Source organism: Sarcophilus harrisii, chromosome 3 (assembly GCF_902635505.1).
Source record: "Sarcophilus harrisii chromosome 3, mSarHar1.11, whole genome shotgun sequence".
Classification (NCBI taxonomy): Eukaryota; Metazoa; Chordata; class Mammalia; order Dasyuromorphia; family Dasyuridae; genus Sarcophilus; species Sarcophilus harrisii.
This window is the reverse complement of record NC_045428.1, coordinates 213637148-213925505: the sequence shown is the minus strand read 5'-3', so window position 1 is coordinate 213925505 and position 288358 is coordinate 213637148. Positions and strand designations below refer to the sequence as shown.

General features: G+C 33.6%; 1 protein-coding gene across 6 annotated transcripts; it reads right to left on the bottom strand.

Annotated features, from left to right (window-relative positions):
* Positions 1-150626: 150626 nt before the first annotated feature.
* On the bottom strand, positions 150627-284297 carry PRKX (protein kinase X-linked). Of its 6 annotated transcripts, none has more exons than XM_031959034.1 (11): positions 283525-284297; positions 220834-221002; positions 203836-204099; positions 181212-181262; positions 178532-178651; positions 169022-169117; positions 162885-162942; positions 161987-162082; positions 159755-159832; positions 157991-158140; positions 150627-155838 (listed from the first exon to the last, which is right to left on the bottom strand). In XM_031959034.1, the coding sequence occupies exons 1-10, from the start codon at positions 283772-283774 to the stop codon at positions 158015-158017; spliced, it is 1308 nt and encodes a 435-aa protein (XP_031814894.1). In that variant the 5' UTR covers positions 283775-284297; the 3' UTR covers positions 150627-155838; positions 157991-158014. The 6 variants fall into 6 exon arrangements, with proteins under 6 accessions (XP_031814894.1, XP_031814895.1, XP_031814893.1 ...); XM_031959035.1 differs by having other exon boundaries at positions 150627-155779; XM_031959033.1 differs by having other exon boundaries at positions 150627-155710; positions 283525-284296.
* Positions 284298-288358: the final 4061 nt, after the last annotated feature.

Below are 288358 nucleotides of genomic sequence, written 5' to 3'. Positions count from 1 at the left end.
GTTTTGTCTAGTAGTCAAGGAAAGATTAAAAAAAAAAAGCAGGAGGTGAAACGTATTAACTAGCCAATGGGATAAGAGGATGACTTTTCTCTTCATGGCTGTGAGGAGGAGGAAAGTGAAAGTGCTATTAATTGGACAATGTTCCTTATTAACACCATAACTTATTACTACCTATACCCACTAGCTTATTCCTGATAAGTGACTTAGATCCAGATTTATCCTTTGCTCTTGATCCAATTCCCACTGTTATTTCTTTTCTACTGGCTGTCACTATGATGCATGATTGAATGATCTTGAGTGACTCTCAAGAGCTATATCATCTTGATCCTGAATCAGCTTAGCATGATAACCTCCCTCTCCCCATAATTGCTCTATTATTTTTCTTCTCACATGAAAGATATGGAAACTTCTTCATTCACGTTTAGGGATCTGTTTAGGGACTTTTCAGTGAGGAAAATCTCTCTACCCTTATTACCATGTCTCAGTTGCCTTCTCATCCTGAAAATTTCCTCAATATTTATGGTTTTCTTACCCTATAGAATATCTCTCTTCTCCTTTCTCATTAATGAATTCTTTGCACCACCTCCATATTGAGAAGGGGAATGTCTCTACTTGTAGGATCTCCTTCTCCCACTGATGAGCTCCTCTTGGAACCTTCATTTTGAGAATGATTATTAGGCCATCCAGCCATCATTTCTCTCCCAATTCTGCTTATTTTTTTCTCCTCTTTGCCACATTTTTCCATACCACATACTCATAATTTTTGGCTCTCTTTTATTAGAGTGTAAACTCCATAACAACAAAATCATTCTTTCTTTTTGCTTTTATTTTAATCTCCATTGTTGACATATAGTAAGTACTGGATAAATGCTTGTAAATTGACTATGAATAAGATTAATAAATTCTGTTCTGTTCTGAATTTCTGTTCTGAAATTAATAGTCTTAAGTACTGCATGGGGAACTGAGAGGTTAACAAGGGTCACACAGTTAGAACTTGTTGGGGAAACTTGATAGTGAATAGAGAACTAGCTCCAATCCAAAGCTAGCTCTCTACCCATTATCAATTATCTAGACAGTTAAAAGCCCAGAACCATCTCCGAATAGTTTGCATAGAATTTGGCAGATCTAAAGGCAGTTTTACCAATGCCTTGCTGATGCTCTATTTCTTTTTTCCAGCAAAATGTTGTCATATCTTGTTGTGCATATCTTAGTGAATGCATGTATTTTCCACTCTGAAATGTTATTAATTGTTTTGATTACTTTTAAGTCAAGGGAAGAAAAGCAGATCTAGTTTTGTGGGAGTTGGTTATAAGATGAAATTGCACCAATTTGTTAATGTATGAAGGAAAGAAATATAACTTTTACAAGATGAATAATGGTTGTTTTTATAAAGTAAAATATAAATTTTTAATTATAATGATGATGTCTAATTTTCTTTATATAAATAAAAGGTACCATGGAAAGAAAATGTTTAAAAAATAAATCTCATGTTTTAATATATATTTACAATAACAGAAAAAGGAAAAATAAACAGGCAAATCCCTGAGTTTTAGTAACTTCTTAAATGAAAGAAAAGAAAATTCAATCTTCAAATGAAGTATTCTTCTCTATTCAAAATTTCCTGGCATTGCTTCAATATCCTCAGACACCCTGTCTCCAGACACACATCCAATAGTCAGCCTCTGATGTGTTGATTCAATGCACTTCCTTCTTTTGCATTTTCAATCACTCAGCTTTTACTAACTATCTCTAAGAAAATCCTTAGTGGTTCCTCTCCATACCTATCAACTTTCCAAAAGAACTTCGTGTCTGATATAATACCATTTAGAAGGCCTGTGTAAGTTTTTTACTGTCAATTCACTTTTACTCCAAATGAATCTCAAATTCCTTCAATTGTTTCAAAGTGCTACATAGCCTTTCTGTCACTAAATTACCAAATATCAGTATCTGTTCAGCTCTGGTTAATTTGAGTTTAGACATATCCAATTTGCAATTTTCATTTCCTTTGTTCACAAGCTAAAGTATCTACAAGGATTTTAATGATACATATTGAAAAAATAAAAAATGTAGCCACTATTATGAATATCTGTACTCTGTTTAGTAGTTTGTACAAATTTAACTTTATAGCCAGGATAAACATCAATAATGGGATAAAAAGATAGTTTAATCACATATTATGCATATATATATACATGTATATATCTATCTATATATATCACACTTGTTAAATTCACTAAGTATTGGCACCCTTTCATGGGGCCCACACAGTCAAGCTCCTCTTGGTTCAGTAAAATCAGATAAGATAAATATTACTCTCAGTCTAAAATGATTCTGTGAAGCTTATAAAGAAAATACAGAACATAATACTTGTATCATCTATTAAATCACTAAATTGGAACAGATACATATCTGTTATAAACTATTTTTCTTTAGTCTGTCTAGGGACCTACCTAGTGGAGTGAATGGCACTACAAAATGTTCAAAATTAGTGATTAATCTGATACTAAGATACTATTTACTTAGCACCAAACAAAGAGATTCAACAATTGTCTGTCTTCAAGTGACAATGCAGATGACACAGTTGTATAACTGAGACTTTAAGGAGAACTTTTAGCTTTGTTCATTAAGAAAAGTTGCATAATCACCAAGATTACACTGCTTTCTAGAGGAAGAAGCAGTTTGGGAGACTTAAATTATCTGGTAAAATTCCTCAATTCTCAGAAATCTGAAATAGCTCATCAATACATTTGTTTATTTCAAAGTTTTATCAAAGATCATCATAAAGAATTTCAGAAATCTACAAAATTTAAACTTGCTTTAATTTAGAAATATTTAATTTTGTGTCATTTATTATCGATGGCATTTATATCACCACATAATATCATAATATGAATATTGGTATACCTATTCTATAGAATGTATATATGAATATACCTATTCTATTCCATGTGTTTAAACGATGGTGATTCAGAATGAAGATGAATAATAACCACAGTTCCTTGTAGCAAAGAATAGACTATATAGTAAATATTCCCTCAAATTCCTAATTCTCCATAGTGTTTTAACAAGGATGATGGAGTAAGCATGCAACTTCAGGTAAACTCTTATTAAATGAACCAAGGGTTCCTTGTTACTGCAATGTGTCCCGTGACTGTATGTTGTATTTAAATGCCATACTTCTGAACAATCCTCTGCTTAATCAGAGGAAAACCAATCAGATCTCATACACCTATTCCAGTAAAATCTGAAAATCACACTAGGCCATTTGATGACTAAATTCAATGAAAAATTATAGTAAGTTACTCCATGAATTGCACAAAAATTCGGTCAGAAATCTAGGTGCCCAGAGACTATGATGTCCTTAGAAATCTGTCCTGAGATACTATAAATGATACTAAAAATTTATCATTCTAAACCTCAAAAATGTAGGGGAGCAGGCTAATAAGAATAGTTGGGGGTCAGCACCAGAACTTATATTGAGACAAAACAGAACCAACCACTCCACCCAAAAATGTAATAAAGGGAAGAGTCTGGCCCTGGCACAAAGTACCAATTCTGGAACTAAAGTTGGAGAAATGAATAAACCAAAAAAGATAAAGACTAGTATAAAAGTACTACAGTTGAAGAGATTATTAAAATATAGCCTAGAAGGCAAAAACCACTCCCTATTCTTGAGGGAGAATCTTAGACTACATGAACATCTGTTATGCCACAGTTTTCTTTAACTGTCCCGACTCAGTTTCTCTGCACTAGTTTCCCTTGTCTCAATTTCCTTAACTGTTCTGTCTCAATCCCCTAAGCTGTAAAACTCCCACTCTGGTCCATTAAGACTGAGGACCATTTACTCTAAGGTTATAAATTGTCAGCAAGATAAACAAGAGAGTAGACCTCTTGACTCTTTCCTTTCCTCAAGAATTTACACTATCCCTCATTCCAAGATACCTCACTGATATCTTTACCTCTGTGTATTCAGACATCCTGTCTCTGGGTTTTTAGGATTTATGGCCTCCCCCATCCTGACAGAAGTTTTCCCATGCTTCTTACCCCTTCTTTGTTTCTAAAAGGTATTTAAGAAGTTGGATTTCTCCTATTCATTGCTAGAGACTGGAGGCTGGAGGCTGGAGGTTGGCTGCTGAAGACTGGCTGCTGGATGCTGGATGCTGGATTCTTTGAGATGACAGTCTCCTCCAGCCCTGGGACCAACATGGATTCCTTGGTCCCAGTATATCTTTATCTCTGTTTGACTGGATAATTTGAGACGAGAGTCCTGTCCAGTCAATTATGGTCTCCAATTAATAAAATATTAAAAACTCTCTAATCTCTCTCCTGCCTCAGTTTCTCCAGCATTACACATCTAGAAGAAATAAAGCAAGAGATGTTTTTAAAATAATGAATAAACGCTCTATAGGAAAGAATTAGGATAAAATGGTAAACTTTGCTCAAGAAATGGACTCTCTGAATACAGAAATCAGTGTGTACATAAGACAGCAAAAACATTAGAATAAAATCTAACGTCAGAAAAAAATTAAAAATAGAAAATATTAAATAGCAACAGTTGCTGATCAGAAAAACAAGGCAAAAGATATTAAAGAATCAGTATATTCTCTCCAGCCCAAAATCAAAAATAGCTAAAATTTAAATAATAGTAGCTAATGTTTATATAGTACTTTGAGGTTTACAAAACACTTTACAAATATTGCCGTATTTTATCCTCATGATTCTGGGATTTAGATACTATTTTAGAGATGAGGAAACTGAGATTTAATAAAAATTAAGTGATTTTCTCAGAGTCACATATCTAATAAGTATCTGAGACTTAATTTAAACTTAGGTCTTCTTTTTTTTTTCTTTTCCCCCCAATTTTATCGATGTGTTTTGTTTTTTTACATTATACATATTTACAGATTACTTCCATTTTGTGAAATCTCTTCTAACAAATTAAAGTAGTTAAGTAAAACTACTAATGCAGTGATCTAATGTTAAAGCTCATGCAATATTTCATAGGTGAAACATTTCACTATCTCTATTTTAATCAATAGAAGTTTATTTTCTTTCTCTCCTATCTCATTAAAAATAAAGAAAAAAAATTTCTTGTATCAAATATGCAGTTAATCAAAACAAATTCTCCTAAATCCCCCTGAATACACACACATACATACACACATACATATAGACATATGTATGTGTACATCTCTTATTCTACACTTTAAGTCCTTCACCTTATTTCTCTCATTTATTTTTGTTAGGTTTATCTAGGTATGTCCTCCTATTATTATGTTCTTATTGTCTATTTATCCTTGTAATTTATTATTTTTTTTCTTTTTAAATATTTATAAACTATGCCATTGGGTTCATATATATTATGTATTTAATTTCATTTTATGTTAAGTATTTAATATATTAGGTATTTAAGTAAAGTTATTTTGGTCTTCTTTGAGCATGAAGACAACAATCAACTAACTAATTAGGGTGTAGTGTGTTCAGGGAAGACTGGTCTTTCCAGTGTGAGAGCTCTAAGTCCTTTTTCCTTTGGTTTCCACCTGATTCCCCTGTCACCTGTGGCTTCAAGAAGCTATAGCATGTATAGTGAGCATACCCTGACAAACTGTTTCAGCAGATGGTCTAAACCAGTGGTTCTCAAACTTTTGTTTTCAGTATCTTTATCCTATTAAAAATTATTAAGGATCTCTCCAAAGCGTTTTTGTTTATCTGGGTTATATTTATAAACATTTACCATATTGGAAATGAAAACTATTTTTGAATTTGTAGACCCTCTAAAAGGGTTTCAAAGATTCCCAGGATTCTCTAGACCATCCTTTGAGAACCACTGGTCTAAACCAAATTAAGGATAACTAAGGAGTTTCAAACCCATTGGTGACTTGAAGGGGGGCGCCTCCCTAAGCATGTGAAGATTTCCCCTGATGAAATGAGAAGATGAGAACAATTTGTTCTAAAGGCCATGAAGGTAGATGAAATAGGTGCTATGGAGTGCTCAAAGCTTGATTAGATGTAGAAGACAACAAGATCATCCACTGCATCTTGAGCCATCACTGGTGTTCTTGACTCTGTTCTGGTTCTGAAAGAGAGAGTAAGGCTGATGATTTTGTGCAACTCTCTCTCATTAAATGTGCAAATCAAAAGACATCATCCATATGATTTTACTACTTTTACCTATCTATTTTGTCCTATGGTGACAGGCAAGTGATAAAACAGCAGATGTGGATACACTGGGGACGTAGTTCTAACCCTACACAAGTGACTCAGGACATAGGGTCGTCTTCTCACTGAAATCAGCAGTGGAATTTGTCAGTCTTTGGGTACCTGATCAGCAGTCCTTTTTTGAAAACTAAGGAGTGTGATTCTCCATAAAATAGTCTTTTTGACAAGTATACATTAAGCATTTGAACAATGTGGCTAGCCCAATGGAGTTTAAATACTTGGCAGGACTGAGGACAATGGGGTGATGACTTGACTCATGCATGAATTGGATTTAAGGTATACAGAGTTGTACAAAGCCATCATCCTCAGAATTATCAAAATCCAGTGGCAAGGCAGAAGGCAAGATGACTGGAGATAGTGAAGGATACAGTGGATGATCTTAATGTCTTTGATGTCTGACCAAGCTCTAAGTGCTTCACAGCATCTGCTTCAACTGCCTTCATGTCCAGTGGAATAAATCATTCTCATCTATTTATTCTACTGGCAGAAGTCTTCACTTGCTTGGGTAGACACTCCCCTAATTCACCAATAGGTTTGAGACCTATTTGATTTAATTTAGACACTTGCTGAGATGGTTTATTGGGATATGGCCACTGCATAAGCTATAGCTTTGTGGAGTCTTAGGTGAGAATTGAGTGTCAGATAATCACCAAAGGTTGATGAGCATTCATGAAAAAGATCTATGTCTTATACATACACACATACACATAAAAATATAATATATATAATTAATATATATATTCATGTGCAAATATATGTGAGAAATGAATAAATATTATTATTATTGTCTGACTACATAGACCTAGCTCTTTTGTGACCTGCTGCTTTGCATTCCTTATATATCAATTAATGAATAATGTGAATGAATCTTATCTAAACTATCATTTTGCTTTCCTAAATTTGACCATATAAAAAGTCTGAATTGGATATCAGTATTTATATGTTCTGTGAATTTCCTTACTTTAATAGGGCTTTCTGGAGCTGAAATTCTAAACATGAAGGTGTTAAGGGATTCAATCCTCCCTCTCACCCCTTGGTTAAATTGAGAATCTCTTGGTCTGGTGTAAGATGGTTGGGATATAAGACAAAAAATATTTTCTTCACTAGAAGTGTCATTTTCTGAGCCAGAATCATATTCAGACATTCTTTAACCAATTTGTAGGTGGTCTTTTTAATAATAGTCTGCTGAACTGTGTCCACTTCCTTCCTGCACATCAGATATTGAATTAAGTCTCCTCTGAGAGCAATAGATGATTGCCATGAATTTGTCTTTACAGGGTTTTCACTACTCTTTTGGGATGTTCTATAAACAGTCAAGTTGCGTTATCTTTCCACAACATGCTGTAGAATCATTCTTCATTAATCCACTAACTTCCATATCCCTTAAAGACCTCAATTTCTCTGTCTACTTGATAATAGCCTTGAAACGGTATAATTTATTAAATAAATGTACCATTTGTTTTTATCAGAGCTATGCTTTTTTTTCAGCTGAAAGATAATATTAATTAATGAGAACTTGCATCCTTTCCATTTGACACCTCGAAACATGTCACTCTATTAGCTAGCTATGATCTCTTAAAAAACACAAGCAAGTGTGGTATATATTCTGTAGACTCTCTCCTGATTGAGTAGTGTCAAGTATCATTAATGCCACATGATGATTCCATTGAGAACAATCTTCTCACTGTTCATAACATAATCAGTGAAGTGTGATTGAAAAGTTCTGAATAAAAATGTTCTTATAAAGGGTAAGGAGTAATCCTAGACTTCAGGATATCTACCATAACTAGTGCCTTATTTCCAAAGCCTCTACCTTGGTCATAATGGATACTAGCAGGAAATCTATTATGTTATCAGGAATTCTTTTCTCAAAGACACTTTAGGAGACAGAAAGATTGCCTCATTTCTAATTGAAAATTACTTGCATACCCAGTGACATGATATCAGTGATAAGATGTGACATATTCTTAAGTTCTTCCAGAGATAAAGTCAATACAGATAAGTTCCAAAGGTTTACCAATGCAATGATTATATTCTTTTTAAAAATTCTTAATAGCTTTTTAATTTTCAAAATACATGAAAAGATACTTTTCAATATTCACCTTTGCAAAACCTTGTGTTACAAATTTTTCTCCTTCCCCTTCGCCCTCTCTAGGCAGCAAAAAATCCAATATATGTTAAACATATGTGGTTTTTCTAAATATGTTTCAATGATTTACATTTGCAATGATTATATTATTTAAGTATAAAGCACACATTTTCTTTGTACTCATATTGAGCAAAATTCTCACTTTTAAAATGCTATCTGCTGTCATTTGAGGCTAATAAAATAGATTTCTTACTAAATCCCAAGGCTCTCTCTCATTACCTATTATCACCTAGGGTTCCCATGATCATAGGAAAAAAAAAAAACTTTTTCTGCTACCGTGTGTGGGATCAATTGTCATCAAGTAAAGATGTTTTCTAGCAAGAGTACCTCAAGCCCCATCCTTGCTTCATTTGAATGCAATCATTTTTCACGGTCCCTTCATTAGTTATCTGATTGTACTATGAGTAATCCACAGATAATTGAGGAAAAAAAGAGTTGATTAATTTTTAAAAGGGGTCATGTACACTGTGGACATGCTATCCAGTGAAAGTCTAAAGTTCTCAACTGTTTTTATGTTGATTATGGTCCAGGTCTCAAAATATGTGTCAAAATATAACCTTCACTTTTCTCCTGGGGTACCACTATAGCTACAGTGTTATGCTACTTTTGGGAAAGTGTAACTGTACTTCTATATTTTTCTTTCCTAGCTAGCAGTCTATAATGACTTGGTAGGTGATTACACTGCTAAATTTCTATCAAAGTTAGCCAAAATCCTACTGGAAACAATTAACAGCTTTAGCAAAGTTGCAGGATATAAAATAAACCCACACAAAATCATTAACATTTCTATATATTACTGAAAAAGCCTATCAGCAAGAGATAGAAAAAGAAATTCCATTTAAAATACCTGTAGCCTAAATAAAATATTTGAGTGTCTATTTGCCAAGACAAACACAAGAACTAAATGAACACAATAACAATTTCTACCAAGTAGAAGGTAATTTATTATTGTTTGGGAATTTCCATTCCCAACTGTCCAATTCTCCATGATCTCCTTTTCAGGTGTCTTGGCAAGATTCTGGAATTATTTGCCATTTCCTACTCTGAGGCAGATAGAATTAAGTGACTTGCCCAGGGTCAGATAGTTAATAAGCGCCTAAGGCTGGATTTGAATTCAGAAAGATGAGTTTTCCTAATTTTAAGTCCAACCCTCTATCCATTATACCACTTAGGTGCCTTTTGGCAATGATCAAAATATATAAATCAATTGTTGTCACTTCACTATCTGCACTTTTCAATGATAACACACTTAATACCAAGAATACCAGACTATTTAGTAAGCCACTACCAATCTCAACATCACTAAGATCTCTGCTGGCAAATGAAATCAGTTTCTAATGGTCATCAGTCTTAGAACTGTTCTCCAGGTCTCCTCAAGTTGCCATCAATGTGTAAGTCAAATGGCTTACTTGGATTTCCATAGGACAAGAATTATACATATTTAAGACACCTAAGTCTTCAAATTTTTTTCCCTATTTATCCATTACTAATCTTCAAAGAGTTTGATAAGTTTCAGCACAATTTGACCTTCCTTGTCCTTTTGGTTTTAGTTCTTTTCAATTATATATATATATATAATATCCATTTCTACCTATATGTATAGTCCTTAATGAATTTATAATTATACTATACAAATTCAGGGTGGGGAGAATGAAAGATTCTATAGATATTAATTATCAGAGTTTCTTTTTCCTCTGAGTCTATGTTTATGTTGTGATACTCTGTGACCCATACTTGAGGTTCTGTGAAAGTTATACTAGACAAATGACAACTTCCAACAAGTTTTTTTTAACTGACATAATACTTTCATCAGTCTTTTTTCATGTCCTCTCTATGTTTTTTCCAAAAACATTGATGGGTACACCAACACAACCATGTAGTTCATTTCTCTTACTTCTTCCTCTCAAAACTTTTGGAAAACTTCCATAGTTAATTTAGGAGTTAATAATAATTTAAAAAAAACCTTGTTCACTCAAAGTGTTTCTTAAAACAAAATTATTGTTAATAGTATACAATATTTTCTTGATTCTGTTCATTTAGATCTTCATTATTTCATGCAAGTCTTTCCATGTTTTTCCTAAAATAATTCGACTCATTTCTTATAGCATAACAGTATTCCATCACAATCATGTAGCACCACTTGTTCAGGACATTCTCCAGTTGATGCAGTTCTTTGCCACCAAAATGACCTGCTATAAACATTTTAGAATATAGTGGTTCTTTTCTTTTTTCCCTAATCAACTTTGTAAGTAGACTTAGTAATGCCATTGATGGATCAAAGGTTATGAATAGTTTAATAACTTTCATGCTTGTCTTCTTCTTTTTGACTTTTGTCTCAACAATACTTGTAATAAGCAAAATTTTTTTTTTTGTATTTACTTGTGAATTTGAAAAGCCAGAGCTATGGTGATAGTCATTATAAAAATTTGCCACTCTCCTCACATATGCTTCTAAACAGCCTGTGTGGGTTGTCAAAGCATTAAATATTAGATCTGATATTGTTGTTTGAAGCATCTTGATAGTTTATAACTGGTTCCTTTAAATACTAACACATTAGTAAGTATTGATAGATCTGGACTTGATATCAAAGTCACCATTTTGTTCAGTTGTTCATGTTGTTCAGTCATTTTGCAGTCATGTCCAGCTCTTCATGACCTCCATGTGGAGTTTTCTTGCCAAAGATCCTAGAGTAGTTTTCCAGGGTCACATAGCTAGGAAATGTTTGAAGTCAGATCTGAACTCAGAATCATTAGTCTTCCTGACTTCCAGTCTGACACTCTATTTACTGTGCCACCTGATGCCTTATTTATGTTAAACACTTTTATTTCTTAACAGTACAAATAGGAAAGAGAGAAAAAGATGAAGTCACAAGGTTTTTTTTCTGCTAAGAATAGATGTGGATATTTAAAGGATGACCACATAGATGCATGGGTTTTTAAAATACTTCCCCTATTATTATCATGAGATTTTTGCTTTTCTCAGTAGTTTATATCATTGAGTTTCTAGAAAGCTACTTCTTTTCTTGAAGTTTTTGATTGTATATAAGAAATGAGAGTATAATCTTAAAATTTGATACTTGAATTAAAGCATCTTTCCCCATTAAGAATTTCCTTTAGCCTCAGACACACCATCTCCATATATACATGCAACCTAGTGCCTTCAACTATAAATAGTAGCATAGTTCCCTAATTGATTGAAACCAGTGGAATGAATCCAGGAATGTGTTAAAGTGTAAAGATCATGTAAAATTATGTTTTTGGTTTTGCTGTCCACCTATATCTTACATCTTTTTACTAGTTTTATCAGGTAAGTCCTGAGTTATCCATAATTGGAAAAATGCAACTACATTTATAGTATCATGTCAGTTGGTAGGCCTTTAGGTACTGTCTTCCTCCTTCAGATCTTTCTTACTTTTTGAGTATTATTTAAAGTTCTAAGTAAAGAATAAAGTGTAAAAATCCTTTTAACTTAACCCCTGAGAGGGATAACATTTTATGTTTTGATCACTTATTTACACATTAGAATGAAGGACCCAAAACCAGGTCCTGACCTTGTTTTTCATTTGTTTTCCTTTTAAATGGAGAAAAGGAGAAAGAATCATGAAGTTTTTGTATAACCAGGGGAAAAAGGAAAAGAGATGCTTGTTATTTATCCATTTATCTATACAAAAGGTACCCCAGAAATAGATTACTGTTAGGAATTCAGGAAGATCTGAACTCAAATATGACCTCAGAAACTTAACAGCTATTTAGAAAGTAACTTAGAACGGGTTACTTAAGCTCTGTCAGTCTTAGTTTTCTCAACCATAAAGGGGAAAATAAGAGTATCTACTTTCCAGGGTTATTTTGAGAAACAAATGAAATAATATTTGTGAAGTGTTTAGCCATTTAATATGCCTTTAATAAATGTCTATTCCTTTGTCTCTTAACACACAGACATTTTCCTACAAGAGGTATAAAGCCCAAAAGAAGGGTTGGGAAAAGAGACCCAATTATAATCATATTGAACTGGTTCTCATCATCTGGCTTTTCCCATCCCATAACAACAATTACTCAGATGTTGAATCAGCCACTCACTTGCCTCTGCTCTGGCAAGTCAGGTTATTATTAAAGAAAATATTGAGCTCCACATGTTGTCAGGAACCCTTCTCACCCGTAATGTTGAGATAGTCAAGTTATATGGTAGGTCATGTTTAGCATCTGCCTTATAATTTGCCTGTGTGTTCCTAGTAATATGGGGAAATTTTGAAGGGGGAATCACTGATTTATGCTTTGTTTTTGTTTTTTTTTTGAGAAAAGCTACGTAACTTAGTGAATAGAACTCTGAAAATAATGAGGAAGTCCTGAGTTCAGATCCCATTTCTGATATTTATTAGCTGTGAATCACTTAGTTTCTGCACCTTAAGTTCCTCATTTGTGAAACAAGGGAGATTGGATTATGTGACTCCAAAATTATTTCAAGCTCTAAATCTATGATCCTATAATCAATTGGTAATAGCACAGGCCTGGAGAGCTATTCTGAGCTAGGCAGATTATAATAATTTATAAAACCTGGCCAAAGCTATTATTGCCTAAGGGAATGATGCTGAGACACAGGCTCTACTATTTATACTGTTTATAGAGGTACTGGACACTGAGATCCTTTCTCAAGCTGAACTGCCAAGCATTAAACTATTGTAGAGAATTTAATTCTGATGGTCTGGACACGTAGTTTGAATTCCAAAAGTTACTTGCCTAAAAGATTATTTTTAGGAGAATTCACAGAAGGCAAGTGCTCACATGGAAGTTAGAAGAGATACAAGGAGGACCTCAAGGTCTATCTGAAAAACTTTTTGAATGAATTGTGAGACATGGGAGACCACAGGACCACATGATTTGCCTACATCAAATGTTCGTGCTCTAGGAGCAGATCAATATTGCAATAGCTAAAAAGCACCTTAATGGACAAATGTAAAAACATTTCCATTCTAAGGATTCATATGAACTATTTCTGTGAAGCCTTTGGAACTTCTATTGGTCTGATCCGTCACAGTTGGACACACTTTGACTGGAACATAGTAGTATCATTTTGATCCTCTTCAAGTTCAAAGAAGAACAGTCAACACTATAACATTCAGTAACTTTTTTAAAAAAAAGTAAATGCTGAGAAAATAAATAAGTCTCAGGTCTCAGATTGGTTGTATCTTTTCAGGTTTTCTTCATGATGTTCTAGCCTTTTGAAATTAATATCTCAAAAGTATTAATCCTCTAAAACTTAACTTCTCAATTCTTCAGCATCTTCAGTTCTATAAAGTATATTTTCTATATAATTTCAAGTGCAGAGTAACTGGAACCTAAACTACAGCCTTGTACCTCTTCCACACCTTTAATTACACTAAACATTCTTTTTCTTTATTTGGTTTTGTATACCTTTTTTGATCCCCATTCTCCCAGTCTCTCTTCTCTCACTCTGATTTCACTTTAGCTCATTATTTTTATGTTTTATTATCTAGAATTCTTTTTCTATTCTAACCTATGAATTCTCATCCTAGTGTAGCCATCAACACCAAATTTCTCAACTCCTGTTCTAGGAAAAAAGAAATTTAATTAATTCCCTCTATAAATTTATAAGATATAATTTCAGCTGGATCTTTGTTATTGCTCAATAATTCTTCTAGTTTAGGTTTATTGATTCCCTAACTCACTTCCCATAGCTTCTGCTAAAAACATTTTTTTTTCTTGCTAATAACCTTCCTCTTCATGGCTAAATTTCTTACTACCATCTTTTTTCTTTCCCTTTATCAATCCCATACAGAGTTCTACACAGTCATTTTACGAAAAGGAAAACTTATTCCAAAGATCACAATACATTCCTAATCACTAGATGCAAAGTCCTTTTTCCCAGCCAAGAATGCCCTCTCTTTGCTGGTTGAATTTCTAGCCATTCACTGAGGCTCAACTCAAATGCTATTTCTTCAAGGAAACCTGCCATAATGACCCTGATTAGTAATGATCTTGCTTCTCATATATATCTTAATCTGTTTAGCACATTTTATAATATTTACTTGTATCTTCCTCTATTAGCCTTCAACTTCATTATTTCAAAGATTATATCTTTTTTTTAATTGTGTAGCTCCCCTAGTGCCAAACACTGCTCCATGTTGAAGAAATTCACTTTGTTCTTTGAATTCACTTTTCTCTTTCTTTATGATTATACTCTTTTCTTATGACTAAAGGTTCAGATAAAAAGCTTTCACAGGCATTCTAGTTATACATTACTATATGAAGAATGAGGGTCATACCTAAGAAAGCCTTTCTGTATAGAACTGTCATCAATAATCATGAACATTTAAACCTCTTATGTGTATAACTATGGCTGGATCCATTAAAGGACATAGTTTAAGGAGAAACTGTAAGCTGACCAAAATAGATTTCTGAGGAAAAGGAGTTCCGGAACTGTGTATGCATATTTAGCTGTCAAACCTAATTACTACTTTCCAAATGAACCAACTCTATTTTACAAAGATAATAAATTCCCTTATGGTGCTCCATGATAGCTCTATATACATTTTAAAAAGCTATTAAGGCTGAAGCAAATGGCTCTTTCTAATTTATTTCTAAACCAAGGAGCGCATACACATTTAAACATTATTTTATCAGACCATTTTAATGAAGATTACATTCACATCAAAAAGCAATGTCTAATTTACTATAGATTTTAATTGGTTTCTTTTAAATTATTATATAATAATAATAATCAGATCTCATATACTATTTTGCTCCATTTGGGGAAATAAGAATAAATAGATATACTATGAATTATATAAATCATTTCTTGCATGAAAAATATAAACCAGGAATAATATATACATATGCACATATATATACACATATATGTGTATATGCATATACATACATACATGGATGTATGTGTATAAAAATTACCTATAAACTGCTGGTAGAGTTGCTGCTGAATGTCTGAGGAAATATCTGGGATCACTTAAGTCCAGCTGCTCTTTGGTTTTAGTTATCTAGGTGATTCAAGCATAAGAAAGGAATTTTGCCTGAATCATCATGATAATTAAAGCTGTGTAGACCTCTTTTAGTGTCATTTGACATTATGAGTTTTCATCCCTAACCTAAACTCTGTAGTTCCTATGTAAACTATACTGTTTCAGACCTATAAACATATAAAAATAACTTCAGGGCCATTCATCTGTGATGGAAAACTGCCTCTTGACTTAGCAGGCTCAAACAAGTGAAAGAACTTAACTTACTGCCTCCAAGTTAGCTGGTTTCCAGCCACCTTTTTGGACCTCCCACTGCTTCATTTTATTTGTCTTCAATTTATTTTGTATTTTATGGAAGGAGTCATTGGAATAGAATGCTGGGAGAGAATAAAAAAAAACTCCTGTTTTTTTTTTCTGTATAAAGAGACTTCAGTCTCATACATGGAGAAGATTCTTCTAAATGAAAAAAATAACTAAATGCAATATTTAGGCTGGGATTTTTATTCACAAAAGATTTAGAACATTCAGAGCTAAAATTCCCAAAGTAGTCTTAATACTTGCCTTTTGGTTGGAGACTGCACAACAGACCTTTTCATTACATCATTGAATAACATATCCATGCAGTAATATTTAGAAAAATATGTATATATATATGGATATGGTTAAAGAAAAAGACACAGTTGCATGCCTTAGTCATTACTTAAACAATCTCACTAGACAAGCAAAATGCCACCTAACAAACCAAGTGTATCTTTCCCCCAAAATACCACATTTTTGCCATATAAAAAGAAAATCTTTTATAAAGTCCAAAAAGAGAATGAAATTTAAAATACTATCAAGCAGTACCTCGGAAATCCCTGAACCTTAAAAAGTAAGCTCAAAATTTCCATTATCTTAAAACAACTGGAAAATAGGCGGGCCTTGTGAATACTGAATATCCTGAAACAACTATTTCTTCTAGAATATTTCTGGTTCCAGTATTTTTGGGGAATATAATTGGTCTGTTTAATTTTAGCACCATCTTGTAATTTCTACTCTTTTATGAAAGCTAAGAGAAGAAAGTGAATGTGCAGGACGAAATTCAAAAGATGTTCAAGTACCTAAACATGCTGACTACAGAATCCACAGGAGCAGAGATATGGAATACAAAATCTCTAGTCACACATGCATAAAAAGATGTGACTATCCAGTACTGTGCCAGCTTTTCTACCAGTTTCAGAACGTTTTTTCTGACATAATACTCTTGCCAACACTTGATCATCCTTTAAACCAAACATTTAATCTTTTAATACCAGGCTTACCTGCCTGAAATAAATTCACTTAAAGTCATATGTCATGGAAACTCTTGAAATTCTGGACTGATTGTTTTTCTGTGGCTTTTAGTCAACAGAAAAAATCTACCATTCATCAATATAATGAATGACTCCAGTGATTAGTTAAGGTATCAGAAAGTCTTGATCTTCAGTTTTTTAAACAGGTAGCACTATATTGTATATAGTATAATAGAAGGTAAGGCAAAGAGCCCCAGATAGACCAGAAAGATTTATGTGGTAGTTTAATTTTATGCTGGGCCAAATACAGTAGAGACTAATAAATCCTAAAGGAAATTGAGCAGTGACACCCAGAAATGATTGCTATGTTTGAATTAAAGGGGGTGAAATTAATCTATCTTTTCTCCACTCTCTGATGTGACTAGACTAAGATTTTATCTCTGATCCAAGGCTTTGGCAAAGGATTTATTGATCCAAGTCTAGTACTTCTCTAGATAAGTATGACTTTCTTCACCAATTTCAATCTTATAAAAGGTTTATTAAGCATTTTGCTATGTGCAAAACAGTCTGGAATGTGTTTAAGAAATGGCACATCTGACCCCCAGTTTTTCCCTGCAACAAAAACTGTCTTTTTAAGAGAAATATTCTTTCAGTGATGCTAGATGTCTATGAATCATGAAGTATCAAATTTCTCCGGAATTAAAAAGGCAGGTTATCCAGAGGGCAAGGGAGAGATGAACAGTGAACATGAACAGGCTGAAACATACATCATCATCAATACACTACAAATGATTGGTAGTGTGAATGATTTAAAAGAAAGGGATCATTGGAAAAGTAGGTGGATCGGCCATGTAATAAGAGCAAAAAGAAACATGGGCTGTGTGTTGCACTGATATCCATGTGGAGAAATACTTCCTTTTTTAGCATGTTATGTGAATCAACTCTCTGGAGAATATATGGGAGGATGTGGGCTGCAGTCTGCAGTATTTGAAGAAGTAAGGAATAAAGGGAAAAAAGACAGACAGGGAGGGAAAGAAGGAAGCTTTCATTTGTTAAGACCCCATGTGCCAAGCAAGCTTACTAGTTATCAGTGCATAGAGCACTGGGCCTGTGGTCAGAAAGACCTGAGTTCAAACTTGGTCTGAGACACTCACTACCTGTGTGATTATTTTAAGTGATTAAAACTTATGGATTAAGTGTGCCTTAATCCACTGGAGAAAGAAGTGGGGAGGGAGAATCTAGTTATCATCTTCAAGATTGCTTATGGACACTATAGTTCATGAGATCATGAAGGGTCAAACACAACTGAATGACTCAACAACAACAATAATATTTTAAGAACTATATTAAGAATTTTACAAATATATCTCATGTGATCCTCACAACAAACTTTGGAGACTGATGCTATTATTATCCTCATTATACAGTTGAGGAAACTGAGACAGAAAGAGATTGAATGACTTGTCCAGAGCCACACAGTTCCTAAATATCTGATTTTGTATTTGAACTGAAATCCTCCTGACTCCAAGCACAGAACTATATCCACAATGTTAGTGATTGGTAGAGGCTGAATTAAATTTTTAGAAAATCCTATAATCACAGACTTATCAAAGTATATTCTACTCAAAACACTGAATGGTGACTCCTAAATGAGCCCCAAACTACTTGAAGGGAACAGGAAACACTAAAAGAAGGTGAAAAAGAGAGAGTATTAGATTGAGGACTGAAGGGAAAATAGAGATTTTACAGAAGAAAGAAAATAGGGAACTTGACTAATACCATGTCTAACTCTGTGCATAGATGAATTAGGCAGCAATCTTTAACCATGAGATTTTAGAGCTTTTACTTCTTCCTGCATAAAAATATCTTTCCCCTTGTCCATGTGGGTAAATATTTCTCATACCTCTGTGTTTAGATATTTAAAAACAAAGTTAAAGTTGGCAATGTTTTCCAGAAAAGAGGAAGAAAACAGCACTTTAGGTCCCAATTAATTTATCCTCTTAGTCACTTAGTGAAATATATTAAGGATAAAAAAAGAGAGTACAATTTGTGTTTAAGAGGAAGAGTCAGAAAAGTTCTAAGGTAGTGACCATAATTCTTGATAGACTAGAATTAGCAGGGGTGAAAGTGAGTTATCAAAAGGGAAGAACAGGATTCAAAATGGAAGTGAAAGAAAATCAGATTGGATATTATTCTATATTAAAAATCACCTACTTCAAATAAAACCAATGGAGTCAAGATTAAAAAAAGAAGCAGAAAATTGGGGGGAAAATTTTTAGCCAAGATTTCTGATAAAGGCCTCATTTCTAAAATATATACAGAATTGATTCAAATTTATAAGAATACAAGTCTTTCCCCAATTGACAAATAGTCAAAGGATCTGAACAATTTTCATATGAAGAAGTTAAAACCCTTTCTAGTCATCTAAAAGAGTGCTCTAAATCACTATTGATTAGAGAAATGCAAATTAAGACAACTTTGAGGTACCAGTTCAGACCTCTTAGACTAAGATGACAGGAAAACATAATGACAAATATTGGAGGAGATGTGGAAAATATGGGACACTAATAGATTGTTGGTGGAGTTGTGAACTAATCCAATCATTCTGAAGAGGAATTTAAAATTATACCCCAAAAGCTATCAAACTAGAGTATACCCATTGATCCAGCAGTGTGTATCCCAAAAAGATCATAAAGGAGAAAAATAACCAACATGTGCAAAAATGTTTGTAACAGATCTTTTTGCAATGGCAAGAAACTGGAAATTGAGTGGATGTCCATCAATTGGGAAATGGCTAAATAAATTGTGATATATATATATATATATATATATATATATATGCAATGGAATATTATTGTTCTATAAAAAATGAAGAGCAGGCTAATTTCAGAAAAACCTGAGAAGACTTATTTGGAATAGAAAATGGCATCTTCATTCAGAGACAGAACTATGGAAATTGAATGTAGATTGAAGCATAGTTTTCACCTTTTTTGTTGTTATTGTTTGTTTGTTGTTGTTTTTTCTTTTAGTTTTTCCTCTTTTGATCTGATTTTTCTTGTTCAACATAAGAAATATGGAAATATGTTTAAAAGAATTGCACATATTTAACCTATATCAGATTGTTTGCTATCTTGGGGAGGGGAAAGATAAGGGAGGGAGAGAGAAAAATTTGAAGCACAAAATTTTATAAATGTATTTAAAAAAATAAAATATTATTGGGAAAAAACAAATAAAAATCACTTGCTCTTCCGTGATAGTATATTTTTCATTCCACAGCCTTTAGAATTGTTATATTTTCAAATATCAGCTTTAATTGTGGGTTTTATTCTAATACTGATAATTTTATTGTTGTTCATTTATTTCAGTCACATCAAATTTTTTGCAACCCCAGTTCTGTCTTTCTTGGCAAATATAAGAAAACTGAGGTAAAACAGGGTTGAGTGACTTGCCCAGGATTGTATAAGCTAATATTGATGCTGAATTTTAACTTAGATAATTTTTTTTAACTCTAGGCTGGCATTTTAATCACCCAGCTGTCCTAATACTGATATCAGTTACACAATTTATTGCCTTTTTAAAACATGAAATCTGAATAACAGCCTGAATTCATTTTGATTATAGATTCTACAAAGACTTCCAATACCATTAATTTTATTCATATTATCCCCAGGTAATATTGCATGGTTCATATTGTATCCTTAATGAAGCAGATCTATAAATTAAAATTTTCTGGGCAATGTTCAGAAAGGGCTTGAAGAAAATTATTTGTGACTTCCACCTAATCCTTACCTTTTTGGTCTAGTGCAAATTCAAGAACAGATACAGCCTAGTTCTGTTCTCCAGCGGGGAAAAGGAAGAATTATTCTTCTCTAATTCTGAACCCAAAAGATGAAAAATCATATAAATTAGGGCATTGTTTATATGCCTACAGAAGTTTGCTTATGACAAATAACATTTTAGTTTGCCTACTTGTTAAAGCTCTAATTATAGAAAACTTTTATGGGCTAGAGAAAATAAAATAAATAAATAAAAGTAATTCATTAATTAATGCCAGAAGCAAACACATCTATGGTAACAAGAACATTTCACTGAATTGGGATTCATATTTATTCTATTTCTATACATTATAAACTTTTCATGATTTAATAGATAATTTTCAAAAATTTTAGGATCAAAATAATCCCATGAAACACGCTATCTGGTAAAGAGCCTCAATTTATTGAGTTCTTTTATGATCAACATATAGACCATCACTGGGTACATATTTGAAGCCTTTCTACCTTGATTGATACTTAAAAACACTACATACAAACACACACACACACACACACAAAGATACACATGTACATGTGTATGTTTCTGGCCATGACAGAGTATATTCATACTAGTCTATTCTTAATTATATAGAAAGAGAAATAGACTCTTGTTTTATTATTTAAATTCATATTAGAATTTATTAATTTTGCTTTTTTGCATTTCAGTCTTAAGTATGTAGACAAAGTAGATAAATAAATTGTACAAATATTTATGTTCTTGTTAGACTACAGATAGCCCTGTGCCTAGCATATAGTAGGTAATTAATAATTGTGGAATAGAATTGAAAGTAAATTTCAGAAGCTCAGACATAATGAAAGTTACTAACAAGTATGGAGTGGAAGAAGTAAGATATCTTAAGATATATGAACTCTTTATCAGAGAAGGATTTTATGATATAACAAATAGAATAGTGAAGTTTGAGTCAAGAAGTGAAAATTGGTTTCAAATTCTGATTCTGACCTTGAAGGTTTGTGACCCAGGCAAATCACAAGTCTCTTCCTCAATGTCCTCATCAGAGTCAGGAGCTCTTGAGACAGTATTTTGCACAATTACAGAATATTTAATTTAAATACCCATTTATTAACAAGTTTCCTAAACATCTATAATATTTTAAGGATATAATCTGGTTTAAGAATGTGACTTGAAATTCCAGTCCTACGGTTGGAATTTCCATGTGCTGTATATTACCTATGAGGTGCTAGAAGGAGACATTAAGTAAACAGTCTAGATGATACGGTTGTGGTAGACATTCCTTTCAAGTCATAAACTATTACTTTTAAAAAGTGGTGATGTCAATAACTTGGTAGGTAGCACAGAGGAAAGCTTGCTCATATTAAGCCCAGAAGATCTCAGTTTGAATCTTAGCTACTATACTTATTGACTATCTGATTCCATAAAAGTTTGTTAACTTATTCTACCCACAAAATTCCTTATGTATAAAAGAGGGACAATACTAGCACCAGAAAATTCTTAAGTCTGTTATAAAGAAAGCACTTTATTGAGTTTTCAGAATCTACTATTAAATATTAAATATTTGTATTTCAACTGAAAAGAAAAGATATTTAAATTTTGGGGTAACATTTTATTTTTAAAATAAAAATTATAGGTAAAATTGTGAATTATGCAAAACCGTTGTAGTTGAATCTGATCTCTTGTACTCTTTGTTTAGGAATTTATTTCCAATAGGACTAATATTTTTTTTAAATAGCTTATAGACAGTTTATATTTTCTACCATACTTCTACCAACTACATAAAAAAATTGGATTTGTAAACAGAGGTCCTGGATTCAAATTTTTACTTGTAGCAAATACTACCCATATGGCCTAAGATCACTGAATTTCTCTAGGGCTTCAGTTTACTTACCCATAAACAATAAGAGAGTTTGCCTATCACCTCTAATTCTATCATCCGTTAATCCACTTTCCTGTGAGAATATTATTAAAATTGGTATTTCTGTTACAGGCCAAAGCTCAAAATGATGAACAATTTGTCAGAAAAATAAAGATACAATAACAACAAGTATTTATAATAACAAAATAATATTATGCTCAAAGTCATGGAATCTAAAAATAGGAATAAACTTTAGAGATCAATTGATCTAATCCCTTCATTTTATAAATGAAAGTATTAGACCCAAAGAGAAATCAGCATAGTGCCTTGCACAAAAATAGATCTTAACATGTTTCTTGACTCATTTCACATCAAAGATTTTTAAAGCACTGCCAAATATAAGAAAATCGTCACATGAACCAAAATTTCTTCTCCTGCCTTTGGTCACCTTTAAGAGAGACACAATGCAGAAGTTCAGAGAAACAGCATCATCTGTCCTCATTTCAAGAATTTCCAAAACAACATGTTCCATCCCTTTTCCTTAGATTTTACTACCTACCAGTGAAATTCATGGCCACTAAAACTTATCAGTGATATCTGGACAAAGTTACCTTGAGCTCATGTACGTTAATAATGATTCCTGGGTTTCCCCAAAGAAGATTTCTATACTATTATCTGCAGAATGCTGTCTGTGTTTTTATTGGTAGCTTATTGACTATCTTTGTATTTGTATTGATATTATTTTAAGTATTATTTATAGAAACAGGCAGCATGTACCAAAAAAAAATTATACACACACATATGGGAGTGTGTGTGTGTGTGTGTGTGTGTGTGTGTATGTATGTATAATATATTCCTGAAAGGAGGTTTCATGATGGCTTCTGGAAAGTGATGGATGGGATAGTTGTATTCAACTCTTCTCCTTTGTCAGAATGCCACATGGCACAAAGGATTGTATATCAATCTAAAGGTGCCTTTCAGTGTGACACACACAAGTAGGCTCTCTTCAAATTACTTCAAGAAGATTTTTTTAAAAGAAATAGTACTGAGGGCACTGTTATTCAGTCAATTATCAATTATATCTCACTCTTCACAACATTTGGGATTTTCTTGGCAAAGGTGGAGTGGTTTTGCCATTTCCCTTTCCAGCTCATTTCCCTAATGAGGAAACTGGGCAAACAGTGAAATGACTTACCCAGATCCACACACCTATTCTATGACCCATTTTGAGCTCAGCTTTTCCTTTTTTTTTTTTTTTTCTTTTTTAACATGACCACACCGTTATTTTGCTGTACAAAAAGAATTGGACTCTGAAATATTGTACAATTAGCCTCTGAAGGAAATCCAAAATGTGGGCAAGCAAAAATATAAGGATTGGGAATTCAATGTAATGGTTTTTAGTCATCTCCCAGAGTTCTTTCGCTGGCCATAGCTGGTTCTTCAAGATGATTTCAATACCTTCTGGAGAAACACTGGCTTATTTTTTTTTTTCTCACCACACAAAGGGACGGGTTTAACTCTCACAGAGTATTCACTCTCTTAAGTGTTGTAACAAAGGAAGACAGGTCCAAATATCTTATAATGTACTCATTGCCCTGTTTCATTCTATACATCTCCATGGAGGTAAGAAGGAAGGGAAGTAAGCACTCACAAAGTACCTACTATGTGTCAGGCAACATGCTTTAGAGATATTATTTCATGTGATCCTCATTACAACCCTATGAGGTAGGGGCTTTTATTACCTACATTTTAGATAAAGAAACTAAGGGAAACAGAGGTTACAATGCTTTTCTCAAGGTTACAAAACTATCTGAGCTCAGATTTGAACTCAAAAGACTCAGTCTAGAGTCTAGACCCAGTGCTCCCAAGGTCTCACTCAGTCCTAGCTATTAATCTAGAGAACTGTGAAATAGAATTGTTCCAGGGAAGGTTATATTAGTAAGAGTTCTTTGCCTATTTGAGATTCTAGTTAGTTTATTGTCAAAGATCCTATAATACCATAATTGACTGGTCATTCATGTTAGATTTAGGAATATACATATTGAAGAGAAAAAGGAACAAGCACTTTCTCAAGACCTCAAAAACTTTTTAAAAATGTATTTATAATTGGGTTCCTTTTACTCATTGGTGTTCCCCTCACTTGCCCTGTCTTTAAACTACAATAGTGTTTTCAAGTCCATGGTTGGAATGAGCTCCATTGTGGCCTTTTGTCTACAACTGAAAGCAACATCCACTTCCATTCAAATAGGTGAGAAGGGGAGTAGTTAGGGAATGCAGTGGACCGAGTACTGACCCTGGAATTGGGAAAACCTGAGTTCAAATCTGATCTCAGACACTTACTAGCCATGTGACCCTAAGCAAATCACTTTTGTCTAATTGTCTTCAGAAAAAAAAGAAAAAAAAATCCCAATTTCCATATTCTTAAGAAAATGGTAGTAGAATTCTAAATTAAGACCTATAAAGTTTTACAAAGATAATTTACTCCAATTCCCTTATTTTAAAGAGGAAAAAACTAAGACCCATACAGATGAAGTGACATACAGGAAAAAAGCAAAGCCAAAATTTAAAGTCAAATCTGTGTATCCAATCTACCATGAACTGCATGATGGGCTAGGGAGAGAAGGGTAAAATTCAAAGGTGTAGTGTCAGAAACAAAACTTTACAAGTCTCTCTTCCAAGTTTTAGCAATCTTTTCTTCCATATCAAAACCCCATTCGCTTATGTCTTTCATGTTCTCCTTTCCCTTTCTTTCAAATCAACTCGAGAAAATTAAAGTGCCTATTAACAGATCCTCTAATTAAAGTATTCAATGCTGTAGCTCTCGTTAGCCTAAAGCAAATACTGTTTAGGTTACTGATAATTCCTCCCTGATCATATAATCAAAAAAGTCATTGTTTTAGAGTTTGACAGGGTTTCCTGCCAACTTTGGTGAGTTCTCATAGTTGGCTTTGAACATAATTCCATTATTCCCAAGTCTGAGCTAGAGCCTCATCAGTCAATTGGAAACTTGATCTGAAACCTCTGGCTGAGATTACAACCAGGGCTTAAGGAAATTGTTACACCCTTGTGAAGAAGAGGTATTATCTTCCCAAATATTGCCATAACAGATTTCCAGGACCCAGTCTAGACTGATCAATGCTTAAACTCTCAGCATGGAAACTTAAAAGAGAACTGTATGCTTCTTTGTTATCTTAAATTAGCAAATTTCATTGTTAGCTCCAGAAATCTCTCTGTTGTTTTTTGGAGAAAAGTACTGCTTGTTTATGGACTTTCTTCTATATCCTAAAGTTTCCTAATCTCTGCTTAGCCAAGTTGATATGTGCATCACATTTAGTAGGAATTTGATAAATACTTATTGAGTCACTGCTGAGTGCCTTTCTGTTGCCAATAGATCAAATCATTTTCAACCTCACTCAATGTAACTTTTGTACTGCTGTGACTCTTCCGATTCAATCCTAGATTCTGTTAATTCTTTCCTTCTTTTTTTTTTTTTTTAATTTAATAGCCTTTTATTTACAGGATATATACATGGGTAACTTTACAGCATTAACAATTGCCAAACCTCTTGTTCCAATTTTTCACCTCTTACCCCCCCCCACCCCCTCCCCTAGATGGCAGGATGACCAGTAGATGTTAAATATATTAAAATATAAATTAGATACACAATAAGTATACATGACCAAAATGTTATTTTGCTGTACAAAAAGAATCAGACTCTGAAATATTGTACAATTAGCTTGTGAAGGAAATCAAAAATGCAGGTGTGCATGAATATAGGGATTGGGAATTCAATGTAATGGTTTTTAGTCATCTCCCAGAGTTCTTTTTCTGGGCATAGCTAGTTCAGTTCATTACTGCTCCATTAGAAATGATTTGGTTGATCTCGTTGCTGAGGATGGCCTGATCCATCAGAACTGGTCATCATCTAGTATTGTTGTTGAAGTATATAATGATCTCCTGGTCCTGCTCATTTCACTCAGCATCAGTTCGTGTAAGTCTCTCCAGGCCTTTCTGAAATCATCCTGTTGGTCATTTCTTACAGAACAGTAATATTCCATAATTTTCATATACCACAATTTATTCAGCCATTCTCCAACTGATGGACATCCATTCAGTTTCCAGTTTCTAGCCACTACAAAAAGGGCTGCCACAAACATTCGTGCACATACAGGTCCCTTTCCCTTCTTTATAATCTCTTTGGGATATAATCCCAGTAGTAACACTGCTGGATCAAAGGGTATGCACAGTTTGATAACTTTTTGAGCATAGTTCCAAACTACTCTCCAAAATGGTTGGATTCGTTCACAACTCCACCAACAATGCATCAATGTCCCAGTTTTCCCGCATCCCCTCCAACAATCATCATTATTTTTTCCTGTCATCTTAGCCAATCTGACAGGTGTGTAGTGGTATCTTAGAGTTGTCTTAATTTGCATTTCTCTGATTAATAATGACTTGGAGCATCTTTTCATATGACTAGAAATAGTTTCAATTTCTTCATCTGAGAATTGTCTGTTCATATCCTTTGACCATTTTTCAATTGGAGAATGGCTTGATTTTTTATAAATTAGAGTTAATTCTCTATATATTTTGGAAATGAGGCCTTTATCAGAACCTTTGACTGTAAAAATATTTTCCCAGTTTATTGCTTCCCTTCTAATCTTGTCTGCATTAGTTTTGTTTGTACAAAAACTTTTCAGTTTGGTATAATCGAAATTTTCTATTTTGTGATCAGTAATGATCTCTAATTCTGCTTTGGTCATAAAGACCTTCCCCTTCCACAGGTCTGAGAGGTAAACTATCCTATGTTCCTCTAATTTATTAATAATTTCATTCTTTATGCCTAGGTCATGAATCCATTTTGACCTTATCTTGGTGTACGGCGTTAAGTATGGATCAATGCCTAGTTTCTGCCATATTAGGTTCCAATTTTCCCAGCAATTTTTATCAAACAGTAAGTTCTTATCCCAAAAACTGGGGTCTTTGGGTTTGTCAAAGACTAGGTTGCTATATTTGTTGACTGTTTTATCCCTTGAACCTAATCTATTCCACTGATCAACTAATCTATTCCTTAGCCAATACCAAATAGTTTTGGTAACTGCTGCTCTATAATATAATTTTAGATCTGGTACAGCTAAGCCACCTTCATTTGATTTTTTCTTCATCAATTCCCTTGAAATTCTTGACCTTTTGTTTTTCCATATGAACTTTGTTGTTATTTTTTCTAGGTCATTAAAATAGTTTTTTGGGAGTCTGATTGGTATAGCGCTAAATAAATAGATTAGTTTAGGTAATATTGTCATCTTTATTATATTTGCTCGCCCTATCCAAGAGCATTTAATATTTTTCCAATTGGTTAGATCAGACTTAATTTGTGTGAAAAGTGGTCTGTAATTTTGCTCATAAAGTTTCTGATTTTCCTGTTTACCTGGTTTAGAATTGATCAGTTAATCAATAAGTATCTATTAAGCACAAAAACAATAATGAAACAATCCCCAACCTCAAGTAGCTTAGTTCTATCAAAGGATCTGAGGCTTTCCAAAACATAATCTAGATTGTTAATTCAATATACTCCTGACACATCCACATTTTAAATGAAACAGCAAAATCCAAAATCTACCCCCCCAAGATCTTATTAGAGATGCCAACTTCTGTTTGTCCATTTCAGATTTTCAGCATGTATGGACAGAATCTATATTTATGCTATCTATTGTCATTTTAAAATAATAAAATAAAACCCTGACCTGTGGTTTTAAAAAGCTATTAAGAAAATATACTGTCTTTATGTTTTATCATCACCCAAGATCTCAATTTTGCTCATATTCCAAGATAGACTAGTACTAGCCAGAAATCTGCAGAGCAATTCTAAAACTGTCAGTCAGAGCTAATACTCTTTATAATTAAAAAAAAAACAACAGGCAAAGAAAATCAGGTATTATTCCAAAAGTACCATGTTGAGAGAGAGAGATATTCCAATACAAGTACAAATATATCAATTACATGTCATTTGAATTAAAATGCACATCTGCATTGGTGCAATATCTTTGACTACCTAAAGTCTGCTCATTTAATATTTAATGTTGCTGCGGAGGTAACCCCCATTCTTGCCTCATAGAAGGGGCCAAAGCCAACTAGCCTGAATCACTTCACCCCAACTCAGACTTAACCTGAAGAAGAAAAGTATCTAGTAAATCATGAATGCTTTACTGTTTTCATTTCCAGAATTATTTACGATTTAACTGTAATCCACAAGAAAAGGATAAATCTCTAAAGATAGTATTTCAGACAAAGTCAGTGCAAGTGAGATACATTTGTCCAGTAACATGTCCTCAGAAACTCCAGCAATTTCTGGCCTTGTTTAGGCATTCCTTTGCTGGGGGTTTGAATGTGAAGACTAAAAAGAACTGTCATATAATGAGTCCTGGACAACAAGATCTAAGCTGGAATCTTATCTCAGATATTTGGTAATTATATGGCCACAGACAGATAACAAAGCATAATTACTTTAAAGTTGGAAACAATTTAGAAACTTGCTGATTTATTTTCATGAACCAATCGTGGAAAATACAAAAAAGATATATAAATGACTCAAGTACCCAATCCATTCCATCAGCCACTTGCTTTCTCAGTTGTCTCTTCTGATCACTTGAGGCCTCTTATTTTACAGATGAGGAAACCAAAGCTCAAGTGGAGATTTGAAGTGATGGATAAAACTTCTTTTTTTTTAAATTTAATTCAGGAAACTAAAAAAAGTACAAATTAGTCAGTACCTGTGGAAAAAATAAATCTATATGTTACAAATGACTGTTTTCCACTCTCCTAGATTGTGTTGCTACCATGTAGATGGAATCTATAAACATATTGAACTATTAAGTTCAAAACAGAAAAAATAAGCAAACAAAAAAAAAAACCCCAAAGTTCTCTCAAATCTTTAGGGCTTCTAAATAACATAACACAGTGAACAAATTTCTCTTCATAGTACTTCCTGTTTCAGCCAGACTGCTGCTATCTGATTATTTCCAGCTGCTGTTTTGTGTCAGCATATTTTCATTGGTTGTTCTGTTGGAGAACACTATACATGTCAGTCTGCTTTTTGAAAGCAATTAAATCCAAAAAAATACTCATAATGCATGCATACATAAGCATTCCAGTGTCCATGGACTAAGTGAAAGTTTGGAAAAGAGAAAAAGTAGTCAGCCTTATCAAAGAGAAAAATGTTTGAGGAAAGGTTAGCTATTTTTACCATGAACAATGAACCCATTAAATACTTATTTCTCTCCATGTTATAAAGTTTCCCCTAATGCAAAGTGTCAAGACTACATAAAATACTTTACATTTGTCCTTTCTACATTGTGGAGATTAGGAGTAAGGCACCCCAGAGAGCTGGAAAATCCATGTAAAATTTTTTGAACTTTCCTTTTCACCAGAGAGGGTCTGATTTTTTTTTTCTTTTATGGGGTCTTTACAATACTTTTGTGAAATTTGGCTGAAATATTTGGTTACAGCCTCTGTGTCATCTACTGGTCTTCACAAGTCGTTTGTGGTTTCCACAAAACCCCATCCAAATTTCCCATTTAATTTCTTATGTGGACCTGTGATATATTGAAGCCATAAAGAGAAAAGTCTTTATGTGGAAGGGATAATTGTATTTTGTTTTGTAATAGTGCTCTTTCTCTCTCCCTTCTCTTCCTCTGTCCACGTAAGGAAATCATACCCTTCCATGTGGGTGCTCTGCCCAAAGGAATATAAATTTTGACTCCTGAAACCTCACAAGATATCTTAGGGTTTCGGAGCTCAGTTCATTTTTCTCTTCCTATTTTTTTTATTCCATCATTTTAAAAATTGAGACAACCCTTGTGTCCTATATAGTTTTATTTGTGATTTCTTGAAATAGAATTCTGAAAAACCATATTTTAATAAAGCCCATTAGTATTCAAAGGACCATGCCTTAAAACCAAATCACTCTGACTATCATTGATTGGCCAATAATTATTCCAAGCCCAAGACTCATTAGATCATTGAGTTTTGATGGCTCAGAGTGAATTTATGTTCTGGCCAAAAGCCCTGAAGATCTTTCTCTCCCAGATTTGTTAAATTTTTTTGTCTGGGTAAAAGAGGCCATTCTCTGCTTCATTTCTTACCTAGCCTTAATTACTGATGGAGCACTGCCTCAGTCAGACTGAGACCTTTTGAAAACCTTAGCTTAGAAAGGCCAAGGTCTCCTCAGCAATGAGATGAACCAAATTAGTTCCAATGGAGCAGTAATAAACTGAACCAGTTACGCCCAGCAAAAGAACTCTGGGAGATGACTAAGAACCATTACATCGAATTCCCAATCCCTCTATTTTAGCCCACCTGCATTTTTGATTTCCTTCACAGACTAATTGTACAATATTTCAGTGTCCAATTCATTTTGTACAGCAAAATAACAGTTTGGTCATGTATATTTATTGTGTATCTAATTTATATTTTAATACATTTAACATCCACTGGTCATCCTGCCATCTGGGGGAGAGGGTGGGGAGGAGGGGAAAAATTCAAACAAGAGGTTTGGCAATTGTCAATGCTGTAAAGTTACCCATACATACAACCTGTAAATAAAAAGCTATTAAAATTAAAAAAAAAAAAAGAAAGGCCAAGATCTCCCACTGCATCCAGGGCCATTTCCAGTCATCCTGATCTGTTTCTGGGCCACTAGACCTAGATGGCTCTGGAGGGGAAAGTGAAATCTGTAACTTTGCATAGTCCTCCTTCAATTAAATTCAATTTACTTGCAGGTCACAATATCCCTTCCCTGATAACCTTGTCCTATGAGAACAAAGGGCAACCAACAATATTAACAAGCCTTAAAGCACTGAATGGGTGTTGTCTCAAAGTGAGATCTGAGAAAGACCTTAGCTTAAAAAGGCCAAAGTCTCTGACTGTATCTGGGGTATCTCCAGTCATTCTGACCTATGTTTTGCCACTGGATTCAAATGTCCCTGGAAGAGGGAGACTTTGCACAATCCTGCCTCACTTGCAAATCAAGACATTGCTCTCCTGATGTCATTGGTCCTCAAGAACAAAGAATATATAGTGATAACAATATTTAAATATATATATATATATATGATGTAGATATGTATGTATACACACAAACACATACATATATATACATATATATATATATATATATAAAATTATGTGTGTCTATGTAAAAACTACAATTAAAATAATGAAAAAGAAGCAGTAAAGACCGGAGCTTTAACTTGGATGGGACACACAGAGCTTTGTTCCAGGACCTAAGGATATGGCATATGCTTCTTATGTCAACTGCAATCCCTCTGCACTGTCTTAGTACTCCACTGGACTGAAGCCATCTTTTCTTGAGCATACCTAGGTAGTTACTGTTAGGGTTCTATTACCCTGACGTCCCTCTTCTGGGGCTCACATTCCCTCAACTTTTCAAAATCAAGGGAATACTAGAGGACAAGTGCTCTGTCATCCATCAAAGCTAAATCCTTAATGAAACATTGTATATAAAATTGGGTTTTTTTCAATGTTTTAATTGATACTGGTCTGTTTCCTCTTAAAAAGAAAATATAAGGTAGTTCTTAAGGAATTCATGGATAGATTTCAAGGGGTTCATGAATTTAGATAAAAAATAGCAACTTTATTTTTACTAACCTCTAAATGAAATTTAGTATATCCTTCAATCATTTTTAAATTTTATTCTAAAGAAATGAGTACATATCAATATCAATGCTGAAGCAGTCAATGACATATACACATAAAAGTTGCCAACCCCTATTAAAAAGAATTACTCTCTGGGAGTCAAGGAAATCCAAACACTATAAAAACAAAATCTATCAGTAAAATATAATTTATGGGGGTAAAAGCTGCTTTCTTTATCACCAGTTCTTCCTCCCTAGCCCACCCCTTAATGCTCAAATCCATTTAGTCCAGGTGAAAAAATTCCTAGTTATGCCTCCAACAAGAATATTTCCCACATAGAAAACATGGAGGGCCAAGTTTTAAACAATATGTTGGAAAATGAAAAACAACATATAGTTCATATATATGATGCATTATATATGTACATGTATGTGTATATAAGTATACATATATACATAAATTAACATGAATACATTTTAAATGTTCAATTTGTAAAAGATTATACTACATATCAGGTACTATGCTTAGATAACTGAGAAAGTACAAAAATTGAAACAAGTTGTTCCTGAAAGAGCCTTACACAGTGTCAAAATTAGTACAATAGACCAATGGTTCTATAGATACTAATATTCAGTCTAAAGCCATTAAAACTCATAGAATGGCAGTAGAAATACTGGGACTAATTAGCCATTAATTAATCTTATTTACAAGGCTTCCAGAAAAAAAAATTGATAACTCATAAAGCCAAAAGATGCCCATTGAAATAAACATGAAATATGTTCTTCCTTATGTAAGGGAAGTATCTTGCTATGTGTTATATATAACCTAAATTGTGCTAAACAAGGGGCTTTTTTTGTGCTAGTTCTCTTTGATGCATATTCTAGAATGACATGTTAGGCATATTATCACTACCTGTGGACATAGTATACATCTTTATGAGATCTATATATTTGATTATGTAATTTAGTTTGGTGATGTTATATATTTGGTATTGCATTAAGATTAGTGTTCTTAGCTATGTAACAGTGTTTAAAGTGCTGGACCTAGAGTGAAGACCTGAATTCAAATCCAGTTCCAAACACTTCTATGTGTCTGGATATGATCCTGGGCAAATTAATTTGTCTCAGATAAGTCAATTGTAAAATGGGCACCTATCTCATACTATTTTTGTGAATATCAAATGAGATAATAATTGTAAAGTATTAAACATAATGTCATAGTAGGTGATACCTAAATGCTGATTCCCTTCCCTTTACCTATTGCCAATATCTTATAAACTATGTTTCTCACATATTAGATGAATGTAATACTAATGTGAATGCCATAGATCATATAGATGTATGTGCATTGTACTGTGTAGTTGGGATGATTTTCTGTAACTATGGTATACATCAATTTTTGTTCACAAGTGTTCAAATTTTTTATTTGAACTCCATCTAATTTTTTTTTAACTAGAAGAATAATTTAGGGAGGCAATGAGGATTTAATCTGATCAATGATATAGACCCATGGACCAACATACAATGGGAATTGCTGTTGATGAATAGAGAAGGGAGGCAAAGGAGTGGAAGAAAATTACCCTTTCTCTTGGTCAGAGTGACTAAAGGAATGCTATCCCATTTTTATTTGGACTATCTAGTTACCATTTCCTAACAATCCTAAAATAACCTCGGGGTTCAATAGGTAACCCTAAAGAGATGAAGTCCAGAAGTAGATAGCAAAGATCAATGCTCAACAACAATCATTATACCCAGCAGAATGACTTGTCCAATGCATATCATCAGTATCTCTAAAATATGAGATATATGAATTATCAAGGTCATATTAATACTCAGAGTGCATCCTCCCCTTTATACAAGAACGCCCTCTACATCTGAGTATCTGGCTACATATGTTTCCTACATTCATATAAGTTAATATGTTTCTTCCATGTAGATCATCTGATCTTACATACTCTTTGTTTATCTGACACCTACTAGTGGTATGGTAATGCAAAGTAGAGTGTAAATGTATAGGGTGAATCTTCCCTTGCCATTTTATTTGCTGTGCTATTTGATAATGGCTTGAGTAGAATAGTGAAATTATCAACAGGAACTCAGGGACTTCTCAATCTCAAAGATTGTTGAGAAATGAGGATCCACATAGAAGAGGTGATTCAGAGGTTATGCAATACTTTTTTACACAATACTCAATATTTGAAACTGTGTAGTTTCAAGTCCTCTTTTATCCCTACTGCCCCCAAATATTTATCTAATATATCTAATATGTTGATTTAAGGGCTATCATTCCATTCTACCTCCAAATAATCTTTTTAAAGCTTCTTAAATATGAGCAAATGAACTAGCATTATAATCTAATATTAAGATATTTTTAATCAGACTTGTGATTTCATCAATATAGGGTGGTCCCCATAAGGAAATTCCCCTATCTATATAGACTGGCATTTTCTTGGCAATTTATAGTTATAAAGAATTTAGAGTCACATAGCTAATGTGTGTCAGAGGAAGAATTTGGAGTCAGGTCTAACTAATTCTGAGGTCTGAGGTCAGCTCTCTATTCCACCTTTGGATTATGGTTATCAAAAATAATAAACTAAAATATGAAGTTATCACTTAATAACATTCATTTCCTCAAAGTAGTAATCTCCCCACTACTAATCTCATGGTATCTTAGTATCTCTGTCCAGCAGAAAGAGAATGCTGAGGTCTTTGACTCCCCTGTCTAAGGAATTTTAACCTGTTCACCTAGAACCGCAGGCATCTCTCATAGCACCTGTGCCAGGTTTATTCTGTAATATTTGCTCCAGGCATTTCTAATAATACCTTTGATGATGAGAAGTTACAAGAGGATGTGCACAGAGGTTGGTAGAATTCCTTGGGATCATAGAGAGCTTCTGTTAATGTATATTATATACATATATGTTATATATAGCATAGTCATGCTAGCTATTTCAGTCCTACTGCTCTTTTTTCTCTATACTCAGGCTGAGGTTGGGACAAGGGAAGGAAGCAATCTGGGCAAATTGTACTACATCAAATGAAGACAATGAACATATATCTATCTTCTTCATTGTCTCATGGGGAAAACGTTTTGTAAATCTTAAAATGCTTTTGAAATTGAGTTATTTCTTTTCTTTTTCCATTTATTTCTGAAATGGTTTATGGTTATTCTATACAATGTGTTAAAAAATAATCAGAAAAGTAAAAACTTATGTATGTCTTAAGAATTCTGTCTTTACTTACTGTTTGACAAAAATTGCTGGGAAAATTGGAAACTAATATGGCAGAAACTAGGCATTGATCCACACTTAACACTGTACACCAAGATAAGGTCAAAATGGGTTCATGACCTAGGCATAAAGAATGAGATTATTAATAAGTTAGAGGAACACAGGATAGTTTACCTCTCAGACCTGTGGAAGAGGAAAGAATTTATGACCAAAGAAGAACTAGAGATCATTACTGATCACAAAATAGAAAATTTAAACTATACAAACTGAAAAGTTTTTGTACAAACAAAACCAATGCAGACAAGATTAGAAGGGAAGCAATAAACTGGGAAAATATTTTTATAGTCAAAGGCTCTGATAAAGGCCTCATTTCCAAAGTATAGAGAGAATTGACTCTAATTTATAAAAAATCAAGCCATTCTCCAATTGAAAAATGGTCAAAGGATATGAACAGACAATCCTCAGATGAAGAAATTTAAACTATTTCTAGCCATATGAAAAGATGCTCCAAGTCATTATTTAATCAGAGAATTGCAAATTAAGACAACTCTGAGATACCACTACACAATGGTCAGATTGGCTAAAATGACAGGGAAAGATAATGCGGAATGTTGGAAGGGATGTGGGAAAACAGGGACACTAATACATTGTTGGTGGAACTGTGAATACATCCAACCATTCTGGAGCAATTTGGAACTATACTCAAAAAGTTATCAAACTTCATACCCTTTGATCCAGCAGTGTTCCTACTGGGTTTATACCCCAAAGAGATCATAAAAAAGGGAAAGGGACCTGTATGTGCACGAATGTTTGTGGCAGCCCTCTTTGTAGTGGTTAGAAACTGGAAACTGAGTGGATGCCCATCAGTTGGAGAATGGCTGAATAAATTGTGGTATATGAATAGGAATATTATTTTTCTGTAAGAAATGACCAACAGAACGATTTCAGAAAGGCCTGGAGAGACTTACATGAACTGATGGTGAGTGAAATGAGCAGGGCCAAGAGATCATTATATACTTCAACAACAATACTATATGATGACCAATTCTGATGGACTTGGCCATCCTCAGCATGAGATCAAACAAATCATTTCCAATGGAGCAGTAATGAACTGAACTGCTACACCAGCGAAAAGAACTCTGGGAGATGACTAAGAACCATTACATAATTCCCAATCCCTCTATTTTAGCCCACCTGCTTTTGATTTCTTCAAGGCTAATTGTACAATATTTCAAAGTCTGAATTCTTTTTGTAAGCAAAATAATGGTTTAGTCATGTATACTTATTGTGTATCTAATTTATATTTTAATATATTTAACATGTACTGATCATCCTGCCATCTGGGGAGGAGTGGAGGAAAGAAGGGTAAAATTGGAACAAGAGGTTTGGCAATTGTCAATACTATAAAGTTACCCATACATATAACCTGTAAATAAAAGGCTATTAAAAAAAAAAGAATTCTTTGAGACCCAATTACATGTCTGAGTGTATTTGTTGACCTTCACTTCTAGAATGGCTATCTAAATGAGTTTTAATCTATTAAGGACTATGGAAGAACTAATAAATAGAAGTATACATTGCATGTAAATATATATATATATATATATATATATATATATATATATATATATACTTATATGGAGAGGTTATATATGTAATTCTGTGTTAAATGGTGGGTCTTTTCTAGTGCAGGATGAGGAGAGAGGGAGGAGAACGACGTAGAACTTAAAATGTAAAAAATTAATTAAATTAAATTTTAAATAATTTTCTGAGGGTTCTCATGAAGGCAGAAATTTTATTTCACAAATAAGAAAATAACCTTTGGAATAAAAGGCTAAACAGAAATGTAATTCATTAAGTTACTCGATATTTTTGCCCCTTTATTCCAGTATGAGTTTTTTTCCCAAACTTTTTTTGTATGACTTTGTTTTGCAAAGTACATTGTCTAAAGAAAAAGTATCTATTTCTTAGCAAACTTCCAGATGAAAACACTTAGTACTGACATTCTTTTATTGAAACCAGTGTTAATGAAGACTTAATTCCTTGATAAAAAGTATTATAATCAAGACTAATTTTAGCTAAGAAACTGTATTTTCCTTGTAAGTTTATTCCATTTTCAAAAATTACTGTTTTCTTGTTTTAGCAATAAAACATTTCAGAATATAGTCTGGATATTTCTCCCTTTCTTTCTCATATCTAACAAGAATAGACAAGTTAACTCCATATATTCAAGCTCAATAAATATCTATTTGAATATTAAAGAGATAAATGGTTCTTTTCTTAATGAAAGCTTTGTGTAGTAACATGGTAACATACACATTCTTTAGCCAATGTAAGCAAATCTCAGGTTAGGGAGGAGGAACTAGGTGCTGCCAAATGTCTTTACCTTCCAACATATGTGTATGTTGGCTCATTAGAAATGTAGACCTGCCAAAGTACTATAGTCTCATAAAATGTCATTTAAAATAAAACTACTTTCAATTTTAAAAGTAACAGGCCATATCGGCATAGGTAACAATGAAATAGAAACTTATGATTGGCAGCAGAAACTGAAGAATAAACTTAAATTTTATAATGCAAAGCAAAACCAAAAAAAAAAAAATTTCAAGAAACAAAACTTGCTCTCTTCTTCCCTTAAAGCAAGAGTTTCCAGAGAGCCTGAATGACCTGAACAGTTACCATCATTCTTCAAAACCCTTTGCCAGAAGAATAACAGACTAAGATATAAAAAGCAGTGAATATTATTCTAAGACAAAAAGGATCATTGTAGTATCTATTGAGTCAAGGCAAAATGGAAAAAGCATCACCATGCATTTCCAAGTCTGTTTCTTGTACTTACTATGTTTAATGAAGGGAGGTAGTGGATGAAATTAGTATTTCCAAGTAAGTTCTGCTTTGGTTCTTCATCTGAGAATGGATGAAGTGACCTACATCTGAGATTTACTTGTTGATCTGGTCCTTATTTTACAACAATATACTTCCCCCAGCAACCCACTCTCATTGTCACTTTAACAGGGATCAAAAGTGTTAATTTTTACAATTAATGAAATAAAGTTTACAATGTAAATATATTCAAGGGAGGTAAAACATTTTCTTAAATTCACACTAAGTAGGTGAGTCCACGGAGAAGTCTGGTTAATGGATATAGGGTTAGAAACTGAAAACTCAGCTTTGGAAATATCTACCTTATCCCTTTAGGCAGGCAAAAAAGAAACAAGAATTTATTAAACATTTAACTATGTTGGGGAGAGGGAGATTACAATGCTAAATGCTGATGATAGAAATACAAGGGAAAAATTAAAGAACTCCCTGCCTAGAAAAACCAGAAAGTATGGGTTGTTAGAACAGGATGGGAGGGGAAGGGAGAAAAAAACCTTTGTGGAGGAATGGGAGCAAAATCCAGTGAGTAGGAAGCTTATCCAGTTGAATAATGAAGCATGGCTGACCTACTCCTGTCCCCAAAATGAAAACCCCAGAAATAATTCACCAATGAGAGAAGAGGGCCAAAAGTGGATGAGGGCTATTACAGGGTGAGAAGCCAGCTGAAACATGGAAGCAAAGTCTGGAGAATCAAGAATACTGCTGAGAGGGGGAATGAATTTACACAAGTATGCTTAATCTTGAAATTGGAAAGAAGAGTAGAGATTCAGATATTAAAATCCAATGTTAAGTAATAGTTTGAACAGCACTTATTTTATGGGAAGAGGATATTGATTATCCCTTCTACCATTAAGTCTTTGGAATTGATGATTACTATCAAAATACTTCTTGATAATATGGGTTTTTTTATCTGTTGTAGTGATGGTGTCATGCTTTGCTAAGAGACAGTGTGATATTGTCAGTGGAGAGATGAGCTTAACATCAGGAAAAACTGAGTCCAATCCTGTCTCTGATATATAACAGGTGGGTAACCGTTTACATAATCTCTTAGTTCTCCAGGGTCTTCTCAAAGACTAGATAGAAGTTATAGAGAATTATCAATCTGTATTAATAGTGGGAGTTTCCTTATCTGGGAGTTCTTGAAGAACTGTGATCAGTAAATCACAAATCTTGTTTATATATTTATCTCCAATGATAAGGAGGAAGGAGAAAGAATATGAGTATGAAAGTGTCCTGCAAGAAGATGAGGTTAAAATGACACAAAAAGAAGTTTCTCCTTTTTTGAAGGAAAACTGGGAGTAATCTAAAGAAATACTTGGGTCAAGTAGAATTCTTCCTAACAGGTCTTACCCTACAAAAAGAAAAAGAGAAGTAAATCATTATCTATACTGCCCATGAAATTATTGAGGAGCCATTAAAAGCAAAGACCTCCCCAAGGTGCATATTTTGAGAGTTCTGGAGAAGGAAAATTAACAAGTTCCCTTGTAAAGTTTAACATGAGGATATTACATTTGTGCATCAAAGCTTCCATAAAATATAACATTTTAATTTAATTCTTACATTATCACTTGCCAAAGATAACTTATTTACTGTAAATTCATTACACAGATTATCAGATTTTATTTTGGTGTTATATGATCATAGAGAAATTATTTTACCTCTCAGTCTTGGTTTTATCATCTGAACAATGGGATAATTTTCACAAACCATACTTGATAATATTATTGTGTGGGAAATAACAAAATAAACCATAAAATATTATATGATTTGAGTTGTTGATATTAGAACTTGGGTTTCAGATGTCATCAGTAGTGTCTGGATGGACATAAATTCATAATGATAATGTGTTATACAATCAAAAGTTGGGCAAGAATCTGCAATATGTATTGTTTCTAATACATTCCAAAAATGAGTTATCTGATGAAACCTGTAACTCTGATTCTTGTTTTCATTGAGAAAATGAAAATGAGGAAGGAAAATCAGAGTCAGAGCTAGAGAGATAGCCCTTTTTAGTTATCTCCTTTGTCTCTTTTTTGGTACAAATATTTTACAAATCATCTCTGACCATGGATTTGTGGCTAGAATTATATTTATTTTATTATCAATTAAGGATAACAATTTCATTTCTAAAATTTCTAACTCGAAACCCAACATTTCTAGTCAAAATCTCAGAATGCAGTTTCCAAATTGGTGAAAGAAGAAAAAAATAAGAGTTATCATGAAAGGTTACTTTGATTTTTCACAATATTTTACCAGAATAACATTTATAAACTTTATGGTAGTGATTCTTATACCAAAACAATAAATAAGTGCTTTGTAGTGTTTGTTAAGTACTAGAAAGGTTAAAAGTTCTGAATCAAGCCATTGTCTTCAAGTATCCTTGTCAAGGCAACACTGAACTTGAATAGGTGAAAAGAGAGTCAATTAATAAAATTAAGACATCAAAGTAGGTGCTTGTGCTGGTATACTTCAAAAAAAAAAAGAACATAAATACAACAAAAACAGATTATGGCTTATATTAGAGAAAAGTAATAAATAAAATAAGGGCTTGGACCACTTCTTAGTGTGGAAAATGGACAAGGCATGGCTCACATCATCTTTGGTGAATCCCTTTCAGGTAACAGCCCGCCAAAATATTCTGCCTCATGGTGTCTATCCTATTCCTTCTCTCCCATGCCAGATGATGTCTCTTTTCTTATCCCCCCCCATTATTCCTTATGGTATCTCTCCTCTTAATCTCTCTATTCTATCTCCTTATAGCTAACTAATTTTTTATGGTACTAAACTCCTCTATACATTTAGCATGTCAGCTAAAAGCATACTCCAATCTTATAAGGTGTTCCCTTCCTCCTAGTTAATTGTGAGTTCCATTAGGGAACTTATACAAGTTCTTTTCATCATTAATTGTTAAAACTTCTTGGATAAGAATTCTCTGTTTCATAAAAATTGCTGGGAAAACTGGAAAATAATGTGTCAGAAACTCAGCATAAACCTACATCTCATACCCCACATCACAATAAAGTCAAAATAGATACATGATTTAGGTGTGAAGGGTGATACTATGAGCAAATTAGAAGAGCAAGGGATAGATTAACTATCAGATCTTTGAGAGGGGTGGAATTTATGGCCAAAGAGATAGAGAACATTATGAAATACAAAAGGGACAGCTTTGACTACATTGTTTAAAAGATTTTACACCAACAAAACCAACACAAACAAGATTAAAAGAGAAGTACAAAGTTGGAGGAAACAATTTTATAGCTAGTGTTTCTAAAAAAGGCCTCATAAAATAATTGTGTCAAATTTATAAAAATACAAGTCATTCCCCAGTTGATAAATGGTCAATTGATATAAACAATTTTCAGATGATAAAATTAAAGAAAAAAGTAGTCATATGAAAAAAAATGTTTGAAATCACTATTCATTAGAGAAATGCAAATTAAAACAACTCTGAAGTACCACTTCACACCTCTCAGATTCACTAAATTAATGTGCAAAGATAATGATAAATGTTAGAGGGAATGTGGGCAAATAGGGATACTGATGCATTATCGGTGGAGTTGTGAAATGATCTAGCCATTCTGGAAAGCAATTTGGAATTATGCCTATAAGGGCATAATTATTGGAATACGGCATTATGGGATTAAGGCCATAAAACTGTGTGTACCCTTTGATCCAGCAGTGCTACGACTGGTTTTATATCCTAAGAAAATCATAAAGGAAGGAAAAGGACCCACATGTATAAAAATGTTTGTAGAAGCTCTTTTTGTGATGGCAAAGAATTGGAAAGTGAGGTGATATCCATAAATTGTGGAATGACTAAATAAGTTATCACATATGAAAATAATGAAATATTGTTGTTCTATTAAAAAAAAAATGAACAAACTGATCTTAGAAAGTCCTGAAAAGATTTTCATGAACTGATGCTGAGCAAAACCAGTAGAACCAGGCATACAGTGTACATAGTAACAGCAAGGTTGATCAAATATGATAGACATGGTTATTCTCAGCAGTTCAGTAATCTCAGGTGATTTCAATATATTTTGGATAGAAAACACCATTTGCATCCAAAGAGAGAACTATGGAGACTGAATATAAATCAATATATACTATGTTCATGTTTTTTTTCTTTTCTCAGTTTTTCTTAGTTTTTCCCTTCTGATTTTTCTTTCCCGATGTGTTTCATAAAGAAATATTTTTAAATGAGTGTATATGTATAACCAGAAAAAAATAAAACAATACAATTTTTTTTCAAAATTGTTAAAATCTTGCTCTCTGCTTTTCCAATTCTATTTCATATTTACCACTCCTGGTAATTATTGCAGTTCTTCATTTTGTCCGTAACCTTTTCAAAATAAACCTTTTAGCCCTCAAAAAAAAAAAAAAAAAAAAAAAAGCACAAGAGAAAGAAAGCAGACTTGTGTTATCTTTATTTTTTCTGTTCCTTTGTCTGGAACATTTGAATAAGCAGCTGAAATCAAAGATAAGTAAATAGGTGATATGCAAGTATCAACCTGCCTATAATGAAGCCACTTTAAGAGATTTGAATAAAGTACACAAGTTACTAAAAACAGCAGCATTTTGTAATTGCTTAGCCACAGTCAGAGTTTTTTGAAAAGTATATGGACAAGCAGAGTAAATAAAGATGAGAAAAAGACCCAATTTAAAGAGAGAGAGAGAGAGAGCAAGAGCGAGAATGAAAGAGAGAAAGAGAGAGAGAGAGAGAGAGAGAGAGAGAGAGAGAAGAATGTAGATTTTTCAAACTCTGGCTCAAGAAGCATGGCTGTGATTCCCAAGAAAATTCTAGAGTTTATTATGAAAAATAAAGAAGCAGTACAAATACTCATATTTTTGACAATTTCTATCTCTTTTTCTTTATTTTCTCCTATTGGTCACTTTCTGATTCCCGCTTCACTAAAAGTATTTATGTTCACTAATCTAGGTGTCTGCCCCCAAATGACTTTTGGGATATCAAGATTGACCTCAGCTGAATGATGATGATCTCTTTCTCTTTTTCCCTTAGACTTAGTGGATTGTCATACAGCCCCACAGATGGTAATTTGTCCCATTTTATCTGTTTTTCATTTTTTGGCCCTGCAGTACAAAGTGCTTCACCACTAGTGTAATTGTAGCCAAAACTGATTTCTGTCCTTTAGAGTTTGGATCTCTGAGGATGTGGGAGGAAGGAAGAAGAAATAATTGGTAAGTGGAATTGAACTCTGTTTCAAGTCTATACATATGTCCTGCCTCTTCTGTTCTGTTTCTCTGTTATCCTGCAGAGCTCTTTTGGAACAAAGAATGCTCCTGTGGTGTTGACTATTGAAGCCTCAGAAAATTTCTGCAGATCAGAACTTGGATTAGGACCAGAATGTGGGGTTACATTTTGTTGCAATCCCTTGGGTTGGGTGACTACTACAGCCTTACTGCATGAGAGAATGTGGGAGAAAGGATATGAGTGAGCTCAAGTTAGACATTAGCTCATGGCGTTTTTAATCTTCTTTTGGGTTCCTGGTGTCTTAGACCAGGGAGACAGCTGAAATTACTTTATCTCTGGCACATATTTTATGTTCTGAGGATAAGAGAAAGTTTTAATTCTTCATCTTGTTGGTTATGTGACTCTGAAGTCTTGGTCCAACTATTTTGTGAAGCAATTTAGAATTATGTCCCCAAAGTCCCTAACTGAATTCTATTGACACAGTTGGTATCACTACTAAACCTCAGCACCAGAAATACAAAAAAAGGAAAGGGAACCATGTGTATGAAAGTATTCACAGTAATATTTTTTGTTATAGAAAAGGACTAGAAACTAAGGAGGTAACCATCAATGGGGAATGGCTGAAAAAAATTATCATACATGAATATAATAGAATATTATTGTGCTACAAGAAACATTAAAAAGAATGGATTCAGAAAAACTGTGAAAGATTTAGATGAATTTATACAGAATAATTTAAAAACCAGAAGATATACAATAACTCTAATAATGCAAAGAGAAAAAAATAATTTTTGAAAGACTTAAGATCTCTGACCAAATGTTTTAACCACCCATGATTACAGAGGTAAAGATAAAGCATGGAGAAGTGCTGAATGAGACATATTTTTGGACATATCCATTGTGTGACTTTTTTTCTTTTTTTTTTTTTAATTTTATTTTTTATTATAGCTTTTTATATACAAAATATATGCATGGGTAATTTTTCAACATTAACCCTTGCAAAACCTTCTGTTGCAATTTTTCCCTTCCTTCCCCTCACTCCCTCCCCTAGATGGCAGGTAGTCCCATATATGTTAAATATTTTAAACTATATGTTAAATACAATATTATGTATACATATTTAAACAGTTACCTTGTTGCACAGGAAAGATCAGATTTAGAAAGAAGGTAAAAAATAACCTGAGAAGAAAAAAACAAAAATGCAAGCAAACATTAACAGAAAGAATGGAAATGTTATGTTGTAGTCCATCTTGACTTCCCATTGTTCTTTCTCTTGGATGTAGCTGGTTCTGTTCGTTACAGATCAGTTGGAACTGATTTGGTTCATCTCATTGTTGAAGAGAGTCACATCCATCAGAACTGACCATCATGTAGTATTGTTGTTAAAGTGTATAATGATTTCCTGGTTCTACTCATTTCACTTAGCATCAGTTCATGTATATCTGTCCAAGCCTTTCTGTATTCATCCTGCTGGTCATTTTTTATAAAACAATAATATTCCATAGCATTCATATACCACAATTTATTCAGCCATTCTCCAATTGGTGGACATCCCTTCAATTTCCAGTTTCTAGCCATTACAAAAAGGGTTGCCACAAACATTTTTGCACATTTGAGTCCCTTTCCCTTCTTTAATATCTCTTTAGGATAGAAACCCAGTAATAACACTGCTGGATCAAAGGGTATGCACAGTTTGATAACTTTTTGAGTATAGTTCCAAATTGCTCTCCAGAATGGTTGGATCCATTAACAACTCCACCAACAATGCATCAGTGTCCCAATTTTCCTACATCCCCTCCAATATTCATCATTATCTTTTCCTGTCCTTTTAGACAATCTGAGAAGTGTGTAGTGGTATCTCAGACTTCTCTTAATTGCATTTCTTTGATCAACAATGATTTGGAGCACCTTTTCATATGACTAGAAACAGTTTTAATTTCTTCATCTGAAAATTGTCTGTTCATATCCTTTGACCATTTATCAACTGGAGAATGGCTTCATGTCTTATGGATAAGAGTCAATTCTCTATATATTTTGGAAATGAGGCCTTTATCAGAACCTTTAGCTGTAAAAATGTTTTCCCAGTTTATTGCTTCCCTTCTAATCCTGTCCTCATTAATTTTTATTTGCACAAAGGTATTTAACTTAATATAATAAAAATTACCTATTTTGTGATCAATAATGACCTCTATATCTTCTTTCATCACAAATCCCTTCCTCCTCCACAGGTCTGAGAGGTAAATTATACTATGTTCCTCTAATGTGTTTATAATCTCATTCTTTATGCCTAGATTATGAACTCATTTTGATCTTATCTTGGTGTATGGTGTTAAGTATGGGTCAATGCCTAATTTCTGTCATACTAATTTCCAATTTTCCCAGCAATTTTATCTTTTCCAATTTGCAAATTTTGTTTTTCAGGAAGTTGATTTCTTTATCCATTCTATCTTTTAATGAGTAGTTTCACTTATCCTGACCTCTTGCAAAGCTTTCTTTTCCTTTCTCCATTTTTCTTCTAGCTCTCTTTTAAGATCCTTTTTAATTTCTTCTATGAGAGTCTTATGTGGTGGGGATCAGATCATATTCACCTTTGGATCTAAAGACAAACTGTTTTTGGTCTTCTCAGGGTTTGAAGTCTGCTCTTTTTCCATATAGAAGCTATCAATAGTTAGATTGCACTTTGCTTTTTTGCTCATTTGGGGGGAAAAATAGCAAACAACACCCAAGGCCTGCTTATTGGGGGCAGTGGGTTATTTCTAAGATGCCTCTACAGACAACAGGAAGTAGCAGTGAAGGGACAGTGGGACAGCATTCACTGGCTGCACTGGGACCTGAAATCAACAGTAGCAGAAAGGCAGCTACTGGGTCTATGCTGGGAACAACAATTGCGGGTGCGCCTAGATCATGCTGAGTCACTCTGTGTGGGTATGGCTAGATCCTGAGAGACATGTGTTTTGAGGTTATAGTTTTTACCCCCTGTGCTTATAGCTTCTCTGCTGATCTACTGGCTTGCTGTCAGGGCAAAGGAGCCACAGTGTGGTAAAAATCTCCCTGCAGATTTTCTGCAGGCTTAGAACACACCCCACCCTCTCTCAGGTTTGCTCAGTGTGACCTCACTCTAATTACCTTGCTGAATCTGCATCTGACCTACCCCTCTCTTCCATCCCCACTTGTGAACAAAACAGTCTTTTTCTGGCAAATTTCAAGAATATCTTCTGTTGGTAATGTGTTGTATTCCCAGTATTCATGGATCCTGACAGATTAACATTAATTCAGAGGCTGAATATTATTAAAATACATTGAGGGAAAAGAAGAGTTCAGGTAGATGCGTGTGTCCTCTCTGCCATCTTGGCTCTGCCCCCGACTGTTTTTTTTTTTTTCTTAATAATTCTTACCTGTAACAAATAAAGGTTTTAAGTGGGAGTGAAAGAGATGGGGGGAGAACAACTAGAAGAGAACAGTATCATTAAATGAAGAGAGAAGAAATTATCAAAGAGAATAAGGTGGTCATTAGTGTCAAAAGATGCTAAAAGGCCTTCTGTGGATAGAACCTGGGGAAAAGACTGTCTAATTTCTTTAATAAGAGATCGATAGCAATTTAGGAAAGAGAATTTTTAACTATGCATAAAATCAGAAGCCAGACTGCAGAGGGCATAAGAGGAGAGAGAAAAAAATGGAGGCAATGAGTATAGGCAGATTCCCTCCCTTCTCTCCTACGCCTGGGGATTTAACCAATAAAAAGAGGAGGGATATATACAATAATAGCTTGTAAGATAATAGGGTACAGTGAAGGTTTGTTTATTTGATTTTTTTGAAGATGGAGAAGATTTGGCAACAAAAAGTTCATGTTGCTGCCAAGTGAAAATCTAGGGCAGTCAAGGGCAGCACAACATTTAAAATACAAAATCGATTTAAATCTTAAATCAAAGAATGGAAGAAGACAAAAAATAATATTGCCTATTAAAACAGGGCAAAAATATTCAAAGGACAAAAATATGCATGTACATATATATGTATACACACACATACACATGTGTGTGTGACCCAATCACTTAAGATTATCTCAAAAATAAAGATAAAACTACATGTATAATAAGTAGCTAAAAATGGGAGAGGGAAAATAAATAAATTATTTTTAGAAACTATTTTTGACCATGACAATGGAATCATCATATTTGGATTTTAATCTTATAGTATGAGTTATATGACAAAGAAACTTATTTCAGGAAACATACAGAATGCTTGAGAAATAATTATGAATATGATAACTTCCAAGTAATCAGGAAAAAAAGACATAAGCATCAATTCAGAGGTCCACTTTCCTAGCCCCAGAAAAAAATTATGAGAATAAACTACATCATATATGTGTGCATGTATGTATATATGTACATATGTATACATTCATGCTTATATATAAAAACATATATATGTGTACATATATACATATATATGGCATCATTAGTGACAATATCAGAGAGGAAAGAGGTGATCTTTCACAAAGATCACCAAACTACATTTTCACAGTCATATAATTGACTCAAAGATACAAAGAATATTAGATTCTACTATGTATAGTGCTTGTTAACTAACTTTTTTCTATTGTGTCCAGTAGAACATAGAATCTTGTTCATTAAAATATATAACGACAAAGACAATAAGAAAGTAGAAATTACAATGATGACCTCTTGTGCAGATCATCATCTAGTGCAGAATATAAATAGAATACAGATTCTCTATAAAATATGAATTTTATTAATTCATTATTAATGAATTAATTAATTAATTCCAGGTATTAATCTTTATTAATGGCATCTTGATTTTTGCAGTGAGTACTACAATATTGCAGATCCATGTCACTCAAGAATTTAGCTTACCCACAAAGGAAAAAAAAAGTAGATGAAGAATTTCTATTATACAGAATTAGGGTACAGTTGAATGAATATATATATATATATATATATATATATATATATACAGATAATACAGATAAACCAGTTTGTGAATTTTTAATTTTCATGAAGATTTTATATATATATACATTGTATACAAAAATGTATGCCTTAATCTGATACATATACACACATACATAAAATATATGTGTGTGTATGTATCTCTGCACGTGTGCGTATGTGTGTGTGTGTGTGTGTGTGTGTGTATGTACATTGAATAACACTTAGCAGTGAACTTGCTGAAGATATAAACTGGCAGCAAGAGTTACTCCCTGGGGAGCATCTTATATTGATGAAGTCATGGGTCTAAATGTCATGATTTACTAGTATGGAGAGCTCATGGTAAATAAATTCCCTCCCCTAATTCAAGATCCACATCTGTTGCTATAGTATATTACCAATTAGGAAATGCATAGAAAAAGAAATATAGAAGTTACTATGAATTACTGGAAAACTGGAAAAGGGGACAAGGAGATTGAAAATTGAGAGCAAAGGACAGGTCTTTTGTTTTATTCCAATGGTACACATACAAGATGAAAAGATCTTAGAAGAAATGCCCGAGTACTATAGGTAAAGTTATCATGATATATTTATGGGAGGATAAGAGTATCACAGAATGAGAAAACATGAATGTAATACTATATACCAAGATAAGGTCAAAATGGGTTCATGATGTAGACATAAAGAATGATATTATAAACAAATTAGAAGAAAATAGAATAGTTTACCTCTCAGATCTGTGGAAAAAGAAGGAATGTGTGACCAAAGAAGAACTAGAGATCATAAATGATCACAAAATAGCTAATTTTTATTATATTAAGTTAGAAAGTTTTTGTACAAACAAAACTAATGTAGAAAAGATTAGAAGGGAAGCAATAAACTGGGAAAACATTTTTATAGTCAAAGGCTCTGATAAAGGCCTCATTTCTAAAATATATAGAGAATTGACTCAAATTTATCAGAATTCAAGCCACTCTATAATTGATAAATGGTCAAAGGATATGAACAGACAATTTTCAGATGAAGAAATTGAAACCATTTCTAGTCATATGAAAAGGTACTCTAAATCATTATTGATCAGAGAAATGCAAATTAAGACAACTCTGAGCTACAACTACATACCTCTCAGCTTGGCTAAGAGACAGGAAAAGAAAACAACAAATGCTGGGGGGAATATGGGAAAACTGGGAAACTAATACATTGTTGGTGGAGTTGTGAATGGATGCAACCATTCTGGAGAGCAATTTGAAACTATGCCCAAAGGGTTATACATGTGCAGACCCTTTGAACCAGCAGTGTTTCTAAACTATGTGCAAAATGTTTGTGGCAGCCCTCTTTGTAGTGGCAAGAAACTAGAAACTGAATGGATACCCATCAATTGGAGAATAGATTGAATAAATTATGGTATATGAATGTTATAGAATATTATGTTCTATAAGAAATGATCAGCAGGATGATTTCACAGAGACCTGGAGAGAACTACATGAACTGATGCTAAGTGAAAGGAGCAGAACCAGGAGATCATCATACACAGCAACAGCAAGATTATGTGATGATCAATTCTGATGGACATGGCTCTCTTCAACAATGAGATGATTTAGACCAGTTCCAATGATCTTATGATTAAGAGAGCCATCTATATCTAGAGAGAGGACTATGGGAACTGAGTGTGGTTTACAACATAGTATTTTCACTCTTTTTGTTGTTATTTGCTTGCATTTTATTTTTTCTCATTTTTTTCTGATTTGTTTTGATTTTTCTTGTGCAGCAAGATAATTGTATAAATATGTATGCATATATTAGATTTAACATATATTTCTACCCTGTTTAACATATATTGGACTACTTGCCATCTAGGGGAGGGAGTGGAGGAAAGGGCGGGAATAGGAACATAAAAATTAATGTCAAAGAATTATCCATGCATATGTTTTCAAAAATAAAAAGCTTTAATTAAAAAATATAATTACTTGTCTAATTTCAGCAATCTACAAAACAAAGGTGAATTACCAGAGCCCTAAGTGTATATTTATAGTTGAATTGCCTAGATTGATTGCCTGACATATGTTTTCCAGTTTTATATGTAATTTATACTTTTATATTTCTTTTTTCCACACATTTCTTAATTGGTAATATACTATAGCAACAGATATGGATCTTGAATTAGGAGAGGTAAGTGCATTCCCATGAGCTTTCCATACCAGTAAATTATGTCATCTAGACCTGTGATTTCATCAATGTAAAGTACTTCCCAGGGAGAAAACTCTTTTTGTCAGTTTATATTATCAGCAAGTTCATTGATCAGGGTTATTTAGTGTACATACACACATACATACACATGCATAGATATAGATATACATTTAAGATCTATATTTTGTTTTGTACCATGAGATCATTACCTTAATAAAGAAACACTTTGCTTTTAAAAAAAAAAAAATACCACTCTGTTAGCAAACAACCTAAAATTTAATCTGAGACAGAGAAGTTTGGAGGATGGAACTGACAGTTCAGTCATGACAAGATAAAACCAGTCTGGATCTCCACAGAGACTGAATCTGAAAACAGTAGAGACCCAAAGTCAATATGATTCATGCTGGTGATGTTTTCCTTTTCTTATTATTTACACCACTGTACTTTCTTTGCCTTGGCTTTTATTTTCTAATTCAAGTTTAGATAATTTTAACTTAACCACCTTGGAGCCCTTCCTTGTACTTTCTTTGCTAGGTCAATGAAGTGAAAATTTGAAATAATTATGAAATAACAATTTTGTCTTCAATTGCTTTTACTTTGAACAAAAAAAACTAATACAAGATAACAAATTCAAAGGTCTTCTTTCCTTTGTTTAAGACTTAGAGCCATTCAAGAATTATTACTTTAGATATATCTGTCATCCTTGAGTTTCTAGGTATAAACACACACACACACACACACACACACACACACACACACACACACATATATATATATATATATATATGCTAGTATCTGTTTAGGTAATAAACAAACTTGGGAGTAGTTTTGATTTTTACTGAGAGACTTGGGAGAAATAAGACTTAGGGCTTTGAGAAGATTATAAGGGCCCAGTATATCCTGGTAGTTTTATTTTAATTTTACTGATATCTTTCATTTTTACATCACCTTAATTTTCAAATGTATCCTTTTCCTTCTTTGGAACCAAGATTGGTCCTTCTAATTAGAGGACATTTGGTTATGTTGTTCCTTTTGTTGTTTCTGTTGCAATGTTTTAGTCATTGTTTTCATTAGTTCCTTGGTCTCTGACTTGCTCTATATCACTTCATATGTCTTCCTATATTTTTTACCATTTCTTAAGTTGCAATAAAATTCAATTTCACCTACTGCCTCATTTAAATCCATCTCAAACTGATATGTCAGTTTTGTGTACAAGTCTGCTACACACACATGCATACATGTATTGTGTATATGTATGTATATATGTGCATGTGTATAGTCTTTGTCTTTGACCTCCCTGGTACATTTCACTATTGGTCACCATTTGAGTACATTTTCTTATGATTTCAGATTTATGTCTGTAATGTCAATTTATGATTCTCTTCTCAGTAAAGATGTTTATGTATGTGCATGTGTGTGTGTGTGTGAGAGAGAGAGAGAGAGAGAGAAAGAGAGAGAGAGAGACAGAGACAGAGACAGAGACAGAGACAGAGACAGGGACAGAGAGACAGAGGAGATGGAAACAGAGAAAAGGTGGGAAGAAGAGACAGACAGGGAGACAAAGACAGAGAGACAGAAACAGAAAGAGAAAGAAATTCATTCACTCACCTGAAACAATAGCAGGATTTTCTTTTTTCAAAGACAGTTACTCTCCCAGAAAGGCTAATTGTTTATTATGGAATGGTTACAAGATAGATCATTCTCTTCACTAGAAAATTCCCATGACTAGATCCCAGATGTTTTCCAGGTCCCTTTTGTTTCTATTGTCTCTATATCCATTTTTTATGAGGAAGTTCATTTTTATTCTGTAGCTTTGGGAAAAAATTATTTTTGACCTAATTCTTAAACTAAAAAGCAGTACATGAATATGTTTGTATATGCTCTGTTCTTTCTTAAGACAAAGAATAACTGGGCATAATGCAATAAACTTCCCAAATACATGTCTTTAAAATAGTTGGGAGTTTCCTGTTTGTGTTCAGTAACCCAGCAGAAAGGAGGGGTGTGAAGAAATAGAATTTGACATTTGGAAAAGAATTATTATCCTAGAGAGAGTCCTTGAACACTTAACCAAATTTTGTTTAGTTGTATTTGAGGCTTTAAAAATTAAATAGTTAAGCCAGAGGTTGACCTTTTGTGGCTTCATGAGATCATAGATAATAGTGTTGAAAAAAGGATAATCTAGTTTAATCCCTTAACTTTATAAAGGAGAAAAGTGTTTATAAACTGAAAGAAAAAACTCTAAAGACTAGAGAAGTGAAATAATTTGCTCAAGATCACATAGTCATTAAGTAGCAGATACTTTTGAATCCAGATCTTCACACTCTGAATCCATTGATTCTTTACAATCTTCTCAGTTCTCATTGGTGATTAAAAGTTTTCTCTTAAGGTTGATAACTCTTAACCAGGCTCTTCAAGTGCAGAGAAGTATCCCCTCCTCCTTTTTGATTTAAATTTTCTTCAATATGTTTTGCTTTTATATCACTTTTAATTCTCTTAATTAAATTTCTCCTTCTTCCCCTTTCCATCAAAACCTTTGCCAAAACGAAACAAAACAAAACAAAAACATTATTTTATGCAGAATTCATAGAGGACAAGTTCTCACAAGGTGGTTAGAAAAAAGCATTCAAAGACACTCTCTTTGTAATAGAGTGTGCTCTCTTAAGAGATCTCTCTTAAGAACTTTAGAATCGATTGAATGACATGGGAGAGACTGTCATAGGATTATCTAGCATGCCCTGTTCTATCAAAGAAGGTGCTGTGTTTTATAAGCAAAGCAGAACTGAATTAGCTCAGAAGAAATGAGAGATGTACAAAGTTAGAGCCACTCCAAATGTTCATAGAGAATATTTGTTCATGGTAGAATATATCATATTGGTCAGATCTGCCACAGTTGGACATACTGTAATTCAACTCTAACATAATGAAGTCATTTTGTTCCTTTTCAAAAACAAACAAGAACAACCAGTCAACCAACCAATTTTTGACAAGATAAAAGAAAAAAGGGAAAAATAATTTAACAAAACTAACATATTAATCTAATCTGATAATGAATGCAATATTTCACACTCATAGCCCCTCACTGCAGCCTAAAGGGAGGGAGATGCATTTGTTCCTCTCTTCTTTAGAACCATGCTTGAATGTTATAATTATATAGTGTTCAAAATTCTTTTCTTTGTGTGTGTTTTTTAAACTTATGTTGCTGTAATCATTTTATAAAACAGTAATATTCCATTTCATTCATGCATCATCATTTTTTATTGGCTATTCTCCAGTATCTGAGACTTGTTTCCATTCTTGGCTACATTAAAAAATGATGATATTGGCATTTTCTGTGGCAGCAAGAACTGGGAACAAGGCAGATACTCTCTATTGGGGAATGACTAAGCAAATTTTGATATATAAACATAATAGAATAATTACTGCCCTATAATAAATTATGCTTATAATAAAGATTGAGAAATTTAGGAAGACCTACAAGGTAAACATTTCACAGCATAAAAGAATAAAAAAAGAAAGAATAACAAATTAAAATCAATGCTTTAAAATTATAAAGGTCAAGTTCACCCCCCCCCCCCAGACAAATTACAGTTCTTTAAAGAAGTGTGTCTGGAACCCTGAAATGAATTTCAAACTTTTTTGATACTTTGGTTTTGCTGAACTTTTCTTTTCCTTTTTGTGTTGTAATGCCACAGAAACTGAGGCAATTTAGAGAGTAGAGAGTTTTTAATATTTTATTTGAAAGGGAGAGATTTACTGAGACCAAATGGAGCCATGGTTTGGTCCCAGGGCTGAATGAGACTATCATCTCCAAGAATCCAGCATTCATCCTCCAGCAGCCAATGTGAGTTCTCAATGACATATTTATACACAGTTGCAAAATAAAGGCGGGGAGGGGGGGGGGGGGGGGGGGTGGAATCCAAATTCTGGTGAGCAGGAATCTCCAGGCAGGAATCATCAATTTGGTTCTGACAGGTTGGGTGGTAGGACCATAAATTCTAATAAATTGAGAAGTAAGAAAGTGTCTGGATAGAGACACAAAGTCTGGACTCCCCCTTTTTGAGTTTATACATTTATAACCTTAGAGCAAGTAGCCCTCAGTTATATCAGTCTTGATGCACCGGAGGGGGATGAGGGGAGGGGTTTGCAAGTAAGGATTGAGGCAGAACAATTAAGGAAACTGGGGCAGAACAATTAGGGAAACTGAAGCAGAACCAATTTAGGGAAACTCAATCAGGACAATTAGGGAAACTGAGTCAGGACAATAAAAGAGAACTGTGGCCCAACAGTGTGGGATGCAAAGATCCTAACCCAAAATTGACTATTCAAAGGTCTTTCTAGGTACAAACAGAAAAGTTTTTTTTTTTTAATTTATTTTGATTTTCCTGAGAAGTAGGGCAGTCCCTTCGCCAAGAATCTAGAGCAGGAAAAGCCAATTTTATAATGGTAACGATCATAGTTATTAGTCAAGATTTTACAGAAACTATTTGCCTACCCATCTGTTAATCCTTATTGGCAAACTCGACCTTTATTTTTTAATTTGTCTTTGGAATACAGATGGGCTTTTGTGGTGCCATGGTCTTGGTTGAGCAATAAATGTTTTCCAAATGTTATTAAGAAAAAGGGGTCTGTTTTGCTTCAAAGGTTAATAATCAATTAAACTAGAGAGGTTTAAAAGTTTCTAAGGAGATTTGGTTAGAGGTAAGTGATTAAGCCAGAGGGGTTAAACGTTTCTAAGGTGATTTGGTCTACTTTAGGCTTTTCTCAACAAATAGAGATAGCCAGTTTGGAGACTTCTGGGATATCTCCGGGCCATTAAACAATTGATCAAATTTTTTTTCCCTTTACAAACAGTTGAACAAGGGTCAAAAGAGATTACCTCAGGTATTTATTACTCTGATAAGTCCTCAATTTCCCATTTCTCTGTTTTACTAATTTTTTTTAAATCCTTGCTTATAAGTGTCACTTCTCTGGAAGAAAAAGGAATAAATTAGAAAATGCTTCATGTTTTTAAAAAAAACCATAAAATTCATTTAAAATTGCTATTATAACTATTTTGAAGATATGAGACTTTTATTTCTATATGCTAGCTTTAGTACAGCTTAGTACTGTGATCTCTGGACTAAAAGGCATGGGCATTTTATTTGCTTTCTTAGGATAATTTCAAATTACTTTCTGCAATAACTAGATCATTTGTCAAATTTACCAATAATGTCCTCAATCAATCCATTATTGATTATCCTCATCTTTCATTATTTTTACTAACTTTGCAAGTATAATAAAAAAGCTCAGTTATTTTTATTTTAATTTGTTTTATTAGTAGTAATATGGAGCTACCTTTAATATTGTTGCTTAAAACTTGTCATTCTTCTTTTTTATTATTATTCATTGACCTTGGGAAAAACTTATATATTTGGGCTAGAGCCCTATCTATCTTAGACAGTACTATCAAACCCAAATAGAATTATATCTTTAGCCATACAAAGTGACTTAGAAAACCACAAATTGACATTAAGTATATTGAATTATATTTTTATTTATTTTGTTAAACATTTCCCAGTTACATGTTAATCTGTTCTAGTAGCTGTATATTCTGGAGTTTTGCAGGTCTACCGTTTTGACACTTTGTCAGAATAATGGCTGATTTTTTACATCTTAGGAACATCAAGTATTTCTCTTAGTAGAACAATAGAGATAAAGTTGTGCTTAGCAAATCCTGACCAAATGTTTCAGACAAATTTGCCTACACACTCAATTGCAATAAATGATAAGAACCCAAGGGAACTACATATCTTGGGGCTAAGTCACCAAAGGTAGTCACAAATTTAAAATGTAATATGTTCTATCTGGACAGCTAAGCTTCAATTTACTCATCAATTTAAAAAAAGTCTTTGATCATTCTTCCATCTTTAAATTCCATTAACCTATGAGTCTATGAGGTATATCCTTAGTAATCTAACAGCAGCTTTTATAGAAAGAATATAGATAGTGCTGTTCTTTGTATCCCCATAGAAATAACCCTAAGCCAAACAAGTGAATTGCATATTTCTGGTATCAGAATCTCCCATACCTGAATCAACACATAGTTCACAAAGTGAGTTTGCAGTGAAGAGATGAACAATTAAATTGGTAATGATGATGATAACACATACAAATATACACATGCATCCATGTAAATATGACTTTGTTAGATGAAGTGGAATTCTTTGTAATTATCTAGACATTTTATTTTACAAAATCAAAACATAAAGGGCATTGTAATTAATAAGATCTTTATTGAATAGCATTTGTATTAACATATTTAAAGTCTTTACAATTTCAATAAATCAGGTAACTAAAATTTGGTCAGCTTTTTTAGATACTAAAACTCACCAGATTTTAGTTACCTAATAGTTTTCAAATAAGTTATCATCTGAAGAGTGATTAGGCTTATTTTGCTTGGTTTCCAAAAGAACTGGAAAATTGACAAATTTCAAATTGATAGAACTATCCAAAAATGGAATAGGATGCCTTAAGAGGTAATGGTTGCTCCCCTCATTGGAGATTCTCAAGCTAAAAAACCACCTAATGGTTCTCAAAGGATCATAAACTGGAGAAATGGCAGGGACCTTGAACATTATCTACTTAATTCTGACATTTCATGAGGAAACAAACCTAGAAAAATAATGACTTGTGTAAATCACAACAATAGTAGTGGCAGAGTTAGTATTTAGACCAATAAAAACAGTTGCTTATCTCTTAATAATTTGCTAGGTCTTATTATTTAATCAATTTAATATCATGTAGTAATAATGATTATAGTCAATATTTATATAGCACTTCTTAAAAAGTAGGCACTATGCTAAGCATTTTACAATTATTATCTCATCTTGTCCTCACAACAATCTTGAAAGGTAGGTGCTATTATTATGTCCATTTTGCAGAAGAAGAAACTAAGGGGAACCAAGGTTAAGTGACTTGCACTGACTCATAAAACTATTAAGTGTTTGAGGCTAAATTTAAACTGACTCCAGACTCCTATCCTATTTAACCATCTAGTTAGCTATATTCTTTCTATAAAAACTGCTGTCAAATTACTATGGATAAGCCTCGTAGACTCATAGGCTAAAGGAATTTAAAGATGGAAGAATGATCAAAGATTTATTTTTAATAGATGAGTAAATTGAAGCTTAGCTGTCCAGATAATATAGGACGTGTTATATTTCACATTTATGACTGCCCTTTAGTGACTTAGTCCTCAAATATGTAGGAATACCCAAGAATTTAGAAATTGACAGGCCTCCCTCAACCAATCTGAACAAAGTTGAAATTTATTAAAATAAACTCTAGTTTCCCCTATAACTTATTATAATAATTAATAATAATAGCCAGAAATTATATAGAATGAGCTTTGCGAACTACTTTACATATGTTGTCTCATTTGATCTCTATGACAAACCTGTGAAGTAGAGGGTATATTTATATTTATTTTTTAAAAAGAGGAAATGATATAACAAGAATTCAAGGCAAAATTTGAATTCAGGACTTCCCTACCCCAAATACCATATGCTATCCTATCACCTAGTTGTCAATGCTGAATTGCAAAAGAATTCAGTTGCCAGTTAGTCTGACACATACTTGAACAAAACCCCTTTCTACAATGTCTTTGACATTCTGATATGAATGCCTTGCATTGTGGGGTCATAGATGAACTTGATGGGAATTTAGAGATGATATAGTATAATTCCTCCCCCCCCCCCCCCCATTCTGCAGATAAAGAAACAGAGGAAAAGATAAAGTTAGTAATAGATAGACACAGGCACAGGTCATTCAGTCAATAAACATTTATTAAGTACCTATTATGGCCCAGGGCTAAGGGCTGGGCAAAAGACTTTTCTTAAGGAGTCACAGTCTACTAGAGTAAGCATCAGATTGATAAGAGGAGACAGGTCTTCTGACTTCAAGTACAATTCTATTCCCCCTGTACTACACCTTTATTGCCACATTTCATTTATTCATTCAACAAACATTTACATAAATTATCATTGTGTATCAACTATATATGATTACTTAATCACTTAGTTACTTGGTTACTTAGATCCAATTCTATCTCCTATAAGCTTTCTACTTTCTATTTTCTCTTGAGCAGCCCAAAATCAAATAATAGTTCAAGGACAGATAGTTAAATTCTAATAAATCCAAACATAAAAAGTCTGACAAGAACAATTTGATTTTCAGTCAGTTTACAAAAAAAACTATTTTTAGCGGCTCTGTAATACAGAAGCAACTTAGAGGATAGCTCTCTAAGAGAGAAGAAAATATATATAATTGACAGTCAGCTGTCTCTGTTTCCTGGCACTTGCTTGGTATCCTTAGGGAGAAGTTGAGTAAAAGATTTCCAGCTAAAAAGAATTCAACAGTTTAAGGAGTTCCTGGGAAATTGGGTTTATGTGACTACTGATTATAAGTAAAATTTAAACTTATTGGAAATTATCTTTAGGGGAGCAGAAACCCTACCTCAGTAAGTGAAAACACCCAAGTACAATTTGGAGGTTTGTGTACTTTCCAGCTAAGAAAGGGTATCAGAGATTTCTCTGAAGCTTTTGTTAGGGGCTCAGAAGTCTAGGATTTGAATTATGGTATTCCCATCTATCCTTCTTAATACTAAACTCTAATAATCCTCTCTTCCTTAGCTTCAAGTCTACTCAGCCAAAATAAAAATTCAAGACCAAGATAAATTATATTTTGAAACATTAATTATCTGAGTTGATTATTCACATTCATCACTCCAGCACCTGGTGTTTTAGGCCTCCATCCACCCTCATCCCCCAAATAGTATGAATCTATTTTGCATAGCTCTGGTGATTAAATATATACGAGTATATTGTCTCCTCTTATAGAATGTAAGCTCCTTCAAGACAAGTTCACTTCTATCGTTGTAACCCTGGTCCTTAACAAGTATATATATTCTTTGTATAACTGGTATGTGTGTATGTATATGTGTGTGTGTGTGTGTTATACACGCACACACACACACACACATATATATATATATATATATATTCCTTGTATAACTGGCACTTAATATATTTGTATTGATTGACTAATCAGTTTAGATTATTGAATATATTGAATAATATACATAAATAAGATATTCTATATTATAAGTTCTACTATATATACTTCTTATTATAGAGTCCAATTTATCATTTACTCCAATACTTTAATTTCAGTCGTGAAAACTGAGGTCCAATGAAGTTAAGCACCCAAAGTTCTTTCCAATTCATTCCACTGTGGATCAATTATATATCAATGTAATCAATTCTATATTTATAAATCTATTTGTTTTTTCAGTTGATTTTTCAGTCATTCTAACTCTTCGTGACCCTTATTGGGGCTTTTTGGGCAAAAATACTGGAGTGATTTGCCATTTCTTTCTCCAAGTCTTTTTACAGATGAGAAAACTGAAATAGTGACTTGACTAGAGTCACACAGCTAATACGTGTCTGAGGCCAGTCTTCCTGATTCCAGATCCCGTGTACCACATACACACACACACACACACACACACACACACACACATACACATTACATATCTCACAAGGTTAAATAAAAATGAAACTAAAATTAAATTAAATCTAACTCTAAACTGTTTTTTTCTTAATTCAGTTGTAGGGATCTGTATTTTTTCCATTGTGACTACTCCTGCCCATGCAGATAGTTTAGACTTTAATTGTTTGATAGATAATCTTTGAGGATTGAGTGTAAAAAATTCATGACCCTGCGACATACCTGGTGATAAGTGTTTGTAAATTTAGCTAAATCAATTCTTTTATCCAAAAAAAAAAAAATTAAGAAGCAGAAAGAAAGAAAGAAAGAAAGAAAGAAAGAAAGAAAGAAAGAAAGAAAGAAAGAAAAAAGAAAGAAAAAAAGGAAAAACTCAATCCCTGAGCCTATTTTTTTTTTTTGCCTCCCTGGATTGGTTATGCCTGTCAGAGTTTGTGATTCACTAGTATAACTTTTGAGTACTTAGGATCACGTCCACAACACAATGAGGCATTGAAGGAGGACCCTGATGAAAGGTACTAGAATTATTGTTTGTGATTTTGTCATTTTTTTTTTTTCAAAGAGGACCAGTGACATCATGGGGTGATGTCCTGACTTGCACATGAATTCAATGTAAGTGAGACAGTTGTACAAAGTCTCTCTCTTCCAGAGTCATAGAAGTCTACTAGCAGGACAAAAATCAAAATAACTAGTAGTGGCCTGGGATGCACTGAATAACCTTGATATTTTCAATGTCTGACCAAGTTCTAAGTGCTCCACGACACCTACTTGAGCAAACTTCATGATCATTTGAATGAATTGTTCTTATCTGCTCATTCCACAGCATGTCTTTATATGCTCAGGTTTGAGGCCTATCAGTTATTCTCAAACTTGCTTAGACCATCTGATGAAACACTGTTAGCCCAGGATATGGCCACTGCATATGCTTCTTGGAGCCACAGGTGAAAGTTGGGTGAAGGTGGAAGCCAAAGTTGGAAGAGCAACCCCGAAAAAGGCCCAAATTGTCAAGCTCTGACACCAGAGATGCTAGCTCTCTCTGAAAACACTATACAGTCCATACACTGTAATTTCAAAAACATTTCAGATATATTCATTTTTCTCAAAACTCATATTCTAGGAGATAGGCCATGTAAAAATATCTACATTTCTCTTGATGATCATTTGAACTTGAAAATTCTTGCTGAGTCTTGACATTGCTTGACTTATTAGGTCATCCTAATTCTTGGGAAAACATACTTTCTCTAATGGAGGTCTTTATTTAATATCTAATTTTATCAAAGAAAAACTTAACAGAAAAATGTTGCTTCATTTTTCAACTTTTGCTTGTAGAAGTTCAGAAAGAGGCAAAAAGTAGAAGCAAGAAGCAAATTAAAATTTTGAATGTTGAATGCTCTGGCTTTGCTTTTTTTTTTTTTTTAAATAAGAATATATATAGAATATGTGAGCTACTTAGATGCTCAAACCCACCTTTAAAATCTTTTCTCCTTTTATGGAATGTATCCCTATATAATTTAATTGTCAAATAATCCACTTTTATTCAACTGAATGGAAAATCATAAATGGCAATGCTGTTGGACTACTTTTCAAGAGACAGAAATATGATTTGATTCCTTAAATTAATAAATAAACTAAATTTTGTACTTTGAAAAATTTATATATGACAACTGTCTATAAAGTCATAAAGGAACCACTTTTTTGTTTTGTTTTTGTTTTTTGCATATTATCAATATTTTTAGGCTACTAATAATTACAATTTAGAAATATGTAGAAAAAAGACATTGCTGAAATAATTTATATTTTGACACTTCCCCTTGGGCACAAATGCTGTTACACAGTGTATAGTGTCCTCTAGTGGTGAGTATTCAAGCAGAACAAAAAACTTTCCATCTTCCTAACACCATTTATTTTTTTTTCTTTTCTTTTCTTTTTTTTTTTTTTTTTTTTTTGGTATCATCTTCTAATTTAACAGTAAAAAGTGAGATGCCAAAAAAGATTATCTAATTTGCTTATCTTTTTATTATCATTTATAGTTAATTAATAAGCCTATAAAATACAAGCATTTGGTGAGCTCAGAATTGTTGATAATTACATCCTAAAAATGCCTATGGCAGATCATCAATGCAACTTATAGTAAAGAAAGTGGTTTATCTATTACAAAGATTAAGTAAAAATAAAATAGCAGTCTAACTCATTTGTATTATAATACTGAAAAAACACTCTCTCACACTTTATCTTCTTCCTTGTGCTATAGTCACCAATAGGTATTCTCCCAGACATGAAATGCAGTGGAAAGATCTTTGAGATTGACACTAGAGGTTCCAGTAAGCGCTTCATTTCACCAGCCTCAGTTTTCACATTTTTGAAATGCCCCTTTTATTTTTAAATCTATGATCTACCTCAAATTTTTATGCAATTTTAATAATTGTATAAATCACTTAAAACTTAGCCATTTGAACATGAACTTTCACCCAGCCTATAGTATCAAAACATCACACTAGTCTAGTCACCATAGAACTCTAGGTTGTGGAGGTTACATAAGTAAAGCAATGGGATGGCAACAGAAGGCAAGTCTAAACAATAGGGTTTCCCCTTGCAACCTCTGATTGTTCACAGAATTATTTATGGTGCTTCCCAGAATTTTTTTCCCTAAAGAATTATGTTGCAATGTTTCATGTTGTACTACTCTTTTACTAGGAGATTATGAAATTCCAGCTATGCGAGCCAGGGACTTTCCAGTGCTCTGGGAAGGAGCCATTGAATGAAAAAAGAAATGGAGGGGAAACACACACCTACTCATAGACTATTAGAAGTGAAAGAGATGCTAGAGATTGCTAGTTCCCTCTAGTTTACCTCACCGGTTGTTTCTGATAATTGCTGTGGAAGCTGTTTAAATAAATTCTGATTATTCTTAGTTGTGTGCATCTGAATATTTTATGTAGTCCACTATTGTATTTTCAAGAAATTACTTTTATCCAGGCAGACATTTAGTTAGAAAACTTTAAAAGAAGTTTGACAAGTGTAGAAATAGCTTTCAGTTTATACCATGTGTGGCAACTTACAGATGTTAACAATTGCTTTGAGGCTTAGAAATTTTTATTTGTTTCTTTTTCCTTTTGTTTGTTTTTTTTAAAAGTTAAAAGATATTAAAATTCATTGATTCCCCAATATATTTTATTTTAACTGGGGGCAGTTTAGTGTTCTGAGAGTTTTAGTACAGCCACCTATTGTGACCTGTTGTGATTCTTTACCACTGTGGCCATTTTAGGTTGAGCCAAAGTGAAATTACTGACAAATAGAAACAAAATTTCGAATTCATGCCCATGTTGTCTCAAGCCAGCTTGTCCTCTCATACCCAGATCCTCTGGCTCCAAATGGTAGAGCCAGATTCCATCTCAAGTCTTTTAATGTGTTCCTTTTCTTAAAATAGAAAGGAAGTTAATATTCTATCTCTTGTCTCCAGCACAGTGCCTGGCACATAGTAAGAGCATAATAATTGCTCACTGCCTGACTCTGAGGATCATTGCCATATAATATACATTGCATCCCATTTCTTTTTTTTTTCTTTTACCTTTTACTTTTTTATTAAAAAAAATAAGAAAAAAAAGAAAATTAGAAAAGGAATACAAAACAAAACAAAAAGGACCACTGTCATGTGCCCAGCAGAACATCAGTTCAAAATATATAACAAGAAATTAACTGTTCAAAAATATTATATATATACCTAATTCGTAGAAGATATATATTAATGAATATCCATCTTTTCTTTACTTCCTTGTAAATTATTCTTTTGTTCTGTGCTGTGTACCTTTTTTACTTTATTCTTTTTCCTCCTTTCATCCCCACCACTCCCAAACAAACTGTAGTTAAGAAAAGATATATTTATGTATACTTATATAGATAGATACATATAAATACATACACATACCCCACCCCCATTCTCATATACACAAATACATATCTTTCTTATCCCTGTTAACTCTTTGCTTTAATTCTGCTCCTTAACTTGCCTTGCTATTATTTAACCTCCCTTCACCCATGGATCCCTCCCTTGTCTACTTCCCAAACCCTTTGCTTCCTTACACACCAACCCCTTCTCCCCTTTTTTCTTTTCTTTTCTTTTCTTTCTTTTTCTTTTTCTTTTTCTTTCTTTTTTCTTTTTTTTTTTCTTTTTTTTTTTGCTGAGACAATTGGGGTTAAGTGACTTACCCAGGGTCACACAGCTAGGAAGTGTTAAGTGTCTGAAGTCAGATTTGAATTCAGGTCCTCCTGACTTCAGGTCCGTTGGCACTCTGTTCACTGCACCATCTAGCTGCCTCCTTATTTCTTTATAGATTTTGGAGAGTACTATACCCTTCATGATATATATGTAGTGTTGCCTATTTAGCCCATTCCTGATATGAGTAGGTTTTCAGAACTGTAAGCCTTCCTCTGCTTTCTAATACTTCTGTGTGTATTCTTTCTCTGCACCTCATTGCATAACATAATTACTATTTTTACTTTAACTCTGTCCCAATCTTTCTTTTGAGCTACCTTATTGTTGATATCAGTCTTAAATATATGGTATACATTTCCAAAATTTAAAAAACAAACAATTTATCCACGTTGAGTTCCTTGAAATTGATTTTTAATATTGATTCTTATGTTAAATTTTCTATTAAGTACAGGTTTGGTTGTTAGAAAATCCTAAAAATCTGCAAGTTTATTGAATGTCCATTTTTTTCTCACTCAATATTATAGATATTTTGCTGAATATGATATTTTTGGCTACAGGCCTAGTTCTTTTGTTTGTTAGTAGATATGATTCTAAGACCTATGGGTTTTTTAATTGTGGTTGCTGGTAAGTCCTATACAATTCTAATTTTAGCTCCAGCAAAATTGAGTTATTTTTTCTTGTTTCTTGCAAATTTTTCTCTTTGATCTGGGGTTTTTGAAAATCTGGGGAATAATATTCCTGTGTTTTCCACAAAGAATTTTGTTGAGGTGATGAACAGTAGATTTTTTTTTTTTAAATTTCTACTTTTTCCTCATGTTATCACTCCAGGACAATTTTCTTGGATTATTTCTTGTACTATTATGTCAAGGTGCTTTTTTTGGTCACAACTTTCAAGCAGTCTAGACTTCTTATATTTTCTCTTCTTGATCTGTTCCCCAAATCTGTTCTTTTTCTTATAAAATGTTTCATATTCTGTTCTATTTTTTCATTCTTTATAATCTTTTTTGTTATTTCTTGTTCTCTCATAGCTTTACTGACTTTCCCTTACCCAATTCCAATTTTCAAAGAATTATTTTCATCTTTGAGATTCTAAACCTCCTTTTCTACTTGGTTAACATTTTTTTTCATAATCTCGTTTTTCTTGGATGGTTTTTATTTATTTATTTCTTTGTTTTAGTGTTTCCTCAATGTATCTCGTTTTATTTTTAAATTTTTTTTCAAGTTCTTCTACAAATTCTCTCTGGGCAGGGAGCCATTTCACATGACTCTCTATGGTAGAAGTGTTTTTTTTTTTTTCTTTTCTTTTTTTTTTTTTTACTTCAATGTCCTCTGAAATGAACCCTGGTCTTCCCTGTTCTCATAGTAACTTTCTACAATGGGGTTCTTTCTTTTTTGATGACTCATTTTTAAAAATGAGGTATTAATGTAATATAAATACCTTAATAAATAAAATAAAGTAAGGTAATAAAGTAATGTAACTGTGGGGTGAACAGATGGTGCCTTAAGCTTCACTTCAGCTCTTCCCTCTGGAACCACAATCTAAAAGCGCCAAAAAGCAGTCCCTCCCCACTGCTTCTGCATTCATCTGGTGCTGGATCCTTCTTGCCCAGGGCCTGATCCCTGAAGCACAACTGGGCCTGGCATTCCTAATCAGCCAGGTTCATTCAGTCTTCCTGAACTCAGACTCCTACTCCTCAAGCAATCCAGGAAGTGAAAGTTTCTGTGGTTCCTGCTGAGACTCTCAACAACCCCAACTAGCCTAGGACTCCCTACTTGATGTTTTTGTGGAGTTAGCTCAGAGATGTTTGAACTTCACACAGATTAATACCTGATTCCATGACTTTCTTCAGATCTTCTTGGGCTGTATTTGGAGAACCTCTTTTCTGCCCCAAGTCTTCTTGATTTTTCTTCAATCTATGTTTGTCCTGAGGCACAAATTAGTTCCATTTGTGGGAGAAATCAGGAGAGTTTGAAATTTACCAACTACTCTGCTTTCTTCCCAGAATCCTCCCTCCCTCCCTCCCCACCTAATTTCTTTTGATTAAGGCTAATTGGAGTAGAAAACACTATCCCTTTCCTTGTTCTATTCAGAATATATTAGGTAATTCAGAGAAAGATGTGGCTTACTTTTCCAGGTAAAAGGGCAGGAGGCAGAACCTATGCTGCACTCCCTAGCCACACATGTATTCACCCATCCTCCACAAAGTACCTAATTTTTTCTTTCTCTGTATTCAACAACGTAACCAGAAATGTTGCAAAGTAATATTTCTATAATAAAACAAACAATGGATCAGGAATAAATAAGATTTTGTTCTAATTTTTACTCTGTCACTATGAAAATGGATAAATCACAACATTTTGCCTTTTATTTCTTTATTAAAACAAAGGAGTTAGACTATCCATAAAGGTCCTTATACCTCTAACATTTAATGGTGCTATTAATAGGCACTGCCTTTTCATTATGTGATCATTTTATTTGCTGAAAGACAAAGAAAAAATCATCACCATAGAAAAATTATTTTGAGAAACACAAGCAGTTCTAAGAGAAACAGGAAAAAAAATTCTTAAAAGAGTTTCTTTAAGAACCTAAAGAAAGACATAGATTCTGAGAGGACTGGAGTGAAAACATGCTTTTCAAAGAAAGGCTGATGTTAACGTTGGAAATGTCTGTAGCTCTTTGTTTCCAATCTAATTATAATATTACTGTTTTCAAGGCTTTGAAGTTTGTTACTGGAAAACTGAATCAAAGAATTACTTGAGAATGGTATATTTTCTTACAATAACCATGTATTAAAAACAAAAAAATATGGATTTGTGATTTTTTTCCTAAACCTAATAAAGAATTGGATTATTATATATAAGGAGTTTCTGTTTTTGAACAGAAAAAAAGCCACTTGATAAACTAAATGAGAGAACTCAGAAAAGCCAATGAAGAGGCTGGTTATAGTAGACAAAATATAGAAACCAGTAGAGTTAAGACCTCAAAAAAAAGCAGAGAAAAGGCAACAGAAACAAAAGATGAAGAGATCTGAACATAACTGATAAGAGCTGAATAGAGACAAGCAAACTCAGCAATTGATGACTGGGGCTGATCTGATCGAAAGATGCTGAGAGCTAACTAGTAGAAGCACCATCTTATGCTGTGTGAAGATCTGACTGGTACAGCTAGTCTTGTTCTTTATGTTGTTCTCTACAATTTTAAAGGGTTACTCTTCACCCCTATTTCCCCACTCCCTGAACGCCACCTTCATTCTTGAATACATATTCAATACTTCAAACTCAAAGCATTGGCCTGAGGTTCTGGGACTTCTCTGGAAAGGAATTTGGCACTTGAAGCTAGCTCAAATGTAACCTCTTTCTTATAGGAACCAAATGATCAAACCAAGTCCTCTGATTCTTTCCCTTCTCTGTGTTTTAGACATGCCCCAGAACTACTCAGCCTCAAAGTCTATTAAGTCTATCAGTTCTTTCTCTCCCCTTCTTTCCAAGGTCAAGTCACTCTGAAAAGGTGTACTTGAATCTAGATCAGTATGGTGCTTATATCTTTATATATATATATATATATATATATATATATATATATATATATATAAAATCTCAGTGTGAGATAATGGTTCTCTATCATGATGTAATGGTTGTACATGCTCAATGTGCTGTAGTGATGTAATTGTACTGAGGTATTCAAGGGAGTCTCAGACACAGACGACTCTCCCAGCCACAGACACAGAGAAGACTTCAGGCTCCAGACTTCAAATTCCAGACTCCATCTTTGACCAGCCATTGTGGCCCTCCTTCCTCCTTCACTCCTCCCCTAAAACCAAGGAATCGGGCTGATCCTGAGGTCCTCGAAAGAGCTAGCCTAGACTTTACAGTCAAGTCCATTATAATTAGCCAATTCTGCATCTGAACACAAATCCAATGTAAGTACTAGAGAAATATAATTTATTCTCTAGCTTTTTTTAATGCATTACTCAAACAAAACATTCTTGAGAGTCCAAGATGTTATTGCTGAGTTACTGTTAGGAACTGAATGATCATGGATAATATAAGTGTCACATGACTGAATAAGGACAAATGTCCCATATTTTAAAAAAAGCTAGAGTAGAGTCCCCAAATTAGAGACCCATGAGTGTCATACAAATTCCTTTCAGCAGCAATGGAAGTAAAATCAGAATAGAGTATCTATCATCCATTATCATGGTAGCATTCACAGTGAATAGAGATCAACTTTTTTTTCCCCCTTTTTTACCCACTATGTTAATCTTAACCTTCCTTGCCAACTTTAGCCTAAACTGAGTTTTAGCACTCCTGACATTATTTATACAAGCCTATGCCATATTTTTGCCAAACTGCCTCCTCAACATCTGGAGGATTGTGTTTAGTTCTTGGCACCACATTTTTTAAAGGGAAAGGGAAGAAAATGATCAACTATGTTTGACTATGAGAAGAGAAAAATAAGTCAGTATATGATCATTCTTTTAAAATGCTTGAATAATATTTAAGAGAAAGGAAAACACTTATTCAATTTCATTTCAGAATAAGATTCTCTAATCTTGTAGATAAAACAAAAATTTGTTATGTATTGAATGAGCTGATTACTTAGTGAAAGCTTAGCAGGGAGGTGTGCAACTGTCAAGCAGAATTACCAGGACACAGTCTAAATGGAAGAGAAATATCCTACAGATTCTGAGAGCCTCTGGATGTTTCCATTTGGGAATGGTGTGCAGATAGCATCAAGCACTGAAATATTTCATAATATCTTGAATAGTATTTATAACATGAAGAAATAGCATGTATTGAATAGAGCTTTAGCTCTGAAGTCAGAAAAACCTGGATTTAAAACCTGCTTAAAGGAAATCTCTAAGATTTTATGCCAAAGAATAGTTGCCTCATACAGTCACCTGTACTGGTGGTTCAATTGTTTCAGTCATATTCAATTCCCATTTGGGGTTTTTCTTGGCAAAGATAATGAAATTATTTGCCATTTCTTTCTCCAGCTTAATTTAACAGATAAGGAAACTGAGAACTTGTCCAGAATCACACAGCTAGTAACTGTTTATAACTGACTAAGAATGGAGGTTTTACTGACTCCAGGCTTAATACTCTATCTGCTGTGCCTTCTAGCTGCCCTATCAGAAAGGAAATCTCTAAGACTCTATGCTGGACAATAGTTGCCTCATCCAGAGTTCCCTAGGTAAGGGGAACCATGTTTCAACAACAACAAATCACTGCCCAGATTTTCTGCAAAACCAGAGGTATGGTATTTTTACTGTTTTAATGCTTTCTTTTGGGAATGGACTGACCAAAGTACATAGTAGGGAGAGGATATGGATATATTCTATATATGTATGTATGTATACATATATATATATGTGTGTGTGTGTGTGTGTGTGTGCATGTGTGTGTGGCTTCTTCATGATTGCTTTGTGTACTTGGGCTAAGCTTTTCTCCACACACACATTTTTGGGAATTTTCTTTTTAAATTTAAGCTAAAAGCAAAATCATCTAAAAATCTTAGTCAAATTATTTAGTATTGTACTTTATTTTTTGTACATAGGATTCTTTTTTAATAGTCTTTATTTTTATTGCAATTATATGAAAGACAATCTTTTAGCATTCATTTTTGCAGGATTTTTAGTTCCAGATTTTTTTCCTTCTTCCCTTCCCCTTCCCACTTCTGAAAATAGTAAATAATTTGATATAGGTTTTATGTGTGTTATAATGTAAAGCATTTTTCTATATTGGTTACAGTTGTGAAAGACAAAATAGATCAAAAGAGAAAAAAAAAACACAAAAAGAATAAAGTAAAAAAAAAAAAAATACTTCAATCAGGCATCCAGAATCCATTAGCTCTTTATCTGGATGGGGATATCATTTTGCTTTATGAGTCCTTTGTATTTGGACCATTACATTGCTGAGAATAGCTAAGCTATTGGTAGTTGATCATCACACAGTGTTGTTGATACTTTATAAAATGTTCTCCTGGTTCTGTTTACTTCACCATGTACCAATTTTTCTAAGTCTTTCCAGGTTTTTTTTTTCCTGAAATCTGCTTATTTGTTTCTTATTCACAAAAATATTCCATGACATTCATATAACATAGATTGTTCAGCCATTCCCCAATTGATAGACATCCCCTCACATTCCTTTTTCTCTTTCTTTTCTTTTTTTTTTTTTTTCTGAGGCCCAGGGTCACACAACTAGGAAGTGTTAAGTGTCTGAGCCCAGATTTAAACTCAGGTCCTCCTGACTTCAATGCTGGTGCTCTATCAACTGTGCCACCTAGCTGCCCCGATCCCCTCACTTTCCAATAATTTTTAATTTTTTTCTAGCTATACATGTATATTAACTTTTAAAATACACATTTCTTTATGAATCATTTTGGGAAAGAAAAATCAGAACAAAAGGGAAAAACTACAAGGGAGAAAAAAAATAGAAAAGTGTGAATATAGCATGTGTTGATTCACATTCAGTCTTCTTAGTTCCTTCTCTGGGTGCAGATGGTGTTTTCTAGCCAAAGTTTTTTGGGATTGCTTTGGAACACTGAAGCAGTGAGAAGAACTAAGTCTTTCATAGTTGATCATCATGCAATCTTGTTGTTACTGTCTACAATGTATTCCTGATTTTGCTTGTTTTGCTCAGCATCAGTTCATGTAAATCTTGCCAGGCCTTTCTAAAATCAGCTTGCTCATCATGTTTTATAGAACAATAATAATTCATTACCTTCATATACTGCAACTCATTTAGTCATTTCCCAATTGATAGTCATCTATTATTTTTCCAATTCTTTGCTACCACAGAAAGAGCTGCTGCCCACGTTTTTGGACATGTTGGTCTTTTTACCTCCTTTAAGATTTCCTTGGGATACAAACCCAATAATGGCATTCCTGGGTCAAAGGGTATGCACAGTTTGATTGCCCTTTGGGCATAATTCCAAATTGCTCTCCAGAATGGCTGGATCATTTTAAAACTCCACCAATAGTGCATTAGTGTCCCAGTTTTCCCACATTACCTCCCACATTTGTCAATATCTTTTTCTGTCATCTTAGACAAAATGAGAAGTATGAAGTAGTACCCCAGAGTTGTTTTAATTTGCATTTCTAATTTTCCAATATTTTGCCACCATGAAAAAGGCTGTTATGTTTTTGTACATATTCATTCCTTTCCTTTTTTATGATCTTTTTGAGATACAGATCTAGTAATGGTTTTGCTGGATAAAAGGATATACACAGTTTGGTTGCTCTTTTGAGAATAGTTCTAAATTGGCTTTACAGAATGATTGAATAAGCCAATAACTAGCATCCCAGTTTTCCTACATCCTTTCCAACATCCATCATTTTCCTTTTTCATCATATTGGCCATTTAATAGGTTTTAGATAGTACTTAAGAGTTGTTTTTATTTGCATTTCTGTAGTTGAGTGATTTAGAACACTTTTCCTTATGCCTGTAGATAGCTTTGATTTCTTCATCAGAAAATTGCTTGTTCATAAACTTTGACCATTTATCAATTGGAAAATGTTTGTAGTCAAATAAACTTGATTCAGTTTTCTACATATAATGGAAAAATGAGGGCTTAATCAGAGAGACTTGCTGTAAAGATCGTTTCCCAGCTTTTTGCTTTTCTTCTAATCTTGGTTCGTTGGTCTTGCTTGCACAAAATCTTTTTAATTTAATATAATAAAAATTATCTATTTCATATTTCATAATGCATTTTTCTCTTGTTTGGTCATCAATTCTTCCCATCTCCATAAATCTGATAGGTAGACTATTCCTTGCTCTTCTAATTTGCATATGGTATCACCTTTTACATATAAATCATACATCTATTTTCACCTTATTTTGGTATTTGGTATAAAATGTTTGTCTGCACTTAGTGTCCTATTGTGTCCAGATTTTCCAGCAGTTTTTGTCAAATAGGAGTTCTTATCCTCAAAGCTTTGATGTTAGTGAAATTGATCTATAATTTTCTTTCTCTATTCTAATTCTTCCTGGTTTAGCTTTCAGCACCACATTTATGTCACAAAAAAAAGTTTGGTAGAGAGCCTTTGCTTTTTTTTTTTTTCCAAATAGTTTATATAGTTTTGAAATTAATTGTTCTGTAAATGTCTGGTAGAATTTACTGCTGAACCCATCTAGCCCTGGGGTTTTTTCCTAGGTAGTTCATTTATTACTTGTTCAGCTTCTTTTTCTAATATGGTGCTATTTAGGTATTCTATTTCCTAATCTGTTAAACTAGATAATTTATATTTTAATAAATATTTATAAATTTTGCTCAGATTTTCAGATATATTGGCATAAAATTGTGTGAAATGTTTTCTGATTGTTTTAATTTCTTCTTCATTGCTGGTGATTGCACTCTTTTCATTTTACATACATTTTATTCTCTTTTTAACCAACTTAACCAACAGCTTACCTAGCTTATTGTTTTTACATAAAACTTACTCCCAGATTTATTTGTTAAATCTCAATAGGGCTTTTTTGTTAGTTTTGGGGTTTTCTCCCCACGTACTGCTTTGGCATAAATTTTAGTATGTTGTCTCATTGTTGTCATTTTTTAATGACATGATGGACTGTTTCTTTGATTCATTCCTTGACCCACTCATTCTTTAGGATTAAATTATTTACTTTCCCATTAATTTTAACAATATATATTACTCTGCTATTTACTTCTGTTTTATGGGACAATTCATTCCATTCACATTCATAGTTATAATTATTACCTTTATATTTCCCTTTATTCTGTACTTCCTTCTATTTGTCTTCCCTTTCCTTTCACCCTTTCCCCCCTCTGTTTTCCTTTTTTCACCACCTTCCCTAATCTGCCCTCCCTTCTTTTAGTCTTCTTTATCTGCTTCCCTTACCTTTACTTAATATTCTCCCTCTACTTCCCTTTCAGATAATATTCAATGATTATATACAACATTCTCTCTTTGAGCCAATAATTATGAAAGTAAGGTTAGAATAATGGTCATCACCCACTCTTCCATCTTCTCCTCCACTATAATAGGTCTTTTGTGCCTCTTCATGTGAAATAATTTACCATTCTACCTCTCCTTTCTTTCTCTATCTAGTGTACTCCTCTTTCCCTTAATTAGTTTTATGTTATTCCCTAAAATTCACTTCATACCTGTACTTCCATCTATATGTAGTTCTAGCTATAGTATCAGTGAAGCAATTTTTTAAAATTACAAGTATTATCTTCCCATATAGAGATATAAAGTTTAACTCTATTGAATCCTTTATCTTTTCTTTTCCCTTTCCCCCTGTTTCTGCTTCCTTTGAATCTTGGTACTGATGATCATTTTTTGGGGGGAAGGGGTGTTAATTCTACTTTTCAAAGCCTAAGAATTCTTCTATTTTATTTTTTTTCTCTTGGTGTAGTATGTTTAATTTTCCAAGGTAAGTGATTCTTGGTTGTAGCTCTAATTCTTTTGCCTTACTAGAATATCATGTTCCATGATCTCTAGTCTTTTAATATGGTAGCTGTCAAGTCCTGTGTAATCCTTACTGTGGCTTCCCAATATTATTATTGTTTATTTCTGGTTACTTGTTCCTTGACATGATAGTTGTAAAATTTGGCTATAGTTTTCCTTACAGCTCTTTATTTTGAGATATCTTTCTTCTGATGATTGGTGGATTCTTCCATTGTCTATTTTCCCTTCTGGTTCCAGGACATCAGAACAATTTCCCTTTATAATTTCTTGAAAGATGCTGTCCAGGTTCAAAAATTCAAAGATTATTGAATGATTGTTGTAAAAAATTGTGTTTGGTTTTAAATGACATGTATAAATATAGTTATGAATGTGATTCTATATGTACATGTATACATGTCAGTTACACACACGTGCTTGTATATATTACATACACATATAAATATATACGTTGATTATATATAAGGGATAACAAGATGGCACATGGATAAAATGTTGGACCTGGAGTCAGGAAAATTCATCTTCCTGAGTTCAAACCTAGCTGGTGATTCTCGATAAGTCGCTTAACCCTATTTACCTCAGTTTCCTCATTTGTAAAATGAGCTGGAGAAGGAAATGACAAACAGCAAACCACTCCAGTATCTTTGCTAAGAAAACCCCAAGTAGAGTCACAAAGAGTTGGACATGACTGAAATTACTGAATAATAACAACTAATTGTTGTGTTTCTATGAGTATGTGTGTATAATAGATACCATTTCAGGAAAAACTGGATTCAAGGACTGCTTCTTGTACATATTGTCTTATGATTCTGAAGAAGCTACTTAACTTTTCAGACTTTAAACAACTCTCTAAGACTGTAAGTTGCGAATAAGGTGATAACCTGTGTTGATTCACTATTTCCTCAATGAAAGTTCCCTATACACTTTGAGAGTATATAAAGTCACATAACAAGAACAAGAGATAGCAAACAAATTCCACAGTGATTCAGGATGTATATATTCTTAAGGTTAAGAGTCTAAGAGGAAGCCCACCCAGAAAACTCAGTGAACTAACTATTCTATTCCCCCTTTGGAAAATTTATCAGAGAATATGGACAAACGTTGTATAAAATGACCTCCACTGGAAGAAATACCCATTTTAATGAGCTCATAAAAGTGTCAAAGTAAGAAGTCAGAAAATAAAGGTCTCATCAGAGCAGTCTAAAGAGTTGTGATTATAAACCATTTTTTTTCTAAAAAGAGAGTTGTTTTTTCAATATGATTGATTACTTTGTCACTGTTTTACTTTGCTTATATGAACAGTCTTAGTTACCCTTTCTGGGTATTTGTTGTCTGCACATGTTGAGGTCTATATTATCGATTTGCCACAGAAAATATAGGCAACTTTTCAGGCAATCGATGAGCCCTTAAAATGCTATCCCTCTCTGCCATAGCACAGACACCACAAAGTCTGCCCAGAAGTATTATATTCCTGTTTTCATAGCATATCTCTTAATATTCCACTCCAGCTACGGATGAGAGGAGAAAAAGATTGTATATGTCTTTTTATGTGGGAATGTTTTTAGAAAAGACAGCAATTACCAGATGTTCTTTACTGGCATAGAGAACTTCCAGTCTAGTCCTGACTAGAAAATATCCTTTAGGAAATATCCAGAAAAGAGGAATTGGATTTTTTTCTTTATCAAGAAAAGAGTTTACTTAGACATAAGTAATAAGACTTTGATTATAAGAGTAATTAGACATGAAGAAAGTCTACCAAGAAAATAAATATAATATCTGATTCTGAACATTCCAGAGATTATGACTGAAAGTCATCTGTTTTTAATAGTTTATTGAAAACCTGATGCAGACAGGAGTATGGAACACATACCATCTTCATATCTCTTTCAGCTCTATAATTTTATGGTCTTAAGAAAGCATGGCTTTGAGTGACTGGCACCTGGGCCACCCACCCTGTAGAGAAGTTATTGGCAACCACAATGTTCACTGAGGCTATTTTTCCTTGCAAGAACTACAGGAGGCATGGAAAACTAACAGCCAAAAGTTTAGCACAAATAACAACTGTTGACATTTAGTTGCAAGACTGGTGGTCAGACTGGCTGGTTCCCATTACAAATTGTCAATACAATGTCTGATGGTAATAAAGAAAGGGAAGAGTTTTAACCAATACAATGAGCAGTGCATAAAACTATTTAAAAATTTTAAATTATTGGATGACATTGGCAGAACTATTCCTGCCAATAGTATTATTATTCACTTCACATAACAATGCAACAGAAAGAGTACTTTTTGTCTTGGAAGTTCTGAAGTTTTTTATTATTTCTGCCATCGACTAATTCAATATAATGAGTCAATGGCAAAAATAATTGAAAACTTGAATAATCAGTCTCAGTTTTGTACCTGTAAAATCAGGGGGATTTGATGGGAATTAGATTTGTGGTCATCAAGGCTTCACCATGTACTTTGAGAGTAAATGTATATTTGGTTAGTTTTCCCTAATTCCAATACCACATATTACACTATTGAAAGAATTGGCTATATTTGGTCAAAAAGAAGGGGAAAAAAATAAAATACATGAATAGAACTGTACAAATTCATCACTATTACTGCAGAAGCATCCCAAAATGAAAGTATTATTGATACTCATTTTCTTTATATACAAAAGACAGTATATTTTGAATAACTAAAAACTTTGAAAATTGTTTTCAAGGGTGTATTTCCTAAAAATTCAGTATCCCATATCCAAGTCCTAAATAAATGTGACAGATATCCTTACTTCTTATCATCTTGAGCTCTTTGAGAGGCAGCCAAGTTTAGCAGATAGGTAACCAGCCTTGATGCCAGAAAAACTCAGTTCAAATTCTGCTTATTGTAACTATTATCATTGCATAATTATTTGCCCAGAATAATGGATTTGTATCCAAGAAAACCTAAGTTTCAAATGCTGCTTCTGACACTTAACTGCTATGCAACTAGATTTCCATTTTATTTTTTGAACTTCAGTTGTAAAACTGAGAGAGATTGGACTAGCAAAGTTTCTTAAACTGTAGGTCACAATCCCATCTGGGAGCACATAACTTAATGTGGGTGTCACAAAATTATGATTTTTTAAGAATATATGTTTGATATTTTATATACCTATATCCCCATAGGGGGGAGAAATTGCATAACAATTTCTCAAGCAAGAAAGAGTTATGAGTAGAAAAAGTTTAAGAAGTCCTGGACTAGATGGCTTTTATCAATTGATTTCTCTCAGTTCCTTTCTAGCTCTCAATCTATGATCTTATAATCTTTAGAAAATTCTCTAAAATCACAATATATAAGTAAATTAGCGATCAACACTAATGAAGGGATTATACAAATTGATGAAATCATGGGTTCAAACAACAAAAAAAAATACTATCATCAAATGACCTACCAAGTGAGAATAGGCAAGCTCACAAGAGGGAAGTAATAAGTAATGTAACAATGATGATGATGATGATGATGATGATGATGATGATGATTAGTATTCACATAGGGTTTTAAAGTTTGCAAAGCACTTCATAAATATCATCTTGTTTAATCTTCACAATAACCCTCGGAGGTAAAAAAAAAATCACTGTTTCCTGCATTTTCTATGTAAGAAAACTGAGACATATAGACATTAAGTGGCTAACCAAGGTTTACATAACTAATGTCCTGAGTAAAATCTGAACTCAGGAATCCCTGATTCTAAGTCCAGTACTGTATTCACTGAATAACAGCAGCTAGGTTCTGAAACAAGTTGTACTAGAGTAGTCTAATTTGTACTATGATCCATTCAGCTAAGAGAAAAGATGCAGGAGAAACAGGAGTAATGTTGGTTTGGGGTGTTTTGTGTGTGTGTATGTGTGTGTGTGTGTGTGTGTGTGTGTGTACTATATGTGAATAAATAGTAAAATTTTATATTAATCATGTTTTTCTTAATTCCTATTGCCATAGTGATTTCCCCCACTTTAAATAGCTACAACTTTTTTTTTCAGAAAGATGAGGGAGAAGGTGAATGGGGAAAAATTCTTTCAAGACTGAAAAATATGACTTAAAATTTCTCTGCTGTGTTTTTGGAAACATGGCAAGAGTTTCTGGCATCCTTACATGGAAATTCTATTTGATTTTAGTGAGTCTTCTCAGAAAAAAATCATTTGCTCAGATGGGTATGGCAGAGATTTCTGTACATGGCTTATGCCTTGTTTCCATCTAAATTTCTTCATGTGGATTATTATCATCTGACTAGTAGAGGTCAGAATCATTGCACAATCAAAAACTTCAAGGACAGTACTCAAGATCTAGTTATTTAAAATTCAACTTGATTATACCATACAAATATAGAATATGTAAATGGGGTAAAGCATATAGGGGAATAGATGTACAATAATGTAGCTAGTATAATTCTCTCCCTTCAGAGGAAGCCAAGTTCAACCTAGAAAAATGGAGTGGGACTGGTTACAGAGCTAAATGCACCACTCTGTTACCACAATCCTGAGTGTATTGCCGAGAATCTCAAAATACATTCTTGACTGAACCCAGAACTAATAATAGCTGGCTTGAATATATGCACTTTCTAAATATATTATTCATACAGAGAATGGACTGTCTCTTATGCCTTGTTCCCACTCTACCTTAATTGAAGAGCAAGCAATTTGTGGTCCAATAATACCATCTGATGGATGGTAGGTAGAACTTCCTGACTCAGTATATCTTCTCTAGTGCTTCCTTTCTTCAATTTTGGGAGGATGGTATACTTAGCAAACCCTTTCTTTTGTCTATCTTTTCTTCTCACTGTTCAGATAATTCTACTTTGCTGTTGCTGTTGTTCACTTATGACCACATAGACCATACCATCCATGACATTTTCTTTGCAAAGATATGGAAGTGAATTGTTATTTCCTTCTCTAGTTCATTTTACAGATGAGAAAACTGAGAAAACAGGTTTAGTGACTTACGCAACATCACAAAACTACTAAGTATCTGAGGCATGATTTAAAGTTAGGAATTCTTAACTCTAGGCCCAATACTCTATGCAGTGAGCCACCTGGTTACCTCCAATTTTACCACAGATAGATGCTGATCATACTGAAGGTAGAAAAATCACAGTTGTAATCGCAGTCTCTTGGCTTCAGTTTCTCATCCTGTAAAGTGTGTGGGGTTGGACTGTATGTCACTAAGGTCACTTCTAGCTTAAAATCTATTATCTATGATCCTATGGGAACATAGTAGGATCCCTTGTTCTGAATAGAAGTATACTGATCCCAAAAGTATAATCCTGAGTAGAGACAATCATCCTGTTGATAGCTACACCTTTTTAGAACTTATTTGTCTTGAGCACTCCCTCTTGTAAACCACTGCACTCTTAATTGCTTAGATTGAAAAATATACTCTTGCTCTCCAATTCCCTCTTCCATTTCCTTGATCCCTCTTCCTTCTCTTATTGTCTGATGAACTCTAGCACTCCCTTACTTATTTCCACTTGAGCTATTGTCTTTTGCATTGGTCTAGAGTCATTGATTGGCCAGAGTAAGCTATTTCTCTATTTAAGAGTTATACCCTTTTTAATCTTCTTCTAACTTTTGCTGTTATATTGGAAAATGCTTTCTGCCCACCTTTGTTCTATTTATGAAAAAAAAAGAATAAAGAAAATTAAGAATCCATCCTAATAGTGGTTAACAAGTATAATAGTTGAATTAATAATATCCTTTCCTTTATCAAGGAAAAGAAGAGCTTTTAGAAGTCAATGATAGTGATAATTTATGATCCTTGGCATTTTTTCATATACTGCGTGACATACAAAGTGCTTGGCATTATACATAATGTTCAAAATATATCTCATTTGACCATCATGATAAAAAAATTCCTAATACAAAATCAGTTTTTTAAGACCAAAGTTGTTTTTTTCCAGAATTTGCCAAAAATCTTCATGGATTTTTTCCTTCCTCTAATAAAACCTGATTTTCTTCAGTATCAGCATTTTTTAAAGATTTCTTACTCAATTTTATTTTATGTTTTGGTCAGTTCCAAGTATTGCAACAGGATTGTTTTCTAAAAATAAATTGTTTTAGATGTACTTTTTTTTTTTCTGCTAAGTATTCTTGAGTAAGTCATTCAGCTTCTCTGGCCCTTAGTTTCCTCAACTAGAAAATGGAGAGGTTAAACCAAATACAAGGTTTTTTCTAGCTCTGTAATCTATGAAATAGGCTTTTGTGAACTACCATAGGACTCTTACCTACATTTTTTTTCCATTTTTGCTTGAGAAAATGTGCACAAAGCTCTAAATAATTGATTTGCAAATGTTCAAAATATAACTTGTTTATAAATTGAAAACTTCCTGTACTCTGGTATATCTGCAGCAAACTTGCTTGGAAAAAAAGCAAAGGGAATTAGAATTAGGAAACTCATTGTACCATGTGCTTTTATTTCCCACAGTGGAGAACCTACCCATTTTTTTTTTTAATTAAAGCAGCATTCACAGTCTTTTCAAAGATCATACTTTATATTTAGGAAAGAAGAATACCATTTTCCCCAGGACAAAACTTATTTTTAAATTCAATTAGGTTTAAGAAAAAATATACTACTTATTGTGTATCTAATTTATATTTTAATATATTTAATATCTACTGGTCATCCTGCCATCTGGGGGAGGGGGTGTGGGGTAAGAGGTGAAAAATTGGAACAAGAGGTTTGGCAATTGTTAATGCTGTAAAGTTACCCATGCATATAACCTGTAAATAAAAGGCTATTAAAAAAAAAAAAAAGAAAAAATATACCTTTACTATTTTGATTTATTTTAAGAAACTTATATTTTCTACACTAGACACTGTCCATTTCCAAAATTCCTCCAAACACAAATTTCATGACCTAATCAAAGGATTATATATTTTCAAATTGCTCAGAATACATTTTTCAACTAATAGATTCTAAATAAAGATCAAAACATACTTTTTAAAAAAGCTTTTCACCTGTTTTCTTTCACAGCATGATTAATATGCTTTTCATGGCTGTATATATATAATCATTATCAAATTGCTTGCTTTCTTAATGATGGAAAAGGAGAGAGAAGGTGGAAGAGAATTTGGAGCTCAAAATTATAGGAAAAAACAAAAGTTAACAATTGTTTTCACATGTAATTGGAAAAAGAAAACAAGGTTAAAAATACATTCTTTTAGAAAAAAGAGAATCTATATTTGCTCAGCACATATCTAATGCAATCTACTTATCTAGGTTTCTTTCTTTTCTATTGTTTTTTTTTAAACTACAGACACAGTAGCAGTAATGTTTACGTTTAAGATTGAATGGAATTTAGGGGTATCTGTTATTTTTACCAGTGTTTGGGGAATAGGGAAGAATGAATTTTAGAAATATGGGGACAAGGAGAAGGTATCTACATCAAAATGTATGTTGTCCACATTACAGCAGATTGAGTGAATTCCTATCACTATTAGAATGTGGTGCTGTTTAATACAAATTTATATAACCTCCTTCCCATTCCTTCTTAAAGAGAGATATGTGTTGAGCAGATATAGATTCTCAGTTCTCTAAAAGAATGCACTTTTAATCTTAATGTTTTATTTTTCCAATTACATATGAAAACAATTGTTAAGTCTCAGATCTGTGGAGGAGGAAGGAATCTGCGACCAAAGAAGAACTATAGATCATTACTGATCACAAAATTGATAATTTTTATTATATTAAGCTAAAAAGTTTTTGTATAAACAAAACTAATGCAGACAAGAGTAGAAGTGAACCAATAAACTGGGAAATCATTTTTACATTCAAAGGTTTTAATAAAGGCCTCATTTCTAAAATATAGAGAGAATTGATCCAAATTTATAAGAATTTAAGCCATTGTCCAAATGATAAATGGTCAAAGGATATGAACAGATAATTTTCAGATGAAGAAAATGAAACCATCCTCTAGTCATATGAAAAGGTGCTCTAAATCATTATTGATCAAAGAAATGCAAATTCAGACAACTCTGAGATACACTACACTCCTCTCAGATTGACTAAAATGACAGGCAAAGATAATGACAAATGTTGAAAGGGATGTGGGAAAACTGAGAAATTAATACATTGTTGGTGGAACTGTGAATGGATCCAACCATTCTGGAGAGGAGTTTGGAACTATACTCAAAAAGTTATCACATGTGCATAAACTTTGACCCAGCAGTGTTTCTACTGAGATTATATCCCAAAGAAATCTTGAAGGAGGGAAAGAGACCCACATGTGCAAAAAGATTTGTGGCAGCCCTCTTTGTAGTGGCAAGAAACTGAAAAGTGAGTGGATGCCCATCAGTTGGAAAATGGTTGAATAAATTATGGTATATCAATGTTATGGAATATTATTGTTCTGTAAGAAACGATCAGCAGGATGATTTCAGAGAGGCCAGGAGAGACGTTAATTAACCAATGCTGAGTGAAGTGAGCAGAACCAGGAAATCATTGTACCTGGAAACATCAATATTATACGATGGTCACTTCTGATGGATGTGGCTCTCTTCAACAATGAGATGATTCAGACCAGTTCCAATGATCTTGTGATGAAGAGAGCCACCTACATCTAGAGAGAGGATTGTGGGAACTGAGTATGGTTCACAACATAGTGTTCTCACTCTTTTTGTTGTTGTTCACTTGCATTTTATTTTCTTTATGATTTTTTCTGGTTGGATTTGATTTTTCTTGTACAGCAAGATAATTGTATAAAATCAATGATATGAAAGCAAAATTAATCAAGAAAATTAAAAAAAAATTAAAATTAAAAAAAAGAATCTCTTTTATCACATTCCCTCCCCTCCAAAAAAAAGGTGGCAATAAAATCCTTGAATAAAACTTCTAAGAAGGGAAACACTCTCTTATGGAAGCAAATTCCACTTTGGGACAGTTCTAACTGTTAGGATTTTTCCCGTAACAGAACAAAACTTCCCTGTTATATATTTTAGCCATTGTTCCCACCATTGTTTTGGAGAGATTAAGTGGAAAAATATAAAATTCTTCTTCCACATCATAAGCTTTCAAATATTTGCAGGCATATGTAATATTTACCTAAATTTTTACCCATCCAGCCTAATAATATTCAGTTTCTTTAGTTGATTTTTATATAGCATGGCATTTAGACCTCCAACTCTCCTCATTGCTTTTATCTGGATTAGTGTCATCATGATAATGTCCTTTCTAAAATATGGCACTTAGATCCCAAAAGATTACCTTAAAGATACATAAAAGATTGTTATTTAACCATGGGAGAAAAAAATCCCAGCAACTTTCTTTTCCCATTCCCTATTATGCCTCTCTTCCTGAAGCCTAGAATGGTATTTGTCTTCATGGCAGCCATTAGTCTTATAATTCATGTTGAGTTTTTGGCCTACTAAAATCACTAGATAAATAAGCATTCGTGTAAAAACGTTTATTTGGTCATACTTTCCAAATGGTATGCTTATAAATTTGATTTTTTTTTTAAATCCAAATGTAAAACTTTACATTAACCTATATTAAATTTCATTTGATTTGATCCATTTTTCTAATCAGCTGAAATAATTTTACAACCTAAATTTATCATTCAGTACTCTAGCTATCTATTTTAGATTTATGTTATCTATAAATTAGACAAGTATGCCTTCATTTGAATCATTGTAAAAATCACAGGGCCAAAAATAGATCTTGGAATATATTCCACTAGAAATATACTCCCAATTCATATAAAAAGCATTACTCTATACTCTTTGGGTCTACTCATTCAACCAGTACCTAAAACACCTAACTATATTACAATATAATATATATCTTTTTAATCATGTCCACATAATTATCATGAGAGATGACATTAAATGATTGGCCGAAATGTACTTTTGCTCTGTATACAGCAGTCCCCAAGTTTTTGGATATTCTTACTAAAAAGGGAATGAGATTAGTCTTATATAGTCTATTCTTGATGAAGCCTTTCTATTTCAATTTTTATCCCCAATCTGTGATTTTATCAGTTCATTAAACTCCTAAATAGAAAATATTGTCTATCCAAATATTGTTTTAAAGAGTTGTCTAGGAATACTAAGAAGTTAAATAATATGCCCAACATTACACAGCTAGTATGTGTCAGAATTGGGACTTGAATATAAATTTTCTTGACTCCCAAGGCTGGCTTTTTATTCCTCATGACATAAATCCATAATGACTTTTTAATATCAATTGGTTCCTTACCTCTATGTTCACTAACCATCTGTTTTATCATTTGTTCTGGAAATTTTCAGGAAATAGAAGTTAATATGACTGGCCAATAGTTTTCTTTATTTTCCCCTTGTAAAACATCAGATTTTAGCCTCACATCATTTCCTATTCTCCATGGTCTTTGAAAAGACATGAATGGAAGCTCTACAATAATGCCTACTTACCTTGATGCAGTTCAATTCTTGTTACCATTTATTACCCTCTCCTATCTAAAGATCATTCTCCTTAGCATAAAAAAGAAAGAAAACAATAAAAATGGAACAGTTCAACATATTGCATTTGTTTTATGACTATCTTACCTATATTTTATTGTCCCTTTTATCCACTTAGTTTTTTTTTTTTTTTTGAATAAGGTATATAATCTCCAGACCTATATTCCAGGCATGCGTTGCATCCCCCCAAGGCTCAAAGACACCACTGAGATCAAATTTTATGTTTTGCCTTGGAGTCTTTTTTTAAAAATGTCTAGTGATAGTTAGGATTGCTTCCCTAGACAACTTTCTGTCTATATTTTTTGTTGTTGTTAGGATCTCTAATTTGACCTTGTTTTTTTTTTTTTTTAAGCAATATTTTCTGTATTTGTATACAGACAACTGAGATGATACCTTTTATGGCTACCTTCTTACATATTTTCTCCCATGAATTACATTTTTCTCTATTTTGCTATTCTTCTTAAGTTGTGCTTTCTATTCTCTATGATATTATACTTTCCACACATTGTAGTTAATGTGATACCTTTCTCTTTCATTACAAAGAATTCAAGTTTTTGCCCAAACAAATTCAAAGCATCTAGGATTAGAAGAAAAAAGAGGTAACTGGGAAAAAAATTATTTGTAGAAAATTTTTCCAATAGAGGTTTGATTTCCAAGAAAAATAAAGAACTATTTCAAATTTATGAGAATTAGAGCTGTTCCCCCTCCCCCCATTTCATTGCTTTATTCATATTGCCTGTGCTTTTATACATACTGTGGAAAGATGTAATTCAAATTTTCTAAGTTGGTGACACTTTTTAACTTGCAGTTTCACTACTTGATGCATATTTGCATACAAAAACAATAAGTTACAATTGACATTGTAATAGCATTGTCTAACCCTCAGTTATTGTATAATCCTTTCCACACAACAAATCTGTGAGGTAATAATATACTTACACAGATTTGTTTTGTAAGTTTCTTAAAATAATTTAATTAAATTTAAATTTTACAATGATCTTGTCATCTAGGTAATATCATTATATTCATTTTACATATGAAGAAACTGAGTCAGAGAAACTAATTGACTTTCCTAAGAGCACACAGCTACTTTGGCTCTGGGGAGGATTGTGAATCTAAGTCCTCCTAACTTTACATCTATCACTCTGTCATTGTTCCTTTCTGTCTCCTAGAAATAGCAATAATGATAGATAGTGTTTATATAGTATAGATCAATTTCTTAATTGATAAATAGTCTAAGAACATACAAAGGCAGTTCTCAAGAAATCGAACTATTTATAGCCATGTGAAAAAAATGCTCTAAATCACTGCTAATTAGAGAAATGTAAACTCAATCAATTTTGAGATCCTACTTCATACTTACTTGAGTGAGTAAATAAAAGATAAATTTTTAAAAGTCTCTGGAAAAAACAGATGTATTGATGAGTTGGAGCTTTAAATAGCTACAATCATTATGGAAAGCAATTTGGAATTATTCATGAAAATTTACTAAGTACTACATGTCCTTTGGCCCAGTATGAAGCAAAGATAATTTATGTTGAAACATGTATAGTAGTTCTTTTTGCAATAGCAAAATAAAAGAAAAAAACAAAAACCCTGGAAGCTCATTCATCAATTGAGAATGACTGAAAAAGTTGTGATATATGTATATAACAGAATAATATTGTGTTTTATAAAGTGAGAGCCTAGAATTTTTAATTCCCCTTTCCATTGGACAGTCCTCGATAATATCTATCATGTTCACCAAGTTTCTACAAGCTAAACATTCTCAATTCTTCTGTGATTCTTATGAGGTAGTATATGGTATCATTTATTATTTTAACATGATAAATCTCTATCTTGAAGCGATTAACAGAAAATCATCAATCAACAATACAAATTTCTCTAATGACTGAATCATCTATAGCTACAGAAACACTGCATTGATGTGCTGATTTTACCACAATCCCACCAATGTTCTGATACGGGAGCCACCTGCCTGTGGCTGCTGGAGATCTAACTCAGAACTTGTAGAATGGATCTCTTCATGTGAGAGGATGATGCTGATGATATAAGGAGACTGAAAGGCAGTTGCATTCTCTGACTTCTCCACTGAGAGGTTGCATTGTCTGACCTCCCTTTCTTCTGTTCCCTCTTGCCTCCAATTTATTTCATTCTCAATCCACAAGGAACATCTGCGTTAGTAAAGGCCACTTTGCAACTTCTTCAAGCTTGATTCATAGCTATGGAGGCTCTTGGAGAATTGACCTGCCCCTTCATCGAAGCATGATCCTTCACATACCAACATTTGTCATTTTCCTTTTTTTTTTTTTTGACTTCAGAAATCTAAAGACTTTAAGAACCTCAGAACTTCTTTAAATCACTATTTTCTAATTATTAATGATGTGGAGCTATGTATACACATATATATGTATACATATACACACATACACACATATACAGAGAGAGATAGGCACAAACAGACAGAAAATGTGGGTTTGTTCCTTAGAGAATATCTTTTGATCAGTTGGAAAATGACTTATTCTTATACATTTGAATTAATTCATTATTTTTGTGCAAAACCTTTTTGATTTTATATAATCAAAATTGTTCTTTTTCTTTCTTTTTTAATTTTCTCTACCTCACCATTACTGAATGACTTTTTTCTTAATGAGCTTTGTGTTTTGGAGCACAAAATGATGTTAAATTCCAAGACAGTCCAGCTTTCCTCATTAAAGGAACATTTATCATTTATATGCAAATGTTCTCATCTTCTTCCAATTTTTCTATATGACATTTCCTCCAACACGAGAAGCTGAGACCTCTCCATACCCTCTTACTATATCACCCACTATATTTTATTTACTCTTTTCTTTTAAATAAATTATATCCCTCCAGACCCATATTTATCAAAAGTTCATTGGATTGATCCACTACAAGAATTCAAGACTCAAAGTCCTGTTTCTACAGCTAGGTTCTGATCAGTATGATGATTTCCCCTAAAATGTTTTGTATTTTTCCACTGGGCTAGAATCAAATATATTTTATATAATTATCACTTCAAATAGTGCAGATTTTAATACATACAACCACTTCAGAGGATTCATTATTCATATTAATCAAAACCTAGCTATACAGGGCTGTCCTTGATAGTGACTTATTCTGAGTGTAACTTATTGTTTTGTTTTATAGTTTGTTTTATTTTGGGGGGAGGTAAGGGAAATTGTTTTACTCATTGATCCATTTAAATAATCAGAAACAGTTTGGGAAAGCAATAGTCTTACCATATAATGATAATGATAATAACAATAATTACTTTTACTTACCACCTATGTGGTACTACCACTGTGCTAAATGTTTTAATGAGCTGGATTTAAAATTCTCTGGTCTGGCTCTTCTTATTCACTATCCCAGAATGTCTATGCCTCTGTATTTTCACTGGCAGATTCCCATGCCTGAAACATTCCCTCTTCTCTTCTCCCTCCTGGCTACCCTAGCTTCCTTCAAGTCTTAAATAAAAATCCACCTTCTCCAATAAGCTTTTCCCAAGCCTCCTTAATTTTAGTGCCTTCCTTGTAAGATTTCCTACAACTTACCTTGTTTGTACTTAGCTTCTTTGCAAGTTGTCTCCCAAATGAATGTGCTAAGAACAGAGACTATTTGCTTTTCTCAGTATCCTCAATGTTTAACATAGTGACTAGCATAGAGTAAACTTAGTAAATGATTGTTATTTAATTGCTAATTCTGCCTAACTGGAGCCTGAAACAAAGTAATTAATTTCATCTTTTTTTATTACAAGGAAAATGCCAATCCTGGCCAAGACAAAACTATTCTATATTCATCTATGTGATGAAATTGTAAAAATCACAGTTTGAGAATTTTGTTCTTTGTTATCAAATGTCTTCTTAATGTGTCACCAAAAGCTATGTAGTATTTCCTGAATTTTCTTTTAACATATTCTATTTTTATTTAAATTGATGAGCATCATGATGTATAGAATTCTTTTGCTTAGGCAGATAGAATAGAAGGAAAAGATCAGGTTAGCCAAATAGCTCTTGCATCCTATAAAAACATCAAAAATGATCTGTAAACCAGACTCTGTTTTAATGTAGTGTCAGAGGGAGTCTTTGAGGCTCTTTAGTGTTCTACTCCCCACCTAATTCAATTCCTAAGAACTCCCTTAGTGAGCTAAAATTATGATGGGCTCAGCATGTTTTTTTTTTTTTTTTTTTTTAGTTTTTCCTCCTCTGTAAGCTTTCCAATAAAACTTACTTAATATTTTGGTTCTGTTGCTTAACTTTTACAGGAAATTTTTACTATAAGATGGAGACTGACAAATATACACATACAATAGTTGTACATAAAAACATACATAAAACTTAGATATTTCATTAAAATTACATCTAGTACAAAAATATAATTATCAAAATTTTAGAAAATTGAGAAAAATTCTTTCTCAAGCAATTTACAAATCTTAAAATTACTTATTTTTTAGTACCTTAATTGATCCCTGAGCTTATCAAAGTGAATTTTCTGGTAGTACAAATTATAATTCATCCACCTCTTTTTGTGTTTGTCCTTGTCCTTCCATTAATCTTTAACAAAGAATTTACCCAACCTTCTCTTGATTTCAAGATTTCTCTTGATCTCTAGAAATGTCAAGTCAAGAAATATGTATTTAGCTTTACAATGCTGAGAATACAAATAAGACAAGTAGAAGGAAAGCCAATTCCGCTCGTAGGAAGCTTATATTTTAATGGGGGATGATGATATTTAATAGAAAGTTGAAGAATAAAATTTACTAGAAAGAGAAGGAATTAAGATACCTTGGAGCATTGAAGAGAAAATCCTAGAAAAGCAGCAGTGAAGCATGGAGAGGAATGAATGTAGCCAGGCTGAGCATCCTCCTAAAAAAAAAAAAAAAAAAAAAAAAAAAGCTCTAGGAGGAATCAGCCAATGAGAAGGAGAAGCTTCAGGGATAAAGCGCACTTCTGATGTGTGAAATCTTGCCATTAAGTGAGCTGCCAGGGTGAAGAGCTTTTTGCAGAGTATCAGAAGTCCTGGAGAGGGAGAAGGGCAGCCTAGAAATGAATGACATTAAATAGGAATCAAAGCAGCTCATGAGACCATCTGCTGTAATCCTTTGGTCTTGGTTTAAGACTGGCCTACCTCCAGTTTCAATAACATATCTTTGTGATGCTATCTCACACGATTTAGTATATATAATTAATCATTAGAAACATGATATAGTCTATTTGTACCCACAATTTATCCCTTTATCATGCTTTAGATGACCTGTGATTTTTGTTTCTTCACATATTGTGATATTTACTTGTTCACAGCGGTGATAGTCAGTAGGACTAGTTCAGAATGTCCCACATAAAGTAGGTGAATGGTTATAGGGAGAAGAGTGAATCCTAGGGATCTAGGTTCTTGATTCTGAAACTTTCAATCAATGGCCTCTGTATTTCTTATTAGGAGTCATGACAAGAAAATGATAAATGTTGTAAACTATTTGTTGGATTTGCATAATTTTTGTTTGGAGGGATGATAGTGATCTTCAGGTCAATCGAATGTGGCAGGCCTGGGCTTTCCCTGTAGGATGTAATTCCAGAATTATCTAAGAAAACCCATTAATGTATTTTTGTGTCTTTTTATATAATATTTCTGGAATTTGGGAACAGGGATAAATGTTCCAAATATACCCCAGCTGATTCACTAAGAACGAGAAGAACTGGATCAATTTAAAAGGAGAGATGAAACTGCTTCTACTTTAGTTCTCATAAACTATAACTGTTTTTCTCAGTGGGACTCCTACTAAGGAGTGGGTGAGAGATTCTAGCTAGGTGGCCCACAGGCACCCGCCCAAACACTGGAAGAAATAGCTACTTCTTGCACATGCTAACGAAAGTATATGTATTAGGACAGCAATCTGGAATTATACCTGAAGGGCTATAAAACCATAGATACCTTTTGACCTAGCAATACCACTACTAGGTCTCCATCCCAAAAGAGATCTAAAAAAAAAAAGGAAAAATACCTATATGTACAAAAAATTATAGCAGTTCTTTTCTTGGGACAAAATTTGGAAATTGAGGGAATTCCCATCAATTTGGAAATGGCTGAATAAACTGTAATATGTGCTTGTGATGGGATACTACTGTGCCATAAAAAATGAGGAAGAGGAAGATCTTAGGACTTTCATGAGCTGATGCAAAATGAAATGTACTATATACAAAGTAACAGCAATATTGTAAGATGAAAAACTGTGAATGACATAACTATTCTTAGCAATATAATGATCCACGACAAATATAATGATCCACGACAACTCTGAGGGACTTAAAATGAAAAAATGTTATCCATATCCAGAGAAAAAAATGGATGTTCTCTGAATACAGACTGAAGAGTTTTTTTTAACTTTATTTTTATTGAGGTTTTTTTTTTTTCCTTTTGGTTTATATTTTCTTTCACAACATGATTATTATGGAAATGTTTTGCATAACTACACATGCATAACCTATATCAAATTACTTGTATTCTCAATGTGGGGGTTGAAGGAGGAGAGCAGAGAATCTGGAACTCAGTTGTTAAAATGAATGTTAAAAAAATGTTTTTACATATAACTGGGGAAAGAAATAAAATACTAAATTGAATACTTTTTCAAAAGAGTATATGTACTAGGAACAGTGCTCAGGTCCCAGCATCAGTAACATGTTCTCATACCCTAACACAGGAAGGATGGACTATAGAAAGCCATCACTTAGACCTCAACAAAGAAGATGCCATTCCAATCTTGGAACAAAGCACATCAATCTAGTGTAGGGGATAAGAAGAGGAATCCAACACAATGAGTCTGGATACCAGACAGTATGCAGAAGAGTGAATTGTGAACATTTTAGGGCCCAGAGGCATCAAATAGCAGAACAGAGTCTAAAAATAGTGGAATGGGCAATGACAGGGGGTCTTAGGTGGACACTGATATGAGCAATAGCAAAGACAGCCTCAGGGTAGCCCTTTCCCTACTATGAACTGATAAGACAGTGGTCACCAGATGAGTACCACTTTGTCATTAGACATTTTCTTTGGAGAGGAATGGTGTCAATGGGAGGTTGTTTATGATGAAAAGAAGGTGAAAATTAACAGAAGAAGGGATGAGGGAAGTCCCTTTGTTTAGACTTCTGAAAAAACAGATTTAGTATTTTCCCTCTTCCCTGTGGGGCTCCTAGGGAGGTAATAGTCTTGGCAGTTGAATAACACTGAGTAGATGGTAATATAGAGTGAATCTATGATTTTATCCTAGTTCCAGGAGAGACTGCATAAAAGTCTAGGGCAATGGCCTTTTAGCTATACTACTATAGATGATCCTGAGCCATTATGAGGTAGGTAATTGTGCATGAAGTACCATTAACTACTCCATGATCCTGATGTTACTGAAACTACTCTTGACTCATTTGGTATCTTCATGCACTGCACTGAATGGCAGCACTTAAGGCTGAACTTATATCTTCAAGATTAGGGTTACCCAGTAAGTGGAAGGGCCTTTAGAATATCTTTAAATCTGCTCCTTATCTGATTGCATTGAAAACTGTCTCAGGGATGAGACATATCAACTACAAGATTTTTCTGTCTGTTAAAATATAATTTAAAATAAGATAAAAATTATGTTACATGTTATCTGAATCTAAAATCTAAAAACTCATATAATCATGAGTTTTATGACACTACTTGGTGCTTGCCATGTCTAACAAATTTTTTAGTAAAAAAAAAAAATAATAAAGTTCATAATATCAAAGCTGGAGGCTTCTATGTAATCTGCAACCTTGGTAGGACCCAGGGATCCTCAAACTATGACCCATGGGCCACATGCGGCAGCTGAGGACATTTATCCTCCTCACTCAGGGCTATGAAGTTTCTTTATTTAAAGGCCCATAAAACAAAGTTTTTGTTTTTACTATAGTTCGGCCCTCCAACAGTCTGAGGGACAGTGAACTGGCCCCCTATTTAAAAAGTTTGAGGACCCCTTAAATTCTTTCTTCTTAGATCATGCTTTCCCATATATTTCTCCTCATCTTTACCTTTTCTTACTTTTGCAATAAAGTTGCCATATATAGCAATAAATGCTGACCGAATTTAGAGGAACTTGAATTCTCAATAGGATTTCTCTGCTGCTTCATCTTCAACAATCACTTCCCAAATATTGGACACATAGTCTGATCTCATTTTTGTTTTTTCATTACAAATAGTGCAGCTGGTAATAATTTTTAACAGATAAGTCCCCTCTATTATGGAATGAAAAGTATAATTGTAATATCAAAGATTATGAACATTTTTGTTATTATCATGTAATTGTCTCTCATTTTTTGAAATTAGACTTTGTACCTGATTAAATTAGGAATCAGTAGCATTTTTGAAGTCCTTAAAAAAGCCTTTTGTATATATGCACACACTCACACACTGATTATTATTATGTATATATGTATAAAAGAAACATTATAGAAATAATCCATATTAAATATTTTGGATGACTGTTTTTATTGTCCATGTAAAAGTTAATATGAGTTTTTGTTTCATTAATAGTAACTGAACAGCAGAAAATTACATCACAAATATAATTTTTTCTAAGATTTAGTTTTGGCTTTTTGTTTCCTTTTTTTCATATTTAGTCAGCATTCTTACATTTGAATTCTTACACTGATCAGAATTTGACAATTTATTAAAATATTTTCAAAGGTAAAATAAACAGATAATATTCACAAATATATGACATGTCTTTTTCTTTTGCAAGTGTATCAATAACAACACTTATAATCGTATTAACCATAATGACCTCTAAGGTCCTTGCCAGCTCTCTATGATGTAACATTCCTATGATTTGGATAACTTGGAAGGGTGATAAATGAATGAAAAGGGATTCAGAGAAAGTTGAAGAAACCCTTTCCAGGAATAACTGGGTAAAAGTTGGATGAAGAAAAATGCTTAAAGATGGGTATTTGTGCATATAAGAAAATAAATGTCTGAGGTAAAGCTGAATGTATTGTGACAAGTAAAGAAGGAAAACAAAAAGGTACTGCCTTCCTCTGTTCATCCCCAACCAGTCTTAATTTCAAACTTCCTTCTCTTAATTATTTATTTTTTTTTTACCATGTAGCCTTATTTGTATATATTTGTTTCCTTGTCTCCCCAATTCGATTTTAAGCTGCTTGAGATAACTATTTTTTGCCTCTTTTGTATCCCCAGCATTTAGCACAGTGATGGCACTTAGTAGATGTGAATGAGAGCAGGGGAAGTTTTCTCAAAAAGTCTATGAGATGGAGTAGGTTAGATCTTAGACCTAAGTCACATGATCCCTATTCCCAGAAGTCCACATGATCTCAAGGCTAGAGCTCTCTAGGACTAGAAAGGTCAGAACCTAGCTTCAGGAAATGATATGACCCACAGCAAGCAGACTACATTGGTGACCATTGGGCAATAATGGTTACTTCCTTTTTAGTCCATACAATGAAAAGACTTGGGTCTTTTGCTATTTAACCAGCTTTACTATTTCCAGTTTGCCAAATTAGGCACATGTTGGGAGCTGAGATGCCTCCCGGGAGTGCTTGGCCCTCTCCCTGCAGGGACTAAATAAATGCCTTCTCTTTGTATCTGTGTAATGCCAAAGAAAATGAGGCAAGATAGGGATTAGAGAGTAATAATTTGAAGAAATTGAGGCAAGGTAGAGATTAGAGAGTATTTAATAATTTATTTAAAAGGGAGAGATTTACTGGGACCAAATAGATCCATGGTTTGGTCGCAGGGCTGAATGAGACTATGGTCTCCAAGAATCCAGCAAATAATGTGAGCTCTCAGTAACATATATACACGTGACTCAGATACAGGATAGACCAAGGCACGGGTGGAGTCAGAGTGCTGAGAGCAGAATGGGACTCTGACTGGGTGGGGTGAGCCACCTGAGATGGGGATGACATAATGGGGGGAGGCACTCTGGAGATGGGAGGAGGCATCTTGATAAGATGGTATCTGATATTCTGATAGCTTGGGATGGGGAAAGGCATTCTGATATTCTAAAACATAAGATCTTTTATCCTTATCAAATAGTCTGATTAAGAGGGAGGGTTGGTTTTGCAGGACTGAGCAGAACAATTAGGGAAACTGAGTCAGGATAATTAGGGAAACTGAGTCAAGATAATAAAAGAGAACTGTGACACAACACCTGAAAATGTCTCTGATTAGTTAATTTGGGTAAGAGGGTCTAGTACCCATCCCACATAGATGCTTAATAAATGTTTTTTAATTGAATTGAATTTTCTTTCTAATTTCCCTTAATTCTTTTTTAAAGCAGAATATATTCTCCTGAGATTTTTAATGACATTGTGTGCTAATAAGGTCTCATCAAATTGTCATTTTCTTCTTCTTTTTTTAAGGTTCCTGAAGACTTCTCAAGTGGCCATTCTCATCACCACAAAAGTCACTAAAACTCAACCAAATTAGGAAATGCCCTTCCTTTTCTTGCCAAAGTCTTGAAGCATAAAGAGGAGGGCAGTAAGAACAGAGAAGAGATTTCCCTCACCATGAAGGGAATACTATTAACCACTATGCAGAAGTATTACTCTCCACAGAATGTCCAGCCCAACCATTTATTTATTGTGAAACCATAGTAACAGAGAGGGGAACCCTGCCTGTGGCATATCAAACCATGCATGAATATCTGAAACACTCCCATTTCCCAAACCAGGCAACTCTGGAAACAGATCTAGGAAGTGAGAGGGCTGACTTCACAGATGATTCTGTTGTGGTGCTATGGTTGTGGGAAGGCTTGAATTAGCTGTCAGACATTGCCTCAGGACACAAGGATGCATAATTCTTTCCCTTTAGTATTCACTGAGCTCTCCTTAATCCCACACAGCAGTTCTCATTGCAACCTGAGGAGTCACATGGACACATTGCCTGGTTGCTTTGAATGCAAACAGGCTTAAATATGCTGAATGCTAAAGGTTCAAAAATCTGGCATGTAGATACTACCTTCTCCCTATTTGGTAAAGAAAGATTGTGTGTGTGTGTGTGAAGAAAAGATATGTATCTCCTGCTTGACTGCCCACGAACTCATCTGTGGGTGAATACTCATATGGTTTAGTTTATTTTAGAGGGTGAAAACAGATATCATTTGTGATTCTCCTCTGCAAATGGCATGAAAAATGCTTATTTTAAGATATAATTCAAAGGGTTAGTAATTCAAATCCACTTCCTCCCCATCTTTTTCCTGTGAAAGTAATAATAAAGTGAGAATAATAATAATAATGGGGAAAAGACAATTATATGGTGCTTTAAAGCCTGTGAAATACTTTGCATTTTATCCCAATTGATGGTACTAAGCTTGTCTAAGTTTCAGGGAAATGTTTGATCTTGTTGAGTATCTGTTAATATAGCAGATACTCACCTACCCTCCCAATATAAAAATTGAATAAGTTTTCCATAACTTGTTACATACTTCACTTTATATCATTTGAAACAGATTATGATTAATTTGAGAAAATACTCTGTAGAATTTAGTTTTTCATCATATAATCCAGGGAAGTAGCATACTGGAATTCATATGTGTCTTGACTATTACCACTTATATATACTTTGGCAACATTAGAAAGTTACAGAAACTGGTCTAATTTAATACATTAATTCCCCTTAAAACTGCCTTTACTGCCAAGAGGTTTATTAAAATACAGAGAGTAGCTAAAAGACAGAAAAAAAGATGACATTTTGTCAAAAATTCATAGGTATATAGAATGACTAGAAATGTCAAAATCCAACTTAATCTCTTGAAATAAGCAACATGTAAGAGCAATAAATATATGTAGAACTCAAAGCTGTTTAAAGAATATTCAGATTTTTAGTTGAGTATTTTATTTATGAAGGAAGGAAGAAAATAGTCATCAGCTAGGGGGATTGATCAGGAACAGGAAAATAGCCTGTGAATTTGGTGGTTCAATACAGTTTCCAATAGCTACTAAGCTTGATTCAGATCAACAAACATATTAAATCTTTATTATGACCAAAGCACTGTGCTTGGGCATAAAATTATAAAGACAGAGACAAAAACAAAATCTAGTCCTTTATATCAAAGAATTTGCATGTGGTAATATTGAAGAAGGGACCCCAAAACTCTAAAATTCCTTGAAGGAGAAAATCTCAGTGAAGGACCCCACTGGAGGGAAACAAGAAACTTTCATTCTGTTATCTAGGTGGGGTTGGTTCAGTCCTGAGCAAAAGAATTCCAACCCTATTGAATTGAAGAAACTCATTCAATTCTACTCAAATTCCAGCTCAAGCTGAAACCCAGCTAGTAGATGAGCCAACTTAGGACTCCACACACTATCCCCCTTCAGTTTGTAGCCAAAGCTCCTCTTATAAAAGAGCCAATCTAAAATCCTCCCTTGGCAGAGGTTCTAAACATGCCATGCTATGCCATGCTGGGTTACACCATGCCATGCCAAGGAAGCCTCTGCCCACTGGAATAATATTCTTTTCCAGTGTCATCCTCTCTTTACCCTCACCTATTTCCCTTAATGTGACTTTATGCCTCTCTGTCAGGATTTCTAACCTTACTTCCCAATCCCTATAATAAATCTCTTTTATGAATCTAGGTTTTCAGGTTTGTAAATTCCTTTACAGAGAATCCCTGCACCTCCAGAAGGGGGTTCCCCAAAACTCCCTACCCTTGTGCTGAATCCCAAGGGGGTGCAGGGGAGCCAAACCTCTCCATTTGGTTCCCTGGACCCCAAACCTTCCACTAGGCCTGATCATTTAACTCCCTGACCACCAGAAACTTTAATCTCATTTTGGTTTCCTAAATCTAGACTTTATCATTTGGTTCCCTACTAAAGGGAATCCCCAAAACTAGACTTCACCTCATCAATATGAAGTAGAAATATGAAATAGATTTGGGAGAGCATAATGATTTGATTTATGATGCTATGAAACAAAAGTGACAAAAGCATTTATCACAGGTTACAAAGATTTGCTATTTATTACATGAAATAGCTCGTGGGTTCAACCAAATAAGACTTAGCAAGGCAGAATATTACTAATAGAGCAATTGTTTTTGGGGAGAATGACTTTTAAAGTCTCAGGGAAGAGGGAAAATAAAGTCAGAATTTAGGGAGTAAGCTGCTGCACCAGGAAGGAGTTTGGTTTTCTAAAGATTTACTAATCAAGAAGAAATTGAAACTATTTCTAGTCATATGAAAAGATGCTCCAAGTCATTATTAATCAGAAAAATGCAAATTAAGACAACTCTAAGATACCACTACACACCTGTCAGATTGGCTAAGATGACAGGAAAAAATAATGATGATTGTTGGAGGGGATGCGGGAAAACTGAGACATTGATGCATTGTTGGTGGAGTTGTGAACGAATCCAACCATTCTGGAGAGTAGTTTGGAACTATGCTCAAAAAGTTATCACACTGTGCATACCCTTTGATCCAGCAGTGTTACTACTGGGCTTATATCCCAAAGAGATTATAAAGAAGGGAAAGGGACCTGTATGTGCACGAATGTTTGTGGCAGCCCTTTTTGTAGTGGCTAGAAACTGGAAACTGAATGGATGTCCATCAGTTGGAGAATGGCTGAATAAATTGTGGTATATGAATATTATGGAATATTACTGTTCTGTAAGAAATGACCAACAGGATGATTTCAGAAAGGCCTGGAGAGACTTACACGAACTGATGCTGAGTGAAATGAGCAGGACCAGGAGATCATTATATACTTCAACAACAATACTATATGATGACCAGTTCTGATGGACCAGGCCATCCTCAGCAACGAGATCAACCAAATCATTTCCAATGGAGCAGTAATGAACTGAACCAGCTACGCCCAGAGAAAGAACTCTGGGTGATGACTAAAAACCATTACATTGAATTCCCAATCCCTAAATTTTTGCCCACCTGCATTTTTGATTTCCTTCACAAGCTAATTGTACAATATTTCAGAGTCTGATTCTTTTTGTACAGCAAAATAATGGTTTGGTCATGTATCTAATTTATATTTTAATATATTTAACATCTACTGGTCATCCTGCCATCTGGGGGAGGAAGTGGGGGGTAAGAGGTGAAAAATTGGAACAAGAGGTTTGGCAATTGTTAATGCTGTAAAGTTACCCATGCATATAACCTGTAAATAAAAGGCTATTAAATAAATTTAAAAAAAAGAGAAAGAAATGATGAAAGGAAAAAAAAAAGATTTACTAATCAAGACAGTCTCGGAGGTTGAACATAGGACAGATAGATTAATAATGGTGGCCAGATGAGTTGATTTAAAAGTTCCAGCTTCACATCATTCTATGCTAATGAATCAATCTGGAAAACTAACCTGATAATAATTGATAAAAAGAATTGGATGAGTTCCTTTTAGCAATTTCTGAGAATAAACTGGTTTAGGGTTCACATCACTACCATTTTAGTGATATATTGAAATGATTCTCTTTTAATCTACAATTTGAATAATTGTTAGAGAAAGATTGTTTTAACAGATTTCTTGATAATGCATGTCACCTTAATCCATTCAATTGCTCAGTGCTGGGGTTTTTTGGACATTTTTTTAGACAATCTATCTTCATTTCCCCTCTAAGATAATATTTTAACAATAGCAAAGATGAAAGATAACTAGCAGATTATAGATACATTTAATATGAAAACACTGATTTAGATCTGGGAGGAACCTCAAAGATCATCACCTACTACTTATTACTAAGTACCACGCTCTGTGCTGAGCACTGGGGATACAAAGAAAGATAAGTTCTTACTCTTCAGGAACACACAATCTAAAGGGGTTGAGAGTAGGCACCGAGCCTTAGAATTTGAAGTAAGACGGGGGACCAGAAAGTAGAGATGAACAGGGAGACCATTACAGGCATGGGGTACAGCCAGGGGAAAAAAGCCCAGCCAAAGGAGAGAGTGTCTTTGTTAAAGGAGCAGCAAGGAACCATTTTCATTGGATAAACAGGACTAGAGTTTAGGAAAAAGGAACTAGATATATGGATTCAGAAATTATTTCTCTCTCTCTCTCTTTCTACATACACACACACACACACACACATATTTAAAGTCAATTCAGTCAAGATCAAGAGAAAGAAAATAATAGAACTGAAAATACATCATTGAATTCCTGTTCATAGAGACTAAAGAAGGAAAAAAATAATCAGTAAATAAAACTTAGAACTAATCAGACATATTAAAACATATGTTTTCCCTCTTGTGAGAAAGTTTGTCAACTGTAGGTGTGGAATATATAAATTATCAGATATAGATAAGTGAGATGACCTGCTCTTAAGTGTAGGGAAAGGACTTTACCCTGTACTATAAGGAAAAATTCTACTGGGGATGGGGATGGCATATGGGGAAGAAATAGCAATGAAAAAAAAATATCATCTGCAAACATATTGGGGTTTTTTAGATAGAAATAAACAGTTGCTTTTGCAAGGCAATCAGGGTTAAGTCAGTTGTTCAGGATCACACAGCTAGTAAGTGTCAAAGGTCAGATTTGAATTCCAGGGCCAGAGTTCCACTACCCAGCTGCCCCAAAACATGTATATTTTTAAAAATAAATTTTAAAAATAAAAAGGATTATATGGAAGAGTAAAAGATATAAGAGAGCCTCAAGCATTATTGAGAATACCCAGATGGACACAACAGTTGCTGGTATCAAATAAAGCATATAAATTGAATTTGAATAACATCCAATAATTTTACAATGAGGAATCCAAATATCTCTCTGGAGATAATTACCTAATCTATATATTTATTCTCAAGGTTTTTCCAGAGTACCAAGATTTCCTATCACCAACCCTTGGTTAGACACATCTCAAACTTAGCATGTCTAAAATATAACTCATTATTTTCCACTTAAATCCATCACTCCTCCAAATTTCTCTATTCCTATTAAGGGTATTGCCATGCTTGCAAGCATATCTAAATTCACTTATAGCTCCTTAATTATTACATATACTTTATTCCAGTGATTATCATGTGCCCAAAATAGCAAAGGATTAATGTGAACATTAATTGATGTTTTGAAAGAGTTTGAATTAAGATTTTGAAGATGTAATAGAGATTTGAATAGAGTAAAACCACATAAGAGAGCATTACCCATTTGGAAAGTGCCAGGGGGTATACTTCTGAGAGACATGAGAACTGGTACATGCATAAACATTCAGTGTTGGCCTTTATCTCCCCACCACTTTCTAAGCTCCATCCCTATTTCCCTGGTAGGATCAGCTATTATACAAAGACTGACTTAAAATAAACCATATCAAAAATTATTTTATTATATAGGTATATAGGTTTTTCTGGTGTTCATTAGGATTTATTGTTAAATTATTTCAAAGGACAACAAAAACATATTTTGGGGGTACTGTGACCTTGGAAAGAAAAACAATGAAAAGTTAAAATTTGGTTCTAGAATTAAAGGAAGTCATTAGAGTAGAATGAGACAAAATTCTAATGTGTATAAAACTAATTTGCAAGCATTTTTTATTAATTATATCATTACAGCATGATGATACCTCCTTCAGTGAAAGGCAATAAGTAGTCAACTAAGCACTCTCAGGATCTCACCATATGTTCCATTTTTCATTAATGATCTAAGTTCTGTCTTTTTTTAATTTCTTTTCACTTCCCTGTTCCCAATTTAGTTTTGAAATAAGAAGAAAATCAAGACAAAAATCTGAATATTCTGTTATGCCCTTGCCTCCCTCCTGGAAATCTTAAGTGTGCCTTTCATTTGTTTTATTGGACCTATAATATATTACATGATATGTAGGAAATATTGTCATTTTCCCCCTAAGTAGTTATTCAATCTTGAAGACTGTCACTAGTTGTCATTGTCAGTGAGGCATTAAACAAGCATTTAATAAGCTCTTATTATATGTCAGGAAATGTATTAAGCACTGGAAATACCCTGAAACTCATAATAAAAGTCTCTACTCTCACAAGGTATATTTGACATATTCTAATAGAAGGGATGGTATGCAAACAATTAGCACCTTTTAACTGAAGATAGAAAAGTAATTTTTTTAGCACAGAATAGGTGAAGAAACAGAAAGATAGAGACAGCAGGAAAGTAAGCCCACCAAGTACTGAATGAGTTCAAACTTGCCTGAATTACATCCTAAAGCAAAGAAAGAAGTTAAATATATGATTATTGATCTACTTTCAGTAATCTTTGAAGAATAACAGGGGATGAGAAGAGTAACTGTGATTGGGCCAGCATCTCCTAGGCAGCTTCTTTCCTCCCACTCATAACATAGAGTGAATTTACTTGAAAGCCAGAACTGCTCATAGGGTCTGATTGGTCTAGCTTCCCCGGTGCTACTTCCCAGTATCTGGAGGAATAAAATGCTCTACCTGCATGTATTCTGCATTTCTAGGACTTAATGGATGCCTAAGACTATAGGAATTACTATACCCTGAAGACCTACTAACTAGACATGTTTCCAAATGAAGAGGAGAAGGCTGCACCAAGAGATGATGCGACATTATTTTCCTCTTTATTCTTGTTGTGTTAGAGCAAACTTAACCTCCTTTGTGAAAAGTTCAATGATTTGTGAATGCCCTCAATTTGTACCAATCGATATCAAACCTGAACCAAGAGAATGCTGACGTTATTGCAGTACCTCCCAATAATTTGCAAAAACTTGTATATTTCACAATGATGAAGAGGTAGGAAAATATTCTAGTTTTCAAAAAATGGAAAGTGATAGATGTTGTGAATTATGGATTAGCAAACTTAACATGTTCACCTCAAATAAATAGTACTTTTATCCTTCAGAAAAGACCATAAACTATCCATACTTTTTATTGGGTCAGATGTATATCAATTGCTATAAAACCACTATAAGCCAGCATAATTTCTTTTTTAATCCTTAACATTACTTCCTTAGTTTACTGGATTACTATATTGGTTTTATTTACTGTACAAGCATTTCCTAAGCAGCTGAGAAAAATGATTATTAATAACCAATGATTTGGGGAGGTTCAGAGTTCCACCTTTTCCTATAGTCCTATTTCAAATTTCAGTCTTTTGAAGAACATTACTTCTTGATAAAGGGGTTAAATTAAACTTTCTTAACAACCGTATTCAGACTCCATTCAGGGGAGGAAGCCATTGTATTCTACTGAGGTTTGGATATGGGGAAAATTTTTTTTGAAAAGATTGCCTGAAGCATCTGGAAGGAGTAATTTAGAAGTAAATGACATAATCAAAATTCACTGGAATAAATCCAGGGTTTCATTGTTATTCATTCTTTCATTAATTGTTAACCAATCACATTTGATTCTCACCTTCAGGAACACCCTGAAGGGTGTTCCAAAGGTATATAAATCGTGATCCTGCTACTATGATTATTTTTGGCATTTGAAAGTACCACTAACCTCTTTTACTAAAATGCTGTCACTATTAATAAAGTGACTAAGTACCCAGGAACTTTCTCTTGAACTTTTTAAATGCCACACTACTAAATGCCAAGTACTGTGATATATTCTGGGGAAACAAATTCAAAAGTCAAATGGTCAATAAGCATTTATTAATCAACCACATATACTAGACATTGTCCTAAGTGCTAGGAATAGAAAGGAAGAAAAAAGACTGTTCTTGCCCTGAAGGAACACAAAATCTAATGAGGGAGACAAGAAACAAATATGTACAAACAAATTACCTACAGAATTAATAGGAAATAATTCAAAGGGGGAAAGTACTAGAATTAAGAATGAGTGAAGAAGGCTACCAATAAAACAAGTGTTTTAGTTTGGACTTTAGGGAAGCCAGAGAATCCAAGGAGCAAATATGAGGAAGAAGAAAATTCCAGGCATGAGAGACAAGAAGAGAAAATTCTCAGAGCCAAAGAGTAGTATCCTGTTTATGGACGAGCCAGGAGTCCAATGTCACTGGATCAAACATTACAGGAAAAGGTACAAGGCAAAAGAAACTTGGAAATGTGGAAGGAGGAGAAGATTATAACATTAAACAGAGAATTTTTAAATTGATACTGAAGTTGATAGGAACATACTGGAATTTATTGATATGGGGTTGTCATAATCTCAGATTTATGTTTTAGGGAAATTACTTTGATGGATGAATGGATGATAGATTAGAAAAGGAAACGATGAATCAAGCATGGAGCAAGCTATTTCAGTAGTACAGGCATGAAATAATGGGATCCTGTCCCATGATAGTGTCTATCAGAAAAAAGGACATATTAGAGTTTGGAAAAGTGAAATACACAAACCTTTGCAAGATATTGGCTGTGATGGGGCCTGGGATGGTGGGACAGATAGAGTGAAGAATGAAGAATGATACCAAGGGTACTGTGGAAGTTACCATACCTTGAAGACCTACTAACTAGACATGTTTCCAAATGAAGAGAGGGCTGCACCAAGATATGATGTGACATTGTATTCCTCTTGTTTATTCTTGTTCTGTTAGAGCACATTTAACCTCCTTTATCAAATATTCAATGATTTGTGAATGCCCTCAATTTGTACCAATCAATATCAAACCTGAGCATAGAGAATGCTGACATTATTGCAGTTAGAGTAGTACTAGAAAAGAGTGGTGTCCCCCAAACCAAGAGAGAAGTGAATATCAAGGAGAAGAGTGATTGACAGTGTAGAAAGGTCAAGAATAATGAAGACTGAGAAAAAAGCCATTGGATTCAAGGAGAACACTCGTAACATTGAAGAAAGTAGTTTAAGTGGAATGATAAAGTTGGAAGAAAGAATATAGGAGGAATCAAAGTAGAGATATCTATTTTAGACAGTCTCCTGAAGCAATTTTGCCACAAAAGGCAAAGGCAATATCCAAAAAAAATAGGCATGAAATGATTAAGTGAGGGTTTTAGAGGTTTTAAATGAGAATGTTTACATTCAGTAAGGAAAGAGCCAGTAGACACTGAAAATAAGTAAGAGTGGTGAGGAGAAAAGGGGCAATTTGTTGTAGGACATGGGATAAAATAGGATGGGATTGTTTTTACCTACAGAGATGTTTGCCTGGACAAGGAGTAGGGCCACCTCTTCATGTGAGAAGTGAAAAGGACAGTGGCAAAAGATATCTGAGTGATATGAGATGAGGCAAAGGAGAGAAAATAGTAGTGTGGTAGTTCCATGCCTCACTGAAATCATCCAGCTAGTTATTTTTTACAGAACAATAATATTCCATAATATTCATATACCACAATTTATTCAGCCATTCTCCAATTGATAGGCATCCACTCAGTTTTCTTTTCTTTTCTTTTCTTTTCTTTTATTAGGTGAAAGAGGTTTCAGTTTCTATTTAGTTTTAATCACAGAATAGGTGGCCTCAGTTAAACTGAGACCTGTTAGTTTAAAAAGGCCACTGCACCTAGGCCCATCTCCAAGTTGTCCCAATCTATATCTGGTTATTTGACCAAATTGCTCTGGGAAGAAATAAAGCTGGTGACTTTGCACAGTTCTCCCTTACTTAAATCCAATTCCCTTGCATGTATAGCATCACCTCCTTGATGTCATGAATCCTTTGAGGATGAAAGACAAAAAACAATACCAAAGTCATATTCTTTGAGGATTAGCTAACATAGAAAACAGAGGAGAGAAGATTTAGGGCAGGACACATTAATTATCTTCAAATATTTTCAATGATGTCATATGGAAAACAGATTTGACTTATTCTGTTTGGTCCCATATGGCAAAGTAGATAGAAGTTGCAGAACGGGGAGAGACTGATTTTGGTTTAATATAAGAAAGTACTTCCTAACCATTAGAATTATGCCAAAATGGAATGAGATATCATATAAATCAAATCAGTGGAAGCTTTCAGAAAATGAATAATGTCTTTGGAACAAAGTTATTATTAGAGAACATTCATGTTTTAGGTAGAAATAAGATCAGGTGACCTCAGAAGTTCCTTAACCTTTAGAGTTCTATGAATTTTGGAGGGGAGTAATACTGACTGAACAAGTAAGTGTTATGATTGAAACATTGAAGACAAATATTCTATCTTAAAAAAATTTCCTTTGAAAAATGCCATTAGAATAAAGATAACTATACCTGAAAGTCAAGTAAGGCAAGACAATAAGCATTTTAAAAATAATATTTTATTTTCCCCAATTACATGTAAAAACAATTTTTAACATTCATTTTTTTAAATTTTGAGTTCCAAATTCTATCCTTCCAACTCTCCATTCCTCCCTCATTGGACAGTAAGCTATCTGATATAGATTATACATGTAAAATCACATAAAACATTTCCATATTAGCCATTTTGTGGAGAGTGATGGGGGCGGGGGGAGTGGGAAGAAGAGAGAAGAAAAGAAGCAGAGAGAGATATGCCTCAGTGTTTTCATACTCCATCATTTTTTTTCTCTGAAGGTAAATAGCATTTTTCATTATGAGTCCTTTGGGATTGTTTTGGATCATTGTATTGCTGAGAATACCTAAGTCATTCAGTTATTCCTCACACAATTTTGCTGTTATTGTGTATAATGTTCTCCTCATTCAGCTCATTTCACTTTACATCAATTCATGTAAGTCTTTCCAGACTTTTCTGAAACCATCTTGGTTATCATTTCTTACAACACCATAATATCCCATTATAATTATATACTATAATTTATTAAACCATTCCCCAATTGATGGATATTCCTTTAATTTATGATTCTTAGCCACCAATAAAGAACTCCAATAAATCTCTTCTTCAAATAGGTCCTTTCCCTTCTTTTAAATCTCTTTGGGATACACACTGAGTACTGGTTTTGCTGGATCAAAGAGCAGTTTTATAATCCTTTGAGCATAATTCCAAATTATTCTCTAGAATGATTGGATCAGTTCACAACTCTACCAACAATGCATTAATATTCCAGTTTTCCCACATCTCCTCCAATATAAATATATATATATATATAATACATACACACATATTATATATACATAATATGTGTATATATATATATATATATATATATATATATATATATAAAATCTCTCACTTAAACCTATCTGATAAATTATGAGGTGATACCTTAGAGTTACAACAAGAATTTAAAAAGAGGTTACTATGTGCCAGCTAAGTACTGGGGAATTTATAATCTAATAGAACACACAAAAAGAAACTCAAAAGTGGGGTAAAAGACAGAAAGATGGTAATCACCCAGAAGCATAATGTTGGAATATAGAACTTCAGAAACATATGAGAGAAGGGGATGAAGAATTAACAGCCTGGGCTTCTCCTAAAAATGGAGAAGGAATTCACCAATAGAATTTTTGGGAAAGCATGGCAGGGGGAAATTCCACAGTGAGGAGGCCCTAGATACTAAGGAAGCTGAGGCACAGTATCAAGCTCAGAACACTCAAAGCCAGGAAGGGAATAACATGGCAAAAAGGCACTAGAATTCAATTTAGGACACAGGGAATGGATTCTATGCTATGATGCTTGCACTATGACCAGAGACAGATCATTTCACTTTTCTAAGCTTCAATTTTCTTAAATGCCCAGAATACTTACTTCTAAGGGTTGATGAGCAAAAATGCTATAGCATTGTGGGCCATTATGAGTTATTAACATACTGCTGAAGGGAGATGGCTTAAAGTCATTAGTAAAAATTCTGAAGTATTATATGAAATAAAAGGAGAAAATAGAGAATTTCGTCCACCAGTGTTTCAAACTCCTCTTGCCCAGTGCATCTGGCTTCCATTTAAAAGCAATCAAAAATAAATGCCCTTGGTTAAAGTACTGTCTGAGGGCCAGGTTAGGTGGGATGGAACCGGATAAAGCAGAGATTCATGGGCAAGGATTGATCCTAGGAAGTGCTAAAGACTATTGTAGGAGGCACTGTTCCAATCTGACTCTTCAGTGAAGTATGCAAAAATACTGCTATAATTTCCACCTATTTTTCTTGTCTTTCTTCTGAATCACAAAATTCCTAAATTCTGATTGGAAGCAAAATGATCTAACTGCCCTGAAAATCTCCATGAGTCTTAAATCATATGATGTATTTTTTAGTTGTTCTGCCTATGCCAATCTTTTAAATGGAGATAGTCATTTAAGCTATTTATATTTCTTCAAAAGTTATAAAGTAATTTAAAAACATAAAAATAAAGATTACATGTTAATCAATTTTATGTTTCACATTACAATGCCTTGATAAGGGAGGACTTTTTATACAAACCTGTTAATTCAAATTCTAGTTTTCTCCTAAAAGGAATAATATTCAGAAGTTCATTTTTCCAAGTTTAGAAACCATTCAAAATTCATGGCTTTGCTATTTTGATCATAATTCAAATCTCTTCCAGATTTTTACCCTTGGCAAAATGTGGCTTCATACTTTTAGGAAAAATAAAAACTATTAAATAGTATATTAAAAAGTCTTAGAGGACTATTTAGACATTTAGAAAATGAATGAATTAATGTGAAATAAATCAAAAACAGAAATAGGAATTTCCTTTGGATGAAAGTGTTTTTTAACCTTAAGGCAAAATCCCTGATAATCAATCAACGAATGTTGATTTTTAGAAGACTTAGATTCTTATGTTGGTTATTATTAACAAAAAGGAGATAAATTCCTTAAAATACTAAGGAAAAAAATCCTTTTAAATAGCAATTTTACTTTGGTAGTAAAGGAAATTTTATGCTTCATGATTATGAAAATGAAGATATCATGGTTTGGTAAACAAATATTATTCCTATAAATCAAAATATATCCAAAGGCAATGTTGTCAGCTAGGCCCCAAGTAAATTATCTAAATAATAATAATATTAATTAAATTATATCTATCACTCTTATTGTTTAAAATTTTTAAAGTACTATCATATTATCTCAATTGATTCTTCAACAACTATGAAACAGGTACTACAACCTTAAATATCTCTGTTTTTGGTTGTTGATGTTGTTGAGTCACTTCATTCATGTCTGACTTCAGAGTTTTCTTGGAAAAGATAAAGGAGTAGTTTGCCATTTCCTTTTCCATGTGAAGAACTGAAGCAAACAGGGTTAAGTAAATTTCCCTTAAGTGATTCTGAGACAAGATTTGAACTAATGAAGATGTCTTCCTGATTTGAAATCCAGTATTCTATCTACTATACCATCTCACTGCCCTTCAGAGAAGTCATAGTAAATATCTGAAGTGAGATCAGAAGCCAAATTTTTCTTCATTTCAAGTCAAATGAACTTTTCATTAGATCCTGTTGCCTCTCAACTGCTTGTGAGTTGGGAAAATCTGCTTTACCATGGACCAGACTCAACTGCCTTAAATTATCAGGAGTCACATGTGTACTCCACTGTCTACTTTCCACTTACTCTGGCTCCCTGATTTCCTCATACTATTGTGGTAACAATAGATAATCTTCTGATGTTGATCAACAGATTTCTAATAATTCATTAAGGTAATTCATAGTATTCAGAAAGAGATAATTCATAGTGATAAGAGCACCACTTGTAAGCTTTAATTTATCTTATCTATGTTTGTTCTATTATTTTTGACAGAGAAGATGAGAGGTGGAACAGGAATTTTTTTTTAAATATTTATTTGTATTGTCTTATAGTCCTCCTACAAAGGTCATACATCCAGTTCTCACTGGCATCCAAAGTTTAGGGCCCAGAGATGAGAACCTGCCATTAGATTCTAAAGGTAACCTTGAGGCCCTGTAGCTTCTAATATGATTGCTTACGAGCACTTATCGGATATTTGCCCCAAAGCTGGCTGCTGAGATGGTTCCTCATCACATTTTGGCTTCTACAGCTATCAGCTCCAATTTCTGATATGACCTCTCAGATGGATTTATAGAACCCACTAGTGAACTTATTCACCTAAGATCAGGAAAAAATAAAAACAAGAAAAATAGAGAACATGTGCTCAAAAGCACATATTGAGTGGATGAGAGGTAGTATAGTTATCAGCAAAGAAGAAAGAGGTCTGAGGAGTGGGAACCACTCTTTTAGTATACTTCTGAGTCATCAGCCAAACAATTTTTTTCACTAGATATCATGTAAACCCTGAGTCATCACAGCACTTAGAAGACATCTGTACATACTTTAAAGAGTATGTAAAGAAGGAGAAGGACAAACTGGGATGACAGGATAAGGACCCATCTATCATACATACTTGGGAGCATAATCACCCTAAGGTTTCATGAGTCTGTCTAGATTTCTGGTGGAAGATGCTCTGAATGGGGATCGAGCCAAGATGGTGAAGAGTAGATAGGTCTTTATTTGAGTTCTTCCTAGTGTACCTCAGATCAACACCAGATCAAGCCTCTGAATTACTTTTTGGAGTGATAGAACCCACAAATATTTTGAGTAACCATTTTCCAATAGAAGATATTTTGGAAGAACTTCAGAATAGCTCTGTTTCAATTGGGCAAGGGGGGAGGCAGCTGAGGGCAGGCACAGCACATGGATCCAGGGCAATATGGCATCTGCCACTACTGAGAAGCTCTTAGACAAAATACAACAGCTTTGGCTACTCTGTCCTGGTTCAGAAGCCAATGGAGCAGATTAGCTGTGAGATCTGCAATGCAAATATGCAAATACAAAAAGCAAATAGTGAGCCTCTGAACTCCAGAATATTGTAGGATTTAGCCACACTCACCCAGCACCAGGAGGTCAGCAGCACCACCCAAGGCAGCATAAAGCTGCTATCACCTGTAGAGGGATCCTACTACATTGAGAGATTGAATAGTAGTGATCGAGTGGGGATTATAGGAGGCAATCTGTGCAAGATAAAAAGAGATCACTTATGCATGTAGAGATATAGAGGGATTAGTATTGGCAAGGAAAGGGCCAGTTCTTCACATGAGACTGAGTGGAAGAAGGACATAGTGAGAAGAAACATTCAATTGATTTGAGAAGTGGAAGAAAGGAGGGGAGAGAGAAAGACCTCAGAGAATTTTTTTTGTGTGTGTGAGAAATATGAGACACGGTTCTCAGCTGAAATGATGGGGGCAGGAGGAGTCATTGGCCATTTGTGGAGGAATAAAAGTTTGGGAAACTTTCTGGTGAGCAGGATAATGAATTCATTAGGGAAATATAAAAGGTTAGCTTGCTGTAGTGAAGATCCAAATAAGATTATGTAACATAATTTTCTTATTGACCTAGTCAGCATGGTTTCATCTTTTTCTCCAGTTTTATTTAGCATCTTGTGAATAGTAATAAAAGCAGTAGGAATGAGGAATAATCCTGGTCTGGAGCTTAACAAGGCAGGAGTGGCAATAAGATAATAACGCAAAAACTTGCAATTAAAGAAATTGTAGAGATGAAAAAGTTCACTAAGAGTTTATGATGGTGAAGGAATGAAAGTGTTATCAGTGTATAGGTGATGGCTTGGAAAAGACCAAGGAGTAAAGGGATTGGAAATCACAGAGATGATATAGAACAAACTTAAAAGTTGTAAAGCAGGGAGAAAGTTCCATGACCAAAATTGTAATCAGAAAAATAAATTCCAGAGTTTATGTACTCTATTAACAGAGTTCATGAAATGAAAGACTTAGGGGAAATAAGTTGTACAATGATAGCCAGGAGTTCAGTCAGCCATTGTGGAGATGGGGCAAGTCAAAGAGTGAGCCAGCAGGAGAGAGAAAACAGCACATAGGGCCTTTTTATGATATAGAGGTCATAGGTAAAAACTGAGTTGGCTTAAGGGAGGAATTATTCTATGGTATCAAGTAATAGTCTACTAATTATTAGTTTCTAAAACAAGATTTAGAATTATATCTCAAAACTTTTAGTGAATTAAATTCACAAGGATATCAACAAACATTTTTAATGAACATCTTTTGGTCTAAATCTTATACAGTTTAATAAAATGTTGCTGATACTTAAAGAATTAGACAGTTTATTGTCTATAAGACATTAGGAATTTAATTTGAGTTTCTAAAATAAATTGCAGTGTGTTTCCCATGTACCCAGAGAGAGACAGGAAGGACACATACTGTTGTGTTATGGTTCCCGTTTTTTACTTGCTTTAATGTAATGACTTTCACATGCTATTCCCTCAAAATCTAAGTAGAAAGCTCTAATATAGCTTATATGAAATTTGAAGTATAATATCATGAAAGTAAATGTTAACAGAATAGGGGTCTATTCCCAGCACTATAAATGTATGTGACTGTGCATGTGTGTCTCTGCCAAAAAAAAAAATCTCTTTTCATTCAATTCCATTGAGTGGAAAGGTTGATAATCTTCTCACTGGCATAGTCTGTGGTTTCTTGGTTTGGATCCAAAAAAGGAATGATCTCTATATTCCCTTAGTTAAGCAGGAGAAAGGACAGTTAATAGCAAGCAAGAGCCAGAAGATTCCAATCTCTTGTTTTTTTGGCAGAAAACTAGCAAAACATTAATTTCTAATTGTAAGCTTATTTTTTCCCACAGCTTCTTTCCATCTCTCATGACACTACTGTAGCCTCTGAAGTGGTCAAATCAGTCTACAGAAGCTAATAACATTTTTAATAATTCAGTTCATGCATCTTAGTATTCAAAATACAGATTCATGAAAGTTTCCCTTTTAAAACTGAAAATGAATCAGCAACTACACATTCAGACTTTCCAGGACACCAAAGCAATTCACAGCCTTTGTGAAAGTTTGGTTCTCTTGTAGCATTGGAAGAAAGACCATTTCTTTTTTGGCTTTGTGTCAGTGTTACAGTGGATGCCGAAACAGATGGTGTGACTGAAGTCATTTTTATGAAAATAAAATAGTTCTGCAAATAGGATAGCAAAGGAAAGAAAATATTTGGCATCAGTTTTAGAATCTCACTCTTTTTCTTTTAATATTGCTCACATCAATTCCCAGTTTACAATAAACATGGAAAATTGCCCTCTCTGAATGAACCACACCCCAGGTTTGAAAATTAATGGCCACCAGGCCAAAAATTTGCAGAGGGACAGCTGTTAAAGACAGCTGTTTAGAGTTAAATATTTAAACCACATTTATACGGTTCACAATCATTCTGTTAAGGAACTAGTCCTTGTCACTTTTTTTTAAAGATTAAATTTCAATGATCATTTTAATTTGTCCCAAAATAGCAAGTGTCAGTGTACAAATTACATATACAAAAATATATTTGTTCTATGGGAATCTGAAAGAAGAATATTTGTAGATTTTTCTGTCTTCTTCCCTCAATATGTTTGTTGAGTTATATTGCCTATGTTCACAAAAATTAGTTGTCCACCAAGAGAATCTCAACAAATTAATACATTGATATATTCTTGGGAAAGATTTATTGAATGCTTACTGTACAAGTACAAGTAAGAAATATATTCCTTACCCTCAATAAGGTTTCATTTGAATGGCAATAATACCACAAAAAAGATCTTGAATGGTAGGATGGTGGAAAAAGATCTTGAATGATGAGATGGTGGTAGAGTAGTGTGGAGATATTACTTCCAGCAACATAGGGTGAAAACTCATCCATCACAGCTAGGGGATCTGAGATCAAAGTCCAAATTCATGGGGATTAGGGGATAGAGGAAAGGTGAAGATTATAGCCAAAGTATAGATGATAAGGAGATAGCTGAGAATTAGTTTTAATGTCTAAATGAAACTTTTGGGTTCACCGAGTGCTTGATATACTTTATTTTGTTACTGAAATTTACCCTATGAGGCAAGCCACTTTTTTTTTACTTTTTATGTGAATAAATTGAGAAATTAAGAAATTGAGAAAATCCAAAAGCTAATGAGTATCACTATCATAATTTGAATTTATATATCCATTGACTTTGTATACATAATGTATTCCAAGTGATTTAATTTTTTAAATAAATCATCTAGGTAATAATTATTTTTATGTGCTTCTGGACACTATGGGGGATACAAAGAAATATTACATGGCCTTTAGAGAAGATAATAATAAATTTAGAAAGTTGAAAAGTACACCTGTGAAATCTTAACTATTAATACAGGATACCATAAAATAAGTGCCAGGAGAGAACATCAGTTTTTGCAGAGAAGAAATAAAACAAAATTTAACTATATCAAATTTCTAATGAAAATAAAACCTCCAAATGGAGCTGCCAGTTACAGATTTAGGACTGGATTTTTAGAGATTAGTCAGAGGTAGAAACAGAAATAAGAACTTATTCTCATTGAAATTGGGAGAGGGGATAAGATTGCCAAAGAAATGAGTATGTTTTCAGAAAAGCAGAATGCTAAAGGCTAAACTTTGGGGAATTCTAATAAAGGTGCAAATTAAACAAGAATCATTAGAGTAAGAGAACCATAATGAATCTTGTCAGAGAGTTTCAGGGGAATAAAAAAAAAGATGTTTTGGGGTTTTTTTATATTAGGAGTAGTTTAAGTTAGGATTGACTTTTGAGCACAGTTGAAATATAGTGATGTATGTCAGGTTCTATGCTAATTGTTCAGGACACCAAGGGGAAAACCAGTCCTTGGTCTCAGGGATCCACTCCCCTTCCAAAGGGGGAGACGAGATTGAAGAAGAGGAAAATGGAACAGTTGAATGAGCACCAGAGTCGAGAGGGAAGGACTTGCTATAATAGATTGATAGAAAGAGTGACAGAGAGGAAAAAACTGAGGAAATTAGAGAGGAAAAGGACTATTTGAGTTTAAAAAAAAAAAAAACTGACTTGAAACAACATATAAAAAAAAAAAAGGCTTAAGATCTTGGCAACTGGGCTTATCACTTCCTGGCAAGGAGAGGGAAAATCAATGGAAGCAGTGGCAGATTTCATATTCTTAGACTCAAAGATCACTGCAGATAACAATAGCCATGAAATTAAAAGATCCTTGATCCTTGAAAGGAAAGCTATGGCAGATCTGGAAAATATACTAAAAAGCAGAGACAATATCTTGCTGACAAAGGTCTGTCTAGTCAAAATACTTGGAGACAGCTAGAAGATAGTGGTTAGAATATTGTCCGTGAAGTTAAAAGGACCTGAGTTCAAATCTAGCCTCAGACACAACTTCCTAGTTGAGTGAATTTGGACAAGTCACTTAACCCTAACTGCCAAAAAAAAAAAAAAAAAAAAGTCAGACTATAAGTAAAGATTACTTTTAAACAAACAAAGAAACAAAAAAAATTAAGGTTTGTCCAGTAGCAATACATTGCTATGAGAGTTGTATTATAAAGAAAGCTGAATGTCACAGAACCAACATTGAATTGTGGTGCTGGAGAAGATTGTTTGTAAGAGAGTCCCTTAGATAGCAAAGAGATCAAATCAGCTAATTAAAGATCACTAGAAGGTCAAATACTGAAGTTGAAGCCTAAATACTTTGGCCACATAATGAAAGTCTCATTGGAAAAGACTCTGCTATTGAAAAAAAAGGAAAAGCAAAAGAGAATGGCAGAGGATGACATAGTATCATGAAAACAATAATCATGAAATTGGAGAGACATTGAGAGATAGTGAAGGTTGGATGGTTCTGGAGTAATATGGTGCACAAAGTCAGTCACCTAGAGTCAGAGAGAACTGAACAACTGAACAAGAGAGTGAACGGAGAAAGGAGGGGAGAAGACAGAGAGGAGACATGAATGGTTTAGTCTTGGATTATCTCTTCTTCAAAAACTTCTGGAAGGGTAAGAAAATAGACACGGAAGCAGATTTTTGAGATAGGAGGTAAATTCCTTGAATCCAAGGATTGTTTCATTTTTTCATCTTTGTTTTATCAGCACTAGCACAACTTCTGGCACATAGTAGGTGCTTACTATGTGCTTGTTTACTAAAGATGAACAGAATAACAGATGAAAAGTTTTAAACTATTAGCTTAGATAGAAATTACATAAAGTTTGAGTGCTATGTTATGGGTCGCACAAGTTGTTCTATTTCCTGCCTCTAGGCATTTTCAATAGCTTTCCCTATGTCTGGATTTTTTTCCTTCTTCTTGTCTATTGACTAGTTTCCTTCAGATTCTAGCTAAAATCCTTCCTGAAAGAACCTTTCCTGACCTCCCTTAAGGCTAACACCTTCCCTCTGTTTCTTATCTTCAACTTATCTTGTATGTATCTTGTTTGTACATAATTGTCTGAATATTATCTCCCCCATTGGAAGGGGGAGTTCTATGAGGGCAGGGGTTTGTTTATTTTTGCTTTTTATTTGGGGGGGTGGGGAGGGAGCGGATCTTCAGTACTTAGTAGATTCTAGCACATAGTAGATACTTTATAAATATTTGTAATTTGAATGACCAAGGAGTCTTACTTTCTTTTTTGTCTCTAATGTCATTGCAGATTAGTTCTAAATATCTCCCTCTTACCTTTTACTTAGAAGTTTGTACTTTACAAAAGCCCAATTGCAAGTTTATAACCTTAATTTTTCTAAATAGGCATGTTAGCTACTTTGACATTTCAAAGGATCAGTGATCTCATGTTAATGAGTGCTCTCTCTAATTACACAGATCACAGTTTTCATGCACTCTTTCTCATCCTATGCAACTCTTGTGCATGTTCTTTCATAAATTATCCAAAGGGGATGCACCTAAAATACCAGGGTCTTTCCTTTCTAGATCTCTTGAGAGAAGTTAAATAGCAATGAAACATATGGGCTGTTGATTGCCTATTACTTATTCCCAATAACATGACCAGCCCATCTGCTTTTTCTGCTCATGTATCTCTGTGCTGACATAGTTTATGCCATTTACCCTGTGCATTTCTTTATTGGTAATGTGTTACAATCTAATCATGAAATAAAAAAAAAAATTAGGCCCATAAACAAAACCAAATCTTTGGTCTTAGAGAAGTCATATGAAAAGCTTTAAGTATTCTTTTCCTTTGTTTTTTTTTTTAAGTTAAAATGAACTTTATAAATTAATAAAATAAAACACATTATTGAGTGAAAACAGTACTTAACCTTCTGCAACACATATCCACAAACACCCAACACTAATTTCAATCCAATTCTCTTTACCTTCTTTCTCAAATAATTCCAAACTAAGAGAATTTCCTGCAACTAATATTTCTAGGACTGCAGTTAGGTTATCGTCAGTTAATTTCCCATCAATAACATTATTCAATGGACATTATTCAATTAGATACAGTTAGATAAAAGCAAGAACAGGAAATCAAATGTAAACCAACATGTCAAAAGCATAATTTAAAATGCCTTTGCTAAAAATCTAGATTCTTATTGTTTGCAGGTCATATTGTCAAGTCTTTGTATTCCTATTACCTAGAACAAAACTAGCACAGACTAAATACTTAATAAATGCTTAGTGAATTTTATCAGGTTTGAAACATAATCATAAAATATTTGGTGGTCTCTTGTCAGTGTTTTATATAGTAGCAGAGCCTTCCTGACTGATTATAGAATCCAAAGGTCCTCTTAGCTTGGATAAATAACTACTACTATTACTAATTACTACTTGTACTACTACTACTACCACTACCACTACCACTACTAATACTAATGCCACTAGTATACCACTACTATTACCACTCCCACTGCTATTACTACTACTATCACTATGATTACTACCACTACTAATACTAATACCACTTGTACTACTACCACTACCACTACTAATACTAATGCCACTAGTATACCACTACTATTACCACTACCACTACTATTACTACCACTACCACTAGTATCACTACCACTACCACTACTAATACTAATACCACTAGTATTATCACTACCGTTACCACTATGCCTACTACACCATCACTACTACTCACACAGTAAGCATTCACAAGGTGCTCAGAAAAAGCAATATAAAGACACTCTCAAGATATCTCTTAAGAACTTAAGATTGTATTACATGGGAGATACTAAAACAGGACCACCAATGTGGTGTGCCCTCACAGAGAAAATGCTGTGCTATATGAGCAAAGCAGAATTAAAGTAGCTCAGAAGCGTGAGATGAACAAAATTAGAGAAGCTACCCCAAATGTTCATATGAATTATTTGTGTTCAAAGTATGACAGAGAACTCTAAACTTGTATTTGTCTGATCAGACACAGTTGGCCACACTTCAACTTGATTCTCACATAGTATTGGTCTTCTTTAAGAATGAAGAACAACAAGGCAGCTAGGTGGTACAGTGGATAGAGCACCAAACTTGAAGTTAGGAGGACCCGAGTTCAAATCTGCCCTCAGACACTTTAACACTTCCTAGTTGTGACACCCCCCCCCCCAAAAAAAGGAATGAAAAGCAACAGCCTACCAGTTAATTCCTCCTCCTCTACTGCTGCTGCTATGATTGCTACTATCACCACCACCAAAATCAACAACTCTTTTATACAAATACTTCATTGATTTGAAGATACCTCCATGTGATGGTAATTGCAACCCCTGCAAGCTTGCCCATCCTGAACAATTGTTTCACATGTCTTTCCATAAATTTACTGCAACATATCCATTCAATGTGCTAAAGATACAAACACATCATAATAAGATTATGAAGGAACAGACACCATATAATTCTTTGACAACTTTAAAGCACTCTAAATAAATTAAGCTAGATAAACCTCACCACAACCTTATAAAAATAAGTACACTGATAGTATAAATGGCCTCATTTTACAAATAAAGAAACAGCAAAAGAGATACTAAGATTAGTTATAAAACTGATGTTGGAAACAGGATTTCAACCCATATCTGTTTGACTCTTGAGTTCAGCATTCTAACAACTGCACCATGCTGACATTCCAATACTGTTCTTTAGACTAATGTCCCCTCTAGCTACTGTTCTATTTCTCTTTCCTTATATAAAAGAATTCATGCAGTTTTATTTTCTTAAATAGACATTGTTCTGTGTCACTTCTTTCCATGATCTTTCTGAAGCTTTTGTGCTTTTAGTGGTTTGAAGTTGTATCATTCTTAAATTACCAAGAGGATACATAAAGTTATAAATAGATTGTATTATCCCTTAGTTTAATTAAAATCATATTCATGAGTCACATTTATAAAGAACAGATGCACACATTTTCAAAGACATATTGAGTAAAGAGGAAACATTGTATAATGGAAGAGTTTTGTTATTTTGGTCCTTACCATTGTTGAAAGGAGCTCCTGGTGAAAAAAACCCTTTTACACTGCACATATGAAATTTAAATTACTAAAAGTTGCCTGAGTACACTGAGTTTTAATTATTAATTATTAAAGCTTTTTATTTTCAAAATATATTTATAGACAGTTTTCAACATTAACACTTGCGAAATCTTGTGTTGCAAAATTTTTCCCTCCCTTCCCTCCACCCCTTCTTTCCTACATGGCAAGCAATCCAATATAGGTTAAACATGTATAATTCTTCTATACACATTTCCACAATTATGTTGCTGCTCAAGAAAAATCAGATCAAAAAGGAAAAAGTGAGAAAGAAAATAAAATGAAAGCAAACAACAGCAAAAATGAAACCATCATGTTGTGATCCACGCTCAATTACCACAGTCTTCTCTCTGGATACAGATCGCTCTCTCCTCCACAAGACTATTGGAACTAGTCTGAATCATCTCATTGTTGAGGAGAGTCACATTGGTCAGAATTGATCATTGTATAATCTTGGTGTTGCCATATACAATGATCTCCTGGTTTTGCTCACTTTATCAGTTTATGTAAATCTTAAATCTCTCTAAAATCATCCTGCTGTTCATTTCTTATAGAACAATAATATTCCATAACATTCATATACCATAACTTATTCAGCCATTCTTCAACTGATGGGCTCAGTTTCCAGATTCTAGCCACTACAAAAAAGGGCTGTCACAGACTTTTTTTTTTTTGCACATATGGGTTCCTTTTCTTTAAGATCTCTTTGGGATACAGACCCAGTAGAGATACTGCTGGATCAAAGAGTATGAACAGTTTTATAATCCTTTGGGTATAGTTCCAAGTTGCTCTCCAGAATGGTTGAATCAGTTCACAACTCCACCAACAATGTATCAGTGTACCAATTTTCCTACACCCCCTCCAACATTCATCATAATCTTTTCCTGTCACCTTAGCCAATCTGCGAGATTACCCTGAGAAGTTTAAAGTTGCTTAAAGTCACACAGGCAATATGTGTTAAAGTTCAGACTTGAACTTAAGCGGACATAATTCTAAGATCTGCTTTATATTTCTATTACATGATACCTCCTGAATGCAATTTTTCTGATACATTATTTCTAATGGCTGTATCCAAGTTACCTCTTCTATTAAATAAAGATAACTGGATTTCATGCAAATGTGGCTACTAAATGTATTATCCTTGCCTAAGGACATTATAAACTACATTTAAAATTCATGGAATTGTATGTTCTTGGCAAAGTTTTCCTAAGGAGAGGCTAGAACCCCTCGTCTCCCCAAAGTATGGTATAACTACCATCCACAAAAAGACTCTTCTTTTTTCAATTAAAGTTAAGTTCAAATAAAAATCAACAAAAACAGGATTAACTGAATGAATTTCCAAAAAAGTGAATGTAAATATACTGAAAAAATAAGGACAAATTTCCATCTGCTCATGTAAAATCAGTAGTGATCTGTCATTTTGGTGCTTAGTACTGATGAGCTGTACTGTCCTGTTGTTTGATACATTTCAAAGTGTACTTTAGTGTAGAAACTGTAAGTTAATCTTTATATGGAAGTGAATAATAATATTAATAGTTAACATTTATAGTATGCCTGCTATGAGCCAGAAACTGCTAAACTATGCAGATATCTCATTTGTTTCTCATAAAAACGCTGGGAGATAGATGCTATTGTTATCCCTATTTACAATTCAGGAAACTGAAGCAAACAGAGATTAAGTGACTTGATAAAAGTCACATAGTCAATCTATTTGTGTCTGAGGCCTTATTTGAACTCTTCTGACTTTAGTGCCATAACTTCTGTTTTATGTATCAACTTCATTTAAATAAATACAAGCAAATTAGAAAAAATTTTTAAAAATTGAAATAACTCAAATATTGTTATAGTAAATCATCTGGAATCTAAGAGTTATGAACTAAGGTAAGCTGTATATGGTTAAACAGAAGATGAAAAGTTTAAATATTGCCACTTGGGATGTCATGAATTTAAGTAGATGTGAATGGGGAAATTTAATTCAGGTGATCACTACAAATACTATTTATTGGCTTTGAAGCCAAAGGTGGAAAAGCTTTATATAGTCAGTTTTTAAAAAGACTTCAGCTGACTGTGACTCAGGTCATAAGCTTTTTATTGCAAAATTCAAAAAAAATTGAAGTACTTAAAGTAAGGAGAAAAAATGAGATCATATAGGTATGACCTAAATAGTATCTTTTATAAATAAAGTGGAAGTAACAAATAGATTTAAGTATTAGATATGATTAATAGAGTACTTGAAGAACTATGAACAGAGATTTACAACATTGTCCAGGAAGCAGCAGCTACAACAATAACAAAAAGAAGTTCCAAAGAAAAAGAAGAGCAAGAGAGCAAAATAGCTGTTTGATGAGGTTTTACAAATAATTGAAGAAAGGAGAGTGAAAATGAAAGGAGAAAGGGAAGATATATCTAATTGAAAGCATAATTACAAAAAGGAAATCTCAAGAAGAAATAAAAAGGTTTTCATAAAGGAGCAATGTAAAGAAATAGAAGGAAATAACAGAATGGGAAAGATAAAGATCTCTTTGAGAAAATTAAAGCTATCAAGGGAATGTTTCATGCAAAAATGGACATAATAAAAGACAAAAATGGCAGGGGCTTATCAAAAGCAGAAGATAATAAGAGATAGCAAGTAAACACAGAAGAACTATATAAGAAAGATTTTAACATCATTAATAACTATGATGGTATCATTTCTTGATTTAGAGCTGGACATCCTAGAGAATGAAGTCAAGTGGGTTTAGGGAGCATTGCTAACAATAAGGTTAGTGTAGGTGATAGAATTCTAGCTGCACTATTTAAAACCCTAAAAGATGATGCTGTTAAAGTGCTGTACTCAATAAGTAAACAAATTTGGAAAACTCAACTGTAGTCAATGGATTGGAAAAGATCATTTTATATCCCAATCCTAAAGAAAGTCAATACCAAAAAATGTTCAAATTACCAAAGAATTGCACTCATTTTACATGCCACCAAGTTATGCTTAAAATTCTACAGGTTAGGCTTCAGTAATATAAGAACTAAGAATTCTCAGAAAAACAAGCTGGTTTTCAAGGAGGGAGAGGAATTAGAACCCAAATTGCCAACATTTGCTAGATTATGGAAAAATCAGGGAGTTCCAGAAAAATATCTACTTCTGCTTCATTTACCACATTAAAGTCTATGGATATGTGGATCACAAGTCCTCAAAGAGATGAAAGTAGTTGATGATCATACAGGTCCCCTGAGAAACCCATTTGCAGACTAAGTAACAACAGTTAGAACCAAATATGTAATATGTATATTGGTTTAAGATTAGAAAAAGAGTTTGACAAGACTATGTATTGCCACCTTATTTATTTAATTTATATATAAATTACATCATAGGAAATATCAGGCTAGACAAATGAAAAACCAGAATTAAGGTTGCTAGGAGAAATATCAACAAGTTCACCTTTGCAGATAATACCACTCTGAAGACAGAAAATGAAAAAAGAACAAAGTCCTTTAATTAGGGTAAAAGAGGTAGTGTAACAACCTGAGATCTTGGCAAATGATTCTAACCCTTCCTGGCAAATAGAAAGAGAAGAAATAGAAGTAGTAACAGATTTTATGTTCTTGGGCTGAAAAATCACTGCAGATGGTGGCTTCAGCCATGAAATTAAAAGGCACTTGCTCCTTGGAAGAAAAACTACGGCAAATCTGACAACATACTTTAAAAAACAGAGATATTGCCTTGCCAACAAAGATCTGTGTAGTCAAAGCTATGGTTTTTCCAGTAGCAGTATATGGCTGTGAAAGTTGGACTACAAGGAAAGCTAGGTGCCAAAGAATCAAAATTTTTGAATTGTGGTCCTAGAGAAGACTGTTGAGAGTTCCTAGGACAGGAAGGAGATCAAATCAATTAATACTTAAAGAAATCAATTTAGACCATTCCCTGAAAGGTCAAATATTGAAGCTGAATGTTTTTGCTATATAATGAAAAGACAGGATTCATGGAAACAAGCCTGATATTGTAAAAGATTGAAGGTAAAAAGAAAAGGTGACAGCAAAGAATGAGATGGGTTAATGATGTCATAAAAGCAATAAACATGGACTTGGGCAGATTCAGCAGACAGTAAAGAATAGCTTGAAGACATGTCATATTATAGTCACAAAGAGTTGGACATGACCAAATGACTAAACAACAACTAAATCATTTGCAATTTTCAACATTTAAATTTAAGTATTACAATTCTTTAAAATTTTCTTTAATTAAAAAAAATGGAATTATATCCCTTTAGAATGGATAAATCCTGGTTTTAGAGGAAAACTTACTGAAACATTTTAAACTAGTAGACACAACAACAATATAAATAGTTTAAGTAGCATAACAATATATTATTATTATTATTAATGACAAAAGAAATATGAATGTGTTAGCTGTAGATAGTATGAATCTAATAAATTCAAACATCATGAAAGTGGACTTGGTGAAAACATTGGCAAGACAACTAATTTTTTCAGAAAAAAAATTAAAATTTTTAATAATCAAATGCAAAATTTTTCTAAATGTCGTACTTGCTACATCAATAGGGTTATTTTCATCACATAAAGTGGCTTTTGAAATTGCTAGAATAAATAGTAACACAATGGATAGAGAGCTGGACCTGGAGTCAGGAAGACTTTTCATCTTGAGTTCAAATTTGACTCCAGACACTAACTAGCTGTGTAACCCTGGGCAAATTATTTAACTCTATTTGACTCAGTCTCTTCATTTATAAAAATGAGCTGAAGAAGAAAATGGCAAACTACTCAATTATTTTTGGCAAAAAAATTTCAAAAGCAGTGATGAAGAATTATATATGACTGAACAAGAAATAGAAATGCTAAATGTGATCTATGTGCATGTCTTCACACACACACACACATTTGATAGAAAAAAATTGGCACAATCTATAGTTATCGAAATAGTTGAAGTGTTTAGTGAAATATCAAAAGTAACTTCAAATAATTGCCTATAACAAGTACAGTGAGAAAGAGATCCAATCATATGTCTGAAAACTTCTGAGAGCAATTAAGAATATAAAACTTCCTATATTGATGAATCAATAGATGTAATTAAAATGTTCACTTGATTATGTTGTTTAGAACATATATTGTTTAGAAATTGATATTAGGGATAATATGTAATTCTGTAAATCTATTACTAACAAGAGCATATTAAGAGGAATATTCAATAATTGAAGAACTTTTCAATGAAAAAATATAACGTAAGAAAACCAGAATGGCCTGTTCACTTACAGAGTTCAACTAATCCCAGAACAAAATTTAGTTCTGTAAATTCTAGTTAAAAATGTGACTCCTTGAGCAATTTGGAAATATTGCACATTTCACAGACAAATCCTTGTGCTGAAAAATATGAGTGAAGAACTACATATAATGTTTTCCAAATTGTTACAATCGAAATCAATTTAAATTTTAAAAATCCATTAAAAGGATAAAGAATTGCAAATTATACAATTTTGGACATAGAGATGTGGTAATTTGTTTTGCTTAAATATATAAATCAGTTACATGTGTTTTCATTTTCTTTTAATGAGAAAGGAGAAAAATAAATTCCTAATAATTAAAAACAAAAAATGAGGAGAAAAGAAAAATTACACAGTGATAACAGGGGAAAAGAGAGAATTTATTTATTATTGCATAATATCCTGGCTTTCTTGTGCTGATATATTAAGGGATTTTGAGGTCAAAGAAGCTATTGGCATTTTTCTTAATGATAATAATAAAAATAAAGCCAATTTGTTTTACAAATATTTCCTGAATCTAACATGTTTCATTGATATTTTGGGAAAACATTAAATAAATCAGTAGAAAGCCCTCTAATTCATACTTTGATCCAGAAAGATAAAATGACTGGATAACAAATGCAAAGGATAAAGAATCAAGGGAATTCTTTAAAAACTTGAGCAGGCTCTCTAAATTTAGCAATATACTTTAAAACTTGTTGACTTCAATGCAAAATTGGCATACAGAATGATGGGGAAAAATTTAGAAAATATAAACTCCAGATCATGAAACAAAAGAAGCCAATGGCTAATAAACTACATAGAAGGCTAATACACTCCATCCTTCATGACAAAGAAATCCAGATCATGAAACAGAAGTTTATAGCCAAAGGCTAATAAACTATGTAGAAACTTCACACATCTGTGTATGTGTCTAATACATCCATTAAAAAAAGAATTGGTTTTATCAGATCTTTGGAGAAGAGAGGAATTTCTGACCAAAGAAGTAGTGAACATTATGAAAGGCAAAATGAATAACCTTGATTACATTAAATTAAAAAGATTTGCACAGACAAAAACAACAAAAACTAGATTAAAAGAGAAATACAAAGTTGGGAAAAAATCTTTACAGAGCTTCTGATAAAGGTCTCATTTCTAAAATATATAAGAATGGTGTCAAATTTATAAGAATATAAGTCATTCCCCAATTGATAAATAGTCAAAAAATATTAACAGTTTTCATATGATAAAACTAAAGCCATCTATAGTCATATAAAAATGCTTTAAATCGCTCTTCATTAGAGAAATGTGAATTAAAACAACTCTGAGGTTACCCCCCCCCCATTACTCAGATTGTCTAAGATGACAGGAAAAGATAATGATGAATGTTGAAGGGGATGTGAGAAAAGTGGGACACTGATACATTTTGATGGAGTTGTAAAATGATCTAACCATTCTAGAGAACAATTTGGAACTTTGTCCAAAAGGCTACAAAACTGTACATAGCCTTTGATCCAGCAATGCCTTTACTGGGTCTGTATCCCAAGGAAATTTTAAAGGAGGAAAAAGGACCCACATGTGCAAAAATGTTTGTAGCAGCTCTTTTTGTGCTAGCAAAGAATTGGAAAATGAATAGATGCCCATCAATTGAGGAATGGAATGTTATTGTTCTATAAAAATTATGAATAAGCTGATTTTAGAAAGTCCTGGAATGATTTATATGAATTGGTGCTAAGCAAAACAAGCAGAACCAGGAATACATTGTACACAATAACAGCAAGAATTGTGTGATCATCTTGAAAGATTTGGATCTTCTCGGTGGTTTAGTGATTCAAGGCAATCCCAATAGACTTTGGATAAAAAATGCCATCTGCATCCAGAAAAAGAAGGAAATTGAATGTAAATCAACACATACTATGTTCACTTCTTTTTTCTTTTTTTTCTTTCTCATAGTTTTTCCCTTTTATTAGGATTTTTTTCTCCCAACATGATTCATAAAGCAATGTGTATTAAAAATAAATAAATAAAAGAGATTCAGAAGGCATACTAGACCATGGGAACCTCTAATAATGTTTTAAAGTGTAATTTAATATATTTTAGTAGACAGAAAAAGACTGATACCCACATGGGAGTCATTTGTAATTTCTCATTTATAATGAGTTGTTTCTTTATAGTCAATTCCCCAACTTGTTAGGGCAAAAATTAAAATCAACGCCAAGTTGGAAAAAAAATATAAAGAAAAAAAGAGAAGCAGATATGCTATGAAACTATTTAACACAAACTATGTAAATGTAAACTTTTCAAACATAAATGTATTTAAGCAAAAATTTCTCATGGTAGCCTATATTCAAAGAGATCCAAAGGATAAATCATTGGAAATCAAGATTCAAAAATTAGATAGGCTTGAAATGTGGCACGTTCAAATCCTAATAGACGAACAGATTGAGTGCTCCACTGTTACTCATAAAAGCGTCTAGAGAAATATATCCAAAAATAACAAGTATCATCTATAAAAGTTAGGAATAGAATAATAATTGCATAGGATAAGAAGAAATAAGTGGGTTGAGATTTGTACCAGTGGAGGGAATGCCAACATTGATGAGATCATACATTCACTGAAATACTGAGAAGTTGTTAGGGAATGGTAGGAAGGAAGGGACATGGATAAAGGAACAAAAATCAAGATAAAATATCACCATTTCTTAAGTAACTATGATTTATGTAATGCCATTTCCAGAATAAGACCAAAAGAGTTTGAAAATTTCCTCAGAAAAAATATATTTGATATCTTTTCTAAGGGCATCATAAGTTTAAAGTATAAACCTGTGAAGATCGTGTATTTTTAAATCAGCAGGAGTCAGGAATTCAGGTTAGGGGAAAATCGTCAGTCTTTATTCTCAGTGAAGAAGGATCGGAGGTGGAAGAGAATCGGCGATAGCAATGTGTGCAGCTGAGTCAAGAAGCTAGCTCGACCAGCAGCCACACAACCAGCAGCTCGGAGTCTCGAACCCAGGCCCAATCTCCCCCAACTTCTCTTCCTGTCTCTCTCTCTGCCTCCACCCACCAAAATCGTCATTTCCTATACAACACATCAGGACTTGCACAGAGAGTGGGCAGGGACCATTCTTTATCCAATCATGTATATTAATAGAGTATAGCCCAATTACTATTTAGCCTCACTTACTTGGGACCTCAGTGCATCAACTCAAACCTCAGCCCATTACATAAACCTATTTGCAGAATATCACAGAAGACTATAATGAGCAATATGACTTCATAAGACAATAAGAGGTTACAGAAGAAAATATTGCTATGGGAACCAATGAAATCAGATCATCTGAAAAGAATTTTATCTTGAAGCATAAACTTGAAAAAAAACAACAAACACTAAAAATGAAAAAGATGTATGTAGATTTCTAATACAATTTCTTCCACACATGCTAGTGGAATCTCCAATTTTTGACTATTATTGCAATCCCCAATGTGTTACATGAGGAAGCAGAAAGGATAAGAAGAAAACAAAATTGGAGAGATCAGATTATATCCAATGTACACAGAGGAGGTCTATGTTAAAGGTGGTATAATTTTGAGAATAAAGAGCAATTTAAATAAATAAATTTTAAAATAGTATGTTAGAAATAAGGGAAGATGCCAAATAATTGGGAATATGAATAGTATTATTAAAAGGGGGAAAGATGATGCATAGGACATCAGTAACTACTTCCTCATTTCTATAAAATCTTTATGAGAATATCCTACCATCTAGGGAATTCTTAACAATAAGATGAGAAATTAATAGCATAGTGAGACCTTCACTAACAATATTCTACAATATACTGAAACTTGGGGCCCATAGTTGAATGAAAGGTACGCATTAAACAAGATCCTCCTATGTTTATTATTGACCATTTTTAAAAAGCCAATTAATTAGGTAGAGGAAAACACAAAGTGAAACACTCTTTTCTACCAAGATATGTTTGTCAAAATCATACAAAATCCTTTGATAGATTCAATTCCAGATAACTTCGAAGGTCATTTGGGCTGGTCACATTGTTCAAATGTCTAATTACACTTATCAAAAAGACTGTTTTATAGAGAACTCATACAGGCAAGCACTCACAAGGTGCTCAGAAAAAGTGGATCAAGGACACCCTTAAGGCTTGACATGGGAGACACTGGTACAGGTCTCTGCCCAGCATGGTGTATCCTTATCAGAGAAGCTCGATGAGCAAAACAGAATTGAAGTAGCTCCTAAGAAGTGCAAAGTTAGAGAAGCTACTCCAGATGTTCATAGGGACTATTTGTGTCCAATCTATTGGTAAAGCACTCTGAGCTCGTATTGGTCTGCTCAGCCACAGCTGGACACACTTACATGAATCTAACATAGTGATATCACTTTGGTTCTCTTCCAGAATGAAGGACCATAACAAACTATATATGTGTGTATGTGCATGTGTGTATGCATATATATACACACATACATACAAATGTCAGTAATTGTGATACAAGTATAAGAAGAAAAATAGTCCCTTTTCAAGGAGCTATATTCTAATTGGGAAATACACTACATAAAAGATAGTAAAAAAGGGAAGAGGAAATGAAAAAAAGGGGGATTGACATCTGGAAAGTCATATGCACAACCAGAAAGAGAATGAAGTTTGGCTCTTCTGAGCCACTTTTTAAAGTGTTCCAACAGGAACTCACAATGAGAGAAAAGGACCATCATGACTGAGAGTTATTCCATGATGAAAAGGTTAGAGTCAGAGAGATAATTCTCAGGGAGGAGGACCCAAAGTTCAGTGATGAGACTTCAGTTGAATCAAGGGGTTGAAGTTAGTTAGAAAGTTAGAAGCACAGTAAGTGAAAAGCAGTTAATGATGCATGATTATTGTGTACAAGAGAGATTAGAGCAAAATATAAATCTAGAAGTCTTCTAATTATATGCTTGCCTAAAATGTTTATCATTTTCATGGAGACTGTCCATTTAAGAGGCTCAGTAGAAGAATGATTTCTGTTAAATGGTGAGACCTCCAGATTTTTAAGGTGGATGTTGTACTGATTACATCATCCCTGGAACATTGTGATTCTTCTTAAATGAGCTGCCTAATCATTCAAAAGAGTTCAGCCTGACTACAAAACAAATGCCTATAGACAATACTATGATATGCAGCTGGATGGACAAGCCATTAAGTCCATCCTTCAAATATATTTGTTTCTAGAGAGCAGATGGATAGATGAGCAGGGGCCAGAATTAAAGAAGAAGATGAGATCAGTATGTATTCATTTGGGAAACTGTGCAGAGTTTTCAATGACCCCAAGTTCCTTAAACAAAAACCCAACCTTTTGACATCAATTATGGTGAAGTGAATATAGGTTTCAAAACACTGTTAGTATGAAACATATTATAAAAGATTACATCAAATCGATGTTTTGTTGGAAAGGGAGAAAGTACTTGGCCACATAGAAAGAAGGAGGAATACAAAGTGAAGCATACAAATGGTTTTTTAGTACTCATGCACTATTAAGAGACTGAAGGGAAGGCTTTCATCACATCAAGTGAACACTTCCATGGAGGATTTATGGGAAGTAATAAGCAAGAATAACGCAGGATGAGAAGGCATGAATGAGATGAGATTATAGATCCAGTGAATTACTGAAGTATGAATCATTTTCATCATTTCAGTAAGACCTCACTTATGCTTCACTATTTTTCTTGATTCTGTTTATTCCATGGGTACCACAGGATTATACTTCCGTGCAAAAGGAGCAGCATCCAAAGATCATAGGTTTAGAGCTGAAAGGTAATTTTAATGTCATCTAGCACATTCTCCTAGTATTCTAAATAAAAATACTAAGCCCCAGAAAGGATAAGAATTTGGCCAAAGTCATACAGATCAAAAGTAGCAAAGTAAGGAATCAAACACATCTTTTGACTCCAGATAAAGCTTTCTTTTCACTCCCAAATTTAAGTATGTGTTTAATATAAATGTTTTATATGATATTTAAGAAATTCAAACAATGAAATGAACATGAGTCAATAACAAGTGAATTTTCATTTTCATGAATACTATTTACTCAGTGCCCTTATTGTTAATTTAAGATTCATTACTTAATGTTTCCAAAATATAGTAACTAATATTTGTGTTTGCCTTTTAAATAAAACATTTTGAAGAAATTATCAAATTTAGCTTAATTATTGTTATATCTACACAATATGATTTTTATCAATTTTATTTACCATGAGGAATTGATTTCCAAAACACATTCATGCCTATTACTACCTAATGTATAATTCGAAAGATAGTTGTTGAACATTGTGCCAGTTTATTTAAGAGAATGTCTTTATGTTGAACTTCATTATCAAGGCTGTTTACATGAAAATCCTCTTGACATTGACTTGAGCTTACTAAATTTAGTTTTCCATTTCCTATTTCCTCTGTTACTGAAAGATAAGGTTAAAGAAAGTTGAAAGGCCTTCAATTTATTCCTTCAAAGTATTTTTCTTTCCCCTAGTAAATGAACACCAACTGTATAAATATTGAATGAACTGAAGAGGAATATTTATTTTTTAACCAGAAAATTTTATAGACACTTGGGAACTAATTCTGAGTTTATTTTTATAACCAAATATTAGTTAATTCTATAACAAGTACAAGAGTGGGTGATTGAATTAAAATTGATAGAAAAATAGAATTTTTATAAAGTTTTAAGAAAATTTCTTCTAATAGCAAGAATCAACATATGTTTAGCGCTTTATAGTTTGTAAGCCTTATCTCATTTCATCTTCACAGGAAGGCTGGTGGCATAGATATTATTTTTCCCATTTTGTTTTGTCTGGGCCTATGATTTCCTTGATGGAAGGAACTCACATTGAGAAATCTTATTCACCAGTGCAGATCAGGAACAACTACAAAAAAATTACAGAAAATTGCTTGGGGTCACTGAAAAGTTAAAGATCACACCATTAGTTACAGGGTGGCCCAAAATATTTAGTGAAATTTTGAGCTATTGATGCTTTTACTAATAATTTATTAATGCTTTTAATATTGATGTTTTTAAATCATTGTCTTAAAACTGATCCTAACAATTCTGGGTCACCCTATTTACTAGGGTTTAAATCTATTTAACCAAGTTTTCTTGGCTCTAAAGTAGACTTTATCTGTGAAACAGCACCTCTTTCCCCTCTATCATAGAGGAGGAAACTGAGCGTCATTCTGGTTAATTGACTTGATCAAGTTTACACAGCTTACAAGTTCTCGAGATATCAAGGAAACAACAATATTTAGTTCTTAATTATGAGCTGTTCTAGGTATTTAGTACTTAGTTGCAAGTTGTACTAAGTTGTAAGTTTTAAGTACTAAGACTTTTAGGCTACTCTACTAGAAATGAAGAAGGATGAGGAGAAGGAAGAGTAATGGGAGGAGGAGGGGAAAAAAGAAGGAAGAGAAACAAGAGATAGAGAAAGAGGAGGAAGAGAAGGAAGAAAGGGTGAAGGAGGAAGAGGAGGCAGAGAAAGTGGAGGAGGAGAAGGTGGAGAGGGTAGAGAAGGAAGAGAAGAATACTTTCTAATAAATATAGTCAAGGAAAATAAATTCTCTCATTGATTATATATACAAATGAAATATCACTCTTCCTGTATTCTAAATCTATCACCTCTCTTTTAGGAGGTAGAGAGTACACAGGGTGTGCTGAATAAGCTCCAAGGATAGTAATGTCAAATTCAGATGGAAAGAAAGACCACTAAATGGTAAATAAGGATCCCTGAAGCAGCATGGTGACTTAGAAAATTATATATTAACATTATCTTTGCTCTGTTCTATTTTTATTTATTTTGTTACTCATTTCTGAATTACATTTTCATCTGATTTTGGCTACAATCTAAAATGTTTCTGGCTCAGTGCCACTGTTGGCTGTCCATCTGACACTTCTGTTGTAGAAGTTCATTCATGAGTTTATATCTCAGGAATCAGCAAACATAAAATCAGATTTGATTTATTCTTTCACTGATTATTTAGAATAAAAACAAAAAAAGAAAGAAAAAAAAGTTTTGTAGTGCAGATAAAATTAAAATTATGTCATACTTTTTTTTTTCCTGGAGATCTTATTGTTAAACATTTATCAGAATGCATTCCCTAAAATTATGTTCATCATAAGTCCTCTTGAATCATAAATGGTCATTATAATGATCATGTTTCTTATATTTTTCAGTTTATTGTCTTTATAGTGTTGGGATTAATGCATAAATTGTCCTGATTCTACTTATTTCACTCTTATTTATTTATTTTTTTTTATATTTTTTTTTATATTTTTTATATTTTTTATTTATTATCTTATTTCACATCACTCACCCTCATATCCAATCCACTATCAACTCTTATTTCTACCTTCTTGTACATGTCCCTTTATTTTCAGTCACACACTCACAGCTCTAGTTCAATACCTTATCACTTCTCTGGCTCTCTAATTGGTCTCCTTGTCATATCAAGACCTGAATTCAAATGCATCCTTAGGAACTTACTATGTGAGCCTGGGCAAGTTATTTGACCCTATTTGCCTTGTTTCCTCAAATGTAAAATAAACTGGAAAAAAAAAGGCAAAATACTCCAGTACCTTTGCCAGGATTACCCCGAACAAGGTTATGAAGAATTGGATCTGCCTGAATAACAACAAAGCCTCATCTTTCCCCACTTTAATGTATCACTTCACTCACTCATGACCTTGTGTTCAACCTCCCTTCCTGTTTAATGAGCTCCAGTAATTCCCAACAAGAAATGATTTTTAATAATAAAAGTAATAGCTAGCATTTACATAGCATAGCATTTACATAGAACTCACAAATATTATATATTACATGTACATATATGTAATATATAATATTTGTGAGTTCTATGTAAATGCTCCCATGTCCCCTGTCTTGGGGAGATGGGAGATGGAAAAGGAAAAAATTTTGAACACAAGGTTTTATAAAGATTAAAAAAAAAAAGTGTTTTATTTTTCCAAATGCATGAAAGTATAATTTTCAGTATACTTTCATGCATTTGGAAAAATAAAACACTTTTTTTTTGAGGCATATTGGGATTGTGGCTTGGTCAGGATCACACAGCTAGGAAGTATTAGGTATCTGAGACCAGATTTGAACTCAGTCTTCCTGACTTCAGGACTGGTACTCTATCCACTGTGCTACCTAGCTGCCCCAAAATACTATTAACAAAAAAAAAAAAAAAAAAAAGAAAGTAGCTGGTAATGTTTGTATTATTGATACTGTCTTATAAATGTGGCTGTTTCCATCTTTAAGCAGTGGTTCCCAAGGCCATAATTCTTTACCAACTAGTCTCCTATGATCTTTTTACTCATTATGAATTTTAAGTTCCTGTTACTTAATTTTTCTATTTCGGTCATATTTCTAGTACAAAAATCTTTTTTTTTTTTTTTTTGTAGAGAAAACAAACAAAATATTTCATGTTTCTAGTGCAAAAATCTTTTTGTAAGAGAACAAAAACAAAATAATAACTGAGCAAATTTATCTTTTCTCTGTAATTAATTATCATTTCACAGAGCTACAGTAATGGCATAATCACTCCTGTGATCTTAATTTTTCTCCCTATTTAACTAAACTCTTTAAACAAGTTTTTTTCTTATTCTGTTCTTGACTTCCCTTTATTTCAATTCATCTACAGTTTTAGTATTCCTAATATTTTTATGGAATTATGCCATACTATTATATTCATCCTCTGGTACCTACTCTTGTTCCCCCATAGGCATGTCTTTTTCATACAATCAACTAATCAACATGCATTCATTGAATATCTACTATATCCCAATTTTTTTAAAAAATGAGATATTTACTCTCAAAGGGCTTCTATTCTTCTTGTAAAGGGATTATAGTAAATAAAGAGAGAAAGAGAGAAGGATGGGATTAACAACTGAAAAAAATCAGGAAAAGTCACTTAGGAAGTTGCATTTGAGGGAATTAGGTGAAAGTAAAAAAGGGAGCCTGTGCAAAGGTGTGAAGTTGGTTGTTGAGTTCCATGTGCAACCATATTGGTTTCTTCATACTAATAATATTTTTCTTTTTCATTTGTTATTCTTTGTCATCAGAATCTCATTCTTTAGCATTCCTGAACTCTCTTGGGAAGATTTCCTTATGACACCCTATCTATTTTTTCTCTTAGCAAAATAAAATCCACTTTTCCAAAATCTAAGGTGCATATCAACCTTTGTCCAGTTTTATTTTCATCTAATATAAATTTTAAAATGCGGTGTCCACTTCTTTCAACAATCCTTTCTTCATCTCTGTTCATTCTCTTCATTAGTTTCCTTGGATACATCTAGTAATCCTATATTAATTACACATACTCTTCAATCCAGTGACACTGTCTCCCTGGATCTTCTAGGAACAAGATATTCCATTTTTCAGCTCCAGGCAGTTTACTTTCTCTGACTGTTCTTCAAGACTAGAATTTTCTCCCTCTTGCATTCTGACTACTAACCTACCTGACTTCCTTAAGTGCCAACAATGGAAGGTTGTTGTACCTAGTTTTCAGCTCATCTTCTGTGAAGACCGCATATTTTAAAATCAGCCGGAGTCAGGAATTCAGGTTAAGGGAAAATCGTCACTCTTTATTCTCAGTGAAGAAAGATCGGAGGTGGAAGGGAATTGGTGATAGCAATGTGTGCAGTTGAGTCAAGAAGCTAGCTAGACCAGAAGCCACACGACTAGCAGCTGGGAGTATGGAACCCAGGCTCAATCTCCCCCAGCCTCTCTGCCTCCACCCACCAAACAGGACTTGCACAGAGAGTGGGGGGGGGGGGGTCATTCTTTATCCAATCATGTATATTAATAGAGTATAGTCCAATATACTATTTAGCCTCACGTGCTTGGGACCTCAGTGCCTCAGCCCATTACAATCTTCACCTGGGATTGATTGTGTAAATGATTTTACAAGCCTTATATGGTCTACCCACCAGATGTTCCTTACCCCTGTTCTACAAGAAGTCTTCCCAATTCCTCTTCTAGTGTCTTCCCTCTGTTGTTTCCATTTTATTCTGTATATAACTTTCTGTATAAGTATTTGCTTGCATGTTCTTTCTCCCATTAGATTGTAAACCTCTTGAGGGCAAGGCCTATCTTTTACTTCTTTTATATCTCCTGGCACATAATAGACAGTTAATATTTATTAGTTATTTCATTGACCGACAGCCATATCTATACGCAGAACTTGCTTGAGTCTTTCCTCTTAATTTTTAATAGTTTAGGGATAATCCGTATTTATTAAGTACCTATAACATACCAGACATTGTGTAAATTGCTAGAAATATAAAGAAAAGCAAAAGACAATCCTTGCACTTAAGGAAGTCACAGTTTTTTGAGGGAGACAACATGCAAATAACTGTGTACAAATAAGATATATTCAGGATAAAAACGGGTGAAAATTAACAAAGGTAAAAGCTTAGCATTAAGATTATCAGCTACCAGTGTCCCACTTGCATTATACACTTGTTGCCTATCATTCTCATTCATGACTTTTCCTTGCTGCCTTTTCTGACTATAAATAGGATTGATGATATATTTTATATTATTGCTTTCATGCAAGTCAAGTCATTTTTAGAACTGTGGCAAAATGCTTTTGCCTGCCATATGTCTCTCCACTGTCCTTCGGGTTTTTAATTTTAACTCTTCTGAGATTGTTATTTTATGAGTCATAGTCACATATCATCACTGAAAGAATATTGATATCCAAGAAATAAGCTTTTGTCATTTGTGATCATGAGGAATTTGTTTGCAGATTCCTAAATGAAATCCAGCCTGGTTTTTGCCACCCACTCAAAGTTAGATACAGTTCAGTGTACATCTGTAACTGTTTTTATTCAGCTTTTATTTAATTTTATTATTTTAAAATATTCTTAAATTTCCTTCTAAAGCTGATAGAAAATTGCAAATGATTCAATATAGAGGTCAAAAAAAGACCTCTTTTGACCTAAATCACTACTACTACTATCAAAAATAAGAAATTTTTTTCTAGAAATTTCTGTCAGTTATGAGGCTACTATTCTCAAAGTGGAATAACTAAAAAATTAACTAGAGATATCTTTTTTTTTATTCATTACTTATATTTTCTATTATATAGCTCCCTTTCCAAAAGACTAAAGCTTTATAATAATGGATAAAAAAGAAGAAATAGTTTATAAAACTAGTCAACAGCAGAAATGTCTAACAATGTATATAATGTTCCACATTTACAGTCCTCAATCTTTAGCATGAAATGGTGATGGCTTTTTATATTTCTTTGTGATCAAGCTCATTTTCAGAATTCATTTTTGTTTTTGTTTTGGTTATTCTTTCCCTTTACATTGTTGTAGTGATCATGCATATTTCTATTCAGTTATTACAAATTAAATAAATATGCAGTAGGTGGGCAAACATCTGAAATAAAAATATTTTTTCCAGAAATCTAAAGGTCATAATTTAATATTGAAATTCCCTGCTGGAATTTATTACTTCCTAGAAAAATTGTTCTATACATTTTGAGATGTATTGGCTATCTTCATCATACTTTGGAGGAGTGATGGTAAATACCATAATAAAAGAGCAGGGACAATGATCTCTATTTTGCAAGTCCCTGCTAGGAACTAAGTATGCAAAAATAAAAAAATAATAGTGGCTGACTTCAGCAAATTTATGATCAGCTAAAGAGTTGAACTAATATATAATAATTATAATACACATTAGGAAATGAATGTATGCATTGAAATAAATATTGTGTTGTGAGAGATTTGAGGAGGGAAGCATCATTTGTAATTGGGGGTGATGAGAGAAAATATTGTGGAAGAGGGAGGACACTTTTCAGGAATGAGGTTAAAGCTTTAAATTTTATGTAAGTTTAGGTTTGTGTTCATAAAATCAAGAAAAAAAGTGACTGCCATGTAACTGCAAAAACTTTCTGAGACAGCAGGAAGTTTTATTGTAGGATGAGGTCTAAGCTGACATGGTGAAATAGAAAATCATGTTTGATGCCCTCCCATTTTCCTTTTGTCTCTTCTCCTCTCCCCTCTCTTCCAATTGTTTTTCCCTCTTCTGCAATTCATTCTATGCTGTTTCTAGGATTTGTTCTTACAATCAAAAAGCTTAGCACTCATTCATTAAATATTTCACCTTTGCTATATATGGAACTTAGGGAGAATCAAAGATAACTAAGGATCTCTGCCTGGAAAGACTTAACAGTCTCTTAAGAAAGTGTGAAACAATTATAAAAATTACTCCAGGCCTGGAGTCATAATTTAATATTGTAGTTCCCTACTGGAGTTTATTACTTCCTAGAAAAATTGTTATATTCATTTTGAAATGTATTGGATATCTTAATTTACTTTGAAGAAGTGATAGTAAATACCATAATAAAAGAGCAGGGACAGTTTCATCCTATATAATCCACTTCAATTCAATGAACATTTGTCAATGATCTTTTTTGCAAGTCCCTGCTAGGAATTAGGTATACAAAAATAAAAAAATAATAGTAGCTGACCTCAGCAAATTTATGATTTGGTAAAGATCATAAGGGAGAACTGGTGTTCCTCATTCTATCTAGCTGAGAAATACAGAGTAGCAGGGAAAAGATAGGGGTGAGGTATTGTTGGGATGTCCAGATGGAGATGTCCAAATGGCTATTTAAAATATGAGTCTGGAATTCAAAGGAGAGGTCAGGACTGAAAATATAGATTTGACAATTATCTACATAGAAGAATAATTTTAAGTTATAGGAACATATGAAATCATGAAAGAATGTGAGGAATAAACAGATGTGAAAGAAGAGAATAGGAGAGGAAAAGAGAAAGAGGAAAAGTAAAGAGAAAAAAGGAAAAGAAGACAGGATAAAAGGATACAAAAGGCATTCTAAAAGTAAGAAAGTTATAGGAGGAAGATAAACTAGGGGAAGATAGGAAAAATGAACAGTTGAAGAAATGAGAACCCACTGGATTGTAATATACTAAAAGCCGGAGAATAGAAATTAGGAAGGAGAACCCAACCAAAAGTATCACAATTTGCAGAAGTCCTGATGAGTGAGGATTTTGAAAAGATCATCTGACTTGGCAATTAGGATGTAACAAGAGAGTTTGGGGGGGGTGCAGAGGGGTCAGAGGCCAATTTTGAGGGATTGAAAAGTGAGTGGGAATAAAGAAATGGAAGCTGGGAAGTTAGACTACACATTCAAAATTTTGGCAAAGGAGGAAGATGGTTGCTTAAAGGGGATAATAAAAGCACGACAATATGTTTCTGTTTAAAGTATAATGTGTTTAAAGTATAATGGAGTCCTGAGATGACCTATAAGGTCTTTTCCTGCTTTAATATCTGAGCCCGTGAATGTAACGATTTGAGGTATTCACTTTTCCCTAGGATCTTTGAATATTAATAGCAAAGTCTTGCAATCTCCAATGTGTTTAAACAAGATATAAAACACATAAAATTCATAACCATATCATCCTAACAAGATTCCTGCTTTAATGTGTAACAATGTATAGAATAGATCTCCTCCAAGATTTGTTCTAACTCCAGGATTCTATGTTGCTATGATATTCATAAAGCTAGCACAGTACCCAAGATACATCTCTATAGCAAAGAATTTACTATCAAGGAATTTTATGGCATTTAAACTTGGCTTATTCTTTTTTATCTTATTTTATGTTGCATGAAGGAAAAGATGTGCTGAGATTTTTTTTTAACCTACTAGATTGGTTGCAAAATAAAACAATGGGATTCCTTTTAAAGGGGCTTAGATTTATTTAGCTGTGGTTAAGCATTCTGAATGTATATTTTCTACATAAGTTAAAATTTCTTAAGTGATTTTTGCTCCAGAGTTGATTTATTGGCCACATTCCCAGTGCTGTGCGCCATAATGTCAAAAGCAGAAGAGATATCCAACTATTGTTCTCATAAAATCAGAAAGTTTAGAGGTATGTAAATTCATAAATATAAATTCATATACTTCATTTTCACTTATCAGAAAAGGAAATTGTGATCCAGGTAGAGAGATGTGAAGAACGTGTCCAAGGTCACAGCTAGCATGTAGTAGAGCCATTATTTGAGCCCAGATTCTCTAATTCCAAATCTAGAGCTCCTTTATGACAAATATTACACAAATAAGTACACAACCTTGTTTTCTGGTATTTCATATAACTAAACTGTTTTTCCTCTATATTTGGAATAAATATGGAGTCAATTAAAACTTCTTCAAAAATGAATATTGAAACTTGGCTTTTAACTTAAAACTGGGCTCTATTATCAAAATGACACAGCAAATAAAAATTGAATACAGCAAATAAAAATTGAATTCAGCAAAGCCTGCTTTTAGATTTGCCATTGACTTAAAATTTCTTTTTATATGTAAATGCTGAATTCAACTGCCAAGTTTTTTACAAAATAAATTAAAATATATAACAAGGGCAATATGGAATTGAAATAGGGACCATTCATACTTTCAAAAATAAGGGTTTATATCCCAGCATCAGACATTTATGGAGTGCTGAATGTCAGAGACTCACTTCTGGTAGATTTATTTACATAAAAGACAGCATGAAGAAACACAATAAAAATATAGTCCTTTCAATAAGCCAAGAATTCATTAATGATTACATATAATTACTTGGTTTTATATATAGCAAAATGTTATAGTTTCTATGTAGTCCTATTTTTGGAAGGCATTATTATATGGACTCAGTTCTTTGTATGGTATTTATTTTCCACCAACTCTGATTTATGAGACTTTCTACACTAAATTCTATGAACTTGTAAGTTATTTTTGTTCTTCACTTCTACTGTTTTTAATCTAAACCATATGAGGTAAATTCTTAATAGATGAATTTACTAAGTGGTTCACACAACTCTACTTTATTCTACCTCTCATTTCTTTGAAGTTGACCTGCAATGAACGCTGGAAATTTTCTATAATTTCCCTTTGGTGTACTTAACTTTATGGAGAATAGCTTATACCATTTAATTTTCATGACATCATGTTTAAAATGAAACCCTACAGGAGAAATATACTGCATTATGCTAAAATGTAATATAGGACAGACAACTTGAAATGACCCCCTCAGAGATGTTCCTCTAACTCATGGGGAATATCTGCCAACTACAAAGCCTGTTTCTCAATGCTGTCTTAAGGTAAGGAACCACAAATTATAGCCTGAAATTTGAGGTGATTTCATCACTTGAAATATCATAAATCTAAAGCCAGAAGCCACCTAAGAGACTATCCAGTCCAAGAATTTTTAAACTTAGTGTGTATGTATGTATATAGGTATGTATGTATCAATGATACCTATAGCATTTTGAGGAAGTTTATCATCCCTCCTCAGAATGTCTTTGAATACAAAAACTATGTGTAGGATTATAAATAAAATCAATGCTATTAACATACAGTGATCAAATATTTTAAAGATTTTATTTTTTCTAATTACATGTAAAAATTTTAGTATGAATTTTTTCAATTTTGAGTTCCAAATTCTCTCTCCTTCCTTCTTCTCCCCGAGTTGGTAAACAATTTGATAGAGGTAAATGTGCAATCATGTGAAACCCATTTCCATAGTATTCATGTTATAAAAGAAAATAAAAATCAAGTTTTTAAAATCAAGTTTAAATAAAGAAAAAATTTAAATCTACATCCAGACTCCATCAATTCTTTCTCTGGAGATAGCATTTTTCATCATGAGTTCTTCAGAATTATCATAGATCACTGTAATACTGAGAACAGGTAAGTCTTTCACAGTTGATCATCATACAATATTGCTGTTACTATGTACAAGCCTCTCCTGGTTCTTTTCACTTACTTTGCATCAATTCATGTAAGTCTTTCCAGGTCATATACCACAACTTGTTCAATCACTTTCTAATTGCTAGTCATCCCACCAACTTCCAATTCCTTGCTGCCACAAAAAAAGAGCTACTTATAAATATTTTTGCACAAATATTTTCCTTTATTTAAAAAAAATCTCTTTCTGATACAGACCTAGAAATGGTATTGCTGGATCTAAGGGTATGCACAGTTTGATTATCCTTTGGACATAGTTCCAAATTACTTTCTAGAATGATTGGATCATTCACAATTTCTATATGTGTCCCCATTTTCCCATATCCCCTCCAATAGCTGTCATTTTCTGACATATTAACCAATATGATAGGCATATGGTGGGAAAGAGGGAGACTCTTTGAGTGGGAACTCAAAGTTTTTTTAATGTTAAAAATTATTTTCATATATAACTGGAAAAACATTAAAATAAAAAAATCTGTTTTACTCTCTAGTGCTAGGATATCAGAGCAGTTTTCCTTGATATTTTCTTGAAATACATTTAGGCTTTTTTTTTGATCATGGCTTTTAAGAAGTCCAGTAATCCTTAAATTATCTCTCCTCAATCTATTTTCCAAATTAGTTGTTTTTCTAATGAGATATTTCACATTTTCTTAAATTTTTGTCTTTTTAAAAATTTTTATTGTTTCTTAATGGCTCATGTAGTCACTAGCTTCTACTAGCTCAATTCTATTTTTAAGGAATTAGCTTCTTCAGAGAATTTTTGTACCTTCTTTTGCATTTGTTAAATTTTACTTCTGAATGAGTTCTTCTCTTCTGTTAATTTGTATTCATCTTTTTTCATTTGGCCAATTCTACTTTTTTAAGAAGTTCTTCTCTTCAGTGGATTTTTGTACCTCTTGCCATTTGGACAATTCTGGTTTCTAAGGTGTTATTTAATATTTTTTGTCCCTCCTTTAACAATCTGATACTTTTCCTGTAATGTTCTTCTCTAAAATATAATATTCTCTGGGAGCAGGTTTCTTGGGGGGCTTCTGGGAACAACCTTTGTTTCAGTTCAGTGTAATAATCACCCCAAATGCAACTAGGAGTTAAAGTCCAAATCCTTTATTTTTCTTTTTCTAAATATTGTCTCCTTCCTTTGGCCCAGTTAGCTTTCTTAGAGGCCTATCTCTCTCCTTGGTTCCCAAAGCTCTTGCCGCTAGTCCTTTGCCACTGCCAGCTTCAGCCTCTCCTCCTCCAAATGTCTCCAGCCAGCACTAAGGTGGAAGTTGGAAAGAATCTAACTGCTTCCAAGAGTGAGCTTGTGGGCTTCTTAGTCTGGCCCTCAGAGCTTCTTGTTTATATACTGTGCACTGAGTATACTCCAATCATTATATCACTAGGAAACCATTATTTGTTGTAGGATTAAATCAATGCTAAATTAGATTTATTATTGTCTCCTCAATTCTGCTTAGTACCTTGTTTCAAATTCTGGCCCATAACATCTCCTTGTAGGATCAGATCAATCATACTGAACCATGCTAAATTAGATAATTAGTGTCTATCAATTCCACTGTCTTAGTACCTTGTAAGAATCATAACATTTTCCCATGATTTTCTTGCATCATTTACTCCCCCCCTCCCAATTTTTCTTCTACCTCTCATAATTCATTTTTTAAATCCTTTTTGAGTTCTTCCAGGATATGAGATCAATGCACATGTTTGGTTTTTGTTTTTTAAATTTTCTGAAAGTTCGAAGCTTCTTTGATTTCATTTTCTTCCAAGTTTGTGCTTTCACCTTTCCTTTCATCATAGTAAATTTCTATGCTCAGGTCCTCTTCTGTTTTTTTTTCTCATTTTTCCAACTTATTTCTCAATTTTTGATCTTATGTTAATGTTGAGCTCTGTTGAGCTCCCGAGTTGGAGGAGGCACTGACAATTTTCAGGGACTTTGTGCTGCTGTTTGCAAAGTTAGTTTCAGACTGTAAGTTTTCAGCTCTTCCAAGGTAGTATAAGCTAAAGAGAGATATGATCATTGCTCCACTGGCCTGTGCTCTGGTCTGTGAGGGACCACAAGCACTATTTTCTGCCCTGAAAGTACGAACAGGGTCCCCACTCCTGCTAGAACTCTTTCTTGTCCTGGGACTTTGACATGGCCTCTTAGTGTGGAGATTGCAGCAGAGTCCTGCACTAAGGACCAGCAATAGGTCCCCTGGGGATCTTCTGACCAATATCCTTACAACCTGTAAGCCAAGATCTCCAAAAGTCACAGCCATCAATTCAGTGGCTCCCAAAACCTGCTGCTCACTTGCTTTGCAAAGTCTGTGCTAGCCAGCACTGTACTTCCACCCCATGAGACTGAGCTTTCTTGCTAACCTAAGTTGTCTTGGGCTAGAAAATTATTTGATCCCATCCATTTGCTGGTTCTGTTAGAGAATTCACTTTGAGGTATTATGTGAACATTCCAGAGAGCTCACTTGAGTCCCTGTTTCACTCTGCTATCTTGCCTCTATCCCTCCAAAATGTTTTTATACCAAGTTCATAAATAGCAGAGAAAGAACCCCTGATTTAATCCAACACTTTACATTTTACTGATGAGGAATTTAGACCCAATGAGACTTAAGTGTGTTGGCCAAAATCACACCACTTGTAAATGATGGCAGAGTTGGGATTGAAACTCAGTTCCTCTGGTTTCAAATACAATATTTTTTCCTTTCTACAAGGGTGTCTTCTCCAAAGCTTATGGGCCCAAGGAAAAACAACTATTGGTTCTGAAGCACCACTTCAAAGAAACTTTAGTTGGGATCCCAACTAAGGTAGCATTCATCTGAGTTCTTAGAATAATTGGGACCCACGCCTTTTCTTTATTAGCACTTAAATATTTGAGGATCTACTAAAATCCAAGTAGAATTTCCAGAATGTTTCCAAAGACTTCTTTAGAATCTGACGCAGATCTGACTCAACTAACCCAGAATCTGAGGGCACAGATCAGTAATTTTAAAACGTGCCCTATAGGTGACAAAACTCATTAAGTTTGGCCTGTTGCTACTTCACCACAAAGTAATCAGAGGCTTTCTGTGGAAACATAAAAATTGCCTTTCAGTATGCAAACAAGTTAACAATGAACCTATTAAAATCTTCACTATTTTAGAATAACTTGAGACAATGGCATCTTTTTGTTGATTACTCTAAAAGACATGCTGTTACAATTTCCAAATACTATATTATGTTTCTCAAATTATGTTCATGTTATCTCATTTAATTCATACAAAAAAAGCTATGGAATAAGTAGGGAAATGATTATTCTCCCCATTTTACAGAAGAAAATTTACTGATTTTTTTCATATGCTTTGCCCTGTTTGTTGGTTGGAAGAAATTGGGTATAGTGAAACTAAATGATTTGTCTAAGGTCAAACACATAGTTGAACTTGGATTAGAATCCAGACATGTAGACTATAAATTGAATGTTCTTTCTATCATATCAGTGATCTTCCTTCTATTTATGACTTCCTTTCTTAACTTTGCAAAATGCCAACAGCTTATATTGCTACGTTTTGCTTTTGTTTTAATTTTTAAAGGTAATTTCATATTCATTTTTTAAATTTAAATTTTTAAAGTTTTTTGGTTTCTTTAAACACTAAAGATAGACAATGGAATTGGCTAAACTTAAATTTGCACATTTTGTGAAAAGAGAAGTAAATGACATACAAATTACGATATCTTTTTTATTGTTATTATTTATCTTGACTTGGTTAAACATATATTTAAAGACATTTAGACAATTTTCTTTGAGTTTGGACTTATTTTCTTTGAAAAAGTTTTGTAATTTTTCTATCTTTTTACTTTAATTTTGCTGTAGTGAAAAAACTAAGGAAAATTCCTATCTTTGGAGACAGATCACAGGTACTTGGGATTGCAAAGTAAATTCGTTTTCCTCTTTTGGAGACTTCTCATTCAGTTTTGAGACAATGTTCTCTGATCAATAAAACCTCTTAGGAAGATATGAGGATATCAGTCATGTATACTTTGGGATGAATTAGTTAATAATATTACCTCTTCTGGGAGTGATTGTACTTCAAATATTATTTCTAGCTGTTGAAGGAAATGCTTTCCCCTTTTTAAGGGAAGAGGTATCTTTTGGGCTCAGGAAGCAGACACTAAAATACTAAAACTGATCCCACCCAGATGAAAATGTTAAGAGATAAGAATGTCTACAGGAGAAAATGAAATAACCTTTAAAGATTTTTAAAGATAGAATGAAGGAATTTTTTTAAAAAAAGTATTTATTTACTTAAAACCAAATGCAAAATAAGAAAAAAATAGAAAAAAAAAGACAGAAAAGAAAAAGAAAAAGAAAAGCAAAACATTGTTATGTGCCTAGCAGAAGATCAGGGAGGATTCAAAATATATAACAATAAATTTCCATTTCAAGAAAGCACATATAATATTAGAAGAGATTATATTTATGATTGTTCTCTTTCCTTTGCTTCCTTGTAGGTTATTCTTTTGTTCTCTGCTGTGTACTTTTCATTTTATAATTTTTTTTCCCTTTCATCCCCACCTCCCCAAAGCATGGATATATGTATATGTAAATATATATGTTTTATATATATATATATACACACATACATATATACCTATTATTCACAAACACACACCCACACATACATATATTTATATACATACACCTACACACATAGACATAAACATTTATACATAAGTAAACATGCATCTAACACAATAATAATATGGCTGACATTTAATGCAGTTTTTTGCTTGATTAAATCTTTGATTTTGAAAGATCAATGATAACTAGTCCTACTTTTTTTCTACTAGAATAATTTTATTCTTGATCCTTTTTGTAGTGTTTATGTATGTTTCTTATTTCCTATCCTTGATAATTCTTCCACTTTAATTCTACCCCTTAACTTGTCTTGCTATCACATAACCTTTCCCATCCATAAATCCCTCCCTTATCTTCTTTTCTACTCTTTTCTTCCCTCTTTATCCCACTCCAATTATTCTAAACACCCTTCTATATCACACCTTATCCTTTTCCCATTAATCTATAGGAATGTGGAAATTCTTAAACAGAATAAATGTTGCAAAAAAACATAAGCTGAAGAAAACAGATTTTATTTTTATAGATTCAACTTTCATGTTCTTCATGCAGATCATAAGGTCAAAAGATTTATAGCCAAAAGGAACTCAGGATCATCTCATTCAGTCTCCTCCTTTTAGAGGAAGAGGTAACACACCTAGTTTATATTCTCTTCTATAGAACTTGCTTGGGATTTTCAAATATAGGCTCTAGTTAAAACAAAAAGTTTGCAAATTCAAAATGCAAAAATAGAGGAAAAGCTAGGAAACCTTTGTTTTATTTCTATAAAAGCATCTAATATGCTGTAACTGGAGCATGAAAAATGTCTTTTTTTTTTAAATTGTGCATGACAAAATAAAAAAATGTGTGATTAGATCCCTCAAGGCTCAGTTCAAAAGCCATCTCCTCTACAAAGTCTCATCTGATTTCCCCAGAGAGAAACATTTTTTTTTTCCTTTTTTGGGATTCTAACTGCACTTTATAATCCTCAAAGCCCTAGCATCAGAGCACTAAGAATGCAAAAAGAGAAGAAAGAAGGAAGACGGTAAAAGAAGAGGAAGAAAAGGAAGCAGGGGAGGAGGAGGAGAGCAGGAGGAAGAAAAGGAAGAAGAGGAAAAGGAGGAAAAGGAAGAAGAGAAGAAGGAAGAAGAAGAGGAAGAATAGGAGGAAGAGGAAGAGGAAGAGGAGGAGGAGAAAAGGAAAAGGCAAAAAAACAGTCCCTATCCCCAGAGTTTACATTCCACTGGGAAAAACAACTTGTAAATAACCAAGATATATACCTAGAATAGAAAGTGATACAGATTAGAGAGAAGGGAACTATTTTAATATATATGGCCTGTTTTCCCCTTCCAGTCTGACACTCCATTGGGACATAGGCTATCCCTTATTCTTATTAAAATGGGGTTGGGGGAAAAGACCAACCAGGAGTTAGCTGAAAGAACCATCAAAATTCATAGAGAACTTAAGAGAACTCAACACATTTAAATTTAAAAAGCTATTATAAAAGATATCACAAAGGGCTGGGATTTCTGAAAAGATGTGTATTTGTAAAAATAATGTCAGGAGAGCCAAAATTCAAAATGAATTGAGGTTTGAAAGGAAAGCTAAGGATCTTTTAATTTTTATTTTTTAAAAGTCAAATGGGAAAAAAAAAAAAAACATTGCTTAAAGCCAAATCAATTTATCTTTCAGGCTATGTGTAAGTCTTGGGGACACAATGTTCGAGGGGGAAAATGATCTTTGTTCTCAAAGAGCTCACAATCAAATGAGAGATTAAAATGCAAATGATTATTTACAAACAAAATATGTGCCCATGAAATTGGACATAATTACAAAAGTAGGTCACTAGCCTTAAGAGGTATCAGAAAAGCCTTCTTGTAGAAGGTAGGATTTTGGCTGAGATTTAAAGAAATCCAGAGCAAAATAGAATATTGGGATAAGGAGAAAGAATCTCAGGAATGGGAGATATCCAATGAAAATACAGGGTTGGGAGATGGATTGTTTTGTACAAGGAATAAGGAGGCGGTCAATGTTACTAACTCTGAGTACATGAAGGGAACTGTATGAAAACTGAAAAAGTAGCAAGAGGATATTTTACAAAGGACTTTAAAATCTGGAAAAAATTATTATATTTATTCTGGAGGTAGCAATAAGTCAGTAAGTTTAATGACTGGAAAGTGGGGTGGAGAAAGGAAGATGGGAGTTAATTTTAAGAAAGATCTATGTGAGAGCTGAATAGTTGGACTGAAATGAAAATTCACAAGCCAAGGAGACTGACCTGAAGGTTATTGCAGTAGTTCAGGAGTGAGATGATGGGAGCCTGCACTCAGGAGGGAGGAATGTACTCAAGTAATACTGTGAAGGTAGAATAAGAGGGGTTGTATATGAGATTACAAAGGTAGAATTAATAGGATTTGGTAACTGGTTGAATAGTATTGGTGAAAGTGAAGAGTCATTGACAGCACAAAGATTGTTGTTGCTATAGATGTTGCTGTTAGGTCATTTCAGTCATGTCTGATGCTTCATGACCCTATTGAGAGTTTTCTTGGCAAAGATACTGGGATAGTTTGCCATTTCCTTCTCCAGTTCATTTTATAGATAACTGGGATAAACACAGAGTTGTAAGTATCTGAGGTTACATTTACACTCAGGCCTTCCTGAGTCCATGGTGCTCTATCCACTGAACCATATGCTGCTCTAGGTTACAATCAAGTTACAAACCTGCATGCATGAAAGAGACAATGATAGAACCATCAAAATAAGACTTTTTAAAAGGTGGGGAAGACTTGAGAGGAAAGAATGGAGGGAATGGTAATAACTAACATTAGAGAAGAATAAATCAATTCCTTTATTGCAAGTGATTTACAAAAGCATTAAAAAGAATTGCAAGTTTATCAAGTTCTCAGATGTCACAAGGCTGAGAGAATTGCATGACACAGGATGATGGAGGTTATCTTGCCAGACTAATATATAGCTTGAATACAGCAAGATAAATTTATTAGGGATAAGTATCCCTAATACTTGTAAGGTTAAATAAATCAGTTTTACAAAAAAAAATGGAGATAAGCATGATTAATTGAAAACTATTCAGGTTGATGAACTTCTGGAGTCCAAAGGAGGGCATCCAGCATGGTGCAGATTAGTTCAAGAAATCAAGAGGATTTGTGGAAGTGAGATAGGGAGTAAATTTACAAATATGTAAGTCTTAGAGGAAGGATTTTACTTGTCACTGACCCCAGAAGGCAGGAACAGGAACTGAAATCGCCAAGAAACAGATTTCAGCTTGATTTCAAGAAAATTTTCAGATTATTATCTGAATTATCTATTATTAGCTATCTAAAAGTGAAATAGGATTCTTCAAGACAACTAAGTGGCTCCTCATTAGGTCTTTCAGTAGAGACTCAATAACTACTTAATAGGTAAATTATAGTGTGGATTTTTTTTCAGCTATTAATTGAAGTTTAGGTCACTTCCAACTCTGAAATTCCATGGTTGTTCTATCACATTCTTCCTCTCCTTTAACTGCCTATCATACAGTTGGGAATTAATACGTAGTTGTTGATTGAATAAAGAAGGTATGGGTAGATGGAGCATGTAGCATGGCATGAATGAAATACAACTGGATTAAGGAAATCTGTATTTGAACTTCCAGTGCTGATACAGGGGAGAGAATACGGTACAGTGGACAAGTACTAACTTTGTAATTAGGTACCCTGCACCTAGTATTTTTTGAGTGCCTTGAGCAAATGATGCAATCTCACTTAGCTTCAGTTTCCTTAGTTGTAAAAAGTGTACAATAATAAACGACTTCTATCACAGTGTTTAAGAGTAAACTATGTTTAAATCATTCTGCATAACTATTAGATATTATGAATGGATAAAAATATTTTCACTGGAAAAATCGTGATATCAAAAAAGGGCAAGGAAAGATCAAAAGGAGTTAGATTGAGGTAAGAGTGACATGAGAAAAGTAAAAGTTCATTAAGCTGTGGGAATTCAGGCACTTCTTATTCTCCCTTCATATAGACTCAAATCCCATTCTAAACTCATAACTAAAAAAAAATCCTTTTCTCCTTCCTATTACCCACCTTTTCACACAATGAATGGCACAGTAAAAAGAGCATTGGCTCTGATGTCAGAATGGATAGCTGTGATCTTGTCTGTATCATTTACTATCTATGACAATAGATGAATTGCTTAGCTTAGGCCTCAGTCTCCCTAATAAAAAATAAGTGAAATCAGACTAAATAGACTCTGATCAATGAGCTTATAAAATGGGGAATATGACTAACACTTCTTTTCCTTCTGAAAACAATAACACAAGAACCTTACTATTAAAAATTCTACTCAATGACCCTGTTCTCAAATCAGCTAGAACCCAGAAGTTTGTTTTTTTTTTTTTAAACCTGAGTCTATTCACAAGAAGCTGACGCAGATATTCTATGACTGATAGGAAAAATCTGCCCAATGATATCACAGGATGAGTCATAAAAAATATAATGGCAATAAGCTGGCAATGATTATTTAATAATTGTAAAAAGAATTAATTGGCACTACCCTTCTATTAATATGTAGGTTTGTGACAGTTGGTTTCAGCCATGGTAATAGAAAAGAAAGCATTACTTGTTTAATCACACTACATTAATAACCTTGAAAGCCCCCATACATTAACCAGAACATATCAAATAATATTAAACGAGCAATTAATACATTTCACTTGAAGTTTTATATAGGATAGGAAGATAAAATTAAAAACTGACACATTTCAGCCAACTTAAAGATGTGGAATATCTCCAACAATCTGAAGCTTTCAACTATTAGAAGGTACACTATTGTTAAGGTTGGAAAAGGGCTGGGGGAACCTCAAAAGTCCCAGATCAGTGTTATGAGGTATCTCAAAAAAATTTGCAGGCTTGAACCCATCTCCTGGTCAAGGAGCAAAATTTTATTGAAAGCAATGTACGCCATTATAAGCAGACTGAATTGTAAGGGAATTCAGTAAAGAAACTGAAGCTTTCAGTTGTATGACTCATAGTAGGAAAGAGTGGTCTTTGCAAGGAGTGATTCTCAGTGGTTTGAAAAATCAAATCCTTGATTTTTCCCAAAAATTTACCTTACCTAGATAATCTTAACTAGGTGGAGTTGTTGCCCTACCCAATTCAAAAACCTTTCAAAGATTTTAATCTAAAAGTGAATTCAGACAAATTTTTTTTTGGGGGGGGGGAGGTGAGCGGATGGTGATGGTGTAAAACCTTTGTGCAGATTTCTCCGGACTGGGAGTGATTTGGGAAAAAATTACATGATCTATATTACATCCCCCCAGTCCTTCATTAGAATAGGCCCATCTCTTATAATATTTATTCTTTCTCATTACGTGTGGGGAAATACTGACTCTTTTTAAAAGCATATAAACGCTGAGTGGGTTCCATGAGAGGTTTTGGTCATTCAAGATTGTCACTGACCCTTTAATTGTTGCTAACATAATTAACCAAATGACATTATCCAGAAACTGTCTCTCACATATTTCATATATAATACCTCTTAAACATATCAGCATCATTATTTTTAAAAAAAGTTTCTGGTCACTTAAAAAAAGTTCTGGCAAAAATGAATTGCCACAGGCTATAAGTAAGGCCTTTACTACTTAAAACTTTTTTTTAACTTTTCAAGAAAGAGGATAATGAAATGTCACCACCATAAGCATAAGCACCTTTCCCATAGAAAAATTTTATTCTTTGTATTTAAAACCCCAGTATCTAGCACTTGGCTGGATACAGTAGGCACTTCGTAACTGCTTCACAATTGATCCTTACAAACTGACGGTATCTGTGGTGAAAGGATCTGGGCATGTATGTAGCAGCCAAAGAGGTTTACTTCTTTTAAGTAAACTTTATTTTTTTTTCCCCTTAGCTTAATTAATACGACTTCCTTGTAAACATTAGGGAGCCTTCCCAATATAAGGAGAAGCAAACAGGATTTAGACATTTTAAAAGATACAAATGTTTATTAAACAAATCCAGAAATCAACAGGCATTATATAAATTAAACAGCAGTAACATTTCACTAGGGTTTATATACAAATCACAGTGATTTTATTGTGCAATGAATTGACATGACTTTGGACAGTACTTTTACATGATTGAGGACTAGCAACCAACATATTAATGATTCTAAAATAATCTTGCCTATTTTCTCATTTCAAATTAGTTATTAAGTACACAAACCTATGGCATTTCCTACTATTTATAAAGTAGTCAGGTCTGCCATAGAAAAGTTTATATGGCATATCTGGATATCAAATAGAACCAAAAAATCATACAGTTTTGTTGTTAAAGATGAAAAAATGATCCTTTAGCATAAGGAAGCACTACATTTTAATTCTTCAGGACCTCAAAGCAATGACCTGAACAGTGGTCATATCTTTCAACTACCTTTAAGCCTTCAAATTCTGGTTCGTCCATTTACCATGAGTATAGTACCTAATTGAGTTTTCATTCAATTAATGATGCTTTGACAGTGGAAGATCAAGTCAGTTAATGTTCGTTTAAAAGTCACTTGCTAAAGTTGTGGTGAGTTATAGAAATCTCTTCTCCTTTAGGAAATTTTCCATTGGTTTCCATTGCATTCACAATGTAAATTTTATTCTAGAACCTTATATGCTGGGCTAAACATAAACAGAAATGGCCAACCGCCAATAATAGGAATGGTCCTGGAGGACAAGGTCTGTTTTGGTCTTGCCTTTTATATTCTTGGTGCCAAGCATGAGCCCTGGCAACCTATTAAGTCAAATGTGTAATAAACTCTTGAACAAATAAATACTCTAAAAATGACATTTTGAACCTCCTTTAAAATTCCTTTTATAATAAATTCACTTTGTTCACTTAAGATAAAGTAATAGTAAGACTTTGCACTGTTGTTGGGGAAGAAGGGTAATACATAGAAACTGTTCAACATGTATAAGATACATGATAGAGAAGGGAACCTAATATAATTATTGGGACAATATATTCCAAACTTAAATGAAGATAAAGAGGCATGGAGGCTAATTTTTTGTGACTGCAAAACAATGGTAGAAAATATAAAATTCTCAATTAGCTTGTCAGTCTACAACACAATAAATCACTAAATCCTACTAATTTTATTTGCTTCACTGTGTAGTCACATTATGTTTCTTGCATCAGTGCTTGGTACCAGGGGAGTCTAGCCCCTTGCTCTCCAGTTAACACCATGAGAAAGGTATAGAACCTTAAGACTCACCACATAGGTCATATACTTAAATAACAATGTATCCTTCCAAACCTCTCACTTAGGATTACTTCATTTTTTGAGTAGGATTTAAAAATGATTTATCAAAAATATGTTTAATTTCAAGGAGATAAATAGAAAGAATTGCATTGGAAACCATATAAACACAAATCATTTTTTTTCTGTTCCATATGCATAGATCTAGAGTAGATGGATATGTGTGTATACATATGTGTATGTCTATGTGTATGTGTATGTATGTACATACACACATCACAGAAGTACGTATGTTTGCAAACATCCCATTACTTCTTTTCCTTCTGTTAATACCAGAAGTCAGAAAACATCCATTGCCAGCAATGGACATACTTATGTCTAAAACAAATCCAATTTCTGGTATGAAAGGATGGAAACTCTATCACTGCATGTATAATATAAAGTTAATGTAATTTCTTCCTTGGCTTAATTTATACAAACGAAGACAGAAATGACAATTTTATCACGTGAAGATGAAATCCTCAATACACTCAATATAGCAATTTATGCATTTTATTAATAATTTTTGTAGTACTCAGAATCCAGAAAATACTGCAAACTCATGAATATCAGTAAGTCAAAAATCAAAATGGTACTTTACATGGGGTATAAATTCTGTGATATGTCCCCCACAATTTTTTAAATTTGCAATTATAACTGACCATATAAATACAAATATCCAACTATACACACATATTCAACTATTTCCTTAGCTACTTTTAATGATTGTTCCAGGTTTATTATTTAAGTTATAACCAACCTTTATGTAACATCACACTATATGAAGTGATAATTTATGGCCTATTAATGAACAGTTAACATGTGGCACTTAAATAAAAACTTGAAATGTGCTCGATTGTTCACTCTGTACTTATTAACACCATTAAATATCTTTGAATCTCCTTTTTAATGTTTCACTTTTTTCCTACTAAAGGCTGATTACATTCCTGCAAAATAACAATGTAACCAATGTTAACACATCTGTTTTTCCTGCATATTTATTCAGAAATAAGGCAAATATATTTCATGCTTTCTATACTATTTCAATATCAACATTAAATGTTGAAAGATAACAAAGTAGTAAACCAAAGAAGTACACACACTAGCACACTGAAGTTATGTACAGTTTAAAGTTGTACTCAAAACAAATTGTTCTGTATAAGGTTTTAAAAGAAAAAGTTCCTAAAGAATTAATGTGATTTAAGAGTCAAGTGGCACTAGACTTAGGTTATCACTTCTGGTAGCTCAAAGTTTTTATCTCAGTAAACTATGGCAGTCATTTTATTGATTTTGTTTTTTAAGGTTAGATCACATTTTACCTCAGAAACTGATTTCTGAATCTCTAGCAACTTTTGGCCTTGATTTTAATACCTAACATTAGGGGAAGTAAATTCTATACAATTTTATGAGTGAAATTTATATTAACAATTTTTCTCAATGGGCTATTTGTTCTATATAGAATTTTGCTGAGCACAGATCTTGAATTTTTGGTAATGTTGATTTGGAATCCCTAAGTTTGATGACTTAGGATGGGACAATGATTTGTTTTTTCATAGCATGTCATATTTCTTTCAAGGCATTTAGAAAACCGTCTGAAGTTAGTTCATTTCCAAGTACACTAAAAATCTTATCTCAGCTATTGAGCTGAAACATGATGCTTTGTTTTAGTTTGTTTTGTTTCCTGAAATTTTGCTACTCAGAAACCAATCTCTGTGTCAAATGAGTATCACAATAAGAAATCATTAAAATCACTGGACCAGAATATATCTGAGACTACTAGGAAAACCCACAAAAAGTACATCTCTTCCACTGCACTGTCTTATAAAATGGTGCCTGTGGATTAAAAAAATTTTTTTCCCGCATAACATACAAATCTAATGGATTTATTAAATAATGTTTTAAATGCACAGTGAGTAGGCACTTTAGGGGATAGCAAATTGAGAGGCACACTCTCATTTTTCACTTACATGAGTTTCATTTGCTAAATTTCTTTAGTGTGTAGAAAATAAACATTTGGTGACTTGGAGGGGAGAGGGATAAAAGGGGAGAAAATGCAATACTCAATATTCTGCTCGCTTCCTGGATCTAGTTTATTATATAGAATTCATTTACATGAGTAACTGCTCTTTTTTGCTACTTGAGTCCAATTAATGCATGCTCTTATCTTTTAAAACATTGTGTGTGGATGTTTGCGTGGATGTACACACATACATACCTACACCACATATTGATATTATATATAGATATATGTATATGTGTTTATGTATTTATTATACATATATGTGTATGAAACAGCCTTAGTACTGAAATATTCTTAATGAAAAAGCTTGCTGGGTTTACTTCTCAAATAGGGATAGAACATAATTGGAATACACAACTGCTGACAGATTAATAACAGGATTTTGCAAATTAGATTTATTATTTTTTGCTGGGTTAAACAGGTTTTGGAGATTTCCAGGAAATTTTAGAACAGTAAGAAATGGAAGAAGAGTGTAGGAGGAATTTGGAATGTTTTAAAATGAAGTGAACTGTGAGCAGAGATCTTCCTAGAAATTCTGTAAGCTCCTTACTTCTGAGATGAACACCTACTTTGGTCCATATTTTTCAGTTTAACCCTAAGTATCAACTTAACATCTGGCTACCATAAAATACACATTCAGAAAAGGAAAACTTCTTATTTATGTACATTGTTGTGATGCCCTATCTAGGAGCTCAATTTCACTACCTAATAATACCAAAAAAACCCTAGGTGATCTTCAAGAAGCATAGAGGCTGCATTTGCATAATTAAATAGAAGTTAGATCTCTGGGTAATTTTTTACAGGGTACAATGGATCTTTACATCTTGCCACTTGTGAAGTTCTTCTCTCCTTCCTAAATTAAAGGGGGAAAACTCTACCTGTGGCTGAAAACAATAGAGCTCATGGTCTTGGGCACTGTATTATTTGCCAGATTTATATTTCAACTTTAAATAAGTAGAAGTCCCAGTATACAGCAGGATACCATACAGCATAAAAGTAAGTGAAATATTTCCAAGACACTTTTGTTTTTTGAACACTCATGAATCAATAGGGCTTTCATGAACTAAAGATGAGACTTGTACCTCATCCCCTTTTCTCAGACTTTCAAGTACTATAGTTAATAGACATGAAGCACTGGACATTTTAATGACAGTCTTAACATAATTTCTTTCTTTTTTATACAAAGAATTATAAAATGTTTATTAAGATGAAGAAAAACATATTTGTCCTTTAAGAGTTTTATCTCCCCAAAGAAGAGAATTTTGAAAAAAATCTGAAAAATAAAAATCATAGACTCTGCAAAGTACAAACATTTACATCTTTGCACAATCCCTGTGCTTAAGTTGATTTTGTTTTCTTTATATACATACATACTAATCTGTGCTTACAATGTCACAAGTTTAGTATAAACTTATAAAGTTAAGTCTATGAGATAAAGCAAAAGACAAAAAAAAAAAAAAAAAAAAAAAAAGGTCTGGCATAGCAGAAAAGTAACACTAACCTAAAGAATATAAACCAATAAATTTAATCAAATGATCTACTACTAAATAGACTTTCTGTAGTAACAGTTGTTCAACTAATGACAGATTTACACAGTTAAAATTAAACTTCACCAGCCCTCCAATTTCATTTTATATAAATATATGCATATATGAGTGTGGAAACTTTCTCATTCATGTGAAAGAATTTCTTCAGGTTGGCAGATGCCCAGTTCGTTTTTTCAAATGTGCTCAGACCATTCCACATCTTCTTCCAGTTTCTGACATTCAATGGCACAAATACAAAGAATTTTTGTTAGTTTTCCAATCATCAGCTAATGTTTGAGCTCCTTTTTTTCAAAGCAGTAAAATGGAAAGGCAAAAAGTTTCAGAATTATTTTCACAATTCCTATGAACACAAGAAAAGATTTCTAAAACCAGTGGTTAAGAGAACTAATAACCATCAAAGGCAAAATTATAAATCTAAAATAAATAAGTTTTAAAATTTGATATAGCATAATTTTATTCTCATTTATTTACCCACAAAACTCAACAGCCTAATATTAATGAAGGAAGTTGTACAAAGAAATGACATTCATCTCTTTGCTTTAGATGTTTCAATGTCGTGTCCTTTCTAACAATTCAACAAAGCTACTAACAATTTTTAAAATCAAGTAAATAATGGAGTAATTGGAGCATTTTTTCCTTCTTCTCTCTCCTGATCCTCTCTAGCCCATTCTCATAGAAACACAATGGAGATGATGAGAAATGTTATATAGAAGAGCAAGGGGAACAGTTAATTCAAACACTTAGCAACTATGCTTTGAAAACTGTAATTGACTTTAATTCTAAGGTTTCCTATTTGTGAAGAATCATGCATGACATAGTGCATAGAGAGCTGGCCAGGAAGCCATGGAGAAGAACTAGGATCAAATTCCAAATATGACATATATTTGTGTGATCTCAGGCAAGTCACTTATCCTCTTAATGTTCAGGCAACTCTTAAGGAATGTGGCCTGCAGAGACAGTGCAATTCTAAATTACAGAAAAAGTAGATTGCTGCAATGATAAGAGAGAGTTCATTATATCAATGAAAAAAACGGGTCTAATTCCTATCCAATAGATGTCTTTGTTTTTCATAAAAAGGATCTTTTATAAAATCTTAAAAGAGTCAACTAATCTGAAACTGACTCTCTGAACTGTTCAGCTCAACAATAGATATTACCTTTATTGAAATCATTTATATACATTATAATATAGTGGTATCTTTCCTTATCATATTATCATTTTAAATACAGCAAAATCTAGATTTATTGATTTAGGGTTAATAATCTTCTACAGAAGGATACTTTGAATTCCACTGAAAGTCTTTTTTTAAAGAAATTCAAACAGGAACTCATTTAGTTTATTTAAAATGATTATGTACAAAAATTTATTATTTACCCTATTTTCTAAGAACATATTCAATGTATAAAGCAAGATACACTTTTGTGTCACTATAAGAAGGACAGTATTTTTTGTGAATTATAACTGAATTCCTCCTTCTCATCTCATACTGATAAAAGTTTATGTTATAAATATACAGGGAGAGGTTTCATGGATTTATCAAATATACATTATTCAAAAATTTTCTCTGTCTACATACATGTATTTAAAACTAATTTAACCATTCTAGACTTTTCCTGACTTAAAGATGATGTCAAAAGAGTGAGCTATTGAATGAACAGAAAAAATGAAACAGACACAAAGTAAACAGATTTTAAGACCATCTTGTGATTTCAATACTAACACTTTAAAGCTTTGTATAACCTAATAAAAAAGGAACATACACACACAAATCAAGTTCTTCATTTTAAATCACAATTAGTCACCACTCTAAAAATGATCAAACTTTATCAAGCAATAACAAAATGTTAAGCCATTTCAAGAGATAAGATCTCATTTTCCTACTCTTTGCTGCATATTTAACGTAACTAAATTGTTACAACAAACACAGGCAAACTGATATAAATGGAATAAATCAGAAAGTAGGTAATACAGTAAAGCCTCTATTAAATACCTGGATACTCTTCACAGTAATCTTTTACTGTGTAATGATTACTGATACAAAGTAATGAGTTAATGCTCATTCAAAAATTGTTGATTTCATTTAATACAACCTATATGGAAATATCATTGCAGGATATCTTAGGATATAGATATATAACAGAAGCTGTTCTATGACCTGTGTTTATCTTTGAATAAATATAAAAACAATCTCACTTTTTTTTTTATTTATACATTACACAAGAGTAAATATGGTAGCTCAATTCCAATTAACAAGAGAAAAAACTTCTAAAACCAGTAGTTAAGTGAAAAGAGCAAGCCTTCATATTTTTGAAATGAATCAGCATCATGCTGGAAGGTTTGCACATCAAAATATTGAATTCCATATATACTTCTTACCATTCTATTTAATGGCTACTTAATTAAAACATTTAAACAAAACTTTATTCCATGGGTTTATGGTTTAAAATGCAAAGAGCAACACTTTAAAAAATATATGGCAAGTAAAGATATACCTTTCCATATGTGATTCCCTGTACTCAGAAATTCTTAAAGATTTCTAAGTCTTTAGGAGGCACAGGTGGTGTCTTATTCCAGTCATCTTCAGGATAAGCTTCAAAATTAGATGTATCACCATCATTGGAAACCTTCGGCACTATAGGAGGCTAAGGAAATATGCCAAACAGAGTTTTAGAAGAAAAGCAAACTTTATAATTTAAAACTGGAGTATTAGTTTACTGATGCTGTTTTGGGAAAACATGGAGTACTCTCCAATACTTGGATCACTTGTCCATATGGTTTCTCTTTCCACCAAAGCAGACTTAGTAAATAGCTTAGTAAATAGATTTGTTGTAATTCAAAAACACATTTAATTGCTAGCTTGGTCTTGAGTTGCTCAGAAGTTTGCTAAGCAGGCACTCAAATGACAGACATACCATCTTGGCTTGTATTCTAGCACAATGTATTATAGCACAAAGCATAAACTATTTATTTTCTATTTTTGTATGTCATGTACACAGTAGGCACCCCATAAATGTTTTGCTGCACTCACGTAAAACTGTTCTAGGTTGAAGGTAATGTAATGTAAACAAAAAATAAGTAATTTTTAAAAAATGAAAATGGTAGTTTTACATTAAATGATACTATTAAATAGCTATTAGGAACAATGTTTATTATTCAGGCACAAAGAACTTAGGACATGAGGTTCTGATGGAAAGAACCCAAAACTTGGTGAGGGGAGAGTTGAAGCATTTAAAAATTTGCCTCGAGCAGTTCTTAGAAATTGTGCCTCTGACTGGGAAATCTTCAACTTCTGGGTTTGAGTTTTTGTTTTTATTATAATCTATAAAGGACTTTAGATCATTAAGATGGATCACCTTTAAGCCTATTTGATTTCTGTAAACCTAAATTTATAAATGTACTGGCAAAAATTATGGCAACGGAGGATTTCAACGTGGAAGATTCTTTGTTACTTTATTTACAGTTACCAATGGAATTCTTTAAGGTCAGAATACCTGCAATATGTGTGTGTGTTTGTGTGTATACACACATCCACATATATACGTTATATATACACGTATATTTCTCAGATATCTATATCTATTGCAATAGCATATTTAATTAATACTAATACATGTCTAGATATATACTATACACAGAACTTGGTAAAAAAAGTTTCATACAACTGAGGAATTATGAGCTCTGAAGCTTCAAGGTATTGTAAGACAGTCTAAAGTATAGGTGTCCCTAAAAAGCAAATTAAGTGGTACACTTGGAGATATGAATATTTTTATTCCTAGTAAGCTATACTTGGTAAACTATAAGATTTGCATTGTCTGTTCAGTGTAATACTCTTTGTTCTAAAATGATTCCTATTCAGATGTAAAGATACATTTTGATTTAGATAAATTCAGAAATTCATTAGTACCAAGAGACATTTAAAATGAATATTGCCCTAGAGATCCTACCAGTTGCATTTGTTAATAATTTCCTCTAAGTTATATAAACCTTAGGAGGTAGTCCACTAAATGCTTTTCTAAAAATGTTGTTCTTTAGTACATATAAGGTCTTTAGTTTTAGTATTGTATGAATAATAAACCTGGTTTGAAAATGAACAAGCTTGAGAATATCTTAATTTTTTTCTGAGTCAATTTTGCTTATTCAATTCAACTATGTAACACTGATATGAGTTATAAACTATTTATTATTGCTTTATCTTGGCAACCAAAACTGGCTAGCCAAAGATGAATATTATATTATTTAAGTCCAATTTTTTTTACCTTCAGTTTTCTCTGGGGTACCGCATCCCAGTCCACAGACCTGAACCACCGGTGCCTTTTCACATCGTCTGCTCCATTCTTCAAAAGAAGTAGAGAAGGCAAAAATAAAAAGATAATAATATGACATCACTAAACATAAGTAACTGGTGACGTGGGACATGTCAATATCAATTTAAGAATAGAATAATAGGAAAACTTTTGAAAATCAAAAATCAAAGTCCATATGGTTTTCAAACTATATTAGCTCCCCCTATAGCTTCTGACAGGAAAGTGGAAAAGTCAGCATTTGGTATAAGTCTGCATGAACCTGTACCTCCCCCAATTCCACCGTTAGTTCTTTACTGCTCCAATCCCTCTGACTTAATTCACCAATCCATAACATAAAGGCCACAGAGATAAGTAGAGAGTGAATGGATTGAGTAGGAGAATTGAAACTATTCTCTTATTATATGTTCACTAATGGAATATAAAGCCTAGCCTCTTCTAAGATCCAGAGTAGATTTTTATTTCAAACTATGAATACTTTTCAGAAAAAAGTTATTTTAAACAAAGAGTAATATAGCGTTATAATTCAGAGACTTTAAAATTCCCCTCTACTTTATAAATAAGTTGTAGGATTATGACACAGTTACTTTGTTTTTTTGTAAAAGTTTTGTGCCTTAATCTTAGTCTGTTACTACACAAAGAAAATACTGACTTGCAAAGGAGAGAAAATTAAGAGGGACTCCTGAACCTATAAACAAATGGAAGCTAAAAATTCAGAAATTTTCATAACTTCACAGCTATTAAAGATCTAAAAGGGTCAATTAATCTAATACTCACATTCAAGTATGAAATCCTTTTATTATCTTAATATTAAGATTCTTGTGTTAAAAGGACAGATTATTTACTTCCCTTCTCTAAAAAAATCTCTGCCACAGCTATATAACTAGCATTAACAACAGCATGTAAGATCAGAAAAAAAATTAAGAAATGGAGGTGGAAAATGCTGAATATAGTAACCTATTTTCAGTTATTTCTCTTTAAAAATTTTAAATTGTATTCTCCAAGGTATATATATAAATTCAGTCCTGTAACCCAGGATGTGGAAGAATAATTAGCAAATTTATGCACTCTATTCACACTGGAAAATAAGATATTTTATTCCTAAAACAGAGTCTCAATGATATTGTAATGGTGAATATACTCTGAAAAAATAATTATTATACGCAGGCCTCAGACACCACTTTCATTAAAGAAACATTACAAATCAGGGCATAAGATATGGCTGACATTTCACCTTGGAAATGAAGCATAAAGTCATATTTCCGTTTTGCTCTTTAACTAGTAATATGTTTTTCCTTTCAGCTTTTAATTTAAATTATGAGAGATATTTAGCTTTTCTCTGGAGAAACTAGATCAATCAACAAAATAACTCTTTAAGTACCTACTAATTGCTGAGTGCTATCATGAAATAGTCCCTTGTCCTCATGAAACTTAAAAACATATGCAATTTCAACAAAAGATAATTGAAGTACCTTACACAAGGTAAGTGGTAAATAGATTCATATTCAAGTAAATGTGCAATAAGCCAATCAAAGATGATTAACATTTATGAAGACAGTATTTCAAAGAGCCAAGATATAGTTTTACAACTAAAGAGATCAAATACATAGAGAAAATATGCTACAGTACTAAGGAAGGGGAGACCCTTAAAAGCATCAAGTTCTATTAATAGATTTTCATCAAAGTGTAAATATTTCATAAATAGTTTCTGTTTTCAAAGACCAAAAGTAAATAAATAATGATATGCAGATTTTTTAATTTTACAAAAGTCTTTTTGAATGGTATATATTTTGCTCTGGATTTATAAATAAAAATAATTTTAAAACAGTAGTTTAACTTTAATAGCTAGGTACCGAAGAAGTCATCTCATATAAACTTTCTCAGCATAAATCCTCTTCAAAATCCCCAAGTGATAATCTAGCTTCTGCTTGAAGAGTTCCAGTAGTAAGGAATTCACTGTATCCCCATGAGATAGGACAGTCTTTTCCAGAGCTCTAAGTGTTGGGTCATTTTTTTTCCCTGACATTAAACCAACTGCCTCTATAATTTCTCCACTCATTGGTAATTGTTTTGCTCCTGGGATCAAGCATAACAAGTCTAATTATTCTTCCACATAATTACACTTCAATATTTAGAGACAACTTTTGTTCTCCCCATCACCCCCATGTCTTTTTCAGGCTAACCAACCTTTCTTTCAACTGATCCTTGTATAGCATGGTTTCCAGTCCCCTTCACCATTCTGGTCATCTTCTTCTGTACACATTCTAGCTTGTCAATGTCCTCCTTAAAATGTGAAACCCAGAACTGAACACAATAACTCAAGACGTGGCCTGACCATGAGACATGCCTTCTGGATGACAGGCAATCCATGAACTCATTAGCTCCTTTGGCTATCATTTCATCATATGGAACTTATTTACCCCAAAGCCTTTGCACAGAAGCTGTATTTTACTTTACCCTATGTTAATACAGTTGCCTTTTAAAGCTCAATGGCAAGACTTTATATTTACCCCCTTTTAATTTCATTTGGGCAACATTTAGTTCATCTTAAGCTTGTCCAAATCTTTTTGTAGATGTGATACAAAATAATGTGAATTGAATGATAATAGGTAGTAATATTGTTATGTAAATTCTCATACACACACACACACACACACACACACATATATACACATTTAATGTGTTTTTATATATTTATACATATACACCTACATATCACTTTATTTAGAACTTGTTTTAAAATCACAATAGGAATTCATGCATTTCTCTCCCAAATAAAACTATAATTTTAAAATGGCATGCCTAAGAAATTTAAAATAATGATTTACTGACAAATCAGTAAATTGACAAATCAATACTTGTCTGAACTATTCTGGTTTCATTTTTTCATGACCTTCATTTCTAAAAGCTCTGTAGCAAGGTCAGAAAGTGCTGGAAATGACCAAGAATAAACCACATCAAGTTTGAACCCTCCAAATGTAAGGGCCTTTCCATTTGGTTGACTTTCATGGATGTAAATAGTAGGATATAATTAAGTCATTCTCATGCAGAATATTATTTAATATTTGAATAATGAAATACTGACCTTCATGTTTCCTAGTCGTCTTGTCCTATCTACCACAAGAAGTTTCTTAATAAGGTCTCTATTATCATAAGAAGAAAAAAAAATATCAACAATTGGTACTTTTGTTTTCCAAAACTAATACAACACACTTTAACATACAGCTAAGGATAAAAAATTGGCATATAACAGAAGAGAATAGATTTGTTAGGCTTTGTGTTTTCTTAGTACAAAATTTTCTATTATTAAGTTCTTCTAAAGGTCATAAATAATTCATTTACTGATGCTCTGAGAACACTTAGCCTGGTTAACAAAACAGAAGTGATTTTCACTTTTCAAAATGTAGATTTGGGATATGAAAATTAGTTTGTCCTTCAGATAACACAGTGAAAGATCTCTTTTAGAATGAACATATCAAGGGCAGTGAGGTGGTACAGCGGATACAGCACTGGCCCTAAAGTCAGGAGGACCAGTCTTAGATACATCACTCATTAGTGATGACCCTAGGCAAGTCACTTAATCCCAATTGCCTTGCAAAACCAAAACCAAAACCAAAATCACAACAAAACACACAACCCAGAATAAACATACTAGTCAACTATTCTTTATAAAATATAAGACATCTGTTTTAAACAAGTCCTTTACCCACGGATCTATTTGTTTATTTATAGGATTTTCATGCAGAGTACAATTCACTCACAAAATAAAAACTTTGAAAACAAAACCTAAGCCTACATGTTCAATTACATGTTCCAAAGCTGTAAACAAATATTCTGACAGTGTCAAAACAAATGCAGTTAGTTTTGACAGAAATGGAAAGTAATGGTCTAAACTTTCTACTCAATATTACAAAAATATAAAGGATGAACTAGTAAGAGAACCATGCTGGAACATGGATCAATAATGACATTCCTTTTTAAAATTACTTCATTTAAATGACAATTAAAATGACAGAAAAGAGACTTGATATTTAATAAACCTGGTTTTAAGTATTGTCTCTGATTTTACTGGTTGTGTGACTGTGACTGAATGACAGACTGATAAAAAGCACTTACATGCTTCTAAGTTCTAGGACACAAATATATTATGAAAACATCGTCTATCTTCAAAGGAGTTTGCATTCTAAAGAGGGAAAGGTAATAAACATGAATACTGGTGAGTACTGGTCTGGAAATGCATATAAATGATGAGTGGAACCATAAGGCAAATGATGAGCATACACTTTTCCTGGGACACTAATAATATTGATTTGATTGGTTTCCATATTTTATTATTACTGGCACCTAGGTAACTCAATGAATAGAGTACTGGGCCTACAATCAGGAAGACCAGAATTCAAATAGCCTTAGAAGACACTAACTATGTAACCTAGATAAGCCCTTTAACCTTTGTTCACTAGTTTGTTCAGCTGTAAAATGGAGCCTCTACGTCTCAGTTTCCCTACATTAAAATAAAGATAATACTTAAACTAAATATCTTATAAAATGATTTTGTTTATTATTGATATTATTCAATCAATTTATAGATTGAAGATGGTGGTTTTATTGAATAAATGATCTATCAGCTACTCTGCAAGGAAAAGTAGGAAAGTAGATCAATTAATCAATCCATCCAAGAGCATTTTTATGGCCTACTATGTGCCAGGCACTGTGTTAAGTACTGAGTGTACTGACAGAAATGACTGTTTCTTTTCTTTTCTTTTCTTTTTTAAAGCTTTTTATTTTCAAAACATATGTACAGATAATTTTTCAACATTGACCCTTACATAGCCTTATGTTTCAGATTTTCCCATTCTTCTCCCCATCCCCTCTTCTAGATGGCAAGCAATCCAATTTATACATGTTAAAATATATGTTAAATCCAATATGTTACAAAATGATTTTGAAGGAAAATATTTATACTGCTTGGTAAACAGTATATACTGCAGTAGCAGTATAAAGTTGGTATTACAAGATAAAGAGTACAATAACCATGGTTTTATTTTAAACAGCAAGCATTTAGAATTCTCACAATGAATATGACTCCTAAATATCTCTGACAAAGGTTGCTCCCAAAGTTTTATGAATATAAAGCAAGGAAGAGTGAATTAATAACCTCAGAATGGGGAGGTTTTGGTACTCCTCTAGTCTCTGCTATTAAGGAACTAGCTTTTTGGAGATATTACCCCCTGACCCTCATATACCACAAATATAACATGTGGGAGGGCTAGCTTCTAATATCATCATGGTCCTTATTAGCTTTAAAATTCCATTATTCATAAATTAAGAAAAATAATTTAAAAGGTTATAGTTATCATTTATATCTTTTGGGAGGACAGGAAGGAAAGAAAGAAGGAAGAAAAAAGGAAGGGAGGAAGGAAGAGAAGAGAGGGAGGGACAGAGGAAGGAAAGAGGAAGGAAGAAAGGAGGGAGGAAATATATATTACTTACTATGTGTCAAGCACTATGCTAAGAGCTTTACAAATATTCTCATTTGATCCTCCCAACTCTAGGGTAGGTGTTGTTATATCTCCATTTTACATCTGAGGAAACGAGCAAACAAAGATTAAGAGGTTTATCCAGATTACAGAGCTAGTAAGTCTCTAAAACTATCTGAACTCTTCCTAATTGCAGGTCCAGTGCTAAAATTCATTGAGTTACCTAGGTGCCAATAATAATAATAATAATAATAATAATAATAATGATAATACAAGATGATACTCTGGGTGTATGTGTGTGTGTGTGTGTGTTGTTATATACTTGAGACTGGTGTTAGATGCTATCCAGTGCAATCATTAGATTGAAATAAAATTTTTAAGTAGTTTGGGAGGTTTGGGGGAAAAAATAAATGGAGTAGCCAATTCTTTGGGATCATCTTCCTGTCTAACCAGGTATAGAATTGACAGTTTCTCAGTTTTGTATAGAACTATTTAAATTAGATAGCCAATTTGAATTATGTGACTTAGTAAGAATCACAACCCATTTGTCATCTGTACTCTATTTGTCAGTAGCTAGGACTAGAACAAGTCCACAAATACTTGCTCATGACACAAACATCCAAATTGAAGGAGAACTCTGGAAGAGAGATAAAATGTGAGTGTGGAAAGTGGTTGTCTATCTGTCTATTGAGGGAGAAAAGGGTGGTCTATTCAAGTCCAAGTGAGGCCTGGAGTCATTTAAAATGAATTGAGTTTTATCTCCAGCAAGGTTTTCACTCCAGACTCCTAAAGCCACCACTAAAGCCCCAAATCTTCAAAGGTCTCAATACAAAAACAAGCTTAAGAGATTTAGATACAAATGGAACATAAAGGAATATGAGACAACCAGATGACAATGCTGGTCATTTTCTAAGTCTTTCTAATAAGTGTATCCATTTGAGAATCATGACTGATATGGAGAACAGCAGAAAGGTCACCTAAAAAATTTTAAAAAAAATTAAAACTATGGCTTTTGAGGAAAAAGTTAAAGAATTTGGAAATGACTAATTCTTCTTAGAGAGAGAAGACTGAATTTAATGATTTCAGTCATATATTTTAACTGTGATACATTTAAATAAGCGCAACTATGAATAAAAAGATGTGGTTTCTAGAAATGGCCCCCTGAATACTACGCAACACTGGACAAATAATTATACTTCTCTAAGGTTCATATGTGAAAAAGGAGTTAAAACAATCTGAAATCACCTTTTTTAGTTTTAAAATTTCGTAACGTTATAAATATTAAATAGTTGGTTATGACTATGTCTTCAATTTACATTAAAGAATGAACAAGAAAAAAAAGTTTAAATGATAGAAAAAATTTATATTCGGGATTTATAGATTCATCCACATCCATATGTGTGAGAGTGTGTGTGTGTGTGTGTGTGTGTGTGTGTGCGCACTGCCTCTATTCAAAGACTGTCTTTCTTTCAAAAACCTCAGAGTTTTTCTATGACAAAGATTCTAAGACCAAAGAATATATTTTCAATAGAACTCAAAGAATGTGATTTCTCAACGAACTTATTCCTGGAGATGGAGATGAATCACATGACCTCTTAATTTAATTTTTTTTAACTTTGCAAAATGAATTATTTTATCTGTATACTTTAAAAGTTCCATATTGAAATTTGTAAAACAATTCTGCAGAAGTTACTTATTACTGGAAGAATTGTCAGAGGAAAAAAGAGAGTGTTAACCTATTTTGGTTAATTATTAGAAAAAGTTAAAGGAATAAACAAAAACTAATTTAATAAAAGATGTGCTTATAAAACAATTCTTAATCATTTACATTTTCTAAACTGTGATGAAACACATTTCATCAATATTGACAAAATACCCACAATGCCAGAGTCTTAAGAACAAAAAAATCAAAGATGAAAAACAAATTAAGATGTTTTTGCAAAATAATTGTTTTATAGATTTATGATTTAATGACATGAGATACTACCAATAAGAATATAATAAAAATTTAAATTTCTGGTCTTCTCTCATCCCATGCAATGAAAAGCATATTTTCCAACAAAGAAATTTAAAGCACGTGTAAAAGCCCTTTCTGGCACAAGTTCTGCCAACATATATACTGGCTAAAACAACAGCTGTTCACCCATCAGCTAAACATCTTTTTGCCTCAATCCAATTGTCAGGAAGATTCTGGAAGTAGCCAGAGGTGATCTGGTATCCATAAATTTAGTCATCAATGTGTTGTCTATTTTTAACTCTTTCAAATACACCAGATGTGTATGTATGAATATAGATACAGATATTTTTAAAAGTATAACAAATGCAATACTATCTTTCCTGCTACTGACTATTTTCCATACATATGAAATGTATCCCATAGAATATATGTAAAATAATTTTATATAAACTATAAAATGTTTTTCAATATCCTACTTTTTACTTTATTTTATTCACTTGCAAAGTAAGATTTCACAACAGCAAAGACCCAAAAGTGTCATTTTTGAAAGAAAAGAGATCATCCTAAAAGAAATAGTGAAGCTTTTCCTTATGTCCCTAACTAATGGTATTACCTTTCATTTGGATTCTACTCCCGAACCTTTTTTTTTCTTACTGTTTTTCCAGGATAATAATTTTTTTTTTTCTTTTTTCTCCCCTCTTTAAAATAAACCTCTTACTAAAAATTCTTAAAGCCTTTGAAATATAACTTATTTGTTTCCAAAGGAGCCCAGGGCCAAAAGAATAAGGCACAAGCCTGCATAGCCCTTGGAAAACACTCTACCTGGTGTGTAGATGGAGAACTTCATGCTCCAGGTCTCTCAGCTTAGAAGTATTCACCCTCATGAAAATGACTAACGTTAGCAATACTTAGCAACACTTGAAAAGTGCAGAATTTATAAAGTCAATCCAACTTGGCCCTTGTTCATGAAAAATATTTTTTCTATAGTTAATTTCTACATACCACTTCAATTTTTTCCCCTTAAAAGGAAAATAGGAGGAAATTCTCAATTTTGCTACAGTTTAATCTAGTTTTACATCCATTTTATGAATACTAATATAACCAGATTACCATTGAATCCTTTAAAGACACAAAGGCAAAGAAAAACAAAAAAGAAATCATCATTAATATATCATACTATCGAAAAATTAATCTCTAGAAAAGTCTAGGTTGGTATCAGTTTGAGGTGCTAGGGGTTCAATAAGAGAAAAAGAATTAGTACATCATTCTATTTTAAAATTATTACAAATTTAATAAGTTCAACACATGAGGGAGATATAACAAACAACTAACATCCCAATTTTCACACAAATGCCAACATTTAATGCTGCTAAAATACAAAATATTTTTATCACAAGGATATTAAGTACAAATGTAAAGTAAGTAGAACCTATCAACAATATTGCTAGTGATACAACTGTTAAGAAAACTCATTAATGTTCTATCAACACCTGTACTTACTTATGTGATAATATATTAAATACCTTTGTTTGGTAGACTTCAAACAAAACTGAAGCACAAAAAATAAATAAATAAAAGATGATAGATCATTAAACTGTTACACTTCATCAAACTGAATAATTAAAAACATTTCTTTTGTATGGAAAAGATGACTTTTCAGATATTTCTGAATACAACACATGTGATGCTGCAATATGCTATCCTGTTAAACATATGTTTTAACTGTGATTTTAATTAGGACGATCTTAAAATAAACAAGCCAATGATAAAGGAAGCCAACTTACTTACTTTACATAGAGATCCAAATGCCTGGGGAAATCTATTTTGCCTGCAAGAATTTTTTGATAGATGCCAAATGGGTTGTCATCAAAAAATGGAGGAAATCTGTTTAAAAAATAAATTACTATTTTTAGATTAGAAAAGAGTATGAAAAAATGACTATTTCATAGTGATTATTATTTTTGCCTAAAACAGCAAGGAAGTAATTTATTTCACATGCATTTTTTCATCACATACTGAAATCATCTATATCTCAAGAAGTGCTACAAATGGTTGTCTCTAGTTGGCAAGACACATAGAAAAGATAGCACTAAAAACTATCTAAATAGTTTGATTCAATTCAACTATCACGTTTTTAAAGACCAATGCTATCCTGGGGACTTGAAGACAAAAATGAAGCAGTCTCAGACCTGAAGGAGCTTACATTCTATTTAGAATAAACAGAAAGCACACAGATAAGTAAAAGCAAGAAATATTCAAAGCAATTTAGGGTGGGAGAGTGGGGAAAGGAAATCCATGTGGCACCTAAGCTATGGAAACTAGGAATTATACAAGGCAGAATTGAAGTAAGAGAGTTATTTTAAACCTGAGATAATGATGTAGAGGAGGACAGAAATTAAATGTAGTATTCTGAGGCTAATACACAACAGTGTGTGATGGGAGTGATATGAAATCAGGCTCAGAAGACAGATTAAAGATTACAAAAAGAAATAAATACCAAATGTAGGCATTTGGGTTTTATTTTAGAGACCATACAGAATCACAGAAGTTTACTTAAGGGGGAATATATATTAGGATCTGTGCTTTTTTGGAAAATCAGTTGGGCAGTTGTTAGTTTAGGACCTCATCACCTTTTACCTAAATTATTACAATAGCCTCCTAATTGATCTTCCCATCTCAAGTGTCCCCCAACTCCAATCTATCTTCCCCAATGCTGCCAAAGTAGTTTTCTTTTACATGACCATAGTATAACCCCCCTTTCCTAATCAACTACTATGGTTCCTTATTGTCTTGAGAAGAAAAAAAAATGTTCTGCTTTTAAAATCTACTACAATCTGGCTTTAACTTGTCATTTCAGCTTCATTGTACAACTGCAATCTAGCCAAACTGAACTTCTCGATGTGACAGACACTTTACATTCCATCTCCTCTGTCCCTCCCTTCTTCTGGACATGGACCCTGTCTGAAATGCACTGCCTTCTCACCTTTGTCATTCTGATCTATATTTTGCCACTGAACTCAGGTGGCTTTGGAGTGAAAGTGAGGAGGTGACTTTGTACTGCCTTCCCTCATTTAGATCCAATTCATTTACAGGTCACAGCGTCCCTTCCCTGATGTTATGATTCTTTTTGAGAACAAAGGGGGAAGCAACAACAACAATCTAAACCATAGTATACTCCCTCCCAAACTTTTATTATTTGTAAGAAAATAAAAATAAAGTAAATAAAAATTAAATATTTTACTTAGCTACTTTGTATTTATTCTCTTTATATTTATTTAACATATATTTATGTTACATAGGTGTTGTGTCATTAGAATGTAAGCTTTTTGCAAGCGGGGATCATTTCATTCTTGGTAGCTATAAATGCTTTTTAATTGACTGAAGAAGAGAAACCACGCAACTTGGAGACAATTTAGAAGGCTTTTGAAATAGTCTAGGTGACTAGTAATGACTAGTAATGAGAGCTTGAACTAGAGTGATGAGGACAGATAAGAAAGATGTAAAGATATAATTGAAAAGATTTGGCAAATGATTAGACATGGGGAGTAGGAAGAATGAAAAGGACAGGATGATTCTGAGGTTTCAAATCTAGGTGAACAGAAGGATGGTGGTACCTTTAACAGAAAATGTACAAATAGAAAACAAAGTTTATTTTGGATATGCCGAGTTTGATGTTAATAATCTACCTAAACTAGGCATTGACCCAGACTTAACACCGTACACCAAGATAAGGTCAGAATGGGTTCATGACCTAGGCATAAAGAATGAATAAATTAGAGGAACACAGGATAGTTTACCTCTCAGACCTGTGGAAGAGGAAGGAATTTCTGACCAAAGCAGAACTAGAGATCATTACTGATCACAAAATAGAAAATTTTGATTATATCAAATTGAAAAGTTTTTGTACAAACAAAACTAATGCAGACAAGATTAGAAGGGAAGCAATAAACTGGGAAAACATTTTTACAGTCAAAGGTTCTGATAAAGGCCTCATTTCCAAAATATATAAAGAATTGACTCTAATTTATAAGAAATCGAGCCATTCTCCAATTGATAAATGGTTAAAGGATATGAACAGACAATTCTCAGATGAAGAAATTGAAACTATTTTTAGCCATATGAAAAGATGCTTCAAGTCATTATTAATCAGAGAAATGCAAATTAAGACAACTCTGAGATATCACTACACACCTGTCAGACTGACTAGAATAACAGGGAAAGATAATGTGGAATGTTGGAGGGGATGTGGGAAAACAGGGACACTAATGCATTGTTGGTGGAACTGTGAATACATCCAACCATTCTGGAGAGCAATTTGGAACCATGCTCAAAAAGTACCTTACAAATTACTCTGTATATATATTGTATATACATAGTTATTACATATTATCTTCCCCACTAGAATGTGGCCTCTTAGAGAACAAGGACTGTTTTTGCCTTTTCCTATTTCCCTACTTTTTAACAATAGTGTCTGATGCATAAAATAGCCATTTTAGTCAAGTAGATGTCAGAATATGAGGAATACAGAAGCAAAAGAAAAGAAACACTTAACATGAATAAATGCAAAGTGAAACAACCAGAGCCAAAAACTACACACAACGATCACTAACTACTATGCAATATAAATGAAAAGAACAGTAATCACAAAACAATATAAAATGAATGCTGTCAACTTAAAAAGAAGTTAGGTTCCTAAAAGAATAGATATGAAAATATATTTTCTTTACTTTGGTGGAAATGGGAAAAGGAAAAGGGAAGGTTCACAGCTGTGGAACATTGAAAATTTTGTCAGATTTTGGGGGCATATTAATCAGTTTACTGATTTTTTCCTCTTCTTTTTCTCTAAAAAAGTCTTGGTTATAAGGAATCGAATTTCAGAAAAGTGGGAAGGGAAGAAATACAGGGAGAAATTAAGTTAATATCAATTTCTTTTTTAAAAAAATCAAACTGTATAATCATGAAAGCTAGACTAGTTAACTCTTAAACTCTATGATGTTAAAAAAAAATATTTTTTAAAAGAGTACATCCAGCACATGAAAGAGATTTTATGAAGGATTTATGTGAAAGAGCTGAGAACTCCATAAGATAAGAAGGATTTTAGTTCATAAGGCTGACTGACTGGGTAGTACATAGACATACATGTATCCTTTACACAGCCAAACTGCTATCCTCCCACATCCAAAGAAGAGCCATATGGTGTCAGTTCTTATAGTGTAGGGGAGGGGCTTCAAGAGGGAGCTCTAGGGTTCAGGGTCCATAGTTATAGCATAGGCTATATAAGATTTTATAAATCTGAAGAATAGAGTGGGACTGAGATTAGGAATGAAACGCCAATATCACTGAAAAGCTAGCATGAGAGTCAGAGGGAAATCAAGAACATTATTAAAGGCCAGATGAATGAGAGAGCAGGACCTAGAGACAATACAGAATTTTGCTCTTTTGGCCTCTGACACCCACACTGGCCTGATATTGTTACAACTGCTGTCCCCACCAACAGATCTGAAAAAGCTATGAGAAAAAGGAGATGAAAAATGGGAAATTTTTGTAAAATTGGATCATAAAAAATATAGGGATACAAAAAAGAGTGAGGGTCTAAATTTTCACAGAAAGCGAAGTTAAAAACCTGTTTTACCTAAAAGTGCCCACAAGATGGCGGTCCTGTCCCATACAAACATTTCAATGACTAGCTACCTGGGCCATGCTAAAATCCTGACTTGAGCAAACTAATGTGGTAGCAGTATGTCTGGCTCCTGACACTGGGCTGTGGGAAACAACAAGCTTGTAGTGGAAGAGTTGTTTTTTTGAGTCCCAAAGTGGCGTTTTGAAATCTAGATCTGCAACTGCTGGGCTAAATGGCATCTAAAGTCCCTGTGGCTCTTGATTCTATGATATCCTGTTCTTTGCTGTTGGATGAGAGTTGGCAAGAGGGAAGGAAACTTGGGACACATTCAAGATGTGAATAATCTAATTTAAAAGCATTTATTAAACACTCACTGTGCATTTGGCACTAGGGGGATTTAAATTACAAGAGAAAGCAAAGATAAAATTACAAAAGTGAGAGAATTCTTATCTTTCAGGAACTTACAATGTACATGTCCTGAAGACTACCATTTTTCTCTGTAGAGGAAAGAAATCTTGAACTTAGATCCTAAATAAGGATCTACATTCCTATCCTACCTTAGACATTAGCTACTGTAATGATAGATACCAATCTCTATTATCTCAGTGGTATACAATGGAGATAGTACTACTCACCTTTATGAGAAGCAAATAATGTATGTAAAGCATTTTGCAAAAGTCAGTCAAAAAGACTTGAATTCAAATCCAGATTCAGTTACTTTAATGTGTCACCAAGGATAAATCACTCCTGTCTGTCTCAGTTTCCTCAATTAGAAAAAGGGAGATAATAACAGCATCTATATCCCACATTTGTAAAGAAGACCCAAAACAGTATCTGTAAACCATTAAACAGTGTCCGGCACATAAGAAACAATATATAAAAGCCCGTTTTTTTTTTTGTTTTTTTTTTTTTATTTTTACTGTTATTGTTGTTGCCATTGCCATTCTTATTTTTCTCCCTCAAAGATCCTGAAAAGCAAAGAAAAGTTAAGCTATGAAATTCTGAAAACCCTTAGAGGATTAGAGGGATTTTTTGTCTTTCAAGTTTTTGGGGGTTTTTTGGTAGAACACATGGTATTCCATAGTGCAAGTGTGCTTCACACATGGCTCTTAACAAATAGGACAATACAGTCTGTACTCTGCCCTTGGCTTTGTTCTGAGCAATGAGTTAAGGTCCAGACATACAAAGATCCCTAAGATAACCAAATACACAGTAGGGGCATGGAATGTAGTGACATATAAAGCCACTGAGACTTCATCTTTGAAGATAGAAGGAATGCCTCCAAAGCCCTCTATACCACTTCTAATGACATGGTGAGAGGAAAAGATGTAGGCAGCATAAAGGACTGGACTGAATTTGAAGTTTCCAGTCATCAGGTAGTGAGTAGCTCATGCCCAAGAACTTGGAGTTGGCTAGCAGAATTCAGGTTCTCCCTGTCTGGTTGTGGTTCCACAACAGTTCTATTGCCCACACTGGGATCTATGATCACAGTGAGACCAAGGAGGCAAGGGTGATAGGTATCATGCTCATGTCATTGTAGAGCAAAGAGCTATAAAGTAAAATGGCAAGAGAAACAAGAACTTTGCTGAGAATACTATAGATTTGTAAAGTACCTTTATAATTAGGCTATATGAATAAGAAGGAATCTTTAATGATAATTTTCAATAATGGGGAGGAAGGAAAAAAGCCACCAATCTATTTTTTGTTTGTTTGCATAGCAATTGAGATGTGTGTGTGTGGGGGGGGGGGGGGGGAGGAGGAACTCTTGAAAAACCAAAGGAAAAGAATTAAAATTGCAAAGACCAATTCCAAGATGATCTCCTAAAATAATTTTGTCAGTTTCATATCTCAGCCTTCCACTAAGGGTTATTAGAAAAGGATAAAGGCCCTCTGAAACACTGGAATTTAGCTAAGTATCTGATACAGTTAAGGATTTCAGAAAGAGAAATATTCTACTAAATAGCTATTTCCTGGTCTATTTTCTACCACTCCTCCCTTCAAAAGATCCAAATTTAATGAAAATTTGTAATGAAATAAGGCAAAAATCCAAGGATGAGTGAGGAGTGTTCTTTTGGCACTTGATAAAAGAATCACTGTCCATCATCAGGCAGGTTAAATCACTTACCTCTCTAAGTCTCATCTTCCTCATGTATAAAATTAAAAAGTTATTAGATTAAATATCTCTAGTTCCTTTCAACTCTAAATATATAATATATGTCTTGAGGGTGGATAGAGCACTAGCCCTGAAGTCAGGAAGACCCGAATTCAAATCTGGCCTCAGACACTTAGCATGTCCTAGCTGTGTGACCCTGAACAAGTCACTTAACCCCAACTGCCTCATATATATATGTATGTCTTGAGGAAGATTTCAGGGCTAGGAAAATGGAAAAAAAATAAAAGAACCAAGAACTGGGCAAAACTAAATAATAATAATAATAATAATAATAATAAGGGGTATGGAGTTTTTTGTTTTTGTTTTTTTAAAGCATTGTAGAGGGAAGACAAGTTGAATAGAAAATGTAAAGCAAACATAACAATATTTTTAAAATGCAAATGCGCATGACACGAATAAAATAAATATATTCCTTATTTTTAAGCTTTCAAAGCATAAACAGTATATGCTTCAAAAAATAAAATAAAAATAAAAAAGGAAAGGTGTGGGAGTATATAGTATAGTTGAGATGGTATTGCAGTACTGAAATCATGCTTTTTCCAGTCTCATTATTTCCTTTTGCAGGCATTAGTGACCAGAATCTTATGTAATTAGCACCTCATAGAATAATTAAATACTGATTCATTTCTTTGGTATCTGTGAGAAATTTTCCCTACTGCTGTTATAATGAATATTCCCTTTCCTATTTATCAACCAAAACTAGGGCTGTGGTCCTCTTTCAAATGTATTCACATGTAATAATACATAAGTGGAAACATAACAATTTAAGAAATATAGGGCATTAAACTCTAGGAGAAAATTTGTCACACCTGAAAGCAGTTATTGAATATATTAACCAAAAAGTGTTCTTGGTAAGCAAGAGATTCCATGACAGTATTATTGGAAAAATATTTTAGTAGCAGTTGAAAAAGGAAGTGGAAATTTTTTATACCAAGGGAAACACTCGTAATCATGCCAGAAGGAATAACAATACTTATTGAAAAGTTAACACTATGCTAAAATCTAAGAAATAATATTGTGAAATACTGGTATTTTTATTCACTAAATTGTAGTATATTTAAAATCATTTTACTGTAAGCAATGAAAAACAAAGTTAATATGCCGAATCCTGCTTAACAAGTAAATAAAACTTACCTTAAAGAAATATGTTATACTGAAAGATATCAGAGGTGACCTCATTTAGCCAACATTTTAAGTAAATTAAGAAAGATTAAAGGAAGCATAAGAAGACCTCTACTAGAAATAAGAATGTTTAGTTCCTTGTCATCAGCATTATTTGCTTTGAATTTTAAATCTGACCTAAAGTTCTTGACAGTAAAAAACAAACAAAATCTATTCTATGTCTTAGCTGTGACATAGTTTTAGCTATAATGGCTCAATTAATGGTTTCTTATGCTGAATTTCAAATATACTTTAAAGAAGGATTAGGATTTTTTTTTAAATCATTCTTGATAATGAGTACTAATAAGAGTGAGAGATTAACATAAATTATAAATGTAAGTACACCAGAAAGGGTCATAGCTCCAATCGATGGATTTATACTCAGTGTTTGTCCAATAGTGGAACACTAAGGAACTCTCATTTTCAGTCAATTTTACACTTTTCTTAACTGCTTCCTACTGTTGAGATTTGATCATGGGAGAAAAGAATATAGCCCCAGTGGAGTAAGGGTGAGCTACTTTTAGACAAAAGGATGTATTAAAATCTTTTATTTTTCACAATGTCTAGCACAACACAGTGCTTTGCAAATAGGAAGTATTTCATAAACATTGGATGAGATAGTATGATGTAACAGAAGGAGTACTGTATTTGTAGTCTGAAAAACAGTCCAGTTATTTGTCAGTATGTGACCTTAGACAAGGAAGGGATTGGAAAAGATGATCTTACAGTACGATCTTACAGTACCTTTTAGCTCTAGTATCTTCTGATTGATTGATTCATTCCCTTCTTTCAAAGGGACTATCTTTTTACTTTTTTTGGGGGGGGAGGGGGGAAACATAGCTTATTAAGATGGTACAGGGCATCGAGCCTTGTTTGTAGAATTTCTTTATGCATGTTTATTTTAACAGCAATGAAAAAGAAATATTTTCTTTGCTTTATAATTTTTTCTACCAAATACCAAATACCAAAGAAAAAGAAAAACAAAAACAAAATCCTTTACAATATGGGATAATACAAAATCATATTATCAATGACCCATAATTTATTGCTCTTATTAGCCATGCCGAAAGATAAAAACGTTATCTTCATTTATATTTCTCTGGGGCTCAGCTTCTTCTCTAAAATAACTGGTCTGGACTAGTTCTAAAATGCTAAGATACTATAACTTTATTGAAGATCAAAATCATGATCCAGGAATGCAAATTAATCTACAGAAAATGCTGCCACCTTGTGTTGAAAAATATTACTAAAAACGGAGGCCTGAGACAATTTGTAGATTAAAAATAAATGGAAGAAATCTATTTGTCATTTCATAGAAAAGGAGGTAAATTTAACTAGTGTTTATTTCAAAGAACGCACTATTTCCTTTTCTTAGGTGATTCTGTGGCAAAACCCTATAAAAATTTCAAAAAGCAAAAAACTATCTTGTGTATTTTTCTCCATTAAGATCATTGAAAAAAGTGGTCTTTTCACAGATCTTTTTTTTTTTTTTTTTTTTAGTGGGCACGAATTTATGTACTTCATAAAACAAACTAGAAATTAGACCTTACATGTCATCAAGTTTAACCCTGTCACTTTATAAGTGAGGAAACCAAGGTATAGACAGATTAAATGATTTGCCCAGGATTACATGGCTAGCAAATGTTGGAAGAGGAATTGGAAACAGGTTTTTTTTTTCCTGAGTTCCAAGTCATTCCTATTTTATAGATAGAGAATGGCATTCAGAAAGGCCTAGTTTCTTGCCCATTATTATACAGTGAAGAGGTATCAGATGTGGGATATGAATTCAGATGTCTTCTAAATTCAAGTCCAATAGTCTTTCTCCTACATTATAGAAAATAAGATATAGGGTCCTGTCTCTCTAACTGTAATATAAGCTAAGGAGCAACACTACTAAGTTCACAGAGGCTCATTATCAAAAAGCTGGCTACTAAAGTGATGGATGGAGGGGAAGTGGGAGAGAGAATATGGGTCAGGGTGGGATGGGCAACAGTAAGTCATGAACACAAGCAAGGAATTCCCATCTGCAAGGGTCTGTAGAAGATAATTGCCATATCAATGAAATCAAATCTTTTGAATTACTGAAGTGAATAATCTCTATACTTTTGAAAATAGTCACTATATAGGAAGAAACAATGTTCTACAGCAGATAAAGACCTGGCATCAGAGCCAAATGACTGGGCTCAGGTCCACCTCTGATACATATTAGCTGTATCCTTAATATGACTAGTAAGACACTTCACTTCTCAAGGCACCAATGACTCTCTTTATACATCTGATACAAGAAGGAAGCAGAAAAATGTTTGCAAATATGCTGAATTTTGGTCCATAAAGAAGCTCTTACCCAGACAGCATCTCAAATATCAGAATCCCCAGAGCCCACCAGTCTACTGCTCTTCCGTGACCTTTACTTTGTATGACTTCTGGAGCAAGGTATTCTGGTGTCCCACAGAGTGTCCATGTTCTGGAAGAATAACAAACAAAAAAGGCAGAAAAAGAAACATAAATTTTCCAATATATTTCACAATTCCAAAATTTTGAATACGATATGATTTACCTGTACAGAAATTTTTTCACAATGTTTTTAACAAAAGCAAGAGATAATAGGCAACAAACCTACTGTTATTAGTGAAGAGTAATACAAACAGAAAATGATCCTTATGAGGGTGTGCCAGGATAAGGGAATTAATTAACTTGATTCTCAAGCAGCCTAAATATGAGTTATTCTGTGATTTCTTCAAAGACAAATTCTGACACTTCTGAACCCAATCTTTAACCAGTTTACAATCCACTAATAAATGTCAAAGTCATCTGGTATTAGCTGATATTGATGAATTTTTTTAAAAATCCCAATAAAAATTTGGCTTTGAGAACAAGTAACACTGTGAAGACCATGTATTTTTAAATCAGCAGGAGGCAGGAATTCAGGTTAGGGGAAAATCGTCAGTCTTTATTCTCAGTGAAGAAGGATCGGAGGTGGAAGAGAATCGGCGATAGCAATGTGTGCAGCTGAGTCAAGAAGCTAGCTAGATCACCAGCCACAAGACCAGCAGCCAGGAGAATGGAACCCAGGTTAATCTCTCCCAGCTTCCCTTCCTGTCTCTCTGTCTCCACCCACCAAAATCGTCATTTCCTCTACAACACATCAAGACTTGCAAGGAGAGTGGGCAGGGACCATTCTTTATCCAATCATGTATATTAATAGAGTATAGCCCAATTACTATTTAGCCTCACTTACTTGGGACCTCAGTGCATCAACTCAAACCTCAGCCCATTACATAACACTCTTTAGAAAAAAGTACTACAGTTCAAATATTGGTGTATTGGCATTTCTGAGCAAAATAAAATTTATTATAATCTCATCCTTAGCTTACTGTGCTTTTTAAACTGGATACACTGCGTGACTCTTATTTTAAACTGGGAATAGTTCCAAGTTCTTTGAACCATGAAGAAACATATGAGCAAGTCTGGTACAATTCTAATCTCTAGTGCCATCTAGTAGCATATTGAATACAAGTGAACTAAGTATACTTACCACTCAGTCCTTGAGTTTTGGAAAAGGGTTAAAATAAAATTAAACAAAAATTAAAACTAAAACATCATTCATTTTTTAACTAGCATGCAATCTAAAATATTATTTTTAAATTTTCAGTTGTTAAGAATATGAAATTATAAACTTAACCTCGCTTACAGTTTCTTTGACTTTTCAAACTTTTCTTTTGGTAAACTCAAAACTTCATTTCTAATGTTAACTTTGGTTAATTTTATGCAAAATACCTGAAATGAAGATGAATGTGAGATACCAATATCTAGCTTCAGAAAAGACACAGAATAATTTGCTTTAGCTCAAATGGCACTGTTAAAATTATTTAAATATTACAGAGGAGATAAAGAATCTTTTTAGTTTACAAGATTTATTCTGCCATCATTGGTAAAGAACCAGAACAAAGAGCATCAGATGCAAGAAAAGGCACTTCTGACTCTATAAAAGAAGGCACTATCTACCAATGAAAGAGGATTTCTACCAAATGTGATGCCTAGGTAGGATTCCCTGTCCCTGGAAGTATTTAAGCAAAAGCTAAAGGGCTACTTCTTTTAAGGGACACATTATAAGCAAAGGGCTGGACTAGATGATCAATAAGAGAATAAAGAGCATTTGAAAGAGTAAGGAGAATGCAAGCAGAATCTTACAGTGTACCTAGATGTCGATTGTACCCTTCTTGTAGTACAAAAGTAAATAAAGTTAGTGGCAAGTCTTGTGGCTTCTAACTACTAGTAGTATCTGGATATGCCAATTGAATTTATTCCTCATTTCCCATCCTTAGAGAAAGAAAGCCAAAGAGGGTATTGGGGCTTACTCACACAGTTTTTCCACACTTTTGACAAATCAAATCAAATTACTAGGGTCAGAGATGTGGCATATTTTCAGAAAATACACACACACACACACACACACACACACACACCCTAAAGTTCCAAGGACTATACATGAGAATAATTTAAATCAGAATCCTTATTTCAGTGGTTTCAAACTCTGGAAACTAGAGTAACCATATAATAAATAAAATTCTTTGTGGCCACATATTTTACATAGAAAACCACATATGAATATTATCTATGTTCTACTAATTTTTATTGATTTTGTTTAATATTTCTAATTCCAAATTCCTCTGATTTGGCTTCATCCAGCTGCATGTTTGACCTCCCTGTTTTATATAATCAGCATCTCTATCAGATAATTTTCTTTTAGGAATGTTTCCTATGTCTATTAAACCCCAGAGATATGTAAAGTAACATTTAACACCACATTTAAATCTTAAACTTCTATAGACTATGTCACCAATCCTACTTTTATTTATTTATCTAAATAGCTGAGATTATTTTATAGTATACCTACTTCTATTTTTATAGGGAAGGAATAAAGTGGGAAGGCAGGTCTCAACTTACACACCTTTCAAAAAAATTAAAACTTATGTTCTTTTAAAAACATTTATAATTGCCTCTTTTCTTACTGCTTCACCTACCTTTTCTCCTGTGTAATTCTGACCCTTCCCCATCTCAGAGAATTATTCACTCTATAAATTTTTAAAGGGAAGGAAATAAAGAAAAATAAAATAAAGTCAATGAACAAAAAGAAAAAAAAAATCTCTACACAAGGTTTAACTTCTACAGAGCAGTAGGGGGAGATGTCTCCTCATATCTTTTCTATGCCAGTTGGCATGTTCCTTGTAATTCTGCAGTATTCACTTATGTTACAATAGTTGTTCTTTCTATTTATACTAACATAATCATATATATTGATTTTCTTGGCTATTTACTTTACATTGTATCAATTCATGTAAGTTCTTTCATGATTCTCTATATTTATCATCTTTATTGTTTCTCATTGCATAGTAACTCAGTTACATCCACATGGCACAATATGTTAATCATTTTCTGATCAATGGGTATCTTTGTTTCCAGTTCTTTGTTACCACAAAAACAGCTGTTATAAATATTTCAGAACATAAAGAGATTTTCTCTTTGTCAATGACCTTTTGCCAGACAATAAGCCTAGCAATGTAATTTCTGGGTAAAAGAGTATGAACGATTAAATCTACTTTTCCTATTATTCCAAAGTGCTTTCCAGAATGGTTAGGCCCAGTCACAATTCTCTTGTTTAGTTATCCATATCTCTGAAGGATATTTAATCACTTTATAGTCTTAATTAATACTGAATTCAAGGAATAAACACATAAAAGAACAAAAAACACCATTCCAATGTTAGATTTATTAAAAAGCTATGTAATTCTCTATTATTAGTCAAAGTAAAAAAAAGCCAAAGAATGTTTCTCTTATGTAAATTTAATAAACTCTGTGGAAAGTATCTGGCTAATTTTGTTTATGAAAAGAATCTTTTTGATGTTTGTGCTTTTCACATCAGAGTTGATTCCTAAATTGAAGTATTCTGCCCTTTTCTCTACAACCTCTCCCATATAACAAAGGAAAGAGCTAAGATGAAAAGGGTTCACAACTTCCACATCTGTTAGTTTTCTCAAGGTTTTTTTTTTTCTTTTCTTAAAATTTGTTTTAATTCATTACAATATCTAACATTTTAAAGAACTATCCACCATCTAATTCCTTTTTACCCTATTCCATTCCATATTATGCTCCATTATTAACTTTCAAATTTCCCTAAAATATCACCTGTACCTGGGGAACTTTCTAAATTAGGCAAAAATTATACTCCTCTACTCTCAAATACGTATAATATAATGCATTTAACCCTTACACATCTTGTCAATGATGCTTCGAAGTTTAATGAGACAAGTGTGTAGTGTACAGGTAAAAGTAAGACTGCCTCTCTTACTTCTAACACATACTGGTTGTATGATTCTAGATAAGTCACAAGGGCTTAGTGCCTCAAGCAGTTTTAAGACCAAAGAAGATAAGCTGCAAAGATTCAGTGATGGAAGGAGTTTCTATGATGAGAGGACTCCAGAGGTCTTTGGTAAAGGAATCATGAAGTTGGACCAACAATCCTGGTTCTAACAATCCCTCAGGAGTCAACCCAGACTCAGACAAAATCCCCTTTCACCCCTACTACACCATCAAGGACGCCTTAGGCCTAATACTACTACTCCTCTACTCCTTTTTCTAGCCCTATTCTCACCAGACCTACTAGGAGACCCAGACAACTTCTCACCAGCAAACCCACTAAACACATCCCCTCACATCAAACCAGAATGATACTTCCTATTTGCATATGCAATCCTACATTCTATTCTCAATAAACTAGGAGGAGTCCTAGCTCTACTAGCATCTATCCTAATCCTCCTAATCATCCCCTTACACAGTAAAGCATTATTAGTTCCACATGAAGAAACAAGCTCTGAGAGGTTATGACTTGCCTGTGATCCCAAAGCAAAATGACTAAGCCAGTAATAAAAAACCAGTTCTTCTGCAAGTTTAGCACAATATCCACTATTCAACCCTGAGATTATCTTCAGTTCTTGGACCTGTAACTTATATTTATGCCTGCACTGTCTTTGGATTTCCCACAAAGAATGTAAGCACTGTGAGGTCAAGTACTTTTTCATTTTTGTCTTTGTATCAGAAGTACCTAACACAATGCCCAGCATACAATAAGCAGAAGCCTAATAAATATCTGACTGAATGTATTCTGTAAGCATTTTTATTCTTTGATCTGTAGAAAGGTTTATCTAATTATAGTAATCAGAAAATTAGATGAAATTAAAAACAAGATTTTAACGTATTTTAGTCATTTCAGTGTAGTTCTTCCTTTAAATAAATCACTCCAAATGCATGACTCACCCACTCACTAAAGCCTTAATAAAATACTATCTTGTCTCTGAGATAGAAAATGCTCTTTTCAAAATGAGTTCGGGTTTGTATGAAGAGCTCCACAAGATCCTTGAGGCCTTCTTCCACATAGTTCCATTTAGTGGAAAAATCACCAAACAGGGAATCAAAAGATTTGAAAAAGAACCAAAGATCTCTTCTCCCATTCCCAAGTAAGAAATCTTAAGACTCTCTCAGCCTCATTTTAGTAGAATATAAAACGAGGATAAAAATCATGTTTCCTGCTGAAGACATAGATGGGAGGTTTAAAGATATAATAAAGCAAAAGTGTTTAAGAAAAAGTGTTTAAGCCCAGTATAAATCTAAGTAAGTTGATATTTTTACCTTGTACCTGCCATGGCTAAAGGATCAACAGATACAGAAGAAGCTCAGGTAGTATGATTTGATTCCGACATTCAAAGAGCTCACAATTTAGCTGTGAAGACAAAACAGGTTATCTGAAATAATTAGATATCAACTCTGAGCTAAAAAAAAAAAAAAAAAAATTGCAGGGCTTTACTTTCAATTAAGAAGGAGCTGATTAGCATAATCAGCAGAAAAGCTTTAGTCAGTAAAGACCTTACATGTCATCAAGTTGATCTTACATGGCATCAAGTTCCACCCCATAATTTTAACTGAGTAAAATCAAGTTCAATAAATAATTTGCCCTTCCCTCAGCATATAGGATGAGGATTAATGTCCAAGGAGCATAGAAAGATAAAGAACGTTGTATAACTTTAAATATTAAACAGGAGAGTTTACATTTTATCCTAAAGAAAACAGGAATCGCATTTTTGATTTCCTTCACAAGCTAATTGTACAATAATTCAGAGCCTGATTCTTTTTGTACAGCAAAATAATGTTTTGGTCATGTATACTTATTGTGTATCTAAGTTCTATTTTAATATATTTAACATCTACTGGTCATCCTGCCATCTAGGGGAGGGGGTGGGGGGGGTAAGAGGTGAAAAATTGGAACAAGAGGTTTGGCAATTGTTAATACTGTAAAGTTACCCATGTATATATCCTGTAAATAAAAGGCTATTAAATTTAAAAAAAAAAAAAAAAAAAGAAAACAGGAATCACTGGAGCTGATATATTCACAGGAATATATGACACAGACTGGATTGGAGGAGGCTTGAGATAGGGAAACAAATAACACATTACCAAAATAATCCAGGTAAGAGTTTATGAGGGCCTGAACCATGGTATTAGCTGAAAAGGGAGTCAGATGAAAGAGATATTGTGAAGGTCGAAATAGTAAGAATTAACAAATAAGATATGTGAGTAATAGACAGTAAGAAGTTCAATATAATGCCAAGTTTATAAACCAAGAAGACTGGAAGAAAAGAATACCTTTGACAGAAATAAGAACATCTTAAAGAAAGCTTAACCTATATCCAATTAGTTGCCAAATCTTGTCATTTGGAAGAGGGAAAAGTTTAGACTGCAGGGGTCCTCAAACTAAGGTCTCGGGCCAGTTGCGGCAGCTGAGGATGATTATCCCCCTCACCCAGGGCTATGAAGTTTTTTTATTTAAAGGCCCACAAAACAAAGTTTTTGTTTTTACTATAGTCCGGCCCTCTAATAGTCTGAGGGACAGTGAACTGTCCCCCTATTTAAAAAGTTTGAGGACCCCTGGTTTAGAGAGAAAAGATTAATAAGCATTTATTATTGTCAATCACCATGCAAAGATTTAAAAAAAAAAAAAAAAAAAAAAGACTAGTCTTTCCCCTCCAGGAGCTTACACTCTAATATGGGAAAGCATATATAGGGGAAAGGTAACTAAGACGGGAAGCATAAAGTTGGGGGGAATGGGAAGAAGCAGCAGGCAGCTGATATGGCCTGGGCAGATGATTAGAATGGATGTGAAGATAATATTATTCATGTTTTGGTGTCTAGATATCTTATATTAAGTGAGCTATTTTATACTCAGTACCCAATCAAATGACTTGGGCCTACAATGGAAACTTCAAGTGGTGTGATGGCTTGTGTGAATGGCTGGATGGGATATGAAACTAAAAAATGAATAATGCCCCTAAGAAACTGACTTCAGAGAAATACAGATCTGAATAATTAGAGAAACATTAACTGCTCATAGTTGGGCTATGTGAATATAAAATGAAAATACTATCCAAGTTAATTTACTTTTTTTTCAATGCCCATTCAAACTACCTAAAAAAAATAAAAAAGCATCCACCTGGAAAAACAAGAGTCTAAGAATTGATTTTAATGGACATTATATATAACATACATAATAAGTAATATATAACAAAAGCCAATTTCCAATAGACAAAGACAAATTACGTGAAAAAAGCTCTCAAAGGAAGAATTATGCTATCAACAGATAATTTGAAAAATTATATTTGAAAAAAGGTATACCAAGTAACTAATAATTAGAGAAATACAAATTAAAGTAACTCTGAGATTCTATTGTAGACCCTCCTGAAATATTAAAAAAAAAAAAGGAAAAAAATAACTGAAAAGGACATTTATGGGAAAATATGTGAACTGATCCATCTATTCTGGAAAACAACCAAAAAGGTACTAAACTGGGCACACACTTTGACCCTGCATCAGAACAAAGCCTATAGACTCCCAAGAGAAGGAATAAAGAAGAAAATAACTCATAAGTATTTTTAAAAAATTATAGCAGGTCTTTTTCTAGTAGCAAAGAATTGGAAACTAAGAGGGTATACCCATTCATTGGAGAATGACTGATGGTATTTGAAACTAATGAAATTTTATAATTCTATATGAAATAATAAAATATTTTTTAGACACACCTGGAAAAACAATTTACACAATAACAACACAGAAAGGAAAAAACAACAAAGAAAGTGTTTCTCAGTAAAGGAAAATAAACAAGATAGCTTTAAGCTCAAGAGATTTGATGAGGAAACATACTATCCACAGCCTCACAGTGAGGAACCAACTCACTGTACAAAATGAGATTACATATTTTAAGATATGGCCAATGAATAGATGTGATTTTCTTGACTATATATATCTGATATGAGTGTTTTGTTTTTCTTTCATTTTTTTTTTTTGTAAGGGAACAATTGGGAGTGAAAACAGGATTAGCCAAAATTGTCAAAATTAAAAAGGAGGGTCAATGAAGGATTTTTAAAATAATTCACAAAAGAAAACAAAATCAGTAGAAATCAAATAGAACAGTATTGAAAATTTGTTTAATTTGTTGTACATGAAGAAGAAAGAATGTTTTCTATGATGCAGACACTCTGTAACATGTACATTCCTTTTGTATTCATCTGCTCTGTATATAGAAATACTTATCTTACTACTGAGTGTTCAATCAAAATAAAAAAAAAATAAAAGAATGAACAGCATTCCTATTTAACAAAAAGTTCAAAGTGTTTTGCCACATTGATTATCCTGTAGTAAGTATTGTTATATACAAACACAGAAGGTTAGACCCTTTTTCCAAGTTTTTCTTCAGAGATCTTGAACAAAATAGCCATTTTCAAGTGGTAGCAGTCAGGTGACTGAAAGGTTTCCTAAGCATTAACAGAGAAAACAGGAAGGAGAAATACATTGACAGATAGGTTGAGGAGGAAAGAAGATGATCAGTTTAAGGTGGGACATCTAAGTAGAGATGTCTATATATAGTGAAAATACAGAACAGTAACTCAGCTGAGGGGTCACAAATTGAGATTTATAATTAGAGATCTTCTATAATAGGGATGGCTGTTGGAGTTACAAGAGAAACAGAAATAAAATACTTTTTTTACTGAATAGTGTATTCGATAACTTGCCAACCACTCTCTCACTTCCGATACTGGATAACAATCTGAAACAGTAATTTTTTCCTTATTTTACATATAAGGAAACTGAGTATAAGAGAAATTGAGTGTCCTTCTCCAAAGTCACACAACTAGAGTAGTGTAGCTTGTTTACAGGCTTAGGTCTTCTGATTTTAAGAATACCACTTTTTTCTTATTAAACATGAAAAGAAAAAGAAAAGAAAAAACATCTTTTTCATGAAAGTAAATCAATTTTACCTGATAAAAGATAGTTAAAAAGAAACAAGCAATATTCAAAAGAAGAAACACAAACTATTAAAAGCTATCTGAAAAAATATTCAAAATTACTAATGAGATAAAGAAAAGCGCTCTAAGGTATCTACTGTCTTATTTTCAGCAAACAGTATTCAAAAATGAGATGGAAAATTTCAATATGTAAAAACTGACATGCAAATTTGCTGTTGCTAGAGTTATAATTTGGTACAACCAATTTAAAAACAGTATGGGGGCATCTAGGTGGCATAGTGGATAGAGTACCAACCCTGAAGTCAGGAGGACCAGAGTTCAAATCTAGTCTGGTCTCAGACACTTAATACTTCCTAATTGTGTGACCCTGGGCAAGTCAGGGTCCCCAATTGCCTCAGGGGGAAAAAAGTATAAAATTATATAATAAAAATTAGAAAATTATTTTACTCAGTAATACCATTATTAGGTTTCTATTCCAATAAAATTATTACAGAAGAAGAAAGACCTATCTGTACAGAAATATTCCCAATGACACTATTTGTAATAACCATAGAAGTGGGTCCACACAAATTTATGTCCTATAACCTCAACTGAGTTGAGGTTCTGCCTGCTTCCAGGCAATCCTACTATATCTCCTTTATCACACACTCTCCCATTCTGCACATAAACTCTTCCAGATCTTTTCCTCCCTTCTCAAACCTCCCAGATCCAAAGAACAATATGTTTACAAATACGTTAACAAAAAAGTCATATGGCAACAAAACTCATGTTATACACAACTAAAGATACTGGTATTTCCTTTGTTTAAAAATAAATTAAGGACATTTAAACCAATAGTAATTAACAAAAAAAATGTAAATTCATATACTAAGTACTTTTTTATGCAATTTTGTCAGAAGATATATTTTGTGGTTTGAGAGATCGATATTTATAAACTGAGTTAACAATGGACCTTGTTCTACCACCAGTACTCTTGAAAATCTTTCACTTTTCACTGATTCCTTTCCACACGTCATTATTCTTGAATTTCTCCAATTCATTATTTTGACCCTTTCAGACATTAAACTGTGTGGTTCCCCCCATATCCATTCACTGTAAATCTTGAAAAAGTAGTCTATATACAATATACACTATTGCAAGCTACCTGATTTCTCACTACCTACTCTTTCTACATCCTTTTGACATGATTCCTATCTTCTATATTGAAATTATACTCTTAAAGAGTGTACTAATGCCCTAATAACAGCCAAACTCTGCATTCTACTTTAAGTCTTACTCTCCCTCTTAACCTTCATATAAAATTTAATATTATTGGAGCCTCTCTTATTCTGGATACTTTTTCCACTCTTGATTTCAGAAAGCATCTCATTCTCCTGAGTCTCCTAATGATCTATCCCTTTTATTGATATCTTATCCTCCTTTTGTTCACCTATTTTTTAAATGTTACCAAACTTCTATCCTTTGGCACTTTGTTTTTCATTTTCTGTGGCAATGTTTACTTAGTAATTTACTCTTATCAACTCCTACAGCAGAGATGACATCAAAATCTACATCTCCCAATCTAAACTCTCTTGAAAGTTCAAGACCCACATTTTCATCTGCTGCTCCACTGTCACTTTAAAGTGAAAATGTCTTCTAAGGGTCTATTTTATTTTTGTCAAATCTTCTAATTTCACAATTTCTGCCATTGTACCGACTCTTTCTTGTTCAAAAAATGTCACTTGGGAGATCCGTCAGAGTACACCCACCTTGAGCAGGCCATGGTGGAAAATGACCTGCTCAATGGTGAGGTGATTCATCTGGATGGAAGTAACTGCATACACCCATAATGCTGGAGGCCTAGGGTTTGGGTGTCTGCCTGGCTTCTCTCTGGCAACAGGGGCCCCGAGGCCTTTGCCTTCTATGCCTTAACCTCTTATCCCTAATAAAGGTAATCTTTCTGGGCTCTGTTAGACAGCAGAGCTGAGGAAGAGCCAAAAAAAAAAAAAAAAGTGTCAGATCCATAAGCTATTTAATATGAATGATGACATCTACGTCACTAAAAGAGATGCAGTTGATCACACACCAAAAAAAAAAAAACAAACAAAAAAAAGGGGGCCATTAGAAATATAATTATTAATTTGCTTCAGAAAATTATAAAGTTTAGCACCCCTGCAGTCCTTTATAATAGAGGGAAAAGTTGTTAACAAATTTTTGTCATCTCTTTAGTACTTATAAATAATCACACCCTATTAAGTGAAAGAAATAGCAATGCATTAAAGAAAGTCCATGTACCTTTGGCATCAAATAAGCAAACTTGAATTTTTTGTCAATAAAATGATAGTTGCATAATCTGCTACACTATACTACACTATTTATCTAACATTAGACTGAGAAAAGTTTACCTTCAATCCCTTTAAACCAACAATAGGGACACAGAGGAGTTACCACAAGAAAATTTCACAATTTCTCACACCATATCAAGCAGTAGTTGAAAGGATTCTAGGCTTATATTCCAAGACCATGGATAGTGTCTGACTAACCTATTCAACAGAGCATCTCCTAGTACAGAGAGAGCCATATAAGCAGTGATCACAAAATACTTTCATGTGATAATGAGGACTAACCCCGGGTCAGGGATGAGGTTTTGGCACTAAGCTGACTGCTTTGCCCAACAATAGACATTGATATATTCCATCTCCTGCCACCATGCCCTTGCTACAAAGTATGGTTCTTCTTGGCTGAAATGATCTTACTTCTCTTAATTCCCTAGTTTCTTTCTTTAAAACATGCCCAGGAATGTGTATCCCAATCTTAACTCAAATTGGCAGACTGGCTGCTCAGAAGTCCCATTACTACATTTCCTCTCAAGGTTCTACAATACCCTCAAGGGTTTAGAGGATATCTTCTCCTACTGCTGTGTTTCTTTCATTTAGCATCATCTGATATTAAAAATTAGGCAGACTTCATTAAATTTTAATTTTAATAGTACTCTACCCAAACACAAGAGGATAGGGTACACAAACACAAGATCAGAATACATGTGGCAAAAGCAGGTAATACAGCTTTTTAAAGTCTTTGTTAGAGTCCTCAAGATTTCTTCCAAATATAATGTTGCTTTTCTGCAAAGCTTCTTATACAGCCTTGAATCTGCCTTGCCTCATTGCTTCTGGTAATTTTTGGTTCCTAAGGTATTCACTGCTTCCAATAACTAAAAAAAAGCCTAAATCTTCCACCCCTACTTTGGCTTGTGAGACTAACACAGAGTTCCAGTCTGCTGTTGTACTCTCTGTCCCCAAGAGATTCTCTTTTGGGATTATCACTCAGATATATAAAATTCTCGATTCCAAATTACCTTGCTCATTTTAAACAAATCCCAAACTTCATGACCAAGTCCTTCACCCAATCAGAAGAAACTTCCCATTCCATCTATTGGAAATGTGGAAATGTCTAGGCCTTTTTTCACATAAGAGTTTATACCTAGAATTGACTGATATAGTTGAGGTGTGTTCTCACTTGTTAAAGATGCCAGTATTAACTGCAGTACCAATTCTTACCCTTACACTTTAAAGTCCAGATCTATTGCATTTATAGGGGGAAAAAAAGTAAGCAGCTATTTCTTACATAGGTCAATGAGTTCCATGCTGTTTCAGAACTGAAATAACGACTCATTCAATTATCAGAACTTAATATTAGATTTCTTACTGCTTCAAAGCATGACTTCTCATGATTATGTTTAATTAATATATATATATATATATATATATATCTGCTATTTAAGTATTTATCTTTCAGATAAAACTTCAGTTCTTATGGGTATAATACATTAAGTCATATTTCCATTTCTCTTTACTATTATCTCACAGATTTTTAATGCTATGTGAAGTTTATTAGTCTATCATAGTCAACCTCACATATAACATATTGATTTCTTTAAACATATACTATTACATCTAATTCATAAATTAATACTAATTTTAATCTATTTTATGAAAGTAGCATTACATTTTTCTAAGGACTGTTACCTCCCCAGGGACATATCATGTGTATACATAACATGACTGATAAAAATAAAGTCTTTTCAAACTCTTCTACAGTAAAAATTACTGAACCACTTTCTAAACTCTTGAATACATAAAGTAATGTTTAAATTTTTAACCAATACAAATTCAATTTCTAAGGAGATGCAAAATTAATATGAAAGATAATCTGAATGATAATTCAGAATGGGAGAAAGGATGCTGCATAATCTTATTCAAGATAACATGAGAAATAATTTCCCCAAGAGAGGGACTAAGTGGGACAACTGGAGTTCATTTGAAAATAAACTTCACAGAATAGGGTCATTAATTTGTCTTACATGTCAAGTGAAATAAATACTGGGTATCTAAATTATTAACATGTATAGATAATATACAAATATAACCACAGTATCTAAAACTATAGCTATAAGATCACAGGAATCAAGGAAAAGAAAGAAATTGTAGTTATTATATTGTCTTCTAGAAAATAGTATGGAAAAAAATCTGCTTCTGTTTAAAGACAGGTTATTTAGTCTTACTATGTGAAATGTTTTGTATTTTTCTAATGAGAGAGAAAAGAAAATTTTATGGAAGAGGGGCAGAGAGAGAAAAGCTTAGAAAACCATTTGTTTTCCCTTTATAACTTAAGATTAAGAAAGATGAGTTTGTCTATGGACAAATGCCAGAGTAGAACTGATAATCATTTGATCAAAATAAGGAATAAACTACTATAGGAACCTTTGATACAAACTTTAGTAGATAAAACAAAAGAGCCAATATGTACTTTAAAAGGACAGTGGTGAGAGCATGAATTTTAAGAGGATTTGGAAGAGAAAGATACAAAATCATGAATACTTAAAAATCCGATTTTATGAGCTTGCTTTAAAAGAGTTACATTTAAGCAATTTTTAAGGTTTGTTTAAACTGAAGGCATGATGAAACACATTTTTGTCTTCTCTTAAGATAGGGATAAGGGTGAGAGGAGGACTTATAAAACTGTGATTTCTTTTTTGTTTTAAGAAAGGGGTTCTTTTAGCAGCAAAATTTATTGGGAAATTAGTGTGACTCAGAAACAAAAGGCACCTATAAAACAACGCATTTAACTGTTCTAATAACAATTTGTTTTTATATAATTACTATTAATACAAATAAAGTATGGAAAATTATAATTAAATCTGGATGAACTAGAATAAAAAGCTACAGTCTTCATTCTCAGAGACAGCAAAATACCTTAAAGGTAGGTATGACTCCAGATGGTGGTATATTTAAATTATATGGATAATTCGAAAATGGTGAATAAACTCCTCTGAGATTCTATAATGAAAAAAGTTATGAAGTGATTGCTGTCACTAGTCTCAAATTATATTTCCAGATCTAAATTTTGGATGAATTTTAGTCCTCAAATTCCATTAGTCTACAACAAAGTTCAAAATTACCACTGTCTATTCACAATCTATCACAAATGCCCCCTCTCCTGACATTATTTTTGTCACTATTCTGTTGTCTTTATATAGAATCATCCTTCATTCAAAGTGTTTTATAAATCTACCTAATCTGCCATTTTCTTAAAAATATCTTTTGTAGATATCTCTACTTTCCACTTCTACTACAATCACCAAAGTGTATGTCTCTATTAATTATTAGAGTACATTCCTCCCTCATTTACTTGCTATCACTCAGAGATTCTTATTTTTTTTCTATATCATGACACTTTCGGTAATCTGACCAAGTCTATGGATCTTTCATCATAATGATACTTGTTAATGTATAAAATAAAATGCATAGGATTACAAAGGAAATCAATTATATAAAATTACCTGTTCTTTAAACAAGTTCTGACACCCCAAATTAAGATACCCTGTTCTAATTTCTCCCTAGTTATTCTGATCCAGTCAATGTAATACTGCTAGATTAATCTTTCAAAAACATCACTTTCATTCTGTTACTCCCCTGTTCAAAATGCTTCAAAGAATCCCTCTGCCCACAGGATAAAATCCAAACTCCTTAAATTCACAATGAAGCCCTGCCCTTGCTCCCCACAACCCTCTACAATACAACCTCACTCTTATCTGCATTCCTTAATAATCTCTGTATGTATTCATTAACATGAATCTTTGGCTTAAATCAGACCAGGCTTCACACATTCTCCTCCCTCCATCCAAATATAAAATGTTCTTGTCTCCAAGTCTCAGCTGATAATATTCCTCTGTTTGTAGTGCAGCATGGTATTTTAGAAAGAATAGATAACCTGAGAATCAGTTTTACTATTTAGTAATCATTAGATCTTAGACAAATAACGTGGCTTCTCAGAGTACCAGTTGGTTCATCTCTAGATAGTTGTATAATTTGCTTCGTGGAGTTTCTGTGAGGAAAGAAACTTGCAAATTATAAATCTATTTATCTTTTAAATCTATTATTTATCTATTATCTGATCTATTAATCTATATCATTAATAATGTAACTTTTTGAGCCCAGCTCAAATACCTCTTCAGAAACTGAAGTCTCAACTATGAGTGATTTATACTGATCTCCCATTCGACAATGTATATAGTGCTCATTTTGCAATTAATGGCATATTACTTCATATTATTATTTAAGTGGTTTATATATGTGATTAATAAATGCTTTTCATTCAAGTCAAATCATCAAGAAAATACTGCATAAGCAGAAAGATAGTCCTGCTCTCAAAAGCTTACATTCTAATAGGAAAGAAAATACATAAAAAAAAGCCAAAAAAGGCATAGGGGGAGAAGATACTCAGTAGGGACAAGAAGACAGTATAGAGAGTCAGGGGTGGAAGCCAGAGAGGAGTGTAGACATGACTGACTTGGCCACTTTCCTCAAAAATGGAGATTTGGGGGAGAACCAACCAAGAGGAATTAGACAGGGATAGAATGAAGTGGAGGAGTCTTGGGGTGAAGTGAATTTTCAGGATGAGAAGATATGCTTATAGTGTAGTGGGAAAAGTAGAGTCCAGATTAGAGTCTGGAGAACAATGAATACATGGATGACCTGGCCACTTTGCTTAAAGCTGAGGTTCTGGGACAAATTAAACAAACAGAGGAAGGGACAACTGTGTCACAGTGTAGATAGAGCCCAGTAAGCTTCCAGGAGGATACGTCTGAATCAGTAGGATCCCCGGTCTAAGATGGCTAAAGTGTAAGAATAGGGAAAATTCTTTTATTTATTCTTTACTCAATTGATTTTTTATTCAATTTTCTAAAACTCTTAACTTATGGAGAATGTGCTATGTACATTTGGTAGAGGGAGTTTCCTCTTCAGGAATTCCCTATGCCACAGTATGGTTAATTTTTTTTCCTATCAGATTCTTAGAATCATAAAATTCTGGAACTAGAAAAGTATCTTAGAAATCATTTATTTCATTGTCAATATTTGAACTCGGCTCTCTGAAACTCTCATTCCAACTTTCTTTCCATCTAGCTGGCCAAGTTTGTTCTTAATTTATTCTATTGGCTGTGTGGAACAATAATGACACCTGAGTCAATTAGCCTGGAAAGCAATGATCATATTTATCAATTCATTTTAACATACAGAAAATTTTCATGAGGCAGCAGTACATCAAATTAAGTATATGCAAGTATACTAATTGATTGTCTAATAGTACTTTGCCAACTTCAAATCTTAAACCTAGGGCCAACATATTTGGAAAGTGATTGTAAAAATACAATGTAAGAGAAATCTATGACAATACAAAATATAATTTATTTAGCTAAAGAGAAAACCGAGAAACTTGGCCAAACATTCCTGTAGTTAAAGAGAATGAAGGCTAAGAATCCTAGGAGAAATAAAAGTTATTTTCTAAAATCAGTTGTAATTAAACATTCAAGATTATAAATCTGTTGTATGACTTTCAGAGTAACTTTATATATTCTCATCTCATTGAACTATACTAGATTATAAAAAGTTATAAAAGATTTCTTTTAAAATAATCAGCTTTTAACAAGGCAGTGGCAAAAATATAAATATCTCTGGTTTTAGGTGTGAGGGTAAGGGGGATAGAGGAGTCTAAAGAAGTCTATTTTTAAGTTTTCAGTTCCCTCCAATAACGTCTTCCTTTGATGTTTCATTGAGGTATGGAGGTGCCCCTGGGATTCTTCAAGACTGCTTTATTAGATCTTTCCAGGCAAGAAAGAATGTGAATAAAACATGGTAACAGACAATATACCTGCTATAAGAGGAGCAAGAGTACTGTACAAAGTCTGAGGAAGCTAGTAGTATTATAGACTGTCTATTAAATTACAGAAGATTAATTTACAGTCTTTATCTGTAAAAGGAATATCCAAACCGATAAAATTACTCAATCTGGAACATAGCATGGCATACACACTTGGAGTCAGAAGACTTGGGTTCAAATTCCACCTTTGACATTTACAAGCTCTGTGATCACAGACAAGTTATTGAACCTAAGTCACAATTTTGTCACCTGTAAAATGGGGATAATACCCCAAGTATATACCTCAAAGGGTTCAAATAAGATATCTGCAAAGATCTTGACAAACTTCACAGTTCTATAATTATTAGTTATTAGTGTTGCTTTAGGTTGAAAGCAAAAGGGAAAAAAAAAACTTTAGACGTTCCTTGGAAGGGAATTAAATTACTATTTTAAAATAAGATTCTTTTACTCCCCAAATCTATTTAATCTTATCATTTCTGGTATCTTTTATACCACTTCAAGTATTATTGTATATTTTTTCCTTAAGGTATAGACATTCTGTTTTGTAATTGGAGTATTGTCACTAAATAAAAAGTAATTTCTTTACTATACTGCCTGAACTATATACTTGCTAAACCATAACTAAGAAAACTAGGTTAGTATTTCAAAAGTAATGTGAATTCTTCAGTTTATCCATATTAAATATTTCCATTTCCATTTTCCCTCTTTTTATTCAATGTCACTCAAGATTTCTTTCCATCGGCCTAAAATCATGTTGGACTACTTGTAATTTGGCTTCTGCCCCCACCACTGTATTGCAACTGTTTCTTGAAAGGCAGTAATGACTTGTTATTTATTAAATCCCAAAGCCTCCCTTTTTTTCAAACCTTTAGCTTCCTTGATATGTATGATACATCTCAGAATGATGAATAATATTCTCTAAATATAATTGTAGAGTCTCTCCCTTTATGTTTCTTTTGCTGTCTCTTCATCTTTTTCCTATCCTCCAAACATGGACATCTCTTAAGGTTTTATTGTGAATTAAGAGAAGTTCTAAAGAATACCCAGGACAATATTTTTAAAGTCATCTAGTCTCCAATATAAGTTGCCTAGAATGTGAAACTCAAACTCCTTCAGATGCAAAACATTTCATTTTTGGATAGTTTTAGTTAAAGAAACTGTTTCTTTATATACAAATTACCACTCTACAACTTAGCGACTGATTCTGTCACTAAGTTGAATTAAGCAAAATTTTTGAAGTAAAAAAAAAATTAAATTCTCTTCCAGATGACTGTTCATCATATACCTAAAGATAAAGATCCAATTCCCCTAAGTCTCTTCTCCTCTAAGTTAAGCATCCTCAGTTCTTTCAGCTCCTTGGACAATGCGCCTCTTTACCATGCAGATATTCTAGAGAAATCTAGACAAACTCACCACAAGAAGGGGCTAAAAGAAATATGGGATGCAATTAGAAGATCTGGTAAGCACTAGTAAGAAATGCCAAATCCTACCCAGAATTTAAGAAATAAGAAAAACAGAAGAGAGGAGTGACAATGAGTAATTTTCATATGTAGAAGAGAGGAGGAAAGGGAAATTATGACAGATGGTCTCTATTTTTTTTTTTTCGGTAAAGGAGAAGGCAAACTCCTTGAATACTAGAAAATAGTATGAGGAAGGAAAATTAAGGTATGGAACAGGCTTTCAGGAACTTTAGTCCATCAGGGAAGAATAAAAGGATGGCCACATAGCAATTAGATAAATTAATACATCTTTAATGGAGTCAATTTTCAAAAGTATTTTATTTTCTCTTGGAATCACGAGCAGGAATAGAGAAGGTAAATAGTAGGTACAAATCAAAGTTTGGCTTTGGCACGGCAAGAATGGTAGGATTTGGACAAAGAAGCAAAATTCAAGTGCAAGGAAGTGTACATAGCTCAATAGGTCAATCATAGTTTGTAAAGGAAAAATGTACTATTATATAAGTTCCTTGTAGGCAGAAATTGCTTCTTACCTTTCAAGGTATCTTGAAGGTGCCATTTATGTAATAGCTATCTAATGCTTGTTGAATTTAATTGAAGTATATTTATTTTTCTTGTCACTAACCATAAAGAAAATACTCTGTTATACAGAACTCACCTATTACATTTTTGTTTGCTTTCTAATTAAATTCAAAGATCAAAAGTTTTTTCCTAGGTCTGAGTTCTATTTTCATTTATTATCACAGCAAATACGCTATCAAGTATGACTTCGCCAAAGATGACCTATCCTTAGCCTCCTTTTTTTAAATCAGAGTTGAGTCCATCCATAAAAGAATTGCAGACTCGCTGCTGGTTATCTATCTATCAGAAATAATCTGAAGTGAAAAAGATGCAAAAAAGACAGGTTATGAACAAAGTTTCCAAATTTCAAAGTTAGGGGAAAAAATTCTAAACTACAGTGAGGCTGATGTACTTAGCACTGCTCTCTGGCAAATTATAGGGGGAAAATGTTAAATGTGAACATTTAGGGAAAAAAAAATCACAAAAAGCCAAGATGCTAATTAATAAGTCATATAATACTAAGATTAGGCACTTTATAAATATTGGATTGAGTTATATAAAGCGAATCAGGATCTTTTTGATGGGATTATTAGACTAGTGAATGTATCTTAACAACAAGGAGTGTCAATAGAACTAAGGAGATCTGAGATCAAGATTTCCCTTCATTAAATTACTAGATATGCGATATTAGACAATTAGTCTAATTAGACATTAGATATTATTCACCATCTAAGAGCTTCAGTTTCTTTTATTTAAACAGAGAAATGGCTGACCTCAAGATTATCACAAAAATCAATCACTTTCTGCCTTTCCTTTTATCTCTCTCTTTTTCTCTCTCTCCCCCTTTTCTTTTTCTGTCTCTCTCTCACAGACATACTGCTCAAAAAGTGATTTGCAAAATTGTAGTATTATTTACAAAGTATTAGGTTTATTCTAGCAAAATACTGACAAGGCCATTTATGATACCCTAATGAGTAAGTTAAAGAAATAGAGGTTAAATCAGTATAATTAGATAAGAGTCAAATCTCAATAAAATTTTTTGAGATGGAAGAGTCCTTCAAGATCATGTAATCAGTGCCCTTCATTTTATACTTGATAAAATTAAGGTCCAGAGGGGTCAAAGAACTAAGATTATACAATTAAAATCATATAGTTGAATAATTGTAGCCAAAGAATATTGGTTAATGGTCTGGGGTCAACCTTGAAGGAGGCCTCCACTGTTTTGCCACAGGGATCCATATATCCTTGGTCACCTCTCCATTTTTAATCAATTACTTTGATGAAAATACAGAAGGCTTATCAAGTTTATGCAGAACAAAAAGCAGAGAGGGATAACTAATACAAGGGATGAAAAAAAATAAAGATTCCAGCCATGATAGTTATAGTATTTATTCCCAGTCTACATAATGAAATTTACCAGGGCTCAATGTTAAATGTAGGCATTTTAGAGGGTGTGTGTGTGTGTGTGTTAGAATACCAATTTCAAAAGGAAATATATTACAGCAGAAGTAATATGTCAGACTCTTCTGAGTTAGGTTCAATCTACAACATTTAGTTTAACAGCAATTAGTGTTTCTTAAAAAAACAAAACTATCTAGTAGTTAGCTATAAATCCAATAAAACCAGTTGTGACATAGTTACCACAAAAACTAATACAACCTTAGGAGTAACAAGAAGAATGAAATGTCCAGTTCACAGGGCTGAATATTCTACTGCTTAAAGCAGGATAGCAGATTCTTCATAAATATTGGCTAAATTGGAGAAGAACATTTTTAAATCCTCAATCCACTATGACTGTGGAAATGCATCCCACACAGAAGCAGTGTGTTTATATACAGCAGACAGCATGTTGAAGCTGGAACAAAGAAGGCTGGTTCTAGATCCTGCCTCAAACGCTGTGTGACTCTGAACAAACAAGCCACTTCACCTTTTTTGGCTTGTTTTAATCATCTATAAAATTTGGTCTTAATGACTTCTAAGACACCTTCAATCTCCAAGATCCTGAGAATGACCTTGATCAAGGCACTTTATTTCTATGTGTCTTAATTTCTTCTCCTGTAAAGTTAAGAGTATTGCACTAAATTTTTAAGGTCTTAGATCTAATATTCTATGCCTTTGTGATTCTTGCTTAGGCTCTGCCTAACTATTCTCTCTTTCAGAAGATACAGGTCAAAATAAAACAAATACTTGTTTACCTCTATATTGTCTTGAGGGTAAAGAGGGATTCAGACCTAAAGAGTTATAAGTAATTAATCCACAAGCATTCAATAAGCATCTATTATGGGCCACGCATTTTCCTCAGTTAAGGGATCTATGAGGGCAAAAATGAAACTACCTGTTTCTAAAGCACTCACAATCCCTGGATTTCTTTATTCATCCTCAAACATCCTTAATTAGAAAAATGTTCTCCTATAAAGGTTTGATTCAGTTATGCTTATGTGGTCCATTGTTAAACTGATAAATTACAGAAAGAAATGCTGACCATCAAGATTGCAATTTATCCAGTGAGGTTCTAGAAATGAAAAAGTAAAGTGATTTATATTTAACTTATTCCCAAATTATAAATTAATTACAAAACAACCATTTTTGGTATGCTGTTCTAGAAAAGCTTCAATCAAAATCAAATATAACTTCTTTTTGGACTCAAAGGCAATTTTTTCTCTATAAAACAAAATCTGAATACCAAAGAAATTTTGAAAAAACTATTTATTATTCATTTTTGAGCTAAGATCCTTTGAAACACCAAAAAGCAATGTAAAAAAAAAATTAAGCTACATCAAGGAATATAATCATAATCAATGAAATAATACAGAATATTTCAAATAAAACATTTTGTTAAAATGTGTTTTAGGTAAACAAATGATATTTATCAATTTTAAAATGTATCTTGTATAATGGAAAATAGAAAAATGTGCCTTGTATTACTGAACAAATTGAAAATATTTTAAAATACTTCTCTTAAATATATATATACATATATATATTCTGTTTACTTAAACCATATTTATTTTTCTCCTTTTTAAAAGAAAAAAACAAAACTATCCCTATTACTATATTTATCTTCATCCTAAATTAATTTTACATCATTTCTATTTTCTAAACCTTACCCAACAATTATATATAACTAAAGAATGAATACAAACCAGTTATCGTCAAGAACATTACCAAAAGAGCTTGTCATTTACCAAAGAATTTAAATTGGTTATCTTCTAAATCTATTTGCCAGTATCAGACACTAAAAAAAAAAATGAGAAAAAATAAAATTTCCTATCAAATTATGCTTGATAAAAATACTAAATAGGAAAGATTTTAGTCCATTTTAAAATTTCCATGGTTAATATCAATATAGTACTGAATATCTCCAGTCAATATCTGCCCTTCTTCAGTTTTCAGTTAAAATAATTTCACTTTTTTGTATGGTATGCTTTCTTAGCAAAAAGAGTCACTTAATCAATATCTAAAGGAACAATTCCATTACTCCTATTGTAATCAGTATTCCACTGAAACTTTTAAAAAAATTGTTAGACATAAAGTTTCAGTTTTTTCATCTGTAATATGAGAGAATGGTACCGGACAAGCAACCACTAAAAGTGATTTTTCTTCACAGATGCAAATTTGTAACAGCCACAGTGTGGCAGCACCTACACTCTAAATCAGACGTAAAATCTGTCAAGTCAACTGTGATTAAAACTTTAGCTGATATTGCTCCTTATAATGCACTTCTTTTGCTTATGGATCTAAAAAAATTAGCTTTTAAAAGGTAGGACTATCTGGTTTATAATGTATTTAACTGAGAAGTCACTTCATTAAAACATATTCATACTCTACCAACAATTAAAGTGATTGAGGAAGAATAAGTAGAAAAGGTAGCATGAATTCCTCCCAGAAAGTACAGTGTCAAATTTTCCTGAGACGGCCAAATTTCCTACCAAGGTAGGAAACTAACTATGCTATTTATAGAATGCTATAAAGGTTGGAATGCCTCTTTATCTGATCTTATATGGCAAAGAAGTTTTCTACATAACTTACCTGTTCAATAATTAAATGTTAAAATACTTTGGTAAGATATTTTTGATGAAAATTTTTCTAAAATGCATTACATAGTTCCTTTTTCTTGAATATTCAGGATATAATTTAATATTATTATTTAGAATATAATATAATATTCAGAATGTTAACTTTTTCTTGATTATTCATGCTTTAATTATGAACATCAATTATCCTATGCTTTAATATAGCCATGCTCTCAGAGCCTGAGTTACATGGAAAGAACACTAAATGATCCCAGACTTTTGTTTTATAAAACGTTTCTACTTTTTACATTTGTTCACTCTCTCCTGTCAAAAAAAAACTTCTCATGGCTAAAATATTACCTGTCTTACATAGATTCACTTTTTCTTGTCTTTAACTATGGAAGACAGATGACTAAACTCTTAAGTTGGGAAAAAACTAAGAATCTAATGGCTGTAAGTGGGATATCTCCAGATATCTCCTATGAAGCATAAAAGCTTTCAGACAGCTTTTTTGCTGTCTAAGAAACTCAGGCTTTCACCCCCCATTACTCCCAGGTTTCCCAGTTATATACTAGATCAAAACTGTGCTTTGCAACTCCAAATTGGTGGGGAGAGGGGTAGCAAAATTATTTAAAATCAGCACACATTTATCTTTTATACCTATTTTATACACACAAAAATTTCTTGGGCAAGAAAGGGTCACAAGTTTAAGAAGTTTAAGAAGCCCTGAACTAACTGGCTAAGATTTCTAAATACTGTCACCTGCTTAGAGGACTGTGTATCTTTTAGTTAAAGCAATATTTTGCCTCATTAGAATGGATTCTTAATCTTCCCATAAGGGGAAAGAGCAGGGAACCTGAGAATCCAATAAGACCTGAATTCAAATCTCACCTCCAACATTTACTATTGTTATGGCTGTGGGCAAATACATTAGCTTCTTTAGATGTCAGCTTTAGTCTTCTCCTCTGCAAAACCTAAAACAATAAAATCTTGGGTCCTCTACCTCTTAGTTGTTGTGAGGACAAATGGGATAATGTGTGTAAGTGCTTGGCAGACCTTAAAGGGCTCCATAAATTTTTGTTAACATTTAAGTTTTTTTTTTTTCCTAGTAACTGAAAGCACTCTGAACATCTTGGTGTACTTATTAATATTCCTAATTCACCATGCATAAAGCATATAACCAGTTTAGGAGCTTCATGGGAGAACATAAATCTTCAATTAAATTGTCAATGGTCTAGAATTTAGGGGTCCTCAAACTTTTTAAATAGGGGGCCAGTTCACTGTCCCTCAAGCTGTTGGAGGGCCAGACTATAGTAAAAACAAAAACTTTGTTTTGTGGGCCTTTAAATAAAGAAACTTCATAACCCTGGGTGAAAGGGATAAATGTACTCAGCTGCTGCATCTGGTGCGTGGCCGTAGTTTGAGGACCCCTGGGATAATCAAGTGCTATAACTCCAGTGTCAATATTCAACCTCATTCTTGTGACTAAGGTATTTTTTTTTTGTCTCAATTTAAAAATTTAACTCTTTAAATAATTATTTCCAATAAGAAGTTTCAGAATCAAGAGTTGGTTGGAATTGATCAAAAAGTTCTCTGTAAAAACTCTTGATATGAATAAGAATCTTCTCTATAAGAAATCTATAACCTTCCAAAGCAGGAAGCTCTATTTGAAAGGACTGCTAAGTTTTATAACATTACATTTATATATATATAAACTAAATTTGCCTCTTTAAATTACATTATTCCTAATTTTGTGGGATCAAGCATAAAAAAGCTAGTAAATACTGCTTCCCAAGAATCTGATATTGCTAACTACTTCAACCACTCATTATTTGTGAAGCCAATTTTATATACATATATAGATATGCATATGTGTGTGAATGCACACACATATATGTGTGTGCACATATATCAATGTATATATTGTGTACACATAATTTACATGTGATATGCATCTCAGTCATGTAAAATGATAAATTTTATTAATCAAAAGAGAAATCTAAAAGCAATCAAACAATTTTTCAATATTAACTTTCATAATTTTCAAAATTCAAAGACTTTATATCTTACCTGTCTACTAGCTTTTTAGCAAATCCAAAATCAGTGAGCTTGATATGGCCTTCTTTATCTAATAATATATTTTCAGGTTTTAAATCTCTGTAAACTATTTCTTTGGAGTGCAGATATTCTATTGCACAGATAATCTCCGCAGAGTAAAATAGTCCTGTGCTGTTATTAAACCGTCCCATGTTTCTCAAGTAGCTGAAAAGTTCTCCTCCAGGAACATATTCCATCAACATATATAAAAATCTTTCATCATGGTAGGTCCAATATCTGCAATAAATAATGTTATATTTTGTTAGCAAATCATGAATCACATTGATATATTAAGAAACAAAATTTCCAAGTTGTCCTTTAGGAGAAATCATTTTAAGTTTAAATATCATAAACAAAAAGTGGTTAACAGATTTCATGCTAACATACAGACACCAGGTAAGAAGGACATTATTTGGATTAACATGATAATCAAAGACAGAAATTTGTAATTTACTTCACTAAACAGAAGAATTTTATCACCATTACCTCCCCCAAAAAACCCTCCAAAGACACAAAAACCCCTACAGAGAATGTCTAAATAATCACCTACATAAGGTGGCTGTAAAGAAGCAGCAGTCATAGCTAGTGATATTTACATACAGAAAACAAAGGTAATCAAGCATGAAATATGGACAGAGAAAGAAGCATCAAAATTAGAGTGTACCTAGGACAGCTAGATCAACATTTTCATTTTACAAATTAGGAAACTGAGGCCAAACAAGCAAAGAGACTCATCCAGGATAACATAACTTCAGAAACTAATAATCATTTTGTACTTTAAGAAATGTGACATTCATTCCCTTATACAGAAAAAGAAAAGGAAACAAACAATCGCCACACACACACAAATTTGTGAGAGCAGTGCAATCATTTCTGTAAAGTAACAGCTCCATGAGAAATGTCAATTATGTACTGGAAGAAGTTTGTTTTTTCTTAGGTAAAGAAAACATTTTATCAACCCTGAGTTCTAAATGAAGATTTACATACTTGCATGTTTTTTCCTCATGGGTAACTATCAGTTTTTTCTGTTGTCTCCCCCCACCCTGCTTTTGTACATTAAACAAAAGACTTCTACACTTTCAGCTTTTGCCAACCTAGCAATTAGCTGTCCTGGCACAGTGGTGTTACCTGGCTAATGAAAATCTGTCTGACTCATTGTTTAATCTATATTGTATTGTATTGTGTTATGTATGTATGTTTGTTTGTATGTATATGTCTAATCTTATTTCATACCTTTCCATATCAAATTTCCTTATGGTGCTCATATAGGAGTTATGTTTCCATGTTTCCTTTAATTACTTATAATTTATTAAATTATACTTTATGTCAGTGTCTAGCATCTACATATTAACTGACTTCCTCTTTTTCCCTCCCTATTCTAACTTTAATTCTCTTTATTTTACTTGTGGTATGGAAATATTTAAATTGCTCATTCTCTAGAGTCACATGAAGTTGCTCTAGGGATCTCAGAATCTTAGTGTCCTTCAACTCCAACCCAGCCTCTAGATTACCTAGAGGGAGCCTTAACCTGTTTCTCAGAGTACTCCCATTCTTTACTTGACCCTCCCATGCCTATCACTAGAGTTCATCACTTCCCACTCCTTATCCTCAGGACAGGGTCAGGAAGCAGTTGGCTATTGTCCCTTTAGTATAATATATTGTTTTCACAAAGCTAAATCAAGAATTCATGGACTAAGGGGATGAAGGGAAAGAAGGCTATGAGAAATGTATTCTTGATATGTTTTTCAATTTACTAAAAGAATCAACCTACCCTGCCATTTGTAATTAGATAAAGTGAACAGATCAGCACTATCCCTTTTCTCATCTTACTGGCAACATTATACTTGTCTGTGCAGAGGCAGAGAATGTCTTGTTTTATTTTGTTAAACTATTAAAATGGCAAGAATAGTTTTCTGTTTTTTAAAGTTGCAAGCACATCATTTTTCAGCAGTATTATAAGCTTTTGTGGGCTAGCCTAAAAATCTAATTAGTATAAATAACACTGTTGTTTCTTGGAAGGAATAATTTCTAGCTTAGCAAAGATCACATACATACAAATTCTGGAAACAAATAACATTTGTAAAGTGGGGTCTTCCTGAACCTCTTTAGTATAGTGTAATGTTTACAACTAACTAATATTCTAAGTAAAAGCAAGGAGTGCTTCAGTATAACTTGCCAGCAGCAACAGCTCAATGCTTTGCCTAAATGATCAAAGATTACATCCAAACGTTAGTAGTTTCATTTGCCCTAAGTATGACTTTTAAATAGATAAGGAGGATACAAGTCTAAAAATGCCTATTTTCAGCCTTGTCTGATCTTCACAATGTGAAGCCAATTGTCTATTATAGGAGAAGATATTCTACCTTTTCTCAGCTATTAAAAACAATACTGAATTCCCAGAGGTGGGCTTTATACGGTGCCTCAGAGGCAGAAGAAAGATAATGCACAAAGATGAAGCATCTTAAGGGAACATCTATGAAAGAAACCATGAGTGTAGGTTAGGAGGATAGAATTACAGAGTTATAAAGCTTTAAAGATTAGAAGAATAACAGGAGTATTTGATTCCTAATGATAACACTGGGTCAAACTGTATATATAAGTCTTAAACTCGGAGCCAAGGAAGGAAAGTACAGTAGACCTAAAGTCAAATGTATTGAGTCTGAGTTGCAGTTCAGTCACTGGACCTAGAATAAGACAATTAAACTTTAGGAACCTTTGTTTCCCAATCTACAAAATAGGGATAACAGCTATCCTAGCTACTTAGCAAGATTACTGGGCAACAAATGAGATGACTGTACATCAAAGACAGTTTTATAGCAATTTATAAATGGAGGTTGTATATAAATGGGCCAGAACTTGAAACAAGATGTTGACTCACTAGAATCGATGGAAGCAATGCTTGTGTGCTTGAGTTTGCACCTTTGAGAGTTCAACATATTAGCTCACACACATTAGTTCACAAGTTTGGGAGATTCACAAGTCAGAATTCAGTATGAGATTCACAAGAATGAGATTCACACCTCCCATAATCCCACTCTTGGAGGAGGAGTCAACCTTTGAGTTTACACCTCTAAAAGAGCATAAAAAGGAGCTGAGTCAGTTGATTCAGTCAGTTTAGGAGATTGACAGAGTGAGGAATCAATGGAGGAGTGAGTGGAGGAGTCAGTTGGGAGACTGAGAAGCTAATCTGCAGTTGGGCAGAACCAAGATTCAGAGAGAACTAGAGGCTGAAGCTAGCAACAAGAGCTCTCAGAACCAAGGAAAGCTAACCAGGCTTTTTTGAAGGAGACAATAAAGATTTGGATTTTAACTCCTGGCTGTATTTGAGAGGATTATAGATCTGAACTGAAACTAAGGCTGCCTCCAGAAAACCTCCCCAAGAAACCTGCTCCCAGAGAAAACCATCATATTATAAAAAATAAGAGAACACCATAGAAGGTATCATCATTATTACTATAAATATATTGGTACATGTAGCCAAGGGATTCTAGTTCTGACTCTAACACTAAGTGTGTCTGGGCCAATTTGTAATTCCAGTGAACCTCACTTTCCTCACCTATAAAATGAAAGGGTTGGACCAAAAAATCTCTGAGGTCTCTTATAGCTCTAAAATTATATGGCTCTCACTCTCCTCCCTTGTAAATTATATTATTAAAATTCAATTATAGTTATGGGTGACAGTATTATTTTATTTCTACTCTCAATACTTTATTTTGGTGAGGTTGATCTGGTAAGAATAGTGATTTAGAAAAATTACTATGACAAATCAGGGTTGGATGAATTGAAATAAGGAAAGAGAGAGGAGGCAGAGGAATCGATAGGAAAAAATAATAATTTGGAGTCAAAAGGCATTTATATTTAAATGGGAAACACAATTACATATGTATATACATACATACATATACAAGTATGTGGACATAGGTATAGATATACATGTGTGTATTATAAAATTAATAAATATAGACACAGAGACATACACGAGCACACACATAAAGTAGTTAAATATACAAGATAGTCTGGGAGGGATGACTGGCAATTTGGAAGATAAGAATGAGGGTTAGTGAAAAACATGGTATCTAAATTGCATTTTAAAGAAAATGACAGGGGCCTCTAGGTGGCGCAGTGAATAGAGCACCAGCCCTGAAGTAAGTGTCTTTATTAGATGTGTGACCTCGGCCAAGTTACTTCATTCTTTTTGTCTCAGTTACTTATCTGTAAACAATGAACTAGAGAAGGAAATGGCATACCACTTCATTATCTTTGCCAAGAAAACCCCAAAATGGGGTCATAAATAATTCCTATATGAAGCAAATGACTAATAATAACAATAAATAAAGCTCAATTGAAATTAATATGTATAGAATGTTCTGCAAACTTTAAAGTGCTATATAATCAGTTATGTTCTGAAATTAATAGGAATCCTTTTACATGTGGGCTTCTAGTGGTCCCATCAATTCTGAAATTTAAATCTGGCATGTCAACTCTTATATTGAATCAATATGATTTTCAACACCTGAATATCATTCAAGTGGCAAAAATTCGAGTGTAAACACTTTAGTTTACAGTTTAGATATTCAGAATATCTAATGATTTTAGATTTTTGATTTGATTTTAAATTTGATTCAGAGTATCTAATGATTTGAGGTTCACAGACTCTAGATTTAACCTGATTTGGGACTAAGGAACTACTAAAGTAGATAATTCAGTTATTCAAGGTAGCATTTGGTAAAAATTGAAAACATAATATTTTCAAAAACATTTTGAAATTTTCAATAAAAATTAATTTGTTACTTACCTTAGCATGAAATACTCAGATCATTCAAGCAAACATAAACTCAATAGCATATCTTAGAAGATAAAATATCCAGGGCAAATCTATAACATCTTTATACTACCAAAACTAATCTGGACCCTGTCAATCACTACATAATTCAAACTGACACGTTTAGCCTGTTCCACCAATCTTTAGCAATGTACTAATACATTTTCCAATTTTTCCTATATTTGGCCTATGACAATTGAGATCAGATTAGTTAAGACAGCATTATTTACCAAGTGCTATTACATGCATAGATAGCTCTGTGAAACTGGATGTCTCAAGATATACTGGACTCATGCTGGGATATATTCAAGCAGAGGCTAGAAGATCATTTGTCTGAGTTTCCATAAACAGAATTTGTATATCAGGTGAGAGTTGGTGAGACTATTAGAACTCTTAATTCTAAAATTCTATGACAGTATAGTGTTCATTAAGGAGAATATCACAGGGAATAAAAGATTCATCTTTCTTTCTGGCCCTGGAAACCACAAAGTTTCTTGTCATAAGATCATAATTTCTTTATCCTGTTCCTAATTCTCATAAATTCTACTGCAGGGCAGGAAATGGGTCATGGGGAGGGGGGGGGGGGAAGAAAAGGGAGAAGAAACTATTTCCTTTTTTTTTTTTAATTTGACAAGTGGAAAGATTACCTCTAGCTTCCTGGGAAACACAGGACTAGGATACTCTTTCCATATTAAATGCTAGGAAGCTAAAAAGAAAGGAAAATAATTCTTTTTCTAATTATCCTTACTTCCCCAGAGTAATATTTCATTTAACCTAAAGCCAACATTTGAGTATTCCTTCAAAAGAGCTATATGCCAAATTCTCCAAGTACAGCCAAGTTTTTTTTAACACTAAAAAGGAAAGTCTAATGGAGGAGAGTAAAGGGAGGAAAATAAAAAAAGACGAGAAGGTAGGAGAGTAATAGGAAGCAATGCAGGTGATATTTCATTCACGAACTCCACGCAGATTTAGAAAATGGACCAGACTTAATTTTGATGGGGAACTCCAGAAAAACAAAACAAACAAAATTCAAGTTCTATAGATGAGTCCATCAGCGTAGAGACACTCAGGGAGGTCTAAGGTCACTAGGGAAAGTTAAAATCAAAAGCTTGATGTGTGGACTCTCTAGTACCCAGGAAGAGGCTGTGCAGTTGGGCTAGAAGAGATCCCAGTCCTAGACCTATACTAGAGCACAGCAATGGACACAGGTACAAATTGACAGTTTTGTAACCAACTGCTTATTCAGTTCTGGGTCAGAGATCCAGGTCGAAATTGAGAAGGGGAACTGTACAAGTGAGTAGCATTCATGGGTAGGGAGGCCCTGGACTATGTATGGAGAAAGCAGGAAATTCGGAAGCCAGAAGCAACAGTTTTATGGTTCAGAACTTCCAGAAGGCACTTCCAGTCTAACCAGCCTGCAGAAGAATACTCAGAGCAGTAATGTCAGACCTAAAAAGAACCTATAATTCAATTCTCCAGCTAGCTGACAGAAATGAAGGCCAGAAACAAGCTATTCTTGCACAGCCTCACAGGTTCAGAACTTTCAAAACTCAGACCAGGGGGATAACAATCTGTCTCCTCCTGGATCACTTTGGTTGCATTGTCTCTGATATCAAGAGTAACATATATTCGATACCCCCAAAAAAACAGTAATAGGGTCAGCTTGGACCTGCCCTCCAGAAGTGTAGCAGAGCTAGAGGCAACATTAAGTCCAAAGTCTAGAATTAGTCTGGAAGAATGAGTAAACAAACAAAAAAAGAATCTCAACATAAAGAGCCATTATGATGGCAGGGAAGCTCAAAAAAAATCAAGAAGATAAGGATTCCAAAATATCTTCATGCAAAACACCTTCAGAGAAAAAAATCTTGAGCACAAAGGCTACTAAAATCCTCAGACGAAATGAAGCAAAATTTAAAAGAAAAAGAAATTGGAAAAGAAATGTGTATTATGAAGAAAAGAATTTAAAAAGGAATTAACGGGTACAAATCCTTTAAGCAATAAACTCCCTGAAAATCTGGACCAAATAGAACCAATGATTCAATGAGGCAACAAGAAATGTTAAAACAGAATCAAATGGCAGGGAGAGAGAAGCGAAGAAAATTTAATATATCATATCAAAAACAAATAACCTAGAAAAAAATTTTTCAGTCATTAGGCTATCTGAACAGTACGATCAAAAAAGGTCTTAACATATTTCAAAAAAAAAAAAATCTTTTTTTTTTTTGAGGCAGAAGTGTTAAGTGTTTGAGGGAAGATTTGAACTCAGGTCCTCCTAACTTCAGGCCTAGTACTCTATCCACTGTGCCATCTAGCTGCCCCAAAAAAATCTTAAAAGAAAATTGGTCCCAGAACAAAGTAGAAATAGAATCTACCACTAGCCTCCTGAAAGGATATCCAAAATGAAAATTTGCAAGAATATCATAAGCAAAATTCAGAACTTCCAGGTGAAAGAAAAAATGCTACACAAAACTAGAAAGAAAGAATTCAAATACCAAAGCACCACAATCAGCCTTAATTTAGCAGCCACCATCAAAAAGGGGGGGAGGGGAAGAATTTCGAATATAATATTCCAGAAGACAAACAATATGAGCTTATAGTAAAAAAAAAAATTACTTATCCAGTAAAACTGAGTAAAAAGCCATAGGGGATGGATTTTTTAATGAATTAGATCAGGACTTCCAACCATTTCTCATGAAAAGATCAGAGATACAGAGTTCAAACACAAAGAAATAGAAATATTAAGAGGTAAAGATGAATGAACAATGGTTAAGAACTAAACAAACATAAATTTACTTACATTCAAATATATGGAGATAACACATGAGTCTCCTCTGAGCCCTATTATCAGAATTCATAAAAGAAGTCCATTTTAAAAGTAAAACAACACAACACAATGGAAAGATCAGGCCTATGAAATATAACCAAAAATTCTCATTCTATTTCTAATTCCTTTGCCTTATGATTTTTTTTTAAAGTGTTATGCTAATTGACACAGCTTATTCCTTTGAGGTATTCTTAAATTCTAGTCCTTTAGCCAAAAATTTAGCAGAACACAATCACTTTATAGTTTTGGGGTCCAGTTTAAATCATGTATTTATAGGTTAGATCAAGTAATTCTAGATTTCATTCCTGCAGAGATTCAGAATGGTGCTAAATTAATCATTTTGGTCTACAAGGTGATAACCCCCTAGAGAAAATGGCAAAAAGCTCAAGTATTATGGGAATGAAAACAAAGGGGAAAAAACTGTTTTGTTTGCATATAGGCTGTTAAAGGTTCAAAGTAGTACTGACATGAGATCTAAAACTGTTTAATCTCATCATTATTTAGGTCTAGAAACCTAAATTTTATTTAGTAGCAATCTGCAGCAAACTAATTCTCTTTCCCACTTTTTTTCATAATCAAATAAAGCAATCAAATCACCTATTAGAACTGCTGAGTGTGAAAAAAGGCTTCTGGGATTCTTTGCTTAAATAGCAACAAGCAATGACACAGATGAGAGTTTAGATATAGCTGTAAAAGGACAATCTTTACTCCCATATCTCATCATCTGTCAAAAACCCAGAACTCAAATGCTATTTTAGGTTTGTAGGGAGATTTTTATTTACTGATAAAAGCATTATCTTTCTTTGCCTGGAAACAAAGACACCTGATATGTGGGCGTTTGAAATGCAAGGCAGTCAATAAAACTTTTTTTGCTCCAACAAAGATCATGTTTAAACCATCTGCCTTAAGTAGTTACGGAAAGTCACTTCAGTTGCCTGACTTTTTTACTATTCTAAAAATCATCATTCATATGGCAAGATATAATAAAGGGCAATAAAGATACATTTCTAATCTCATTTAATTGTAACTTTAAGTGATTATTAAATAAAAACCTAAATCATAATATCTGCCTCTTAAAAAATGTTAATAAAGAAAGTAAGATGCCTTTGAGGCAAGGAAGTTCTCTACAAGAACACAAAATGATAATAAAATTTAAAATAGGGTTGGAAGAATTTTCCTCCTTATTTCCCATAAGCAACAAAAAGTGTTCTCTTCCCACAAATCTCCAAAGTATGCATACTTTTATAGAGAATTAAGTTACTTGATAACACCAAATCTTTATATTTCACAGACAAAGATTTAAGAAACAAATCTTTGTTTTTTATTTAGCACTACATCCTTTTAGAGTTGGTTATGTGTCAATCAAATTTGAAATAGAAGTGGATTTCAGCCTAGAAAAATGAAGAACAGAATAAGAAATGGCCCTCCTCCCAAAATGATGACATTCTAGGAAAAGGTTAGAAAATTTTATGCCTTGCATAATTCTTTGTTTGCTTAAAGAGAATCCCAAATATAGCTAGCTGCCCATATCAAGATACTCTCCCTAGACCCTCTGCCAAGCCAAGTGCAGCTGACTTTACTTCTTCCTTCCTCCCAATCCTTGATGTCCTGTGGAACACTTCATTATTTCACAGAACAGATATTTTTTTTAAAAGGTCTAGAATAGTACAACATAGAAAATAACAAGATGGAAATTCTAATCAAAATTTGACAGTCATTAAGTGACAAGAGAGGAGGTCAGAGGAGAAAGCTAGTGAACTTCTGCAGGAGTAGAACCTTTGAGACACTTTTTAAGCCTAAATTCAGAGACAGGAAGAGAGACCAGAGAAGGGGAAGAGAAAAACAAACCACAACAAAATCCAACAGATGCATATGTGCTTTAGGAAGGGTGGGGTGACAGATTTTAAAAATATACTGGTTTTCACCTAGAAAGATGTCTTTATGTAAAGACAGAATTTGTTACTATAATTTTCTAAATTTGAATAATGACACTTACAGAGCGAAGTACTATACTTCTATGACAAAACAACTTGTAATAATTAACATCTTTCATTTGGATTTTTCATGTGAACATTGGCACACATCAATAAATTTATTTTTCATTCATTCACTATATTTTCATTTTTATAAATTCATGTAGGCCCATAGAAGATCATTTCTTAAGTAATTATTACAATATTTTGTCACATACTATTCTAAAAAATACTCTTCTAAAATTGAGGCATCCAAGAAGCACCATTATTATCAGATAGAAGCTGGTCTGTTTACACACATCCTATATAGGAAACTCTTATGACATTCAATTATAAGTCAAATATTCAATTAAATGAAAATTTAATTTTGAAAACTGTCCATTATCTTGGTTTTTTTTCTTTTCTTTCTTTCTTTCTTTCTTTCTTTCTTTCTTTCTTTCTTTCTTTCTTTCTTTCTTTCTTTCTTTCTTTCTTTCTTTCTTTCTTTCTTTCTTTCTTTGCTGTGGCAATGGGAGTTAAATGACTTGCCCAGGGTCACACAGCTAGGAAGCATTAAGTGTCTGAGGTCATATTTGAACTCAAGTCCTCCTGACTTCAGGGCTGGTGTTCTATCCATTGTGCCACCTAGCTGTCCCAGTTTTGGGTTTTTCTAAATTGGTTTTTATATCACTTATTTTTTCCCCTGTATTCACCATCCACTCATCCTATCTTAGCTCTCATACATTAACTCGCCAATTAAATTACTGAGGGGAAAAAGATTTTCATCCTTAAATATTAGTGTGATAAATCTTGAAGTCAGAGAACTTTGGTTCAAATATCAATTCTTCCCATTAATATGGTGTGATTCTGAGCATGTCACTTAATCTTTCTAGATTTCTTCATTTATAAAATGAGGGTGGGGAACTAGAGTTCCTTTTTAGTTTAAGTCATGCTGCTTTGATTCAATGGTTTAAGTAAACATATAACCTTTCTCCCACTCAAAGGGCTTTATATATCTCAATACACCCGACTGCTACACAGACTTGTAGAAATGCTTAGAATTGACTATAGAGTGAAACCTAAACCCAATAAAATGTTAAGATATTTTAAAAATAGAGATCTGATAAGCTACTTTACTTCACATTTTTAAAACAGATAGCGCCCCATCATTGTTACTGAAAAAGACACACTGGAACTTCTTATGCTATTATCCTTCCTGATGCTAGCTAATATTCTATTTAGATAAAATTTACATGAAACAGCTACACCACAGAACTCTAGCCTCTCTCCCAAAGAGCTACAAAGATATGTATTTTTTTCCCTTGTATAAGGAGAATTTGAAGGCATCAGTTACCTTTGTAAATTCAGTCTCAACTTCCAGAGTTCAGTTCCCAAAACTCTTTCTCTGTGAAAAGGCTGGGATAGGTGAAAGGAAGGAACTATACTGATCATCTTTCATTCAGAAAGAAAGGAAAAAGGAATCAAATTAAAAGCTTTTATATAGAATATCAATACAACTATAATAAGAAGAAAAAACTATCGGGGGGGGGGATATTTTTGTCATCTCTGATAATAGGCTATTTACCAAGATAGATAATTGTACCAAGCCCCTAAAAAATACCAAAAGCCAGTCATTCCCCAATGGAGAAGTGGTCAAAGGAAATGATATTTTTCAAAAGAATTGCAAAACAATAATCACATGTAAGGCTGTTTAAAATCACTATTAAGAAAAATGCTAAATAAAATAAATGAGGTTTCAGCTGATGTTCATAAAACTGGCAAAGATGACAAAAGATAGAACTAGTCAATGTTGGAGAGTTTATTGAAAAACAGACATGTTAACACACTGTTGGTGGTGTTGTGAATTGGTTCCACCATTCTAGAAACAATTTATATGAAAAAAAAAAAGTTAATTATTCAAAAAATCCCAAACTTCTGAATATAAACCTCAAGAAGATCCAAGACATAATTCTATGGATATGAAAATATTCATAGCAAAGTCTGGAAAGATTTATACAAACTAATGCTGAACAAAACAAATAGAACCAGATATACATTGTACACAATAAGAGCAAGAATGTGGGATGATCAACTAAGAAAGACTTGGTTTTTCTCCGTGGTATGGTGATCCAAAGCAATCCCAATAGACTTTGGACAGAAAATACCATTTGCACCCAGAAAAAGAACTATGAAAACTTAATGTAAATAAATACATGCTATGTTCACTTCTTTTTTCTGTTTGTTTTTTCTCTCCCATGTTTTTTTTACCCTTTTGTTCTGATTTTTTTCTCCCAATATGATTCATAAAGCAATGTGCATTAAATTATTTTTAAAAGAAAATAATTATGAGAACATTTTTTGTAATAGTGAAATACATTTTTATAAATTTAAAAAAATAGGAATAGTATATTTCCATCATTTGGGTTGTGACTAAATTAATTATGAGAAAAAAATATCATTGTGTGGAAAGGAACATAGGAAATAGAAAAAACAAGGGGGAAAAACATGAATTGATGCTATCAACAAACATTCATTGATTACTATGTGCATGCCATTACAAATGAAAGCATTCAATCACCTCTGCTCTTCATGAGCTTATATTAAAAAAGTGGAAAGAACACACGCATAAATATTAAGTAGTTAAATACAAGATAGCTTGGGGAAGAGGGTACTAACAGTTGGGGGGAATAAGGAAAGGCTTCATTTGTCTTCAAGGAAAAGAAGAATTCTACTAAGCAGAGATGAAGAGGGAGTAACATTTCAGGTATGGAGAGTTGGCCAGTCCATGGAAATATGAGATAGAACATGCTCTATTTGGCAAGATCACCAAAGCTGGCAGATTCTAAAGGACTTCAAAAGGTATAGGAAACGGGAAACCGCTAAAGTTGACAAAATGGGGGTCAGATGGTCAGATCTGCATTGAAATTAAATTATTTTGGCAGCATGAAGGATAGAATGGAATGGAAAGAAACTTTAGTTTGGGAGACCACTCAGGAGATAATAATGAAGGTGAGAGGTAATGAGGGTCTGAAATAAAATGAAAGAAATAGGATTGAATAGGAGAAATGATGTGGAGGAAGAAATGGCAAGATTTGACAAATGACTGGATGGATATGTGAGGTAAAGAAAGATTAAGACTCAAGGATAAGGCTGAGTTTAATTATCTGAAAGAGAAAGAACAGTGGTACCTTCAACATTAATATAAAAGTTTGGAAAAGAGAAAGTTTTGGGGGAAAGATAAAAAACTATGTTATGGTCATATTTGAGAGGTCTTCAGGACATCTCTTTTGAAATGTTCAAAAGGCAACTGATGACATGGAACCATGACTCAGGTGAGTAGGACTGACACAAAATAAAAACCAGGAAACAACATACACAGCAACTATGGTAATTTATGCAAAAAGAACACTAATATGAATGGTGTTTAATTATCATGACCAATGGTAGTTCCAGAAAAGAAAAGGAAATACAATTCCTTCCTTGTATTGGAGAGGTAGGAACTATGATGTAATGTAGAATGATAGCTATACCAAGAGAAATATTGTCAGGTTTTTTATTAATTTGTCTTTGCTTTTTATTTTGTTTTATTTTTGACTTAACTATTTTCCATACGTACAAAAGAAAGTTTGTGAAACTAGGTGAATGGGGATTGGGGAAATGGATGTTTTTTTCAATTTATCAATAAAATTCAATTTTTAAAAATCATGTTATATCAAACTTGGCTACTTAGTTAAGTACTTGGCTATTTTCAGCAATTTCATCAATGTACAAATGTATTTTATAACGCTTACTCAGAAAATCATGTTTCATTGTAAATCTCTAAATTGTATTCTGATGAATTCTATGATGACAAATACTAAAGAACTCTTTTTTTAATTGAATGCCAACCATTCCATTTCTATTGTGAATGACAGAATAAAATGCTTGCTTTTATAAATGTATGCTCATCAAAATCAGAAAAGGGAAATTAATAGATTATTCATCACATGAAAAAAAACTATTTTTTGCCTTCAGTATTTAAATATTTTCTTTTGACAAATGCTAAAATTTCCTTGGATACTTCCCAACACAATTTTCTCCTCACTTTCCAACATAAGCTCCCCTTAGATTTTTCTCAAAGTAGAAAAGCTTAGTCAGTCTGCTAACAGTGTTAGAAATTCTTTTACAGAAGATGGAAACTAAACACATTAGTTAGTCTCTTACATAGTCTCTACCTGACACAAAATTTCCTGGTGTTCTTCCACACTCATCAGTTGGCTTGAAAATTTAATTAGTCCAAGCTACATATAAAAATAAATCAACATTACTTTCAAAAATATGCTACTGAACAAATAATTTAATTGCCCCAAAACGTTAAGTAGTCACTTACAAATATAAGCAGATGCTTTGTAAAACAACATAATAGGAGAGTGTGATACCATACAAAGAGCACTGAAGCAAGAGGACCTGGGTTTAAATAATTTTCCCATCAATGTGACTTTGGGCAGGTGACTCAGTTACCCTTGCTAGACCTCAGTTTCACTATCTGTAAAATGGGACAGATAAGCAGCCTTTCAGAAGTCTTCCAGCTGTATATCTATGATCTTAAAAGGCAATTGTAAAACATATCCCTCTTCTTTTACTCCCTTGAGGACTCAAGCTTATATATCCTGGTTGTATGCCAATCTGTTCTGATAAAGGCCTCATTTCCAAAATATATAGAGAATTAACTCTAATTTATAAAAAATCAAGCCATTCTCCAATTGAAAAATGGTCAAAGGATATGAACAGACAATTCTCAGATGAAGAAATTGAAACTATTTCTAGTCATATGAAAAGATGCTCCAAGTCATTATTAATCAGAGAAATGCAAATTAAGACAACTCTAAGATACCACTACACACCTGTCAGATTGGCTAAGATGACAGGAAAAAATAATGATGATTGTTGGAGGGGATGTGGGAAAACTGGGACATTGATTCATTGTTGGTGGAGTTGTGAACGAATCCAACCATTTTGGAGAGTAGTTTGGAACTATGCTCAAAAAGTTATCAAACTGTGCATACCCTTTGATCCAGCAGTGTTACTACTGGGATTATATCCCAAAGAGATTATAAAGAAGGGAAAGGGACCTGTATGTGCACGAATGTTTGTGGCAGCCCTTTTTGTAGTGGCTAGAAACTGGAAACTGAATGGATGTCCATCAGTTGGAGAATGGCTGAATAAATTGTGGTATATGAAAATTATGGAATATTACTGTTCTGTAAGAAATGACCAACAGGATGATTTCAGAAAGGCCTGGAGAGACTTACACGAACTGATGCTGAGTGAAATGAGCAGGACCAGGAGATCATTATATACTTCAACAACAATACTATATGATGACCAGTTCTGATGGACCAGGCCATCCTCAGCAACGAGATCAACCAAATCATTTCTAATGGAGCAGTAATGAACTGAACTAGCTATGCCCAGAAAAAGAACTCTGGGAGATGACTAAAAACCATTACATTGAATTCCCAATCCCTATATTTATGCACACCTGCATTTTTGATTTCCTTCACAAGCTAATTGTACAATAATTCAGAGTCTGATTCTTTTTGTACAGCAAAATAATGTTTTGGTCATGTATACTTATTGTGTATCTAAGTTATATTTTAATATATTTAACATCTACTGGTCATCCTGCCATTTAGGGGAGGAGGTGGGGGGGGTAAGAGGTGAAAAATTGGAACAAGAGGTTTGGCAATTGTTAATGCTGTAAAGTTACCCATGTATATATCCTGTAAATAAAAGGCTATTAAATAAAAATAAATAAATAAATAAATAAAGTCAAAATTTGTTTCCCCCCCCCAAAAAAAAAATTAAAAACAAAAAAAGCTTGTTTTGTCTTTTTTGTTCCATTGGCAAAATTAACAACTAAACAAAGCCTCTAAAATAGAGATTGAATATAGTAGCATGGCAGTATCAAGAAAAAAATGCATTTTTAAATGGAATCAAATATAAAATTCATTCAGTTCCAACAATTTCTAAGACTCCTGGCAGTGTCCACCAGAGGCCAGTACAAAATTTCTACAAAAGACTTGATCTATTGTTATCTCTTCTAACTAAATTTGCATTTCCTACAGTGCCAATGGACAAGTTTTTTTTTCTTTAAATCTTATTTAAATTCAAATTTTTTCTCTTTAATTTAGTTACTAGCATTACAAAACATTACACTCATTTTTTTGGTTATTAATATACCAGAAATTTAGCTATATTGTAGGTTAAATAAGATTTTGTAGACTAGTCTGGAGACCATCATTATTCCTTATTGTGTTTGTATGTTTCTGAATCAAAAAGCATTCCAAATTCCAAATCACTTATCTACAAAACAATTTTTCTTAAACATAGCCCTTTTTCAGAATTATACTACCAAATACAGCAAACTTCTAGGTATCACATGGATATCTAATACAAAAATATTAGTAAATGGAAATATCATACAGAGAGCTTAAGAAACATTACATTCAAATAGTTTAAAGGTATAGCTAACTAGTAAGAAACAAAGACCTTCCCCAAAATAGTTATTTTCTGTTATACCATAAAATATGAATCTATAATTTCTGATGGAAATTTTTGACTAAATAATTTCTGTTACCTATATACGTTTCAGAGCAATGGTCTAAAGGGAATCCTGAAACTGATTAGTGAGTTTGAGCAATTCCCTCAAGTACTCACTGCTCTAGTTTCCATGACTCAAAATGGGGATTCCACCTACATTTACATACCTAACAAACATGTACTATATAACTCCATGAAAGAAAGGTACTATATAACCACATTAATTCTTGATTATCTATGCCACAGGAAGCAAGCATTAATATAGATATCCCAGATAGTTCAAGGGCTCACATCAACGAGTCAAGTGGCCAAACAGACCAAAAAGAATATAGCTATAAAGTGCATGTAATTCCTTTGCTGTGATCATTGAGTAGTATGGTAAGAATTAGACCAGGAGTCAGAAGGACTGCCTTTCTATTAAATTACCATGTGACCTTGAGCAAGTCATGTTATATGTATGATAAAGGGAATGAACTAGATAATTGGTAAGATCCTTTCTTGTTCATTTGAACATTCTGTAATTTTAATTAAATCTAGATACAGGAGGCAAATTCTCTCTAAAAACAGAATTATGGTGCCAATTGCTTGCAAGTCAGTGTTTGGGATCTAACCAACTCCAATAACTAGGAGTTGATTTTATTTCAATATTCTTATTAGGGTAAATTATCATGATTCATGTGCATACCACAAATCGTTTTACATTTGTTATGGAATACAGTTAATTAATAAGTAAATTCTTACATACATATACATACACACACACAGAGAGAGAAAAGAGAAAAAACACTTACAATCTGATGAGAAATGGATGGTTGACTTCTTTCAGAACTGACTTTTCATTATGCACATGCTGTTCTTGCTTTAGCCGAATGACATCCGGAATGCTCATCACCTTCAAGGCAAAATAATGTTTGGCTGTTCTTTCCTTCACTAGATGAACTCGTCCAAAGGTACCTGTGCCTACAAATTAAAGAATGATGACAACAAAAATCAGCAAAATTTTTCACATTCAATAAAAAAGTGTGTTGATGAAATCTAATTAAGAATTCTATCATTTACATTGTTGGTGGAATTGTGAACACATCCAGCCATTCTGGAGAGCAATTTGGAACTATGCCCAAAAAGTTATCAAACTGTGCATACCCTTTGATCCAGCAGTGCTACTACTGGGCTTATACTCCAAAGAGATACTAAAGAAGGGAAAGGGACCTGTATGTGCCAAAATGTTTGTGGCAGTCCTGTTTATGGTGGCTAGAAACTGGAAAATGAATGGATGCCCACCAATTGGAGAATGGTTGAGAAAATTGTGGTATATGAATGTTATGGAATATTATTATTCTGTAAGAAATGACCAGCAGAATGAATATAGAGCGGCTTGGAGAGACTTACATGAACTGATGATAAGTGAAATGAGCAGAACCAGGTGATCATTATATACCTCAACAACGATACTGTATGAGGATGTATTCTGATGGAAGTGAATTTCTTCAACAAAGAGAAGATCTAACTCAGTTTCAATTGATCAAGGATGGACAGAAGCAGCTACACCCAAAGAAAGAACACTAGGAAATGAATGTAAACTGTTTGCATTTTTGTTTTTCCTCCTGCGTTATTTATACCTTCTGAATCCAATTCTCCCTGAGCAACAAGAGAACTGTTTGGTTCTGCACACACATATTGTATCTAAGATATACTGTAACCTCCTTAACATGTACAGGACTGCTTGCCATCTGGGAAAAGGGGTGGAGGGAGGGAGGGGAAAAATCGGAACAGAAGAGTGCAAGGGATAATGTAAAAAATTACCCTGGCATGGGTTCTGGCAATAAAAAGTTATTTAAATAAGTAAATAAAATTAAAAAAAAAAGAATTTTATCGTTACCATCGTAAATGGAGAGTCCACTTTTTAAAAAGTAAAATTTAAGGGTTTTTTGAGAAAGTGAGGGGATATTCTTATTGGTGTTCACCTGAAATCTTCAAAAGAAATGTAGCAGAGTGCTTTTTTTGGGTACCCATTTTGCAAACTGATCATGACAGTATAAAAATTCCTGAAAGGTGCAATAGTCCCCTCCCCATCAATACTCATTATTTTCCAAATCTTTTAAAAATAAATACAAAGAGACATAGTAGCAAAAGTCCTAGTAAATATACAGTGAAATTTATGTAAAAAGATGTGTGTTAAATGATAGAGAGGCATCAATGATTTAAATCAAAAATTTCAAACAAGAAGGGATTCTTAAAGGTCATCAAGTCCAACCCTTTCATTTTGCAGATGAGAAAACTAACAGAAATTTATATTTCTTCTAGGCTGGACAGCTAGTAAATGTCTAAGGCAAGATTTCACTCTAAGTCTTCTTGAATCCAGGGCCTTGTCTATATTAGATGTATTCAATACCGATTGGCTAAATTCCAAGATTAGCCATTAATTCTTCATTTCAACTGGGGAAAAGGTATCCAGAAAGAGTATTTAAGGATATGTCTTTATCTTAGTATTTTTTATTATTTTTATAAATAACTCTGATGAAGGCACAGATGGCAAGGTGACCCAGTTTTCTCATGATACAAACATATGAAGGATTACTAACATTGGAAATGACAGAATCCACAAAAAGAAAGCTAGGCTGAATATATTCAAAAGAATCTTCATAGGAAAAAATGTTAAGTCTTACATCTGAATTCAACAATTGTCTTGACAAGGTCAATACAGGAATAATTAAACTAGATTGAAAAAGATTTCGGTCATTCCAGTGGACTTACAAGATCACCAATATTGCATAGCAACAACAACAATTAACAACCAAAACTTAAGAGATTTTTAATTTCACTAAAGAAACATTAACTTCCAAAAAGAGATTGATAATTCATTTTTACTTCACCCTAGTCCGACAACATCTGAAATGTATAATTATGATTGCTATTGCTTGAGAAAAGTTAATGATAATCTAGAGAATACTCAAACAGAGGAATGACAAGAGAGACAACAAGATGTGAAGGGTATTGAATATATGGAGAAAATAAGAATAGGTGGCAAAAGGAGAAAAGGGAAAAGGAAGCTGGATATGATAGCTGTTTTGAAGTATTTGCAGTACTGTCATATGAAAGAAATATTAAACCTGTTTTGCTTGTCCCCAAGAGGTAGAACTAGCAAATGTGTATAAATTGTAAAAGAGCAAATTTACTTTTGAATTAAGAAAAAGCTTTGTAACAAATAACACTATCCAAAAGTAGAATTTTGAGCTAAGAGGATACAATTTTCCAGAAAAAGCTACCAAAATCATTGGCCCTATTTTCTTGTCTTCTATTCCCTTCACAAGTCTTTGAAATAAGATTCCAGCATCACTACTCAACTCTTTCTTACTTAAATGCAATGATCTCTCAGTCTTCATCCTTTTTGACATTTCCACACTGTTAATCACCTGCTGTTACTGGACATTCTATCTAGCCTGGATCTTCAAAACACTATTATCTCATAAATCTCTTCCCATTTGTCAAGACTTCTCAAACTCCTCAGGTTCACTGTCCTTATGGCTCCTACATGTGGGTATACCTTAGTTCTTCTTTCTTCAATCTATATTCTCTGAATAACTTCTTCAGTTCCCATCAATACAAAAGTCATTTCTATGAAAATGACCTCTATTTACACATCTAGCCCTCATCTGTCTCCCAAGTTCAGAATGGTGCATTGGAAAATAAACTCAACTTGGAATCATGAGACTTAACTATTTCTACAAACCTTTGTAAATCACTTTACCTCATTGGATCCAATGTGGTAATCTTCATATATAAAAATATATTCATTGGGGCAGCCAGGTGGCACAGTGGATTGTGTACCAACCCTGAAGTCCTGAGTTCAAATGTGGCCTCAGACACTTAATATAATAATATTTCCTAGCTGTGTGACCCTGAGCAAGTCACTTAATGCCAATTGCCTCAGCAAATATATATATATATATTCATTTATAATATGAAAGTATTGTATTTGAAGACTTCTAAGTTCCTTCCAAATCTAAATCAATGAGTCTACATTTCCATCTGCCTAATATCATCACTTAAATGTCCCATAAGCATAAGTACCAAAAATAAATTATCATTTCTTCCCTTCCCTAAATAAAAACTGATCATCTTCTTCCCTCATTCTGGATTGCATTTCTTCCAGTTATCTAAGCTCTTAGTGTAGAAGCTAAACTTGACTCTTCACTCCCTTCCTTCCTTCACATCCAATAATTTACTAAGTTGCATCAAACTTTCTCGCATGTGTTATATCAATCTCCTTCACTCTATTAACACCATAATCACTATGCCCAAGCCTTCATCATCTCTTCTGCAGACTACGTCACAATATCCTCTAGATTAGTTTCCTTGAATTAGTTTTTCTTTCATCCCCAATTCCTTTTCTAAATAGCTGTTGAATAAATTAATGTTCCTAAAATACAGGTCTATATTCTGCTCAAGAAGCTTTAGTGGATCTCTGATGTTCTCAGTATAAAATACATACTCCCCTGCTTGGTCTTTAAAGCCTGTTACCATCTGGCTTCAGAATCTAGCCCCTTTACTTATGCTAAGTCAAACTGGTTAACTAGGGCATCCTAGTCCCTACTACCATACCTCTGCACAGTACCTCTCGCCTAGAATGCTTCCATTCTTCCCATCTGCCTCTCAGAAGCCTAAGTTTCCGTAAAGGCTCAGCTCAAGTGCCAACTCTTTCAATAAGCCTTCCATGATGCATCCCTAGTTATTAATCATCAGTATAGATTTTGTGTTTACTTAACTGTGAACATGTTCCTAGTAAAATGTAACCTTCTGGTAGACAGCAGGGAATGTCTCTTTTCTGTTTTGGAATCGCCCATGTCTAGGCACTTTTAAAATTATTTTTATTGTTTTTAGAGTGAGTCTCCCATTATGAGGCATCTTCAATTGGAAATGGTTATGGTTATGTTTTATACAAATCTAGACTATCAGAACCACCGATATTCCTTAGAACTCTACAATTCTTTAATTTCTGACATATTCTGACATATTTCCAAAACTTATTTTTATTCATCATATCATCTGAAACTTGTGCAAGGTTTAATAAAACATTTTTTTTAAATAAAGAAAATTAAGACTTTTCAACCATGATTTAAATCTCTTTTTTCCATCCAAATTCACAGATCATGTATCAAATTTATGACTGAACTGAAAATTTTTAATCCAGGTCTCTGGATCTCAAATCCTATATACTTTTTCTGTCACATCAGAATTGATAAATTGCTTGCTATACTGGGAGGAGAAATAGGTCCAATTGCTTTTGAATGTATATCTGCTTTAAAGCTTTGGATTAACTACTTTTTTATACTTAGTCTTACCAAACCACCAGAGAAATCAAACTCTGTTGGCATTTTCCAACCTTAACAGTTTTCTCCTGACAATCAGCATGGAAGATTAGCATATCTACAAGGAATTACATTTTAATTCCTCTGGCTCCAGCCAGAAGTACAGGTTTTCTAACAATGAGAGGGTTGTCCCCCAGAGCTATTAAAATAGGTGCTCAAATCCTGTTTTTAGAAGGCTTTCAGCTTCAGCCAGACACCCTAGTCACAAGACTACCTCTTTTAATGACACCTATCTTGGGCCTCCTAAATTTCTCCTCTTTTTAAAAAAAATTAGCTTTACCTGTACTAAAAATTCAAGTAGGTCTGCAGCAAAGAGGAGGCAATTTATTCCATTATCCCTACTCCATTTCCACACACCCAAAGGATATGCACCTCTATTCTCTGGTTCCTAATGACATTTAAAACATTTTTATTGGAATTTGATACATGAAGCTTTGTTGGCAACACTACCAAAATGCATCCCAATACTTGTTAAAATGCTTGTTTATCCATGTGTATGGTTTTTTCACAAATGTAATTCCAAATAAAAGTTATATATTAAAGCTCAATAAATTCTACACAATCTGAAACTAAGAAAAGCTAAGTTTAGTATAGTATATGACCTAAATCTGGAGGGAACAGGTTTCTAAGCATTCAAAGAAAAAAATCTATAGCCTTCTGTGACATAAAATTCAACAAAGTTAGGCAGCCATATTCCAACAAAGATAGGAAGCTCTCAAGAAGAGGGGTTGTTTTTAACATAGAGGTCAATGAACAAATTACAGGAGGTCTGTAAATTTTGATGAGGAAAAAAAAAAAGATTACAACTGTACTTTTACTACTCTGGTTTCCTTAGTAATTTTATGAATTTTATTTTATTCCTTTATAAACATTATTCTGAGAAACTGGTCTATAGGCTTCTTTTGACTTTAAAAAGTGTCCATGATACAAAAATAATCAAGAACTGAACTAGAGGGCTTAGGACTAGATATAATATGATTAGATGATTAAACAGACACAAAAACTGTCAACTTGAATATCTAGTAAAGCATCTCAGGGGTCTCTCCTTAATTAACATATTTGCTAGGCAAGAAAAATCAGAACCTGAAGAGCTCATCAGGCTGAAATGATGAGTTAAATCTAATAAGCAGAAATAAAGATGATAAATGGAGATATATGCTTAAAAAAAAAACTAACTGCAAATGTGCAGAATAGAGGGTGTATGTATAGACAAGTGAATTTGGAGGGGAAAAAATTTTGGTGCTTTAGTATATTGCAAGCTCAGTATCAGTAAAGAGCATGACTAAAAGCAACCCCAAAAAATGAATACAATCATGTATGGTATCCAAAATGAGGGAAATGATAATGTTACTGCTCAGAGTCTACCTGGGCTACTCTGTCAGTTCTAAAATAGTTACAATGATAAACTGAAACATGTTCAGAGTAAGGTAACCAGATTAATGAAAAGTGGTAGAAATCGTGATAGAAGAAAACCTGGGGATGTTTAGTCTAGGAAAGCAAAAATATATTAGATGACAAAAAATTTGTAGAGTTTTTATTTTGTTGTTGTATTTTGTTTTTCTTTGGGAGAGTGATTTTCAAATAAAATTGTAAAAAAAAAAATCTTTGAGGTAAAAGCAGAATTAAACTTTTTTTTTTACTTGAACTCAATGGAAAGAAATAGAAAGGTGGGTGGGAGTTATAGATATATAAATTTTGGTTCAGTGTAAGGAAAAAGGTTAAGTGTAATTCAGGTTGTCATAAAGTGTATGGCCTGCCTTAGCAGAATGCAGGATCCTCTTGCATAGACATTAGATAAACACTTAATCAGAGTTTCTAGACAGAGATTTTCTGTTCAGGCAAATATATGATGAAGTAGATGGCCATGAGGTCCTTTCCAAATCTAAAATTATTTGATTCTACCTACTTTTCTTTCCTGTTCAAGTACCTCAAGTGAATGAATATGTAATATGAATTTGATATACATTTGAAATAATATTCCATGATATTTGAAATAACATGGATGCAAAGAAGCAGTAAAGAGGTCCGCAGGCAGCATGTGACCAACAAGTGCTAAACTAAATAAAAAATGCATTGAGAATTATTTAACAAAATAAATAAAAATAAGTCAATGTTTTATAAATAGATTGATGGTTCCTTCTTCTATTTGAATTTGACACCACTGGTTTAGAGGATGGAGGACCTCCCTTTGCCAAAGAAAAACTGCCTCTTACAACTAATGGTGGCATAACCATGGACAAATCATTTAACCTTTTATATAAGCTCTGTAAGTTGTGGTTGAGTTATTCATTTGAACCAGAAAAGTGATTTTTTTTTTCCAGAAGCTCCCCACATAGATTCCCTAATAGCCCTGAATCCCTAATTCCCAGGAGAAGACTGGAATATAGTAGAAAGGAATACACATCAAATTGTTTTAAAATAAGGCTTTTCTGAAGGGACTTAAGTGGATCCTATATTTCTAAATAGGGAAATATATCAAAATAACAAGCCTAATTTTTATGGACTAACTATTCTCTTCAAGAAAAGAAATGTGGAAATAAAATTGCTATTAAATGGGAGGGATAGTGAAAGTAGATTTGGTCACATCATACATACCTACTCTTAAAACTGATTTGTGAAAGGTAAAATGAGTTAACCGTGAAGTTTGTTCAAGGAAAACAGAATAAAAGGTCTTGTAGAGTGCCAAGATTTCTACAAGTAGATTTTTTTTTGAGACAAGATAATAAAACAAGATCACTGAGATGAAAAATAACCTTATAGTCAGGGGGTGGCAAATGACTACTACTTATTATATCCCTGCTGAGAATTCCATATGGAAGTGTTAGCCACTAGGGATAAAAAAGGAAATCTTGTTTACAGAAACTACTAGGGCTTCAATGTCAAATTGTTCCTAACACCTTTATGATGACCTCTGTATTTCAAAGCTGTCTTTTTGACAACCATGTCTTAAAAACCTTAGCTACCAAGGTATGACTATGGTTGGGGCTCTATCACTTAGCTTGCTAACATTTTTTTTTTGGTCTGTGGACTGTTCCTGACCACATAAATGCTAATAATAAATCTTGTAGGCAAAAGATAAAAGACTTAGAGAAACCATTAAGCTGCTGAGTAGCACATTTGCCTAAGAAAAAATGAACTGCTCCTTTCTCTTCAAAATTAGCACTCAAATCAAAGAACTGGTAACTACTGGCAAGAGAGAGAAGGCAATGAAAAGGAGGGAGGAGGAGAGAACAAGGTTTTATGTCTTAAACCAAAAGATAATATACAAATATGAGCTATTTCACAAAAAGTTTTGCTCTCAAAGCCTTCATGTCTAGATGAGATGATAGATAATGTGTAAGTCAGAACTTGGAAGGGAAAGAAAATAATCATGTTTTCAATTCTATACTATGAAAAAAAATGTGTATTAATAGGAAAATGAGATAAATTTATTCAGCAAACTATTTCAATTCTTGTGTTGTTTTATTTTTTTCCCCCTTCTCATTCAGCCTTCAGTAACATTTTCTTTCCCCTTTCATATACCAAAAAGAGGCAAAGAAGTCCACATACTGACAGAATCTTCTAATGTTTCACAATCTATTTTTTTATTTTAATATGAAATTGAGGGGGGGAGGCATTTTTATAATAGTAGAATAGGCAAAAAAAGATTACTGTACATGAAACTGCAAATCCATTATGTATAACTTGCTATTGTTTTTAAATATATAATAAAATTATCATGTAACTTAAAAAAAAGACAATGTGTAAGTATGGAATGAAACAGCTAGTAACTTCATTTTTATCATCTGACATTCTACCACATTGCTCATATGTCAATGGCTAATAAAAACTTGTATTTAACTTCTTCACATTTATCTTCCTCATTCACTAGTCTCCAAAGACATCTTAAGTAAGTTAAAGCAACAAAATATGCTAATTTTTGTCTCCTTGTAATCTGATTTAGATTCAGTTCAGAAATTTTGGCTATGCTACTTAGTACCTATATAACCCTGGACAAAGCATTTAACTAGAATGAGCTTAAGTTTCCTCATCTGTAAAATGAGGGAATTGAACTGGATGAGCTTTGAAGTCCATTCCATTTCTAGAATTTCACATTTATCTTCCTCATTCACTAGTCTCCAAAGACATCTTAAGTAAGCTAAAGCAACAAAATATGATAATTTTTGTCTCCTTGTAATCTGATTTAGATTCAGTTCAGAAATTTTGGCTATGCTACTTAGCACCTGACCTGTATAACCCTGGACAAAGCATTTAACTAGAATGAGCTTTAGTTTCCTCATCTGTAAAATGAGGGAATTGAATTGGATGAGCTCTGAAGTCCATTCCATTTCTAGAATTTATGATTATATGTGGCCGCTAAAAATGTGCTATGTCTAACACATCATCTATAAGACAAGTACCAGAGGTGGCCAAAGAAGCAGGAAAGCAATGTGAACTAAGATGATTAAAAAAGAGCTGAGTTTTGAATTCAGAAATACCTGAACTTGACACAAGAAAGACAATAGCCTATGTTTCCCTTGTTTTTCTTATAAACCATGGTTGCTTCTTGGATTGACCAATGTAGGTCATAATCAGGCTTGCCGATATTCAAACTGAAACCTCTTCATTCCAATGGTCTTTTTTTGTTTCAATTCAAAGAAATATTATTAAATAAGGAGAAAGTGAGTAGAAGGAGAGGAAAAGAGATGACAGATAATAGCAAATTGGTTCAATAACTGCCACATAATCTGTGCTAAAAATGATAGAAAATATTCTATTTGGATTTTTAAAATACATATTTTAAACACCAAGGAATGTGACAAGTTATTTATTGCTTGAAGCAAGTGTGTAAAAAGCAAAAATAATCTCCTAAATTTAAAAAGTATCCTTCAGCAGATTTAATTATCTTAAAAACAAAGTCTCATAATTAAATGTGCATTATAAACCCTTGATTATCTGTACAAGGATTTTCTAAGAAGAAACATCTGAAAAATACTTAGTCTCAGTTGGCTTCCCCATTCCTTGAGACAAGAAGACCAATTAAGAGATTACTGCATTAATACAGGCAAAAAGGTAACTAAGGCTGCAAGTAAATTGTGTGAAGAGGGAGGAAGAATCAGAAATCTACAGAGAATTACAATTGTGATAGCAGGAGAATCACATTTTGGAGAAAAAGAAAAGCTTCTTCATGTATAGATTCACCTCCTGTTGGAAAAACAAATTGTACAAAACACACACACAAACTGAGGACCTTCCTTTTCTTTCCCTCACTTTCTGGACCATTTTTCTACCTTCCAACTTACTGACTCTTGTGCTTGGGATCCTCTTATCTCTTTAGGGCCCAGGCATTCAACATATTTTTTTTATTTTCAGTCTTTCTCCCCACATACCAATGAAATCAAGGAATTGTCTTTGAATCCCAGGTGGCCAGAGGAGTGCTTTCCACAAAACCTGTAGTTAAAAATGTTTGTGGATGAACTGGTTACTCTGGACAAGTCCATTTTACCTCTTTGGAAATATTGTTAGTGAAAGAGTTCATTAAACTACTGAAAATGAAGCAGACAGCAAGTATTTGTGACATAAACCTATGGTCAGAATCAATAGTCCCACAGTTCAAGAATATTCTAGTAAATGGTTTCATTGATTTCATCAAAAAGATGATCAATGATTGGGCCTACAAAGAAATGAATTTTCAAATGAATAGAGCTAGAGAAATTAAGCATATTATCTAAGGTCATACGTGGCAAGAAGATTGAACTAGTTTCCTGTCAGTCTTCTTCCAAACCATAAATTTATTAGTTTTTTAATTTAATTTGCTTTCATTTTCCAAAACTCATACTTCAATATCTACAAAGCTATATTATACTAATATTACAAAATTTTAAAATTCATGTGGCCTCACATAAATACATCTGATTATGTTAACTACTATAAGGGTCCCTGGGGAAAGAAGGAAGGAAAAATAAATCTTTGCTTCTTTGCCTCAGGCGATTTGTGTTCTTGGTCTTTCATTCTGCTAGAGAAGACCTCTTTCTCTCTTTTAAGTAAAGGGAAGACACATTCCTACAAACCTGTTATACCTGAGACACCAATTTAATTTTTATGTACACATACCTGTTGCCTTCCTTTATATAAACACAAATGGGTAACAGTGACTCATATTTACATAACATCCTCTGAGATGGGTAGTGTAAATAGAATTCAAATTATTTAACAAATGAAGAAATTGGGGTCAAGAAAGTTAAGGGAGTTAAACCAAAAATCTAAATATCAGAAATAAGAGTTAAACATGTGTTTACTGATTCCAAGTCACATGGTCTTTAACTAATAATTACAACTTAGCATTTTTAACTACAGTATACCTTTAAGATTTAGAAATGGATCCAACCATTCTGGAGAGCAATTTGGAACTATGCCCAAAGGGCTATCAACCTGTGCATAGCCTTTTATCCAGCAGTGCCATTCCTGGATCTGTATCCCAACAAGATCATTAAGGAGAGAAAAGGATCCACATTGCAAAAATGTTTGTAGCAGCTCTTTTTGAGGTGGCAAAGAATTGAAAAATGAATACATACCCATCAATTGGGGAATGGCTGAACAACTTGTGGTACCATGAAGGTAATGGAACATTATTGTTCTATAAAAAATGATGAACGAGCTTTTAGAAAGGCGTAGAAAAGGCATGGACCCACACTTAACACCATACACCAAGATGAGCTCAAAATGGGTTCATGATTTAGGCATAAAGAATGAGATTATAAATAAATTAGAAGAACATAGGATAGTTTACCTCTCAGACTTGTGGAGGAGGAAGGAATTTATGACCAAAGAAGAACTAGAGATCATTACTGATCACAAAATAGAAAATTTTGATTGTATCAAGTTAAAAAGCTTTTGTACAAACAAAACTAATGCAGCCAAGATTGAAGGAAGCAATAAACTGGAAAAATTTTTACAATGAAAGGTTCTGATAAAGGCCTCATTTCCAAAATATATAGAGAATTGACTCATAAAAAATCAAGCCATTCTCCAGCTGATAAATGGTCAAAGGATATGAACAATTTTCAGATGATAAAATTGAAACTATTTCTACTCATATGAAAAGGTGTTCCAAATCACTACTGATCAGAGAAATGCAAATTAAGACAACTCTGAGATACCACTACACACCTGTCAGATTGGCTAAGATAACAGGAAAAGATAATGACGAATGTTGGAGGGGATGAGGGAAAACTGGGACACTGATGCATTGTTGCTGGAATTGTGAATGGATCCAACCATTCTGGAGAACAATTTGGAACTATGTTCAAAAAGTTATCAAACTGTGTATATCCTTTGATCCAGCAATGTTACTACTGGGCTTATATCCCAAAGAGATATTAAAAATAGGAAAAGGACCTGTATGTACAAAAATGTTTGTGGCAGCCCTTTTTGTTGTGGCTAGCAACTGGAAACTGAATGGATGCCCATCAATTAGAGCATGGTTGGGTAAATTGTGATATATGAATGTTATGGAATATTATTATTCTGCAAGAAATGACCAGCAGGATGATTTCAGAGAGGCCTGGAGAGACTTACATGAACTGATGGTAAGTGAAATGAGAAGAACCAGGAGATCATTATACACTTCAACAAAAATACTATATGAGGATATATTCTGATGGAAGTGGATATCTTGGACAATAAGAAGATCCAATTCAGTTCCAATTGATCAATGATGAACAGAATCAGCTACACCCAGAAAAAAAACATTGGGAAATGAAGGTGAACTACCTGCATTTGTGTTTTTCTTCCCAGGTTATTTTTACCCTCTGAAAAGGAAAGAAAGCAGAGCCAGTTGAGAATATAAAATCATATAAAGGAATTTCAGAATTCTCAATGAGAGTGGAATACATGAATAATAGTAAGGTCAAGAGTATGATCATCACAGTGTGTAGCTGAGTTGAGATGTTGGATCTGTACACATATATTGTATTTATGTTTAACATGTAGGAGACTGCCTGCCATCTAGGGGAAGGGGTGGAGCGAGAGAAGGGAAAAGTTGGAACAGAAGTGAGTGCAAAGAACAATGTTGAAAAATTATCTATGCATATGTTCTGCCAATAAAAAGTTATAATAATAATAATAATAATAATAATAAATAAAGGCCTAGAAAGATTTACATGAACTGATGCTGAGCGAAACAAGCTTTATAAGGAATACATGGTACACAGTAACAGCATGAATGTGGAATTGATTAACTATGAAAGACTTGGTTCTAATTGAAACTATTTCTAGCCATATGAAAAGATGCTCCAAAAGTCATTATTAATCAGAGAAATGCAAATTAAGACAACTCTGAGATACCACTACACATGTGTCAGACTGGCTAGAATGACAGGGAAAGATAATGCGAAATGTTGGAGGAGATGTGGGAAAACAGGGACACTAATACATTGTTGGTGGAATTGTGAATACATCCAGCCATTCTGGAGAGCAATTTGGAACTAGGCTCAGAAAGCTATCAAACTGTGCATACTTTTTGATCCAGCATTGTTACTACTGGGCTTATATCCCAAAGAGATCATAAAGAAGGGAAGGGGACCTGTGTGTGCACGAATGTTTGTGGCAGCCCTCTTTGTAGTGGCTAGAAGCTTGGAAAATGAATGGATGCCCATCAATTGGGGAATAGCTGAATAAATTGTGGTATATGAATATTATGGAATATTATTGTTCTGTAAGAAATGACCAACAGGATGATTTCAGAAAGGCCTGGAGAGACTTACACGAACTGATACTGAGTGAAATGAGCAGGACCAGGAGATTATTATATACTTCAACAACAATACTATATGATGACCAGTTCTGAAGGACCTGGCCATCCTCAGCAATGAGATCAGCCAAATCAGTTCCAATGGAGCAGTAATGAACTGAACTAGCTACGCCCAGCGAAAGAACTCTGGGAGATGACCAAAAATCCTTACACTGAATTCACAATCCCTATATTTATGCCCACCTGCATTTTTGATTTCCTTCACAGGCCAATTGTACAATATTTCAGAGCCCAATTCTTTTTGTATAGCAAAATAACGGTTTGGTCATGTATACTTATTGTGTATCTAATTTATATTTTAATATATTTAACATCTACTGATCATCCTGCCATCCAGGGGAGGCGGGGGAAAGGAGGGGAAAAATTGGAACAAGAAGTTTGGCAATTGTCAATGCTGTAAAGTTACCCATACATATAACCTGTAAATAAAAGGCTATTAAGATTTAAAAAAAAAAAAAAGACTAGAAAGCACCTTAAGGAGTATAGTCATCAAGCATAGATAATAGTGTGGAACTGATTAGCCAAGTGGGCAAGATTAGCCAAGGGAAGAAAGCAGGAGCCAGTTCAGGATATAAATTCATATAAAGAAATTTCAGAGTTTTCAATGGGAGTGGAACACATGAATAATAGTAAGGTCAAGAGTATGATCATCATGGTGTGTAGTTGAGTTGAGATGTAGGAAAAGAAATTAGGATTTTGAAGGAATATCATTGTATATTGAAGTACCCTACCATTAGGGCAAAAATCATGGAAGAGATAAGGGTAGGAGGTAGACATTGAATTAACTGAGTTATTTACTGGGAGTTCACCAAAGTCTTGACTGTATAATAAATGTGGATTAAATGAACCTCATAAAAAGAGATTACTGAATGCTGGTGTTAGAAAGAAATTATGAAAATGGCAGAGAAGAGCATTCCAAGTACAACAATAAAATCAGTGAATCAGAGAGTATGGGTTAAAGTGCACTCTATACTGGAAAGGGTGGCCACTTGAAAGGTTTTGTTATCAGGAAGGATCTAGGTCTTAGCCAGAAAATAGAAGGAATAAGAAAGAAAATAAAAGGAATGAAAAAGAAAAAGGTTTAAGGAAAAAGCCAAGTGTGTCAACTATGAAGAAGGCATTCCAGAAAGCACAATGGATAGGGAGGGGAGAGCAGAAGAAGGATGGGAGTGAGTAAATGGGCAACAGGGGATGAGATTTGGGTTTGTAAAATGAAAACACAAGGTTTTATAATCATTGGGATTAAGAGAATATGATGGGGTGGGAGTATGCTCCCTAATAAGAAATGTGTTCAGTCTGAGAAACAGTGAATAGAGAAGTCCACCGAGGGAGAGAACCCTCTCGATGTCCAACACAATAGAAGGGAGTGATATTGAGCCCAATGAGGCCTAGGAGGACCAACTTTCAGTAAGCAGAAGCAAAGGAAGAGACAGCCTAGACCTGGCTAAGAGGGTGATGCAGTGCTCCCCAAGAAATCTCTGGGATGAAGATAAAGGCTATAATTTGGTCAGCTTTTATTTTCCCCAAATATCCTGCTTCTACTGTCTATATATTCTATAACCCCTCATACCATATCAAAGTTACCTATATATTCTGCAACACATTCCTACAAATAGCCTCTAACATTTTAAAGTCCTTAAATTTGGCATAGAAAAATCAGTCTAATGGGAATAAAAAAGAATTGCAAATTGTATAGCCATAGTAATAACCTGGGCAAACTGTTTTACAATGGTTTAAACTAATAAATAATATTTATTGTAAATCCTAAGCAAGATGGATAAATGCTATTAAGTAATATGAATTTCAAGCACTTTCTGGAAATGAAATCACACTTTCCACATTGTAAAGGAAATGAAATCCACCAATTCACTGAAGTAGCCTGATCAGAAACAATAGAGGGGAAGAAAGAAAAAAAATACTTAACTCATCTTAACCAAATTTTCTAGTCACCAATAGTTTGTCATATCAGAACATAGTTATGGTTTGCTCTTGGTGCTAAATGAAGAATTGGTGAGGAAAGGTGAAATAAAAGCAAAAATAAAGAACCAAGATGTTCTTTATTGATGACATTTTAGAGATCAAACAATGTAAGACATGTTGGATAGCTAAGTAGAACAGGTTTATGAGTAACTAGAGTTATCAAAACCACATTTCCAATCCTATCTCAAACACATATACTATCTCTGTGACCTTGAACAAATTTTATTACCTCCCATCAACCTCAATTTCCTCATGTGTAAAATGGGAATAAATAGCACCTGCCTCTGAGGGTTATTTTGATAATCAAATAAGAATAATATATACAGATACTTTACAAACCTTAAAATCCTATGTAAATTAGAAATAATAAAGGATCTGAGGGCATGAGATGGGAGAAAAGGGGGCAGTTAGGTGTAGAGAGCCAGAACTTTGGAAAGGTATATTTGAATCAAGGACATCAGGGAGCTTATGGTTAAGCACCTACTCCTTGTGATTGATGGGATAATGGTTCTCTACTTAAACATATACTTAATATGATGTAATGATATACTCACTCTAGTTGGCATATACTCAGTGTGATCCATAGTTAGCACATGCTCAGTTGCTGTAGTGATGTAGAACACAGGTGGTTATGCTCCCGCATCTCCCCCCCCATCCCCACCCCACACCCCTTGACTTCTCAGGAAGGGAGGGGCACAGTAGATAAAACACCAGCCCTTAAGTCAGGAGGACCTAAGTTAAAATCTGGCCTTACACACAACACTTCCTAGCTGTGTGACCCTGAGCAAGTCACTTAACTCCAATTGCCTCAGCAAAAAGGAGAGATGGATATTACTGGAAAACAAGTAAGTTTTAGGAAAGACTAAAAGGAAACTGGTCAAGAGAGCTGGCACTAGATAGGTTTGTCAAATAATGTGGTTAGAAACATTGGAAATCTTGACTAGTTAGTTAGAAGAGTTAGGAAGTAGGAGGTAGGGAGAAAGGAGAAATCTCAAGGCATTAGGATGTAGCAACCAATTATTTTGGATGATGTGTTATAAAAAAAGAGGTGATTGACATAACTTTTTTTCTTCCTTTCTCAACATATCTCTTTACTTGGTTTTTTTTTCTCATCTACTTGATTTTCTAACTTTATCTCCCCTTTTCTCTGACTTCATTCTTTCTTTCATTCTGTTTCCATTTTTACTTGTCCATTAATTTTTCTCCTCCAAGGTCTTTCATTCTGTTTTCCTTTATACATTTCATGCTACCGTTTTCCTGCCTACGCTTATTAGTTTCAACATTCACTAAACGTGCACTGTTTTCAGAACACAATGCACAGGTAGAAAAATTAAATCAATTGAATCTCACAGAATTAGCTACAAAAGTTATACATGAAAGGCAAAAACATACATGATGAAAATACGTATTTTTCTCTAACTGATTCTCTAGCCTACAATACATTGAAATAGTAAGACCTATGCAACTTCATGAATAAACACTGGTGAATAGATAGCAAGGATCACTGAGGAAGGGGGATGGTTCGCTTTTCAATCTCATGTTATCTCTAGGGCACGTATTCATTGAATAGAATGATCTGTGGAGTCAGACCCTTCACATAATTAATATTTTTCTCTACTACACTTCTCCTTCCTTTTTTTCAGGGGGGAAGGGAGTTGAATCCAAATAAAATAACCCTGTCCACTGTGCATAGATTAAGAGACACCCTCTTTGCCCTGCCTTTATGAAATTCATAATAAGTAGATTTTTGTGTTGACTTTTAAGTCTTCCTGAAAAGTCTTAACACAGAAATCTATTATTTTCTGCCTTCATTAAATCAAATTCCCCATTTTCTGTTCTTAGTTTAAAAATTAGGAAAGATAGATTTAATTTTTTTCCTTCCCAGAACACTAAAACCTAAGCTGAAGCTTTAGCTTGATTAATAATTTGATTTAAAAAAAATTAAATCACAACTTCGGAGCTATGGATTCAAATAGCTTTTCTATTTCTGTTCACACCTTAACTGATACATTTCCCAAGCTATCTAAATCGAAAACACAGCTAAGAAATGATTATTGATGCATTGCAGAATATCAGTATTTTACCCTGGGAAATTCATCATATGATCAGGTCCCTTAACACAGCAATATGATTATATGACTAATCTGTAAACAAGCTGGTTTTGCCAAAAATTACTACCTATAATTTTGAATTTATCTGGGATAAAGTACAACAACTGGAAAAAAATACATATAAACCAAGGTTTAAAAAAAGCAAGGAAAAGCTATTTTAATACAAATCATATATTGCTTTCTGCAAACAGCTGGGAAGAAAAAGAAAAAAAGAAAAAGAAAGACATTAGTTGAAATGAGCTAAGAAATCAACCTCCTTTTCCCCTTTCCTTCTAAGTCTTACTTTATTCCCTCTGCTTTGGAAGCTTACATAAATTTTGAGTTTTCTTCTAGGCTCAGACTCTACCTTAAATTTATTTGCCATAGTGCTAGTTCCCCAAAAACAAAAGTAAAATCAAATGAATAGATTCTAACATGTATTTGTTTAATATATATATATATATATATATATATATATATATATATATATATCACAGTTTTAAAAGCTATTGGGATAGGGAAGGTAATCCAAGTTGTATAAAACTGGTCCCTCCCTCCTTAGGTAAGAATATTTACAATTTTCTTGGAATGTGTCTCTCTGTGTATATGCGTATATAAGAGAATATGTTTTATGGGTGTCTGTATTACACATATGTCAATATACACACATATCAGATATATGGATCTATGAGTGAGATTTAGTACATTTATGCATTCATTAAGGGGTTCTTAACCTGGGCTCTGTAAACTTAAAAAAAAAAATGATAACTGCATTTCAATATAATTGGTTTCCTTGGTCATCCTATATACTTTATACATTTAAAAACTTCTGAAACAGGTTTACTAGATTGTCAATGGAAATTATGACATAAAAATGGTTAGTTACCCTTGCACTAGCAATAGGCCATGCCGTTGCCAAATACAGACTGGACAAATTGCTCAATTTCTATGAAGAGCCCACCCCCCCCAAGATTTCGGGTTGCAGAGAAGATACTGATCTGCACAAATAAAAAAAGTTTCTCACAGTAAGCTCCTTACCACAGCATGGCTCCAGTCTTTTTTTTTTTTTTTTTTTTTTTTTAAGAAACGTATCTATATCTACATTACCTTACCGAGTACCTTAATGTTTTAAAAGCAATTAGTTCTATTAGAATGAGAGTTTCAAAAACTTGAATTTATTCCAATGCGATTGATATAGAGGGGGATACATTATGCATAACACAAATTTTAAGGCTGCTTCTGTGTAACTTCGTCCACTAGAAATAAGAATGTAAAAAAGTATACCAATTTACAATAACTCACAAGCTTCAATTCTTTCAAGACCCATTTTCTTTGTCTTTGTCAAGGTGCAGTACCATATTTATCATATATCTTTTGGTCCAACAGGAACTAGGAAATGAAAGCAAGGGATCTGCACCACCTTAACCTCCAACTCCCTTCAGCCATACCATCCCCGTCCAATTACTTATGCAGCCCAGGACTCAAGGCCAAGAAGTACCCTGAGGCCTCAGAGGCAGTCACTATTTATTGTAGTATTTATGTATTTCTTAGCCATTAAACCTGTATTAAAACTGTGCTATCATTTTTATTAGGTTCCCAATCTTTTTTTTTAATGAGTCACAGAAGGTTTTTAGCATTCTGCTTCAATCCCATTTTCCCCATAAATTTTTCAATAAAAAAGTTTCTCCTGAATGGATGCCCCTAAGTTGGGGAATGGCTGAATAAGTTATGGTGTATGAATATTATGGTCATGAAATGTCATTGTTCTATAAGAAATGATTAGCAGGATAACTTCAGAAAGGCCTGGAGAGACTTGCATGAACTGATGTTAAGTGAAGTGAATAAAACCACGAGAATATTGTACACAGCAACAACAAAATTATGCGATGAGCAATTCTGATGTAAGTGGCTTTTTTCAACAATGAGGTGATTCAGGCTAATTCCAAGACCTGTGATGGAGAAAGCCATCTGCATCCAGAGAAAGGACTGAAGGGGCTGAACATGGATCACAACATAGTTTTTTCACCTTTTTTGTTGTTTGCTTGCTTTGTTTTCTTTTTCATATTTTTCCTTTTTGATCTGATTTTTCTTGTGCAGCATGATAAATGTGGAAATATGTATAGAACTATATATGTTTAACATATATTGAATTATTTGCTGTCTAGGAAAGGGAGTGGGGAGGAGGAAGGAGAAAGAAAAATTTGTAACACAAGGTTTTACAAGGGTGAATGTTGAAAATTATTTATGCATATATTTTGAAAACAGAAAGCTATTATTTTAAAAAATAAACTAAAAACCAAAAAATTAAAATAAATTTCTCAATAAAAACCACACACACACACACACACACACACACACTCACTCACTCACTCACACCCCTATATAGCAGAACTGACAAAACACAAGTTATGTCAAATCATCTCCTCACAACACTGAAGTACTAAGTACTACAGGTTTCATCTCTAGGGCTCTGATAGGTTATGATTCATCCATAGCCACAAAAATAGATCTTGAATCCAATTCAACCAGATACCAAGTTCAATATTTTTTCTCTCCTCTAAGCCACACCTCCACACACAAGAGGGAAAATATTGAAAAAAAATTCTCTGTAATTTCACTGCCACATCATTTAAACTCTGAGCCTTAGATTCCTCATTTTCAAAATAAAGGAGTTGGGTCAGATTACCTAAAAGGATACTTAAGAATTCTAAAAATATCATACAAAGGGCATACAAAGAAAATGAGTGAGGGAATTTTTGCATAACAATAATGTGCCCATTATCAAAATGAAAACTGCTACATATTAAAAGTTGTATACACTTAGAACACAAGGTGTATTACAAGGTTGTATACACTGGAACCTATTGCTCAAATATTCACAAATTTGCATATAAGATATGCCTAACATATAAATTTCCATGCAACTCCTATTTCCATCATTTAGAATACAAGCTTAACTATGTCATTTGAAAAATACATTTAAAATATGAATCTTAACAAGCTTTTCCCATTCTTGTTTAATAAACATTCCAGATGCACAAAACTGCTTTAAAAAATTACAACCCATACAACAGATAGTACCCATAGTTCTGCTATGAACCTGAAATATGCATTTCTAAAAATCACCAGGCTATGTAAAATCATGCAAGAACCATGGGGAAAATAGAGTTGAAACACAACACTCAGATTCAAACACAAATGCAAAATATAGCATAAGGCATTCCAGCACTGCCATCGTCACTATCACCACGCACTATCAAACACACACACACACAAACACACACACACACACACACACACACACACACACACACACACACACACCCCCTTAGATCTGTTTCCACAGAGTATTCAAAGGGGCCAGTTAATCATAGTGTCTCTTTTAGGGTGGGGGCCATATTGAGGGCTTCCCTCTCTTCTCTTCTCTTCCATGCTCTTCTACAATCCAATTTCTTTCATTTGAGTTTTACACTAATTCTTCTCCCCCATTAGTTCTCACTTTATTCTAGGTCAAGGATCCTTCAAAGCTCTCTATCCCTCGTTGGAGCCAACCTCTTCCTACAGGACCAGTGGCCTACTCAACCCACGGAGGTCACCCCTTCTGATATACCCCCTTGTCATCATGGTAGAGTTTTCCTCCTTGCGCGACAAAGTCATGCAAAATGCTGTGCTCAAATTGTTCCCTAATACATATAAGACAAATTTTATGTTTTCAATACAAGTGTGAGAACAGCTTCTAGAACTTACCTATCCCTTGACATATTAATAAATTAATATAGACATGGAAAATATTTCAAGTAGCCTAGCAAAGCAAACATCCCTCTTGATTCAATCGTCACAATGAGGTTTAGTACACTATTTAGAAATAATGATGCTTTCCAAGAGAAAGACAACTAATCTTGTATAAAATACTCATGACTTCTATTATTCCAAGTAAGAACTAAAGGCAGAAATTTCAAAGGCAAACAAACAGTCTCTATTATTCATAAAGACATGTTAGCAACTGTAAACATTACCAAAGATTACTCCGGACCAGAAACAAAAACTATACTCAGAGTCTCAGAAAAGAAAAAGAATTAGAGAATTACTACAATAGATCTTATTCAGCTAAAGATAACCTGAAATGTGTATAGCCCACAAATGTATAAGCCCACTATTGCTTACATAACATAAGGAATTATATGAGTGTAGTCATAGAATACATATACATCCATGCATTTATGAACATATGTATGTATATATCAAAATACCCACACATACACACAAACCTAGTTGGATGACAAGAAGATATTTCAAGATGGGCAAAAGAAAAAAAAATCATCATTCAAGTCTCAATTAGAATAGTAATTTAACACATTTTAGAGGAGTGAAAACACATCTGTGCCCTAAATCTAAAGATTCCTGCCAATAAAGGGTGATACTTCTTTCCAAAAAAGCTTAATAACTTAAGGTAATTAAGAGATAGCATAATGCAGTTACTAGAAAGACTCAGAGTTGAAAAAGATTTAGATTCCAGTCCATCCTTTGAAATATACCAATTGTATGATGTAGGAAAAACCTCAGTACCTCCCCAAAAGAAGATTACAAATTAAAGAGATGATATAAAGTTGGCATTGATAGAGGGAATTCCCTCTCCAGAAATTCATTACAAAAATGAAATCATAAATCTGATATTGATATACACATGTACATGGATACATATATATACATTTTGTTTGACATAAATCAAAAATTAGGAATTAGATTCTTATGCAATGTTTTCTTTTCACAAATCATTTTTTTATCATTAGTAAAGATATTTCTTTCTGAATTGCATAAAAATATAATTTAAATTTATGCCTTTCTACTACAATGGTAAATACCCTTACTGATATTGCTAAGAATAAGTTAATAATTTTTTTCTCAATCTTGCATGGAGTCATATAATCAACAAACACCACATAACTAAGCAGTATTTCATTTATACTATAAAAAGTGAACTCCAAATACAAAGATCAAACTGTTATGGTAATATTTATATCTAAATATAGATATTTTTATAAAACCTTCAAATCAAATCAAAATGACTGGCTTCAATAACTTACCAATAAATAATCAGTAGCAAAATCAGGATGCTTCCTACCTGTGTAACTTTGGGCAAGTCCCATAAGATCTATCAATGCATGACCACAAAAATGTACCTTCCACCCTCCCCCCCCCTCCCCCCCGTTCCCCAACAGAAAAGGGTTGAAAAGCTAATAGCTACAGCAAAAAGAATAAAACTGAGTAACTAAGAATAAGGTTTGGCAAATTACTAAAAAAAAAGTTTGCTTCTTCAATCATATGTCACAGGATTGTTGTAAGAATAAAATCTGATAATGTATATCTAAAACACTCTATAGGCCATAAAGCAATAAACAAATATTAAAAATTGACTGGATTAACTTTTTCCCTGAAATTATTTTAAATCTTTTTATGCTTTTTCCAATTATTTCATCTGTAAGGAGAACTTGTATTTTTATTTTTCAGGCAATTTTCAAATTCCTAAAAATAAAAACATAGAAACAGAAAAATATATAAATCTAATTAACATTTGGAAATAAGTTTATTTAGTATCAATTTTATACAGTATCCTATATAATTTCTTTTGCTAATTTTAGCTTTTTATAATTTTCTTTGTATTTTTTGTATAAAATATGATTATTAGATAATATTATTATGTATCCTCATTAAAGATAAGCTGACAGGTAATATGCATTCAAAAAGTATTCCCCTAAGGTGCTATGTGGTACACTATATAGAATACTAGGCTTGGAATCAGGAAGACTTTGATCGAATTTCCCCTCAGACACTTACTAGTTGTGTGACTTTAGACAAGTCATGTAACCAGCCTTAGTTCCCTCATCTTACCTCTCAGGTAAGATTGTGAGGATCAAATAAGATTACTACTTCACATAGTTCCTGCATGTAGGGCTATAAAAATATAATTTATTAGTATTAAATATGCAACTTTTCTAGTAGACTTATAATTATCTAGAAGAATTTGAAAAACTACTTGCAAGTCCACATTATAATGTAAATCTACACTAAATGTTACAGCCTAGACAACGGATTATGGAAAATTTTACAGAAAGTGAAAAGTCAGAATTCATTTTGTTCCCAACATGTTCTAAATATCAGCATCTTTCAAACCTTTGTTCTTGGCTTTCTTTTTCTTTTCTCTCTTTACACTTTTATGGCAATCTTATCCACTTCCATGATCTATCACCTCTATGATGATGACTCCCAAATTTAAAGTTAGCTCCCACCTTTCCACTGAATTTCAGTCTCACCTTTCCAATAAATTTATTTAATGGTATATTATCACTTTTTGATAGTAAAAGATTAGACCAAACATCCAAATGAACTTTGAGGAACTTACACATGTCTTCAACCAAATCAAAAGCTTCAACCAAATAACTTAAAATATGAGGTTAGCTATCAACAAGTATAAACATTAAATAACCATGCCGATAAAAAGTAACTGTGACAAAATGATTCCATGCTTCGACAGTTAAGTATGAACATTATAGTGAAAATTAGTAAATTTAACTGCCCATTTATAATTTCCATCTTTTCCCTGGAAAATGATAGCAATTAGAATAAAACTAGGACCTCACTAAAAGTAATTGAGTTAATTGTTCATAAATTCACAAAAGGCAACATATAAATTAGTTACCTTTCAAAGAAACAAAGAATATGATATAATTCAAATGCCCATCTAAGAATTTAAAGTTCTTCAAGTCTCCTGCCCACATCAACTATTCACATAAGAAAGAGCAAAGTCTATAAGAATTAGTAAAGACTTTTTTCCATGTGACCCTGAATAAATCTTTTAACTACTATAAGTGCTATCCATTATCATCAATAATGGAATAGAATGAGCTGATGCTTAAAGCTAATGTTAAAAGCATTCTGAAAATCATAAGGCCCTACATGGAGTATAAAAGGGAAAAGAAATAACCCAATCTACATGTTCAGGACTATTATGCATTACTCTGGAGTGGTAGTGACTATAGTTGACTCAGCAGACAGAGTACTGAGCCTAGAGTCATGAAGACCTGAATTCAAATCAACCTAAGATACATACAATCCTAGCTTTGTGACCCTAGGCAAGTCACTTAATCTGTCTGCCTCAGTTTCTTCATCTGTAAAAGGTAATTCCTCAGGTGGTTGTGTCAATCAAATGAAATATTTGTAAAAGGTACCTGGCACAAAATAAGTACATAATAAATGTTTATTCCTGACTCCTCTCTCTTCTTCCCTTCTTCAAAGGGAAGATCCCCACCTGACCTTCCTGAATTTTCTTTTTACAAATGTTTAATTATATATGTACATGTTGTCTCCCTTGGCAATAAATAAGTCCTTGAGGTTAAGGGATGTTTTGATTTCTTTATTTTTACTTTGTATTGGGAGTGCTCAGCACTGGGTAAGTGCTTAATGATTGATTGTTGTCCTTCCTTCTTGAAGACCAAAATGGCATCACTATATCAGAGTCACGTTACAGTGTGTCCAGCTATGACTGACCAGACCAAAAGAGCTCAGAGTGCTCTATCACAGGTTGGGTACAAATAGTCCATAAGAACATTTGGGGTAGATTCTCTAACTGTGCTCATCTCACATTTCTTCTGAGCCATTTCAATGAGCAAAAACAGCATCTTCTCTAATTAAGGGTCTGTGCCCAGTGTTTCCCATGTCAAGCAATCAATTTTAAAGTTCTTAAGAGTATCCTTTATCACTTTTTCTGACTACCACATAAGCACTTGCACTGTGTGAGTTCTCCATAAAATAATCCTTTTGGCAAGCACACATTTGGCATTTGAACAAAAAAGACCATTTTAAATGCTTAGTAAGTACTTAAGGACTGATTGAGAGAATAGGAAAGTGATAATGATCAAGAAGGCTAACATTTGTGGAAATGGGTTTTTTTTTTTTTTTTTTGTCTATCTGACTTTTTTTGTATACCACAGTGCCTTTCCCCTGTAGACAAGTATTTGTTGACTGGAAAAGCATTTAGTTCTTCACTCTGACTTTGGAAAATGACTAAAAAGGGTAACAGTGTAGAGCAGCTAATGATGTTAAAAGGGACAAGATGGAAAAAAGAAAAAAAGGGAGTCATTTCTTTCCCTTTTCTATAATTGTTTATGTCAAAACGAATTTCTTAAAGATAACAGAAAACATGCCAAAAGTGAAATATAGCCTAAAGATTCCACAAAGCCTACAATAAAAAGTATGGATCATTAATTGTGTAGTTTAGCAAATCAGTGAAAAGTATGCACTTAATGCTTATTATAATGTGGCAACTCCAAATCCCATTTGCCATGGATGCTGTAAGCCTAGCCAGTGAAGCATAATAAATGATTCATTCCATGTTGCCTTTCCAAAGTATAAACATCTCACGTGGAAAAAGAAATTAATGAAAAATTAAACTTGTAATTAAAGTCTACTAAGTGGAAATATCAAGCATCCAAGTAAAGATCTTACATACTCATTAGGAAACCATATGTCTTTAAGTTTTATTTAAAATAAAAAACAATTTTATACACGTTCATTTATATCCTTTAGTCGCACTGGGCAACTTTGCTGATAAACAAGGGAGGGACCTAATATGTCAATCTTTGATGTAGCAAGTGAAGCCAATTTTTTAAATCATCAAAGCAAAAGGTTTATAAAATTTCCATTTTAAAGATTCTTTGCATATATGTATACTATATATCTGAACCATTTATCTAAATCACATTCTTTTTTCTCTAAACAAGAAAGATCATTAAATTTCTGTCATTGTTTCATCTCTAAAAGGCAAGAAATAGACTAAATAACTAAGATGCTGTTAGCAGCAGTGTCATCAATAGATCATTCCTTTATATAAAAATTCATTAGGAGTTTATGGAAGTAGGAAAGGATCTCCCTCCCCTTCTATACTATTTATAGGTAAGATTTCTTTCTTGGGGATGGGGGTGAGGGGGATTAGTCCATAAATATGATTTAATTGGCTTAGAGAAAATAGTTTTAATCTTCCAGTTCCCTTACAAAGAACACTGTCTTGCATTGAAGCAGATCAGCAAAATTCATATGACTTTTAGTATTAAAAGATTCATCTGGGACAATAAGAGGTGCTAAATAAATGTTCAATTCAATTTAACAAACATTTGTTGTTCAGTTGTATCTGATTCTTCATGACTCCATTTGGAGTTTTCTTGGCAAAGATACTGGAATGATTTGCCATTTCCTTCTCCAGCTCATTTTAAAATAAGGGCACTAAGGCAAAGAGATTTAAACGATTTTCCCAGTGTGACACAGCTTGTAAGTGCCTGAGAACAGATTTGAACTCAAAAAGATGAGTCTTCCTGACTCCAATCCCAGATTTTAGCCATTGTGCCAACTAGTTTCCCCTGAACAACAACACACACATACACAAAGAAAAAAGTGCCAAGCCCTGTGATAAGTTCTAGGGAATGCAAAAAAAAAGGGGGGGGGGGAGGAGAGAGAAGATAGTTCCTGCCCTGAAGGAATTTACAACTTAATGGAAAAAAATTAAAAATAAACCAAGAATAACAATACCTATAGAGTCCACAAAGCATTTTGGGATGTTATAATCATAGAAGATATTAAAATTGGAAAGGATCTTATAATGATGCCTTATTAGAGATTTAATGCTTAGCATACAGATGAGAAAACTTTAGTGTAAAGTGAATTGGCCAATTTCTTCAAATTATCTTTTAAATCTATGTAAACTGAAGAGTTAAATGAGAAGAACCAGGAGAACAATTTCTACAATAACTTTTATAAAGAAAAATAATTTTGAAAGATTGATTGGCAAACTATGATTCCTTAGGACTTACAATGAAGCATACTATTCAAAGAAATTATAGATTTAAAATGCAGAATGAAACATACAATATAATGAAATATGGAATAGGGAACTGAATGAGGAAAAATAAATAAATTGTGTTAAATAATAAAACTAAATTTAGAGAAGAGAAGGGAATGATTAAATAAACCTAACCAAAACCATAGCACTTTATTTCCATTCCTAACATTTCAATCATGAAATAAATGGACTGATTCTTGAGAAGCCACGGAATCAACTAAATCAACTAAAAAAGGAAGATGTGGCATGGTACAGTATATTTTCCTTGAATGTCCAAATTCCATGTCATTGTTCTGAAGAGTACTAAGACGTGTAATCGAAACTCTGAGCAGTACATTAACTCAGCTTAAAAAGATCTATTTTACCAGGTCAGATAAAATTAAATTAATGCAAAGTATATAACTAAGTTAGCTGTAAAATGAAAAGTCATGTTATACAATTTTAACGACAAATCCATATATCATCTGCTTGTTTTCATTTATTTCTCAACAATGCAGTATTCACAGCACATAGCATTAGCCAGAAATCACTTTTCACTTTTATAGGTTCCTCCTAACTAGCTAACAAACTACTTGTAAAATTCAAGATCTGTTCATTAAAAATATTTAATGAACAAAAATCTTAGTAACCTCTTGTATGTATGATTTGAAAGTAAGGACCATAATCTATTTCTTCATATCACCCAAAAAACAAACTCTGTACTGTGCCCTTCACACAGATGGCACAAAATAAACATTTATTAATTTACAAAGGATGGATATTTCCTGACCTTAAGGCATTTAACAATCAAAAAGGTGAAATAAGAACCATCTATAAATACAGCAATACCCAGATACTAAACTTTATATAAATAGCTGTCTACAGCTTGGAGAAACAGACACAATGAACTAAAGATTTGAAGGAGTGAAGCAATACATTTATAGCAGAAATAGTGAATGTAATTACTTTGATGAGGGTCACAAGCAGCTGGGGTAAAAAAAGAAAGGCCTCAGGTAAATTGTGGCATTTAAAGTAACAATGAAATAAATGTGATCCTAAGAGTCAAATGGGAGGTAAAAGTAATTTCAGATAAGGAAAGAAGGACAGCTGGGATAACAGCATAAAAATGAGAAACACTGAGTCCCATATGAAGAACAATATGGCAACCATTTTGACTGGATCACAAAGGGATGTGTAATATAGTTAGGAAGGTAGTTTTAGAACAGGATGTGAAGGACTTTAAGTTTTTATTCACTAACAAATGCTCAAACTCCTAAGAAAATCTGTGAGGTCGCTGTAGTGCAGACTTCTTAAACTTTTTCTTCTCGTGACCTTTTTTACCTGAGAAATTTTTACATATCAAAGCTAAACCCGGGTATTTCTAAAAGTGTTAGTACATATGCAATGCTTAGTGTGCATGTTGTGTGTTCAGAACCAAGACTTCGGTAAAGTCATGCAATGCAACATGTGCTACCAAAAATACCTCTGATTCATTTCACATTTCACTTCGAATTAATTTCTGGTCATTGCATTAGAAAATCTTTTACAGTTGGCCCAATTTTTCGCAACCCATAGGTTCAGAAGCTTTATTTTAGGGATATATATTTTGTAATCTATTATTGCCTGCTCATCCCACCCAAGTCATCTCTTTTTCTTTCCATAAATTCATGTTGAGGCATATATCCCATATATGTCTGGCATTTCTGCTTTCTCTTAATACCAGGGTGAAAATGCTATCTCCCCACCACTTTTCTCTCCTCTCCACCTCATCAGTATATGTTTTGCTTTGATCACTACACTTTGCTGATGATGTTCTTTAGTTGTTTTACATTGTTACTAATTAGTATGTTTTACCACCTGCTTACACTCATCATGCCTTTCTCTATTACTTTGAGTGATGCCCAGTTTAAATTTTTCAGAGACTGTAGAGTTCCATGAAAGGCAGAGTTCTATCAAAATGAACAGAATGTTAATTAAAAAGAGCAGCCTTTGATACTGCTTGCAGTGACTATTAAAAAGTTTCACTAAGTGCTATATATATTATGTTAGCAGTCTTCAGAAAACAGAAAAATAGGATTACTTCTTACACAAATGTGGCAGGTTACTTCCTGAAACCAATATTAACATAGTAGTGGGGAAGGAAGGGAAAGAAAAAGCATAAAAACACAGATCTTTTCTTTTTAATTTACTCTCCAGTTGAAATTCACAACTTTTTGGAAAGATAGCGTTTTCTTTACCTGAAATTTCCATCCTCCCACTTAAATGCCAGAAAACACTGTTAAATTTCTTTTTTTGAATATATATGTTCCACACTGATAAAAATTACTTTAGAAACATATAGTTCAAGTATAAGGGAGCCTTTCTAGACATAAGAACATGCAAAATATGCATTTTCATTGACTTTCATTCTAAATGAACAATTTGTTATCTGCCAAATATGTGTGATCTTATGCTATATTAGGAGTTATAATTATATAGTAATTTGAAATTTATAATACAATTTTCTCACCACTCTATGAGATAAGTAATACAAGTAAAATCTCTCAATTTTCTCTATTTTACAAATGAGGGACAAGGATCAGAGAAGTACAGTGGCTTGCTAATGCCTTCTAGTCTACCAGGTTTGAACTTTGGCATTATTTCGATTCTTCATTTTCAATTAGTTGTCAAATTTTGTGATTTCTGTCTTCACAATTTTCTCCCATCCAACCACTTCTTTTTACTAATCACTACTCTACTTTTAAAATGTTTTTAGTTCAGGTCTTATTACCTCTTACCTAAATTATGGCAATAGTCTACTAATTGATATCTCTGCCTTAAGTCTTTCTCCTGCCTTATTTCTCCCTCACTAGGTCCCCCTCTCCTAATAAGTCATAACACAAGAATAATTTTATCATTTATGAAGTATTTTCTGATATACTCCCTCAAGTGCTAGTGTGGTCCCTCCTAAATTACCTTATATTTAACTACTTTGTACAGATTTGCATTCATTCACTGTATTCTTATGCTACATATGCTGATAAACACAGTTACTACTTACTTTATTACAATGTAAACTACTTGTGAGGAGAGATTGTTTTATTCCAGTGTTCAGAACAGTTCCTGGTACAAAACAAGTACTTAATAAATAGTTGCTGATTGACTAATCAATTGATTAGTCTCTCTAAAATATCTTCTAGTTCTGAATCTGTGACCCTATGACTTTTATTGCCAGATTTGGGATTTAAACATAAGCCCTCTGTTTTACTACAATAAACTACATTATCTATAATAGCTTAAGTAACAGTTACACAGTACTTTATATTAGTCGGAGAAAACCTATGGCAGTTTATTTCTGTCAGGGCTAGTACCACATTTTAAAGAGATGGGAGCATATCTATTGGAGAGCAATCACAATAGTATAGCAAATGAAAACAGTGTCATGTTAGAAATGACTGAAGGAACTTCTTATTCCCTATAAGGCAAGTCATTTGCCTTCCTCAAGGCTTGTTTTTATATCTATAAAATAAGAACTCATACAACCTAAAAAATCCTTTCTAACGTTAAGTCTATGCTTCTATGAATACAAGAGACATTAGGTGTCAATAATGATTATACTAAATCATTATGAAAAGGTCAAATAATACTTAATATCTTTAGTTTAAGAAAGTTGGGGAAATATGACAGTTTAGAAACTGACATAAAACAGTTATAATAATATTACTTTTAAAGACACCTTTACTTCTTAAAAGAAACATGAGTTACTTACGTAGAAACATTTCATTGTCTCACAGCCTGATTAAAAAAATAGTTACTGCAGTATTTAATCTGTTTAATTATTCTGTATAAAAATAATTGATTTATAAGGAAGTCATCCTCTAATTTCTCTCTCTCTCTTTTTTCCTGGTCAATAGTAACTTTGCTTAAAGTAAAAAAACAGACTTAATTGGATTTAACTCCATTCCTTGATTGCAAATACCACATCTTCTCTATAGTTTTTTCACAGATTTTTCACAAAGAAAACATAAAGCCTTCATTAAGCATCAACTACATTGTTGTTCTTGTTTTTAAATCAGTAAGAAGTTACTCTGTCCAACTTGTACCTAATTAAGAATCATCACTCCTGGACAAAAATTGATAGACTACAACATCTCTGAAGGCAGCAATCATGTTTCAGTCAACTCTGATCCCTCAGGATTTATAAATGGGTACCTTTCCCTCTGAGAAAAATGGAATACTAACTTTTGTTAATTTGTGAAAAAATTATAATAAAATAATGGCTTTGCCAGTTAGAATACCTTTAAGTATGCAAAGTGATGACAGGTGATTTATTATGAAATTTTACTTTTTACATTTTTGGGTCAATCTTTTACAGCTAATATATGAATTTACACAGGTTCCTATACACAAGTACCCAATATATGTATGGCTTTTAAAATAGTAGGCATAAAGACAGCTAAATGTTATAGGCTGATAGGAATTGTAAGAGACAGAAAGCTCTTGAAATTATCTTTATAGGATCATGTAACTGGCACTCTTGTATTATTTGATCCTAATAGAAAGAAACAGTCTTATAACAACAAGTTTTTAAAGCTATACCTTGGATTTGCTGGGACATAATTTATTAATAGTCTTTTCTGAGGGGTTCACATTCACATTCATAGGCATAAAAAATTATGAAAAGCAAAATGTAACAGAAACAACGGAAAGGAAATATTTACTTTGGAATCCAAGTTTCTTGCTTTTCATTTGAACAAAAATGCATTTTTAAATCCTGCATTAACGGAGCTTACAGGATTCTATGTGGATGTGTATATTTGTACAGAATAATTAGTTTCTTGAAGTAAAATAGCATAAGATCCAGAATATCAAAATTACCATTATAAAAAGTCATTACCACTTACTACACAAGGCAGGAAAAAAAATGGTGAAAGAATTATATAATAGAAAGAGGTCTCTCCTCCCCCCCCCCCCCCCCCCCAGTCAACCCCAATCCTCAGTTTGAGAAATTTATTCCATTTAAAAGGCTTCATGTTTGGACATTTAGCACAAACTAAAGAAATACTTTGGAATAGATTCAAAGGTGATACAGAATATTTGGGGCTCCTGGCAAATAAGGCAAGACAAAAGTGTGGAAGAATGAAAAAATTCTGGAGTCAGAAGATTTGGGTTCAAATATTGTCTGACTCTTTGACCTTGAGGGCAAATCCTCTAACTCCTTCAGGCCTCAGTTTCCTTATCTATAAAATGAAGAGTTTTGACTAGAAGTTGCTTCTTATTTTAGGAATAGCTAAAAAATGTTCTATCTAGTCTCCTTGGAAGCTATGAAAACAGTCCATAAAGTTTATATATAAGACAGAAATGTATGAATTTTTATAGAATTAGTTCTTCTTTTATGGATTTCTTCTGGTGAATTTATTTATCAAGTACTTTTGGATAGTTAGGTGACTATATCTATAACTAACTTATTTCCAGTTCATTTATATTCACCATCAATTTTGATGTTTTACTATCAATCACTTCATCTGATTCATTCTGGAAGAACTTTACAATCCTTTTAAAAAATCTCAGAATTCAAGCCATTCTCCAATTGATAAACGGTCAAAGGATATAAACAGACAATTCTCAGACGAAGACATTGGAACTATTTCTAGCCATATGAAAAGATGTTTCAAGTCATTATTACAGAGAAATGCAAATTAAGACAACTCTGAGATATCACTACACACCTGTTAGATTGACTAGAATGACAGGGAAAGAGGAAAGAGAATGAGGAATGTTAGAGGGGATGTGGGAAAACAGGGACACTAATACATTGCTGGTGGAATTGTGAATACATCCAGCCATTCTGGAGAGCAATTTGGAACTATGTTCAAAAAGTTATCAAATTGTACATACCCTTTGATCCAGTAGTGTTTCTACTGGCATCCCAAAGAAATCTTAAAGAAGGGAAAGGGACCTGTATGTGCACGAATGTTTGTGGCAGGTCTCTTTGTTGTGGCCAGAAACTGGAAACTGAGTGGATGCCCATCAATTGGAGAATGGCTGAATAAATTGTGGTATATGAATATTATTGTTCAGTAAGAAATGACCAGCAGGAGGATTTCAGAAAGGCCTGGAGAGACTTACACGAACTGATGCTGAGTGAAATGAGCAGGGCCAGAAGATTATATATTTCAACAACAATACTACATGATGATCAATTCTGATGGACCTAGCCATCTTCCGTAATGAGATGAACCAAATCAGTCCCAAAAGAGCAGTAATGAACTAAACCAGCTACACCCAGTGAAAGAACTCTGGAAGATGATTATGAACCATTACATAGAATTCCCAATCCCTCTATTTTTGTCCGCCTGCATTTTTATTTCCTTCACAGGCTAATAGTACACTATTTTAAACTCTGATTCTTTTTGTACAGCAAAATAACTGTTAGGACATATATGCTTTAACATACTTAACACATGTATTGGTCAACCTGTCATTGGGGGGAAGGGATGAGGGGAAAGAGGGGAAAAATAGGAACAAAAGGTTTGGCAATTGTCAATGCTGTAAAATTACCCATTACATATAACTTGTAAATAAAAAGCTATGATAAAAAAATAAAAAATCTCAGAGTGGATTTTCTTTTTTTTTTTAATTTTATGCAAATGCATTATCACTAACTCATGCATATATTGGCTTTTCTAAAAATACTTTAAAATGTTGCCTAACAGAACCCTAGTGTTGGAAAGAAGTAAATCTAATCCAGGGATTTCCTGAAAACAAGAAATCATTCTTTATTATCCTACCTCTGCTTCAAAATCTCCAGAAGCAGGAATCTTCTCCATTTCATGTCTTTAGTCAAGTCTCTGATATATAAGTGCTGAAAAGAACTGGGCCAAAGGCAGAAGCGTTTAGTCTACCACTAGTTAGGGTCAGGTGATAATCCAAGCATTTTACTGACTTCTGTTTATCTGTACTATCAACATCCCTAATGTATATCTAATCCATTAACTGGCCACGGAAATTCACATTTGCAAATACTTAATTTCTGGTGGTATCTATATGTGTTTTGCAATACTGGGAAAGGGAATAAGCATTTGAATAGTGTCTGCTAAGTGCTAAGGTCCAAGAGGTCACAAAGAGTCAGACTGAACAACAAAGAACAGCTAAGAACCAGATTCCATGCTTAAAGCACTTTACAAATATTATTTCAGTTTTATATTCACAACAACCCTGGGAAATGCTGTTATTATCCCCATTTTTCAGACCTGCCCAAGATTACATAGCAGTAAGTACCTGAAGCCATATTTCATTTCAGATCTTTGTGACTACAGACCAAGCACTGGGATAAATGGAAAAAAGATCACTCTTATAGAAGAAAGATGTGTCCCAATTCCCAAGCACTCTTGGATATGACTGAAAAATGTCTGATGGTGGTAGTTTTTTTTTTTTTTTTGGTAAATTGTTTCTTTTTTCCTATCTAATCCAGGGGTTCTTAAACTCAAGAGCATAAACTTTAATATATATATATATATATATATATATATATATATATATATATATATATTGTGAATTTGTATTTCATTGCATTTGGCTTTCTTTGTAATTAATTTTATGCATTTTATTTTATGCATTTAAAAATATTATTCCAAGAGGTCACCCACACTTTACCAGACCCCAGAGGCATCCATAACCCACAAAAAAAAAAAAAGAAATCTTGTTTTAATCCCATCCCTTTTTTCTAGTCCTGCCTATTTGCTTATAGCCTTTATTCCCTCTACTTAAAATGGAATTATAGAATTTAGCAGAAGAAGGAACCTCAGAGATCAAATAGTCCAATACCTCATTTTACTTAAGGAAACAGGCCTAGAAGTAATATAATTTAACAAAACTCACAAATGTGTTAAAAAAAAAAAAAAAAAAAAAGCCAGAACTCAGGGAAGCTAGGTGGATGTAGTGAATAGAATACCAGCCCTGAAGTCAAGAGGACCTGAGTTCAAATCTGTCTTAAGATACTTAACAATACCTGTTGTGTGACCCTGGAAAAGTCACTTAATCCCAATTGCCTCAGCAAAAAAAAAAAAAAAAAAAAAAGCCAAAATTATAAGAACCTCGGCCTACTTACTTTTAATCCAAAGTGCTTTTCCAAGTACTAAGCTACCTCTTTTGTGAGGAAATGACATTCCTAATTTAGATAATCAATTCAATTCAATAAGCATTAAAAGAAGTCCCAATTCATTATTAGGCACTATTTTAATTCCTGGGGATAAAAGACCAAAAATAAGTATAGTTCCTGCTCTCAAAGAGTTTACATTCTGCTAGAGAAAAAGAATATGTATACAGATAAGGATACACAAAAATTAATACAAAGTAATTACAAAACAATTTTAGCAGAAAAGCAGGAAAGGCCCTTGGGCTGCAGGGGTCCTCAAACTATGGTCCGCAGGCCAGATGCAGCAGCAGCGGACGGTTATCCCCCTCACCCAGGGCCATGAAGCTTCTTTATTTAAAGGCCCACAAAACAAAGTTTTTGTTTTTACTATAGTCCGGCCCTCCAACAATCTGACAGTGAACTGGCCCCCTATTTAAAAAGTTTGAGGACCCCTGCAGTCTAGACTCTAGAGTAAAAGCATCTGAGCTTTGAGGGAAATTGGAGATTCCAGGAGGCTTTGGCAAAGAAAGAGAAGAATCTCTTTGAGTGCAAAGGAATAAGCTAAAAGATAGAATTTCATCTATGGAGAATCTATAGTTGGCATTTAGATCAACCAGCTGCCTGAAATGCAGGCTGCATGAAGGAGAAAAATATGAAATTACTCTACAAACAGCTAGTGCCAGATTATCATTTCTTTTTCTTTTTTGGAGGTGAAGGTTTTGGGTGTGGTTTTCTCTATTTCAGCAAAGTTAGAAGTAGAGTAGCCACTTATAGTCCAGATATCACTTATCTAATAAGGGAGAGCATTAAATGAGTATAACAGTAATAACTGGTTCACAGAGCTGTTGTGAAGATTAAATGAGGTCAAGCAATCAAGCTAGCCAGGAACTGTGCTAAGCACCAGAGTACAAGGAAAAGCAAAAGGAAGTCTCTGCCCCTAAGATCACACACAATTTAGTGGGGAATACAACATACCAATCACAATTTACAAAGGAGATTTATTTACAAACAAGAATTGAAAATAATCAACAAATGTAAAGTATTAGCTTTAAGGAGGATCAGGAAAGACTTCTTGTTGAAAGTGGAATTTTAGCTGAGACTTGAAGAAAGCCAAAGGCAGGAAGCAGAAATGAGAAAAGTTTTCCAGGCATGGAGGATATACAGTGAAAAAAGTGAACTGTTCAAAATGAACTGTCAAATATGAATAACAGCAGGGCCAGTGTCACTAGACAGAAAAATAGAGGTGAAGAAGGTGAGAAGAGCCAAAAGGTACAAAGAGGACAGGTTACAAAAGGTTTTATAAACCCTGAGCCTGGAGGCTAATAAAAATAATTTTATGCAAATGCACAATATGTAATTATTTTTTGTGTTTAACCGAATAAGGAGTTGGGAAGGTAAGATGTGCATTCTAAGAATTTGGCAGTTGACATTTAAAATTATGCCCAAAGGGCTATAAAACTGTTCATACCCTTTGATCAGCTATACCACTATAGGTCTGTAGTCCAACGAGATCATAAAAGAGGGGAAAGGACCCACGTGTATAAAAGTATTTATAGTAGCTCTTTTTTGTGATGACAAAGAGAATGCCCACCAATTGGGGAATGGTTGAATAAACTGGTAAATGGATATAATGGAATAATATTGTGCTTTAAGGAATGATGAGCAGGCAGATTTCAGAAAAAACCTGTAAAGACTTACATGAATTGAAGCCAAGTGAAATGAGCAGATGCAGGAGAATACTGTATACAGCAGCAACCTTGTGCAATGATAAATTATGATAGGCTTAGCTCTTAGCAGCAATACAACGATGCAAGGCAATTTCAAGGGACTCATGTTGGAAAATGCTGACCACATTAAGAGAAAGAACTATGAAGTCTGAATACAAATGGAGGCTCAATATTTTCACTTTTTTTGTTTTTTTTTCTTTTTCATGTTTTTTTTTTCCTTTTGTTCTGATTCTTTTTTTTCACAATATGATTAATATGGAAATATGTTTAATCTGAGTGTACGTGTATAGTCTATATTAGATTGCTTGCTGTCATAGGAAAGGGGGAAGAAGAGGAGGAAGTGAGAGAACTGTAATTCAAAAACTTACAAAGGTGAATTTGGGAACCCATCTTTACATAATTTTTTAAAAAGTATTTGACAGATAAGTGAAGGATGGCATGAAGCAGAAAGAAAAATAAACATGCTATTGCAATAATTCAGAAATAAGGTATTGAGAGTACCATGGATTGTGGCTATGTCTGAGCAAAGAAGGAGGCATAATCCAGAGATATTGATAAAAGAGAAATAATGGGATTTAGCAAAAGATTGGATATAGGGGCTGAGTGAGAGTAAGAAGCCAATGATAATGGAGTGGAGATGAGTTCAGTTTTGCAAGTCTCTATAAAACATACAGTTCAAAATGTAAAGTATTTTACAAAAGTGTAAAAATATTAGCTATTATGTATAAAGTCACCCATTCTGAATCTATTTCTTCACGTGTAGAATTAAGGAAGTGGTTTGGATTACTTCCCAAGTGTCTTCCAGGTTTAACTTTCTGTGATCTATAAGCAATATAATTTCCTAAATCAATCTGATCTATGATGTCCCTTAAAAAAAATAACTAGGAGAGGAATATAGCAGAGTAGTTCAGAAAATTCCAAAGTCTCCAGATTTCCCCCACAAACAAAACTGTGCCGCAGGGCAAACACAGACTGGTGAAAAACAAATAAAACTTGGAGTAATACAATGGTCTTCCAGCAACAACTGGGAAAAAATTGGAAGACAGACTCCAGGACACAGATCTGGCTGGGGTAAAGTGTAAACACCTTCAAGGCTAGCTCCACTGAAACAGCTAGAGGGAAGCCTAGGGCTAATTGAGTTTAGAGAAAGCCTCAATCCTAACCACAGGAACTTTAACCAACCAGACCACGACGAGTCAGGGGTCTGCATTCCAGAAGATTAAGGGAACCCCTCCTAAGGAATGCTAGGCTGAGATGCAGCCCTGAGTAAGAAGGAACCAGCACAGCCCCTGTGAGTAAGAAGCAGTGGGATAGGGAAGAGGGGAGGGAACAAATTGAAAATAAGAACATCACTGCTAAATATTGAAACCCTCAGATAAAAGATAAAATTTTACAAGAAATGACAACAACAAAAACAAACAAAAAACAATTCAGGCAGGCTGGAACTACAATTAGAATCCCACAAGACCTATCAGCAGCTACAATAAAACACTACAAGTCCTGGAATACTATATATTTCTGATTGTGCATTAGGTACTCTCTCGTGAATTACAAAAGAAACAAGAGATGTAACCTTTGCACAAAACAAGTATATTTATAATCTAATAGGAAAAGGAAGAATAGGAAGCATGAACAAAAGGGGGAGGGAATAGGATAAGATGAAATCGTGTAGATTAATAAGAAAGATAAAGAGGGAGAGAAAAATTGGGGGGGAAAGATACGAGAGGGATACTTTGTGGGGCAAGGGAAGAGATTAAATAATAGCAAGGCAAGCTAGCCAATAGGTAGGTAGAAGAGCAGGGCTAGGAAACGATATACATGTGTGTGTGTGTATTTGTATAGTATATGTGTACATCTGTCTGTTTCTGTATATGCACATCTATATACATATCTATTTGTACAGCTGTCTGTTTCTGTATATGCACATCTATATACATATGTATATTTGTGCAACTGTCTGTTTCTGTATATACAAATCTATATACATATGTATATCTGTGTGTGTATGTAAACATAAATATATCAACAATTCACTGTACTCTACTTGGGAGAGGTGAGTAGCAAGAGAAAAGGTGGGAGGGGAGAAGAATAAAGTAAACTGTGCACAACAGAGAACAAAAGAAAATCTACAAGAAAGCAAAGATGGACAATTCTGAATACAGTGTGTTCTATTATTATATATGCTTTCTTAAAATGGAAATTTATTGTTACATATTTTGAATTCTCTCTTAGCTCCTGTTGTGCACATGAACATGTTTTTATCTTTTTTTCTTTTTTTAATCTTTTTTCTTTTTCTGTTTTTATTTAATTTTATTCTACCTTCTATTTAAGTTTTAAATAATTTTTTTAAATAACTTTTACAAAGCATTTTTAAGATTTGTAAAAGTCTTTCTCATTTTTCCAATAGTCTTATGAGACAATTATCTTCATTTTACAAGAAAAATGAGAGATTATTGCCCATGATTACACAGTGTCAAAGGCAGAATTCAAACTCAGATTACCCTTGACTCCAAGTTCAGTATTCCTCAACATCAAGCTATCTCTCTAACAAATAAAACGTGACATTGTAAAGCTAAATTTTAAGATTTGATTTCAATCTTGGACTTTTAGGCCCAACGTGAATATTTGAATTATCTTTCTAATGTGGGTCAGTTTGAAAGCATACCATTTGCTTTTAATTCTGAAACTTTTAAAATCTTTTAATTCTGAAACTTCTTTAAAAAAAGAATATAGCTGGATGTCTATGCCTCTTAACTTATCCATACTATTTATGCAGCAGCCACAAGAAACAGAATTTGTGCATTAGGTACTCTGAAAAATTACAAAGGAAAAGGGGCATGTAACCTTTGGCCAACACAAGTGTGTTTATAATCTAACTGGGGGAAAAAATGGCAACACAGGAAAAATAGGAAGCATATGCACATCCCAGGAAGAATAATAATAGTAATAAGAATTCTAATCCTAACACTAATAATTATAATGGATGCTTTAAAAAACAGTAAGGTTTGCAATGTTCTTTACATACATGACCTAAATGGATTCCCACAAACACCTTGTAAGAAAAGTTTCTCAGATATTTTTATCTCCATTTTACTAACAGCCTTCAAGAGGTTGTGACTTCTCTGTGGTCACATAACTACTGAGTGTCAGATCAAGAGTCAAATGAAGAATCTCTGCTGAAGGCAAGTTCAATAATATATACCACCATAATGACTTTCAAATTCTGAATATGTTCCAATCTATTAAAGCGGCTCTACAGAAGAATCAGACCAGCCACAATAAACTGAAAACAGCAGATCTTTATCTGATATGTTCCAACTGACAGAAGGGAAGGCTTGAAGCTTTAGGAAAACCTAAATTCTAGAATCATGGCAAAGGGAGGCAAATCCAATAAAAATGAAGATAATTACCTCCATGAAACGGTTTCAAACACAGCAGTAAGTATATAAAGGTTTAATGACTGTTCTTGAGGGCCTGTTTTGTAGCTAAAACTCTGCTTTTGAGATTATTCCTAATTTGCATATGAGTACCTGGAATCCAATCTCCTCCATCAGGATAATATACCATGGTCTGAGAGCCAAAAACCTCCAAAATTAGGGGAGTGTGTTGACACCTCACACTGGGGCAGGCTAGAATACCTCCAACACTAAAGCAGCTTATCAGTGGACAACTAACTCCATAATAGGGCTGAGCATATACATCAGGGCAACCCACCTATCAACCAAAGGGCCAACCACCCCACTTGGCATTAGTTAAACAGGCCATTAACATGAATTTCTATAGGATGGAGAAGGGGAAGGTCTCATGAAAATGAAGTGATTGGCTGGCTTCCCTCACTCTAATGTTGGAAAAAAAAGTAACATGCTCCAAGCAAACCAAACTACCACCAACATCTTGACAATTACTACTCAGATCCTGATAGAGATAGCCCAGGCCCAAGAACGTTGGAAATGGCAGTGTCCCCTAAATCACTTAGAAAGGAGGAAATTAAGGAGAAGTGGTCCATGTTCCTCATCACTACCAACAATGCTGACCAACTCTAAACAACAGAAAGATGATACTGGAGGAGCATCAGGGCAACTAGGTGGCTCAATGGAGAAAACGCTGGACCTGAAGTCAGAAAGACTACTTCAAACTGGCCTCCTCCAACATTCATTAGCTGTGTGGCTTTGGCAAATCATTTAACCTTTATTTGCCTTTATCTACTGAAGAAGAAAATGGCAAATTATTCCAGTGTCTTTGCCAAGATACCCCAAATAGGATCACAAAGAGCTGATTCAATTAAACAATGGAAGCCCCATAAGAGACAGCAATCCTCCCATCACCAGTTCTGTCTCCAGTAAAGCTCTACAAACCAGGGAAACAACTCCCACCACTCAAAGAGAAGGCAAGCCAGCCACTGAAGTGGTAAGGCCCTCAGAGGCAGAGAAATGAGGCAGGCAGTATGTTCTAGCAAATCAAACTACCATCACCACCTTGACCACCATTTCCTCAGATCCTGATGAGACAGCCCAGGAAATGAATCCCAAGAATTTGGGGATACCAATGCTCTGGAAAGAGTTACATGAAATGATATAATATGAAGTGAGCAAAACCAGAAGAATAATTCAAAACATCAATATTATAAAAATGAAAAATTTCAATAACAATACACGGAACCAGGAAAACAACTTATACTACAAACCCACTATAAAAACAAGCAACTTTGCTAATAAAAACTATGATCAATTAGCATTTATGATGTCAGAGGACCAATGATGAAACATGCTATCCATTTCAGAGCTATGGGGGTAGGAGGGTAGAGTCAGAATGAGACTTATTTTTGCATACAGACATTGGATGACATTGTTTTGCTTGATTAATCATAATTTTTATAAGAACTTTTCTTTTTTCAATGGCTTAAGGAAGAGAAAATAGAGAAGTGGTAGAGATGTGAAATTTTGTATTCACTTTCAAATGAAGTCTTTGTATTACTAGTTTTATAGAGATACCTCACAAAGAGGGAGCAATCTATAAATACATGTAATGTAAAAATAAAACACATCAGTAAAACTGAAAGTGACAGGAAAAGGAATAGTAACACTTCCTAAAGTTCTTGAATTAATAAAAAGGTTCATCAGAAACTCATGTGACTTGTATCAATGAAAATTATTACCATCAGCTTTGCTGCTTCAGACTAGCAGCTGAAATTCTCTATGTATGTTGTCTCACTGGAATGTGAGCTCCTTAAAGCAAGGACTTCCTTACTTTTCTATTTCTATCCCCAGCACTGAACAGTTTTTTGCATGTATAAAGCATTTAACAAATAGGATTTGTTCATTCATTCATTCATGTCATAGGCAGGGATCCATCAAGTAGAAGAATCGATTCAAATTGATAAGACTAAGAGGAATTTTCCAAAATACAAAGTCAAAGAACATGAAGAGACAGTTTCAAAGGAAAAAATCCAAGTTATGATGAACCACATTTTATTTAAATACTCTGAATCACTAATAATTAAAGAAATGCAAATTAAAATCATTTTGAGGTTCCACCTCACACCCATCAGATCTGCCAAAAAACATCCAATCCAAGGAATGTGATGGGTCCCTCAGGATAAACTGATCATTGGAAATCTCATCATGCAGTTTAACTGCACTTTGAATACTCACCATCTTTTCAACTCCCTCAGCCCCATTCCCTTCTTATTGAAGAGTTGGAGGGTAGTGCATAAAAAGAGGCAAAGGATAATCCCTATTTTCAAGGAGCTCAGAATCACTGGAGTTTATTGAATACAAGAGATGATGTGGTTGAATATGCAATTTAGGAAAAACACTTTGGTGAATGAATGGAGAATGGATCAGATCTGGGAAACTTGGGTAGGTAGACCCTCCCCCCAAGCAGACTATAGTTATAATCCAGGTGTGAGATGATAAAAGATCTGCACTAGAACAATGGCAGTAACAAAGGGGACATATCTGAGAGATGTCTAAAGGTGAAATTGACAATTCTTGGCAATAGATTGGATCTGGGGGAAGAAAGAGGATGTATCAAGTTGAGTGAATGAGAGGATAGTGTTGCCTTCTGCAATAATAGATAAATTAGGACCAGGAGAGATAATTGGAAAGGTAAGAGTTCAGTTTTAGATGAGTTTAAGATGTCTGTTAGTCATCCAGTTTGAGATATTTGGAAGGAAACTGAAAATTTGAAACTATAGGTCAGCAGAAAAGTTAGGGCAGGATGGGTATGTTTAAGAATTTTCAGTGTTGAAATGGTTAAAGCCATAGGAACTGATAAAATTGCCAAATGAAACAATATAGAGAGAGAAAAAAAAAAGGGTCTAAAAGAGAATTATGAGGGACATCTTTGTATTTTCTATATTTCAAAGTGCTTTAAATATACAGTGATGGTAACAACTGTGAAATAAATAAATGTATATACTTATCTTCGTTGGTCACTGAGTTTGTCACACATTGAGTCTCTCCTACATCCAAATCTATCATTCTTTCCATTAGCCCCATGCTGCTTGTGAAGAGGAAAGATTTTTCTTCTAATTTATTCCCATCCCTTTCTTTAAATGGAAAAGAAGCTGGGGAGAAAAGGGGAGCGGAACTCTCCCATTACTTAAGTTTATCATCTGAAATACTGTGTTCAGACAAAACAAAACTATTATATCTATATTATATCTATATAGCAACTCCTGAATCAATGTCAAAGGACAGAAAGTTCCTTTCCATGGTAATGAATCATAAAACACGTTATATTTAATGCATACATGATCTTAGAACATTAAAAGTATGTGCTAATTGTAGAATATAATATTCTTATTTTTATAAATTCATGTGTGTGTATGTGTACATAGTGTTTGATCACAAGAAAACAGAGCTTAGAAATGGAGGAAGAAAGTGGGTTTATTTACATTTGTAAAATGCCTATTATGCATTCAATGACTCAAAAGCTTCCCTAAAATAAAAATGCATCTTTTTAACACAAAAGTCTTTTGGCAAGCAATCTAGATTGTCACAATTTACTTATCTGTATGTACATTACTTCCCCCGTCCCCATCCATCCAGTGGAATGTAGGATAATTATGGACAAGGGATTATTCAATTTTTGTCTTTGTACAGCATTCTGCACCTATATATTTACCTGTCACACTTCAGATGCTTAGTAAATGCACACTAAATTGGATTGACAGGTGTTGTCTATCCATAAAAAGTGCTGAAATTTTCATTTAGCATTGCCATCCTCTCTCCAACAATCCTACAATAGCTATATCACTGCCAAATTCTTAGGGAAAAAGTAATATACATTTCTTATTTCTAATTTTTCAGCTATCACTTCTCAAACCTTTATAATCTGGTTTCCAAACTGGTCTATTCCAAGTTAATTATCAAATCTATTAATTGCTAAATGGAACATCTTATTGATTTCTGACCTCTCTATGGTATCTGACACTAATAAGCACTTTCTTTTCCTTAATTCTCTCTTCTTTGGGGTTTCATGATACCAGTCTCAATTGGTTTTCCTTCCTCAGATTCAATCATGACTTCTCAATACTCTATTCTGTATCATCCATCATCTATGTCCTGGCCCTCTTTTGCATGGATCCTAAAAAAAAAAATCCTAAGCCCACTTTTCTTTCTATGCTCTTCAGGAAATCTCATCAGTTTCCATGATTCTGGGCAGATGATTCTAAAATCTACATAACCCTAATCTTTATCCTGAGCACTAGTCCCAAATTATTCCAACCTGGATGTTCTAACTCAATACATTGAAAACAGTATTCATTACTTTCCTCACAAAATCTACCCTTCTAACTTCCTTGCATCTGATAAATGCACTACCATGTTTCCAGTCACCAAGGTTCCAAACATTTCAGTCACACAACTGTGTATGTTATCTCTTATTTCTCATATACAGTCAATTGGTTGGGTCTTACTGGTTCTACCTCCACAAATTTCTCATGTTTATCTCCTCTCCACTCTCATGGTCACCACCACAGTTCTAGCCAAGTTTCTCCCTCTCCAATTCATCTTTTACAAAACTAATATTCTTAAATCATTAACCTAATCATTCCCCTGAACAAGGAGATTCAGTGATTCCCTAAAGCCTCTAAGATAAATTAAAAATCCCTTGGTTTGGGCATTTAAAGGTCTTCACATTAATCTGACATATTCTAATTTCCAATCAAAATAATCTATTTACAGTTCCACAACATTGAATTCTATCTTTCACCTCCAAGCCTTTGTCCAAGCTGCCCTTTTTGCCTAGTATGCTATATCCTACATATTTTTTCTTCTTGTTATTCCTACTTCAATACTAAATTCAAGGCATCCTTTATGATTCCCCACAAGCCTACCCCAATCTATAGCAAATTACTTTGTATTTATTTGTCTGTATGTACATCCCCCCGCTTCTCCTCCCCCCCACCCCATCCATCCAGTGGAATGTAGGATAATGGCGGGCAAGGGATTATTCAATTTTTGTCTTTAACTGTGCAGCATTCTGCACCTATTTACCTTTCACATTTCAGATGTTTAGTAAATGCACGATACATTGGATTGACAGGTGTTATCTACTCATAAATCAAGGGGCTTAGAAAGAGGTCATTAGAATGTTGTAGGGATGCCCTGTGAAAGATTTGAAGGAGGACATAGAAAAGTCACATGAAGCATGATTGGATTGCAAACTGCATCACAGGAGGTAGGAACAATATTGATGAAACAATGCACAATTGTATACATTTGTATATTTATTTGGAAGTGAAATGGTAACATTCCTCAAACAACACACACAGAGCTCTGTAAAGAATGGACTTCATTAATCTACAACATGGAAGGTGATAAGGAATTATAATCATAGGGTGACTCAAGGAGAACTGAATCAAGAATTTTAATTTTTTGATCCCTACACATACTTTACAATTTTTTAAAAAATTCATTTCTTATTTGCTCACAACTTGCAAGGAAGGTAGTCTTTTAATTCTCAAAGCAGTTCAAATATAATGCATTTCAAAGATAAAAAAGTGAACTTGAGAGCAGGTGACAGCTGCCTTGTTTTTCTAACACTTGCTGCTACCAGCTGTTCTATGGCAGATGGGCACAACTGCTTCAAGTGTGTCTGGAAGTGTTGAGCACACTAGAGAATGGGGTTGTGTGCGAAAGAATTATCAGCTGCTCCTTAGAACAATCATGGAAGGATAAATTATGACTCAGGAGAAGGGACAAAAGCCAATCGAGTTCAAATCACAGTCATCTCTAACACATTGGATCCTTAAATAATCAAAAGAGGGTGGCACGACTGTGTTGCAATGGAGTTATTATAACGAGAAGAAGGGCAAAGTTGTTTCAATTATTTCAGACTCAGAAGGAATAATACTTTCCTACTATGACTATTAGGTTCTTGAATTTTCTGATCAATTGTGAAATTCTCATTATTAAGAATCTGAGTCTTTGCTCAAGTATATCAATGTTTGCGGTTTGTTTGGTTTTTTTGTTTGTTTTTTAACTGTTTCCCAGTGACTGCTAAACATTATAATGTGTCTTTCTCCAAGTCTACCTACCTTCAAGCAAAACTGAAAATTCTGTTTTTCCATTACCTTGTTGTTATCTAAAGTTCCAAGGTTTTGACTGAGATGTCCAATTCAAGCACCCTACTCTCTCCTGTTACCTTGATTCATCACACAAGGCTTTGTGGCCGCGCCCCACTCTAACCCCAAATGAGATTTATCTGTCCCCTCATGACAAGGCCATACTCTTGCGGGCAATAAACAAAGAATCTGACAATACTAATGAAAGAAGGATGCAATAAAACCGTTCTCTCTTCTGGTGAATCTGTCTTCTGAAACAATGGCTTTAACGTCTTCTTGATTATCAAAAAAGTAACCTTAACTTTTCAAAATACCTGACAAGGGCCTGAACTATGGTAGGTCAGTGAGAGAAGATATATTTGGGCAGATGGGCTCTTACCTACCTACATACGTAAAAATATATAGTGAATCGAGACCCGCCCTCAACAAAAATGTTGGTTATATAGATCTAGCAGTCATTTGCACCAAGATGATGAGCCCTACAGGAGGTGATGAGTCCACTATGAGAGACAGCAGAGAGAAAAGGGGGTTCATAATTAATTTGAGTAACCCACAGCTGAGGGGTAAAACATTCCCAACCAAGGGAATGAAAAAGAGCTGTTAGAGAAATAGGAAAGAACATTATCACTAAAACCCAGAGGGGGAAAAAAAAATATGGAGGAAACCTGGTCAACAATATCAAATGCAGCTGATAGAATGAAAAGGATGAAGTCTGAGAACAGGTAATCATATTTGTCAATTAAGACAGCTTTTGGCTGCTCTAGAGAGAAAAGTTTCAGTTGAGTAATGAGGTTAGAAGCCAAAAGGGTTCAAAGGGTTAAGGAACGAGAAGAAAGGCGATGGAGCTAAGTAGAAAGTTTTGTTGTGATTTTTTTCCTGGGAGTTTGGTCCAGTAAAAAGTGAGATACCAGGTGATAGCTTGAGTGGATGGCTGAATCTTATGCAAAGTGTACTGATAGGTAAGACTTGAGCAGAATATAGCAGAAAAAGAACTAAAAGAGAAAGGTTGAAGATTTTTCAGAGAATGAGGTTTCAGTCAGACACAAACAATAGGAGGGGAGGAGATAAAGGGCACATGGAAGTTTTGAAACAGGTAAGAAGAGCAACCTCCTTTATTATAGACAGGGAAAGGAGAAAAATCCATGATGAGAGTGAGAATAATAAGACATTTTGAAATAGAAGAAAGAAGGGGACTCACATTAAATGACCATGTCCTCAGCTGAAAGTAAGAAAGGAACAGACTGGGATAATTGAGGAAGAAAGAGAAGGTCCAACATAGTTGCTGTGGCCAATGAAATAAGGAAATCAACTGGAGAGGAATAAAAGGGTGTCCTTGTTTCAGTGAGGGCACATCTGAATTTGGATCAGATAAATTTTTAATATAATAACCATTCAGCTTGGTTATATTCTTCAGACTATTGAGCTACATGGGAGTAGGATAGGAGGAGGTAAATAGAGCTGAGATTTGGTAAGGGATTTAGTAGCTATAGGGCAGAGAGGGACAAAGAGTATAAGGATAGGATAGGTCAGATTAAAAAAAAGGAGAAAATTATAATTAGAGTAGAAGTATATGTAAACTATATTCAGAAATGAACTGATTAAGGTAAAGATAAAGGTTTAGGAGGTGTAAGTTTAGAAAGGATAAGATATAGGAAAAGAAGGAATAACAAGAGGTTATGGTCATACTGAGGAATGCTGAAGTTCTGTTTCTTTTCCTTGTTATTATTTAAGCAAATAAAACATGTTTAAGTAAAGTCTATGATGTGGCTATACTTATGTGTGACTGAGAAATTTAAGGAGACTGAAGAATAGGAAGGTCAGAATAATTTGAAGGAGTGTGTGTGTGGGCAGGGGGATAAAAAGACAAGCAAGGTGCTAATTGGGAGCTATGACACAATAGCCACCATGATTTAGATCTGGCAAAAAATTTTAAATGGGAACAACCAAGAAGGAGAGAGAGATAAGTGATTTCAAAAAAGGGATGGTCTGAAAGTGGAAGAGGGAACAAGGAGTACCTTGTTTTGAGTGGGATTGAGTGAAGTGTATAGTCAATGCTAGAAAAAAATAGCCAGGAATGCAGTTTCATCAGCATGAAGCCAGATGTCAAAAAGGACTAGTGAATGGAAGGAATGTAAGAGAGAGTGATCCAGAATGAAGGCTACTTTGTTTACTATGTAATGGGAATTCCAAAAGTGGACAGGATTTCAACTGGGATATGGGTAAGATAGAGTTTAAAAAAATGGGAATCAGAGAACCAGGTATTAGAATCAATAGTATGTTCTTATAGTACAGTAAGTGAGTAATCCAAGAATAAGGGGAAAACAGGTGGTGGAAAATTATTATCCACAAAAAAAAAGTAATATGTGGCAAGTGGATAATACTGCTCAAAATCTCTGCATGTAGATTTTAGAGGAACAACTTTAAGACATTCTTATATGGTAATTCAATATACCATACAAATGGTATTGGCTCTACAATTTGGAATAATGGAAAAACCAACACTGACTTAGAAGCCAAAAGAAAGACCTAAATTTTCATTCAGGTTCTTTCACTAACTAACAACAAATCATTAGCAACCTACAACCCCTCCTGAGTCTATTTTTGTTCATCTGTGAGATGTCAGAATGATGATCCGTAAGGATCTGTCCAGTTCTGAAACTGTAAAATTTTGTGAGTTCTACCAAGGTAATTTAGAAAAAAGATAATAAAAGAATTAAAAGTTTTCAAATCTGATGATATGTTTGCCAACAAAATATTAAACAGATTGTGTGAACAAGATGGAAAACTAGACAGTTTCTCTGAGCCCCCTCAACCTCTGAAATCTCTACAAAATAGAAATTATGCACCAAAGATAAAGAAACTTCAGCTAACTCTATGATCTAAAACCACCCAGAATCCCCCAAAGAATTTTAAGAAAAACTAACATAATTTTATGCTGACTGACCATGAATGAGTTCACTTAATACCCCTCCTCCACATCCCAATCTAGCAGCAGCAAAGATTCACTAGAAGACACACAGATTAGACACAGCTGTAAGAGCTTGCAACAAAACCCCACAGCCCAAGCCAAAACATAGATCTTAAATAACCCAATCTTGGAAAAGGGCATAAATCTCTCTGTAGAGAAACTACTAAAGAAAAAAAGATCTCTAACCCTAGAAATAAACAGGAGAATTGGATCAAACTTTTAGAAAATAGTTAGTACTTATATTTAACAAATTATTCACAAAAATTTTACCAAACACCTTACCAAAATCTCTTTATGAGACAAATATACTCCTAAAATCTAAAGTAGAGAAAGATTAAACACACAAAAACTATAGATCAATATCCCTAATGAACATTTACTCAAAAGCATTAAACAAAAATGCTGGTAACATATCTACCAACAATGCAAGAATAGTACAATATTAAAAAAAATTATCAACTAAATTAATTATATTAAAAGCCAAACATGGAAACTACATGACTATAATAACATATATGGGGGGGGGGGGAAACCTTTGACAAGATACAAAAGTTTTTTAGTTAAAAAACATATGCAGAGGGACCTTTTTATTAATATCATAAAAATATCTATCTAAAATCAAAAGCAAGTAATCATCACATGTAATGGAGATACACTAGAACCTTTCCCAACAAATATACAAGTACTATCATTTAATATGGTTCTGGGAATCCTAACAAAAACAGTAAGACAAAAGAAATAAACAGAATAAAGATAGGTGAAGAATAAGATTAAAACCAGTTAATGTTCATGATGTGATGATTTTCTTGACAATTTTTAGAGAATCACCAAAGATACTAGCTAAGACAAGTTTCAGCAAAGGCTGAAACAAATCCTCAAAAATTAGCAACATTTCTTTATGATAAAAAATAAGAAGCAATAATAGAAAGGGAAATCTCATTCCAAATAACTACAAAAGGCATAATACATCTGGGGAACTACTTACCAAAGCACACAATAAGACTTATACAGAATGAATTACAATGTATTCCCTTAAAAAAAAAAAAAAACAACTTAAATAGTTGGAGGAATATTCAATGCTTATTGGTAGGCCATAGCAATATGGTATGCACATACACACACACACATATGCAATATAATAAAAATGATAATATGACCCAAAATTATTTATGCTTTTAAATCCATATTTTGTCATAAAATTATCAAGGTGATATATTTACAGAACTTGATAAAATAATATTAAAATTCATCTGGAAAAACAAATCTAGGATATCAAGGATAATTGTGAAAAGAAGTAGGGAAAAGGGAAGAAAAGCATTTCAGACCCTAAACTATATTACAACGCAGAAATCACCATAACCATTTTGCACTGATTAAAAAGAGACAAAATGAAACAAACTAGACAAGGGAGAATCAGAAACAACTTAATTCAATAACCCAATGTTTGATAAAATAGAAAATACAAATTTCCTTAGAAAAAACTGCACATATAATGAAAACCTACAAAAATTGAAAAGTAGTCTAACAGAAATTAGGCTTTGACCAATAACTTACATCACATTCCACAATATATGCTAAATAGGTGACCTTAAAATTAAGCTTAACGCTATAAAAAAAATTAGAAAAGAAATATATCAACTACTTGTCAGAGCTATGGATAGGAGATGAAATCTTAAACAAGAGGTAGATGCAATACATATGATAAAACATAACTTCCAATTACTTCAAACTGAAAAGCTTCCACACAGACATTAATACACTGAGCATAGGAAGAAATCAATAAGGACAAAAAAAAAAAACCCTTTGCATCAAATTCCTCTGATAAGAAAGTTATATGTGTGTAACTGTCATTCTCCAATAGATAAATAGTCAAAGGATATGAACAAATAGTTCTCAAAAGATGAACAGGAAAGGATTTACAAATACCTGAAAGAATGCTTCCCTAATAAAAGAAATGAAAATCCAAACAATTCTGAGGTTTTTATCTTACATCCGCAAATTGGGAAAAATGACCTCCGAAATGGAATAAAAAATGTTGGAGGGAATTTGAAATGATAGGCCCAATAATTCACTGCTGTCAGAAACATGAAATGGTATAATCGTTTTAGAAAGCAATTTAGAAGTAAGCAAATAAAATGAGGATTTTTATTTAAAATATTTGAAAACTCTTTGAACCAGAGACTATTATTGGTCTTATACTACAAGAAAACCATCCATAAAAAGAAAATACCCATATAAAACAAAATATTTGTACTACCACTTTTTGAGATACCTAAAAATTGAAACAAAATCAGCAGGGGAATAGCTAAACAAATTGTGGTACGTAAAATTATTGTGGAACAAAAAATGATGTATGTGCTGAACACACACACAAAAATAAAAAAGATGAAAAGATCTATATGAACTGAAACAAAATGAAGCAGAGCCAAGCAAACAATAAATAGACTAACCACAACAATATAACAATATAAGTGGAAAGAACTACACAACAACAATCTAAAGTGGATGTTAACAAAATTATAAAAACCAAGCAGGAATCAATTGAAGATATATGAGAAAATACAACTCATCCCTTCCAGGAGGTAAGAGGAACACAAGTATATTGCACCTGTTTTAGACTTTTTAATGACGAACTGTGTTGATTTTTTATATATGGAGTATATATAAATATACAGAATTATTATGTTTAGAATTTATATTTAAAATCATCCTTGTATTCATAGCACTTTGTACAGTGCCTAGAATGCACCAGGTGATTAATTAATGCTTGCTGGTTTGACCTGATGTAAAGGTAGTTTCCAATTTTATAAGCAAGTCTTCTGTTTCTTAGGGGAAAATACTCAAAATTGTTATTTCTGACAATGGTTTGGTTCCTAGGCTAGTCCACAAAAGCCTCATTAATACAAATTTCAAATGTATCCCTCAAAACAGTAAAGTCATCCCTTTATTCCTTTGTCCTACCCATAATTTGTTATACTAAAAATAATAGTCTCTTTCAGCACTGGGCCACTTTAATGGTATTCTCTCAAATATTAGCACTCAAAAGTAGATCAGAATCCGGTGCTGGTTTAGGGGAAAGAACTTATTCTTAAGGCTCAAATAATCAAGGTCAGCCACCAACAGTAGGAATGAAATAAGATCAGTAGCAGGCCTCCACCACTCATGATACTGGGTAAATGACAGTCCTGAGGAAAGCAGAGATCCCTCTAAGTGTGGAGGAATCGTGCACAGCTGTACTTTCTCCAAAGGAAAAGGGAAAGAATATCCCACCGTCAAAAAAGGAAAAGGGGGTTTATGTTCCAGGAAATCCTATTGAATCTATAATTTTTATTTCTAGTAATCTCTATTATGATTCCCATTTTACAATTGAATAAACTAGTATGTCTAGTTAATACAGTTTCCAAGAATGACATTATTCTGTGATTTCAATAGGAAAACACTCTGAGTTCCAAATACCAGGATAACACTCTCCAGGCAAAAAAAAAAAAAAAAAAAAAAAAAAAGGGGGGGGGAGGGAAGGGAAGAGTGGTTTTGAGTGTATAGATCTCACTACTATCCTAAACAAACATTTTCCATTTTAAAATTTGTTTCAAAAATAGCATTTCTCTTTTCTCTTACTTATTTTCTCCATCTTTCCTGAGTAGTAATTGGAAACAAGAAAAGAGGAAGAGATTGTAACACAGATTTCAAAGTTTCTGGACTTCTATTCCTAGAGTCTTCCCTTTTATCTAATATTTTGAGGTTCCTTTAGATGATATTATATGAGACCTCTCTCTCACAAGTAGTCAGAAAACTCAATTAGGTATCCATTCACATAGTATCAGCTGTCTTATCAGTTTTATCACCTTGAAATCAATAGACTAAACAGAAATTCAGCTCAGTTCTAAGCAGTAACACCTTTTATGTATAAATTTATTTTATAAATATATGTGTGTTCATAAAACACACATAGTATTTTTCAATATTATATAGCTTGCAAATATACTACATGTGTGTGTACATACATATAAACACAGAAAAACATGTACTAAATAACATGGCTTATTTGTTTTGGAAGTAAGGATCCTCCAACAATGTAGATCAGGAGTTGTTTTACAACTTAAAATTCAAATAAGTTTTTGGGGAACAATACAGTCTATGTAAGAGGCAAAACTAGTTGCCTATCCATTACACCAAATATCCACTTCTCAAATGAGATAATTTATGTAAAAATATTTTGAAAGCCTATCATAGGCTGCAAGGGATCAAAGAGTCAATTTGCTATCATGGTTCATGATATTCAACTTCCTAATTTTATAGATAAGAAAAATAGACATAAATGAGGTTAAATATTACACTAAATCAAAATTACAAAAATTTGAAACCTAGGTCTTGCAAGTGTCAGTTGCAAATAAAGTATTCTTTGTACCATGGCACATTGATATATCAGCTGATACATACGTACATAACACATACAACGTACATACAAACAGTAAAATTTCAATAATGTAAACTCAAGTCATTAAGTTGTAATCATTTTGATTAGTGCAAAGCTGAACTTCAAACTCAAAGATGAAAAATTTATTTACTAATAAAAGAATTAGATCAAACAAAAATTGTAAAGAGGATTGTTAAAATATAAAGGAACTTTTAAGTATGTCAGAAATGCTATCAATGCAAATTTTTTTTGTAAACTTACAAATAACATAAGCTCAGTAACAATATATTTAACTACTTATGAAAGCAAATGCCTCCTATCTATAAAATAGTAGCAGTTTTATATTTTATATGCACTTTAAAACAGTAAGACTATTCCCCTAAAAGTATAGTGTATCAATGAAAGTATTGATCTTACATAGAGGGGTGAGAGAGGGATAAAGCCACAAGTGAGAAAGGTAAAGAGTTGAGGAAGGAGAAGAAGCATTAAACACCTACTATGTTTGTCATGAACTGTGCTAAGTGCTTTAAAATTATTATATTATTTGATCCTCACAATAACCATGGGATATAGGTGCTATTATGATTCCCATTTTACAACTGAATTAACTAGTTAAGTGAGAAGTTGCTGAGGGTCCCCACAGCTAATAAAATCTCTAAAACCATATTTGAACTTGTCTTCCTGAACTCTTAAACAGGCTGTATTGTTCCTTCAAAACTTTCTTTATACACACACACACACACACATATATATATATATATATATATGCTGATCTACATTGATAGTGTTTACTTTTAAAACAAATAAAACAAAATGTTATTTAAGTGCATGTGTTTGTGTCTGCATTTATGTGCATATGTATATTGTGTTATATATGTATATAAAATTTATATAATATGCTATATATAATATACATAACATACATATAATTTAATGATTATATATGTTTATATACACATAAAATACATACATATATATTATATAATATGTACCTCAGAGGTGTTAGCTGCTTAGAACCAAGCTGAACTTTCCTTTAGTCTAGTGGTTTCTAAGTGATAAGACTAATCAGATAGCTAATATTATATGAATGGATACCTAAATGAGTTTTTTGACTACTTACGCCCCAAACTCTCTCTCTCCACTATGCCATCTAAATGACTTAAGAGATAGAAGCACTTGTTCTAGATAAACTTTCTGACTTGGGGAATGTCAGAATCTCTATGCTTGAGTGTCCACATTTATAACAAAGATATAGAACTAAATTACCTAAGGTCTTTTCCAGCTTTAAATTCTGAAATACTACAGATATTATTATCCTTTTCACACTGGACTTCCCTCCAAAATATGCAGTTTTACACTCTATGGCAAACCCTCTATGTGGATAGTTTAGAGCAAAAAACCAAAAGACTCAGGAATTTTAACGGCCTGTCCTTCTGTTTACTCAACAAAATGAAAAGTTTGTAGTAGATCAAAGGTATCAAATTGGGCCAGCAAAACTCTAGAGTGTAACCTGAACCAAATTAAAATGTAATTAGGGAAAGTTTAAAAAAAAAAAAAGTACAATACAACTTAGATAATATTAATTTGTGATTTTCTCAAATAATATGCAGCCTCAAGAGATCATTTCTATTTGAGTTTACCAGACCCTTTCCAGTTTTAATAGATGCTCCTAAATTTATAGAGTAATATACAGTAGGCTTCTCCATCTTCCCATTAATGCATTGCCCTCTAAAATGAACGATTCTCTTTAGTTATATAGATTTGTTCCCATAAACATACCATTCTCATTCCCAATCTTGTGTTTTTACTCATGTCTTTCTTCAAATCTAGACTATCACTGGCCTTCTGGCTCCATTACATTGGATTTTTCCTTATTTATCCTTGGCTTTTACCCTTAGCTCAACAACAAATTTCTTGAAGACAAAAGCCAAAATACCTCATTAATTTAGAAATGGGGGAACCTTAGGTAATTTGGTCCAAAACAGTCATTTTAAAGATGAGTAAACTGTGACTTGGGTTAAGTCTCTTGGCCATAAAATGTCAGTTAATAAGTAGCAGAAACAAGATGCAAATCCAGATCAAAAGCTCCTCCCTTCTAAAACATGGTATTCTCCCTTTACTCATGTTAGCATTTCAAACTCTCTGTCATTCTGTCAATCATTCAGTTTTGTGCCATCATCTTGACTCCTAAGCCAAAAAAAAAAAAAAAAAAAAAAAAGTAAGTCTTGTTCAGCTCATTATACAATCACATTCCTTCCCACACTCCAGAATGGCCAAATTAACCTTTTTGTTTATTACACAGAACCTCTTATTGTCTCCCTGCCTAGAAAATGCTCTCCCCTCTTCTTCCAGTTTTAAAATCTAGATTTCTTTCAAATCTTTTCTTCAAAGCCAGTGTGTCCTCCCCAGCAAATATTACTTAATATATATATATATGTGTATATATATATATATATATATATATATATATATATATATATAAAATACACACACACACACACACATATAAATATGTGTACTCCCAAACATCTCAGCAATAGAAAATCACTTCTTATGAGTAATATTTTGTTCACCCATCAGTTAACTTTTAAAAGTCACACATTTCTGGTTAGTGATAGCAAATTATTTATAATCTAGAGTGGATTAATCAAGAATTTATTGAATGACTACTACATATCATATTTTTGGAATACCTAGACAGAAATAAAACAGTCCCTGCTACTAGGTCAAGGAGCCTGAGTTCTATCGGCGGAATGTTTAGGGGTAAAATCTCTTTTAACATCTCAAAAATCACAAACATAAAAACAACTTTCCCACTCCACCCACAAACGTTAAATCCACACAAATGACAAAGCAAAGAGACACCACACTAAATATTTTTTTAAAAAAAGCCCTCACTTTTTTCAACTCAAAATTAAAAATAATGAATCTCTAGAGGATCAGTTGATAGTATAATTTATTGAAAACTAAGGAAAGATTCATAATGTGATTTTAAAAATGTAGACCTAAAACATGGTAAAGGCAAAAAAAAAAAAAAAAAAAAGGCACTTGTCTGGTATCAAAATTCTAAGATTCCATAGGTGCTATTTTTTTCCCAGCAGACTTTTAGTATTTTAAAGCCAAGGTTGAGGTAGTTTTAATTCTGCTCTTATTAGCATCAGGTAACAACCATTACCCCCCCAAAACAAAAAAGCAAATATATATAGAAATCAATCAAATAAACATCTATAATCCTTCTTATTGCTAAGCACTGGGGGTACAAAAAGGAGAAAAAGAGAGTCTGTGTTCTTAAGGAGTTTACAATCTAATGAGCAAGTCACCATGCAAATAAATATATACAAAATAAGCAATATACAGGATAAATATGGAAAAATTAAGGGAAAGAAGGCACTGGAATTAAGAAGGATTAGTGGAAAATTCTTGTAGATGGTAAGATTTAGTAAGGATATAAAGGAAGCCAGGGAGGTCAGCAGTTGGAACAGAGAAAAGGAATGTTCCAGCAACCCTAGAGATAGAGTGTCTTGTTCTTGAAATAGCCAGGAAGCCAGTTTTACTGGCTCAAAGAGTACATGTTGTGATAAAGGTGTAAAAAGACTAAAAGGGGCTAGATTATGAAGGATTTTTGAATGCCAAATTATATATCTATGTCTAATCTATAGAAATTTGTGTATACATACACATGTGTGCATATGCATGTGTTATATACACATACATTTGTGATTTATAATTGTATGCATATGCACATGTAATATTTTTAGCTTCAGCTCACAAATACTGAAAGGAAAAACACAAGAGAAAATTCCATTTTATGCTCTAAGTGAGAAGACATGGCAATGGAGAATGAAATGTAAGAGAAGAGTTATAACCTTTTCTAACCTTAATGCTATATTTAGTTCCTTTAGTAATTCTACCTTCTAGCCTAGCTGACTAATGAAGTAGAGGGAAAACAAAACAAAACAAAAAAAAAATTACCACTGGCAGATCTGTGTGACCAGCTGTGCCAAGGTAAACTGTGGTTTCAATACTTGGATGAATCTGGGATCTCACTAATGTGGGCATTTCTTCCAATAGTTATGCAGCAACTTTCTCTGTGATTCTCTCATTCATGTCCTCTAAGCTAGAGGTGGGAAGGCTTAAGGGACAGGAAGGAGAGGGGAGCTTTGGAGAGCACAAGACAGTCAACCAATATTTTAAATATCTTCCTCTTAGATCTCTTGACATCACATGAAAATTACAAGCACAGGCTGATCAGTTACCCCTTGTATTATAATCATCCAACCTATTTTCTAGACACACAAGTCTGATGACATTTTTTAATGAGACTTCCCTTAATACAAGTCTTCTTTCTGACAATACCTCTTAACAATCAGATTAGCATGTATTGATTATGGATTACTATGTTCATTAGATATGCAAAATATAAATGACTCGGTGTCTAGCTTGCCTCAAGAATTTTCCAATCTCTGGGAAAGAGAATAATATGGTCCAAATGGAAAAAGTAGAGAATCTGGATTCAGAGGTTCAAATCCCAACAAAAAACCTCAATCCCTGCATGATCTTGGGCAAGGTGTTTTAACTTCCCTAGACCTCAATTCTTTCACCTGTAAAATTAAGAGAATTTACTGGATAGATGGCTTCTTAGATAGAGACCCCAGGTTTATGAGCCTTTCATAAAGATAGGCAACAGACCTGTTATTTCATTAGTGAAAGGATCTCCCAGACAAGGAAACTCCATCTATCAAAGTGGATACTCACCTTCTCTAAAACTTTCGTCTTCAAACATTTACCAAGACTAATGGGAGATTAAATGTTTCGCCCAGTCACGGAGCCAGTAAATGTTAAAAGACAGACTTCAACCCATTTGTGTCACATTTATTCCTGTCTCGGTTCTCCCTTTCATGCTATTTCCCCTGCAGGCAATGCCTATTTGTTTGCCTATACAAATTCCACAAATCCTTCAGGTATCATCAGAAATTCTGTCTATATTCTTCATTAGGAAGACAGATGTGAACATGAATCAGCATTAAAGTTCCCATTCTCACACCAGCCATTAGAATTTCTCTCTCCACTATATACACACTTCCTCTAATCTTATGAACAATATAAAATGAAAACTAAATCATGGTGTACTAGGGAAAAAATACAATAGGAATCCACAGAAAAAGGGAATTCCATTAAGGCCACAATAATAACATTTATTGGTTCAGTGTGCAGTGTGACACGATGTATAGAGAACTGACTGTAGGATTAGAGAGATCAGGGTTCAAGTGCAAACTGACATGTTGTGACTGAGAAACTATTCAAGATCCTAGGTAACTATGACCGGCAGACATTGCCTAAGGAGACCAGTTTCACTGAAGTGAATTGTTCTTGTTAGAGAGCTGGACAATGGACTTCAAAGACCATTAACAAAGTGGAACATGTGCAGAGGCGGGTGACTAAGTGGGTCCCATAACTGGCCTTGTCTACAGATATATTGAAGGAACTGGAGATGTTTAGCATATAGAAATAAGACCCAGAAGGGACAGCTAAAGAAGCTGTCATATGGAAGCTGGCTTTGAGTTATTTTCTTTAGCCCCAAAAGGTAAAACTATGAGTAATGGATGCGCAAAGAGCCTGAGACAGAATGTGACTCAATATTGGCAAATATTGTCTAACAAAGTAGCACTATCCAAAATTAAAATAGGCTACTACAGAAGATCATGAGTTCTCCATCACTGGAGAGATTCAAGAGTCAGGTAGATGACCATTTGTTTTCAACATGAATTAGACTAGATGACTTACAATCTCCGATTATTTTTGTTTTGATTTGTTTTTCCTGACTAGCATTCTACAACCTCTAAGCAGTTTTCTGTAATTTATATTATGAGTCATTTTGTCTCAACCTAATGCTGAGTTACTATGCAGCTAACTTTCTCAAATAATATGTAAGGGAAATTATAATTTTAGATTAGATATACTTGATGGTGATTCATCATTTCACTTAAGTGTGTCTTATGTGACCAAAATAGTTTTAAAACAGGAAAAATTTTAAATAAGCAAGAAGGAAACATTTGAAAGAGGAAATTGGTTTAGGAAATGTTTTTCTGAACCAAAAAAAAAGAAAAGAAAACCAATTGATGTTTTATTTTAGATATTTGTATATATTCATGCTTCATATACTCTTCTAGGCCTAGTTATGTGTATATGTAATCTAGGTATTCCAAGTACGCTGGAGCCCACTTGGAAGTTATTCCCTAAGCTTCACCTCCAATAGCTGCCAAGATTTTGTGCAAGATTCTCCTAAATCATTAACCTTTATATCAAGATTAGTCCAGATTTTAAAACAAGGGTGTCTAAAAGTACTTGTGCTATTTAACATAATTCAACAAGCATTTATTAACCACTTATTATACATCACGTTTCAGTTAGGAACAAAAACCAAAAATTTCTTACCCAAAGAGTATACATTCTATAGAGTAAAAACTACACACACACACACATACACACGTGTGTGTGTGTGTGTATATATATATATATATATATATATATATATAGTATAGACAAGTCAAAACTGGAAGGTGGAGGGGACTACTAAATAAAAGCAGAAGTCCCTAGTGTTCCAAAAGCTTCTAAACAAATCCCTTTTTCAGACACATTTCTGCTGGCTTACTCCAATTCTATACCACGTGATTACATATCATGAACAGAATACATTAACTCGGCAACCCAAATCATCCTGGTTCAGCCTTAGTACCCTTTGAAACAAGCAACAATTAAAAGGGTAGTAGAATATAGTTTGCAAAGTACCCTGAAGCAGTTATTTGGCTTGAGTTTTGATCCTGACTCTGCCACTGAGTAAATTGTTGGACTCAGAATTTACATCTGTGTGTTTTTCCTTATAAGAAAAACAAGGAGTCTGAACCAGATCATTCTGAAGATTTCTTGAAGCTCTAGCATTACATGATTTTAATATTTGTAATATTCCTTCAAACAGCCACTCAAAGACCCTCATTGCGCTAACTCCTCTCCAGTATTATCTCACTAACTAAAGGTCATTTCTGCCCATAAGTTCTCCTATCCTCTCAGCACATACAAATCCAGAGAGCTGTCTTGTTCATCCATCCAAACTGTCATTCATATTTTCAATCAATTTTGGGGGAAGCAAACTGAAGGTAAAAATATGAGCTGCCATTCTCACTGGTTTTTGAATAAATATAACTTTTTCTGAATATTAGCATGATCAAGCACATCCTTTACAAAGACCTGCCTTCAAATCAGTAATCCTAAATGACCTTTTAGAATGTCTATCAATCTATTTTATATCTTCCAAACTGATTTATAATTTATCTCTCTGGAAGGGTGGTATCGTAAAGCTGGCAGGGCAATCCCATATTATGATTCTAGTCCTGGTGGATTCTGCTATTAGCTAGCTTGTTGTGACTTTGGACAAGTCACAACTCCTCTGTGCAGAGCAGAACCCTCCTCTGTATAATAAGGGTTTTAAAATCCTGCTATTCTATATTGCAAGATTAGCCTGAACAAGAGCTGCCACCAACAATCCCAATTTATCCCAAGATTTCTCTTACTAACAACACCTTGGCCCAGACTTAGCAAAAAATGGATACTATGAGTGAACAGTTTGGAATTAGCATATTTGCATAAAATGCTTTCAAATGATCCAAATCTTATCTGGAAAAAAAAAAAATGAACTCTGGATTGCCACCTACAAGCTACCTATACCATACTACACAGCTAGATCATAAACAAAATATAAAAACCAAATAAGAGGATGAGAAAGCCAACATAAACAAGATAAAGAAAGAGTCGATGAAATGTTGCTTAGTGTGTAATTCCCCGTTCAATAAAAGGGTGTGACATCTGGCACTTTCAGGCCAGTATTTTTTTTTAAATTTAGAAGCTTCTCACCTCTTCACCACAGCGTTGATATGGGTTTAAAAAGATGTAGCATATACCTTAATATTTAATATGCACACTCCTTTACTAGACAAGCTTGCACAATTAATACATAACAAGGGTCCTCATCCGAGTTTTGTCATTAAGTCAGAACAAAACAAAGTATATTGAAAGCTGACAGTTCACTAAGTGCCAAAAGCAAATTGAGTTCTAAGAAAAACAGAAGAAGCCAGAAAGTAAGAACTATGTGTCCTGCAAGAAATGCTGTGTTGGTCGAAGGAAAGTGGTGGCTATTGGAAGGAGTCCTACAACTTAGCAAAGATCTCAAACACCAACAGCCTCAGCTTCTTTTCTTTGTAGCTATGCCCTGGGGAAGAGCAGGATGGCAAAGCCCCAAGCCGCATTGGAGAAAACACACACATACACAGGTAAGTGAGGTGCTCAGGGCTTGCAGTCTGGCTGCACACCATTAAATGAAACTACCTAGGGAGCGACTACAAGGGGCGGCAGCCGCAGGCTTGACTGTTCCACAAACACTGAGTGCCTTTGTTTGAATTAAACGCCTGCCGGGGGAGGGGGAAAAGGGGGAAGAGAGTCCAAAGTCACTCGGTGCGTGTAGCTCCAGCCCCCCAGCCCATCTCCTCCCTACTCATCCCGACCTCCTACTAGCTCCCCAAAGAGAAACTCACCCACTGTAGCCAGCGTATCGAAGTCTTGCAGCTTGTAAGCTGGAAGCTCCGGCGAAGGGGCCGGGGAGCCCGGGCCCGCCGCGGGGCTCGAGGAATGGGCGGGCTCCGAATCCCCAGATCCTGCGGACCCCGGTGTTGCCGGAGGGGGAGGGGGAGAGGGAAGAGGAGGAGGAGGAGGAGGACTCCCTTCGCTACCCCCGTTTCCTGCCCCGACCTTGGCCGCCTTAGCCGAGGACCCGGCAGCCTCCATGGGTGGTAGGATGGGGAAAGTCAGAAAACAAGCCAGAAGCCGGGTCCTCCTGCTTTTCCTCCTCCTCCTCCTCCTCTTCTTCCTCCTCCTCCTCCTCCCTCCTGGTGCCTCTCAGCACATCTGGGGGAAGGGTGGGAAGAGGGATGATGGAGGGGGCGCGGCTGGCTTTCCGCCCCCCCCGCCGGCCCGGCACGGCGGGGGAGGGGAGATGCGTGCACACAAGACACACTCAAACACACATACACACTGAGGCACGCACACAAACTTTCCCTTTCTCTAGCTTTCCGGGACGCGGCCTCGGTGCACTTTCCTGGAGACTTAGGTCAGCGATCTTCTGCCCTTGGCTGCGGACAGTCTAGAAGGAGCGGTAGCATCGGGACTGCCGGCTCCAGCCTCTGCTGGACTCCTTAGCATCTCGCCCCATTGCTCAGAGGCTCACTCCTTCCCACATCCACCCCGCCCTACGCAACCCCAACCCAGTCCAGGGCAGTCTAGCAGCCCCAAACCGCGGCAGCAGGAAAATAGGGTAGGCAGGCTGGGTGGACTTTCCATCTCAATTAGCAGCAGGAGAGGCGTAGAAAGCGCTGGAGCCTGATCTTAGGAGGAGGAGGTAATAGCTAGAAGTCCCGGGGGAGGAGAAGGAGGAGGCGGCGGTGCAGGCGGTCTTACAGCTGCTGCTGCAGCGGGAGGTGAGTCCCGAGCGGCTTGGATACAATCACGGGGACCGCGTTCTTGGTTCACTTCCGTACTTCCCTGTTTAAACCCCGCTGCCTCCACCCCACCTCCCGTGCCAGAAGGAATCCCTGAGCCCCGAAGGTTGCGAGCCAAGGACGGGGCTGAGGAGATAGTTTTATTCCCTCTTTACCCTTGGGCTTTTCCCCCCTCGGCCTTCCAGCTCTTCGCTAAAAGGAGTCTTTCAATTTAGGCCGGTTTGTTTCATTAAAAGGTAGGGGCAGAGTGTAGTGGAAAGGACCAGGGATTTTTTGAGTGAAGTACTCTTTAAGACGCCTTCCCTCAACCACGCTAGGAAACCACCGGTTTCACAGACTCGGGGAAGATCTCCAGTCAGTTCCAAATTCAAAAGACTAGCACGTCCCAGACAACAAGGAAGGGGTTGTGGGTTTTGAACGACGGTTGTGATGGCCAATGGGAAGGCGCGCTCTATTCCCTCCCTTCATATCTCTGTTTTACAATTGGCGCTCCTGTCCCTGGGAGGCGGGAAGAAAAGAAAAGATTGCAGCCAATTGAAAGACTGGGGTTGGTCCGGGGAAGAGGTGTGGTCTGTCACTCCCAGGAATCCCAGAGTCTCCGCCAGAGCGGGTTTTGTTTGCAGGTTTGTTTGACTGTTCACTCTTCCAGGTGCTTTTGGGCGAGCCGCGACCTTTCTATCTGACTGGCCGGAGTGCTGCTTACATCACCTGGAATTCAGGAGGAGGGTGTTGGGAATGGAGATCGCATGCTGAGAGGGGGAAATGGAGAGGGGAAGGAGGGTACTGAAAAGCAAAACAGTGAGCCCCAAAAGGAGTTTCAGGGAGCGTGGACCCCACGTCCATAACCCACCTTTGCAACTGTCATCCTCCAGAGAGACTTATACAATTCCCTTACCACTAAAAGGGATCTTTAAGGATTCCTTGGGCTTTACAGAATCAACATGAAATTAGCAAGGAAGAGTTACTCGAGTGGCTTATCACCATGGTTGATATACTGAAAAAAATAATTTCCTTTTCCTGGTCACGTTTTAGAAAAAAGATCCTTTTTTTTGTTGTTGTTCTAGAGCAGGAATTCTTAAACCTAGAGTCCAAGAATCTCAGTGACTCTGCGAAGTTGGGTGGGAAAATAAACTTCCACTGACCTCCAACTCAAATTTAACATTTCCTTCAATTATTTAAAAAAAAAAAAAAAAAAAAGTAATCTTAGGAGGGCTTCTTAGGCTTCACCAGACTGCCAAAGGGATCCACAATTCAGAGAAAAAAGAAATAGAACTAAAAACTAATATTAAGAGCTCCTGGCCAGAGGGCCTGTCTCCTTTCTTTGGGATGGGAGTATTCTCCGTTTCTGACTGTCATATGATAGAAAAATGGAGAGGGAGAAAGAGAGAAGTATATATGTATATGTGAGTGTGTATAAGCATATGCGAATACATATATGCATACTGTATAAAAGATGAGGATTTGGCTGATCCAATTAATTCTGATGGACAGCAAATTATTTTTTTCTCATTTCTTTTTTTGAGTGGCAGCTTTCCTGTTAAGTAGCAAGCTACATTCAAGTTTTAGTAACACATGGAAAATGAGTACTGCTAGTTAATTACTTTATTTGAACTAGAAAATTACACAGGTTCCTTACACCCACACTTAGGCCCACAATTGAACTGTCCAGCTCAATTTCCAAAGTGTGGTTAGATCTGTACATTAATTCCTAGTGTGGTTTTTCCTGGACTGAGGAAAAATTAGATAAGGAAGACTGTCAACAATTGTATTGTTCTTTTCCAGAACATTTTGGTGTAAGTACAAATATACCTCAAGCCATTTGTTTTGGCATATTGTTTTATTTTGTGTAAATTCAAATTGTGAACAAATTGGGTATGTGGTTGCTATATGCCATCAAATTTTTATATTTTACTTAATACATGCTTTTAGCTTCAGAGGTATGAATTGTATTTAGTAAGGTAGAAAAGATTCTACAGAGAAGTCTTAAGATTTAAGCATGCCTTTTGCCTGAAAGGGAATTACCTCCCTCCATTTAATATTCCCTTCTTTACTCAAGATATTACAATATCTTTACAAAGCAGCCTTCATCCTGAAGAATCATTAAATATTTTTGATATCTACTTTAATAATACTCTAAATATTTTTAAAACCTTGTAACTAATATTTAGTTTTCTTTGCTGCTAATTAGTTATTGCAGAGTGAAAAATGTTGATTGTAATAAAAGACTAGATATTTGATAACTTTGTTTCACTAAAAAAAACAATATAAATCAGACATAAAACAATCTTTTTATATATCATTAGGTAAAAGAAAACATGATTTAAAAGCTTTCAAAGTGAATCCTATTACATACACCTTTTAAGTTTTGCTACAAACTAAGAAAACAGAATTTGAAAATATTTTATTTGTTCAAATAGTCACACATGACAACAAATTCTGCAAACACTTCTTAAGTGCCTCCTGTGTACGAGACAAAATGCAAAGTTTAGATAAAATATGATCCCCTGGCCTCATTCAACAAATTCAACTTTTATTGGTTGTCTACAATCTCTGAGGGCAATATTTTCATAGAAAAATAAGGTGCATACATAGAGAAATATTATAAATGTGTGCATTTAAGCAGATGAAAAATGCTAAAAGTGTTAAGTAAAGGCCCCAGGAGAAGGGGAATTTGAGAAGACTGGGTAGGAATTTAGATAAAGAGTATAAGCAATGATAATACAGACATGGGGAGTCAGGAAAGAACATATCATGGTATGTTCCACATAATCTACTTTGGCTGAAGAGAAGAATTCAAAGCAAGGAATAACATAATCTAACAACAGAAGGGTAAGGTAAAGCTATATTTTGGGGAACTTTGAATGTCAGTCAAAGGAATCTGAATTTAATAGATACGAAAGACTGAGCCTTTAAACATTTTTTTTTTTTTTTTTTTTTTTTTTGAGTAGAAGAGTGACTTGACAAGATCAATGCCTATGGATAAAGTGAATGCTTCATTATCCCCTTTAGTGGATAAGTAGATGGTAATTGGGTGGAGGTAATTAGAATGGGTGGTGTGGCAAGGGCTGTGTTGGGACTGATCCAGTTGCCAAGGATGGATCTAACTATGAACAGAACCATGGGAGAATTTGATACTAAATAATCCTACCTAAATCACTATAAAAGAAGACATGTGGCTCGAGTATTTTCAGTCAGTGGTATTTTCTATGAAATGAGCTTTCCTTTTCTTCAAAATTTCTATTTTGGAGCCTTCATTTCTCTCTGAGCCAGATTAGTCCTCAGATACAGATATAGAATTAGATTTGAAAAACTGTTAAGCACTGAGTCTTAGGATTCTAGATCTGGAAGGAATCTCAAGAACCATGTAATTTCAGATTTATGCTTTCAGTCAGTCAGAGTCAACAAGCATTTATTAAACTCTAGGATGAGCCAGACTCTGAGGAAACAAAGAAAGGCAAAATTCTTCTAAGGAGTCTAACGTAAGGATATGCAGAGTACATGAAAAGTCAAGATGAATTATAAAATAAATTATGTGACTAAATTTCTAATTTTTAAAGATGCTAGAGTACAACTTAAACTATATGAGAATCTTTCTTCCTTTTGACAAACAGGCTCTCATTGCAATTTAAGTAAATTTCAAAATTCTGTCTTTAATAGATTTTCAGATGCTTCCTTTAGTAATCTAAAAAGCATTCATTAAAATTATATAATGATACTTAAAGCTGGAAACAACCCTATGGAACCCTGGTTCCATATTTTAATTTAATCTACATTCTACAAAAGAAGAAATTTACCAAATAGAAAAATGAGATCAAATAGTAATTGACAAAGTTAAGGTTCAAAGGCTGGATTTCTGACTCCAAATGGAATAATA

Excerpts from the sequence above, each read along its gene's own strand:
- PRKX (XM_031959034.1), bottom strand. The coding sequence starts at position 283,774 with ATGGAGGCTGCCGGGTCCTCGGCTAAGGCGGCCAAGGTCGGGGCAGGA. Across the intron at positions 169,118-178,531 it reads ATATTTGAGATGCTGTCTGG|ATTTCCTCCATTTTTTGATG; the intron begins GTAAGAGCTTCT and ends TTTTTTAAACAG. Across the intron at positions 158,141-159,754 it reads TACCCCAGAGAAAACTGAAG|CCTCCTATAGTGCCGAAGGT; the intron begins GTAAAAAAAATT and ends ATATTTCCTTAG.